A 216,679-nucleotide genomic window follows, 5' to 3' on the forward strand; every position below is an offset into this window, starting at 1 on the left:
TCAAAACATACAGTACTGATTTCATTCTGAAAAACATGATTTCCTTTCTGTGGGGGCCTGAGTCTCAGTCAGGCTTCTCTGGTGTAATACCACACATCTTGGTAAAGAATGCATTTTCCTGGATGCTTCCATGCTGATGGTGAAGGACAAGGCTCTCAGACATAGGGTTGATTTTTGGGTGGTACTGTGTGGTGCTGGAAGTTGGACTTGATGGTCCAACCATCAAGGGTTTGTGGTCCCTTCCAGCTTGGGATGTTCTATGATCCTATAGCTTGAGTAAATAACAACAAATATACTAATAGAGAGAGGTACGGTGATTTTAATGGTGATGTTCATGTTGCAAACACTTTCACATGTTTTTAGGTTTTATTTGCTTGTCCAGAGGAGAACTATACTGGGTGCATCTTTGCTGTAGCAAATGCTTCTGTCTGTTATAAGAGCTCTCCTACCCTGGAAAATTCATTGATAACTACGTAAGAAACAATCTCGATTTTATGCAGAGGGTGGGAAAAGATGCAGGCATTATCCTGCTGATGGTAGCATGGGGCCTTGTTGGTTTGTTAGCTTCTTCATTTCACGTTTCAGGAGCTGCTCTTGAGCAACAACTCTGCTGCTACTACAGAGCAGCAAACCTCCCTAAACACAGCAGCCACGGACATTTCAACATGAGCACACTTTCAATTAGATTTCTTAATATGTGTTTATATGAATGTGAGCAGGATTTACAGAATTGTTGGGCTGTGTTAGAGGGCGAAGAAGATTTCTCAGAAAGGTTAAAGAGCAATAACCTCTGTCTGTCCAATCGATGCAGTCTGGGTAAATGTTGCTAGCTGCATGTAGAGGAAGAGACCACATGATCTGTAACCTCCCCTGAACCTTCCAACAAAGTGTGGCTACAGGCACGTGACAGAGGCAGCCACTTGTCCACAGCAACTGTGGTGCTTGTCTCATAGGGAGGTGCCAATGGTGTTTCCACATCTTGTTGCAAATGAACACAGCAGAGAGCAGGGGGCTGTTCCCAGCTTGAGCTGCTGCTCTCACTCCCTCGGGGAGCTCCTGGTGCTTTGCTGCAGGCTTGTTCTGTCTTTTCCTTGAGCTCTTGTCTGCTGTGTTGCCCTGTGAAAGCATCAGCATGGATTGCTGAGCAGCTGCAGAACATCCCTTTCCAAACAGACTCTAGAAGAAGGAGGCATTTGAAGGAATCCCCTTGTCAAAATGAGTTACCTTGCACAGGATGTGATTGCGTATAGTGTATTAATTGCTACAAGTGAGGATTTTTTATGCAATATTTGTGACACGACTCATGCCAGCTTCCTAGTCAGAGTGTCTTCTAAACTATGCGGCTGTACTTGGAGGTGGGAATAAGATGAGCAAAGGGAATTTTGCTTCACTGTGCTCTGCTCTTTCATGTCAGCCTTTCACAAATGTCCCAAGTTCACTTAGTCTGAAGCATGGTCGTGACTGCACATATTATTTATAAATCTTGTCATGCTGTTTGCAAATGCATAGTGTGTTTTTGAAACTATCCTAAGTTCTTCCTAATTATTTTTGTGGCCAACTGAAGTGAATGGTAATAATGATTTTTCATTGGTGGGTAATTCTGACCTGTTTTGTGCTCCTCGTTTTAACAGTTGATTTTTAAGGAATGCAGATAAAGTCAGATGGACCTGTGAGAGCCAGGGGTGTCCAGGTAAGCAGGAATTGCTTCATCGGTGCTTGTGTTCAGCCCAGGGATGGCCATGCAGTGTGATACGTGTGATATGCTTTTACAGCTCAGTGCTGAGCAAAACTTGACCCTGCTTGTTTTAATTCATGGCTGCATTCTGTACGATTTGGAGTTCTCCCTGCTGTTGAATGCCCCTTTATTTTATAATAATTAATTACTTAAGTTGGTAAGCAACTGAACTATATGCAGGATATAAGGGCATTTTATATGTTATTTTCATGTAATTTTGAGACTCAGTGTGCATCCCTTTCTTACACTTGGATGTCAGTGATTAATTTGGAATCGTACACTCATAGAACGTTCCATGTTGGACTGGACCTACAAGGACCATTGAGTCCAACCCCTGGCTTCATGCAGCACCACCCAAAACCCAAACCCTCTGAGAATGTTGTCCAAACACTCTTCAAGCTCTGGCAGCTCAGTGCTGTGCCCGCTGTCCTGGGCAGCCTGTTCCATGCCCACTGCCTTTTGGTGAAGAACTTCTTCCTTACACCCACCCTGGCCCTCCCCTGGCACAACTCCGTGCTGTTCCCTCAGGTCCTGTTTCTGCCACCAGAGAGCAGAGATCAGCACCTGCCGCTCCTCATACATCTTTCCCTGCAGACACTTCACCATCTTTGTAGCCCTTTATATCCCTGCAGATGTGGTGTGAGATGGCAGAGACCTTTCTAGAAGGGAGAAGTGATGTGTCCCAGCTGACCCGGGCAGGGTGGGCCTGGTGTGCGCCCATACCTCTCTGTGCCACCTGAGTGTTTCATGTAGGTGGCAGACTTTGAGAGCAGGCCTCATGCAATAAACAATGTTATAGCAGCTATAACTTAGTTAACAAATAATTTCCTATCTATTTTTGGCCACACAAAGCTGTCAGACCAGCTTTTCTCTTCAGAGAGCTCCATTTCTCAATATTGATAGAGAGATGGGCCTAACTGGAGAGCCAGACCGTGTCCTACTGAAACAATCCATGGATCAAGTCAGTGCACCCATCAGCCCTGCAGGCAGGGGGCTGGGAAAGCTCAAGGAGAAACACAGCAGCCTGGTGCTGTGTCCTGGGGCATCACTTTGGTGCCTGCAGAGCCTGAGGCCTTGGGGAGTGTTTTCTCTCAGCTGCAAGTTGCTTTGTTTCCTCTTGTTAATCTGCAGGGCCACGCTGGCATGTTACTCCTCCAGACCCTTCTTCAAATCTTCCACTGTGCTGTTTGGGGGAGGTTTGTCTGGAATTTACAGGCTCACAATTTACAGATTCCTATTTGTTTTGCTCACACGGAGAAGCCCTTCCCTGACCCTGCCTGGATGGATTTTCTAACAACCCATGTCTGGAAGCTGCTGTACTGTGTGCTGGACTCTCGTCCGTGCTGTTATGAGCAGGTCTTACAGAACCTTATCAGATTAGCGGTCGTTGCCTTCTCCAGCACAATGATAGGGTTTCCATAGGCTGTAGATGCACAAAGAGATGCCAGTAGTGGCAAAGACAGTATAAATAAATGGAGAATCCCTTATCTTCCTTCACAGTCATGGCAAAAAATTATAGCAATTTGTGTGGTTTAATGGTGCTTTCATTCCCGATTGCCATCACGTGCGCATCTCTGGGGTTGATGCCACCACAGGAAATAAAGAAATATGGAAGGGATGAAGATGTTTTGATAGTGAAGTGAGGGGAAGAGGAATGCTTGAGTAGGTTCAGTGCCTTTTTTTCTGACAGATTACATCAGCATGTGGCAAACATGGGCTGAGCTGAGAGCAAGACGTTGGTGTGAAATCTGTGTGCAGAGGAAAACAACCAGTTAGCATCTGAGTGCAGCTCAGCCTCTCCAGCTGCTTTTGTGGGATAATCCCAGCAGTGGTGCAGTTTTTAACATGGAGGTGGTGTTTTAGCAGGTAATCAAAATCGCAGCACATCTGTGTTTGCTCCTTAGAATACCTACGCAGAATGAACAAGATAGTCTTAAAGCAAGACATAAATTGAAGTCTCAAGGTATGAAAAGGTAGTGGTTTGAATCTAGGAATGGAATTGATGGGATCGGCGGTGAAGACATTAGTAGCTGAGATAAGAAGAATAAAGATGGTGAGTATATCTTAAAGAGAGGACAAGATGGAAAGACAAGAGATCCTAATGACTGCCAGCTCCTATGGTTACACAAAGTATGTCCAAACCACATGCGAGTTTAAATACCTGAGAGTCAAGGATGGGAGTAAGCAATCCAGACAAGAGCAACAGCCCATGGGACTTGTCCTCTGGCCTGAGCATTGGAGGCACGTCATAGTACTGTGATAATAGGTATGCAAGTATAAATATGTGAGAAATTTGTTTGTATGTTTTTAGAGAAAAACCACTTTCTTTCTGTAGTCTCACCTTGTTCTTTGCTACAGTTGTTGCTGCAAAGGTATATCAGTGCATAGACAGCTATGGAGTGCAAGGTGTTCCTTCTTTGTTCAATGTCTTAAGGGAAATGTAACCTTTTCAAGTCATCTTCTCCAGCTGTCTCTTCTCTTTTGGTTGTAGCTTCATTTTGTCACTTTAAAAGCAAGATCTGATGCTGTTCTCTACTCTGGTTTTCTGTGACAAGCAGTCTTTCTTTGAATGCCTCCTGGGAGCTGAGAGCTGTCAGTGGCTTCAGCAATTCACTAGAATATCTCACCAGAATTCTCTGCTCATAAATGCTGCTGGGTTTTGTTTTGGCCACTTAGCACACTGCTAAAGCACCAGCGACCTGCTGGCCTCTTGGGAGCTCAGCTAACATGGAGGGCAATCTGGCTGTGCTAGAGCCATCCTTCCAGGTTCTACAAATACAAGGGCAAGCTCAAAGGAATCTAGGCAGGGGTCTATGGTGTCTCACTACAGAACAGGCTTGGTGATCTACTTTACAGGCTGCAACCTCAAAAGGCAGGTCTTGGGATGGAAAAGAAGTCTGTGAATCTTTCCAGACATAGTCTACAGAATATCTCAAGGAAACATAATGAAGTGTGTATTCTGGGGCAGAGTTTAGTGAACAAATTAAGACAACTAGGAGGTAATCTTTCAAGGAAACAGAGATGCATCTTGATTAGAAATGGTTCCTGCTTGCTGGGTTTACCATAGATTGCTTGTTTTGGCTCCAGTCCTGTCTCCAATTCCACTTTATTTCTTCCTACCTCGAGAACTTGGCACAAACAACACAACTCACCCTATCTTCAGCATTAGACCTGTAGGGCTCGCTACAGGAAAGATTTAGTTATCTAAACATAGCTGTCTGGTGCCTGGTATCTTAGCTGTCTCCACAAAGCTTGCACATCCCACATGGGGCCTGCAGGAGTCGTCCTGCCTTCTGAAGCAACAGCTGGAGGCCAGACTGGAGACCTGAGGTACCTCCAGTAGCACCAGTGCTCAGAGCTGTGTGTGGGCACTGGAATGATGTCCCTAGAGCAGCCCAAGTGCAAGACACAAGTGCTTCTTCAAGCACTTTTCCCATTGGCCATTGCTGCCTCTTAATATAGCTTAGCTGCAAGGAAGAGGCTGCGCTGCTCACCAGTGCAGCATGCTGGTTCCAAAAGCTCTTTGCAAGAGAGATGAGGATTTTAAGTAGCCAGGAGGGGGATTGGAATAGTGAAGCCTAGGCATTATCTCACAAAAGACTTTGGCAATGAGGCCGTTATTCAGGTTTGCTCACTCACTAGCCTTCCCAAAAAGCATGGGGGGAAGACAGCTAGATCTCCCTTTAGTTGCAAGTTTGTTTCTTTGGCGTTATTTTATTTCTTTTTCTGCCCTTAAGTGAAAAAGAATAGTGACAGCTGCTATAGCATTGTTAAGGAGGAGATCACATTCTGCTATGTTTCCTGTTTGCATAGGAGTGCTGGAGGAGCTGATCTTTGTGACAAATCACTTACCAAGGCCTTCAGTGGCAGATTAGGGTACTTAGCCTTTGACCTTTATTCTTGAGCAGATTCACATCTGGCTACTGAACCCGGCCTTGCAGGGTACTGACATAGCTGAGTGTAGGTGAAGGGGGCTGTGAAAAACCTGTCTGCCCACTGCAAAAAGAAAGATGCCAACAAAAGATGGGGGAGGGCGGGGGGGAAGTGAAAGGCGGGAGAAGATGCAAGAATACACCTTTTTTCCAAGGGACTTGGAAATGGTTGTAAGATTGTTGAAGACAGAAAGGAATGGAGCACTGTGAATAGAAGAGCAATGGTAGGGGAATTCATCTAACAGTGGGCTCAGCACTGCCTCCAGTCTGCTGCCCCAGACAGGCAAAAATCCCACTGGGGAAAGAGGATAACCTGCCAGTGGAAAACAAGAAAGAGTGGAAAATGGATTGAAGCAAAGACATGCATAAGCATCCACAATAAAAAGGGCAGTGGAATCTACCCACACAATTCACAGGCAGAATCTTCCTCCCCAGGCTGCTCTGGTCTGTGGGTTCCATGCTGCCTTGGGACACAACACAGCTCCAGAGTGGGGACTTGTGGAAGCAAAGAGCAGGCAGACAGCTCCTGGGCTGTGCTGTGCTTGGTGTGAACAGTTTCTGTAAACAGAAAGGCAGTTTGCCTATAGTCTGCTAACAGCTAGCATGGAGAAGGTTTGCCAGAGAGTTTGCTTGCAATGAATAATACAGTCAGACCTGCTACCCTTAAATTTAGGTAATAACGCTGCAGTCAAAGGCTTTCTGGGTTTAGCAGCTAGTGCTATTGTGGCTTTGTCTCCGTGTTTGGCCTGAGGCCGGCACTATTTCACAGGTGGCTCTGACCTTGTGTGACAGCATCATGGCACGCCAACCCTCATTTCCCTGCCACACAGGGAACAAATCTGAGGACAATCGTAAAGTAGCCGATGTTATTCTAGAAGAGACTGCAAATAGAGCTGGGGGGATGCAACCACTTGAGTCACTTTCCCAAATCCCAGCATTACAGCACACTTTTTCCCCCTACACCATCCTACTGTTGGTGGTGGTTTTCATTCAGGGTGCAGAGAGCTTGGTTATCAGCCACTTCTTGGACCTTGAAACCTCCCAAGATTTCTGTGTGTCACAGATTTCCTCTCTGCCTTTTCTGATGGCTACAGGGCACCCTCTCTCCACAAAGCCATAGGTCTCATTCCAGTTTGTCTTTGTGGATCTTCAGAAAGAAGATGTCAAAAAAAAAAAACAAAAAAAACCCAAAAAAAACAGAGTGAGTCAAGCAGAAATTACACATAAATAAGCCCAGAAAATAATAAGTTGGCAGAAAAACCACACTCCTTAGCAGCACAACAGGAACAACCCTTGGACAGGTTGGTTTCTTTTAGACATGGTGTACGTGTGATGGACAGATACATGCCTTTCTCTTGAGCCATGACTGCAGGGGAGAGGCAGGGTGTGGGGAAATAGTGCTGCTCCCATTAGTTACTCAAGGTGCTCCTGAGATCTTTACACCAGCAAAACTGTCATGTCAGGCAGGGAGAGTCTGAACGTGCTCAGAGAGAAGAACTACTGATGGAAGGGTCAAGGCAAGGCATTGAACTTTGCAGATTTGCTTAGTGCCCGTAACCAGCCCTCTTTTAAGGGTTCAAAGTGATCCCAAGAGCCATTTCTAAGGTCATTCCAGCAGGCAAGGATGAAAGGGACAAACACCAAGTAATGGCCAATGCTGAAAGCCATCCCTGCAAAAAAAACAGGCGGGTATGCATAGCCAGATGCATTACTTGAGATGCTCAAGCAGTTTTAACTTTCAGCCATTACTGAAGCTCCTAAAAAAAAAAAAAAAAAAAGTAGCAAGGTTAGGTTGGTTTGGTTTTTTTGTGTGTTGTTTTTGTGTTTGTTTTTTTCTCCCCAGCCCCAGGTTCTTTTCTGAACTTGTCAGTGTTTGGTATAATGGGCTCCTGATCTGTCTGGGGACTACCGAAACAGTGAATTCTTGATTTATTCATATATAGAAAATCTTTTGATGTCTAGCTATAAGGATATAAGAAGGTGTCAAAGTCACATTTACTCAACATGTTATTCCAATTTTCAGGTATTTGCAGTCCCTGAGATGTACTGGTCCTGCAGAGGCTTTGTGCTGTAGAATGTTTACTCTGTAAGAATCAGCTGAGGATAGATTTCCACATGCCTAAGAGCGCGTCCTCTGTTCACTACTGTTTGTATTTTGCAACGACCTTCCTCAAGACGAGACTCTCCATCTTGCAGAGAACGTTTTTAGATGTCATTCTGCTACCTGTAACTAGATCAAAATGTTGGCCAGGTGAGTTTAGACAATTTTTTGAGGAGAAGCAAGTACAGCTAGCGGGGGGGATATGGATAATGGAAATATGGATACCTCTGCATCTGCACGTTGTTACATCTGGAAAATAGCTTCCAATACTTAGACCATTACTGGCATTTTCACAGTGTCCATTGTTGAAGCCAGCTACAATAGTTTCTACTTCCCTGCTGGAAACACACCTAGTTTAAGGGTTGCTCTCAGCAAAAAATAGCATCCAAGAGGGAAATTTTGAGTTGTTGAGAAAACTCTTTGAGGTCCTCTGGTCTAACTCAAAGGGCTTTTAAGTTGTCTGTTGTTGAAGAGAAAGCTTAAACCAGACATAATTCCATTTATTTCTGTTGCCACATAATGCAAGGCTTTAGGGATGTGTATGTTTTTAAGGAGTGAGGAAAGTGTTTCTCATTTTGGTTAGGCCTCCCAGTTCCTGGTCAGTTGTTCTTGTTGTGCATTCTGTTTAACATGGCCTTCTCAGAACTGACTCGGTAGTCTGTGTTCTTCTCACTCTCCCTCTCAACATGATGAGAGATAATGGTCTCAACTGCAACAGGTGAGGTTCACGTTGGGTGTTAGGAAACATTTCTTCTCAGAAAAAGTGGTGATGCAGTGGCACAGGCTGCCCAGGGAGGTGGTGCAGTCACCGTCCCTGGAGGTGTTCAGGAACAGTGTGGATGTGGCACAGAGGGACTTGGTCAGTGGGCATGGTGAGGATGGGTTGAGTTGGACTGGATGATCTTAGAGGTCTTTTCCAACCTTTATGATTCTATGATTCTATGAACATAGAAGAGGTCTTTGAGCAGGAAGGCAGCAAAGCTGCTCTGCTTGATTCATCAAGAGTAGAGAGTGAGAGCACCCATTCTGTCACAGACTCTCACCACCAATGGCCTACACCAAATCAGGTGAAGTCCTAAGAGAAGGTCTCCCTCCACTGGCATTCTTAGCCTGTATTTTTTCATAGGAGAAGTTTGAAAGCCTACTACACCAAGTTCTTCCTTCCTGCAGACTTCTATCCTTCATAGGATCCACCATCAGGTGGATCTGTCTGACAGATAGATTTCAGATAACTTATTCATCTGTCCTGATCTGCTCTTACAGCATCAGAGGCAGAGAAACTGTCCAGACCTGATGTCCCCATGTCTCCAGAGAACAGAAAGATGGTTATGCGCAAGTGGCCATCCTGACTGCTTCTATCATCTGTTTGTTGGCCATGTAATTGCAAATGCATCTGAGCCACTGCTTTTTTAGACGCAGACACTGTCATTTTTCTCATGAATTTGCAAGTGCTGGCTTTGTGCCCATGTTTGCATACTTCTCTTTCTCCTGAAGTGCATGTAAGCCAAATATACAGGGATACAATCAAACACTGCTGTCTTTTGCTCTTTTGCATGGTGATGATGTTTTCAGAATGAAATGCAGTACGCTCCTATAACAAAAAATAAAATTAAAAAAATCAAAGATGCCAGAACTTCAGTAACGAGCTCCCAGTATACTTAGTGATACTCTGGGGGCTGATTAATTAAAAAGTGTTTTTTTTTTCTTTGCCAGCACCAGCTGAGGAAGTAAAACCTTTGAGTGGTGAAGGATTAATTCTGCAGCCATTTTTACCTCTCCTGAGGTCACTGAGTCTCTGCACTCCAGTTTTGCAGTCTTTCAGTGTACACAGCTGATGTCAACACTGTTTTGGATAGCAACGGTTCCTATGGTTTTCACTAGGGCAGGCTGAACTCAGAAACATCCTATTTTTAAACAGGATTTAGGAATGAAGGCGTAGGGAGGGAAAAGGAGTCACTCAAGGTTTGATTCCCTATATGGAAGATGGTGAGATTCTGGCTCCAGTGCGGGTCTATCAGATGACTTCACAAAATGTCCACTGTGGCATTAACATCTTGTACATGCCTTTGCTTCCCAGCATTCTTCTGCATTAATGTTTGGGTCCATTGACATGGACTGGGTTGGATTCTAGTTTCCCTGGCCTGCATGCATATCTAACTGCAAGAGCAGATGCAGAGAAGAGGTGCTGGGTCTTAGAACTTTGTAGAACTGATCCTTCCCTTTCAGTCTACCCTCTGGTAGCCTTGAGCAGGCATGCAAACTTCCCTCTTCTCTGCTTCCTATTTCTTTATCATTCTGTTGGCATTCTGCCACCAAAGCCATTCCCACAAAAGACTGTGTTGCCTGTTTCCCTTTCCTTATGCCTTAATCTGCTTACATCTTTCATCCCAAAAAACCTCTGATGTTCCCTGGGCTAGCTCAAAGGGCTTGCCTGCTATCCTCAGTGGGTAGCCAGTTTGCCACCTCTTTTCATTGCTGTGTGTAGGAGCATTGGCCATCCCTTTGCTGTAAGATGTGTGCTGCCAGGAGTTAGGAGGGCTGCCACTGTCCCTGACTTCTCTTCAGGGCCTGCAGGTTCTGTTAGAGTTATCTCAGAGGAAGGACTTTGTGTTGCAAGCTCATGCAATGGAGAAAGAAGATGGGCTGTCTTCTCTCTAGTTTTCAGTGGGCAGTATTGGTGGTAGCTGGATGGTTGGACAAGATGATCTTAGAGGTCTTTTCCAACCTTTATGATTCTCACTCCTCCTGGGAGAAACCAAATAAAAGAGGGATTCACAAGCAGGAGGACAGATATCCTACGAATTCTCATCTGTGTCTAGTGTAAGGGTTAATAGCAGAGGAAAGGCTCTTGTGACAGATGGAGAAAATATGACTGCTCTAAACAGAGAAAATATTTAGAGCCACTAAGCAGTAATAACCCTGCCCTGCTTAGCAATGAGCAGGCTCACAGCCCAGCAGAGAGCCTTTCCAGACAAATCTCACTGAGACTTTAAGGTCTCCAGGGCCTGGGTCCAACTCTGAAATCTAGTTTGGGAGTCTCTCCCAGTGCTGTGAGTCAAGAAAAACTCTGACTTTGGTGCAGTTCCTATAGACTTTTTTTTTCTTTTTTTTTTCTTTTCGGTACCAAGCCTTCTTTTCAGTTAAAAGCCTCCCTCAAGAGCAAACACAAGATCTCAGTCAAGTGTTTGGGTTTCACATCTTGGGACTGGGCTACATTGTGGAGCTGAAGGAAGAAACTACCCAGTACCCCTTGATTGAGAGCTATATTGCAGCTCAAAGCCAGCTCCTTGGAGACAGAATATTAAGGCTGCCCTGAGAGCTGGGGTGAAGGTGTCTGTCTGCAGAGTCCAGACATTTGGGGAAATAGCTGCATTACAAAATGTCACAGCAGTGATTGTCCATTCATGGTCATCCAAGGAAGGTGTTCTTAACATACCATAGAAGCAATTTTGACAGAACTTTATGCCTGTCTTTAGGGGTGTTTCCCTTCTGACTTCGGAGGGAAGTCGAAGGCCTTCTGACTGGACGGCCTTCTGACTGGAGTTGCATGTGCTTTACTAAATTAATTTCGAAGGAATGGGGCTCAGCCACAAGGTTATTTTGCAGTCTTATGACAGTAGATCTGACTGGGAGCTGTTGTCTGGCTTCTGATCAGGGCATAATACAGTTGTTTTTTTTTCCACCGTTCCTCCAGGGAATGTGCTGGCAGTGTTGTTTGCTCTATGGATGAGAAATGTGCATCCTGCCTCACATCCTCCTGCATGGAGCAAATAATGCTGGGAACCCACCTGGCAGATAGGCTTTCACTGGAGGTTACCTCCTGGAAAAGAAAGAGGATGGCTTCAAGAGCAATCTCCAGGGACATCAGCCTCCATGAGGCCCAGTAGGCTCAGCAGGCAGATGCATTTGGTCCTGAAGGCAGCCTGGCTTCATTTAACTGTGCCATGCTCTGCCCTTTAACTGTATGCCAAGCATTTCCACGAGGAGATGAAACTTGAGCGGCATCTTCCTCCCATTCCTGGTCGCACTGAAACCTGGGAAGGCTTTTTTGGCAAATACAATAACATAATTTCATTTCCTAGTAACATAGTGAAATTGAGAGCTGCTTTTGCTGCTGTAGGAGCCAGTTGTGGTTTACAGAAGAGAAAATACTGTTGGGAAGAAACAAGCTTGTCTCTGCATGGTGCTGGCAGGAAAGGGAGACACTCAGGCTCCAAGGGATGAACAGTTTGTGCTGGGTATGGTCTCACTGGGGGTCAGTGAGGTGTTGGAGTGCAGGCTGGATCCCTTACAAAGGGGGCTGTGGTCTGTGTGTGAAAATGAGTGCTGTACAAAGCGGGGAAGTTAGACCACACATCTCAGCAGCAAGTGAGCCCATGCAACAACATTCCACAAACCTGGCATGAAATAATAACCCAAGTTACCTTGCAAAAATTGGGAAGACAACCAGAAAGAAAGAAAAAAAGAGAAAAAAAAAAAAAGCAAGGGAAAATGTTGAGGTACAGCAGAATACTCAGGGAACGAGGCGTCTAAACTGGCAGTTCTGAGGATGGAGGGACTTCCATGGCACTGCAGATCATGGGCAGGCATCTTGCCATTGTAACACCTTGCGTTCCCCAGAGCCATGATTCACACAGAGATGAGCGCAAGCTTGCAGCTTGCTTTTGCTGGCCCTGGAGCCTCCATGCACTCCTGTGCCACTCTCATCACTGCAAGGTGAGAGCTGCCATTGAGGTGTTTGGGGTAGCAATTGCCCAGAGAGAGCTAAAGGCTCCTCTAGTCTGTGTCTGGGTACGGCAGCTCAGCTGAGTGAGGATTAATGACAATGCCATCATGGCATCCTCTGCAGTGACAGGAGTGGGCGCAGGGCAGGAGAATATCAGTGGTTAGAAATACTCCTGGAGGTCCAGAGATGTTTCCCAAGAGCAACACAAAGCACCACGATATACAGTGTGAAGCTGTACTGCAGGTCTGCAGGAGGGAGGGTTTCACATGCCTCCCACTAAGGCCCATTCGATTGCACACACCACTGGCCTCACCAGGAGGCCCTGTGACACAGCCCTGGTGTGGTCCGTAGATTATATCTCACCTGTTATTAACAGCCTCATCTTCTCATCTCTCCACAGTACTCACAAACAGGTTTTTTTTTCCTTCTTCTTCAAGCCAGTGATCAGGCAAGAAGCCAGGCTATTGAGCAGCACGCTTGTCACGTGTCTCACATCACAGCACAGCTCAGCCTGCAGGAACATCCGCTTACCTGTGAGACCTCACAGGAATAACCAGAGGTATAGATCAGCCCCTGAGAGAAGTGGGGGGGGGGACATCATGGGCTCCTCTACTTGCAGTGGGCTTCCAGAGGGCAAGTAAGCAGGGAAGAGGAGGCTGGGAAGGCAATGGGGCACCTATCAAAGTGCAGTCGCCTTTCAGAGGGATTGCCAGGGGAGAGTAGGGCAAGTGAGAGATGAGAGCCTTTGAGAGTGGCTGGGGAGTTGCAGCATTGTTTGAGTTGGAAGGGACCCTTAAAGGTCATCTGGTCCAAATCCCCTGCAATGAACAGAGATACCTACAGCTACATCAGGTTGACCAGAGTTTCCATCCGTCTGGGAGATGACTTGTCTTTCTCAACCTCACAGATACATCCCTGTCTTAGTCTACTTTCAGCATCTAGTTTCTTTTCTGGTACATGCTTTCTCAGTGCCAGACTGCACCAAAGGAACAGAAAACACTTGCACATCCCCTTTCTGCCTCCCTCTGGTTTGCTCCCTTCCAAAAGACAGGTAGCAGTGATCATCATTTCCCTGCTCATCTTTTCACAGAAGGGCAAAAATCTCTGTGCTATGCATGTCGATTTAAATAAGGGTCAGAAGGGGGGTGGGTGGAATCTAGGTCAGATGAAGGCCTTGAAAGCAGGTATATTTCCAGCCTTCCAATGACAAGGCGTTGGGTGGAATGCTGTTAATAATTCACAGCATGTGCATTAAATAGTGATATCAGGTTACATTACATAGTCAGGTGCTGCTGGCTCTCCATTGCTGAACGAATGGACTTTGACTCCTGTGCAAACTGTTCAGTGCCTCATCAAATGCCAAGGGCCAGAAATGGCTGTAGCTTCTTCCTTTCAGACAAATTTGCTGAAAACTCACAGCTGTCTGGAGAGAGAGGCCTTGTCTATAACCCAGGCTGGCTGGAAATGTTCTTTTCGTGCTTGGGCACTTCAGTGCTTGAATTTTTTGCTAGCATTGCCAGGCATGGTTTATTGCAGGCTCCTGTAGATAGCTTGTAACACCCATAGAGGAGATAGGATTTGTGGATTAAATATCAACTACATATAAATGAATTTCAGTGGGAGACCAGATTTGTGCTGCATAGTTCAGAAAACTTCCAGCTCTACGTGCATATGAAGATCTCGTGCTCAAATTTTTGGCTGCTAATCAGTGTGAGTGGGGTCAGAACCTGTGCTAGGCTCTGAAGTTCAAGTTTGTCATTTCTTTTTCACCCCTTATAATCAAGTTTCTCAGCTCCAGTCAGGTCACCTTCTGCCAATGATAGCTTTTGGCTGCATCTTCAGATACTGTGGTTTGCACATGCACAGCTGATAGGTAATTAGAAAATCACCTCGAATAAAACACCTGCTCCTTCTGCTAGGTTTGCTTTTTTGGTTTAGAGGAGCCACTGACTTCAGAAGATTTGGCTGGGATCTCATACAGGCAAGTCATATACCATGGAACCATAGAATGGCTTAGTCTGGGGGGGGACCTTAAATCCCATCCAATTCCAACCCTGTGCTGTGGGCTGGTTGTCCTCACCAGCTCAGGCTGCCCAGGGCCCCATCCAGCCTGGCCTTGAGCCCCTTCAGGGATGGGGCACCCACAGCTGCTTTGAGCAGCCTCTTGCCAGGGCCTCACCACTATGTAAGTGCAGGCACTTTCACAAAGTCATTTATCGTTGCAAAGCTTTAACTTTACACTTCTTTAACTTAAAGCAGCAGAACTTTAAGCAACGAAAAAGCAATCTAGCATTAGGGAAGAGAAAGGGAAGAGGATACTGTGGATTAAAGGTGAATTTGCCTCTCAAACTTCACATTACTTTGAAGTCCAAACAGCAAAGGTAGCATGCACATAAACATTGCAGAAAATAGTATGATCAAGTTGCACTGTGTGGGTTAGAGTTTGTATCACTGCCTGACATTGCTGGAAAGAGGAAGGTACTCAATATATCTAGTTCAGTTACACATCAGCATGGGATCAGTGAGTCTGATGAGAGTGCAGGGAGTTGAAAAACAGCTCATCACCAAAATCTGGTGTCTGGAGTGAAATTCTGACCTCAAAGAAAGTCCCACTCAAAAATATGTGTTAACCTCAGTGGGTTTGGTCTCATTTTCAAAACCAGAGGCACAAATGTCCTTCCTCAGATACCCTCCTGCAGCACATGGGCCAACCAGGCTTCAGTGGTTGTGTTTGCCTTTGGCTCAATTCCCAATGTGCTGGCATCTCATCCCAGCTGTTATGTGAGCAGTAGAAGGGGCAGGAGGGCTCTGTGGGTGTAGCAAAGAAAGGTGAGCACATTGCAGCCTAGAAGGCCTGTGCCCACCACGTGCCTCCAACATGCTGGAGGCCAAATGCACGGAAGCCCCTGGGTGCTCCTTGCCACATGTGGTGCTTACAGGTGAACACTGGGCGTTTGTGCTGTGGGTCTTTCTGCTGACTCTTCCACTCCTGTTTTCTTACTATTGATGCTGAGGTTGTTTTCCAGCACTGCAAGCAAGAAGTAATAATTTCCACATAGGATGCCATGACAGAAGTACATGCTTAACACTCGGGAAGTGCTCCAAGCTGGCTGATCAGAATAGGCTAAGAAAGAGATTCCAAGAAAATCAGTCATCAGCAGAGGAAGATGCCCACAAAAGTACTTCTTGGCATCTTAACTAAAGCAGAAAGGGCTGCCTGACAGGTTAGCAATGCAGCCCTAAGAGAACTACAGCCTGGCCAAGCCCACAGCCCAGGAGACCAAGGGCAGTCCAACAGCGGAGCTTTTTTCACTCTGCGATGTGGGCCACTCTGTATGTGCAGCACCAAGCTGGGGAGAGCTCTGCAAACTACAATGGGATACATAACAGAAACTGCCCCAAAACTGCTGAATAGGGAAATGCCATCCCAACCATTCAGAAAAAAAAAAAGAAAAAAAAAGAAAAAAAGAATGCAAAGAGACATTAGAAGCACTTTTGAAGTAGCACAGTCCCTGAGTCAGCCAGTCCAGAAAGGTCTTTGAGATCTAATTATAGTCTTCAATCAATGCTGCTCTTATCCATGCTGCTAATGAACATATATGAGGCAAGCAGTTCTGCAGCTCCAGGGTTTCTCGCAGTGGCAATAACAGCTTAGTAATAACTAGCAATCTTTCTTGATGAGGTCTCGTTTTGCCTTCTCTGAGTTTCCCAGCCTTGGTGCATGCCCTCAGGAGGTTTGCGAGCTGTAGTGAGCTGTTCATGATGGCACAACCAGGCCAAAACACTGGGGAGGCTCTGGAACAATCACGTCATTCCGTTAATAGCACAGAGAGAAAGATAAAAAGAGCTGAAAAATGCCAGAGAGTTTGGAGCATTCCTAGGACCAGAGGGGAACTTCTGTGCTGGAGTCTGATCTGGGAACCAGCTTGGAGCTCACTCCTGCTTTGCAAGCACACACCTCTCAAAAGACATCCTGGAAGCATCTGGCCTCAATTTTCGCATGGCTGGTGACATTTCTTCTCTGCACTGCCTGGAGAAAGCTGCTTGGATGATTATTCATCCCCACAATTCAGTAACTGCACCAGTCTGGAGCGGTCTAATCCCCTGGGGCTGTAGTTACTGCCTGGTTTGCTCAGCAGCAGAACTGCCCTGCACTGAACAGCCAATTGCCTGTGAAGTGATCACTCCCTCCCATCAATGGAAAACTTTGAGTTCTGGGAATCTCCCCAGGCCTCAGACTTTCAAGTCTTTTTTGTTATTATTGTTTTCTTCGGGTCTGTATGGCATCTGGAAATTCTCCTTGCTCACAGTTCACCTATTCTCCTTGCTGGGTCATTTGCCATTTAGAAAATCTAGCTGCCAATTAAGGTTCTGTTGGGTTCAAGGCTCCTCATTGCTCTCATTGCCCCGTGTGTGCAAGACGCAGTGAGTTGCATTTACTTTGTTATCTGTAAGATCCATACCCAAACTTAGAATCATAGAATCCTCATAGAATCACTGAGGTCTAAGATCATCTAGTCCAGTTATCCACTTACCACCAACACTGCCCTCTAAACCATGACCCTCAGTGCCCCACATTTCCTGAACACCTCCAGAGACGGTGACTCCACCACGTTCCTGGGCAGCCTGTGCCAATTCATCACCACTCCTGAAAACATTGATTTCCCTAATAACTGACCTGAAACTCCCCTGGCACAACTTGAGACCATTACCTCTCATCTGATCCTATTGCTCTTCCCTCAAGTGCAAGATCAGGATAAACTCAAAATCAAAACTCATTTGGGTGGAAGATCAGTGATGCCTGTAAAGCTTAAATTCTTCTTCCTTCTTCATTTTATTAAGGAAACAGAGGCAACCCACTATTGGAATTTGCAAAGGGAGAAGCAGCCAAGCACGAACGCAAACTGGAGAGCTGAAAAGCAATTGCAGACAAGCTGGCTTATGACTTCCGGTGCATTTCAGAAGAAAAGAGCCTCTTCTTTCATTTGGCTGCAGTGAGAACTGGGTGGAATATTCCTTAGAATAAGCTAGACAGAACTGGCTTGCAAGTCTCTGCTTTCAGGTTATCCATCCAGACCGAGTGTCAGAAATGCAAATCCCCTGAGGGTGGAGCTGCGGGGTCCTGCCAGTGGCTTGCTTTTTCCAGACACTGGTAGAGACCTCATTTTGATAATTAGGAAGGATCAGGTAAAGTGCCTGCCATTGCTGATGCAAGCAAAGATGAGTAACTGCGTATGCTGTATCTTTGTGTCCCCATTTTGGCAAATGGATCAGTGAGATAGGCAAGCCCAGGAGTCAGAGGATCAGCTGGGTTGAGCTGCAGTCCATTCCCAGCCCCACAAAAAGCATAGCTTGAGAGCTAGTTTAAGGTTGCTCAGAGGATCAGCATCTTTTGTAGTGTGACCATGCATTTGCAATGCTATAGCTTTAATGTTAAGCACAGTCTTACACAGAGTATTTAGCTTCCCTTAAAGTGTGTCCAGCACGGGCACTGAAGCTGTGAAAGGTCTGAAGCACAAGTCTGGTGGGGAGCAGCTGAGGGAATGGGGATAGTTCAGTCTGGAGAAGAGTTTCAGGGGAGATCTTATGACAACTGCCTGAAAGGAGGCTGTGGTGAGGTGGTGCCTCTTCTCCCTGGTAACAGTGATAGGACAAGCAGGAAGGGCCTCAAGTTGCACCAGGGGAGTTTCATGTTGGGTATTAGGAAACATTTATTCTTGGAGGATAGAAGTGCACTGGGACAGGCTGCCCAGGGATGTGGTGGAGTCCCTGGAATTGTTCAGGAAAAGAGTGGATGTGGCATTGAGGGACATGGTTAGTGGGCATGGTGGTGATGGGTTGATACTGGGCTGGATGATCTTAGAGGTCTTTTGCAACCTTAATGATTCTACAATTCTATTTTATCATTCCCTGAGAATACTTGGAGCTGTGGCTTCCCACATCCCTTTTTTTTTTTTTTTTTTTTTGGCTTGGAAGAGAGATTATATGGTCATTTGGAGATAAGTTAATGTAGTCAGAATTTGGCCACCTGCAGTCAGCACCCACAGGCCTGTCTGCCAAGCTATCTTTATGAGAAAACCTGTTTTGCAAATTTTGGCTCATATTTCTGCAAGAACAGGGGTACCCCACCTGATTCATTGTGCCTAATGAGACATGTCCAGCTGGAGAGCAGTACAGCAGCAGGACAAACAGATGCATCCTTCAGCATCACAGTGGCTCAGACAAGGCCCTCAGGGGTCTCCTCTCCTTGCTAACATACATTGCTCTGACTTCAGAGGGCCATAACACTGCTTTCCCTCCCAGCTTCTCTAATGTAACCCTGAGTTGCCAGCTGGAGCCACCTCATAGTGTCCAGACCCAAAGTCAGCCTTGGGTTCTGGGGGTCCGAAGTGGTCTCAGAGGGGCTTTCAGGTCATGTATCCATGTGAAGTGGGGTGAGTGGGTAAGCACTAAATCCAGTTTGGTGCATAAAATTAACAATAAAAGCTTTGTGTACCGACCAAGAAATAGTTTCTCAATGTTAGAATAGAACAAGATACCTATTAGTAGAAATAACACTCATAAAACTGCTTGTCTGAACAAAAACTGTGTTTCCTTTCAGTAACACCAGAACTTAAAAAAGAAAAATGACTAAAACACTCAGTCATCCTGGTGCTCACCCCCACCAAGTGCATCCCTGCTGTCTTTGTGGCTCACTGTTTACCAGGCTGTTATTGCAGAGCTTTTAGAAGCGCTGAAAGATTTGTGTGTAGATTCATTGGTTGCCTAAGAAATTGTGTTAACGTAGAAGTTAGTACGGGTCTGCTGAAATTTCCTGCTTGGCTGTAAAACACTCAAGTGATCATTGTTTTGGGCTCTGATGTGAAGTTCTCGCGCAAAGGCTGCCTTGGGGGTGAGATAAGTTCAATAGATTTACTGATTTTAGTTTGTCTGCTGTTTTGATTTGAACTGCTTGGAGATGGCTTCTCGGAGGAAGTAGTGCTGGGCTGTGATGGTCCTCAGCCCCAAAGGGAGACCTGTTTCGCTTTTGTCTAACACCTGCCTCAGTGACCAAGCGTGCTGCTGAGCAAGGGGTGAGGTGCCACACATCATCTTTGTCACCACATCACCTACAGATAAACAGAATCATGGCAGCTGGAAAAGACCACTAAGATCCTCTGGTCCAACCATCAGCCCATCACTGCCTGGACCCTGGCTCACCACACTATCAAGGTTGAATTCAGCTCAGTAGATGGATGGCTCTCCATAGATGAACCACACTGTGTTTCTGCTGGTCACCCAGAAGCCAGTTAATCACAACAAGCAGAAAAAATGCAGAAGTAGCACCTGCCAGGTGTCCAGGGGAGCATTGTGTGAAAGGTGGATAGCCATAAATCCTGAGTGGGGCTGGAGAGGGCTTTTATATTTCTTCCTATAAAACTGCTTGTCTCTGTAGTACTGGAGTGTCACTGCACTGAGTGTCACTGAGGAATTACACTCCTGCTGGTAATGCAAAAGTTTTGTTCTGCCAGTGACCATAAAGATGGAAGACAAGCACAGCATTTCATGAGCTCCCTACTGCTGGATGTTAAGAGTTGGGAACAAAACAGGGGCCCAGGGGGATTGCTGTAAATGTTGGCCTCTTGTTTATTCAGATTGACCCCAACAAGTATCACTGGAAGGTACCTTGTAGATCAGTTGTCTTCAGCTCAACAGCAGGGCTTTCTTGCAACCATATGGTAAATGAGGCTATACCCTTTGCTGCAGGATGTCTTGGGAAATGACAAATACCTTACTGGATGTGAACAGCTGCTGCTGCCTTGGCCCAAACTGCACATGTGGTAGAACTTTCAGGCCTGAAATATTTTTGCCGTGTGGACATCTGCCTTGTCCCTTCACATCTGTATATCCTGAATCTGGTGAGGGCTGGAATAAACAGGTATTATGATAAGACTGCAATGTTGCTAAAAGCTCCTTTGATTTGTGAGAACCATGACTTTTCCCAGGAGAGCAGTGCCGGCTAGGGACAAGGCACAGAGATTTGGTGGCATCTCCATCCCTGGGGTCATCAGCATCTTCATGGATGAGGTCTTGTGCAACTTGAACTGTCTGTGAGTAGGAGACACTGAAAGATCTCTTCGCATTGGAATATGCCCAGGATTGATCCATTAAATGTCATGGAAATGTCATATCGTGTCATTAACTGCCATGAAAATGATTAATTACTATGGTTTTAAGAAGACCCCCACATTAGAATTAAGTTACAAAGGCATTTATAGATATATCCTGAAGATTTCACTTTCTTATGTGTTTTTGAGCAGATTTCTCATGGGCTGTGAAGTTGGACCCTTCCCTCCTCCATAACTTTCTTTAAAGATAAATGACTACAGAGCAGGGAGACCTGTGACTTATGCATGGGCCGGAGGGATTTGCCTGCATCCATGTTCCGGGAGCCAAAGCACTTAACTGCTCCTTGGTGACCACCCAGACTTAACTGCACCAAAAGGATGTGCCAGCTGCAATTATTTTCCAACAAAGACAATCTTTTCCTTTTTGTAAATGTCAGTAATAAGTCCTTAAGAACAGCTAACAGCCTGGCACATCACTGCTCCAAAGGGGAGGACAGGGACAGGCTGGGAGCATCCCCAGCTGCAGCAGGGTAGAACTTTTGCTGGCCAGAGCAGTTGGTTTGAAGCTTTCCTCCATCAAAAAGCAACAGGAGTATAAATAAGTTTTATTGCAGTAGTTTAAAGCCAGCCAAGTTGGCCCAGCAAGAGCAGAAACAACAGAATAATTTGGGCACTTCAAAACCCACCCCAATGCTGCTAACTTTATGGCAAAGCTGTGTGTGTTGCCGAGAGCTGGGTCTTCCACACAGCCTCCTCTTACTGCTCACAAATGTCCTTCCCAAGCTTAAGGTTACTAACCCCAAGCTCACCACTCAACTTGGTGTGGGATGGTTGTGCTGGAAGCAGCCTCACATTGAGAGAGAATGGAAAAGAGTAATACCCTGTTGCAGAGCATGAGGTAGGCAATACATAGCAATAGGAAGCCCTGTGGTACGTGTCTGAAAGAAAGCACCATGCTTCCCTCCACTGCTCTGAGCATGGGACGTGCCACCAAGCAACTACCTCTTAAATGAAAGCTTGAGGAGGGGAAGTGATGGAAGAAATGCAACTGCTGCTGGGAAGCAACGTGCTCCGCCTGCCTGCCCTCTGAGGCATCCAACCAGTACTGATGTCTGGTGCTCAGTTATCAACAGAGCCTCACTTTCTGGTTAAGCAGACCACAAACTAAGTATGCTGGAACCCAAACCCGAGGACCCTCTTCTGCACCTGAGCAGTCTCAAATAGAGCTCATTCAGTCTGTCACCAGGCTTGACACAGCTCTGGCATGGTGAACAGACTTAGGAAACCAGACCCTCCCGGGGCCACTCAAGTCAAACACCTCAGCCAAGAGCAACGTGACTGCCCTGCTTAACTACGTCTGTTATGAGGTGGCACAGGATACCCCTAAGGTTACAGTGGTGGGGAGCTTCAGAGCAAAGGCTGTTTGACACCTGCCACCAAGTGCTCTATAAATACAGTAAACCCAGTGCCTGCAACACCTGAGCAACCAGAGCAAAACCTAGAGCTCTCTTGGCCTTTCTCAGGTCTCCTCTCTTCTGAAATGTCTGCAGGCTCAGCTTGGACTTCCTTATCTCTCAAAATGAAACTGTCACATGGGATTTTCAGCCACAATACTGTTACAGGAAATGCCTGACTGTGGTCACTTCACTCATAAACTTGTGTTCAAATATGGAAGTAGTACTGGCCTGAATTGCTTGTAGACATGCTGAGGCAGACCAAAATACTTTTCAGAGCTGTGTTGTTTCCCTGAAACCAGAAAAGCAACCAGATGGCCTTTTAAAAAAAAAGGTGAGTGTTCTGTGCTTGATTAACAGAACAGTAGTTAAAAAAATAATGAAGCACTTCCAATGGTGCTTAGCTATGGAGGTGATGATTTGGGAAGGGAGTGGCAGATGTTTATTGAGAAAGCAAAGTCCTTTGCCATCACCCTGTTTCTTCTTGGTTTAATTGCTGCCAGGCATGTGATTGCTTTGTGCTTTCTGCCCTCCCTCAGCTTTCCTTCTTAACCATACAGGTAAATGGCTAAGACCACCCAGAGGCAGCAGCCATTGCTTGAAATTCAGCATGTCACTGAACCTAGTGAAAGATGGGTGAAACTTGGGCCTTGCTGGTATTTCCACAAGAATTGCTCCTCTCCTGCAGAAGGGAAGTTTCCTGTGGTGTGGATTTTTGACTCCCCTGCAGCAGGAAGCAGCTTTAAAGCCATCTCACCTCATCAAGATGCTTGTTTTTTGTGATGCAGAGATCCCAGGCTAGGTAGGGGGGAGGACTGTGCTCTAACAGAGGCAAACCTGGAATAAATGCAGAAAAACCTGAAAAACCACTGCCCAGACAAGGGCCTCGCTTCTCTCCTTCTTCCCCTGCACTGCAAAGACTCTGGAAACATTTATCCTGGCAGAAGAACTGTGTGAATAGGCTACTCTTCCCTGCTTTCAGCAGCAGAATCCAATGCAGGTGCATGCTCCTGCCAGTGCTACTTGCAGGAAGCTCACCTCCTGAGTCCTCCCCACCCTCATGGGTATTTAAATAGGATAGGAAGGTACACAACCAGCATTGTTCCACCTTTATTTTAACAATCAGATAAAAACAGAGCCGTGGTATTAAAAGACTTATTACATTGCAATTATAAAGTGCATTTTCCACTAGAAGGCTGTGTACAAAAACCTTTTTAAAAACAAACATGCAAAAGAACCCACAAGGCACTTCCAGGCATAGAGTGAGGAGAGCAACCCCTTACTTCTATGTTCACATTGACAATGGAAAAAGGGAAAAGGCCACAAGTAGTATTTTTAAACTACTATTGGTCAAATAGTTCCCAGCCTAGCTTTAACTTACAGTATAGCTGTTCTAGTTTATCTTCCATGCTCTTCCCTTATGCACACCACTTCCACAGCCTGAAAAAACAGGCCCCATAAGGAGATCCACCATCCACAGCACCCCAGACACATGCCTTGTTTCGGCCCACGAGCAGCCCTCCCCAGCATTGGAGCATGCCAGGAGAGCACAGCTTGCTTCTCTACAGTGTCTTACAGCACTAACACCATTCACTAAATCCAAACAAACAAACAAACAAACAAAAAATCAGTGTCACTCAAACTTCAGTTTAAAAATGGGTTCAAGCCAAGCTGGGCAACAGTCCCTTCACAAGAGACCATAGCAGATAAGGGCTGACTCAGGAAGCTGTTTGAACCAGAGCTAATGAGCTCTGAGCTAGCAAGTAGATTTATCACCTGGAATTAGAAATCAGACAGAGTGACAACAAGCATCAATGTCAGGTTTAGAAAAAAGCAGCAGCTGAAGGCTATTCTTCTCACAAGCTCTTTCATCCTTTTCAGCATTCAAGAGTGATTATAGTATCCCTTCTAAGTTCGGGTGAAACAGCTTCAGTACTTTATACAGCAGTCTCCAGATCTAAAAGCTAGATTTAAAAGCTTATCAAGTAGTCTAGCCCACTGCATCTCTCCAGCCAATCTAAATGCTACATAGGCACCCACAAATTTATAAAGCTTATGCACTAGGAAGACTCCCTTGACCTCTACTCCTACAGAATATTCAGAACCCTCCCTTTGACTGAGGGATTACATTTTCTGCTCAGCTACCATGCAAGCAGCTTTGCAAGGCTGTTTGGCACTGAACAAGCTGGCTACCTCATCTCAGCGCAGCTATCTCATTTCAAAAGAGATGGCTCACATTGGTGATTTGTTCCACATCTGGAGGTGGCAGAGTAATCCCAAGTATCACATTCCTCTGCATTGGTGGGGTGAGCCACTTCTTAAGGCAAGAGCAAAACAAAGCTTAGACATTCCCAGGTTGAAGTGGCAGCAACTGCTACAGCAGCGAGGGAAGCACAGCATATTGATGTTCTTCAGTACAGCCACAACATCCTTGCACATGAGCAGTGCCACTCCATCTGCTGCCAAGCAGTTCAAGGCATGGAGTAATAAACCACTACACTTTTTTTTTTTTTTTTTAAATTAAAAAAGCAACATCAATTCCAAAGCCTGTTTTATCTCAAACCACTGATGGTGCACGTGATCCCAGCACTTTATCAGCCAAGGCACTTCCATCACAGTAGGTGCATGACAGCCACCTTCTCTCAGCATGACACTGCCGTGTGTTTAGCTCCCACAACACCTGAGAAAAGCTGCTTGCATGGGCATTGTGCCAAAGCCCAGCAAGTCCAGCAGCTGATTCAAGTGTCCATCAAGGGACAAAAGCATCACTGGTCACTTGCAATTAAAAGAGAGGAAGGTTTTAAAGAGGGCAGTCAAGGCTGTCAGCCTACAGATGCTTTACAAGCACCATGCAGCTACAGCTAACCTCTATTTTTGGTAACACCAACCAAGCATATGATGAAAGCTTTTCAAGATCAGCTGATAAAACAACTGGTGACTAAGCATATCAGATTTTTCCCCACAGGCACATATGGCCCCTAATACAGCAGGCTGTGGGGTTACATCTTATCACAGTTGTATTCTCACTTCCAAAATATCCTTCCTGCCTCAAGCAGAAAGGGCTTCACACAAGGAAGTGCACAAGAAGATGGCTGCTCCCCATAAGCCAATCACTTCAACATTTCCTGACAGGCACAGGCCAACCCTTCAGGAGAGTCCTGCTGCTGATGTTGAAGTACTGCACACTTAAAAATACCAGAACATATTTTGGAAAAAAAAAAGAAAAAAAAAGAAAAAAAAAGAAAAAAAAGAAAACCATCACCAAAATCCTTTAACACTAGCAAGCAACACAAACCAGCCACCACTACATAGCTTCAGCAGACAACCCAAGCACTGTAGTGTTTCCCTGGAGACTAGCAGCTTTACAGAAGAGGAAGGACTAGCAGCACTGAACAGGCAGGCAAGCAACATCTCCTTTTCTTTTGATCATCGGGAGAGCCAGCTATCTGACTTGAGACAGGGAAGGCAGCCCTTTATGGAGATGCATCCCTGATTATAAGCCAACTGCCAGCAGAGTACTGCACTTCTTTTTTTGATGGGAGGCTTATGCAGAGCTACACGGAGCCTCACTTCTTCCACCTTTCCACACACCTCGTGTTCAGGAGGGCTACCACACCTGCAGACACCACCAACAGTCAATCAGACCATTAGGTCCTTAGGTCAGTAGTAGGGCCCCAGCTTTTCGTATCCTGAATAGCTTGGCCACTCAGCAAACAGGCCATAGGCACACCGAGGACTCCCAAACTGGTCAAAGGCACTGCTGAAGTCAGGGCTGCACGGGGGGCGGAGGGCTTCCTGGGCAGACTTCAGTTCTGAGCGTATGATTCTGTAATTTGTGCCCCTGTTGCTGTCCCAGTACACCTTGCCATTGCACTCAAAGGAGATGGCAAACTCAACTCTTTCATGGGATTGAATTCCATCTGGCAAGCTGATGTCAAAAGAAAACGTGTCCCGATCTGATCCTCCGTACGTATCCTTGACATATTGGCACGGGTAATCTACAAAGTTTTTCCAGGTGTCAAATGTCATCCTGATCTTTACAGACTTTTCAAAAGCCAGATTCCTCACTTTCACTGTGCCCACAACAGACCGCTCCTTTAACATACAGTTTTCAAGGCACACGCAGTCTGTCTGAAGACGGTTTCTGAAGTCCAGGTAGTCTGCAGAGGGCTGAACGAAGTCCAGGACAAAGCTGTCCCTCTCTACTGTCGTCAGACTCACAATGTTGTCAATCAATTCAGTGATGTTGAAAGGAATATCTAGAGGATCATCAAACTCTGAGAACACCTTCACCATTGTCAGAGCAAAGCCTCTGCTATCCGCAAATGACACCTTCTTCTTCACCTTGTTGTGCGTGAAGGAGTTTTCTGCCTCTTCTGGTCCAGTCAGTACCGTCTTGCTGTTCAGCTGGATGCACGGCCGCAATGGCTTGTTTGGCTTTGGGGCAATTTTGCAGGCACACCTCTCTCTTCGCAAGGGTGAGGAGCACAGGTACAGCTGCATTGCTACATCCACAGCCATTGCTTGTTTGTGAGGAAAACAGTCTATTGCACTGAAAGATCAAAAGAAGGGGCAGTTTATGTCAGAGAAGCATTTCAATGACTTGTCAGATAGTTGCTACACTTCTCCCCATCCATCCTAAACAAGCTTAGCCTCCATCACTCCCCAGGTCCCTCAAGCTCTGTAAGAGGCCAGTACTTGCATGACTTACAGATGTGTTGGGAAGTACGCCACCACAGTGCTGTGGCTCAACTATAGCCTGTTGCATCTCTTGAAGGGCAAGTTGACTTCCCATTGTTTGCTAAAGAGAGTCACCCTGTTAAGGTACACGCAGGCACTGCCCTTCTAAGCTTGCAATAGCAGGCTCTGGAACACTTCTGACCTAACCAAAAATCCATGGCTTGGTCCTGCTGATGTTCACCTTGCTCTGCACCTATAGAAGAACAACTTCCTTCCCTCTATGGTATTTTAAGAACAGATATCAGGCAGGCCAGAAGGTTTTTACCTCCATTGCAGAGTGCACATCTTAACCTACTTAGAGAAATATCAGCATAGCTAGCACAGGCAAGTTGTGTGATGTACTCAAGGCTTACAGAGGCTTTGGAAACAAGTCCTTCCCCCAGAGGAGCAGACTGTGTCTCTCCACCACAGCATCTCCTCCTCTAGCATCCAGCCCCCAGTGATACAGCACCATCCCTCCACGTATCCACATCTTGAAGTCAGACTACTTCCTTAATTAAATTCTCTGTTTGGCTGCAGACCATGTTCCAAAGCTGGTCTCACTGTGAGAGCTGCAGCAGCTGACCGCACAATGCACAAGAGCTCGTGCTGCCAAAGCCACACACAGCCAGCTATAGTACTTGATAGCTGTCCCCGTGCCAAGACAAAGCAACAGAGCTACTCTCTCCAAGTCCGTGCTTTACTTTCCCACCCTGCAACACCAACAGGGCAGCTCCGAGCAGCCCTCCATAGCATCCCTTCAGCAGTAACACTTGATTAATTCACCATGCACGGACAAAGGCTTGCTTCCCAACACACCCACCAGCTACCTCCTGTTTCTTTCCTGAGCCTTCTTTGAAGCTCAAGGGCACCTGCACAAGGACAGACAGCGGATCCACCTGTCTGCCAACACCAAGCTGTTTAGCTCTTCCTGGTTTCACCGACTTTCTCACATACTTTATACAGGTCATTTCCTCCTTTAAAACAACACAGCTTCCCACCAAGGCCAGCTTAACGTGCATCCCTCCCCAGCAGCAGCCATCCACCTGAACTCCCACTGAGCACTCAGGTACTTCTGTAAGCCTCAGTAACTCCCAGTGTTTGACATTAAGAGGCAAGAAGCATCCTGCCCGGTTTGCATGACTTGAAGCATCTTCCAACTTGAGGAAGAGCTTCACCTTCCTATAATAGGATTCAGCACTTGCATTCATAAGTTTCAGCTCATTTCACACCCAGATCTCTCCTTTCTGCTCTCAAAGCCTGCTGGCCCTCGAGTCACAACCACAGCAGCCTCCCCCATCAGGGCTGCTGCCTTGAGCTCCCCACTTCGGAGATAGGAGCACGAAGGCAGCAGCAAGAGCTGCAGCAGGAAAGGGAGCAAGCAGGGCAGACCGTTTCAGAAGGGGAAGGCTGGGTTCCACCCAGTACCCCCCTGCACTCACTCTTCCTTCCCTTACTTTAGGAATGGAAAGCAGCTCAGAGCAGAGCAATCGTTCCTGGCAGCTGAGCCCAGCCCCGCATCAGGCAGCCCCCGCTCACCCCACGCCAAGCATCTAGCTGCCGGCCCCTCTGCCACCCCGACCCCACAAGCTGTTCCTGTGACACAGCCCAAACGCCCGCCACCCCTATGGGATACCTCCCGTGACATCTTCCCTGCGCGAAGCCCCTAGAGCACCGTGCCGGCCCCCAGGCAGCCCATACCTGACGCAGCGCATCGGCCCGCTCACACCCCGCCTACCCCCGAACCACCGCCACCGACGGGGCGGCCTCGCTCCGGACCCTTAAGGGCGCCGCCCGCCCCGCCCTCCCTTCCTGCCGGCCAATAAGCACGCTGGTAGAGCGGCGGGCAGCCAATGGGCAGCGCAGGGCCTTCCGCCTCAGCGGCGACGGGGCTGGGTGGCAGTGTCGCCTGCGGCTGCGGGGCTGCGCTCGCTGGGCAGGGCTGAGGGGCTGCTGTGCGGGGCGATCGTCGAGGGGTTTCGAACAGCCCGTTGGCTCCCAGGGATCTCCTGGGAGAGCTTACTGTGCCTGAGCAGGCGTTGTGATCCTCTCAGGTGTGAAACTGGTGCGATCCCGGGGGGCTTTGCCGCCAACAAGCAGACAGAGGCGACAGGAATGGCCTGAGTCCTTCTCAGGGGACTGAGCTCCTCAACAGGGTGTTCGGTGTGCACAGAGGGGTGGGGTGGGATGAGGGTTACTCACACGTTCCATCCCATGACTGCAGCTCTGGGGCAGAAGTCCCAGGAGACGTTCCCAAATCCCATTTCCTGACAAGATTTAGAGCATGGAGTGGAAAAACTGAGCTTCTCACAGACACGAGAAAGCTGTCTCTTTGTAAGAGGCAATGACTGAGACAATGTTAGGAACAACCACCTGTGGGACCCAAGCGGCCCAGCAGGCCGTCCCAAGGCAGCGGGCAGACACAGGACAGTGTTTCCAGCGCTGGAGTTGGGCAGCTCAACACTCCAGCAGCAACACCTCCTCCTCCCTCCTGTGAGTTGGGAATGGTGACAAGGCTGGGAGTAACAGCCTCTTGTTGGCCACATCTGGCTTCCGAGCGCACCAATGCGAGCAGTGCAGCTCTCCCACCTCCCTCGCGGAGCATAAAGGCGGTACTGAAGTGCCGACATTTGTTTTTAATTACCCGGTGGAAGCACGCATGGCTATTGTTAAACCCAGAGACTTCCTGCTGTAAAGCTGCCGCTTAATCGACTAGCTGCTCTGCAATGCAAAGCAATGCAAAAGGGTTGTGTGGAGGGGAAAGACCATTGTTTTAGCCTCTTGGTTCCTGCTTTTAGATAAAGGCAGTGATAAGATCTAAGGAAGCTGGGGAGAGAAATCTACTGCAGGACCCTTGGAGATGTAGATTAGTGTTTTACCTGCCAGTGGCACTGTGGAATTTCAGCAGAGCTGATTAGTGACAAGGTCTGCGGCAGGGATGCAGGGTCGCAAGGATTTGCCCAAGGCCAATGGACAGAGACCCCAGAAGGCCTATGGGTCTGCACAGCCATCTCCAGGCAGGGCTACCGGGCCTGGCTCAGCACAGTGGCTCTGGGTGCGTTTCTGCCGCGTGATAGAAGCTCTGTTTGCCTTGAGCAGGGCAAATTGCTTCACAGCTGCTGCCTGCTGTTTGCCTCTGAAGCAAAGGTAGGTGGAAGCCGGGGCAGGGCATTGTGGCAGGCTGTGGACACAAGCTCTTATCTTTTGGGAGCAGAGATAATAACTATATTTAGCTTTGCACTGAGCCCTTGCACAGTGGTCTTACTGATTTCCCCATAGCTTTCCACCCCTCCTGGCTTGTTGGGGGACAAAGAAGAGCAATCTTCCCCTTCCCTGCTTGCTGCATAATGTGGGGAAGAAGCTTCTCCCTGGGGAGAACATGCCCCATCCCTGATGGATGCCTCTGCGAGAAGGTTCCCTGTGTCCCCAAAGATCTCACCTAGTCTTTGTTCAAAGTGCAGGGCTCAGTAAGGACTCCTGGTCCTGCCACCCCTTGAGTTCCCACAGGGCTAGTTGGAACGTTTCCTCCTTGCTGTCAGGAGCTCAGATCCCAACTGTCAGACAGGAGAAGGGAAGTGGGACTGGGGCATTGTGCAACGTGCCCACACTGCAGTGGGCTGTGGGGCCAAGGCTCAAGGGCGAGTATTGTAAACCTGGGGGGTGGCTGACTTAACACCATTCCCTGAGGACCCACTGCCACAGGACACCCCCTCCACAGCTTTCTGCCCCCTCTCAAATCATCAGCAGTGATGTACAATGTCCATGGTGGTGCCTGGTGCTGTTGCAATGCTGGCAGTTGTCAGAAATTTCACAATTAGCAGTGCTGCCTGTGAGCCAGGTCCCAGTGCTTGCACCAAACAGAAGAGAGTTTTGTTCACGACAAGGCCAAGAGGGTAACTCTGAAGTAATTTTAATCTGGTGTTGCCTCATGTCAAAATACTGAGGGAGAAGCTAATTTTGGAATAATTTTTGTCACGATCAGGAGGAAAGCCTGGCTGACACAGAAGAGGTTATTTTGGGCTGCCCCAGGGTGAGGGGTAGCAGGCAGCTTGACTTTCTACCATCCAGAAAGGATGCATCCATTTGTCTATATGACCATCAGCCCTCCCTCATCCCTTCTGGACATACAGAGGGGTACCAACCTCTCTGGGGGATGGAAAGCTCACAGACCCCCCTCTAGATTTCAACAGTGATTCAACAGAAACAAGCATGGAAGCAGTGAACATCCTTTTTTTTCCATAGGTCTCCAACTCCTGCAGCTACCCCAGGAAATGAGGCAAAGAGCGCATAATGTTTCGCAGTGTTTGAGGAAATCCCACTCTGGGTTCCAACTCCTGCTCCAAGGCAGAAGTCCTGCTGCCACTCCTGGCTCTGTCCCAGTGCAATGAGTTACTTCAGTACATTGGCTGCTGGCCCGCGATGGGATATTTACCTTGGCATGGCTCTTTCAGGATCTCATACGCACTCAGACAGTCAAACACCCCAAGGAACACGTACTCTACCCTGCAGAAGGCTGCAGCATGGGGCCAGGTACGAAACCTTTTTTGCAGGACAAAAAATACCAGGTAGTGTAAAACTGTTGGTTCTTAATAATAAAAATGTCCAACAGTGGGCAGTAAGAAAATCCATGCAAAAATGAAGGCTGTGGGGGAAGGAATGAATTGAAATAAGAAAGCTGCTACTCACAGGGAAAAAGGGGATGTGCTTGGACTTGGATCTGCCTTAAATGCACAAGTCATAGTAAAGCAAAGTATATTTTAACTTCAATGCCCTAGAAAGATTGCAAACCTGATTTGATCAGGGCAGATATTTTGGGCACTTGTACACACTCAGGACTGGAGTCTCTTTGGGCATATCTTTGCATAGGAGGTTGTGATTTGCTTGAAAGTCACTTGTGTGCTCATGAAGGCTCAGATAGAAAAGATCAGGTTGAGGGCTCCTTGTAGTCATTGATGAAAAACACAAACTCAGTTTTCTTTCAAGGATCCATAGGCTCTCTTTGCTACAGCAGAAAATGATCCCACTGTGAAGCGTTTTGTCTCATCATAAGATCAGTGTCAGTGAAAGATGGGATCTGTTGCTTTTTGGACTTGCCTATCTCTATCCATTCACTGTAAAGGGAATCTAAAAACTAGGAGGAACTAAACGGCTGATGTGGTGTCTCAAGCAAGTATTGAAAGCAAAGTCAACAATCAGGCAAATGCTGTGTGGAGGATGTTGAGAAAGGTCAGGTGGAGCTGCTCCCATCGTCAGCCTTTGCATTCTTTGAAAATATTTTTGCCTAGTCTTTTTATTTTGAGGTGTTAATTTAATCCCAAGGGGAAAAACCTGATATTCAAGGGTTAACTCAATTAATGAAAAGTTTGAAGTTTTCTTCTTGCAAAAACTGTTTGCAGCTAAGAAACTCAATGCAGCTAAGTAGGTCACTTGAGACCCCAAGTTTGGTGCATACAAATGCATTCCCTGTCTGCAGATGTCTTGGCCTTGTCTGCTGCCTGAGTGAGTATCCTGTAGAGATGGCTCTCTCCCTGCCCCATCCCACAAAGTCTAGCTGATCTCATTTGTGCCTAACAGAAGCCAGTGGTTCACAGCATCTTTGTACCAGATAAGTGCTTCTAAACTTGGGTTGGAGGAGGCAACATTTAGGAAATGTGCCTGCAAACGAAGACACACCCATGTCAGGAATATCTCTGACAAGGTCTGGAGAATGCAGGCTGTTTATTCATGGGAAGCCAGGCAGGAGGAACTCAAGCTGTTGGGCTGTCTATTAAGCAGCATTTTGTTGCTGGCAGCTGGGAATCGCGCATGTCCCAAGCCTGTGGAGCCTGCGAGCATTTTTGGCTCATCCATTCTTCGTCCCCTCCTCCTCTAGACTTTGCTCGTCCTCTACTCCCAGTCTGCTCAGATTCCAGCAGGAATGGCATGCGGAAGAGGAGGGTGCTGGCAGACTCAAGCAGCAGCCACAGCAATCCTGCAGTGACTGAAAATCAATCTATAGAAAACACACCCCCTCACCACAGGTACAACAAAGTGCTTGGTGTAGATCGTGGCTCAATGGATGCCACTGCTCCTGAGCAAAAGTTGAAGAGTAGGACTGGGCAGGGGGGCACAGACACAGCAGATGGAGGAGAATGTCCTTGGCCTTCTAAGATGAGAGATCAGCATATGATGATCTGAACCAAGTGGCACCAGCAAAGCTGGTAAGAAAGCAGCAATAGCGGAGTCTATAGGAAAATCAGTAAGTTGAAATAAATAAGATGGTTTTGAAAGTCATCACAATTAGGCTGAGAGTTAGATTTGCTGACTTCTCGTCAAAGGAGAAGAAGTGCAGTATGGCATAGTAGCTGAATATACTGGGTAACTGCTGGTTTTAGATGACTTTTTGAGGAAGGAAGTGAATGCAAAATTGCTTTTTCATTTCTTGTGCAAGACAACAGCAACATGGGCATCTTTGTGACTCACATATGTATACATCTGTACTCATATGGACACTTTCCTGCGCACAGATGTGTGTGACAGTGTTAAGGATCTGTCTCTGTGGAAAAGTGTTAGAATTCTGTGTTGTGCTCTCTGCTCATTTAAGCTCAGAGAACAAATCATCATCTACTGTTAAGCTTTTCAGCTGCAGAGCAGGAGAAAACTGGTCCCACAGATTTTGAGCTTTTGTAGGTTTTCATCTTTTTTACCCCCCCGGCTGCAGTGATAACTCAAGCAGTTTATCTGAAAGCCAAATGCAGTCAGTCTCTGTTGATAGGCCATCTTTCCTGGTCTTTCAGAAATACTTTGATCCCCACCCCACTGTCTTAGTCCTATTTTGTGCAGTACCACAACATCAAAACTAGTAGTGCAATGCTGACATGCTGCAGGCAACACCAAACTCTCTGCACTAATTATTTTCATTGATGTAAGGGTCACTTCAGAACACAAGATTTCCTGTGATCTTCTAGCTCCCAGTGTGGAGACAGTCAGGAAAAGAATAAACACCATTTTCTAAAGCTGGTTGCAGTAACCTTGTTGTCTGAGACTCAGACAGCACTTCAGATTTCCTCATTACCACACATCTGAGAGGGTGCTGTCGAAGGTTTGTATGCCTAAGTTGGCCACTCCACAGAGAACTGACCCACTGCAATTGCTGCCAACTTTCTTTGTTTAGTTGGCCTCAAAATAATGTGAAGGACCAGACTTCTGATTTCCTCTTCTTTAAGATCACTGTTGGTTTTTCCATGAGAGCCCTTACAAGGCCTGATGCTGTTCAGCCTTGAGCTGGGTTTGAGCTGGTTGACAACTTTGAGACAACTTTTATAGCCCTTGGTCACACAGCTAATAAACTTTTGGTTGCAGCATGGTTTGCTCAGGGTCCTCCAAAAGGTGTGCAGAAGTAGCTTTTATCTCAATTAAATCACAGCAGCTTAACTTAAGCTGCTTGTGTCAGCTCCCTGTGATCTCCCTACCAACAGGGCCTGATCCAGCTTGTGCAAAGACACATCTTGGGCTTTGCACCATTCTTGTGCTGCCTATACAGGACAGAGATTCTCTGGCACTCCAACTGCCTCTGAGTTTTTTAAAAGCCTCTGATAAAACTTGAGCAAATGCAGCTATGAATAGCAAACAATGGCTCTTGGTTAACCCTGGAGCTTTGGTCATGGAGCTGGCTCTGGGCTTCAGTGTTTGGCTTTTCTCAGCCTCGGGTCTCATACCAGCTCAGTTCCAAGTTCGTTAGCACTACTGGCTCATTTCTGCCTTCTATTCTGGTCAAAAGGAGGCACATGTTTCCATAAATATGCACCCATGCATATGAAAATATGTGTTTATATATTACACGGCAGTAAATATTCTTGTACATATCTATAAAGGTGTACTTGATGTTTTGGTGGCAGTTTTCCTCCTTTCTTCAAAGACTTTAAACTCAACTACTTCATGGTTGCTATGGCCGAGATGGCCTCCAGTCACCACTTCACACACGAGTTTGTCTGTTTACAAGCAACATATCTAGGATGACACCTTTACAAGTCAGCTCCCTTAGTACTTCCCCCAAAAAGTTATCATCAGGGTGTTTTAGGAATCCCCTGAGTCTGTTTGCATTAGCTGTTCCCATTTAATGTCTGGCAAGTTGAAGTCACCCATAAAGACAAACTAGGTTGCAAAGTACATAACTTCCCTATCTGATATGGATGCTGCAGTAGACTGACCATCACAGGCCTATGTATCACTGTACTGCTGTTCCCCAGCGTTTCTTATCTGCACAAGCATGCTTCCTGTTTATTGAGCAGGCTACTTTTGTTTTCCAGGTCAGTCTTCCTTCAGGCGTATTATTGCTGTTATTATTGGCTAGCATGGTGTGTGAGACATCAAAGATAATGTGCCATAGTGAAGGTTTAATGTCAGGGAATGGGAGAAAAAAAGGCATTACTTAAAATTGAGAGTGTGTTATTTAACAAGTGAATACAGAGCGATGAGAGGCAGATAAGACATGGAAAAGTCACATATCAGTAAAGTATGGATCCAATATTGTGTGACTGAGAGAGAAGAAAGAAAGAAAACAAAGATGAATCTTAAAATACTTCAATAAAGGTCTTAAAGAGTTTGAAATAGGAAGTAGTACATGAGTGTGTGTTCAATATACTGTCTCAGAGCAAAGCCCTTCCTTTAATTAATTACTAATAAAAAATTATTCTAGTCTGCATGAAGCAGTCAGATATGCTAAAGCTGTATTAACCCAATCTAAGGTAAACACACGGATCTATTACTAATACAAAGGTATTTTATTCATCACAAAGCAAATAAGCCTATCCATGGGTTCTCTGCAAGCAGTCTGGCTCATAGACCTTTGCCCATAGACTGTGATGTGACTCTTGCACCTCTGAAGATCTGCACTCACTTTACATCCCATTGCAGACTAGCTGGGCTTGTGCTGACTTTGTTACCCTTGACATGCTCAGCTGCAGCGTATGCTGTTGCCTTTAGTAATTTTGGCTGGTTTATTTCACTTCTCACCCTGCTTTAAGACTTACTGCTTGAAGATTGTATCAAAGATCCTGTCATTCCATCAGCTAGCATCACACTGCTCTTAATTTTTCCATTTGTAAAGGACGTGTACATAGACTCTCAAACTCCCTGTCACAGGACCTTGTAGATGCTAAAAACTGACTTGATTTCAAAAAGGAACCAGACACATTCACAGAAGGAAAAAAAATCCACTGCTGCACACAATGCAGGCCCTCCTTTTCAGGAAATCCTTGGTCTGCAAACTGAGCTGGTTGAGAAAGTAATCTGGAGTCGAATCACTACAGGCTCGTCCAGCTCTTCTCTTCAGGCTTCTGCCACAGCTCTGTGCCAGACAAGATTCAGGGGAAGACGGACCACAGTGGAGCTAAAGGACTCACAAAAATGTTTGCTCAGTGGCACAGATAGATTAGAATTTCTCTCTGGAAAGCTTCACAGATGGCAAAATCCTATGGGCCTGTGGCAGAAGTGAAAGGACTGCTCCAGGGAAACAAGCAAAGCTCCCTAATTCCTTCTCACATCCCAAGGGCTCCCAGGTAGAAATGCTCCTGAGCTTTGCAAATAGCTTGAAACCTCCTGTGGGAACAGGCAGCAATGGCCAGTGATGTTTCCCACCCATATGCTCCAGTCAGAGAAGCAGTGCTAGAGCAGATTCTGGCACTGGTAATTCCAGCCACCCTATATGGGAGAACTGAGACACGGGGAGGGCATTGGTGAGCATTACTGGTGTAAAAATCAAAGGTGCCTGCTGTGGGGCAGGTGAAAGGGAGCTCTGCCTGATAATAAATAAAGCCATTAGATGTAGCAACCTGAGAGTCTTGTTTCTGTGCTCCTCTGAGCAAAAAATCGGTGAGTTCTTCAGAAGCTATCAATGTTGGCCTCTGGCTTCTGTGCAGGGGGCTCAGAGCATAGACAGGGAAGGGCCCAGATGTGCCTGGTGACATTTGAGTTCAGGGGCTCAAGTATCTGGAAAAAGCCTGATAAGAGCCAGGAATGCAAGTGGTCCTGAAATAGTGGTAAGGGCAGCTGGGGAATGCCTCATATGGACACATAGGCCTAGGCAGTGGAGCTTGGTATGCAAGGAGGTGACACCTGCCCCAGACGCTCAGTGTCACATCTCCATCCCAAAGAGACTGGCATGGGGCAAGTGACAGACATTGCATCTCAAACGTGCTGGGGAGCTTGTCCTCTGCCTGCCCTACCTAGGGCTGCATAAGAAAGAAGGTCCCCAGTCCCCAAAGTGGCTTCCCCTTCATTCTGAGGAATGGCCCTGCCTGCCAAGCACACACACTGGACTGCTTTGGGTTAGGGTCCATCTGCTTTCCAGCTGTGCTTTGTGTTGCTTCTTAGTGTATCAGATATTCCTTTGAACTCTGTGCCCCCATGGGGTAAGGTTTTGAAGACGCAAACAGCCATAGCATTCTCATCATGGGCTGCCACTGTGCTAGCTTGATTTAGGGAACATCACAGAGAGAAGGGAAGAAACGATTTCCAGAAGTTTTCATCTCTCACAGTTTCTGCATTGGTACTTATCTTCATCCTGCCTACAGGCAGTCACAAGGAGGCCAGGCTGAATTATCTGACCAAAAGCCAGTGCAGGTGTTGGTGTTAGAGCAAGGTGTAGGGGCAGTTCAAAATCAGTTTCAGCTTAAAAATCTGGATACTCTCTCAGTTTGCCTCTCTTATGCTGGATGAGTTTTGCTCTTATTAAGACCTATTTCCTTTTTGAGTCCCACAGTGAACCGAGGTCATCCAAAAGAGGATCATCATCCCAGGGTCACCTCAGATACCTTGATCTACTATAGTATGAGGTAAAGTATACTTCTGTTTGGGATTAACTGGAGACTGCTAGAGACAGGCATAGGCTGGCATCTAGGGGGAGAGTGCTAGATAAGCCTAGCATCAAACAGTGACAACCATGTGACTCTGGATTTTTTGAGTCTATTTTTTAACCAGTGATTGAATCAGTTTCTACCCTTCCCCCCTTTTCATCTTGGGACAAGGAAATTTAGCTCCCCCCAAATTTTTTGCAGTTGTTTAATGGCTCTCAGTTTCCTCCTGGACTGAGTTTGATGGAAAAGGCAAGTAGGTGCTTGAACAGGCTGTGCTCACACTGTGCTCATGTAGCCAACAGAGATGCATGCTGCATGAGCACTGTTGCAAAATTCCCTGCTCTGTTGAGCAGACAGGGCTGATGTCCAATGAGTTCAATTTTAACTCCAATCTCCAGACAGACACGGTGAGCAAACAGCTTTCAGAAAAGGCCTCGAGCAAGCAGTACCACAGTTCCCTGTGTCTGGGCTGCCTGGGAGGTTGCTTCCAATCCACCTTGGGCACATATTGCTGTGTCTTGTGCCTGTGCCTCTGTGCATCCCTTTCCTCTGGCTGTTCAGAGTCTCCCTCAGAGAAGGGTTTAGTGTGATGCAGGTTCTCCTCTAGGCAGGCCTAGAAGGTGGCAATCAGAACTCATATATCCCTTCTTACAAATTCAATAGGAGTGTGGGAGTCACAGCTCTTCAGAAATGATTGAAAAGAGTCCATGGAGTTGGGGTGCCTGCTTCACATCCTGTGGAGATGGAAGGTGAACACATTGAAAATCCATCCCTGAATCCACACAGACTTATGGGGAAACAGTGCCCAGCCTTCTCCTCCTTTCTTCTATGTTTCCATTCTCTCTATCCTGTAGCGTTGTTCAGAGCGGGTCAAACAAGGGCTTGAACGGAGCAGTAGAAAGCTGTTCTACTCTCTAAAGTGCAGGAAATAGACTCCTAAGGAGCATAAAGGAATTTTAAACTAAATCACCTTAAATCTGCCTAATGCTGAGCCAATGGGAGTAGCCTGTCTGCTTTACCTTCTGCAGGATTGTGAGGGTGAAACAGTGGCTCTGAGGGAGGGTCTGGAAGCTCTCTTGAGGTAGATGGCATGTATTACAGAACTCAGCAGGGCCTGGCTTGAATCATCCCCTGTGCTCCTGGCCTGAAGGAGCAGGAGGGTAGCTGTGGTGTCTACACTGGGCACTGATCACATGCAGACTGTATGCTGTTGAGAGCTGCCAGCTTTGGGATTGAAGTCCCAGGTTTGTTCTGGGAACAGCTGCTGCGTGGGGCAGTGAGCTCTGTACACGTGCCCAAGCAGCCCTGGAGCACAAAATCAACACAACCCTCATCCAGGCCTTGGGCTGCAGCTGGAGAGAGCAATCACCAGGCTGTCGTGTCTCCTGTGGGTAGCCAGGAAGATCAGACCCAGCCCCCATGGAGGCATCCACCCCCAGCATCCTACTGGATGTACCCAGGCTCTGTAAGGTTCACCATTTTTAGGCACTCTTATGATGTAGCACAGCAAGTCTTATACAAAGTGCTCACTTTGTTGCCCTTAAACCCCACTTATTTGCCGTACTCTCTGGTCGTCATGTGCAGGTTGTGTGCTGTGCTGCGCTCTGTCCTACCCTGCAGGCTGCCTGGGCTTGGGGCTCCACACTGAGACTCGGGAAGGCTGGCAGGCTCAGATTGAGCTCCTGAGCCTATAATCCCAGGAGTACCTCTGAAAAGCAAATATTGGCAGGTTATATGCATGTGCATATGCTTTCCTCCATGTGCTGATTAAGGGAAGAGGTTTCACAGCCCTCAATCCTGTCCCAGTCACTTTTCATCCCCTGTAGCCTTTCTCATCACACTAACAGTCTTGGGACAGCCTTAATTGAAAGGAATTAACCTTATCCCAGTTAACATCATATCCTTTGATGTGATTCCACAGCACATCTCTAAATTGGAGAGAGATGGATTTGAAGGCCGTTCACTGGATAATTAATTGGTGGGATGGTCACAGTTAGAGGTTTGTGGTCAGCAGCTCCGTGTCCAGGTGGATGCTGGTGATGAGCAGTGTCCCCAAGGGGTCCATCTTGGGACTGGTGCTTTTGAACATTTTTGTCAGTGACGTAAGACAGTGGGATCGAGTATACCCTCAGCAGGCTTGCTGAGGATACCAAGCTTAGTGGTGCAGTTGACACAACAGACGGATGAGACGCCATCCATAGGGACCTGGACAAGCTTGAAAAGTTGGCCTTCAAGAACCTAATGAGATTGAACAAGGCCAAGAACAGAGCGCTGCACTGGGGTCAGGGCAATCCTGTGTATGTGTACAGACTGGGAGAAGGACATGGACAGACAGTGATAGCTCAAGGGAGGATGGCTTTAAATTAAAAGGGGAGAAATTTAGATTAGATATTAGGAGGAAACTCCACTCAGAGGGTGGTGAGGCCCTGGCACATACTGCCGGAGAAGCTGTGGATGTCCCATCCCTAGAGGTGCACAAGGCTGGGTATTATGGGGTGCTGCACAGCTGAGCTGGTGTGTGGCAGTCCTGCACGACACAGGGAATTGGAACTGCGTGGGTTTAAGGTCCCTCTCAACCTAAGCTATTCCATGCTTCTGTGATTCTATGATGATCTCTATATCACTCAGCCAACTCAGGACAGCTTCTTCTCCCATCCATGTGGGACAAGTTGTACCCAGTGTTTCCTGTGTGACAGCATTTACCACACCCTCTCCATCGCTACCTCCAAGGGATGGCAAAATGCTCAGCCCCTGACATTTCCACGTTGCTCTGTTGGGAAAATGAAGCTCCCTAAGAGGCAACTAAGCTCTGGAGTGTGGACACCAGCACTTCCCAATGCAGCAGGAACCTCCTAGGAGGCTTCTGTCTCTGATATCCCTACACAGCTTAAACATCAGGGCTTCAGTAGCCTCCAGGCGATCTGCTTGAAAAGAGAGAAAATGGCAGGAGGTTTAGAAATCTTCCCTTAGGTTTTCCAGGCAGAGATGGCAGGGCATCTCACCAGCAACCGCATAGATGAGATAAAGTTACAGTAAGCAGCAGTGAGCATGTAGACAAATCTTTTGCATTTATTCATTTGTTTAAAGTTCTTTCATTTTAAATTAAAGAAAGAATACACCTTGGTAATAGAAACCCTTCCTGGGAAGGAAAAGGAGCCTCCAAAGCAGTCTTAGCAGGCCCATTTGAATCCTTTTTACATTAAGATGAGGCAGTGCCAGAGCCACAGCCCCAGAGCCAGAGCTATGGGGCTTTCTCCTCCACTTGCTCCCAGTCTCATCCAGGTGAATTTGCCAGATTTTGTCCCAGATGCTGAGCTCCAGATGCAGATATGCTAAATGCAGAGCTTGCTGGAGGCTTGAGGCTATTTCAAATTATAGGAGTTGCTTGATTAACTGAACCAGCCTCTGTCTGCCAGCACAATTGCTACACCTGGCAAACACTTCATTTTTGGCTCCAAGCACACTTTCAGTGTCATCAGTGCAAAAAATTAAATGGGTGCAATATGTCATAAAGATAAGGGATACTACAGTCCCTCTGCCCCCAAAAGCACACCCTAAAAAAATCACTAATTTGTTTAGCATTAAAGGAAAGAGACCATTTACTCTACTAGCTACAGCAATACTACTAATTTAGCTTGGTTGCTGTGAGCACTGGAAACCTGATACAGCAAGTTCCTCTGTGAGAAGGTGATTGTTTCTATTTTTGCGGGGATGGGAATTTGTGGGATTAAGCAAGATGCTCTGGATGCAGCCCCAGCTCTCCAGATGCCTGCCCTTGGGGCAACATGACAGCAGCAGTACTTTCTGTGGAAATAAAAGCCCACATAGTGCAAGGCAGTGTGCAGTGCAGTATGAGCTGGCAGAAAACAGAGCCGACATGAAGTGCAGCCAAAAAGGCTCATCCTGCACAGAACTTTTGCAATTAGCAGGATTTAAGCAGTGCTATTTCAGAGAAGGATAACAACCTTGCCCTCTCTTGCTTCCATCAGATTCCCTCAGAATGTTTCTTCCCTTCACTTGAGCACTGGAATTTCTTTGCCTATTCCAAACCTAAGGCAAATAGACACTCCATGGGGAAGTCTAAATACAACACATACCAAAGCCAATTGCAAAATATAGGCCCTATGACAGCATACAGCTGCAGCTGCACAGACTGATGCCCTAATTGCTCCAATTGCCCATCTCCCTGGTATCTGCTAGGTAAGAGGAAAGCTGCTGGTGGTTGATTTTGATGACAGGAACTGCACAGTGCAGTGGTGATACTAGACTGCAAGAAGTTGACCCCATCCTACTGCTTTTTATCTCTTAATCCTGTGAATTTATACCTAGCAGGATGGGGGAAGGTGACAAATGTCCCTGAGCAAGGCCATGCTGAGATGTCAGATTTGTACCAAATCCAGCCAGTACAGTAACAGTTGTTGGGTCTTCCTAGCTAATATTTTCAAAGCGATCTGAGGACAGCCACTCTGTATGCCATCCCTGGAACCCCACATCAAAACAGTGTTTCCTCTGCTATGTTTTCTAGCAGTATGAGGAGCAGAGACATCTTAGATGCTCTTCACAACTCTGATCTCTCTGGGGCCAGAGGAGATCATCACAGGAACAAGCAGACAAGATACAGCTGTGAGGAAGTGTATTTCACCTGCTGGAACTGTTGGGTGGCCTGGTGAAAGGAAGCATGAGGAGATGGCTTTCTCCCACAATGCAGAGCTGAGAGGAGGAAGTTCTTTCCATCACTGAAATTTGTAGGAGTTCAAAAAGGGACAGCTCAAAAGAATAAGCCATTAAGGGATTTTAAATGGAGACACCTTGTCTGGCTCAAAAAAAATGCTGATCAGCAGAGCCTGGGCAGAGTTTTGGGGAGATTGGCATGTTTCCACAGTTCCCTCTCTTCTGAAAGCATCATTTCTTCTTTGTGCCTTTTTTTTTTTCCTCTTAATGTTATTGAGAGCTCCTTGGGGAACAAGAAAGGGAGGTGATGTGTGGAGCACAGGTTGTTCCAGGATTATAATGCTTTATTGCTCTGTAGCAGTAAATAAAATTGGCTGCGATAGCCTGAGAGGAGATTGGCCTGTTTTACAGCCTTCTTTGTCTCCCTGAGCTCTCAGCTTGGAGTCATTAAAGGGGTGACCCTGGAAATGTTGGCAGAGATTAGCTGTTGCTCAATGCATGGGTGCCCTCCTAGTGTGCCTCATGGTGTGATAGGCTATGCTGTTTCCCAGGAGCAATCAATGTCAGTGAGGTTTTAACATAGAGAACTGGGGCAGGCATCCAGGTTGATATCTTCAGTCAAAGAGAACGTCCTGGTCCACAGATCATCAATGGTTCCGCTGGTAGTGAGGGCTGAGCATAGCCAGATCCTCACCTGATGTTTGTGGAGGGAACATGCATGAGCAGTTTGGATAAGCTGGTTCTGCTGTGGTTGAGTCTAGCAGCAGTGGCCCAGTGCAGATGCAGCCTTGAATATCCAGAGAATGAGGAAAAATCTGCATCTGCCAGAAATCAAAAAGCCAAATTCTTTTCTGAAAAAAAGAAATTTGGCTAAAGCTAGGTAAGGGAAGAGCTGTTCTTAAAGCCAGGTTCATTTTCAAAGCAACGATGAATCATTTCTCACGAAGTTACGTGCATCCAGAGAGATAATAAAGACACTTGTTCTTCTTGGCTATTTCTTATTAAGCAGTGATGTGATGCTAACAGGTGTCTGTGATGCTGGAGCAAAGTTGGGCTGATGGCTTCTGGAAGAGCAGTATTTTTCCTTTTATACTTGGTCAAGTAGTGAACTGAGCCAAGGGACAAAGCCTGGTTGGGGTGCTCGGGTTCCCAAATGCTTGAAATGCGTTTGCTCGTGTGCTGCACATAGAACCAGAAACAGGGTGTTATCAAGGAGAAGCTTGGAGTAAATAGAAAAACAGAATAGAAAGATCTCTGCTTTTTTTTTCTTCTTCTTCTTCTTTTTTTCTTTTTTCTTTCCTCTTTAATTTGTGTTAGAGGAAGAAGGAGGTGTGCTGACCTGAATATTCTGGAGTAAGGAGCTGTGGGACAGAGGTGGCTCTCAGGCAAAGCATGGGCTGCGGCATAGCAAAGTGGAGGCCCTGTTTTACCTCTCTTTTCTCCCTAAGCCTTTCAAGTAACTCAGAGAACCTGGATGGGAAGGCAGGCCCTTTTTGCAGCCCTCTGCTGCTCCCCAGTGGCTGTATGAAGAAGGCATCACGGAAGGATTTCCAAAGGGTGAAGCCCTGGAGATGCTGAAGGGGCCGTAGCGTCTGAAAGCAGAGCTCCCGATGACCACCTCTGCTTTCCCCAAGTCTCAAAGATAATTCTCACGGGGCCTGGGAGGAGCGGGACGACAAGGATTTGGGAGAGATCCCTTTGCTACCACTTGCCTTGCGGCTGGAAGAGTATGGATTTGCAGCTGCAAGTGTATGGATTGGGGGAATATTTAAGAGAGACAATGCCTACTCAGAGACCAAGGCAGAAAAATGGCAAATGAGGAACAATGTCTCCAGTTGTTTCCTATCCCTGCAAATGTCAGTGAAGGGTTGTTTGTGGTCAGTGTGGCAGGTGCTTTGGCTAAGTCACAGAAGAAGAGAAATGGAGAAATGTAAGAGGAATTTACAGAGCCTGCCTTTGCCATCCCACAGTGTGTTGCTGTGTGCAGCTCCTGTCGGGAACGTTTCCCAGTGCAGCACAGGCAGCGTCTGCATTAACCTCACTTGTAATGCACACAAAAGCAGGACAAGGTCAGATCAAGCATTTCTCCAACCTTCCTCCCATCTCTGATGATGACCTGTAGGAGTTACACTTGGAAAAGCAGGTGGTTGTTACTGTGCTTATGTACTGCCTTTCTCTTTTCCCTTCCGTGCTCTTCTGGACCAAATTGTTTTTCTTCTTAGTTCCTGTTGCATTCACAGGCATTTACCAGGTTGTTTTCCATTAGTAGCTGCTTTGCCAGAAAACCAAGTTTTGAGATATTGTACCTATTTTCAGCTTCTGTTTCAATTGGTCAAGTAATCTGATATGAAATATAAGGAGATCAATTGTTGAAATGCTTTGTTCAAGAATGATATGCAGTATGCACGTCACAGCTGACCCACATACACATATGGTTAACATGAAGGGAGATGGAGAACAGCACACCAAACGTACGTGACCAAAAGATGAAGTTTCCTTGCTCAAGGACTAAATTTCATGCAATGCTCTCCATCTATGAGTATTTAGTGGAGCAACATTAAAGAAAGATAATTGTACCATGTGTCATTAAGCCACAGCTCAAAAGGGAAGGAAGGGCGTCTTATGATGGCAACACATGATGGCAACAGTTGCAACACATCCAAGGCAAAAGGCATTTTAAGTTATGGAAGCCAGTAGATGAAGAAGGTGTAAAAACTCCATTGCCAGTTCTCATATAATCATAGAATGGCCAGGGTTGAAAAGGACCACAATGATCATCTAGTTTCAACCCTGCTATGTGCAGGGTAACCAACGACAGACCAGGCTGCCCAGAACCACATCCAGCCTGGCCTTGAATGCCTCCAGGGATGGGGCATCCACAACCTCCTTGGGCAACCTGTTCCAGTGCCTCACCACCCTCTATGTGAAAGACTTCCTCTTAATATCTAACCTACACCTCCCCTGTCTCAGTTTAAGACCATTCCCCCTTGTCCTATCACTAATCTTTTATGTGACAAAAATGTCTTTGCCAGCTGAAGAATGGAGTGTTTGTTGCTCTTTCTGCATATTTCTGAGGTCTTTTGAGGGTTAGGGAAGAGAAGAATAACATCTGATAAATTGTAGTTTAGGCAGTAAGTCTGCATGTTTTTAGATAGGATGAAAAGGTAAAACTAAACTATAGAAAAAGAAGTTGAAAATGATGTATTTCCAATAACATTTTCAAAATCCTTCATCTTTTAGAGAATTCTCCATTCCTTTGATTTACAGAAAATAACCATTGTAGCTTTTCCAACACGTGGGCTGTTTTTAAATGATCTAAAGTGAGAAGAAAGAGTTAAAAATTCAGAGAGTGGTTGAAAAAGTACAATGCTCCCATCCTTCCTCTCTCCTCTCTCCCACCCAGCTGGTTTATGAAGTATTCTGTCTGTCTGTACAAGTTTGAAGAAGGGGAAATCTAAGACCAAAGCCCCATTATAGGGGATTTTCATTATCTGGAGAAATCTTCTGGTTTCGAAATTGGAATGAAAACTATCTTTATGAAAATAGTTTGGGATGCTCTGAAATTCTGTTTGAGTAGCATGTGTTCCCTGGAAGAAGTATGTGTTTAATGAAATCCATTTTTTTCTGCCAGGAAAAAAGAGAGACAGATATCAGGCGACTTGGAGCTTGGGCACACAAACTGCAGCAGGACACACAGGACTGCAGCCTGGCAAGCAGGTGTGTAAGGGCTGTGCTGTGACACTGTGAGGTGGCACATCACGTCCTGGGACAAAAAGCCTCTCTGGTTGTGTCACAGGCCGGGGGGCATCTCCCTTGTGCCACGCAGGTGCTCTGTTTGAATGGTAGTGTCACATCTCGTTCTCAGGGTGCTGGTGGCTGTGGGTTCTGTTCCCAGGCTGCCGCAGGTGCCTTATCCTTCCGCGGGGCTGTTTTCCTCCCCTCGCTGCCCTCCTTGTTGTGCTGGAAGCATATTCCCAAGCCTGATGGCCAGCAGCAGCCCGTGTTTTGGGACAGTGCCCCGGTGTTCAAGGTTCCTGTGGCCGTCCCACGCCTGGTGCAGCTGCACGCAGGGCAGGTTCACACGCTGAGATCGCACAAGCCTACACTGATAAGGAGGGCCGGGGGTACCCGGCGGTACCAGAGACCCAATGCCCCTCACGCACGGAGCCTTGCGCTCGGGGGGCAGCGGGCCCCGCACGTGCCCTAGCAGAGGAGGCGCTTCCTCCTTGCCCCGGGGCCTGGATGCCCCCGGCCAGCTGCGCGTATGGCCAGCTAGGCTCCGGCCGGGCGCAGCCCCCGCGGCACAGCCCCGCTCGGGGCGGGCAGGGCCCGGCCGGGGTCCTCCTATAAAGGCGGCGGTGTCGGCGTTGGCGGTGTCGCGCTGCCCCCGCCGGCCCGGCCCCCGGAGCCGCCCCTGCCGGCCGCCGCCATGGGCCGCCCCCCGCCGCTTCGCCTGATCCTCGCCATCCTCATCCTTCGCTCCGTCGCCGGGACCGCGGCCCGCCGCGCCCGTGAGCCGGGATGGAGGGTGGTGGGGTGGGGGATGTCCGCCTGACAGCCCGGCGTGCTGGCCGCAGGGGGTCCCGGCGGCCCCTCCCGTGCCGAGGGGTCGGCGGTGCCCTTCCCTGGGGGTGCGGGAGGTGGCAACTGTGGCACGGCACCTGCTCCTCAAGGCCCTGCTGTGGGGGGATGTTCAAGGAGCATGGAGATCCCCCCTGGGCTGACCGTGGCTTTCTCTCGCAGCCCCCGCCAGCCCCACGTGTGCAGCATCGCGCCAGGCCGCCTGTGGAGATGGCTGCATCCCCATCCCATGGCTCTGCGATGGAGAGCAGCAGTGTCCAGATGGGACGGACGAGCTATGTGGTGAGTCAGAAGATGGGTCGTGGGGTGGGCTGAGGGGGCTGTGTTACCTAGCGGTGGTGCAAGGCAGAACAGAAGTGCTGATGGCGGCACCTGCCTTTGCAGAGGTACGTGTGTCCGGGAGCACCTGGGGGGTCTGTGGCACGGGCACGTGTGTGGCATGGTAGTGCCGTTGACCCCGTGCCGTCCCTGCAGGTGCTCCCTGCGGCGGAGACCCCCATGTCTGGCAGTGTGATGACGGCCGGTGTGTTGCCAGCAGCTGGCGCTGTGACGGTGCTGCCGACTGTCCAGATGGCTCTGATGAGCAGGACTGTGGTACGTTGCCTTCAGCTCCCCGGGGGGCTGCAGCCACGCAGCGCAGAGTCTGAGTGTCGCTCTGTCCCTGCAGTGTGCGGAGCGAAGAAGCTGCAGTGTCCTGGCACCCACCACTGCATCCCACACTGGGAGCTGTGTGACCGGCATCAGGACTGCGAGGATGGCTGGGATGAGGAGGGCTGTTCCCTGCAGCCTTGTCTGCCAGGGCAGTGGCAGTGCAGGAACCGGGTATGCATTGTGGCCGAGTGGAAGTGCAACGGGGTTGATGACTGTGGTGATTCCTCGGATGAAGACATCTGTGGTAAGTGATGGTCCTGTCCAAAGGATGTGCAAAGGCACTTTGTGGGGCACCTCATGAGGCTGGGAGCCACCTGGCATCACCCTGCCCTCCTGACATATGTGCACCACAGCCCCCTGCCCACCTGGCATGGTGCGGTGTGATGAGGGGAAATGCATCCTGGAGTCCCTGATGTGCAATGATGAGGATGACTGCCTGGATGGCACTGACGAGCCCAGCACCTGCGGTGAGTGGGCATTGGGCAGGGGGAGCCCCAGGGTGGTCCTGCATCACCTCATCTCCCTGCTTCATCCTTTCCTGCAGGACGAAGCTGCTTTGTGCGCAATGGGGGCTGCGCAGAATCATGCACTGACACACACTGGGGTGTACAGTGCTCCTGCGGGTCTGGCTGGGTGTTGCAGGCTGATGGGCAGAGTTGTGCTGGTAAGGAGAGGTTGGGGTGTGCATGCTGCAGTACCAAGAGTGCGAATGCCCTGAGACATCCCTGCTCTCGCCCATATGCTGTGTCTGGTCCTGAGAAGGCTGCTTGTGAGGCATCAGTAGGAGTGGGTGGGTCTGGGAAGCAGGAGTCTGGGTGGGCAGTGGCGAGGTCTGGAGGGTACTGGCTGTGGGCTGCCAAAAGTGCCTGTCCCTGCAGATGTGGATGAGTGCTCCTTGGAGTACGGCCCCTGTAGCCAACTGTGCAGAAACACGCCAGGAACTTTCAGCTGTGCCTGCCTCGAGGGCTACCTGCTGCGGCACGGCACCTTCTGTGAAGTAGCAGGTAGAGGGGGGGACCCTGAGGGGCCAGGCTGTGCCCACAGCATGCCCTGCTCGCCTTGTGACATCCCTCTTGTCCTGGCAGACAATGCAACACAGCTCCTGGTGGCCGTTGGGGAAGACCTGGCTCTTCTGGATGTGCGGACCCAGGCATACCGCCCTGTGCTCTCCACTGAGGCCGAGCTCCGTGCCCTGGTGTATGATCTGCTTCGTGAAACCTACTTCTGGCTGACAGAGGAGGGCGAGCTCTGTGCACGCCTACCGGGGAAGGATGCGCAGCTCCTCTATGCAGGTGCGGAGAAGCAAGGGTGCTAGGTTTTGCAGTGGGGCTGAGAAGGGGGCTCAGAGCTGGCTTGCCCCTGTCCTATATCCAGGGGCAACCTGGAGTTTGTCTTGTGTTCTGGAGCAGAGGCTGTGCCTCTTATCCTCCCTGTCTGTAGATGCTGGAGAGGTGAACAGCATCTCTGTGGACTGGTTCACGGGGCAGTTGTACTGGGCCAGCAGCCATCCTGCAGCCATCTATGCAGGGCTGGGTGACGGACGTGGCTTTGTGACAGTGCTGGGGAAGGATGTGGCACCGGAGCAGCTGACAGTGTACCCATCTGCCAGGTGAGGATTAAGAGTGATATCTTTGCTAACTGTGGCTTTGGGGGGCGTGCTGAGGCCTGGGTGCTTGGTACCTGCTTCCAGGTCCCTTTATTGGGTCAACCGTGGGCTGAGAGGTCGGACAGTCATTGCTGCAGCTGGCATGGATGGCTCAAACCGTCAGGAGCTCACAGTAGTGTCCATGGAGGAGCCTATAGGGCTCAGCCTGGACCACGTGGCTGGGAGACTGTACTGGATCAGCGAATACAAGGAGGTAGGGACAGGGGGTAGCAGCACTCAGACCCACCAGGACGCTGTAGCCAAGGCTCACTGTTCTGGGGCATTGGGATGCCATATGGTCACCATGCTTTTGACCTATCTTCCAGTCCATTGAGACGCTGCGGGTAGATGGCAGCGGACGCCATTCCTTCCCTGCTGTCCTGCGGAGCCACACAGAGCCACTGGGGCTGGCTGTGTTTGAGAGCCGCTTCTTCTGGGCTGATGGCACCGAGCTGGTGTCAGCCAGCCAGGCCTCTCCACAGGAACATGCCGTACTGCTCCGGGCCCCCGTTTCGGCCTTCACTGTGCTGCATGCACTGCAGCAGCCACCACGTAAGTACCATGCCTCACCCTTGGTCCTATACAATGACTCTCCTGGTCCCTTGGCAAGGGCTGCTTTGTGGGGATGGTGCTGCCTGAGCTCTTAACGTCCCCTTTGCCCCTAGGAGACACTGCTGCATGTGCTCCAGGCTTGTGCAGCCACCTCTGCCTTCTGTCCCCTGTGCACCCTCGAGGCTACAAGTGTGCATGTCCAGAGGGACTCTACCTCCAGCCCTCAGGGAAATGCACAGGTGAGTACAGTCTGCACGGCTGTGTGGGGCCAGGGACATCCCTGATTATGCAGCCTGGTACCTGGGCAGCCTTTCAGAGGGTCAGCCCTGCTTGTCCTGTGCCTCAGCCATGCTTACATGCTGCTCTTGCACCCCTCAGAGCTGTCTATCATATACTCATCGAGGACAGCCATCTCCCTGCTGCAGGTGGGCCCTGGAACACACAGCCAACAGGTGCAGGAGTGGCAGGAGGCCTTCCACCTGCAGGATGTAGACTGGCAGAGGTCAGTGCTCTATGGGACAGATGACAGTGGGGCACTGCTGCGTGTTGTGGGACACCCTGGGAAGCGAGAGACCATCATGACCAGGCTGCCGGGTGAGACTTATGTGGGGCTGGACAGGATGCTGGGGCATGCTTGCCTTCTTGGGGCAGGTACGAGGCTCTGCTGGGTGCTATACAGTGGTCCCTCGGTGCCCATGCTGGGGCTGTGTTCAGGTGTGGGTCGGCTGTGTCCTGGCTTTAGGGAAAGGGGGAACACAAGCAGAGGAGCAGGGCCATGGGACGGCCTCATAACTGCTTGCTTGCCTGCTGTCCCCAAGTCTGCTCTGCCCGTGTGGACATCCGCTCAGGGAACCTGTACTGGCTCGCATGTAACCGGAGGGACATCGGAGTGACCAATGTGTCTGACCTGACCCCACGCATCCTGCACCGTGCTCGCAGCAGCATCCAGCACCTCTTCTTGGACTGGCAACAAGGAGCTCTCTACTGGCTGGCCCGTGGACAGCCCCTGCAGCAGCTGAGTCTGTCTGGGGGCAGCCCACGGGATGCTTGGAACGAGACGTGGCCTGGAGACCTGCCTGCGGCCATGGATAGCAAGGCCTTCAGCCTGCTCTGGAGCTCAGCCCTAGGTGAGCCCCACAGGGATCTGGAGCAGGGAGCAGAGGAGGTTGCTCTGCAGACAGTAGGTCCCTTCCTGCTCAGTGGGGTGCTTTGGAACACTTTGTCCTGTGGGTGGGCTCCTGTCTTCTGCCATGGGATTCCTGCTATAATGGTGTGTTATGGTAGCACAAGGGCTGTCTTGTGTGCCCCAGATCCTCAGCAGGAAAAATTTCTTCTGAGAATGAGCGATGAGGTATTGGAACAGGTTGCCCAGAAGGCGTTCAAGAAATGTAGAGATGTGGCACCGAGGGACATGGTTTAGTGGGCACAATGGAGATGGGTTGACAGTTGTACTGAATGACCTTAGTGGTCTCTTCCAACCTTTATGATTCTGTTATTTCTTCCTCACAGGCCTGAAGGCACTGAGTCTGACCAAACAGAAAGCAGTCACCCTGGCACCTGGCTGGTCCCATGGCCTTGTGGCCGCCTTTGAGCCCTACTTGGTTTCAGTTAATGAGACGGCTCTGCTGCTGTGGGACCGGAGGACGCTGTCTCTTGTGCTATCCGTGCCAGCAACAGGCGTGCAGGGTGTGGTGGCATTCGTGGGCTCAGAGCTACAGGAAGGTAAGAGCAGCTCTGTGCTTGATGGGGCTGGGTGGCCTGTCCTGCTCCAAGCTAGGGTGTCACCTGGGTGCTGGGGGCCACATATGTTGTTTCTGGTGGTGCCTGAAGCGTGGGCAGGGCACGACCCCAAATCCAGGCTCATGTTCCAGTGCCTGTGCCTCTGCCAGTGCCAGCAAGCAAAGGACCTGCCCTGCCACTTCCTCCACCTGTGACCACCACTACAAGGACAACCACAGCTACCACATCTGCTCAGCCAACCACCTCCACCACACGGCTTTCACTGAGAAAGACCACTGCTGCACCTACTATGCCTGCAACAACCACCAAGGCTACTACAACACTGACCACCACCAGCCTGTCCACCCCAACTAAAACCACCACCACCAGGCCATCCACCACAACCACCTCTGTACCAACCACCACATGGACCACTCCAAACAAAACCATCCCTGTGTGGTTAGCCACCACCAGTACCACCACCACTCGATCCTTGCCAACCAATCCTTCTGTCCCACAGCTAAGCACTAGCACCCAGCACCCAACCACTCCTGCACTGGCAGTTCCCCCCACTCCACTCCTCGGGCCCAGCTCTCCACGCCCCCCAACTGTGTTCTCCCATCTCTCCTGTCCTCGCACACACATGCCCTGTCGTGACGGCACTGAGTGCGTGGCCCATGACTACGTGTGCGATGGAGAGAAGGACTGCGCAGATGGCTCTGACGAGGATGGGTGTGCCCAGCTCTGTGACACCCCAGGTAGGAGACAGCCTTTAGTGGGTGATCATGCACCAGGGTTTCTGGCTGCTTCCCAGTGGGGCTGATGGGATGAAGACCTGAGAAGTTCCATGGCTGCAGAAGACTGAGAATGATCCATTTTCTGCCCAGAGGCCTTCCACTGTGCTAACAGCACCACGTGTGTTGGGGCTCATGAGCGCTGTGATGGGGTGCCACAGTGTCCTGATGCCTCGGACGAGATGGGCTGCTGGAGCCCCACACAGGACTGTGCCCTGCGCTGCGATGCTGCCACCCGCTGCGTCCCCGAGAGCTGGCTGTGCGATGGCCATGCCGACTGCCTGGATCACACCGACGAGCAGGGATGCGGTGAGACCCGAGGGTTGGCTAGGATGATGTGGTTTCGTGGGGGACCGTGTGCCCTGCATGTGGGTGTACCAGCAGGATGGTTACCAATGGGAGACAGGGACACTGTGCCCCCTGTCATCCCTGCCTCTGCCCACAGTGCCGAAGAAGTGCAGCCCATCTGAATTCCCCTGCCACAGTGGGCAGTGCGTGGCCCTGGCTCTGCGCTGTGATGGGGACCCTGACTGCCGCGATGGCTCGGATGAGGAGGGCTGTGCTGTGCCCCGGCCTCTGCTGTGCCGCCCAGGGGAGGTGGTCTGTCCCCACAGTGGGGAATGCGTGCCTGAGGCCTGGCGCTGCGATGGTGTGGCTGACTGCAGAGACAGCACAGATGAGCAGGTGGGTGAGTGTTGGGAATGCCTCCTTGTGTCCCCGGAGGGCTGGTGGCATCACTCATCCCCTGCTCCTGCAGGACTGTCCCTTGGAGGAACAGCAGTGCGGTGAGCAGCAGTGGGGCTGCTCACACAGCCATGAGTGCATCCCTGACGCCTGGCGGTGCGACAGAGAGAGCGACTGCAGTGACGGCAGTGACGAGTCTGGCTGTGAGCAGCACCTGCATGTCCCCTCTGTGTCCCACCTATGGGTCCTCAGCATAGTGAGGAGTGGGAGCACATCCTGCTGCAGAATGCCCCTTCCCAACATCAGCGGTGGCTTTAGACCCAGGGTGGATGGATGTTGTCTCCATTGGGCTGGTGGCTATGACATTAGGGTAGCTTGGAAGCAGGCTGCAGGCACTGTGCTGGGCATTATTGCTGTGTGTTCTGTGCACCCCCCAGCAGCTCCTGCTGAGCACAAGGAGTTAGTGGCTGAGGCTGAGGGCAGCTTCTCCCCTGCAGGCCAACCCACTCCCTGCCTGAGCCATGAGTACCCCTGCGGGCTGGGGATCTGCCTGAATGCATCACTGGTGTGCAGCGGTCAGCAGGACTGCACGGATGGCTCAGATGAGGGAGGAAACTGCTCCCTGCCCTGCCAGAGACCCTGCTCACAGCTCTGCTACCCATCACCCCAGGGACCTGTGAGTGCTGGGAGCCGTGGCCTGGGAGTCTCGCCCCACTGTGCTTCCGTGGACTGCACAGGCTGCAGTAGGGAGCCCCACATACTTGCTGTCCCCACAGCGTTGCTGGTGCGCTCCAGGCTATCAGCTGGCTGAGGACGGCATGTCCTGTGTGGATGTGGATGAGTGCACAGAGCAGGGCAAGGAAACCTGCAGCCAGATTTGCCTCAATGCTCCAGGGACCTACAGCTGTGGCTGCCTCTCTGGCTACCTGCTGGAGCCTGATGGCCGCATCTGCAAACTCAGCGGTAAGTCCTAAGGAGGGCAGGCAGCATTGGGCACCTCCTGGTATGCCAGGAGTCAGTGGGTATGTGCTTGTGTGTGCCTCTTGCCTGTGGGAAGTCATGTGGTCCCCTCCCTGTCCCACTGGCCATCACTGATACATGTTTGCCCATGGCCATGGCAGTAGGACTGCATCCCAGCAGGCTCTGATGCCTAGGATGGCTATGTTCCTTGGCGTCACAAGTGCCGAGAGTCTCTGTGTCAACCCAGGACCAGAACCCACACTGTTGGTGGCTGTGCAATCGGAAGTGCTGTCCTATGGCCTTCGGAGTGGGCGCGAGGAGGTGCTGCTGACCACTGACAAGGAACGGACCGTCTTCTCACTCGACTATGACTTGGTTGAAAGGAAAATCTTCTGGATGGACCTGGCCACAGAAAGCATTTCCTGGCAGAGTCTAGATTCAAGCAAAAAAGGCACGCTGGTGAAAGGTAAGCTGCGATAGCTTGGGGCTAGTGAGGCTGCCCTCTCTGTGGCTTGGATGCAGTTGGGGTACCAGGCTGTGTCCCCTTGTATGGGAAAATTATAGAACCATAGAATGGCTTAGGTTGGAAAGAAACTTAAAACCCATCCAGTTCCAACTTCCTGCCATGTGCAGGGTTGCCACCCACCAGCTCAGACTGCCTAAGGCCCATCCAGTCTGGCCTTGAATGCCTCCAGGGACAGGGCATCCACAGCTTCTCTGAGCAGCCTGTGCCAGTGTCTCACCAGCTGCTGGTGGAGATGGCTAGGAGAACTCTTGAGCTCGTGAGGTGATGGGGATCCAGGCTGTGAGCATGGTGCCTCTTGCAGCTGTCACCCTATGGGTGCTGACTCTTGGTCTTCTTGCAGGTGTAAGATCAGACTGTATTGCTGTGGACTGGCTTGGAAGGAACCTGTACTGGACGGATGGGGTGGCAGGGCAGGTGCTGGCCACATCTCTGGGAACTGCCTGGCGAGGGAAACCAGAGTACACCGTGGTGCTGGATGGAGACTTGGACCAGCCACACTCCCTGGTGCTCCAGCCTCTGGCCGGGTAAGGCTGGGGCCAGAGGACTTGGGGACCTTCTTGCCTGGCCCATTGTCCCCCATAGAAACAGACAACAGGCTGGGGGAGAGTTGGGTTGGCCTCATCTGAGTGCTGTTGCTGCTGTATAATTGGGGGAGAAGAACCCAAGCATCTGCTCCTGCCCTGCACAGAGCTCTCAGTGCATCCCTGATGGGATGGGAAACCCTGTGCTGCCCCTCCGTGCTGCCCCTCCGTGCTGCCCTGGTACTGGGCAGTGCCAGGTCTGTGGGCCAGCACTCTTCTTCCTGCCAGGATGCTATACTGGTCAGAGGTGGGGAACCAGCCACGTCTGATGGAGGCCACCATGGATGGAAGGCGGCAGCGTGTGCTGCTGGCGCTAGGCCTGGGCTGGCCCACGGCACTAGCCCTTGACCTCCCCACCTCGAGGCTCTTCTGGCTGGATGAAAAGCTGGGCAGTGTTGGTTCCACACATCTGGATGGCACCGATGTAAAGGTGTGCAGCTGGGGGTTCTGGTTATGGGGCTGGCTTGGGTGCTGGCATTGATACTCACAGCCTCTCCTCCAGGTGCTGCAGCTGAGATGGGTCCAGAGTCCTTTTGCAGCGGTTGTGTGTGAGGACCAGCTCTACTGGTCAGAGAGGAAAGCTTGGTCGGTGCAGCAGGTGGACAAAGCCACAGGCAAGAATAGGACAGTGCTGCTCAAGCGACATGGGCAGCCCCATGGCCTTCAGGTACCTATGTGGGGAGCCCAGACTCCTGCTGCACTCACTGCTGGGGCTCCCAACCTGCCACACCCTGGGTGGCATTGACAACTGCACCTACTCCACAAATGATCCTCTGGTCTCTGTGGTCCCTGCGGTTGAGAATCACCCATTCTCTTAAGGAGTATCTCCATGCTGGGCTGATAGCTTGGCATGGTACTGGTTGTGCTCAGCTCTGCTGCTAGACACTGGGCTGAGCCTGTCCTTCCCCACAGGTGATGCACCCAGCCCTGCGCCTGGCAGCTCCCAACCCATGCACAGCCCGCGGCTGCTCCCACCTGTGCCTGCTGAGCAGCCGGCATGCTGGGCAGTGCCGATGCCCCATTGGGCTAACGCTGGCTGCCGATGAGACCACCTGCCTGCCCTTCCACACTTCAGCCTTTGCCCTCCTGGTGTCACCAGCAGCCGTGATGCAGGTATCCCTGCAGAGCCAGGTCTCCTAGCTCCCTCCTGGGGAGCAGGCTCTTGGTACCAGAGCTGACTCCTTCCTCCAGGTCTACCTGAAGGACATGCCACGAACAGCTGGAGCCCAAGGCCTCCCCCCACACCGGGCCCTGCCTCTGGCGAAGGTAGTGCGCTTGACAGCTGTCGACTACATGGTGAAGGACAAAAGCCTGTACTTTGCTGAGGTGGGGGGCAACTCCATTGGGATGCTGCGCCTGAAGGACTCGGGCCGACTCTCCTGGAAGAAGGTTGTTGCTGTGGAGGGCACAGTGGTGTCCCTGGCCCTGGACTGGCTGAGCGGAAACCTGTACTGGATCGAGGGTCAGCCCACCAGCATCCGTGTAGCCACAGCTGGGGGGCGGTGGGCCCTGATGCTGCTCAGTGAGGGGCTGCAGGATGCTGCCTGGCTGGCCCTCTGCCCTCGCGCCTCCACCATGTGCTTCATCACAGCAGCAGGCAGCCGCAGGCCTGGTGCTGTAGTGGAGTGTGCAGCCATGGACGGCAGTAGCCGCAGAGTGGTTTGGAGCAGAGCCCACTCTCCTGCCGGCCTCACTTTTGGGGGTTCCGGCACCCGGCTCTACTGGGCAGACCAGGGTGAGTATGGGGCAGCATGGAGGACAGTGGGGCTCAATGCAGCATGTCCACAAGGGGTGGCATTCTGTGTGCCACACCTAATGCCCCCTGTGTCTGTGTTTGCAGAGCGTGGTGCGATTGGCAGTGTAGAGCTGGATGGTTCCCACTTCAGGCTGGTGCGGGAGGGACTACATGGCCTCAGGCTCTTTGCCATTGGAGATGGCTTTCTGCTCTGGTCAACATCCGCAACCAATGGTAAGGCCATTGAGGGACTGCTGGGCTCCCTCCAGCTTCTGCTGTCCCAGGCCCCGTGGGGCACAGGGTAGTGGCAGGCCAGAGGAGCTCCATGCCAGGCAGTGCTGATCCTGTGTGTCCCCAGGCTCCAGCAAGGTCTGGCACAGCAGACTGGAGCAGGCCAAGAGCTGGTGGTTCCTGATGGAGCAAGAGTTGGTGGCCTTGAGAATTTACAGCCAGTTCTCACAGGAAGGTAGGTCTGGGGGTGCCTCAGCCCCTGGCACCTGGAGCATCAAGCTCCACAGAGGCCCTGCTAACAGATTCTGTCTCACCAGGCACCAATGGCTGCACAAAGAGCAATGGAGGCTGTGCCCAGCTGTGCTTGCCCAACCCTGCAGGGCGGCAGTGCCGCTGCTCCCATGGATACCACCTGGTACGTGGGGTGACCTGTGCTCCAGTTCCACCATGCCCAGCACTGCTGCAAGCCTGCGCTAATCTCCAGAGCTGCATCTCTGCAAAGCAGGTCTGCGACGGGCACCCCGACTGCACCGATGGCTCCGATGAGTTGGGCTGTGAGTGCCTGCATGCTGCTAGGAAATGCCAGAGATCCCTCATCGTGGGGTCTCATCCTGGTGCTCTGATCTGTGCTCTTTCCCTCCAGGCACCTCTGAGGAGGCAAAGACACAGGTCCCCATGTTATCATCATCAAGGACAGCCCGTGCAGAAGAGGAGAAATCAACTGTGCCCTCAGCTGCACCTCAGCAGCCCAGCCCCAGCCTGCCTGCAGCCCCTGGGCCCCGGCAGCACGGAGAGCCCTTCCTGGCAACCCCAAACACAGAGGAGGTGCTGGGGGCCATGCCGTGCAGCAGCGAGACATGCAATCTGCGCGGGGAGTGTGCCATTGAGGCTGGGCGGGTGATGTGCCACTGCGCCCTGGGCTACCGTGGGGACTACTGTGAGGAGGCAGAGGTGCAGCCGTTGGCAGGCCCCATCACCCTAGGGGTGGCTGTGCTTCTGTTGCTGGCTGCGGCAGCCGTGGGGGCCCTGGCCTACATGCGGAAGCGGGATAGGAGGAGGAGGTGAGCTTAGGGCTGGGCTGGGGATGGCTATATGGAGAGCTGCGACAGCCCAGCAGGGAGATGCTGTGGGTTGTGACAGGACCTAGGGATCTGCTCTGTCTCTGAGAAATGGTTCTGCTATCCTGTGCGTACCTTGCTTTTTCCCCCAGGACCTCAAGCACTGCCTCCACCCGAGTGCTGACCCTGTACCACCGTGAAAGTGACCCTGAGGAAGAAGATGAGGAGGAGGAAGAGCTTCCACCCAAGAGTGATACCTTTGTGAATGAAGCTTATGACGGGAAAGAGGTGAGCTGGCCCTGCTCAGGACGCTCCTTGTAAAATCACAGAATGGCTTGTGTTGTAAAAGACCTTAAGGCCCACCTAGCTCCAACCCCCTGCCGTGGGCTGGTTGTCTCCCCCAGATTAGGCTACCCACAGCCCCATTCAGCCTGGCCATTCTGTCCATGACCCCTGTGCCAGGGTGCCCTCTGGAACCCAGGGAGGCTGGTTCAAACCTGCCCCTAATGCACTTCTCTGTGGTCTGTGCAGGAGCTGCCAACCCGGCTTGGGAAGGGACCATCTCACCCCAACACTGTACTTCCATAAAGGAACATCGTGCAGCATCTCTGTGCTGTGGTGGTTTGTGTGGGAGACAGGGAAGAGGGAGTACTCTGGGCTCATAAAGGGTGGAAATGTGGCCTAACAGTCCTGTAGGCAATCCCGGCCAGGCTTGGCTCCTGCCCTCTTTTGCAGAGATTTTATAGCACAGCTGTCTCTCACAAACCAGTGGGACCAGTTCTACTGCCTCCCACTAAGCTAACTACGGAAAGAGAAATATGTGCTATTTTTCTTCTCTGTGACTTTCCCTCCCCTCTCCCTCCCAAAGTGGCTGTGCTCAAGGAAAGAGAAACCTTCTCCTGAGCTGCTTTTAACCCTGGGGGGAAAGTCCTTGGGGAAGGCACCTATAAAAGCCACCTGTCCTCCTCCAGACCTTTCCTCCCTTCTCCAGGTGAAGCACGGTGGGGCAGGGTTGGCATGCTTTGCTGGCTCTCAGCCAGTGTGCCTGGCAGAGAGCCCATAACTACCTTGCAGCGCAGAGCTGTTCCTCCTCATTTATTTTGATGTTTGCTCAGCCCTAAAGAAACATTTGGGACATTTGGTCCCCCACCCTGCAGGCTGCACAGCACTAACTGGTGGCCTGCTCGCATGAGAACACTGCAGCTGCCTTAGCCCTGCATGGCACAGGGGACTGAGCTAAGAGCTGCACAGAGGGGCTGGAGTCAGGGCTGGAGCCAGTACAGCTTTGGCACGGTTGTAGAGCGGGGAGCATGGCTGCCTGCAGAGCTTCAAGATGTGTCACTGTGCTGGAGCTACAGGTCCGAGTCACAAGGCAGGGTGCTCCTCCCACGCCGCCCATCTCGCTCATTCTCCAGCACATCCCAGGGGTTGCTGTAGGCCCCAGTGATGGAGCGTGTCCCAGGCTCCAGAACAGGGCTAGGGGGAGTTTTGGATGCCCTGCGCTCCTTGCAGCAGTGGTGGAAGCTGAGGGTGAGGGCCACTCCCCCCAGGATCTCCAGGCAGCTACCCAGGTAGCTCAGCACCAAGCTGTAACCCACAGCCAGCGTGGCACCAGAGGGTGCAGGTAATACCTGCAGCTCATGGGTGTACCAGGAGGCAGGCACCAGGCTCAGCAGCCCCGGGAGCAGCAGCACAAGCCCCGAAGCACCAGCCAATGCGTGACGGGGTTCCTTCTGCCAGCACCGCACCCCCAGGGCAGCCACCACCAAGCCCAGCACTGTGAGCACCAGCGAGCTGGGCATCAGGCCTCGTGCCACCTGCACGGGCACCTCCTTGAAGTAGCCCAGCTCATCCTCCTGCCCGCAGAGGCGATCATGGCTGCTCTGCCGCTCCCTGCACAGGTCCCAGATGCCCTGCTCCAAGATGAGGTCGGAGGGCTGATTGGGGATGAGGCTCACCTGCCTCCAGTTGGGTGTCAACGTGCCTGTCAGTGTCAGCAGGAGCCCGCAGGGGCAGAGCACCAGTCCCACGATCATCATGGTCGGCGTCCGCATGCTGGGAGAGTGGGCTCCAGAGTGGCTCTCTGAATCCTGCCGCTTCTGATTGCTGAAAGCTGGGATTCTTGTGCAGCAGTGCCTGGTGAGCTGGGCAGGCTGTGGGAGCTGTGAGCTGCAGGAGGAAGTGCAGGCAGGGAGGAGCCGGCAGGCAGCGGGCAGGGCTGGCTGGCACCCAGCCGGCAGCATGGGCACGTGGGAGCCCCTGGTGCTCCACTCCCCTTTGCAGGTATACTGGGGAAAGTGAATTTATTGGTGAAAGCATTAATTCATCAACTTGCAGAATTGGTAAGGATCCTGCAGTCCTTCACCAGCTCAAGAGACCTTCCTGGCCTTCATCTCCTTGCTCTTCCTCCCCATGAGCATCACTCCTAGTTCCTTCTGTGAGCCTTTCCTCCATAAAACGCCCAAGTCTTGGGCATTTCACAATTTCCCTGAATTTGTGCCAGTCACGCTGGGTCCAAGAGAGGGCAGCATTCTCTGTGGATTAATTTGGGATGATTCATCCCAGCCAGGCTGACTGCAGGTCTTCACCACAGCATGTTTGTGCTGGTGGCCTCGGGCACCTTAGAATCACAGAATTATTAGGGTTGGAAAAGACCTCTAAGAATATCTAAGTCCGACCTCAGCCCATCCCCACCATTCCCATTGACCATGTCCCTCAGTGCCACATCCACACTGTTCCTGAACACCTCCAGGGACAGTGACTGCACCACCTCCCTGGGCAGCCTGTGCCACTGCATCACCACTCTTTCTGAGAAGAAATTCTTCCTAATATTCAACTTGAACCTTGAGGTTCCCTGGGGGTTCTCTTTGGCTCTGCGAGTGCCACACCACTGGGGAACTCATTGTGGAACTGTGAGCCATGGAGCTCAGCTCCTGGTGCTGGGAAGTTTGCAATTAAGCAGTGAGTTCAGGTGTAAGAGCCTGGGCCCTTCCAGTTGGTTAACCCAGTAGCATGGGATGTATGCCCTTGGGCTGGTGCCCAGTCTCCTGACTGTAGGCTAACAATAAGCAAATTGGGTGATGTGGCCCTGATGCTTGGTGTCCTGCCCTGAGTAATCTCAGGGAAGGAAATAGAATTAGCAGAGCTGTTTCCCAGTGCTGCATTTATAGATTGTTCATTTATTCCCTTTTACTTTTTAATGAGGGGGTGTGAAAAGCCATTCGAAGCAGAGACTGGCCCTCTCTTGCTCTGGGGAAGCATTCAAAGCCATCTGGTTGCAGAGATAGCGTGGGCTGGCTGACACAGCCTTCCTTCCCCCACTTCCCCAGCTGCTGGGTGGGAAAGCTGCCTTACTTGGTGCTTCCTCCTTCTGCAGGGCTGTGACTGAGTTTTTCCTACCTACCTAAAGCCACATCTTTAAGATCCTGATGAAAACTTCATCTGGGCCTATTTGAGTGGGCTTGTGATTATTTAATCCCTGCCTCCATTAGTGTCTGCCTCGGGCCATGGTGATGACAGGATACAGCTCAGTATAGGATTGGTGGCTTTGGGGTTACATCCATATGGAGCTGAGCTTGGTGTGAGAGCTGGGCCATGCCTGATGGAATGGGCTGTCCAGGGAGATGGTGGAGTCACTGTTCCTGGAGGTGTTCAGAAATGTGGAGATGTGGCACTGAGGGACATGGTTAGTGGGCATGATGGGGTGACAGAGCTGGGGGTTGAACTGGATGATCTTAGAGGTCTTTTCCAACCTTAATGGTTCTACAATTTCACAAATGGGGAAAGCATGCCCACAGCAGTCTCCCTCTGCCACCCTCGCTCTGATCCAGTTCAAGCTGTGTTCCCTTTTAGAGGGAAGAGGCAGTCCTACTCCATGCTGAGCATGGGACGCTGAGACCAGCAGGACACATTTTCCCCTCTCTCCTCTGTGCCGCAGGTCTGCAGCAGCAGTGGGATCTCAGCATCCTGTTTGCTGTGCTGGGAACAGCCAGGCTTGTTTAGCAGCAGCCTGCAGCTGGCAATTCCTGTTTACATCCTGCTGACTCTGAGGCTTCACCGGCCTCATGCACAGTGAGATAGTGGGGCTGTGAGGCTGGAAGGGGCACCAGGTTGGCTCAGTGCCCTACAGCTTGAATCCCCACCAGCCTTTGTGTGATGCCAGCTGGGTTATGCCTGAGCCCTGACCATTTGTTCTCTCATTATGGGAACTTGCAATGGCTCTGGCAGCCCCCTGCATTTGAGGTTGTTTAGACTTGGCTGTCTGAGCCTCCATCCCACAGGGAAATCTTCTTAGACAGGTGTCCAGGTGGATGGACCCAGTTCTGGCTGCTCTATTTAGCTGGTTTTTCTTCGAGAATGAGGAGTGGGGGTGTTTCTAGGAGTTTCAGGGTTTCCTGCCAGCTTGCCTTTAAGCAATATCCTGGCTCTGCACTGTGTACCCAGCTGCAGCTGCAGTGGGCTTCTCTCAGACAAGCTCCTGCCTGGGCACACTGCTCTCTTTGTGCCTGCCTGCAGGACACCAAGGACAAGCTCCTCGGCAGGACAGAGTCTGCAACCCATAAGTGACTAAGGAATGGGCACTCCATGCCCTTCCCGCAGTTTGGGCTCTGGTGTGCACCCAGCACAGATCCAGCTCTCAGGCCATGGCTTCTGCCAGTAGATTTATTGGCTTTCCATTTACCCATTGACCTGTCGCCTGCATGCTGGAGATGGCAGCCCCAAGGCTGCACTTTAGGGGGGTCATCAGTGCTCAGGGGCCGTGCTGGGCATACAAGGGCTGTGAGATTTCCCCTCTGTGACTCAGGACCATGACTCAACACTAGTTTACCATACATAGGCCATGGTCTGTAGGAGTCCTGGCTGCTCCCCCCCAACTCAAAACTCAGCATGAGGAGCTGCTTACACCCCTGCAACCTGGGGAGCGCATCCCATGACTCCTGCAGGGAGCAGCAGACCTCAGCTCTGCCTCTGCAGCCCAGCTGTGACAGAACCAAGCAGACTACATCCTGGGAATGAGTTGTTGAAAGCACGATTAGACGCCCCCCAGGTGTTCACTCATCTGTTAAACTCCCTTGCTTCCAAACCGCTGCATTTGGGCTTGTCAGATTGCCTAGCGTTTCTTCAGAACCTCAGCTTCCTGTTCAGACGGTGATGGAAAAAGCGCTTTTGCAGTTATTTCTATTTTAGCCTGCCTCACTTCTGAAATGGCTGAAAGTAGTTTGGACGTGAGGTTACTGCTCTGGGGTTTTGGGGTGTAGACAGAGAGAAGAGAGCTGTGTCTGGCTGCTGCGCTGCTAATGTGGGAAGCTAAGGGCAGTGCTGGTGCCCACGGGTGCTGAGCGTGCGGCAACAGGCAGGGTTGTGACGGGGTTCACTGAGCTGCTGTACCTGTGACTCACCCGCACGTACTTTGCTCTCTCTTTGGGCTGAAAGGCCTGAACCCAAAGCACAGCTGGTTTATGGCTGTGGCTGCCTGGGCTGCTGTCTATGGGTCAAAACTCTTGGCATGTGACCATGCTGCAGGAGGAAAGAGCTGCTTAAACCGTTGCTATTGAGAATGGGTGGATGAATCTCTTGATTTAGGCCAATGGAGTATTCCCAGGGCTGGTTTTTTTTTCTTCTAAATTAGCTGTTTCTTTTAGTTTTGCCTACTTGGATCATACAGAACCAGGAGATGGCTTCCTTCCATCACCTGCATGCCTTGAGCATAGCTGTGGTACCTTTGCTGGGATTGTTGAAGCTGCAGCATGAGTTACAGAATCACAGGATCAGTAAGGTTGGAAAAGATCTCTCAGATCATCACGTCCAGACACCAGCTCATCCCCACCATGCCCACTGACCACATCCCTCAGTGCCACATCTTCAGAGTTCTTGAACACCTCCAGGGACAGTGACTGCACCACCTCCCTGGGCAGCCTTTGCCATTGTATCACCACTCTGAGAAGAAATTCTTCCTAATATCCAACCTGAACATGCAATGAACATACAATGTGAATTAGCAGGGAAACAAGGGAAGAAATTAGATATTCTGGAGCAGCAGCAACTTCAGAGGAGCATCAAGCACAAGCAGCAAGACAAAGCACTTTACAGCTGTGTGTCACACCCAGCGTGCATTGTTAGACAATAGCCATAAATTATTATCAGAGCTTCATCATGAAGGAAGGCATGGAAAACTGCCAACCTATGAGCTGGGGGGGGTAATGTCTTCATTCGCCATGGTTCCAGTCCTCTCATTATAGATTCACTGTATTGAGGGCACCACAGGCAGCCCTGTCTGGAGGACATTTTGCTGCTGAATTTCAAAGGCTGCTGCAAAATCATCAGGGCGTGAAAGCTCTTTATAAAGAGTTACAGGAATCATCTATTTTCCTTAAAATGAAGAAATTAAGATGGCACAAAATGGTTCTTAAGAAGAAGTATGTCTGCTTCTTAGCCTACATATCAGCCCGGAGGTACGTCTGAATGAATTCTTGCATGTTGATTTTCCAGGCACTGAGTTATGGATCTCTAATTTGCCTTTAACCCTCTCAAACAGGGCACTGTGCTCATTCTTTGCCTTGGTCCTGCTCCAGGCTTCCCACAGTTCTTGGAGAGTATGGCTTGGGAACTGGAGATGGCTCCTCCTCTGATAATGGGTGTTGCTATAGCTCACACACATTTCACCCAGCTAAAAGTTCGTGAACCTCATCTTTCGCAATCCTGGCCCATTTCCCGACCCCTTTTCTGTTCATCGTCAAGGCTAAGTGCTGGGGCAAGGCTTTGGCTTAGTAACTGAAGGTGCCTAAGAGAGAGACTGCAAAGTTTCGGATAATTTTCTTTCTATCTTGGTGCTTTGTGGAGGGTAATTGATCCTTTCAATTCAATAGAGTTATTCACCTCTAGATCCAACTTGTATGTGAAAGACAAATGCAAGAAAGGCAGTAGTGTCATCATCTTCTTCCATTTACTTTGCTCACGTGACCAGTAGTGATAGTCTCACCCACCTTCAGTCCTTCCTCTTCATCCTCCAGTTGTTGCTTCTCATGCCCATCACTGGCTTTGCAGCATCTGACCTGTTTTTCTGCTGGTAAATGATCATTGGCACGCCAAACACTGGGCACAGAGCTAGCTGATTCCATCTAAAGTCTCCTGGAAACATTTGAACTGTGCTAATTCTCAGATCTTTGCTCTGCTCTGTTCTTTTTCTCTGCCCTCTCCCTCTGTAAAAAGCCACGTGCAAGGAATTGCTTCTGCAGCACTGAGACCTTTAGCCTGGACATTAAGACACTGAGTCTATAAAAGAATATTCAACACGTGCCAAAGCTGGGTTATTTGCCTGCAATAGGAGCACATCTGTAAGTGCCCTCGGCCACAGCACTCCTTTGCTCTTTGCATTCTCTGGGCAGGTGTTGGTGCTCGGCTGAGCAGCCACATACTGTGGAACGTGCCATGGAAACACAACACATGCAGAAGAGCTGGCCCTGCATTCTTTCCTCAGGCCTGCTGCTGCATTGAAATAGCCTCACTAAAACGTCTGGGCTTGCAAGCTTGTTGCTGATCTTCCCAAGCAATAGAATTTGAGATTTTCCAGCTGCGGCTGGGAATGCTTGCATTCTTTCCCATGTGTAACCTGGGTGCTGGTGTCTGTTCCTTTGTTTTGCTAACTTTACTACCACAGCAGCAATTAGGATAAGGTGTAATTATAAAGTTTGCCCTGGGACATACGAAAGACCATTGGGCTGTATTCCAAAGTCCCATGTTTTAAGCTCTTTTCTGTCCATGAGAAATGCTTGATTGCTGGGTTAAAGTGAGAAGCTAGAGGTTACGAAACTATGAGTTGGCACTGAGGTTCGTGCTCCCTCCTTTATCCCTCAACATCCCTCTAACTACCTCAAAGCAACTTGCAGGTTCTCCATCATGTCCAAATTATAGCTTAAGTCCTGTCAGAGCAACTGAGGCCTGAGAACACGGAGATGTGTCCTAGGGGTGAGTGGGAGAAAGGAGAAAGGGTGTTCCTGACTTTCAGAGATGACCAGGATCATCCAGGCAGCATGAGTGAGACATTGGATTCCTCTTGCTGGTACAGAGAATCATAGATTCATAACATCTTTAAGGCTGGAAAAGACTTCTAAGATCATCCAGTCCAACCACCAACTCACCCCCACCATGCCCACTGACCATGTCCCTCAGCACCACATCGTCACAGTTCTTGAAGACCTCCGGGGACTCCCTGGGCAGCCTGTTCCAAAGGATGGGAACTGTTCCCACTGGACACATTTCTAGAGGTGGCAGAAGGGACTACAAGCAGAAGGCTCAGCCTGGCCTTTGGGGGATGGAGTAAGAGGCTTGTTTCCAAGGCACACCCTAAACCTAGCAGCAAAAGACCCTTTTCTTCTCCAGGAAGCTCACTGCAGACTTGGGAAATGGTGTTAGTTTACAGCTTGGCCTCTAAATAAACACTTGGGTGCCTTTGCTAACTGCCACCGATCCTCTTCCCTCAGTGCTGATTCACATGGGCCTGCCTTGTTTTCGCATGCCAGTGACGTCTGTGGAGCTGGGCAGTTATCAGGAGGCAGTGAATCACCTGAAAAATCCGCTAACCTCATTCTGCCGGAACTCGCCTTACTCACAGGACAAATTCCAGCTCTCAGGTTCCTTTGACAATGTTCTACCCAGAAAATATGCATTCCTGGCCACATTTGGGCCTGTTTCAATGTGAGACAAAGGCTCTCAAAGCCAGGAGATGAGACCAGCAGCTGTGCACTTTTTGCAGGGCCCTGGGCTTTCCCTTCTGTCCAGAAGGAGGCTGATTTCTGTTCTTGATACTTACTTATTTGAGAAGACTTATTTATTTTAATGACAGAAGTTCCTTTTTGTTTCTGAGCTTGCCTGTCCTGACAGTCCCAGTGCTGACAAGACTCTCACTCAGCTTGTACCAATCTTCTCTCTCCATAGGTGACATATGCTGAAGAGGGAATGCGTGTGTCCTGTAGTTGCAGCTTGGGAAGGATGATCTGGAATAAAGCTACTAGGTGGCAGGTCCAAAATGAGCCATGAAATGATTCTTCTCTACACTCAGTATGAGGCTGCAGATCTTGAACTGGACATTAGGAAGAAGTTTTTTTTACAATAAGAGTAGTGAGGCACTGGCACAGGTTGCCCGTAGAGGTAGTGGAAGTCCCATCCCTGGAGACACTCAAGGTCAGGCTGCACAGGGCTCTGTGTGACCTGATGTAGCTGTAGGTGTCCCTGTTCACTGCAGGGGAGTTAGACCAGATGACATTTTAGATGACAGATGGAGTCCCTTCCAACTCAAACAGTTCTATAATCTGCATGCTGTAGGATGCTGTGGAAAGGCTATCGCATTTGCCAGTGCACTACAGAAAACTGAAGACATTCATGGGAGAGAGGTCTGGGAATAGTACATCCGAATGTGTCAGCTACGATCCAAGGAGTCCTGTGAGTTTGCTGGGGGCCAGGAGGCTTCCATACACCCATACATTTGGTCCGTTGCTGGGGTTTTGCTTGGATGCTCTTGGGTGGGAATGTCACTGCGGGCCCCGGAAGAAGCACAACAGTAGCAGCAAAGGATGATGCTCCAAGGTATAGGAAGATGCAGACATTTCTGGTTTGTGGTGTTGACCCTTAAGAGTCCTGGTTGAGAGTCAGAGGCAATGGCCCTGATTATCATCTGTGCACAGCTGGACCTGTTCCCATGTGCCTGCTGGGTTAGGGCTTCAGAAAATGCCTCTGAAATACAAAGGGTGTGAGCACGTGGAAACTCTGATGTTTCCTCACAGACATGCCTGGCTTACACGTGAGCCAGCCGATCTCAAGGTGTGGCCGTTAGCTACCTGAGTTTTGCTGTTCACTCTAGCTGCACTGAAGGCATAATTTGCATTCAGTTGTCTCCAGCCTCCTGCATGGCACTGCTGACTTCTATCCTGCAGGAGCAGCAGGCCCCAGAAAAGCAGATTGTTTCCATTTGTACCCTGCTGCAACCGGGACAGAGAAGACTAAATGCAAGGGGATTTGTCTGATTTACCTACTGTCTCCCACTGACTCCATTCTGGTGAGGGGAGAGGGTGGTGTAGTGCTGTGCATTTACATTTAGAAGAAGAGCACTCTTGCCTTGAGTCCTGTTTTCTGTGGCCCAGGAGGCAAATCATTTTGGTGCATCGCATAATTTACAAAGAAAAGCCGAGCAGTTGCAGTACCCGCAGGGGTCCTACCTACCCTACCCACCTCCCAAAGAGCTTCACTTCCCTTCCTCGATGGCAAAGGAGACGGAAGGCTGCAGCTTTCACCTTCCCCAAATCCTTCCAGCAGCCCCAGGCTGACGTGTTCCCTGGGGCCAAATTGGCAAGAGAATGGGCACAGATGCTCTGGCAAGGAGTTATGAGAGCTGCTCAGAATCTAAGTGGAGCCATACTGCATGGTGCTTTAGGCTAACATCCTGCCCATGGTGCAGGAGCCCCAGGACCAGCCAGCTATCCTGCATGGGATGCCTAGAGATGGGGGACTCAGCTCCATGCTTTGGCTTTGACATTCCCAAGATGGGTTTGAAGGACCCATGTTCCAGGCTGCCCAGGGAAGTGGTGTCGTCACCATGCTTGGAGGTGTTCAAGAACAGTGGCACTGAGGGGTGTGGTTAGTGGGCATGGTGGGGATGGGCTGGATTTTGGACTGGATGATGTTATAGATCTTTTTTTAATGATTCTACAATTCTATGACCTTGAGGCATTTCCCTGTGTGAGGGCAATGCTGTGTTGTTATGGGTCCATACAGCCCTAGGGAGCCAGTGAACCACACGTGATGATGAAAAGCAGCTCCAATTGGTTGGGGGACTGTTGTTAGCGGAGCTAATAGGGAGAGCAAAGTGCCTCTTCGGATCCTTCAGCTTCATCCTGTTCATTCATCTCCTAGCCCCACTTTTGGGGATGTTGTTTTTCATCCCTCTTTTATTTACCCATCCTGGCCATAGAGGAATCAGTCCTTGCATGCTATCAGCGTCTCTTTCTGTTTGGGCTAACCCCAGTGTTCTGCCTTATTTTCATACTTCTCCTATCAATGCAGGCACCCTGGGCACCAGGAACTCTCCTCTGCTTTCCAGCCCATGGCTGGGGGCACATCGCTGGCATGCAATGTAACCAGGGCTCTGGCCACGGGTCACAGCACTCTGTGGGAATCCGATAGGTGCCAACCCCCATAGCTCAGGCCATACATAGCGCATGCCATGGATCACCTCAGGCTGCTGCTCATCTTTTGGGGGAAGTGTGTTTGTAGGCTTGCTGCCATCCCCTAGTCACGTCAAAATCAGTCCCAAATATTCTCTTTGAAGCTTTTTGAGTGGTGCTGAAGTGATCTTACCTTCAAAGCAGTTGCTGGAGACAGACAGGCTGCTTAAAAGGCATTTGAGCTCTCTCACATCTCATGTTCAGGCTGCATTAAAATTTTACCGTGCTGTTTCACACCTCAGATGAATCGCAGTTGCTCCTGAAAAGGGTGAGAGAGGGGGGAATGCATGCAGGGAAGGGGCTTTTGAAAGGGATTATTAATGCACGGAGATGCTTTGGTGTCTGAGAGAGGCCCTGAATGGCAGCTCTGCGCTGTTTTTCTCTGCGCTCATTAACACAGAGCGCAGTGAAGGGAGGGCGAGATGCCGCTCAGTGGGGAGGGGACGTGAGAACAGAGGGAGGTGGGTGCTGCTGCCTCCCCGAGAGGCAGTTTCGGGTTAGGAGTTGAACATCAGCCTCCCTTTAGGAGGCTGCAATACGGCAAGTCACTTCTTGACGTGCAAACAATTAAGAGGGCGTGGGGGGGAAGGCAGAGAAAGCAAACACCTCCACCAGCTCCATCTGGCCGTCTCTGCAGCTGCTCACCTAAGGCACCTCTCATGGAAGGAGGTTCACACAGGAAAAACTGTGCTGGGAGCCTCTGGTTGCTTCTTTACCTGCATGAGCACCAATGGCTCCGTGCATCCCCTGATTTCTTCCCACTGAAGCTGAATTGTGCCATTTCCTTCATTTCAAAGGAGAGGAAGGTGCACACAGCCTGCGTCGATGCCTGTCACCCTGCTGACAGCATGAGAGACAAACAGTGGTTTGCCTTGGCCAGAAAACTTGCCTTGCAAAGAAAAAAGCCAGCTCAGGGCTTTTCACTTGGAGAGAAAGGGAGTGAGAAGAATAGACTTGAAAGCAAATTCCCGTGTTTTTTTGCTTCGGGTGAGAGCTTTTCCCACGCTCCATTGGAAGGCGTGCAAGAAGTGAATGTTTCCCAGTGCCTGTGAACACCAAACACCACCGGGGAGCAAGAGAAAAAACAAGTCATATTGGAGAGAGACAAGAAACTGCTCTCCTGCAGCACCCCGTGTCTGTTCCTTCCATGGCAATGGCTCTCCAGACCTAGTAATGCTCTTTGAGTATCGCTGGGATCATCACAGAATCATAGAATATCCCAAGTTGTAAGGGAGCCACAAGGACCATCAAGTCCAACTGCCGGCTCCACACAGCACCGCCCAAAATTCAGAGCATGGGGGATGAGGCAGCTCTGTGATGGGGCTGGGAAGAGCCTGGTGGGTTGGCTGCCCAATAAACTGCTCGGGAGGTGCCCAGCATATGGCCTGAGGACGATCGAGGGCAATTCATCAGCTTTGCTGCACCCATTATTCCCCAACTGTGGGATCCTGGGGATAAACAAAGCAGCTGTGCCTCATCGCTGGTGCTTCTTCTTCCCATCAAGTACAGTTTGGCTCCTTTACCCCCTATATGTTCGCCTTTGCTCTTGCTCCCAGACAGCCGTGCTGCTGAGCACCTCAGCCTGCACGCACCCGTATCTGCCCCCAGGATCTCCCTTTGTTTGGCTGCCAGCTTTCAGCACCTGCATGCACGCCTGCTCTTGCTCCCCAGTGTGGTTCATCCTTCCCTCTCCTGTGGAAGTGGGGTTTAACTAGGTTCGGGGGGACCGGTGCTCCCTTTGTCACCCACTTGAATAGCAGCTGTGAGTGGCATGGAGGACACAGCCGGTTGGCGGCTTGGCTGTTTGCAGATGAAGTGCTCTTCTTCTACCTCGGGTGGGAGAGGAGGCCGGGGCAGCTGCGGGTGCCCTGAGCACAACACACAAAGCCCACTTGTTATCAGCACTGTCATACGCCTCTGCACTGCCTCCCCCTTCCCAGCCCCTCCACGACTGCTGCATCCCAAAAGCACAAGCTGAGCATCCATCAAAAGGGCCATTATCTGTGATTTCTTAGCAGCCACTGTTGCTCTTCGGCAGGGAGAAAACAGCCCCCCTTTGCTGCAGCCCCCCAAGCAAAGGCATCACTGTGCCAGTCGTGAATGGGCACGGGGCTGTCGGTTCTGCATGGGATTTTGTTAGTGGTTGAGATTCTATAAGGTAGATGGTCCCTGTCTACACTGTGAACCTCCAGATGTGGTCAGTGATTCATTCCCATGGTTCTGAGACTACATTAGGGTTAGGCTAATAAGGCTGATCGTTTTTATAGGGGTTTGGATTTTAGGACTTTTTTGGATCCTGGTACCTACGTACCCTGGTCCCAGGGTACATTCTTCCTACGAGATGGAACATCCATAGGGCCAAGGAGAAACCTTGGGAATGGGTCAGCCCACACACCTCTGCAAGAAAGGGAGAGGAGAAATGCTGCGTGGGAGCTTGCAAAAAGGGGCATGGCAAACAGAAAAAATGGAGTGGGAGAAGGTACAGGGTGCACAGAAAGGCCAGTTCCAAGTATACGTGCCTCAATATTGCAATTCTTGGCCATTGATAAAATGCCATCATGAACAACACTGAACGCTGTATTGAAAAAAATCATGGGAGATTACAGCCACCCAAAAAGCTGTCATCGTTGATTTCAGTCCTTGAGCAACAGTAGTTTTCTGAAAATGTGAGGGTGCACTGTTTTCCTTGTCTTTGGACATAAGAAGAAAATGACTTTAGAATGAGAAAGAATGGCCTCAAGTTGCCCTCAGGGAGATTCAAATTGGATATTAGGGAACACTTCTCGAAAAGAGGTGATGCAGTGGCACAGGCTGCCCAGGGAGGTGGTGGTGTTACCATTCCTGGAGGTGATGAGGAACCATGGAGATGTGGCACTGAGGGATGTGGTCAGTGGGCATGGTGGGGACTTGGTGAACCTAGAGGTCTTTTCCAACCTTAATGAATCTATGACTTCACTGGAAAAAATGAATTTTCACTAATCTATAACCCCAAAGCCTCTGGCATGGGAAAGGATTTTCCACCTGGGGTGGACATCTCAGGACAGTCTACCCCAGAGATGGGGACTCTGTCATTTTCTATGGCAATCTCCAGCTGTGGATGGATGGGCCAGCCAGACCCAGGGAGCTGCCAGGGAAACTGGCAGTGAGCACACAGGCTCCTGGCAGCTCTGGAATGCTCCAGCTCCATTGACTTGCAACAAGGGTCCAGTTGAAAACCTTTGTGATTGAGGCACCTGTGTCCTCAGGTGTGCAACCCAGGTGGTGCTGATGACTTTCCAGGGTGACTTTCCCTTTGCACAGATGAAACGTGGCTAGAAAGAAGGTTTCAGTCATGATTAGAGTGAATGCACTCATTTGAGTGAGTGCACTGGCACTGCAAAGAGATGCAGTGAATTGGTGGTGAGCAAATGAGTGCTTTGCTTGAAAGGCGAAGTGGGAGGTGTGTTGGGCAGACTTCTTTATAGCAATGTGGCAAGCGAAGCGGAGGAATCCCGTGTTTTCCTGCGATTCTTTTAATGTGGCGTTTCTGGGCTGTTTTAGTAACCGATCACATGTGGATCTGGAAGAAGCAGAGCATGGAGAGCCCCGAGCTGTGCGGGGAGGCTTTTCCTTTCCCTGCAGCCCCACTCCTCAGATCCCGAATTGCTGAAACGCTCACAACCGCACAGCACGGAGGCGGCGGTGGGCTGCGGAGCTCCGCTCCCGCTGCCTCCCGGCGGGGTGGGGTGGGGTGAGGTGGGGCGGATCGGGGCGGGGCGGCCGCTACCCCCGGCCCACGCGGAGCAGCGCTCGCAGTCGCCCGGCGGCGGCAGTGCGGAGCGGAGCGCGGTGAGCGCGGCGGGGCCGGGGGCGGGCAGCGCCGGGACAAAGCCGGGCTCGGGGAGACCTCGATGGAGTCTGGGGGGTGGGGGCGAAGCGTCCTCTCGGGAAACTTCGGGCAGGTCGGCGCCTGGGGGGGCCTCGTGGCCGGAGCATCCTCGCTCCGATGAAACCCTGCGGGGCGCATCCGAGCCGCGCCGGACTCCTGCTGCCCGCCGACTGGGAACGTTGCTTCGGCTGCGGGAAGGGGATCCCGGGCTGAGCGGCGCAGCGCCGGCTGTGGGCCGGGAATGAGGGGTTTTCCCCGACTCCGCTCCCTGCCTTTCCTTTGTGTGGTGCTTTTTTTTTTTTTTTTTTGCTTTTTTTTTTGCTTTTTTTCTTTTTTCCCTCCCCCATTGCTAGCTCCCATCAGGACACTTGCTAACTACCTTCGGGTGATGCAGGAGCCATTAGAGCTGCGAACTTCCCGGCTTCCTTCCCGGCGTTCAGCATCCCTGCATCGTAGCACGTTAATTTTTCTTTTCTCGGTCGGGTGGATAAAATGAATAATGGGGCGCTTGGATCATTGCCCCCTGACTTGGTGAGCAGCCCACATCTGAAGGCAATCCCCGGCTTGATGGAGGGCTGGTTGCTGCTTGCTGCATCTGAAAGGAAACGAAGTGAGAGTGCGGTCATGTTTAAAAAGATGTGGGGTTTTGTTGTCATTGTTCTTCCCTGGCAAATAATGTGAATTTTGTAGAAGCATGAGGTGTTGGGTGTGTGTCTAAAAGTGATTGGAGTCTGTGAAATCTACGGAAAAACCTGTCTAAAACAGTCTCTTCTCTGTAAAGAGTGAGACATCCTCCTATCTGATTTGTGAATCTCATTGATTTCCTTTTTGTCAATTTATCAGCCTGCCTGACAGCATCAGCCTGCAGGTACCTTAAGCAGTAGGAGCGCCCTTAACAAGGGAGCCAACTGGATTCAGCTGATGCTTTTGGGCCAGCATCTCTCCCATTTGCTTTGTCCCCCCTGAGCTCTTACTGGCTCTCCCCCCTTTCCATCTGGGAGCCAAGTGCCCGTGCTGTATCCAGAGAGGATCAAAGTGTGACAGAAGTGCATCTGGTTCTGAAGGTGTACAGGTGCAAAGTTGTCTGTAGCCATAGTGTTGTGTCTGCATGGTGAGAGCCTGGCAGGGTCAGGTGGTAAGATTTACGTTGGTGCTGTTGGTTCAGGGATGGAAAGTGCACGTGCCCTTGGAGACCCTTGGAGGAATCTTGGTTTGGTTGATTTGCAAGCACCAGCTTGCTGGCTAGGAGCTGGTGCCCTGAGGTTGGTGATGCAGGGAAGAACCCCAGAGCGACACGGGGTGCTTCTGTGGCAGGGCACTCACAGCAGCCAGCTGCAGTTTTTCTGGTCCAGTTGCGTTTTCTGATCTTTTCTTCTCTAATCCACTGAGCTCTGTGGGAGTCATCTCTGAAGTATCTCCAAAGTTGTTAGCTGTAGATAGCTACTGACTGAGTGCAATCAGATCTGGCCGTGAAGGGAGGGGGCACAGGAATGCAGGAATGTCTTCCTCCTGGGGCATTTCCTCCTGGGGAAGGAAGATGGGAAGGCATCCTTGTCTGTAAGTAATCCAAGAGCAAAGCGCTTCTCCTTTTGCAGACAATGAATCGTTTCAGCAAGCTGACACTGTTATTTGTGGCTCCTGGCAGAGCGGATGCGAGCTTTCTGCCAGGCACTTGCTGCAATCAGTGCCAGCCCCAGCCCTGCTGCTCGTCTGGCTGGGAGAGAAGCCTTTGTGTGCAGCTGCAGGAACCACAGTGGTGCTTCTGGATGAAGGACAGTTGTTGTCAGTCCCCTTGGTTACAGTCACCGACTCTGGTCCCTGTACCACTGAGGGGCAGTTAGTGGGCATGGTGGGGGTGCGTTGGCGGTTGTGCTTGATGGTCTTAGAAGCCTTTTCCAACCTTAATGATTCTATGATTTTATCTCCATGCTTTTTTCCAGAGAGAGGATGTCACTTTGGGAAGGAAACCTTTCCCACCTGGCTCTGCTCTGCAAGGCTGTGAGCAGCTCTTCCAAGACCTCTTCCCCTTCCCCTTGATCTAAGCCTTGCGTGAGGCTGGTTCTGCATGCTCATTAAACAGGGAATTAAATCATGTAGGAATGCTGCTTGTTTGATGTCTTCTCTCTTGCAGAGTTATGCTTAGAAGTTGAGGCTTTTTAAGTGATTGTGTGGGCTTTAGCTAAGCTGTGAAGAAAGCCTTGTAAACAATGAGCCTTTGTGACGAAGGCAGAATGAGTGTAATTATCACCTGTCCTATTAAAGATCATTCCATTTCTTTTTTTCTTTCTGTTTTGTGGATACTGAAACTAACCAGGCAGTGCTGTGCCTTTCCAGATAACTTGGTGACCTTAAAAGCAACTGCAAAATGAACAGCGGAGGACAGTGTAGAAGACGCGTTGGGCTCTTGCTCTGAGCCTCCAGGATTTGAAGATGTCTGCGTGCAGTGACTTTGTGGAACACGTGTGGAAGCCTGGCTCCTGTAAAAACTGCTTCAACCCAAAGAGTTCCCATCGGCTGCAAACACCCCCAGACGTGGGAGCATGCGGCGTGCTCCCGAATGGAGGTAGGAGCAAGCCCGAGAGCCCAGCGTTGGAAGACGAAGGCGTAAATACCTCTGTGTTCTCCAAGCCAACCATTGCTGTGAAGCCAACTATGATCAACTCAGATGTTTCTGACACGTGGGCGGATGTGAATATGAATTCAGATCTGTCACAGGTAATGATTAATCCAGTCAAAGCATGACTTCCCATTACTCTACCTCCGCTCAGGAACACTAGGAGGATCTGATAAAACCGTTTCATTCTCACTGCTTTTCCTTTTGCTCTTGACTCAGGTTTATAGAGCTGTGTTGGTTTCCCAAATTATCTTTGGCTAAAGCGGAATTAAACATTGCTTGTGAGTGCAAAGGAGCTTAAAAACATGCATAGGAACTTAAATGAGCACGTGGGTTAGTTACTTTCCTAGAAAAAAACTACTGGAAGTAAGTCCTTGGGCTACAGCTGAGTGTCACTGCAGGAGGCACATGTGAGGTGTGGGAATGGTCCCCTCCTGCCTCAGAATCTTCCGCTCTCAGGCCATGCGCAGAGCCTGGTGTCCCAGAAACCATAGCCTGACTGCCTCGTGGATAGCTAGTGATATGGAGGAACAGGGCTGCTGCAGCCTGGCCACGGGTTGGCAGGTACTACACATCCAGTATGATCTTCTTGTTTTTTTCCTTGGCTTTCCATCTTAAGAACTGAGCTGAGTTACGTCCGACAGTCTTGAGGCAGAGGAACTTCAGTGAATTTTTTCCCTCACTTCTGGGAAGCAATGCTGTGAGACCCAATTGGTGTAAATCTCTCTCAGGTGAAGAGATTTCAGATATGTTCCTCCTTCTACTCCCCAGTCCCTCCTGCTGGGTGTCACCAAGCTGCTGTCACAGGAAAATCTATGACAGTCTATAGTGTCTGTGCTCCGGAGAATTTGGCTCTGGAGCAGCGGTGTGAAATGAAGCGAAAATAGCAGAGGAAAGTGCAAATACTCCTTCCCTCTCTGAATCTTTAATTGCATGGTGACTCACAGACAGGATGACAGGTTGGACATGTTTCTGGCAGTGAACCCGTACAAAGAGAAAGGAGGATGCCTTTTTCCAGTGCATTGCCATTGTTGGTAATGCAAGTTGTGCGGGAAGCAGGACAAGTAGGAAAGCCTCACAAGAGACATCAGTGGGGTGAGCACGGCACAGAACAGGCTGCGAATGCTGGTAAACTTTCCTTTGGTTCTTTTTCTTGTGTTGCTTTCTCTTTCATTTTGCTGTGCTGATAGCACGCTTGTCTCTTTGGCCTGCGCAGGTCGGCTGGGGAATGGTTTCCGGTAAACATCTCCTTCTGAAGTCAGGCGACTCACAGCGGATCTGCCTTGATGGGTTTGGAGCCAGCGGCGTGAGAAAACCCTTCCTGCACAGCCCACCACGCGACTGCCTGTCCTGCTGCACGCCCAGCTATTCCATGGTGGGCCTGCGTGGCCTGGAGAGCCACGTGGAGAGGAACGTATCCATCCATAGCTTGGTGCTGGTGGGCGAGGTGGGGAAGCAAGAGGAAAGAGCCAAGGAAAAGTCTGCCCTGTCACATCGGCCCCTCTGCCCTAATCTGGGGGACAGAGGTGTTGTGAGCTCTGGCAGAAACCTTTCACCCCCAGAGGGTGACTGTGGCCGCCTCTGCTCTGGTGTCGAAGGGGAAGGGGGAGAGTACTGTTCGATTGCAGAGTCCCACAGAGAGAGCCTGGCTCCCCGTGGCTGGAGGCAGAGGGATACTGTGGAGCTCTCCAGGCTGAGTGGCAGGGCGGCAAAGTTCAGTGAGGAGGAGCGCAGGGCTGTGAATGTGGCCTTCTGCATAGCGAAGGAGCGGAGTGATCTGCTCCCCTACACCTTGTGTGCAGAGAGTAAAAAGCCGACCCGTCAGTCTGACACTGCTGCCCTCCCTGAGAGCAGCAGCAAGATGGCTGCCTCTGCGCCGTGCCGGGAGAAGGATGACTTACTTCTCTCCAGAGACCTGGATGGAGGCTCCAGGCCTGAGGGACTGAACGCTCCCCAGCAGGCCTTGGTGGAGCCGCAGCGTGCCCGCCTCACTGAGCCGGCCCGTGGGGATCCCATCTATGCTGAGAGCACCAAGAGGAAGAAAGCCCAGCTGAAAGGGGTTGGTGGATGTGTGGATGCGGAGAAGCTGGCCGGTGGCAAGGAGCAGGCCGATGGCACGTGGAGGGAAGGGAGCTGGCTGCTGGGTGCTGAAAAGGAGCACCAGGACTCCACAGCCCAAGTGGCAGCAAAGATAACGATTATGGCCGCACACACGGAGGATGACCACAAGACAATATTTCTCAGCAGCCCTGACTCTGCTGTGGGCGTTCAATGGCCATGTGTCAGCCCTGCTTCCCACCCTGATTTTGGGACTTCATCACCCACTGTTGAGCCTGGAGAGATTTTTCAAGCATCTGGAAGTGAAAATGGCCCAAGGTTTCACTTGGCAGCTCCTACCAAAAACACAGTTATGGAGAGCCCAGCCATCCCCCCAAAGATGTCCAAAAACAGCCAGCAGGGCAGTGAGGAGAGCCATGTATCCCCAGTCAGTTCCTCTGTGACAAAGCTTGGTGACACTAGTAGTCAGGATGGAGCTGGGGCTCAGCTGCCAAGGAGCTGTGCGGATACAGGTACCTTCAGGACATCTTCTTCTCCATGCACTCACGTTAATGGGATTTCTGTGGAAGAGTCCAGCAGAAGCCTGGCAGGCTCACCCTATGACAGGAGGCAGAAATACTACACCCCTACATGGGCCAAGCAGTGCCGGATAGAGGAAGAGGAAGAGGAGGAAGAAGAGGAAGAGCAGGAGCTCTCAACCCACCCATGGGCAGTGGGAGCTGAGAATGGAAGAGCTGGCGCTGATCTTGTGGAAGACTGCCCAGTGCTGGAGAGTCAGGCTGGGATCAGCAAGTCATTATCTTTCTCCTTTGACTTCCCTAAGGACAAGAGCAATGGGGTGGAGTTTGCCCCACCACCACCGCCGCCACCAAAAAAGCAGTCCAGGTACAGCCCCGTGAGCGTGTGTGTGACTGTTAAGCTTTTGCAATTGCAATGATTTCTGTAGGGCTTGGTTGACTGGTAGGCGATTATTGTTCTTTTTTCTTCCCTTTCTGAGGTGGATTTTCAGGAGTATAGGAGATGACGGCATAGCTGAAAAACTGTCAGATATTTGCAAACCCTGGTTTTTCTTGTCTGTAAATGGCTGCTCTGGGTCACAATACTCAAGTGAGATAAAGGTCCATGCATTGGACCCCTCCACTGCTTCCCACATCAGTTTTGTTCTGTCTCAGCAGAAATCCTTAGTATTGACTGCAACCTAAAACCTGAGGTTACAAGCTCATCTTGTAGGTGGCAATGGGCAGCTTCCTTGGTGCTCATAGCAAGGGCCTCTGAAATCCTAGTTTTCAATTTGGCTCTAACATCTTTTTTGCTTTAAAGGTTAACACTTGAAGCTGTACTTTCCTAGGGAGGGCTCCCCTGCAAGCAAGTAATTGGAGTTGTCTACCATGTGCTTATGATGTGTGGAGCCACCTGGCTTCAGGGAGCCTTCCCTTTGCTGGAGCTCTCCTGGGATTCAGGCTTGTGGGCAAGGTGACATCAGGCACCACAAAATGTGCAGGAAAGCTGTCCATCTGGGAAGGAAGTCACTCTGCTAAGTAATTAATATAGCAGACTTCTGATACTTGTGTGTATTCAGCTTCCACAGTTGTATTAAAACAAAACAAAACAACGACAACAAAAAAAAAGCACCCAGGGAATAATAAAAAAAAAAATTCCTTTCTGTACAATTAATGAATTAGGCTGTCTGATCACAGGGGACTGGGATATTTCACATTCCGCAGGTGTTCTGCATTTGCTTTATTGCGTAATTCAGTTTTGTTTCCTGAAACTGTGCAGTGCACAGTGGATTTGACTCCAGCTCCTTGGTTTAAAAGTTGAGCATTTGGAGAACTTGCTGATGGGGCCTGCAGTCAGGGTTGTTTGTGGTCAGCAGCATCCTTTAGGCTGTGACAATGTTAGGGTTGGTGCATCCATTGCCCTGTTCTCGTACCAGATTTTCAAGGTCTGGCTAACAGAGAGAACTTTAAATTGGTTTGAATTTCCTTTTAACAAAGCCTTTTCAAATGGTTTAAAATGGCTAAGTAGTGAACAGATTGGGTTTCTTAAGAGAAGGGGACAAGACGAGAAATAGGCTTTAGTTCTTAGTGCTGGTTTTTCTGCTGTAATGCTACATGGTGCTTGATGAAGCTTGAGGGGAAAGAAAAGGTCCACAAACATGTGAGCACGCAGATGAGCTTTATTGCCTTTAGAATCAGCGATGGCGCTGAGATCTTCTTTAGCTCTGATCCTATGAACCTTATTTCACAGTTGCTGCCACTGGGTGCCCTCTATCAGCCTGTGCTTGGGGTTGTGCTTGCCTTGTGAGATTCTCAGGTCCAGTAGAGCTGGGATGATGTGATGCTGTTGAGTGATCACCTAGAAAATGCCAACTCACCTGCTGACAGTCCTTTAGCACCTGATTTTTCCCTGCAGAGCAAAGGTCACCAGGCAGGCCAGAAGGATGATGGCCCTGACAGTCAGTGGTTCACACCCCAGCAGCGCCATCCACTTGATGTGCTAGGAATTGTGATCTGTCCTGGTGGGTGTGGAGCATTTTCTTCTCCTTGGAAGGGCTGTTTCAGGCCCAGGCCACATCAACTTTAACAGTAGATTCTGAGTCATCTTGAAAGCATCTGTGTGCTAGAAAGAGGACAGGGAAAGTGAGGACAGGGTATGTGTGGAATGTATGGCCAGCATCTTTTGTGGAGCTATGGAACATGCCATCTGGTTGAGGAAGGTGCTGGCATTGCTCTTATCCCCATTGCTGTAGGCAATGCGTTGTGCTACATGCAGCTGCCTCCCAAAACCTTGATGCTTGCAGCTGAGCCTTGGGATGCCTTACTCAAAGAGCACCACTCCCTGGTTACCGAGGCCCTGCGTGGCCCTGTGGCCTAAGGAGTGATACGATCGCAATGGTGGGTTTCACAAGCCATGCAAACACAGCCAGCTGTTTTGTTTGTTTGCTTTGAGCATGCTCTTGTTTTCATCTCCAGCTTGCCTTCTCTGAGTGTGTTGATGCAGGATCCAGGGAGTTGTTACTTGTGTGTGTCAGCGGGAGGGATGCCTACGTGCACAGCTAGTTAAAACCACCATAGCAGGATTGTGTTACCTGTGCAGCCATTACTGGCAGCTTTAACTCATGGTAGGACTTGCCTGGTGCTGGTGGAACATCTCTGGCATTCTTGGGCGACGTGCCTGAGGAGGAAGGAGATCTTGCATATATGGTGACTGTGAGACACGTTTCTACTCTCCTAGGCCTGGGCAGCATGTGGGCATGTGCTTTTCCATAATGGAAGAGCCACCACTGTTATGGTTGTGATATAGTCCCTCACAGACACAGGATGTGCCAGCCCAAGACATCCTCTGGTGGGACAGCTGTGAAGGTCCCTTCACCAGATGAGTGTAGATGAGGCCAGGGTAGGCTGAGTGCAGTTTCAGGAAAGGTGTGTAACCATCTTTTTTCCTCCTAGGTCTTAAGCTGTAACAGTTCAATATTATTGACTTTCTTGACTAAACTGAATTGATTAAAGAAAATGTACATGTATTTCAAATTTGAGAAAGAAGAGAATACGCAGCATGTTAAAATTGTCTTTTTTTTGGTTCCTTTTTGCTCTAACAATGAAAAGGAGGAAAAAACAGTGCAAGGCACTGATGAGACTCCAGGTTTGCTGTAAGCTCACCTGTACCTATTTCATCCTTCTGTTTCTTCATACAGTTCTTGTTTGAAAGATTACAGATATTTAAAGCTTGAAACTGAATAGAAAATGAGTCAAACTACAAAAGGAAAGAGATTGGAAAAGGAAAATGGCAGCTGGCCTTCTTCCAAGAGCTGGAAGGGTAGTTGGCTATGGAAAGGGCTCACCAGGAGAACTAGGATCCTCAGGACTTCAATGTGCAGTGATGGTTTAAATGTCCTTTGGTGATAAAATTGTGGCATTCACTTATTCTGCACAAGGGATGAGTCTTTGTTGAAATTTATGCCTATGTTATGCAGAGGTTTATGCAAAATGATCCTAATGGTTCCTTCCAGCATATAAACCTTGACTGTTAATCTATTTTATGTGTCTCTAAAACAAAGGAAACGGCACTGCTGTTTTCATAGTAATTAGTGCCACCTTCAAAGGGCAGTGCTTTAGGTACCTTCTGGACTTTGAAGAACATGCTCACCTCAGGCAGTAAATGTGTGCAGCTTGGCACGTCATGAAATCCACCACCAATGGAAAGACAAATGAGCTTGAGATGTACTGAGATAGCATGTTATAGTGCTGCTGTCCAGGATGCAAAAACTAGGGAATAGGGAATCGGAGGGGTTGCCTGAGTATGCCAGGATGTCGTGTGTGGAGGATGTTGAATAATTCTAGTGTGTTTGAAGCTGCCAGAGTAATTAGGAAAGCTGGAAATCCTGTCTTGTTAGATTATTAGATTGAGAGCTGACTCTTTTGTGACCTGCTCTTTATGCACTCTGGCTTGAGGGTGCTGCTCTTGAAGCTACCACTTAAGGTGCTGAGCACAGATTTGGGAAATGGAGGTAAATTAGGCACGGGCTGTAGTGTTTAAAATTAGATCCTGCTCTTTATTTTCAATATCTTTAGATGGAAAAGGCAAGAGAGAGAGCACTAACCTATGCCCTTGATATGAATGAACACTAGGAAGGAGAGGAAGTTGGGGTTAGCTGTAAATTGGGATCCTGTAGGCTGTTACAGTGAGCAATAGCTCAGCTAATTTTATTGAAATGGGACAGTTTGGCCACAGCAAGCACTGTCAGTAGTTCTTTGGTACAGTGATCAGTATTTAACCTGGGCGTGCTGCAGGCTGCATGTTGAGCAGCTCCTAGGAAAGGAGGGAGATGTGAAACTAGAATATTTCCAGGCAGTATAAGCTGGCCTGCTGTAGCATCTGAAACAAGAGCAGGATGTCGCTTAAGCGGCGAGCAATTTCTATTTCGGTGTGCCTATTCAGGAACTGCATTTTACATAAGTCACAGCCGTACAGAAAGGAAATGGGGCTCTCTGTACGTATGACTTCAGCGCTGGGCTCGGCAAACATGCAGCCAGGAGGGTGCTGGAGGCGGCCGTGTTGTGCCCAGGTTGCTGGGAGGAATAGGTGCGGCTGCGCGCGGCGGACCTTGCACCGCTGAGCAAAGTCTCATCACTGCCTGAGTGCGGGAATGGTAAGGCAGCGCCGTGGATCTGTGCTTAAGTGATGGGACAGAAACTGAAATGCATCAACTTTTCTTTTGTGTGCGTGTGTGCTGTGTGTGGATGGGAGGAGGAACGTGTTAGAAAGCGTCTCATCTGTGCAAATCAAGGCCAGCTCTCTCCTAAAATCTTTCTTTTTTCATGGATTCAAATGCTTCCTTGATTCTCAACTGCGTGGGTGGGTACCCCTCCATCTATTTCCCCATGTTACTAAAAACTGAGCTTCTGAGCAATGCAGTTATGGGATGATTTTGAATAGTTTACGTATCCATATGTATGTGTGTATATATGTGTGTGTGTATATATGTATATGTATAGTTTTATTTAAAAAAAAAAAAAAAAAAAAAAAAGAATTTGAGACCAGCTGGTTGCCAGCAACAGAGCTAAAAATCTCAGTGCATCTCTTGCTTGCTCTTTTTACTTTTTCCTTTTAACCTGCCTTGTGTGATGTGTGTGAAGTTTTGCAAACCATCCCGCAGAGGCTGGCTGCAGTGACCGAGTGTGTGTGGTAAACTCATCACCGGCGCAAGATCAAGAGCAGTGGCTCCACCAAGCTGTACCTGGGGTGGTTTTCACAGCCTCATTTTGATCAGTCCCTGAGTATTTTTAGAATGAGGCTGCTCGGGCAAGTGAGGAAGTCTGGCAGAAGTTTCTTCCGGGCTTCTCCTACGTGCTGCTCTCCATGTGGTTGTGTGGACATAAGAGTAAGTGCTTTGTCTGGACATAGGGCAAAATGTTTCTTAACCGTAAAACACTTGTGGCATCGGCTTGGCTTGAGGAAGAGGAGGGACTGTGTGTGTGTGTGTGTGTGAACAATGTGTCACAAGAACAGCCATGTATGCCTTTTGTTTGTCTTTCTCAGCAGCCATTCAGCTCTGATTAGGAAACGCCAGATACCTTCCAGCAAGATAGCTGGTGGAAGCTGTTTTTCTTTTTTGCAAATCTTCCAGCAGCCTTTATATGTTCTCATTCAACAATCTGTTGAGTTTTATCAGTAGATTAGCAGTTTTATTTAAAAAAAAAAAAGGGGGGGGGGGGGGGCAAATAGCCTTTGTTTACTGGCCGTAGAGTCTGAACTGTACCAAAGATGGGGTGTTTGATTTCAACACCTCCTGTTGTTTTCCAGAGAAGAAAAAATGAAGAAAATGCAGGGGAAACTCTTTATCACGTTCTGTATCCTGCTTGCCTACAATTGATCGTTTGAACTGTGACTCTGGCAGGACATAAGGACAGCTTATGGTTTATGTATTTATTTCTTTTAGATGGAAGTTGTATGACCTTTAGATGGAAGTGGGCCTTACATTTAAAAATTGCATGGTAGGTCCTGGGTTTGGCATGCTCTTGTTTTCTGCAGAGGTCATTCTTTTTTGGAAGATGTCAATCGTTACAACGATGCACCAAGGAGATGATGATTGCCAGTGATGGAACTTCCTTATCCTCTTGCCTCTGCCAAGTAGGAGCTGGATTCTGATGCCCAGTCCTTCTGTAAAATGGGAGAAGTGATGCTTTGCCTTTCCACTGAGTTTTACCAAGGGCAAATAATGGTGGGTCCCCACTTCCCAGTGGCAATGGCCAAAATGGGATATGATTCAGGACCACACTAGGAAAAAGAAGATGCAGACCAGGGTTGGGTGCTGTCACCCCAATGGGTCTCTCTCTGCTCAAACGCAGCGGGTTTCTCATGGGGACTGGTGCTTTGCAGGGCTATAGCTTGCTCAGTGTCAGTGGGATACAATCCCCAAGTTCTAGAGCAAGAAGAGGAAAAGTGCACAAGGTAATAGCGTGTCAGTATGGGTGTGCAGAGATCAAGCTGAGGCCACTCTCAGCTTGATTCTCCATGCAAAAGTGTATGCATCATGTCTTTGGCTGTCTCCTGACCTCTCTGTTTACTCTCCCTAGGCATGCTCTGAAGATGAACCCAAATAACGCTGAGTTGGAGAGGGCCAGCAACAGCTCTGCTGAGAGCCTGAGCCCACCTTTCAGGAGCGTCCACGTCAGCTTCACAGCTGGCTCCTCCGACAGCCTCAACTCTGACACTCAGGCCGGCAGCGATGGCAGTAAGTGGCTGCAGGGTAGAGAAGTAGCATTAGCACTGAGGAGGGATTGCCCTATACTGAGTACCACTGCTGGAGCAGCATTTGCAAAGCAGCGATCACAGGGATCCCATAACCTAATTCTCCTAGCAAACCACTGTATCGAGTCATAGAATCATTAAGTTTGGAAGAGACCACTAAGTCCAACCGTCACCCCATCCCCACTATGCCCACTAACCATGTCCCTCAATGCCTCATCTCCACATTTCTTGAACACCTCCAGGGGTGGTGACTCCACCATCACCCTGGGCAGCCTGTGCGAGTGCCTCACTACTCTTTCTGAGAATAAATTTTTCCTAATATCCAATCTGAAACTCCCCTGACAAAACTAGAAGTCATTATTTCACCCTCCTGCTTCTTGATACACTTAAGATGAATGTGGCAGAGCCAGATCAACATCATGGTTTTCTCCTCTTTCATTTGGTCAGAGCCAAATCTGTTTGTCCTGTGATTCTCCTCTTGTCTGGATGAAGCCCCTGTCTGAAAGCAGTTCTGTTTGTCTTGGTTGTGCTCCATACATTGCCCAAAGTTGCATTCATGGACAGTCCTTAAAGGATTTGAAAAGTACCAGACTCTTGTGCTAGTAGTTGATCTCTCCCTCTCATTGTGTTCCCAGTTGTTTCTTGAAGGGGGAAAATCTGCCTGCACTTGTTTAACTGAAATTAAAAAATACTAATATGAAGTCACTTTCTTCATAAGTGTGTAACTTAGACATGTGCTAACATGTTTGGCAGCTCAGAAAGTATTTCCTTTTTGCAAAAGCAGCCTTCATGTAGTGGAAGTTCTGTCTTTCCAAGAGCAACAGCGTGTAGCTATAAAATTAAGAGTCGGAGCTCTGGAAAGTCAATTTTTCCACTTCTATCTTGGACTCTGAGAGTGAGACTGCCAGGAAATTGTACATGGGGAAGGAGAACTCGCATGCGTCAGATCTTTACTTGCAGGGCACAGGAGCAATTTGCAGTCAAAACTTACACAAGACAAGAGGATTTCTCTGCCTCCACTAGCAGAGGCGACTTTAAACTCAACTCAGGAAGGCTGTGCTTTAAACTGAGTAACCTGTATGTAATTTTTTCCTCTTGCTGATGTAAGCAAGCAGTTGTTATGCAGTCAGCCATTGTGTGAGGTGAGCCCGCATTAATTGGCTATGCTGTCAGATGTTAAAATATGGGGCGGTGTTCAAGCCCTTTGCTGCAGAAGGAAGGACTCTACCCTGAAGGTGCAGAGCGCAGTACGGAAAGTTATGGAAGGCTTTCAGTTGTTAACCTATGCTTAGGGCAGAGCCCAGCAGCACATAAAAAAGAGGCGAGAGCAATTTGGCGTTTGTGGGTGTGCATGTGAACTGGTTGCCAGAGGTTCCAGTAATGCTGCTTGTTCCGTAAGTTTCTATCAAATGAATCCTACCTCTTGAAGTGGGAATCTGACTGCATATCCTGGTGATTGTGTTACTCTTGGACTGCATGCTGAAGAATTCCTCTTAGCTGCATCTTCTGTTAAAGCCCCTTGGAGTGGAAGTGGCAAGACATGCTCTGCTGAATGCCTCGTCTGCAGTTCTGCCAGTTTTTTGATAGAGGGGATCTTTCCTGCGGACCAGGCAGGGACTCTGTATTTTTTTCTGTCTCCCTGACCTGAAAGTCTTGGTCTTTATTTCAGTGTCAATCATCCTTTTTCCACTTTTTTCCTCTTCTGCATCCATATTACTTGTCTCCAGCCAGGTAGAAAGGCAACAGCTACAGCTGCCTGAATGAGCGTTCCTGTACTTGTGTAAATGCTGTAGGGAGCTGAAAGGGTTTTGTGGTATGCAGTGGGGCTGGTTGCCCTCTGAGCAGGGAGGTCTGATGTAAGCTGGGGACAGACAGTGGGGAGGCCAGATTTCTTCAGAAGAGTGGAGCTTGCCAAACCCCATACAATGACCCTTACCCAGTGTAAGGCAGGAAGACGTGTTCAATATCCTTGTTGGGCTGCTCTGCTCATGTTTAAACCAGAGCTGTGTGTTGCATGAGTCACTCTTATCATGCCATGCTGCTGAGGCACTGGGTGGCAGCTCCCAGGTGAAACAGGCTTTGCTTGAGAGATTGCTGTCCAACAAGAATCCCTGAGATCTTCATTCTTACCTCCTTCTGTATGATGTCACAGCTTAAATATTTATCCTCTACCAGCTTTTTGCTATCGTGCATGCAGTTCATAGGAAAGCAATTTCTGATCTGCAGGCAGACCATTTCTTTAGCTAGCTGGTTGCATCCTGCTTTTCAGAGCTGCTGTATTAAACCAGATTAAAGACCCAACCCCTATGGTGTAGCTTTGCAGGTGATGAGAATTGCCTGTTGGGTACTGGTGGAGGTAGCTTGTAGGGATGGCAGGTACACGGAGAGGGGTCCGTGCTCTCCACCGTGGATGAAACCCTGTACTTTGCTGTCTCCTAGGACACTCGTCTGAGCCAAACCACTCACCCCCTCCAGCTGAAATCCTGGCCTTTCCCCCTGTCCCCTTCCCTCCTGCCTCCGGTGATGACAGTCTCTCTTCTGTCTCAAGCCGCCCGCCTCCTCTGCCTCAGAAAAAGACAGTGAGCAGGACAGTGTCCTCCCCAGATGGCTTTTTTGGGGGACAGGGGTCTTCAGGCAGAGCAGCTGGTACTGCTTGCCCCAGGCTGAACGTCAGCCATTCTGAGAGCAACGTCTGCCTCCACGAGGACTCTCCTTTCCTCCACCCGGCCAGTCTCAGAGGTCACCCCAGCATCTTCTCCTCCTCAGAGTCCCTGGAGAAAGGCTCCAAAGGAAATGGCTACTGGGGCTCAGCCACCAGCAAGAACACAGGGACCTGCGTCCCCAGTAGAAACCTCCAGTCCCGTTCTTCCTCGCAGCTCAGCATGTCCAGCCAGGTATCATCAGGCTCCAGCCTCCAGCTCCACAACCTCCTGAGCAATATTGACAGCAAGGAGGGGGTATATGCCAAGCTGGGGGCCCTCTATGCTGAGTCCTTACGCCGCCTGGTCGCAAAGTGTGAGGATTGCTTCATGCGGGAGCAAAAGAATGAGCTGCACTTCAATGAGAACAACTGGTCGCTTTTCAAGCTGACGTGCAACAAGCCCTGCTGTGACTCAGGGGATGCAATCTACTACTGTGCCACCTGCTCCAAGGACCCTTCCACCACCTATGCTGTGAAGGTAAGGCGGTGACAAAGGTAAGCCTGGGCAAAGAGCTGCAGGCTCTGCATCCCACAGAATCGTAGAATGGCTTGGGTTGGAAGGGACCTCAAGGACTCATCAAACACCAACCCCCATGCTGTATGCAGCACTGCCATCCTCCACATTTAATACTAGATCAGGGCCCCATTCAACCTGGTCAATAGCAGAGCTGGGACTGAATTTCTGGGTTCCTTTCCATTGGGTACCAAATGAAAGAGCAGAATTAGCAATACAGATTTAAGAATCATCACCAGAATTTGCTGGCCTGTTTTCTTCAGGTTCATCATTCTCATAGCTGAAGTTTGGCAAATGAAAACCCCTCCCAAGATTGCTAGTCTTCCTTCACACCTTGAAAGAGTTGATTTGGAGATGTAGGTTTTTGTTGTAACAAATGTCAGCTGGGTGCCTACTTCTTCAGACTGCTGGGGTTTACAACACAACCTGTTTCTCTCTAAAAAAAACTTTGTGCAAATGCTATGTTGTAAAGTTAGCATTGTTCACCTTTGACAACAGAAGCTGCTTAAAAGCTATCAAATACATCCATTTTCCCTCTCCCTGCCTTTTAAGTGAAAGGTTTGATCCAGAAACTGTGTGAGTGCTTGCATGATCTTGAAACTACAGGCTTTAAGATTTTTCAGGTCTCAATTAAACAAGACAAGGCTGACCTAGACATGCTGTGTAAGGTCGGGCTTGCCTGAAATACATACATTCCTGTCACTGTATAGAATCTACATTTGAAATGGAAACTTGAGGTGCCATGGTCAAGCTCTCTGAAACCTAGATCAATAAACTTCATGTACATTTCATGGATTCAGTGTTCTTGACCCAAGTTACTGCTGGAATACTGAGCCTTTAATTTCTATTTGGACTTAAGCCTAGGGGAAGTTCATTGCTGCTTCCTCTTCGTATTGCTTTTAAAGACCTAAAATAATTCCCCAAAAAAGCAATGCTAGAGATGCATTAAGCAAGCAGAAAAATTTCTTCTGAACTGTTTTCACTAGTACAGCCCCCAAGGGGGTGTTTTAGCTAAGTGATAGCTTTAAAGCCAGTTGATTTTTTTCAAAGAAAGTAGGGTCAACCCAACAGGAGGGCTCCAAATAACCAGAGTAGAGTTGGATGGGGGCTTGCTACTAGTCCAACGCTCAGAGCAGCAGCTTTTCTTACACGTTATTCCTAATCCATGGAAAATTTCCTGCAGAAACCTGAGAACTGCATGGTGAAGTGGCATGTTCCTTTTCAATGCGTGATCCCCTGTGGTACACGCAGACCTTCCATCTTGCCTGCTGTGCCTGGGGGGGTTCAGAAGCTAAGCTCTACTGCTGTAGTGGATGAATTACTGCCAAGGCAGAAACACCACATTTTAGTCTCTTAATGGGTCTGTGCTTGTCTCCCTGTGCTCTTGCTATGCTGCAGAGCACTGCAATAAAGCCAAAACCGGTCCAACAGGGCAGTGCTCTGAGCCAGCATTAAGTGAAGTTACATATGTGCTTATGCGTGTGCACTCGCACATCTGCAGTGTTCCAGTGGGCCACCTTCTTTTTGGTAGATGAAATAGAGAATACTTGTAAAGCTTTACCGTTGGCTGATTTCTAACTGCTCCTCCTGGCTTGTGGTACAGATTTTTGGACATGTAAGAAATCACAGACCTGTAGTTAAAATTAGATTTGGATAACTCATGACGGGTAGAGGACCTGACTTGTGCAGCCAGAGCCAGAGTTTGGTCTGTGCAAAGGCAGGCATGGATACATCTAAATTAGCTGGAAGGACCCAAGGTTACATGAAATGTCTTCAGAGGAATTAAGTCAAGATACACTCTACTCCTTGGCTTCTTTCTCTGCTTAAAGATGAATGACTAATCCAGCCTCAGGCTCTTACTTGGTCTTGCTGCATGGAGGATGCCTCTGGTGCAAGTGAAAGTCATGAAGATCAGCTGACTGGGGAGGATCTCCCTGACCCTATCTGGTTGCATTTATTCTCCTGAGGATTCCTCTTTCCCTTGTCCTAAGCCTTATGAGTCTTACCCATGTGCAGGAGGAACAAGCAAATTTGAGCAGCAAGGATATGGAAAGCTTCCTCTGCCATTGGAAACATTTGGGCTTGCTGTGACCCAATCTGCAGTCTGTCCAGCTCTCCAGAGATTATCTTTCCACAAAATAAGCATGTAGCAGAGTATTTTTGTTTAGAAGAGAAAGGACAATAGGAGCTTGAAATGCTCTATCTCCACACTATCATCTCATCTGAGTGAATTACCTGCAAACGCCTGGATTCGAACTGCTGCTAGTGGAATACAAAAGCAGCCTGCTTCCCTAGCTCCTCTCTATTATTGAATTTATTTTAACTCAGAGGCAAAATTGATTTCTTGTCTGATTTTGCACGCATGCCGTGACTGGCAGTGGCACGCTCCAGGGTTTGAAACCTTTTATGCTGTGTTTCAGCCTGTTGTTGATTCCTGTGGGTAAGATATAAATATATCCCTAAATAAAAGGGGGAAAAAAAAGTATAATAGAAATGCCAGAAGGCCCCATAAGTTAATGGATACTCCCATAATAAGACTGGTTTGGAGTTTGCTTAGTCTTTAATGCTCAAATACAAAATGAAGTGAAGACAGAGTCACATTAGTTTAAGGAAATTTAGACTAGAAAATGTTTTGTGGGGTTTTGTTTGTTTGTTTGTTTGTTTTTCCCCTTGAGTTTGGAGCTTTATCAGTTATTTCTAAATCTGTTGTTTGCTCCTACTTTCTCCCACTTTCCTCTGGAGCTTTTTTTTTTCCCCTGTGCTGATGAGTATAGTTTGTTACTGGTTTTCTTCAGCCATTGATCAGGGTAATTACTGAAGCAAGGAAGTGAAGTGTTTGAGGAGGATGTGAAAGGAACTCCAGGATGCAGAACCAGAGAAGGGTGCAGTGGGAAGAAAGTGCTGACAGATAAGACATCTCTTTTGGTCTCTCCTCACAGATATGTAAAACCCAAGAGTCCAAGGCGGCTGCTTCGTACTGCAGCCCCCCAGTGCCGGTCCACTTCAACATTCAGCAAGACTGTGGGCATTTTGTGGCCTCTGTCCCCTCCAGCATGTTGCTGGCCTCCAGTGTGGGGAAGAGCATGTCTGGGGATGGCCTCCGTCCCTCCCGCACCACCAGTGAGCATGACTGTGTGGTGGTCATCACCCGCGAGGTGCCAAGCCAGACCACCGCCGACTTCGTGAGGGACTCGGTGGCACTGCACCAAGCCAAACCTGAGATGTACGAACGTCGGGTTTGCTTCTTGCTCCTCCAGCTCTGCAATGGCCTGGAGCATCTAAAAGAGCACGGCATCATCCATCGGGACCTGTGCCTGGAGAACCTTCTTCTTGTCCCCTGCAAGCCCCCAATGAGCTGTGCGAAGGCCAGAGATGACAGAAATTTGCCCCGCCTCATCATCAGCAATTTTTTGAAAGCTAAACAGAAGCCAGGATCTGGAGACTCCAAACTGAAGAAGAGCCAGGCCCGGCTGGCCCCGGAGATTGTGTCAGCTTCTCAGTACAAGAAGTTTGATGAGTTTCAGACTGGAATTCTCATCTATGAGCTCCTGCACCAGCCCAACCCCTTTGAGGAGAAGGTGCACCTCAAGGAGCAAGAGTACAGCCCTGAGGACCTCCCTTCTCTGCCCAGCCTGTCCATTTACTCCCGGGGGCTCCAGCAGCTGGCCCACCTGCTTCTGGAGGCAGATCCCATCAAGCGCGTGCGGATCACCGAGGCCAAGCGGATGCTGCAGTGCTTGCTGTGGGGGCCACGGAAGGACCTGACTGAACAGCCCCTCAGCCACGAGGAAGCCCTCCACCAGGTGCTTCAGAACTGGGTGGACATGAAGCGTGCCCTGCTGATGATGAAGTTTGCGGAGAGGGCTGTGGACACGGAGCGGAGCGTGGAACTGGAGGACTGGCTGTGCTGCCAGTACTTGGCCTCTGCTGAGCCTGTCTCCCTCTCACACACATTAAAACTGCTGCAGCTGCTCTGACCTTGGACATGTCTCAGAGGTGGCTGAGGGCTCCCGATTGCCTTGCAGTGAAAGGTACACAGCCCCATTAAAATGTGAGAGGCTTGAATCTTGGCTGTGAACATGTGTTCATTTCCTATCCTGTGCTCTGATCAATGTAAGACATGGTTAGTACCCCGAGCACTAATTTGTGAGCAGGCAAAGCTGGGAGCCTACTCCTCTAAAGGAGGACTTTTTTTGTATGGTAAGTCTGTGGACTAATAAACTCCTGCCTTTGTGTGCATGTTTCTCATGAGCAAAATGTACTTGAGTTGGTTTCTGCACATGTAGGATGATCCTTTGTCCCTACTCTGATCACCAGAGTGGGCAGGCTGGCTTTATTCTTCCTGGGAGTCAGAGCAGTACATATAACTCTCCTTTGTGAGGAAGAACCACAAGGGGCTTTCAAATTCATGTGTGTTTTGACATCCATTTTACAACAAAAATCATGGCTGTATAAGCTGTATTTTCTGCTGTGAGAAACACATTGTCACCGGCCTATTACAGGTGCTAATACAGCATTGCCTTCCTGTCTTGAACTGCAGCCTTGTAGCTGCTCATTTGTGCAAGGATGAGAGAGCTAGGATGGGGCTGTTCACAGAGATGATGCTGAATGCTGGAATTACCCCTTGTAAAGTTAATGAAATGGAAAATCCCCAATTCACCTCCAAGGCCTCGGGGAAGAAAGTCATGGCCAGGCCACTTTGCTTTCCCCATCCATCCAACACCTTCCCATCACCAGGTAACTTACCTGTCCCTTGTGTGTAGCGTTTATTTAACCCCTTAACTGTGAGATTAGCTGTCCTGGCCACAGTAGCCTTTGGTATGAGAGGCCCTTATTGCTGCTGTGTTTGTGTAACAAATGTGTAGGGCAGGATGCACTGTGAATGTTCTTCCAACAGATGTGGCACCATGGAAGAGAGCAAAGCTGCTCAACCCCTTCCAGCTCCTTTCCCTCTATCAAGACATACGGCAGCCACCTGGCTTTGTGGAGATGCCTTGCTGCTGCTAATTTTTCAGGAAGATTTGGGGGCTCTCTTCCACTCCAGAATGAAGCAGAGATGAGCTGCCATGCTACAGTTCTGCAGACATTGGCTGAGGAGTAGGTTTGGGACTTATGAAGAGAGCCCAGTATCAGCTTTGTTGAGGGAGGACATGACTAGCTGAGCTACCCCCAGCTCAGCTGAAAACGAGGAGATATTCATCCAAGCTGAAAACGAGGAGAAAACTTTCCTTCAGTCTCACTTCACTTCCAGCTCTAGCCTGCTCTCTTGTGGGAATTTTAATTCCCCAGGATTTTTGACACATTGTACGCTTTCTGTGAATCTTCTCCAGGCTTCTCACCTGGATTTTTTAATCTATTTGGCTGTGGTTGCTGCTGATGGGAGGGGATGGTTCCTTGGCTGGGCACCCATTTGCAATGAATTTCCCCCAACCCCCTTAGGGAGGAAGCCTTGCACGTCCCTGCCTGCTGAAAGAATGTGAGATGACTCCAACTGTGACTGTCGGGGATTTTTTTTATGCATTGGCTTTCTTGCGCCTGACTTCCATACACTTCCCTCCAATACAGGCAGCGTGAACCTTCTTGCTTGGGAACCACTGTCCTGTGGACCATCCTGCATGCTTTACCCTGGAAACTCTGGCCCCAGTCTGCAGCACGTGATCTTATAACAGTGGTGCTGGCAAAGAGAGATAGATAATATATGTGGCAAGTGGTTTGCAAGGCTCAGCTCAGGACCCAAACATCCAGCTAGCCCACATAAAGCAAGGTTGGATCCATTTTGCATGCTGACTTTAGTAACAAACATCCACCCTGAGTATTGCTGTGAGGTCTGCATGATGTAGGATTTGAACCTGATTGTAATGCTTTCACTTAAGTTGGGGTGTTTGAGACTGCTTCTGGTACTGATCCTGGTTCCCTGCAGCAGCATCTCCCATATATCAGAGGCCAACAACAGTCTTGTAACATTTTCAGCTATATTCTGGTGACATTGAATGATTGGTTTCATGCTTTCATATAAACAAAATCTCTTAAATCTACATTTTCCTAATATCTTTCCCTCTGATATCTCATGCTTTTCTCCAGCCTAAAATATATCAGGGAAAGTGTGAAGGGACACCTGCTGGGGAAGCACAGCAAGCCCATGCCTTCCAGTTGTGCTGCTGGGGGGTAGGGAAAGGAATGTTGTTTGTCCTGTGCTGACCCCACATAGACTGCCAGCTTCTTTTCCTGTGTCCAGGTTCCCACTAGTTCTTGGGTACAAGAAAGCTGGTAAGGTGTGGCTCCCTCCACATACCTGTGATCCCAGTGGAGGACAAGCTCCCAGGAGGTAGACACTGTTGCTGACAAATGCACATTTGCAGTACAGATGAATTTGATGGCAAGGCTACATGCTTTCCACATGAAATGAAGCTGAGACCTAAAGCCCCAAGACAAACACTGGGCAGTCAGTGCTGCTGAGAGCCCTTCTGTCCAGTTTGGTGACATCCATGCCTTGCATCAGTGCATCCCTTGAAATTGGGGGATATCCCATGAGTAAAAGACAAGCTGAGCCTCTGGAGATTTCTTGACAAGCTCTTATCTCTGTGTGCTCACATGAAAAATTTCTTCTCAGAGAGGATGGTGAGGTATTGGCACACGCTGCGCAGGGAGGTGCTGGAGTCACCATCCCTAGAGGTTTTCAAGAAGAGTGAAAGCACTGAGAGACATGGTTAGTGGGCATGGTGGGGATGGGTTGATAATTGGACTGAGTGATCTTAGTGGTCTTTCCCACACTTACAATTCTATGTGCAGGGACATCCTCTAGCCAGTCAGTCGAGTTAGCCCAGGACAGGCTCAGTTCTGCTTTGGTTTCTGAGCAAACAGCAGCAGCAGCAGCAGCACAAGGCAGTAAGTGAAGGGAAGGATACTGTTGTAGGAAGTCCAGAGTAGACAGAGCATGGAGAAGTTCTCTGTCTCCACAGCCATCTGGATGTAGGCAATGATGAGCTGTGTGAAGACCCAGGTTGTGCCACGGTAGAGGAGCTTTGCAACACAGGAGGTGGCCCGGGAGCTGAGGAAGGGATGGATTCGATAGTCAGCTTCTACCATGATGGCCCAGCATAGGAAACCAAAGATTTGGCCAGGGCGAAGGCCGTGCCACCATGCAGAGAAGGCAAAAGTGGCAAGGAGTGGCTGAGCTGGGCAGCGCTGGTAGACCAGCCTCCTCAGCCAGAGGGATGTACTCTTGTTCCATGTTCTGGAGAAGACAGCCAGGCGATGTGTGGTCTCTAGTGTCCAAAGGTCATGGCCAGAAAGGTCTCCCTGCTCCACCGCTGCCCCAAAGCCTGCTGCCTCCAGGAGGGCCTCATCCAGCACCCACTGCGAGTAATATGCCAGTCTGAAGAGCAAAGCCTGTGCCCACATGTGGCCCATGCTGGCCCAGCCCTGCATGCAGGGCAGCCAGGCTTCCAGCCATGCACGCAGCATCTGCAGCACCAGCACCCCGAGGTACCTCCAGCCCACAGCCCACAGCGGGCAGGGGACGGCCCCCAGAGACGTGACCTGGGCCTGAAACTTGCTGAAGGAGCACAGTGGGCCTCCAAGGAGGGCTGGGAAGAAGAGCAGGTAGCTACACAGGGGCAAGGCTCTCTGCAACAGCCCCTGGCCAGGCTGGGGCAGCACGGTCCCTTCATGGATGTCCAGGGCCAGAGATGTCACCTTCTGAGTGAGCAGCATGATTGCAGAGAGAGTGACAGCTGGCCTGGAAGGAGAGGGCACCTGAGCACTGCTGAGAGACTCTCAAAGGGTGGGCATGAGCATGCATATCCCACCTTCTCCTGTCATGCCCAGGGTGCTGCAGGTTGAGGGAGGCCCAGGGGGACCAACTGCTATGAAGCAGCATTTCATGCAGTTCCTCCCAAAGCAATTGGGAGGGTGGGAGAGGGAGGGAAGCAATGCTGGAGGGTTACCTGGTGTCCTGTGGCTCCAGCACCAGGGCCAGGTGGCAGAGTGTCTGCCAGCACATCTGGAGGCAGAAGACCCAGGTATGGACATAAGCTGGACTGACCAAGAGGAGCATGAGCATGGAGCCGACAGCAGGGATGAGAAGCAGCGTGGCGTAACTGCCCATGGCTGTGCCTGCAAGGAGACATCCTCCAGCAAGGAGGAAGATGTACCTAGAAGAGACCAGATGCCCTTTGGACAGCTTTTGGGGAAAATGTAGCTTGGAATTCCTGCTCTGGTGTTAGTAGTATAGTGTAGTATGAGACGTGCAGCCTCCACAGGGCCACACTGGGAAAGGAAAAAGCAGGTCCTGCCTGGTCCCTATCTGCGTCACACTGGAGACAGTCCCCATTCCCTGCCCTGCTCTTCTTGCCTGTGTGCTCATTCTGGTAAACCCACCTCTTGCAATGCAGGAGAGCCTAGCCTGGCTATTGTAGCTTTAACCACCCTGAACTGGCCCTACTGCACAAAGAGGGGACTGCGGAAAGCCAGGAGAGACCCAGAAAGTACCCATGGACACAAATTGCCCCTGGTATGGAGACCACGTACCGGGAAATCAGAGAGAGGTGCCCCAAAGCACAGAGGTAATGGAAGAGAGCAGCGAAGAGGAAAGCTGCTAGCTGGTACCAGGCTGCAGGGAGAAGGATGAGCAGGTCTGCCCAGCGCATCGAGAACCTTGCTTCTTCCAGCCCCTGGAGAAAGGACTGAGCCAAGGGCTCTGGTTTATATGCGTCAGAACCATGGCGCAAAAAGAAGAGAGCCATGGAGACAAAGCTATCTACAGGAAGAGGAATGTGTTTTCCCATTCACTAGTGTTGGCTTCTTGAAGCACCTCTGTCCCAAGGTTTGTGTGTAGGTGGAAAAGTTGGTTATTTACTTTGCCAGACGCCTGGGCCATTATCACATGCTTTGAAGGCAGCAGGAGCCAGGACAGAGATAAGAGCCTCTTTGAGCTGCCAAATGTGTCATGCTGGGATGCACTTCAGAGCAAAATCCCCAGGTACATCCTGGCTTAGTCCTTTCTCTTGGCTACTTCTCAGCTCAGCCCTTTTTGGAAAGATGTGGTTCTTTCCAGCTGGCTGGGAAACTGAATGGATTTCTGCTTTATTTTAGGCACATGAAGAGTGTTATTGCAAAGAGAAATACCTTGGAATTTCCCCCTGGAAGACAAAATGAGAGAGGAAGAAAAAATAAGGTTTTACTCCTCCTTGAATGAATGATTTAAAATACTTAGATTTGTCTATTTTACAATAAATAGGGCAAAACTAGTGCTTAATATTACAGAAAAACCTGTGCTCATAAAAAAATGATTTTTTTTATTTTGAAACTTCTATGAATTATCCCACTGAGCTTTTCAAGCCACCATGATGTTGTAAAGCTAACCTCATTATTTAGATGGCTTTTTTGGTTATAAGAAGGCAGGGACCAAAACCCCATGGAAAAAAAATGGCTCAGGGTGAATACTGCAGAGGAACTGCCTTCTCATTTTGCACTGTTTGTAAGAGCAAGTCAGTAAGTGTTTGCAGTTCATATGTGATAGAGAGAAGCTTTTTCCATGCCACATTTGGCATGCATGACATGCAGCAACAGCCTGGTTTCATGGGACTCGTCCTGCCAAGTCCACGCAGCCCAAAACTGAGTTTGCAGGGTAAATATTTTTCAAGGCCTTTGTAGTGTCTATTTAAGCAATTCACTGCTATGGTTCTGAAAAAATGTTACTGCTTTTCGAGAAGCCATGGTAGCATTGGAAACGTGATACTTGGCTAGTGCCTCTTATTTTGTAATGCTAGCTGCTGGACTGTGGAAGGGTAATTTTATAGTGAGCATGTGAGCCATAGGGAAACCTATGAGACAGCTTCATTTGCTTTATTTCTATGTGCTAAACAAGCAACAACATGGTTCCTGTCTGAAGATACAATGATTTGACAGTAAATGAGAAGAAGTGGGCTGAGTACTGTCAGAGCAAGCTGTGGGCATGAAATCAGGGCAGATACAACTTGGATACTACTCTTGGGCTAGTATCCAGAAATTTCATGGCTGCTTTCTTAGTGAAATATACTGCTTTGGGAACAGTTTTGGTTGTCGATTGTAATGTAAGGTATACTGATCTTATACGTATGTAGGGTATAGATGTGATCCTCACACATACAAACTTGCAGGGTGTGCTGCAAAGTGAAAGGTTCGGATCAAAAACAAAACTACCTTTATTTTAATGAAGACTTTATTCTAGAGAGAAGCACATAAATTGAAAGGGAAGTTATTGAAATGAAGTTTAGAAAGGCTGAACTGAGCTCCTGCCTCAGACCTTCTCTGTGACCTTGGGCAACCTGGATTTTCCCATCCACAAAACAAGAAGATAGCTTCTGCCTTCCCATAGCATTATTAAGCAGAATCAATTGGAAACCTTGAGACTTTACATTTGCAGCTGATAAGTGGAAAATGAAAGTGCCTAAATGAGAATGGAATTAATAAATAAATGCATTAGTTGACTAAAACACAAGCATGCAAAAATTCTTCCTCTGTTTGCAGGCAGCAGTCGCACGCAGTTATTTTGCTACTTGTTGCTACTGCAGATTTGCTGACCACTACCTGCAAATGGCTCATGGCTGCTTATGGCAAAGACCTTTTTGTCTCCCTGGACAAAAGACTGCATCCCAGTAGCTTAAGGATAGTGCAGAAATTGATTGTTAGGCTGGATATTGGGAAAAAATTAATCTCAGGAAGAGCAGTGATGCAGTGGCACAGGCTGCTCAGGGAGCTGGTGGTGTCACTGTCCCTGGAGATGTTCAGAAAACAGGATGTGGCACTGAGGGCTGTGATCACCAGGCACATGGGCCGGGGTTGGACTGGATGATCTTAGAGGCCTTTTCCTACCTTCATGACTCTACGATTCTGCTGCAGCCCCACTCGCAGAGGTCTGAGAAAGCTCCATCTGCCTGGTAGTGATGTAGCTTTGAGCTCAGTCTCTCTGGCTGGTGACTCCTGTTCCCTGGTACAGTAGGATGCCAATATGGATATAGTTGGAAGTTAGGGAAACTAGGCAAGTGGAAGGTCTCTCATAGAGAACACTACAAGATGTCTCTACTGGGGCAATCACTTAACAAAATACACCAATGGGCACTCTCATTACTCCAGTACTCATTTTTACTGACATCTGCAGAGTACGTTGCCAGAAACCCAACCTTTTATACTCTATTTTTCAGATAGATTAGGTCATTGAAACAGTGCAGACATGATCTGTCTGGTATAACCAAAAAGGTAAGCACAGAAACCTTAGCAAGACTAACTATATTCATTTGCAGACTAACCACAACCACATCCTTCAAAGTCACTGTCTGGAGCTCTAAGTTAGTCTGATAGCTTGTATAAGATGTCTTTGCTCCTGTTCACTAGAGAGATTGCTCCAGTGTTAGTGTTTTCTGGGTTACTTCTAGGTTGACAATCTTTTCCTAGGGAGAGGGAAGAGAGAAGGTAGTCAGGTAACTATGCAGTCATATATTCTTTGTCTCTAAGCTGGAAGTGTTTGCATGTTCCTCTGGGCTGGGTTAGACAGAATGTTGCACCAATCTGTTTTCTCAGGGTGTTCAGGTCTTCTGGGTTTGATGGCTAAGTCCTGCAATACTCCAGCACTTTAATCTACAACACATTCTGTGTAGTTCCCATTTCCAAATCTCACCTTGGTGTGTGTGCTCTGTTCAGCAGTACTTTTGTAAGTCTTTTTGTGCACATGCAGGTAGTAAGTGATTCCTGGGTACCAAATACAGCTTAGAGAGTTTGAGGGCTGCACTGCTAGTCCCTACCACGTGCAACACTTTTTGTCTCAAGATTTAAAATCTCGCAGTGTCTCTGTCCTCAAAAACAATGGATCCTTGAAAGTTTTACTTCAAACTAGAGGGTCTATTCTGAGTCATTTAGGATCATTCAATTTACCATGGAAATTGGAGCTGGTAAAATTGCAAGTGATGCCACAAAAATGTGCACATGCATGTTTTCTGTATTAGCAGCATAAGGCTGCTCATAAAATTTCTGGTCTGTTTTAAACAGTACACCTACAAACCTTAAAAATCCCGGTTGCTGGCTTCATCTGGGTATGGAGAGAAGGCGGCGAAGATAAATAAATCAGAAGCCTGACAAAACTAGAAATATTTGCAGAAATTCAGACCTATTTCTGACAGCAAGTAGCAATTGGCATGCTTTGGATGGACGGAAAGGTGTATGTGCTTCGTATAAATGCAAGAGGACATGTCCGGAGACATGCTTGCTAAAGAAGGAAATCTTGAAGATTTGAGAAGCTCTGCCTGTTTTGCTGGAGCTGTGCTGCCCTCAAGTGGCTTTTTTTTTTAAAAAACTTTTTTCTTTTTTTTTCAATGGCAGAGGAGGTGGTTTATTTTCAAGACAGAATCTTATTGGGAATTCCTCTCTTTCCTTCAGTTTTGAGACCAAGGCCAGATGGAAACAGATCCTTTTGATCCTCCTAAGGCTTTGGTATATTTCAAACAGAGACTGACCTCACTGAAGACTGTACTCTGTGTTGGTTCCATTCAAGCTGACCACAGAGTTCTTCAGACAAAAGGTATGCAAGTCCAGGGACCATGCCAATGGTGGGAAATAATGGTCCAGGGCTGCATACTTTCCTCCTGCTCCCCTTCAGGCAGAGATCTCCTCCTGCCATCCCACCCGGCTCCTCCAGTGGCCAGGAGAGAGCAGGCTAGAGCAGGGGAACTGCTGGAAGCTGCCGGGCCAGGAATGCCTCTAATGCCCCATGAGTCCATCTTGGGACCTGTGCATTTCAGTACCTTCATCAGTGACACTGACAAAGGAATTGTACACACCCTCAGCATGTCTTCTGATGACGCTGAGTGTGCAGTTCACACAGCAGAAGGCAGGGATAGACAGGCTTCAGGAGTGGACCCATGGGAACTTAATGAAATTCAGCAAGGCCAAGTGAAGGTGCTGCACTTGGGTTGGGGCAATCCCAGGTATGCGTTGTACTGCAAAAGCACCAGTATTTCTGTGTAATGTTTACCAATCCCGAAGAAAGTACACAGAGGAAGTTAACATTTATAAGTTTAATAGAAAGGTACTCACATACCCAGAGACAACCAGCTGGTAGAGTGTCTGCCCTTGGGTTTCCTCCAGCAGATACCAGTGGTGGCCAGCCAGCAAGATGTCCACACAAACCCTTAGCCCTGTGGCCATATATGTAACAGCAGGAGACAATAAAGCATTGTGTATCAGGACGTCATTCACAGAAAGCAAAGATACAGCGACAGAGCAGTTTCTCACAAGCAGGTTTCTTCTAGTTACATGCAGAAGCTAGAGGTAGTTTACCTGTGTTCCTGATTGAGCATGAGCCCTTACTCATGAGCTAGTCACCTGCTCGGGCTGTGATCTGTACTTTTTCCACACACAGACTGGGAGAAGAATGCACTGAGAACAGCCCTGAGGAGAAGGGCTTAGGGGTCCTGCAGCACAAAAAGCTGGAGACGATCCAGCAATGTGTGCTTGCAACTGCATCAACAGAAGGGTGGCAGCAAGGTGAGGGAGGTGATTGTCCCCTTCTACCCTCATGAGGCCCCACCTGCAGTGCTGCATCCAGGTTGGGGACCAGCATGAGAAGGATCTGAAGCTGCAGAAGCAGGTCCAGAGGACAGCCATGAAGAGCTTCAGACGTCTAGATCACCTTTCCTATAAAGAAAGGTTGAAAGAACTGGACTTGTTTAGCGTGGAGAAGAAAAGACTCCAGGGAAGCCTCAGTGCAGCCTTGCAGTACTTGAACGGAGCTTGTAAGCAGGACAGGGACTGATAGTGATATGACAAGTGGGAATGGCCTTACACTGAAAGACTGGAGATTAAGGTTAGATTCTAGGAAGAAATTCTTACTCAGAAGGTGATGAGGTACTGGCACAGGCTGCCCAGAGAGACTGTGGATGCAAATCCATGGACCATGCCAGTGGTGGGAAATAATGGTCCAGGACTGCATACATTCCTCCTGCTCCCTTTTAGGCAGAGATCCCCTCCTGCCAGCCAGAGAGACTGTGGATGTGGAGGTCCTCAAGGCCAGTTGGATGGTGCCCCAGGCAGCCTGATCCAGTGGGTGGCAGCCAGCCCACAACAGAGGGTTGGAACTAAATGCACTTTAAGGTCCCTTCCACCCTAAGCAGTTCTATGATTCAGTGATGATGAAATATTTCAATTCCTCTCCAGTGTAAAGAGAGTAGAGCTCTCCTCAATAGGGCACAGCCGAGAGTTTGAGCTTACCAGTTCACAGAGGTCTACAGGGCCTCTGCCTTTCTGCTAAATTCCAGACAAGGAGAACCTGAGTCACTCATGGTACATTTTGGACATGGTCCAACTGGAACGGATCAAAAAGACCATTCTTGGCCTTCTCAGTGGCCTTTTTGCAGTGGCATGACACCTGAATGTTGGCACTTCTATCTGAGTCTTCTGGGCTCCCTGGGCAATAGGACCAGGGCAAGGAGGACTACGGTTTCCTGGGTTGCATGAAGAGAAGTGTTGCTGATGGGTTGGGAGAGGTAATTCTACTCCTCTGCTCAGCATCACTGAGGCATAACTGGAATGCTGCAACCAGTGCTGAGTACCCTAGAACATGTGAGATGTGGTCATGAAGATAATGAAGGATCTGGAGCATCTCTGTTATGAAGAAAAGCTGAGAGCTGAAACTCTTCAGCTTGGAGGAGAGTCATGCATTGGGAGTTTATCAGTGCATACAAGTACTTGTGGGGAGAAATGATGACAGACTTTTCCAGTGGTGCCCAGTGACAGGACAAACTGTATGGGGGGGTGGAGGACTTTGGGGTCTGTGTATGGCTTTAGCCATGGGGGTTTTGGAGGTCCCCAGCACTGCCTCAACCCCACAAAGGCCCCAGGTAGGGTCAGAGGCATCTGGTGGAGGGGACTGTGGAGCATGCTGGGGCTTATGGGGCAGCCATAGGGGAAGCTGGGTCTTATGTTACAAGATTCAAGGGAAGTTAGGAAACACTATGGGGACTATGGGTACTCAGGAACACAGTGTGGTATCTGCAGGGTTGGGATAACTGGGGAAGCTGTTGAATACAGGGATTAAGGTAACCCTGGAGGAGCTATTGGGAACTGGGGGGAATTGTGAAGTGCTTGCCAGGGCAAAAAAACAAGGTGGGGAGTCTACAAGGTATAGTACAGGTCAGAGGCACCCAAGGGACTAAAGGGTACCTGGGAGGTTGGGAGAAGGTAAGGGTTTATAGGTGAACCTGGGCTGGCCATGACCATCCTGAATGGGGTCGGAGGCACCCACGGGGGCTGAAGGACACCCAAAGGGGAGCAGGGTCCCACGGTCCCCCCAGAAGCTGATGCCAGAGCCCAGGCCTGTGGCACCTCTTTTATTGCAGGTCCTAATGCAGCCCCTTCCCGAAGGGAGGGAATCCATCTCTCCACGCATTGTCCCCCATTTCAAGACTCATTAACAGACACATAGGTGTTAGCGAGGTGCACAGGCAGCCCGTTAAGGCAGGAGATACGCACATAGCGATGGAGCTGCCGGGCCTGGTAATTGCAAGGGGGCCGGCTGTCTCCACCCCGCAGGTTGCAGGCTGTGATGTCCATGGGTGTTGAGGTGCTGTGGAACCCCTTTGAGTCAGCTGGGAGGGTACAGGTGGCCACCATGTCCTCAGCTGGTGCATGTACAAAGGTGTTGGATTGCTTGCAAAGCCTCCCTGGGGCCGTCACTTGCCGTCGTGCCAGCATGATCCTGCAGTAGAGGTGTCCCGTAAGCCCGAGTGTCCGGGGGTAGTCCACATGCTGCCGCAAGAACTTCTCATAGCGGGTCTCTCTCACAGCCCCTGCCACTGCTGCCAGTATGAGGACTAGGCATAGCATCCAGCTTGCCATGGGTACCTGTGGAAAGTGGGGTCAGAGCCTGGACTGCTGGAGCCCTGTCTGGAAACCCCATCTTGGGCACCTGAGTCCCCTGTAGAGTGCCCCAAATATGAGGGTCCATTACAGATCTCCTCCAAATGCATGGAGAAGTGCCCTCTCAGACACCTGGATTCACTGCAGAAGTCCTCTGAAGATCTAGGTCATCTGTGGATTCCACCCAGATGCCCGGATTCTGTACAGAACATCCCAAGAATAATAGGCCTCCTACAGTTCTGCATCCCACAGTCACCAGTATCTCTTACTGTACATCTCCTCTGGACATCTGGATCCCCTATAGCTCCCCCACACCCTCAGACACCTGTATCTCTTCCATACCACTAGATGCTCAGGTTCCTTACAATTTCCTCCTGCAAATATTTTAGTCCCCTGCATGTCCCTCACCTGAATTTCTGTGTGCCTCCGTTTCTCTTCTGGCCTCAGGGTCTTCTGGTCCCTCCCACTCCTCTGCACTGCTCTTATACTTGTCCCAGCTGAGCCCAAAAGACAAAGGTCCAGGAGAAGGGGCAGGGCAAAGAGCAAGGTCCAGTGTGTGTTGGGGGGAATCCGGCATTCAGGAGGCCCCACTCCCCTCACACCACCCCCCTCTCTGCCAAGGTCACTAGATAATCATTAATTAACCACATGACTGTCTGCACACATCCCCTCAGGTGCCCCCTGCCCATCTCACCATATAATAAGGCTTTGGCCTGATGATGCTTGGACCTATGCACAGGATGCTGAGCACAGTGAACAGCACAGAGCTTATGGCCTGGGGCTGTACACAGGTGCCCCCTCCTCAAGCATTCTGCTCCCACAGACTCTACCTCAAGCACTCCTGCCCCAATGAATGTCATAATGAGGCCCTTGGGACACAGAAAAGAGTACTCGGAAGACCTTGAGTCACAGAAAGATGCTGTGAAATTCTTGGGTTTAACAGGAAGGGCTTTGCAGGACTTTGGAGCACCAAAATGAACATGGGAGCAGATAAACTGAAAAATGAACTGAGCAGAAAAGGATTTTGGAAATGCTAGGAGTGCACAGAAATGCCCAGGGAGAACTCTGGACAAAACAACAAAAGAGATCACAAGTCACTGATGTGCACAGGAAAACACTCTGAGAATACTGAGGCCAAAAAGAAAGGCACTTGGAGGTCCCTGAGTACATTCAGAGCTGTGTTGGGCAAGCAAAATGAATTTGGAGGAACTTGTGTTGAACTGCAAGGATTCAAGAGACAACTGCTAAGCACAGAAAGGCAACTGGAGGACTCTTCGGTGCACCAAACTTCACGATAAAGCGCTGTGACATGCAGAATGTCATTTTCAAGGCCCAGGCTCATCAAACACCTACTGTGAGTTCCCCAAGTGGAGACAAACCTGTGGGTTTCACCTGCCAACAGAGCCATTGCTCAGAGAGAGCTTCTGGGAGGTGGTGAGTGAGGGCTCCCCTCTTCTGATTCCATCTCTTGTTCTTTTTCCTTTTTTTCTGCCCCTCCCATGTGCCAGGCACAGCAGGTCTGGATAAATACAATGCAGTAATCCTTATTGCTCAAAAGGTAATGGGCGACCTCACCTCTGACTGACCACCATGCAAGGTCCCTCCTGCTCCAGGTGATTCACTCCTCAGCCTGCAGGGTTTCCTTAGCAAGGAGTATCAGTCCCCTGGTAGCTGACTAGTTTACTGCACTACTTTCAGCTCAGCTGGGTGCTGCTCCAATAGTCCCTTCCTGCTGTTACTGGGAACAAAGGACTGTAATTGCATCCAGCTGAGGGCACACTCGGTAAAGAAGAAAAGGCACTTTTGCACCAAGTTAGCACTAGACGTTCCCACCAAACCATCATTTCCAAAGGCTGCTGATCTGAGGGTATGCCGCTCACTGACATGTGAAAAGTTCTGGGAAGGGCCTTGTTAGAAACCCCAAGAACAAAGAGTCCAATACAGTACAATTGCGTAGCTGTGGGAGTGGAATGATGTCACGAGTGGAATGATCTCAGGACGGTGCCAGACAGCCCTCCAGCAGAATTTTCCCAGCTGTGAACATCAGTTTGGTTACTTTCACTGGATCACTGCCAGAAACTACTGATTTTGGAAAACCCAAACAGCTTCACAGGTTCCCGAAACACAGCTCCTTAAACGGCAGGGCCCTGAAGAAAGCTAGATAAATGATTCTATGGCTGTATGATGAACAAATAGGCTGAGGGAGCTGCGTTTGTTCAGTCTGGAAAAGGCTTTGGGTGATCGCAGTATTTAAAGGGAGATTATAACCTGCAGGGAAATCAACTTTTTACATGGCCAGATCATGATAGGACAAAGGGGAACGGTTTTAAACTAAAGATGGGGAGATTTGCATTAGAAGTCAGGGGGAAGATTTTCACTAAGAGGGCAGTGAGGCACACAGCTGCCCAGAGGCTGTGGTGCCCCATTGCTGGAGTGCTCAAGGCTGGGCTGGATGGGGCCCTGGGCAGCCTGAGCTGGGGGGGGGATGGAACTGGATAATTGTTGAGATCCCTTCCAACCCCAGCCATTCTGTGTTTGATTTCTGCCACTCTGCTTACTCCTTTGTGTGCTATCTTAACTGCTAGCAGTTAGATGCAGAAAGGAGTTTAAAGGAAACATTCTGCCCTTACTCTGAGCTTTGTGCTCTCTTAATTTCAGCCTCTGGTGTTGCATTGAGCTGCTGCCGTGCGTCCTCACGGTGCCAGGACATCATGCCAAGTATTTAGTCCAGATGAAGTCCCAGGACTTTATATATCACACCCTCCCCAGCCAGATTTATGCTACGGGAAATGTGAACACTTCCATGTTTTGTCTGCTTGACAGAAGAACGGGTCGACTAAAGATGGGAAAAAAAGAAAGAAAAAAAAAAAAAAAAAAAAAACCAGAGAAAAAACACAAGCTGCGAGGAAGCCTTATTTATTGTTTGGCGGCCGCTTTAAGCTCACATTTCACAGCCAGCTACGACCGCTCACGATAACCCGCTCCCAGCGAGGGGCGGGCGGCCCAAGTGCGCAGGCGCCGCGGAGGGGCGGCGGGGGCGCTTCACTGCGCGCGATCCCTCCGCCGGGCGGCCTGAGAAGAGAGTCCCCCCCAACCAGCGGTCGCGACGGCACCGGCTTGCAGCGCTGCGCTCCTCCACCGCACGGCGGCGCTGCGGTGCGGGCTCCGGCGGCCGCCCCGCCTGCGCGGGAGGCGGGGAGAGGCTGAGGGGAGGCGGCGGCGGCGCCGGCCCTTCTTTCCCTCCCCTGCTCCCCCCGGGAAGCGGCTGGCTGCGGGCTGCCTCTCGCTCCCCCTCCCTCCCCCCCTTTTAATTTTAATTTTATTTTATTTTACCCCCTCCCCCCCTCCCTCCCCGTCCCTCCGCGCGGCGGCGGCGGCGGCCCGCCTCTCCCTTCCCTCCCCGTCGCCGCGGCCCCGCCATGGCGACATGAGCCTGCCGCCGGCCGCCGCCGCCGCCGCCGCCCCGGCCATGGGGCCCGCACGGAGCTGAAGCGCCGCGGAGGAGCCCCGCTGCCGCCGCCCCGCCATGGGGTGCTGATGGCCGGGCGCCCCGCCGCCGCAGGGGAGGTGAGCGGGCGCGCAGCGGGTGTGCGAGGGATGCGCGGCACCTGCGTGTGCGCGGGGTGCGAGCAGCCGTGCTGGGGGGCGAGCTGTCGTCGCCCAGCCGGGTGGCCCTTGGTGCTGGGCAGCGTCCGTTCGGGTTTTTCCGTGCCTTTGCTCGTGGCTGTTGGCAGAGCTGGGCCGTGCCCATCCCGCTTTGCTGTCCCGTCAGCGATGGAAGAAGTTTTCTTGAAGGAGGAGCTGTGTTTGCTCTCAACAAAGGTCTGAAATTGCCGTCCCTGTGGTAGAAAGTAAGCTTGCAAAAAAGCCCTCCTGCGGACTTGTCCTTAGTGCGGTAATAAAGCTGTTCCTTTGCCTTCCCATTCCTACCCTGCAAAGGAGGAAAGGGGAACAAGCCCTAAGGCTTCCTACCCTTAGAAAGGAGGCTGTTTAAATCCTCTGCTTACAGCAGTGTTCCTTAATATCGGGCTCTATGAGCATCCTTCTCATAGCGTGTGGCAGCAGCCCAGTGCACGGCACAGCCCCTCGTATCAGACAGAAGTGTGAGTCTCCCTGCAACTCAATATTTAAATCGGGCAAAGCACACCTGGTGGGTGATCGCCCAGCTGCTGTTTGGAGCATGCCTCACCTTTCCCTTGCAGGGCTCATGTGTGTGATTTGACTGGGGCCCTTTCTCCCCTCATGCCCAGATTCTGGAGGTGGGGCAGGGCCAGAGCTTATCTCTCTAAAAGCAAATCGCTGTGTCTAAAAGTAAATTTCTGTGTCTCGAGGGTTTGCTTTTGGATTCCTGCTAGTGATTCAGGTTTGCTTTTGAAGAAGTTTGTCTGTCTTGTGATGCTGTGGGGCAACTTGCTCTCATCTCATGTCTTATGCCTGTGCAGACCGTGGCGTAGGATGAAGGAAGCTGATCTTCTTTCTGGCTTTTCCCCAGCTGGAGCTGAATTTTAACATGGTTTATCTGCACTTCACCTCTACTTGGACCTTGTTATGTGTTTTGATAAATGGTGGAACCGATCTTAGATGCTGCACTTAATATGTCCGTATTCTTACTGTTTTGTAGTTTACTTGCCAAGTCTTGTGCTTTGTTTGCTCTGGGGTCCTCCTTTAAAAATATCCTGGGTCTGCTGCTCTCCTAGTATTACTGCATGGTTGGCAGAGCATGTATTGCTGTATCTTTGTGCAAAAGGTGCTGCCGGGGCTGGCTGGAGATATCATGGGCTGCTGCCAGCATCCAGTGGGTGCTCCCAGAGCTCTGCATCGGGAAACTGCTGCTATTCTTGCACTGTGGAGTTGTTGGAATGGCTTTGTGTGGGGACTCAAGTAAGTCAGGAGTTGGGACTTGTGGTTTTGAGGGCAGCACAGCATCCAGAACCGTGTGTTTAACATCTTGTATTAATACTGGGATGCAATCAATATTTACCTTCTAAAATGTGTTATTTTCCTATTTCCAGAATACTTGTTACTATAATCTTTACAGACTTTGTGGCTGAAATACACTTCATTCTGAATGTGAGGCCATTCAGCATCACTGTCTTTGCTTGATGTTTCCCTGAGATAAACTTTCCAAGTCTGCAACTGGACCCAAGCATTTGCAGCTTCAGCATCTTGCCTAGAGTTTGGCTTTTGTGTTCCCTTCTCAGCTCTCCCAGGCTCAGCTGCTCAGGAAAGTACCCTGGCAGGCAGCAGAGGCAGAGCACACCTTTCCTCAGGCTCACATGAAGGATGCTTTCCTTTACACACCCCCAGCAGCACGCTGGCAATAGCAGTAGCAAAGCTTCGCCTCAGGCCGGGCTACATTGTCAGGACTGTGTGTATTTGTGGGTTCAATATTCAAGCTTTTACATGGGACTTTTAGGAATAAGGTTTGGCACAACTGTCATGGTGGCATTTATGCTGGCATAAATGATACCTTTAACCTGCATGACAGAATAGATGTGCGGTCTGCTGTTTATTTCACACTGCTCTGATCTGCTGGAAGTAAGCTTAATGAAGGCTGAGCAGCACTGGTAGATGTAGGGTTCTCACAGCCCAGTGATAGCCCTTGGGACTCTGTTGCTCAGGGAGCAGAATATGAGTGGGAAAGTCATATGTCTCTGCGTGGATTGAAACACATGTGAGAGGACCTTCAGGTCCCACAGCCAAGGTACAAAATGGGTGCACAGAGCTAAGTTGACTAGGAACAAACAGGCAGCTTTCCTTAACTCCCATGATTTCTCATGGGGCAAGAGATTCTGCAAATGCAGCTGCTGTCAGCAGGACCCTGCTGTGTAGCAGCAGGAAGTTCAGGCTGGCCACTGGGGAGGTGGATTTGAAGGAGAATTCTGGTTTACTGACAGTGGAGGAGGGAGTTTCTTTCAGAATTCAATACAATAATAGCTGTTTTCAAATACTAGAAAAGCAAGCTGAAGTCATTTGGATGTGTGGAAAATATCAGGTGTCTCCCTTGTAAGTGGGAGGCAGATATGGTCTGAAATTCTCCCTTCCCACGTTTGCTGACTGTAAATATTATCAACACTGTTTTATTAACCACAGTGTGTATTTGCACTAGGCATGCAATAAACTCATCTAAAAGCTCCCTCTTTAATAACGTGTTACTGCAGATACTCTGCTTTGCTCATCAACCCAGACATCAAACATTTTCTGTACCAGGGTGAGGGGAGGTGCTGGATGAACCCATTTGCAGAGGCATTTGTGCCTTTTGGGTGGTGCTAACACTGCATAGGGTGAGATCACGGAGTCACAGAATATTCGTTGTCTGGGGTAGCTTCACTGCAGTGCTGTTTGATGACAGTTTGGCCCCCCCAGATCGTCAATGTTTACTTTCTCAATAGAACTTTGACTGCAGATCTGGTGATTTTCAGCTGCCATGCCATGCAGCTGAAAAGCCTGCTTCTTTTAGAGATGAAACTGCTGTAGTAACGTTACTGTCAGATGTGGCTTAGTCTCCATTTACAAGAGAGCCACAAATGTGCCTGTACTTGTGTTGATAGGAGCCAAGGGGGACTTTGCTCAACACGCTTTGCAGAAGTGGAGCTCTAACTCTGCTGTTAAAATAACAGGCCTTGGACATGTCAGTGCACACGCTGCCTCCTGGCTTTATTTTAGGCTGAAGACTCTTGTGTTTAGGTCTGGAACCTGGGAAATGGGGTCTGTTAAATTTGTACCGATTGGGCAGGAGAGATGAGCACTTAGGGAAGAGCCAGGGCTGTGCCATCCTATTTTTGTGGACGACTGGAATTAGATCCTTTTATGTATTGTCTCAACAAGAGGCTAATTAGACAGCAAGCTCATGCTCCTTGAGGATAATTAAGCTTTATAGCTGTGGGTTCTCTTTGGTTAATGAGAATGAGGAGATGGTACCCTCAGAGCCTAAGAATGCTGTTCTGCAGCTACTGTGCCATACCTCATAATTGATCTATTGTTTCTACAGCAGATAATTTCTCATTTCCTCATAATTGCCTCTTTTTAGTGCCTCGCACTGTATCCTGATATTAGCAGTAATCACTGATAATTTACCCTGAAGCCAATCAGAGCCTGCAAAGCAAAATATTGGCTGTGGTGAACATTTATGCCTTCATATAAAATTTTTTGTTGTTGTCAAGAGGAATCAAGCCATTGTAGATGCATGTTTTTTGGATGTGAGTGTTGAACTGGGTGAAAACTTGTTTGGTTATGTTGCTGTTCATTTACGTTAATGACTGCTGCCTGAAGACAAAGAGAACTGTTGCTGGGTCTGGCTCCTTTCTCTGTGCCATAGAAGCACTGTATTTATTTGGTTTCAGGCAATTGTATTGCTCAGAAGGTGCTGCATGATGCCTTATGTCCTGAATACTTGTTGACCCTTTCCTGTAGAGTTAGCTTTTATGGACATGAAAGCCTCCGGCCCTGCTTTATGAAATTACAGCTCAGTCTCATTCTTCGTGAGCTTGATTTTCCTCAGTGACTTCCTTCAACTTGCTGTTGATTTACGTTATGTTGGTGATGGAAGAAGTGAATCATGCTCTGCATGTGTTGCCTTTGCTTTGAGGAGACTAGCAGTGAGACATTACATAATGCCAGGTTTAGTTTGCCTTTTTTTTTTAAATTTTATTTTTTAGAAGCTTCCTGCTCTGCTTTCAGCATTTAGAGAGGCTGTATGTGCCCCTCTGGGCATACAGCTGTGCTCTCACCACCACACTGCTCTGAACCTGAAGCCTATAAAATCACAGAAGGTCTGAGGTGGGTCCAGCTGGCCCAAGCACTGCTCCAGAAGAGACACTCAGAGCACAGTGCCCAGGGCCATGTCCAGGTGGCTTTTGGAGATCTCCAAGGATGAAACCCACAGGGCTTAGCCATGATACCAGGTTTCAATCCAGCCCATTGCTCATCCAGTCCCATGTCTTAGCAGCATGTCTGTGAAGATCTTAATGGGGACAGTGTCAGAAGTGTTGCTCAAGTCCAATTAGACAATACTTGCTGTTCTTTCCTCGTCTCCTGAGCAGTCATTCCTCCATAGAAGGTGATCAAATTGTCAAACATGACTTCCCCTCGATGAATCCGTGCTGACTTCTGCTGATGATTTATTTTTTGTTGTTATCCTTCCTATACCTACAGAGGATTTCCAAGCTTAGCTAATCAGTTACCTTCCTGGGGATCAAGGTGAGGAGGCTTACCAGCCTGCAGTTTCCAGAGTCTTCCTTCTTGTTCTTGGGCAGTGTCTTTTTACTCACCCTTACTTCAACCATGTCTGTGTTTTGTTTTTTAATTTTCTGGAAACTGCTTGTTTATCCACATAGGCCCCATGGCATTTTTGCCAGACTTGTATCTCATTGAGTTTGACTCTTCTTGAGATTGAAAGATGTGATCCTTGAATACTAATCAGCTTTCTCCTGCTCTTCTTCACTCTGTTGTCTTATGTCATGAGACTATCAAGCAGATCTTCGAAGAGGCCAAAGTCTGGTCTCTTGAAGTCCACTGTTGTGAAACTTGCTTTTTCCATTTCTCCCAGGATCCTGTAGTCTGCCATCTCCTGGTCACTGCAGCCAAGGCTTCCTTTGAACTTGACATCCCCAGTCAAGCAAGGAGCCCCTCCTTGCTTCTGGCATGTGTGAAACCCAGCAGAGCAACTCTCCTTGTTGGCTCTTCTATAGCTTGGTCAGGAAGATGCTGTCAATGCACTCCTGGTGATCTTGCCTGGTCCAGATCCTTCACTTAAATGCACATCTGATTCCTCTTCAACTTTAGGGGTAGCAGGCCTTTTTTGTACTTGTAAACCCTTTGGGTGCTGTATCTCAGAAAAAGCCTTACATATCTCCCTTTCACCTTTTCTGCTGCTGAGCAGCCTGCTCACTTCTGTCACTCCTGCAGGATGAGGCTGGCTCTGCCAGCACGGCAGAGAGACCTCTGGAGCTTGGAGGGCAGCATTCCAAATGCTGTCAAGCTATCTGCTGTCACGCTCCATCTGCTATCAAGTCTCAACCCTGAGAGGGCCTGCTCTGGAAACCTTGCGCTGTGTCACAGCCATAGCTGAGGCCACTTACACTGGGGCACATGGAGAGTCCCCTTCTTTACATCCGTCTGCACAAGCTGCTCTTTCCACTGTGATCTGCAAGCTGCACTCTTATATGGGCTTCCGTCAAGCACTGGCTGATGTGTGCCTGAGTCTCCCTAATCAAGTGCAGCTTCAGCAAAGGCACCAAGCCCACTGGATCAAGTACATCTTGCTTGTGAGAGCTTCTGTGGTCCCACAGCCTTGCCTTTATCTAGCAAGAGCAGGCGTCATCACATTTCTTAGAGGGATCCTGGATGTTCCCCAATGATCCTGCACCTCGTCTCCAAGGTTATTGTCTTTTTTTATAGCTCTCTTGCACTTCAGTTCTGGGCACCATCTCTTCAGGGAATTGTTGCACCTGAGGCTGCCTGCCCTCAATGCATCACCTGTGTGCAGAGTAAAGGCTCACACTCCTCACCTGGCAGCATGTCCGTTCTCAGCACAGAGATCTGTGTTCCAAGCAACAGCAGGGCTGATCTCTGCCTACACTGTAGCCTGAATTCTTTGGCATATCGGCAGCCAGAGAATGAGCCTGCAGTGTTGAAAGAGTATAAAATGTGAGCACTTCTTTTGCAAGCATCATAAAATGGCATAGAGAGGTTTTTGTTTGCAAGTGTTTTGATTTTGCTTACTTTAATCCATGCAAGCAAAGAGCCTCCATCAGTTAATAACTTTCCCTTTGATTTTTAGGTTCAAATGAAACAAAATCTTACAGCAGAACTCATTAAAATATATTGAGTTCCATCTCCTCTTTGCATCAAACACGTGCTTTCTGCAGCTGAAGCAGGTCTCCTAGGGCTGGATTCTGCCCTCACCTTTTATCACGCTGTACTTGGTGTGTTGCCACACGATGCCTTAAGAAGGAGAGGGGCTGTGCCTGAAGCAGCTTGTTTGCATCACTCACACAGTGGTGGCGTGGAAGAAGTTGAGGCCAGTGCTGACCAGAGGCCTTCTTGGGCAAATTCTGCTTGGACATCGTGGCCATCAGAGAGACCAAAAAGAAATATTGCTCTCGTCCGGAAAAGGATTAGGGCAGGAGGGACCTGGAAGCGTGCCTGCCTCTCTAGGAGGGAAGAATGGGGATGTTGTTTCAAAGTTCAGCTGGGAGTTCATCTTCTGCCTTGGTTTTCTGTCATTTGAGCGTCCCTTAGATAGTGAAACTCTTGTATCAGTCATGAGTCCTGGGCAGAGAGACACAGCAGAATTTCTTAGAATTAACCTGGTTTGAGAGACACTGGGTTTGGCAGCAGCTGTGGGCTGTACAAATGGCTCAGGGCTGTATCTGCGGAAGAGCAGAAAGGGCTCCTCTCCTCTGTACTTGCTGGATAGGTCATGGGAGTTCTGTGCTTCAAAACAGGCTTCTGGGCTTCAAAACAGGCTCCCCATCAAAACGTTGCCCTGCATTCTTTCTTTGTGCTTGCAGACTTGTGTTTTTTAACTGGCAGCTTTCTTTAAAATGTTTGGAGAGCTCCATGAATTTGGAAAACCAGCACTAAAATGAGGTCACATTTATTTACACTCCCAGGAAAAATGTGGTTGGAGGAAAGGAAGTGGCAAGTGTGTGATGTACATGAGCTTGCCTGAAAGATGCTGCCAAAATATCTCACAGGCTTCCCTTTGTAGCAGATGGTGGGAGTTGGCGCTGGGTGAGTCATGCAGACAAATGGCAAAGGGCCCTCTTCGCTTCCCAGCCTGAATTAAAGTACCTCTTTCCGAATTTTGGGTTGTTGGCTGCTTATACACGAATGGAATACACTGCTTGCTGAAGGTGTGCTGTTGTGTGCTCAACCTGTGGTGGTCTTATGTTTGGTGTTGGTACGTTTCTCTCTGGCTAACGCGTTTTAATGTCCGTCCCTACTCATTCCATAGAAATCAGTTCATTGCTTTGCATCCACTTGCTTATTTAGAGGGTGAAATATCAAACTGTAATCCCAAACATTTTTCCCCGATCATTTAATTTGGAAAAGCTCACATACGCTGTCTCACAGCTCTGTCGTGCTGTTCTCACTAACCAAGCTACAGCATGATTTACTTTGCACAAGGCAAACGGTTGGACGTCAGTCTTAACCCATGCAAGTCCTCTGCGCTGCCACATCGGGTTGGGCTTTAACAAAGGGAAAGGATGGAAGGCTGGGCATTGGTTTGCAGTAGTGAAGCATTTGCGGGAGCACTGTCCTAGGATTGTTTTCTGACACAAAAATAATGTAGGAATCATAAATGGAGCTGATGCCTGCTGATTTTGCTTCTCAGACCCCAGCAGAGCTGCAGCTACCTCCTGCCCTGTGCATTTGCGGGCTGCTCTGCTGGCACTCGGTGAGGAAGGAGTTAAGGAAGAGAAAGCCCCAGATACTAAAATTAACATCTGTCCCACCCCCTGCCCACAGCTCTGAAATTTCTAATCGCATCTCGCAGTGAGCTGATTCCTCCTAGCAGCACAAACTGCGTTTTGATGCTTGGAAATCACAGATGGCTGGCTGGGGCTCGCAGGGATTCAGCCTCCATCCTCCTTCTGCATCGCCTTCCTCCCCCACACAGCAAAGTCTGTTTTCAGGTCATCTGTAGGACTGTTACTGCACACCACAGCTGAAGCAGATTTGGCTGCTGCCTGCTGAAAACACGTACAAGGGCTGCAGAAATGCATGTGGTGCCTGAGCTCTGTAGGAATGACCCCTCTTAGCTCCAGAATACCCACCTGGATTTATGTGAAAAATAAAAACAGCAGTTTTTGAGCTGTCTCTAATCCCAGATGTCTTTTTTTTTTCTTTCCTGAAATTATCTATTTGGAGAAAAAAAAAAAAAAAACAACAATCTGTGAAACGAAAGAGGTTTTTCATAATTGCCCTGAAGGATTTCAGTGACGCTGTTTACAGTGCATTCCTGTGTGCTGTTGTATTGGCGCGGCTGGATTGCAAGAGGAGGCGGGGCGAATTCAGGAGCTGAGTTCCAGGCTGGTTCTGCTGCTGGATAATGCCTTCCTGCAACGCAGACACTGATTCCTGGTGTCAGTGCAAAGGCATCACAGTATCCTACACAGCCACGCTCCCCCTGCCCCAATCTGAACACGTTCCTGGCGGAGTGATTGACTGCCCCAGTGCCTGCCAACATGGAACTGCTTTTGGAGCCTGTGCCCTGTGGCACTCAGCGGTGTTAGACTTCTCAAGGGAAACAGGAAGCGCTCTTCAAGTCAGCTATAAACCTGGATCAAAACGGGATGTTTTTATGAGAAGGGTTACATTTTATGGGCTCAGCCAGGGTGTTTTTAGTGAATACCAAAAGTTTTGACTTGAATTTCAGAGCAAGATTCGGCCTGGAGCATGTGGCAGTGCTCACAGGAGACGTCCAAACAAAGCTGGTGCATTTACTTGGTTTAGTTCTGCTTTGCTATTTCTCCAGCTGTTCTTTGAGCAATATGAGTGCGGAGGGTTGGCCTTCCACTACAGACGAAGCAACTAACAGCAGCTTGAACAGTGGTTTAAGACTCCTAAAGTGGCCCTCCCCCCCAAAAAAACCCCACCCCAGAGCTCAAATTTCATTTTCAGTCAGGAAAACAGAGGCAGAAAGCAAGGATGAGTTACGTTATGGTGACCTAACTGGGCTCTGCCACAGTCATTCCAATGGGAATACCCAGCGCTGTGTTTTGGGACCTGTTCCTCTCTGAGCAGTGCTCGTAGTGTTTCATGAAGTGCTGCATACACGCAGAGCGTGCTGTCATGTCTTTAAATGTGCTGTGCATTTATCTGATGAAGAGCAATGTAAATTCAGATGCAAACAAGCTGCAGCCCTCCGGCTGCTTGGCAGCTTGCCTGCTCTGCTCTCGGTGCTGGAAAAGTCTGCACGCCATTTCTGCTCCAAGGAAAACTTTCATTCTCCTTTTTTTTCTTTATAAAGGTTACTGAGCCTCAGCCCTTGCTCATTTTTCTCCCTGGTTCAGCAAGGAAAGGTTATTCTCCCTTCTCCCACCGCGGTCACTGGTCGATGGAAATGTTGCGTGCTCAGAGCCCTTGGGAACAGCACTGAGCTCCCAGCTGTGGCTGATGCAGAGCAGGGATGGGATCAGAGCGGCAGAAATGCTGTCTGGAAAGGCCTCTGGAGCCAACCTTGTGGCCTAGGCTCTGGGAAAAATGATGGGAGCAGGAGCAAGATGAGGCCCAGAGGGCTGTGAAACCCATTTTTGGTGTGATTGCGGTGGAAACGGTTATGTCAACAGCAAAAAGCCTCTGAGGATGCTGACTTTGGCCTGAAGTTTTTCATGTGTTTTCTCCAGTGATTTGAAGAGTGGTTAATTATTCTCTCTTTCCTACAAAACCAAGCAGAGCATCACTGTTTCATTCTGGGAGGTACAGCTGTTTTTCCATGAGCAGGCGGTGCAGAGCCAGCCATTGCCCTGCTCTGGGGACATTTCTGGAGCTCACAGTGATAATTAACTAGGAATTCAGAGCTAATTAGAAGTGATTTCGAGACACATTGCAGAGCATTTCCAGCCTGCATAGGAATCCTGGTCCAAGGCATTCCCTCCAGCCAGAAAAATCTGTGTGTAGCCCTCCTCTGCTCACCTTGGGGTCGTTTCACTCGCTCAGGGCTATGCCGAGCTAGGACAGCCATGCTGATGTTCACAAGGAAGCATTTGTTTTATAGAAATTCAGTCCAGAGGGCTTTCTGTTGAGGATTGAAAGGCTGGAAGTTTATTTGCCACTTAAAGTCAGGGCAGCTCCAGGTGGGATGCTTCATGTGTGCTGCAGGTTCCGGGGGAATCGTGCCCTCTAGAAACTTCTGTAAATTAATACAGAAAAATGTTCTGCAGTTTCCTTTAAAGCTGCCATAGCGCTTTGAATGTCCTTTTGTTCAGAGCTGTTGTTATTTACAGTAAATTATTTCTCATTGTTTTCACTGTGATCTTTGTTTATTTTCTCTTTTCAGCATGTTGCCTTGTTTCCTGTAAATACAGGAAATAACGTTGTATCAACAAGCTGGTCTTTATAAAATAGCTTGCTTAGGAGTTGGCCAATATGCACCTGTTTCAGATTTCATAGCAGCACTCAGAAGGAATAGAAGGCTTCAATAACTTTCCCATGGATTTACCCTTCAGGGCAGAATTGTTTCACCAAGCAATTTAATACTGTCGAGAAATGTGCAGACAGAATAATGGTCGGAAGCATTAGCACAATTTGAGAAACCTTTTCAATCAGATCATCTTCTGTCTTTAAAACTATGCTGTGAAATCTATCTCTATTGTCTTAAAAAAAATATATATATATTATGTTTTATGTTTTAATTTCAAACGTAGAGTACTGGTACTGGTACATTCTTACTGTGGATAGAGGCTATACCATGGCCAGGAGAGTCCCTTATTATTTGTTTTGTGTACAGCAAGATGTTCTGCTTTAGTTTGTATGCGTTTTATGATTGCTTTTGGAATCGGGTGTTCCTGAACACTTAGGCCTTGCTGAAATATCCTCTGCCACCTACACAGCATGCAGAGATTTTCACTGGGTTTGCCACTTTTTCCTCTGTCACTATGCATTTCCTATTTGATACTAGAGATGTGCTATCTGTTTTTTGCATCTTAAAACACTTTCAGAGAGGTTAGACCCAAGTGGAACCTTCCTGAACTTTCTAGTACATTTATACAAGACTCTGCAGCCCACATAGTTGTTTCAGACCTGTGGATGGTTTTGGTCCAGCTCTGTGTGAGTTAGAGCTGGTTCTTTGGGTTCCCTTGGGAAGGTGTGCCGAGTGCCTGATGGATCCCTGCCTGTGTTGCAGATGAGCCTCTTCCATTTCTTGCAGCTTCAGTCACCTCTGTGCTTTCTTTGCCTTTGCAGGTAGCTGTATCCAGCTGGGTGGCAGGCAGATCCAAGGGTCACCATGAAGTTTACGGGACCCGTGGAGAGCCAGAGGTTGTCTCTCCTTCTGGAGATGGCAATCTCTAGGGAAGCTCAAATGTGGAAAGCCCATGTGCCGAAAATTCAGCCCAATCAGGTAACGTCCCTTTTTCACATCTTTCATCTTCTTAAAGGTGTGTGAGTATCCTCTGGTATATTTCTGTGTGAATAACTCAACCTGTTGGATGAGGGGTTGTCTTCTGCTTGAGACCCGGGAAATTAGCCTCTGAAATAAGTGGGTGCTGTTATATTTGAGGAACAGACCCAGAAGCACGGTGCACAACACAATGTGCAACATTTGGAGCTCTGCTGCTGCTTGTGAAGCACGTACGTGTATTGGTTTAATTACACTCATTTCATAAACTGCTTGGATTAACAAACACACATTTCTGCTCAAATTCTGTGGTCCTTAAGAGGAGCAAGCCGCTCACTACTTTATCCAGCCTGAGCTGTGTTTGTGCTCCTTCAGAGTCAGCACCTGTCTGGCACCCGCACTCAGAAACTCCATGATGTTTTGTTTAAAACAAACTGTGAAGTGAGAGGATGGCTGATTAGAAGTGTGAGTTAATTTCAGAGTTTTCTGGTACCTTGCTGTTGGAATGGATCAAAATAATCACCGAGACAGGCTCAGAGCCAGCCTTGCTCGTATTGATTGATATAAAATGTTCACACAGGTTTGTCGGTCAGCTTGTCAAAGCTAATCTCTGGCGAACAAGAAACTACTGCTGTTCTGAAGGAGCAAATGTGTTTTTAAAGGGCTCAGTATTATTTTTGTTAGTCCACACGTAATTTTCCAGACACACGACATGGTTGTCAGAGGTGCAGAGCTGCACTTTCTTCAGGCCATGCACAATTTAAGACCCTGGTTTATGATAAAAACCAAAATAGGCTGCTATTCCATGCTGGCAGTATTCCTGGGTTAGCAGTTATATTACAGGGAGATAAGATTGTAGTACAACAAGATAGTTAGGGATGCAGAGTGCAGCCAAACCAGATTCTCATGCAGAGATTTCACAGGGAAATCTTTCTGCCTTGATGGAGTTTGTACTGATGGCCCAGAGAGCACAGCTGCAGCAAGGAGCTGCATGATTGCCCACTGAAGATAGGTTCCACCCATGGCGTGCTTCGGTTGTCATTGGGGAGGGGGGAGTAATGTTGGTGCTGTGACATGGCTGTCCTGCTGCTGCAGCTATAGTATTACCAGGCCGAGGTTAGCTGCAGCTCACTGTGTGCTGTGCCCTGTGGTAAGGGGAATGTGGCTGCTGCCTCTGCCCGGTATGGAACTGTCGAGGTGGCTCTGCTGCCTGCTGTGGGATCAAGTGTGGAGGCAGCCTGACCTTTGTTACAACCTTTGTGCTCAGAAGACTCTCGGTTCTGACCTGAATGAATACCAGGCTTGTCCTTCTCGTGTGCAATTATGTCATGATGATGAAGGATCCCTCCCCTGCACTTGGACAGTATTTGTGAGATCCCTGCCCTGGACTGTTTCCTGGCTCCTGTGTCTGTCTCCCTAGGGCTTCCACTCGTGCAGTTTCACAGGACTTCCAGCTCCAAAGCTGTCTTCTTTGCAACCTCTTTCTGTGCATTTTCCTTTGTGTCTGTTCAGGTGTTGAGTTAATCAGCTAGAATGCCACGGTATTAAATGTCTTTTAGCAGTAAATAATCATTACATTGGAATGAAATTCCTGTGTGCATATGTGTAAAATGTACAAAGGTCATTTTAAAAAGAGAACATAAACACAGCTGTCTGCTCTGGGGAGATCCTGGCTTGCCACACCAGTGGTTGAGAGCCTTGTCTGTGTAGTCACATAAAAAAATATTTCTTTCTGCTCCTCCAGCTCAGGACACAACTTTCCAAACTGTCACGTGTTCCTTCACTTCTGCAGTATGCATTTTGGCAATGCTGCCAAAAGTCCCAGAAGTTCAACATGAATTACCTTGTTTTCTGTAATATCTGGAAGGTCCCATTCCCTAACATCTATTTCTCTTATTCTGAAAACAGCTGCAGTAGCCTAAAACAAGTGAGGTATGAAACCAGTCAGGAAATCTGCGTCCCTCTGCGTATCAGATTTGGCAGCCTGCAGCACGTGTATCTTTCCATTCCCTGCTGCTAAGGTTGGCTGACTCCAGACTTCTAATGAAGTCATCTGGTTTGCAAATGAGAAAGTATGAGTGCGTGTAGGAAAAGCGGTGATGAGATTGGAGGGACACTGTTGCTAGTTTTCAGGAGTGAACTTTTTGTTTCGGCCATTCAGAAGACACTTTTGGTGCTAGTGTTTAAAAAGAAAAAATCAGTTTCTAAATATGTGTCAGCATTGAGATCTGTGAGAGAAGAAACTCAGAGAAAAACGGGAGGACACTTAGTTACACTTTTCTGGTACAGGATGCAGAATCCATTGTGGACTTCTGTTAATGTATGTGATTTTTTTTTTCTTTTAATTCCTGTCTGAAAGCTCTCATTCCCTGCTGCTATGTACATTTCTTTTAGCTTTCCTCCTTTATATGTACATCACTGACCCTGGGTGTTTGCAGTGCATTAATGCCAGGTGTTTCAGGGGTTTTTCAGCCTCAGAAAGCAGCTGGGCTGGGTCTGGAGCACTCTTAGTGCCTCTGAACGTGTTTGGTCTTTTTTCCCTTATTTTTTTCTTTTGGTTACATGCAGATGGCATTCGGAAGTTTTCACGTGACTTGAGCAGTGTAGCAGTAGAGTTTGGCCAAAGGTTGATTTTTGCATGTTACCAAGTAACTTTGCAGCAGAGAGGTCTGAAGCCAAGGTTTTATTTTTATGCAGAAATACAGAGTTACTTCTATCATCCCTCTGTTGCTGCTTGTTCTGTTTCTTTCTTTCTGTCTCCTGATGTTCTCTGTACACCATGAGGAGTCAGCAGACCTTGGTTTATTCCCAGTTTTTCCACCTCCTCACCACATGACCTTGGGCAGGGCTTTTAACCTTCTGGTGCCTGTTTACCCTTTGGGGAATCACGGACTGACCAGTTTTGTGAAACAGCGCGAGATGAATGCGCTCAGCTCTGCTGGGAGGCTGGGCACTAATCTCTCCCCTTGGTGCTCAGGCAGTGCTGTGCACTGAGGGAGGCTGCACTGCTCGAGCTCCTTGCTGCCCTGCTGGGCCGTAGGCAAACCCCACTGATCGCCCCTTCTGGAGACCCTCAAGAGAACCCTGCTCATTCCCAGCTGGTGCAAGCTGGAAGTGACCCATGTGCCTTGCCTGGAGGTCACTGATGTCAGATAAGCCCTCCTGAGACCCAAATAAGGACAGATTTGGTGGCAGTGTTTACCATTACCCTTCTCAGGAGCCTCTCAGTCCTAATAAAGGTCACCTTCCTGCTCCCAGATGAACCTAGAGTAGAAACAGGCAGAACCAAATAGGAGAAAGAGCAAAACATCTCTGTCTGGAACAGCAGATAATAATAAAAAAAAAAGTTATCAGGTGAGGTGTTTTTCCTAGGTGAGGCAGCAATAAAATTGAGTCATGTTTGTGTTTTAAGAGAATGTATTTTTAGACTGCATTTTGCAGAAGTCCCACAGTATTCTGACAAGTGATTTGTGCTGTGCCAGCAGTGGAGCCCGAGTCACAAGCTCCTATCTTATAGCAACTAAGTATGCAGCAGGCCCTGCAGTCAGGGTAGTAGCAGGGAGATTTGGGTGTTGGTAAATGAGAAGCTTGTTTTGCACTGCTGAGGGCAGTGCTTCTCCCCATCAGCAGAGCCTCACCAGCACCGTCCTGGTAGTGCCTGAGAAATGGGGCCGTGGGCAATGCTCTGGCAACAGATGAGTAAGGTACTATCTCTCAATAACACAGGCTCAGAGGTCTGTTGGTGTGTATCAGGAGCTGTATGCTCTCCCTTGAGCAGAGCTGCTGACCTCAGGGTTGCTCTTTGGATTGGTGGGATGAGAGCCATGGTGAGTGTGGTGCTGCCATTTTGACGTGCAGCAGTCGCCTACGTGCTGGCGTGCTGACAAGGCCTTGTCTCGTGGTGTTACATAAAGCACCTGCCTGGAATCTTCACAGAAGTGTGCTGGTCATTGGCAGAATTTAAAGGTGTTTTCATCAGGAGGGTAAGCAATCAAGCAAACCACTGCAGGAAACGTTTCAATGTGATGTAGCCCTCCTTTACCTTAGGAACAGAAACTGAAAACCTGTTTGTTTCCCCATTTGTGTCCAAAATGTGATCTGCTCTGTAGTTTCCGCAGGGTGGCTCGGTCCTGTTCGTGCTGACACAAACTGCTGCACTCAGAAAAGGTGGGAATTACCCTTACATCTATTACTTGGGAAAGAAAACAGAGGTTTGTCATAGGTTTGAGGGAGCATCTGCCAGAGCTGTTAGGGATTGGTGTGTGCAGCATGCTGTCCTTTGCTCCTGCCAAACTTCTGATGACGGAGGTGCCAAGCAGGAGGGAGCCAGATGGAAGAAGGGAGCACTGTTAAAGAGTACTGGTTTATCTTGGGTTTGGATTAATTTTCTCTAATTAAAATCAGTGCACTAGGCTGTCGTACGCTTCCACCCTGGAGTTAAGTTCTGCAATGGCAGACTTGAGGGGACAAAACAAGATGGCTACAGGTAGACAGCAGCAGAGGACAGCATCTGTGGGAAAGCACCTCTAGAGCTATGAGGGACTTTTGCTTCCTGGCCCAGTGGGACTTTTTTTTTTATTTTCAGCTACAGCAGTGTCTTGGTTTTGCTTTGAATTTTGTATAACTCAAGGGACAGTGACCGGACTACTTAATTAATTTTACAAAGCTGTGTTTCTCACTTGTGATGCTAGGACAGCGCACGTACACCTTCAAGGGAGAGGGATAAAGACTGGCTGTCACCCATCCCTTACAGTGGGCCGTAAGGAACTTCCCTGGTGCTGCTGGGAGGAAGCCGAGACTCGCCCATCCTTATCAGGGGCTGCGTCCAGTTGCTTTCTTTGTGTTGTGGCCTCTCTGCATAGAGCTAATGCCCTGGTCTGAGGTTTGACCTCTTGGCTCTGCGCTGCCTGTGAAGGGTGTGCATCCTTTCTGGCTGCTTATTGGAGGACTGCAGGCTGGGCAACAGCGCAGAAAGATGATCTGAGCCCTCCCACCCCATCTCAGGCAGATGCTGTTTTTAGGAGAAGGCCTGACCTTTTGCTTTGGCAGGCATGAGGAGAGCAGAGCTGAGCCGGGGCCAGCACGGTCCTGCCTCCCCAGCCAGGAGCGTAAGAGATGCCATTTTCACCCCCACCTCTGTAGCAGATGTTGTATAACATACACATAGATCTGTATAGATATTGTATAGTTTATTGTTGTGTAGCAGGTAGGGGAAACAGAGGCCTCTGTCAGTGAAATACTGGTGGTGCATCTCTTCCCTCAGTGAAGAAGGGCCAAGCCCACTCTTGTTGGCTTTGCCAGTAAAGCTGCTGGCCGGAGCAGTGATTCAAGAGTCACACAGAGGGTTTTACAATCATGTTTATTTTGTTTGATGGGATTGGTTTGGGTTTTGGTTCGGCTTTCAGCTGATAGGCACACAGAGTTTACCTTCTGGGCTCAGCCAGATACTGCATTTCCAAAATAATCCTTTAAGCTGCTAGAAACCTTTGAAGTCTGCAATATTGTCCAAACCTGGCTATGACTGTAAGCCCTTTGTATGGCTTTGTTTCCTTCCATTTAAAAATAGGTCCAGTAAATAAAGCAGTATGGATGTTCATCTCATCCACCACTCCTCCCTCTCCTGATAGTGTTTGGGGTTCAGCTGTGCGGCCTTGGCTTTGCTACATGTTAAATACTGTCTATAAGGACAGCTAGTATTTAACATACTTTTTTGCTTATTTTTCTCCCCAGGTAGGTTCTAGGTCCCTATCTCACTGTCCAAAAGAAGATGATGTTAGCAGACATTTAATAAATTCCCTACTGCTGCATGGTACATTTCTTATATTCCCTGTATGCTTGGAAGCAGCATTTCTGGAGTGAGTGCAAGGCAGCAGGAGTTCTGCCCCAGTGGGGCTCAGATTTCCCCTTCAGGCTGCAGTAATGGTTTTTAAAATAGTTATTTTTTGGAACAGAAGCAACTACTCTTCCCCCTTGAAAAGAGGTGGGTGCTGTTTTTAACAAGCCCCAGTACAGTCAGGTGGTACCCAGTGGTCCCAACTGAGATCAGAGGCCTGTTTGAATCAGAGGCTCAGTCCTGCTGATGCCATTGCTCTGCCAGCGCTTCGGAAGTGAAAACAGGGCAGGACTTTGTCCTCTGGAGCACCTGATATGGTACTGAAGGCATGCCATGCAAGCAGAGGTGATATGTCTTTAATGTTAGACCAGCTGGTACGGCTGGGAGGAACAGCTTTTGATTACACAACTCTGTGTCTTTAGCTTAGATCACTGTACAGTAGCACTGTTGTTATTTATTCTAAGGATGACACCTGTGGGTGGGACCCATGTCAGTGACCCACAGGATCCAGCCCCCACTTTTGAGCCTGCTGCCTTCCCCTCCTTCCCTGCCCCAAGCAGCGTGCAGGAGGCTCAGCGCAGTCAGGAATCAAAGCACAGCATGAGGCTGTGCTGTAAGTAATGTTTCTGCAAGGTGTGAAGCTGGTGTCGTGTCGGGAGGCCCTGGCAGAATTGTAGCTCTGCCTATAGCGCTCTGCTTGTACGGGTTTTCTGGGCTCCGAGGGTGCAGCGTCAGAAGGGCTGCGACAAAGCTGATGGCTGTCTGTGCCAGGCAGCATGTGGTCGGGAGCACAGCGATGGATGGAGCCTGCAGTTCCTATTTTGCCTCAGTGCTGGGTGTTTTTGCCTTGTAAAATCACGCCGTGTTCTGCCCCCCGTGATAGTGCTGGAGGCCAGCTACAGCCCAGCCCAGCAGTGATTGCTGTTTGTGCAAGCCCTTACCTTCTTCTTCCTATGGCAACCTGGCAGCCAGGCTTGCGTTTAGGTTCATTCTTTTAAGCCATCTCAGCAGTAGCCAAACTGCTGCAGAGCGTGAGGACCTTTTCATTGCAAAAGGAATTTGTTTGCCTTCACTTCTCACTTCTGGATACATCCTCACCAGTCATCTCAAATTGTGCCCCCCAATTGAAGGGAAAACAAATGTTTGCTTGAACTGAAGGGCTTTGCTGTAGCTGGAAATATTTCAGGGTACAAGTCAGAGAGATTCTGTATCAATGACTTGTCTGTGTCAGCATTGGAATTCAGCTGTTGTTCAAGAAAATCCATGGTAGTGACTTAGGCAAACAGAAAATGAACTAACCTTTTTTTAGTTTAAATTGTACCTGCTTTGCCCCAGTTCACAGTTAACCGACTGCTGAGCTCTTCTGTGAACTCTGTTTAGAATTTTCTATGTTTAACAGTTAGTGAGCTAAAAATATGTCCACAGCTTGAAGGAAAATAAACCCTTCCTGTCCAAAACACCAACTCATTTCCCTCCCATCCTCTGTCTATCAGGAGCTGTGCACCCGCCTGGCTCCCATAGCACATCTGCTTTTGCTCATCCTGGGCTTTTCTGTGTATCTGAGCAATTCTAAGGAGGCTGAAAAGAAATATTTATCTTATGAACCAGAGGACATCCTCAGTACTCGAGAAACTACAAGGTATCCTTCCTTTTTCCCCTGTAGTAACAGTTCTGAGTGCTGGTTGAGGTTGCTGTGAGGAAGGTCGTTAGGGCAGATTTCTTGCAGTGGACTAACTGGGAGAACAAAGCGCTGATTCAGGCTGCCCCTGAGCATCACCTTTCCAAAAGCCTTTTGTTTCTCTGCTGAATGATTCCTGCAGAAATACAAGTGTTTGGTCTTCTCTGACTTGCTCGGCCTGTGTTTAAGAATAGTTTGTTTTTCTCTCCAACAGGATGTAGCCATTTCTCCAAAGCAGAGGGATGAGGTCATTCAGTGGCTGGCCAAGCTCAAATACCAGTTCCACCTTTATCCAGAAACACTCGCCCTGGCCATCAGCCTTTTGGACAGGTTTTTAGCTGTGGTAAAGGTAAATATTTGCAAATACATAAACTGAAATAGATTTCTAATACCCACTCAGCAGTTTCTGTGTACAGTCCTGGTGGTGTGACCATATGGAAATGCGTGCTTCCCCTCTGCTCTCACACTTTTTTTTCCCTCTCACACCCTCATTGGATGTTGCCTGCACTGCCATAGGTGCTTGATGTTGTGTTACAGAACTGGCAGCACACAGTGAGGCACTTCTGGAGGCTGATTAACAAGAACACACAGTTCTTGGGGAAATGACCCAGCACTTTTATCTGCCAACACTATTTTCTTTCTCCTCTCTCCTCTGTTCTGCCCTTTCCTTCACGTCATGCAGATCATTAGTTTAAAGATATGTTAACGTAAGAGAACACACACACCCTTCCTCTTCAACTACGTGCTCACTTCTAACTCTGTTTGAATGTTGAATTTGCCCTACTGCAGCACCTGCCTCCTAACTACAGCTAGCTAGTGCTGATTCAGAAGCAGCGTGAGGAAAGGTTTTGCCTTGGATTAAAAAAAAGTCTCCACCTTAGACTAATTGACTCATTAAGCTAAAGGAAATGCCCACTAGCCCACAGCTAGAAATATGGGCCTAATGCCCTCATGTACAGAAAGTCGGGGAAAGTTGCCGCTCACAACTCTTAATTTCTCTGGTGTCTGAACTGCATTTAGTTCACCGGTATCACATCAAACTGCTGTGACCACCTGCTAGCAGAAAACTGGTTGGAGGGAGCTTCCAAATGCTTGAGGGCAGGTTTGGGCCTGGCATGTGTGCTAGTGCAGGGAACTGAAAGCAGTGGGGGAAGATACAGGCAGACGTGAGCGCTTTTTGGGGGAGACGTTGCTCAGTACGAACGTGCTCTGTAGCCAGCCTGACTGACAGACCTGGAGACTGATGTCAAGTCGTGTGAGGAGGGATAAAGAAGAGGTGAGGTAACCAGGAGAGGGTGCCAGCCCTGGGAGTGACAGACTGCCCAGCCCCACGGCACAGAACAGAGAGCACGTAGACCTACCTGTTTGGTTTAAGACTGGTATGTCACAGGAGCTGTTCCGTGGAAGAGGTGGGGAAAAAAACAAACAGCATTTAGGGACCTGCATCTAGGGGCTGTTGCCTTTCTGTCTGTCAGCCAGTCACACTGTCTGCTCTGGAGAGAGACAGGAAGCGCTGCACTTGGGTGGTATTTCGCAGCTGCTCAAGTGACACCATCCAGTCACCTATTGTAGATACTATTAAATACTGATAATGGTCAAGTTACAATTCATGGAAGTTTTTGAGATCTTAAATTGGCTGACTTACTGAAATACGGAGGTGAAGAAAAGCATTTTAAATCCCTCAACAGCTAATGCCCGTGAGTACAGCTTTTCTTCCAGTAATTTGCAGCAGCCAAAGAGTCTGCTAAGAGAGTATGAGAATATGAGTAAATGAGTTCACTGCATGCTTCAGGCAGTGAGCAGGACTGCACAAAGTTGTTTGTCAGCTCATTCTATGTTCCTTCTGGGTGAACATTATTCAGACAGCTCAGGAGGCAGGTAGAAGCTCCTGTAGGAGACCAGGAGGAGAAATGAGTTTAAGGTACCACCTCCAAGTGTGGAGTCCCTGCAAGTATTTAAGCTAAAGTTAAATGGTAGTGGGAAGCCAGTACTCCAGGCTTAGCAACATCCCTTTAAGTAGCTGTGGCTGAATGTTTCATTTTGGAAACAATCCTGTGTCTTTCTCTCGTTGCTTCCTGGAAACAGCCTGCTGGATTTCTTGACAGCATATTACACGAGTGTAACGTGCAGGATCTAGCATTTAAACTACCCCATAGCTCCAATCCATCTGCAAAAAATTTACCTGTTAAGAGTGGATCATGCAGCAGTTTAGGTTAGAAGTAGGTTATTGTATTCAGTGCAGGATTCTCACTTACCTTTCCTTTCAGCATCTCCTGATGTGGACAGAAGAGTACCAGGTACCAGCAGGCTGCTGGAGGTGGGGTAATGGCTGCAGCTGCCTGCTCACTCAGCTGCAGCAAAGTTTAGAAACAGTGCCTTGGCATTTCCTAGTCCCCTGCCACTAAGGAGCAGGGTAGCTTGTATGGGGGTGACAGAAGTGAAGTTCTTTGTCAGAATCAAATGGACAAAGGTCACTGCAGAACAAAAGCTCCAGCAGATGCATCACATTCTGAGCATTTGCTTACTCTGGTCCATCACAGAGACTATACGAGTATTTTACGTCCTGTGCGTGTGGCTGTTCTGCTTTTTATTCTGAATCAGGGCCTATAAAAAAAGCTTTTTTATGTATTAAAAATCACTTTTTCCCCTTCAAATCCAACATTACCTTGCCTACCACAACTCACCGTAAAAGCCTGGCTCTCTCTTAATAACCCTGGGGTCACAGTTTTGAGAACTGCGTAAGAGATAGAGTAGTGATGGTTTGTTTTTGTTTTGTTTTGTTTTTAACAGATGCTTTAACAAAGACAACATTTTAAAATACTTTATGATGTTTTTCTTCTTTTTATGTCTGACACCCAGCAGCAGTGCTGAAGGGGGTGGAATACAGCGGCTTATGCCAGATGATAATTTTCCCTTCTGGTTTTCTCCTTCCCATTTCTACCCCAGTTCCTAAAAAATGAGCTTGTTTCACTCCACTGCTGCACATCAGTGGGTGCCAGTTACAGTCACGAGGCTGGCAGATTCCTGTCCTGTCTGAAGTCATGGAGCACATATCTGTGCTCAGCCCAGCTCACCAGTGCTGTGCTGTGATTAGAAGTCAGCCCACTGCTCTGCAACATGTTGCACAGGCAGCAGACCCTGGGGCTTAGGATGTTCATCCAGAAAAGACTGCGTGGTTCCTGCGTCACATTCACAGAAGGACTTCTGTTCTGTATTGTAGGCCCGTCCAAAATACCTGAACTGTATTGCAATCAGCTGCTTCTTCCTTGCTGCAAAGACCATTGAGGAAGATGAGGTAACCTTTCTGTTGTTGTTCTACCTTAGCATTGTCTGAATACATGCTTTTCAAATCCTGCCTTTGCTTGCATGTGGCAGCTGACACTTGCCAGGACAGGAATGGAGCAGTTTTTATGATTTTTATTATAATAATTGGTTTTCTCTTTTCTTCTTTGTGTTGGCTTTTCTAGAGGATTCCAGTACTGAAGGTGTTGGCTCGGGATAGCTTTTGTGGTTGTTCTCCAGCTGAAATTCGCAGAATGGAGAAGATCATCCTGGATAAACTGAACTGGGATCTTCACATGGCGACGCCACTGGATTTCCTTCACATTGTAAATGAGGGGCTATTTACAACTCTCCGGTGTCTGTTGGTAAAAGTATTGTATCGATAGCTAACCTAGGCAAAAAAAACCTGGAGAGTAGTGCAAACCTCAGGGTGTGGTTGTAATTCCTCAGTGTAAGTAGTTTTTGAAATAAAAGTAATTATTAACAAAAAAAAAAGGCCTTGCCAGAAAATTTTAGAGGAGATTTGTGCCACTTGATGGGCACTTTATGAAATGCAAGCCTGCTGTCTGGAAATGGGGCCCTGTTTTGAGGCATGGCAAGCCATGCATTATGGTTCACTGCTCCTGAAAACTTTGCCCTTGAATCTTAACTGCTAGGTTTTTTTCTCACAGCTAAATACCAGGCAGTTAGAAAACGTGAATGAAGCAAGGAGAACGCGCTGATGCTGGGCAGTGGTGCTTGGTGCAAGCTTGGTGCTTGCTGCAGAAAGACAGGGCCAGAGAACAAAATTCTTAGATGAAAGATAAAGGGAATGAAAGTGCCCTGAGGTTCCCTTTATTGAAGTTCATCCTCTCAGTTTGCTTATGGAAGAGTTTTTGTTCGGGACACCTGAACTCCCAAACCCGTGTTGTTGAGAGGAGAGGGGAGCCTTCTCCAAGCCCCAGGCAGGGCGTGTGTGTGAGTGCAGGCGCTGCCAGAAAGGCTGCACAAAGCAGTCGGCGGGTTCAGCTCACCTGTGCTTTTTCCGTGATGCGAAAATTGTCTTGAGGGTTGATCTGGAGGATCCTGTGCATCAGAAACGTCAGTTGCTGTTCTTGAAGTCTGTCCTAACCTCAAGAACAGAGCTGCCTGTTGCCGATACCGCCAGCCTCACGTGCTTGTTTCCCCCCTCAGTTCCACGCAGTCGCAGTGTCCAACAGGCCTCAGCTCCTGTCCATCCTACCCAAGCTGAGCCCCTCTCAGCACGTGGCGGCGCTCACCAAGCAGCTGCTGCACTGCATGGCCTGTTACCAGCTGCTGCAGTTCAAGGGCTCCATGCTGGCGCTGGCTATCGTCAGCCTGGAGCTGGAGAAGCTGCTCCCCGACTGGCTGGCTCTCATCATCGAGCTGCTCCAGAAGGCACAGGTGAGGGGGTGCCGGCACCATGCTCTGCAGCAGGGCAGGAGTGGGCACACAGCCTAGCTGTGGCTTTCAGATTCATCGCTTGCTGATCTGTGCCTGCAGTCATGCTTCTCTGAGGATGGCTGAGCTTCAGGCTGTGGGGAGTTTGTGGGTCAGCTTTGCAAAGCGTTAGTCTTGACTGCCTCCAGTCGGTGACAGAGGGAGTAGCCTTGTGCCACTCTGCACTGGGAGGAACACGGTGAGGAGCAAATCCTGGTTAGCTGCTCCGCCATTCATGTTAGGCATACTGTGTGGTCTTACCTGTACTGGAAAGACAAACAAGTCAAGCTGCTGGAAAAGATGCAGCAAGGCCTCTTAAAATCTAATGGGTTTTCCTCCCCCGACTATTTGCAGGGGGCCAAAGAGAAGCAGAGTCCCACATCTTGTGTTTTGGCTTTGTTTGTCCTCTTTATCCCCTCCTCCTGAATTCAGCATGCCATTGGCAAGCACGGCGTAGGGGTGGCCAGTACACTGAGAGCCGTAGCCCCGCCCTGCCAGGCTGCCTCTCCTCTCCATGATAGTGATCCTGCAGTGCTGATGTTTTTGCTTGTCTCCTCATTCCAGATGGACAGCGCGCAGCTGATCCACTGCCGGGAGCTCGTGGCACATCACCTTTCCACTCTGCAGTCTTCTCTGCTGCCCAATCCTGTATATGTCTACAGTCCCCTCCAGCACACCCTGGTGACCTGTAACAGAGGAGCGTTCAAATGCCAGCCCTCCTCTGTCCCAGGGCCAGGTTTCTCCAAGGACAACGGCAGGCCAGAAGTGCCGGTCACAGCTACAGCCGCGCTCTACCAGCGTCTGCCAGCTCCCAGCGGTTGCAAGCAAGCCTCAGCCAAGCGCAAAGTGGAAGAGATGGAAGTGGATGACTTCTACGACGGCATCAAGCGTCTCTACAATGAAGACACTGCTCCAGAGGTAGTGGCTCTTGAGAACATGGGCTCTGTTTGCGGCGCTGACGTCTCGAGGCAGGAGGGCAACGTTTCCCCTTGTCCGCCTTTACAGCCAGTGTCTGTCATGTAGCTGTGAGCACACACCACCTGCTGCGCCGCAGCTGCACGCGTGGAAAGCCACGCAGAACCTGGCGTGGGGGGAGAAGGGACCATACCTTGTCAGGCTGAACTGAAGGGAGCCAACAGAAATAATATCCCAGCCCTTTTTTGAATCTTTTTTTCTTGTGCGGCTAATTCTAGTTCCACTATTTAAGCACTTAAAACACAAAAAAGTATAAAAATCTAAAAAAAGACCCGAAAAACCAAACAAAAAAAGTAGCGAAAATTTGTTTCTTTCTAGTGTTGTCAGCTCCACTGTTTTTCTGCTCCTGTGTATTGTAACCCATCCTCCATGTCCGAGAGCTCTCATCAGTTGTGCGGTTGTTTCAGGTTTCCCAGCCATTTAACACCTCCAGTCTGATTTCCATCTGCTCTTTGCTCTTTCTGCTTGCTCCTCTTTTAATTCTCAGCGAGTCTTGTGCATGACGTTCTGTACGTTCATGACAGGTTTCTTTTTTCTTTCTAAAGAAAAAGGCCTTTTTGTTTTGTTAGCACTTTGGTGTTTCAATGTGATAATGTTTAAAAACTGGATTTAAATAAGAGGTTAGTCAGGAAAAACACACAGCAATGCTTGCAAAGTGCTCCGCACCGATGTAGCCACAGGAGTGTGAACGTACCATAGAACACGGGGGCATCCAGCCACGGTGCTCCGTACCTTAAAGTCAAAACTGTGCTGTCAAACACAAAAAGCAGTTAATGGATTTCCTATTGCTTGAACAAAAGCGGTATTTTTTCTTGCTTGCACCAGGAAGCGTTGCACTCAGTGTGGATGTTCACCAGCACTTGACTCTAAACATCAAGTGCAAACCTTAATTTCTGCTGAATCTGTTTTTTTTCTGTGTGTCTATAAGCTTAGCATGTGACCAGCACTGCTTGGTGGAGTGCTGGGCAGCCTGAGGTTTGACAGGTTTGTAATTACCAGTCACAAAAAAAAAAAAAAAACCAAAAAAAACCAAAAAAGCAAAACAAAACAAACAAAAAAAAAACCTAAAAACCAAACCAAAACAAAAAAAAACCCCCAAACCCCTAAGAGCCCCTAACCTAACCCCAAGTTTTGTGTTCATGTAACTTCTAACCAAGAGTAAAACCTTTAAAAGCTTGTCTCTTTCAAATGTTACACCTCTGTTTCTCAGAATGACTCGTCCCAATTGTAAGCTCTCTCCACAGCCCTGAGGAAGGTATTGTATTTGGAGCCATTGTACTGATGAAAGCCTTCTGGTAGCAATAAAGAAAGTTGTCCTGGATTCCGAGTCCTGTTTCACGCTTCTTACCTGGGTTTGGGATCCATTTCACATGGAGGCCGTGAGGAAGCTGCTCTGTGCCACACCTGGGAGGCCAAGAACTGGGCAACCAGGGTGCTGTGGAAGGGTAGCACCCACTGCTGTTACAGCTCATTACTTCAGTCTCACTTCAGTGCACGCATCTTTCTCCCTTAAATTACACAGTGTTACAGCCCAGAACAAAACCAGGGCCAAATTCCAGCAGTAGATTCATCACGAGTGCCAGGTAACCTGCAGGCTGCCCACCAGCAAAGCGCATTGCGTGTCAGCTGAGCGCTCCTGCCCATCCTGACAGAGCCGAGAGCCCTGGCTGTGGCTGTGGCCGCAGCCAGAGGCAAGTGAAGGCTCCTGTGACTCCCAGCTCTGCAGAAACATACATGGTACAAACCTGGAGGGGGTGTTGTAGGACTGCAGCTTATTTTAGTTTGCTTCCAACTGCATCAGGCACATCAAAGGGGAAGAGAAGATGGGGACAAAGGTGTCCTCTAGCAGCAGTAACTCTAAGCCTCAACTTACACTGGCTTCCTCTCTCTTCACATGCTTCTCTCCTTGTGGTTAAAAAAGAAGTCTTCTCCCACCCTATTTGGCAGCAGCAGTAGAATGCTCACAAGGCCTGAACCAATTTGCAGACCCACAGGCAAAGAACGGGTATGGCACAAGGAAAGAAAAGGAAAAGGGAAAAGGAAAGGGAAAGGTGTTGGCTGTGCCAGTTGGCAGGGAATGGGCTGGAACAGAAGGCAGGGAAGCTCAGCATAAGGTAACACTGACTGCTGGAGCAGTTCTTTGCTTCTCCAGCAAGTGCTGTAGCCATGGCTGTGAGCCTCTGCACGGAGGCAGTTTCCATTCTTGGCATCTCTCCTCCTGGAAGGTGAGGGAATGAGAGCAGTGCCTGCCCTGTGTCACAAACAAAGCACTTCCCCAACCCCCAATTGCATTAACATATTTCAGAGGGAGACACCCTGCTCTGCTGGTGCTGAGCACAAAGCCACACCGATTGTCTTTCACTTGGATACAGACAACCACTGATACAGCATGCAGTTAGGACAGATGATACCTGCCCTGGTCTGGCAGACCTACCTATGCAGTCCTGCTGGTGGGCTGGTAGAGCGCTGCCTGGCTGGCCCTGCAGGCCCATGGCACTTCTGAAAATAAAACTCACACTCTGTGATTGCAAATATACCCCTTGAACTTTTTTTTACACCAGAAATATCTTGGTACAGACAGGAGCCTGACCAGCACTGCTAAGGAGAACCAACACAGCTACCAGAAGGATTAACTTTACAAAGCACCCATGACCCAAATGCATGTACCCAGCTCTGAAGGGACATGAGACGTAATTCCCTGATGCTGGTGAGCCCTGCTATGGTTCCCTCACAGTCTTCAGTCCATCACAGTATGTATACTGCCTAGCGTGCTTAGTACAAGGTCTGCCTGCTCCAGCAGGACTCCAGAGCAGCTGAGGCAGAGAATATGGCTCAAGGGAGTAGCCAGCAAGAAGGAAAAACAGTTGCAAACCACAGGCTGCCTGATCTCCCTCAACACCACTGGGATAAAAGCATTGCACTTCCCGGAACACAGAATCATAAAATCATGAAGGCTGGAAAAGACCTTTAAGAACATCCAGCCCATCCTCACCATGCCCACTGGCCACGTCCCTCAGTGACACATCTCTGTGGTTCCTGAACACCCCCTGGGATGGTGACTGCACCACCTCCCTGGGCAGCCCTTACCACTGCATCACCACTCTGAGAAGAAATGTTTCCTAATATCCAACCTAAAACACTCATGTCAGCACCCTAAGTGTACAACCACCACATCCCTGTGTCAGCAGAGCACTGCCAGTTGTTCCAAGCACGATCTGTAGCATGTAAAGGTGAGCTGGCATTATTGCTGTGCAGCCACTACATGCAACACCTCACTCTCCCTTTGTGCCACAAAGTGTCTGCTTGGAAGACCTGAGAATGTCAGGCGCCTGCTGACTTTTGTGGGTGAGGCTGCTTTCCAGCTCCGCTGGGGACATTTGGTGACACCAATCAACAAATGAATGCTGGGCTGTCCAGCAACACATTTCACCCTGCCATCCCCTCCCTGGGCTGACACCTACACCTGTACCTGTAACATCTGGGCGTGAGGGAGGAAGCAAAGCAAAGCCCAAAAGCTCCCAGCTCAGCTCCTGCCCCATGTCCACACACAAGAGACACAAACAGTATCCACTGGGTTAGGGATGGCAGCGGCTTTAATTCGTCCAATCCCTTAAGATTCCTTACAGCTCTGTTCTCTGTTAACACACTGCTTTTTTCAACCTCCTGCTGATACTATCTACATCCTTAAGCCTGGGCAACACCTGGAAGTTCATAGTTGCTCACCAGGAAAATCAGTCACAATGATTAGAGCAGATTTCCTCCTCCTTCCCTGAGCACCCCCCTGCCTCTGGTCCTGTTGATTTGGTTACCAGCAGGTAGGAACTACTACCAGCCCCATTCAGTGGGCTTACACTGTAACTCAAACTCAAAGAAAAATTTAGGCTGGAAGGGACCTCTAGAGGATGTGTGCTGCAACCTCCAGCTCACCACAAAGCCAGTGCTCACTCTCATCTCAGCTTTTCCTTCTCCAAATAGCAGTCTCACAGGGCAGGCTGCCACTCCATCCCATTTAGCACTGCAGTGCCATTTGCTACCTCCACTGTGTCCTTCTGGAGACACGAGGGCCAGAGCTGCATGCAGGACTCAAGGCATCAGCACAGCACAACTCCAGGAACTGCAAAATAAAGGCACAGGTGAGCTGACACATGGCAGGGCTCAGACAGACAACTCTGTGAAGCAGAGGACTGTGCAGAGGACTCTGTGAAGCAACGGACTCTATTTCAAGAGAAGGGCTGCAGCACTGCTCTGGGGTCTCACAGGCCAGACTGCTACCACCGGAGAAACCCTCACCACAAATTTAAAATAAGAGTTTCTACTGCATACACACAAGGCCAATATTTAATAATCTTTCTGATGGTAACTATGAAGTTACTGGGTTGTTTCCAGGATAAACAGTTTGTAGGGTTTTTTAACCACTTGAGAAAAACAGGCACCCGTGTGGAAGGAGCTTCAGCCCCCATCGCTGAGCAGTGCTGGAAAACATTGTGCTTCTGGGAAACAGCCTTCAGCTAACCCCTGGCAGCTCGTGCTCCACACACTGATGGGAAGATGGCAAAACATTCAGCAGTACCCATCCACAGCAGAGTAAAGGGGGTTAATTCTTTGACTGAGGTGTGCAGATGAGAAGAAATCATCAGTATTTAGTTAAAGTGCATGACTCCATACAGGAAACATTGGAAGGGGCTCAGGCTGCCTCCTTCCATCCGCAGCAGAGCAGCTAGAGGTCACTGCACACCAGGCTTAGAGGCTTCTTTCTAACCTATGAACAACTCTTTGGCACTTTTTGAGCCTTTAGCTGAAGTAAACAAGTACCCCATGTTTATGGTTGGAAAAAAATAAATAAATCATTACTAACTAGGCTTCATAAGCACAAAACGAAGCCATTAATCCAAGCACAAGTCAGTGCGGCTCAATCGAGAAGCTCCCTACTTTGCTGGTACAGCCAGAAAATAACAAAGCCTTGAGTGTCCAGAACAGATCCATCAGTGCAGCAGTACGTAACAGCAGCCACCTCTGCTTCTCACAGCTCCATATCAAAACCAAGGAGGCACGTGGGTCTGTGGGCACATTTTCATCACATCAGAGGAGCGTGGGACACACTTGTGATGAGGCTGTGGTGTCCCAGCTCCAGATCCAAAGGCAGCAAGGAGCCCTGTGGCTACACACACGCCACCAGCCAGTCCGCCAGTCTCTTCATTGCCAGCAGCACGGTATGGCAAAAGGGAAAAAAGAGGGGAGAGGGGAAGAGATCGCAGTGCAATATTGCATATCACGGCCAAGCTCTCCCCTCATGTCGTTACCTCTGTCACATTTGGCAGCCTCGGTTGTGCAGACGGCCAGCACAGACACACAGCACCATGCACCCTCAAGATGCACAGGAGGGAAACAAAAGGGAGGAGAGGAGGGTGGACGAGATGGAGGAATGAGATGGTTTCTCCCGGCGGGGGCCCACGGGCTCCTCCGGTGCCCGCTGTCTGCTGGGAGAGCACGGGGCTGTGGCAAATGGCGTTTACAGAAAGAAGAAGCTACAGAGAGAAAGAGAGAAAGAAACAGAAGTTCAGAATCGAAATGGAACACAAAAGGTGAGAGACAAAAGAAACGGAGGGACAGCATTTTAAAGTGTGAAGGAAGGGAGCATGCCGGGGAGCTGTCATCCAAACCAACGGCACCGCAGCGGCAGCAGAGGCCTGAGCACACACAGCGCTCAGGACGGCCACAGGCAGAGACTGACCGACACCAACACAAGTGTATGGAGACAGTGTGACAGCACGGCGCAGCCCGCCGGGCACCTGCACTGCCTCAGCCCCGGCACACCGCCACGACAGCGGCAAAGCCAGCTCACAAAGGCAACTCCAAGACCAAAGCGTTTGGGTAAAAATATATTTCCTCTCCCCACTTCGAGTGCCGGCACTGCTTGTGCGCGCAGCCTAAAGCACATACAGGAAAGAACTGAGCTTATGCTACCAGGTTATTATTCAATTTGTAATTAAAAAAAAATACTTTAACATCAAATAAAGTGACAATATCTAACAGATGCGTACATATACTTTGCATTAACACTGTATGTAGGTTACACAATTATTTAGTAACAAACATGGGTTATTTTCAAATAGCAAGGTAATAAAGTTCTACATCTATAGTTTAAGGCAATCAGAATATTAAAAATGTATACAAATACAATATTTCTACCGCTGTTCACAGCTTTATTTTCCGTTAATTAAAAAACCCTTCATATCTGTATTGTCCCATGCTAACAAGAGTGACGTGGATCTGGCATGCAGCAAATGCAGCCAGGGCCCTTGCAGAGAGACAAGTGTGCATTGCTGACATCTCAGAGGGCGAGTGGTAGCTGGCTTCAGATGGACACACCTGGTATGGCACGCACAAAAAGACATTTCCATCCACACTCGGATGCCTTAAGAGAAGCAGGATAAGAACCACCCACAGAAACACTGCTCACGTTAGGTAAGGGCATGCTTAGAGACAGACACCGAGATACAAATCTCCTTGATGGGATTTCAAGCTGTCAAAAGCACACACACACAGTGTACAGCAATGTGTACTGTGGTTTTTGGGCCACAGAGAAGTGTGGGGTGTGTTCCCCAGAAGGTGACCCCTGCCCTGCCAGGCACACGCATGCCCACCTCTGCAGAGCCATCACAAGCCTCTTGGTGGCCTGCCTTGTGTTCCCTTCTCACCTCTGGGGTTCATTCCCTGCACAGGGAACACCACCATCCCAGAAATATACATGCCCCTACGCTTTCCTGCTCATCCATACTATTCCTGTGTTTATATCAGTGTCAGGGACGTGCAGCGTTAGCAGCTACTGATCATCATTGCTTCACCACACTGACATTCACAATGCCTCATGAGCAACACAACCATGCTGCTGTCCCCACTGTCACCAGCAGACCCACAGAGCCATGCAGGGTAACTTCAGACATTCAACAGCAGCTGGATGTTATGTTCCCTATGGCTTTTTTTTTTTCCTTCAAAATCTTAGCAAAAGCAAATTATTACAGAAAGTTTTTAATGGTTTTCAACAACGCCACTTGTAAGTAAGTGGACTTAAAGAAGCCCCCAGAAAAACACAACAGGTTTGCCCATATCAGCGGTGAACGGAAAGGTGAATCTCTTACTACCGTACTTACATGCAAGGTGAAAGCATATCCAGCTAGACTGAAAGCATCCCTTACTCCATGCAGAACCAGGGACTACTGTGAAAAAAGGCGTAAGTAAAGAAAAGAAAGAAGGGCAGCAATAACCAGCTAAACATGTCCTGGGGGACTGAGGAGAAAAAGATTTTAACATCTTTGGCAGAGAAAACAAAACAATACCTTTCACTTTAGCAAGTTTATGGTTTAAGCCCAGTTTCCCCAGAACAGCCTGCTTCTCACTGGAGGAAGAAACCCAATCAAAAAGACATTAATGCATTTGGCCACAGCTTTCTATTAAAAAAAAACAACAAAAACCGCTAGGCTCGGCTGACTTCTCCTGCCAACATCCCTTGGAAAGGCTGTCAAATGAAGCAGGACAAATAAATGGTAAAATTAAGTTTTCAACTTGGCACAAAGCGCTGGTAATTAAAGAGAGGGCATGCACAGAGACAGCTGAAGCAAAGCACACTGCCACAAGCATTCAGGCTTGAGACAAGAGCATGTGATGTGACTAAATAGCTCGTGCCAGCAAACAGATTTCCCCCTTGATAACTCAAGATCTTAAACTTGAGTTTGCCAGAAGCCAGAAAAATCATAGTTTTGCTTTTCAAAATAGCTCCCTAGGAATCGTATTTAACCTGATGGAAGCACATCATGGTTGATAAGACCAGGAGGTGTGATCAAAAGAAAAGACGATGCCTTTTATTGCAGCTTACTCATCTACAACTTTTGCTGCATGTTCACAAGGCTGCATTTGTATTTCCTCTTCCCAAAGCCATGTTTAAGTGGTAAGGGTTAAAAAAAATAGATTAAAAAACAAACAAACAAATAAATAAAGTCAACTCCCAAACACATTTTGTCAGCCAACTCTCCAAAAAGTGTGATTCTGTCTTGTTTCAGAAAAAGGTGACAATTCTGACTTTTTTTGAACATTTAGAGAGGCAAGAAATACCATCCCAGAAGCAAGCAATGAACTGCAGTGTGAGAGACTCAGGTGGAGGGAATTACTTTAGGAGTGCTTTAAAGAAAGAAAGAGGAGACTACCTAGCTAGGAGCAAAGGAAATGTTGGCAGTACATCAGCAGAAGAGAAAGAAATCCAGCAGTCAAAGTGTAAGCATGGCTCGCCACTTCTTGGGTAGGAAGGGAAAGATTCTGTCCAAAAAGCAATGGCATAGAAAATAGACATTAAGCAGACTGATTTCACACCATGATGGCCACAGAGTGAGGCCTGGTTATGCTAGAGGTGTCTTGTTTGTATGTCACATCTCCCTGCTCGGCCGCTCTCCATCCCTGCAAGGATCTCGAGTCACTTGCAGGTAGTGACAAACCTCTGGCCCCTCCTCAACATGAATCTGTCTGGAGAAAGCCCTTCTCTCAGGCTGTCAGCTGTTGTGCAAAGCTCCCCGGGCTTGGAGGCATTAACTTTCTGATGTTTTTCAGGCAATGGGGCAGTCATCCATCAACGTTCAGGAATTGGCACGTTTTCTGCTCTGGAGCATGCAGCTCCAGAGATGGGGACCCTAATTCCCACCTTTCACATTAACCACCGTTTGGTTGGCAGAACAGCATTCTCTCAGCATGGAAACCTGGATCCTGCAACTACGGGGTCTGCATTTATATGTACACAGGAACACCCCCAAAGGCAGCAGGGGGATGTCAAAGGTACCCTCTTTTTTAGGCCTTCTGCCTGGGCATTTGATTCCTTAGGGGCTGCTACGTCTTGCTAATAGTTTAAGAACCCAGCGCTCTTTGAAGTTGGGTTTCAATGGCAAGCAATGCATGGAAAGCATGAAAAGAGGTCCCTTTTCCAGGTACCTGCAGCACCACTCAGCTCCCACCACTACATTCAGCAAGGAGCTGCTGCGCTGACCTGAAAGGGTGGCTGTAAAAATAAGCCAGCACATGACACCAAACCCAGCCCAACTAATATTATCCAGTCAGACAACAGAAACAGCAGCTAATTAAAACAAACAAACAAAAAAAATCATGCAAATGTAATAGCATGCAAGGTCAGTTAAACTTTTGTTATCTACACACAGATACCCCCCTCCCCTTATCCCACCCCAACAGCAGGGCTCATTTTGCTCTAACACATTAGCTACTGAAGGGATACAGGTAGAATTAAACTCCAGCCCTGACTCAGTTCAGACCTGAGCCAAGAGTGATTTACCATTGCTGGTATGGACCAGAAAAACACGTGGTATCATTTGCTTCCCTCCCTTCCTCCCCCCTCAGTTTCCTGCTGCACAAAGTCCTGCACGCAACCCTTCTTCCTTCTTGTTCCCACTACGTTATTAGATGAGTTAATAGTTATTCAGGTTAAAAATGAGAAAGAAAAAAAAAAGAAAAAACAGATGGCAGAAACATTACTGCAAAAGCAGATGAATGCAGGAACATCCTTGGCTTGACAGGCTTTATGTGAAGCTTGCACTGCAAGTTAAAAAAAAACAAAAACAAAAACAAAAACACAAAAACAAAAACAAAAAGTTAGCAATAACAGAATCCAAAATGAAAAAAAAAATAAAAAAAATCAAAACCACCAAAATCAAGAAAAGCTGGGAGAGCTGACACTGGGACACCAGCAACCCACTGTGGTGGGTGGGCATGCAGATGGAGTATGGAATTAAAAAGAAATTAAATCTCAAGACTGAGCTCTACTCTAGCCTACATGACAAGCACGAGTGAAAAATAAATCCAACAGGGAAGAACTACTGAACATTCAACCACCAAAGTTATCCAGGGTTACAGGTGTATGTATGCTAGTGCCTTTAAACTATGCATTTTCAGGAGATGTGTGGTGGCAGGACATGACTGGAGATGTTCAGTTTGGGTTACTTGAACATGGGCACTCTTGTAGAAAGCTGTGCCAGCCTTTTCTGAAATGCAGATGTCTCAGAGCTGAGCACCCCGAGGTCCCCCAGAATTGGTTTTCAAGCCCAATTCAGATCCTTTAGACATCATTAAATCCTTTTAACAGAGTGCTGGGCCAGGCCATGACGTGTACACTATACTTAAGGGATTGCTCTGGGAATAAGCATGGGCCATAACACCTAGAGAGTCAACACTGGACTGGAAATTATTATATTGAAATGAAGCTGGAACTTAAGTTTTCCATCTGGATTTCAGAAGTATCTTGGCACAAACAGAGCCCAAACAGATGGTCCTGGCTCCTAGGCAAGTTAAGGACGAGCAAGTAACCCAACGACACTGAGGCCTGCACATGGTGATCTACCAAACAGGAAGAACCAAAAGTCCATTTGCTGCTCTTGTTTTCAAAAGGTTTTGCCAAACCCATTGGCAGGAACCAGCTCCAGATTGTGTGGGTTTGAAGCACAATCCCATCCCAAAATTATGGCAGCATGCTCAATCTCAGACTTAAGAAAGTCTTGGAGTGTGCTACACTGCCTCAAGGGGTTGAGGCACATAGATGTGCTGTCCAGTGCAGCTGTGTCATCAGGACAGAACTGCAATAATTTAAGATGAAAAAACCATAAATCTACAGGATTCTAAGAAGTGGAGTAGAAAAAAATCAGGTAGAAGACAGCTTGTTCCTGCAGAGATAGCCAAGGGGGCCAAGATGTCTACCTCACAGACTTGTGCCAGCAGCAGCCTTGGTGCTGAGCCTTCCCTTCAGCTTGTACAGCACAGTGGAAAGTCTCTGCTGTCCAAGCTGAAGAAAACAGACCCCACCTTGGGAAAGAAGTATTCCTGTGAATTCCTGGCTGGGAGGCTACAGGTATTGTGCATGGCACAGGTTTCCTCTGGCAGCCACACAAGCACCACCACAGCCCATGCCAGCACAGAAGGTTGAGAGCCTTACCTATACAACCCATGGCTTTTCATTAGAGTGCCAAGAGAAATTTAAAGCCTTTAGAAAAACCAGGATGCGCTACAAGGAAACGCATCAGCATTTCCCTTTGGAGCCTACGTTAGTAATTCAGACATACAGAACCGCCGAAGCAGCTACTGCACCTTGTGTTTCAGCCTGCCCTGTTTCAGCCTGCATTCTCACGGAGTGGGATGTCAGCTGCCAGACATTTCTCGCTTCTACACTTCGGCATAGCACCAATCAGTCTGCAATGATTCCTTTAGCCAAGCAGAGCATGCAGCACACAGTTGCCCTCTGTATGTCAGTGGGTGCCAAAGGCCAAGTTCTCAGTTTGCGTAAAGCAGCACAGCTCCATAGGAGCTACAGCAATTTATATCAGAAGAGGAACTAGCCCCAGATCCTCCCCACTTTCCTGTGGAAAGCCAGGGGCAGGAGTGATGGATGACAGCCACTGACCCAGCTGTAGAGATGGGATGTACAGTAAGCATCTGCATGATTTCCCAAAATATAAAAATATACCAGTATATATGCAATACCACAGACCCTCACAGCCCACGCTATAAGGCAGCTCAGAGCTGGCTGAAGTTAGCAAAGGAGACAGAAGAGTCTGTACCACATTCCTATAAGCATTTCAGTTCTTTTAACAGTGACAACTTAGTGTTAATAGAGTAGCTTACTCTGCCAGAGTCAACTTAAGAAATGCACTGCGTTGCATGGAACTGTCATTTTTGTGTGTGGATTGAAAGAAGCATTTCCCAGACAGACTGGCTATTTTACCACCTTTGCAGCTTTCCTGATTGCCGTTATCAACTAGTGTCATTATTGCAGATGACCCAGAAAGGACTCACATGAGCATCTTCTTACTGGGTACTGGAAAAAATGGATGGAAGTAACAACAGGAGGCTTCAATGTAGCCATTGTTACAGTAATCTGTTTCACTACACTACACAAATAAGCTGTGCACAGTCAGCTTCACCTCTGCAATGTCTGCCTGGCTTCACCCTACACACAATATCTAAGTGGACCTTCTGTTCTTGAAAGGATGGTGAAGTAGCCAGTAGCAAGTCATAACTACGAGTTTCTTGCACTACCAGCAAGCTAAACATAGCCAGCTCCAAGTGCAGGCTGCAAGAAGGAGATTAAACCTATTTGGATCAAACAAGAGGTTTTCAGAAGAGCTCTGCAAAGACTTAACCCTGAGCCCAGATCAATGGCAATGTTCTTCCAGTTTCAGTGGAAGCAGAGTTAGGTTCAAACTGAACACATCTTAAAAAACTGCTTCCCAAGTGACTGTCCACAGATATACTTGGTTACTACTGAAGTAGCAGAAATCTCAGAGCACTGGAGGGTAGAGAATCATATTCCTAGCATACAAATATAAAATAGTAGAAAACAGTGCTATTGTGTTTATTAAAACGTACGAGCGTTTTGCAGCTTATTATGTCAACTCAATACAAGTACAAATGCCATTTACCTGCAGTTATGGTACCATAGCAATTGCTAAGAAAAACTTGACTCTAAAGCAAGCTTCCAAATATTCGCTTTTGGCACTAAGATTTCCACATAAAAATAACATGGTGGTTTTGGTTTCTGATCTTACTTCTACTTACAACTATAACCTTAAAGAATGGGAACTGGGGACTACTGCTGGGTGAGAGGAAGAATGGGTAGAGACCCCTTTTTAATTTTGGCTCAGACAGATGAATCTGCACCCAGAACATCCCAGAGCTGTTCCAGCAGATGCTGGGCAGATCACAGGTCTCCACCATTTGATTGCTCTCCCATTCTGGTCAGATTCTGGCAAGATTTGAAGATATTCCTCCAGAGAAAAATTAAGATCGTATCCCTGGCCCACCCTTTAGAAAAAATATTTTATTTGACCACTCTGATAAAAGCCCAGTTTCCAGTCTGGTAGTGGGAAAAAGCAAATACAGACATGCAGCAAGAAATTAAAAAAACAACCCCCCCAAATTGTAATAAGCCCTACAAAGGATGTGGATCACATCCGCTTACTTTTTCTTGTCCTTGTCTTTCTTGGTTTGTTGAGAACCTGCCTGCTGAGCCTGTGACTGTAATAGCTGAGCTGCCGCCTTCTTCTTTTGAAAGTTGTTCAGCTCTTCCTCAAGCTCCTTCTTTTTATCTTCTACTTTTTTCTTCTCCTCTTGGTGAGTCCTCTTTAGATGATCAAACTTTTCATGAAGCTGCCAGGACAGAAACAATAAATTGGAAGAGAAAAGGAGAATGTTTAACTCAAGTTACAGGAAATGATGCCTAAAGTGGTTCCATCAGCACTGGGGATCTCCCTGCGCTGATAACAAGTCACTGATCTGTCCTCCAAGCACATCAGCCCTTGTGAGAAAAGCTTTGCAATTAACACAAGCACAGACAGCGAGACTTAAGTTTTTGCAGGAACTCAACAAGTACATTTCCAAACCTCATGTTGTGCTCCTCGCCGTTTTGTACCTACCAGACTCTCTCTTTGCTTGTGCAAAGCAAGAAAACACAGCCAGTCAAGGTGATAACCTTTTCTGGGGCTTTCTCTGCTCCTCCCTGAGGCAGATGTGTGATCGATGATGTGATGGGGTCACACCACAAGCCCGTGGCAGGGCTGAGTCCGCATCTGTTCCCTGAAACTCTTTATGACGGGCAAGGTGCTTTTCAGGCTTGATGTTAGAATCAAGGTGCCTGAGTTCTTAGGACTCTCTTGGAAAAAGCCCAGCTCAAACCCTCACACAACATCCTTTGAGTTACAATATACTCACATCTTTCTCAGCTTCTTTCAATTCTGCTTCCTTTTCCTTCACTCTCATGACGAACATCTGCCTCATTTCATCCTCCTTCTTCTGGAGTTCACCCAGGAATTCATTCCTCTTTGCTTCATAAGTCTCTTGGAGACTGCAAAAACACAGGAAAAAAAAAACCCAAAAAACACAACAACAACCCAGTCAGAACTGCATTTCATGCAGAGTCATGAGTTTCATCATACTTTCACAAAACGTCACCAGAGGTCTCTGACTCGCAAGAACGAGTGAATGCCTCCACCAAAACTAGTCCTCGCTTCCTAGATGGCAGCATTGGTCAGGGGGTCAAACTAGCAAGCAAAAATGAGCACACTTCAGGATCCTGTAAGTCGCTTAACAGTCAGGATGTCCTTCAAAATAAGCAGTCACTGTGGAATCACCTACAGAATTCCCTGATGCTCACACATCTTGATACATGCTTGATTCACGTGTCCTCACTTCTCACACTCTTTGTCCTGAATCTCATTGGAAGCGTAAGGTTTGTGGAGCAGAGGCAGGCCTACCACAGAGCAAAACCTGGCTTTATGTAGCTCATTAAGCAGGACACTGACACAAAGCAAAATTAATTTTCACTACTTTTTACTAATGGATTCAGACCAGGAGCTTTATTTAGATAAAGCCACATTGAGGGACCTCTCTATCTCCTCTAACTGTAAAGGAAGAACAAAGCTTTTGCAAATGAGAGGCATCGTTCCTACACTGAATTACCACACCACTGGATTCTTTCATACCTTTATTCCTCCTCCACTTCCTTGTATTTCTTTATTTGCCCAGCACTGAGGTACCACAGCAAGTACTGGGACACCAAATATATTGTCCATGCACCTCTGCGATTTTCAGAGCCTTGAAGGAGCTCTAGATGCCAAATTCCTTTTCATTTTATTCCTTAAATGGGTTTGGATATTTCTGCCACCACTACAGTGTGGGAATGATAACTATTTCCCCAAGAAGCTTTTCTGAAATTCTCTTTTTTAAGTGAAAACTCCATTGCAATCAGAGACATTCGTTGCATGCATGAACCTAAAGAACACACTAACCACTGGGCCAGTGGGATGTCTTCATCCCATTAATGCCTAGGTTTTGTCTTTCCTAGCTTATGGCTGTAATTTTGTTATTTTTTTCTATGAATTGGGGAACAAAACTAGACACAAAGACAGAAGCCTTGGGCTTAGCACTGTTAACCAATGGGTGCTTTGATTCGGTCCTAAAAAAAAACAAACCTAGGAGAGACTGCCCAGAGCTTTCTTGCACAGCACTAGCCACCCTGGAGCGATCGCTCAATCCCAGCTGACCACAGCAGCTTCTCACATCTTGAATGAAAACCACTTACTGTAATACCACAAAAATCTTCTCATGTGAGAGCAGCGCAGGAGGCACCTTTGGATTCTTGGCTGAATTAAGAGTCACTCCATCTGCAGCAGATAGAGATCTGGACATCTGAATTGAAGCCTCCCTGAAATTCATTCTTGGACTTAACCCTCTGACTGTCAACAATAAAACTTCAATTCATAAACCCTTCTGAAGGATCTAGCACAGAAAAACAGTAAAGATTGGTCTTTACTGTTCAGTGTGCAAAAATGGGATCAGCAATTAGTGACACGCTATCCCAGGGAGCAGCAGAGCCTTATGGACTGAACTGGAAAGCTCTCCACACTACTAATTGTATCCTGTGCTGCCAACAACTTTTTGCAAAGCTCATTTCCAAAAATGCAATGCCAGGTGATGTGCAAGCAGGGAAAAGCTTGCAAGGAGCCCAGGCTCAGTGCTCATCCCAGCTTTCTTCTTAAATACTTGCCATTAATCTCAGGCTAGAAAACCGAAATCCACATTGAAGCTACTTTGACTTCCAGAGAAGTCAAGTTCACAGGGAAACTGGCCCAACAACTCCAGGCTGCATTTGAGAAAACTCTCATAGTCCCAAGAGAATAACAGTTCGAATCAACTGGGAATCCTACAGCTTCTCACAGACAAAGATGACAAGGGAATTTGCTTTTTAAGTGCACAAACACATGTTCCAAGAGTATCTGGATTTCCCAACAAACACACCCCACTCTAAAGGATGACCTTGTAAATGCTTTGCCAGCTTCCTTTTTGCAACCACTCACTCATTGCCATCAGTTGGCTGGGTAACTGCCCAGATCCCCCTGAGGCTTATGAGGGGCTCTCCAGTGCAAACTGGCTGAAGAGCTGTTGTTCCCGCAGCTCCCAGCACCCAGGCACAGGGCAAAGGCATGCTTTTGATCACCAGTCTCAAGAGGAACAGAGAGAACCAAAGATGCTGTTTTCTTCATTTCAAATATACACTGGCCTCAGTCAAACAGCTTGAGTTCACGAGTTTTGTTTGTTTATTGGAGAGGGGGAGGAAGCCGCCAGAGTGAACTGCTCTGAACCAGCACGTACCAGATGGAGAAATTCTGTACATTTTCATTTCCTTGCTACTTATAGCTTGGTCAAAAGAGGCCTCATGTACAGGAAGTAATGGAAATTCCTTAGATTCCTGGAAGAGACGGACTGAGCCCATTTTAAGCTATTACTCTCCAGAAAGGAAATCCAATAAAGCTTCACACTTGGGCTTCGTAACAGAACTGGGCTTGACTGATCTCAGCACAATTTCTCCACGACAGAGGAAACTCAGCTGCATAATCTCAGCAAGCCACAAATCAAACCCCTAACCAAAGCAAACTCAGTGCTGTGGCACTGAGTCACACTCTGCCACTTTCCAGCAAAAGCATGGACCCAGCTTTTCCCCAGTGAACATCAGAGACAAATCACGTTTGTCTGTGGTGATCTGCATGGCTACCATCTCAGATACTGGCATGTCACCTCCTGATATGCATGTGCATTACAGAGACAAACTGATATCAATGCAAAGATGCATGTGTAATCCCAACTGCTCTCCCTTGGGGCAGAGGAGCGTGGGATGCTGCTAAGGCAGCGGGTGCAATTATTGGGAAAAAGGTGGGGAGGCACAGGAAACAGAGGAAGAAAATAAACATTTGCTCCCAAATTCCCACACAGCTGTCATCCCTGGATAATGACTGGGGTTTCCAACCAACAAAGCTGTCAGTGATGGTATAAACTGTATCTAGCAATAAAATAAACCTAAGGCATCAGACCGTGGTACTGTCTTCACACAGCACCTTGGACTAGCTCCAGAGGGTCAACAAGAACATTTACCCCAGGATCTCCCCTTCAGTAATCAGTTCATATCTCAATGCACGAATCACATTCATCTCAGAAAGGATATAGCCAAAACGCAGCTACTGTACCTGGCCCTGACTCTTGGCCGAGTGAGCTGGCAGCTGGAAAGTTGTGTCTGCATTAGAGGAGGAAAGGGGCCATTAAAGTATCACCTGACCATCTCAAAACTTGCCCTTCTCCCAGGGAAAAAAGCATCAGGAGGAAATTTCCAAGCAACTAACAAGTGTTCGGTTCAACAGACTCACCCAGATCTCTGGGAAGCTGGAAGGATGCTGCCAGCAGGAAGATGAACGTAAGCATTATTGAAGACTGGACAGTACACAGGGTTTTAGGAAAGCAACAGCAAAACTGAGAAAGATCAGTTTTGCAATCTCCAAAAGAGCTTTTTCTAGCTTGAAAATGACAACTCACAAAGAATGTTAACTGATGTTAACTGTTCCTAGCCAGGCGTGCCTACAAGCCCTGATTGCTGACCACCTCCAACTCTCTTACTGTGTCTTACAAAAACATGCCCACTTCCACATTGCTGAGAACACAATGAAATCAGGAAACAGAAACAATCCCCTTGGCAGGCTTTGCATCACAGCAGCCTCTCTGCCCTGCAGAGCAGCAGACAGTTTCAAACATCAGCTTATGAAGATCAGTGAGAAACTGATTCCCACTTCTAAGAGGAGTGTTTAGAAATCATTTTTTTTCTAAACTTCTCAATACTGGCTGACCAACAGCAGGTAGGAGATAGACTGAAAGGTCTTGCAAGTGATAGCCAGCAGCTTACATTTGATGCAGCTAAGCAAAGGGAGCTCAAAGAATGCAAAGAAAGCCGGTACAACTTAAGCAACAGTGCAGATAGATCTGTAGGCATATACTCCTTCCTCTTAAATTCCTAGGATGCAACTTGATCTGAAATGAGTCATATCCTACTCTCAAAAGGCATTGCCTTCAAGCATCCTGGTGACATCTTGTAGGCTCTAGAAGGCACGTATAGCCCTCCTATGTGGTTGCAGACATTTTCAAAATATTAAGGCAAGAACTGGCTTTGTCAACCATCCAACCTTTTCCTATGTTTCTCCAGCACAAATCCTAGGCCATGAGAGCAGTACTGCACTGTGCGAAGTTCTACTCCCCAGTCGCACTTCAGATCTCAGCTGCTCCCACTGACCATGGCTACTCCTCCCTGGTCAATGCAAACACTTGGAACCCCAAGACCTCCCAGCTCTCTGGCTGTACAAGACCCGATTTACACCTGCCTACCTGAAAGGTTTGCTGTCTGGATCTGTGTCCTTGAATCCCATTTCTTCTAGCTTGCAGCGCCTGTACAGCTCGTAGTGTCGGGTGTGTGTCTGCTCCCTCAAGTCCTCCATGTTCACTCGGATCAGCATCTCCCGCAGCTTCACAAAGTCACAGTGATTTTCATTTTCAACTGCAAAGACAGGCCATCCACAGGGAGAACATTAAATCCAGCAGCCAGGTTTCCTTGGAATCATAGAATTATTAAGGTTGGAAGAGACCTCTAAAATCATCTCATCCAACTGTTGAACATCCCCACCATGACGACTGAATCATGGCCCTCAGTACCACATCTCCGCATCTCTTCAGTACCTCCAGGGACAGTGCCTCCTCCCAGGGCAACCTGTACCAATGCATTACCCTCCTTCTGAGAAGAAATCCTTCCTAATATTCAACCCAAACATCCCCTGGTGCAACTTATAGCCACTACCTTTCATCTTTGTCCCTTCTTTGGTTCCACATGCATTTCTTCACTAGCAAGGTGGTGATATGATCCCTTTGCACATGGGATTGTGCTTCCCACTCAAGCCCACTCTAACTGCAAGTCACCAACAGGGTCATGGCAGGCAGCCAGAAATTCTCAACTTGTGGCTTTGGGAAAAGCAAGAATATGAGAATATCCCTCCAGAGATGCTTTTTCCGTGGCAGCTGACCTTACAGAGGAGACCTACACCTATGGTTTTGGGGTTGAGAGCGTGGCAGCTCACAAGTACAGTAGAATGTGTGCTCTCATTACCATTTCTATGCTCAACAGGGTCTGGCATGCCCCACTCAGCTCCTGGCAAAGCAAGCAGCTCAGCCTCCAATGGAACTGCGACCAGAGAACTGCATGCTTCAGAGCAGAAAATAGTTTGAGTATTCTGAAAAACAAGGGATGGAAGTTCTCTTTTTAGGATCCAACAGCAAACAGCAAGCAGTTCTGCTGCTAGCTCTGCAGCATGCCCTTGGGGACCCAGCAGAGAACTCCAGCTGTTCCCCTTCAGAGATCAGAGCAGCTGTCTCACTGGAAAGGGGCAATTTAGGGCCAGATCTTCAAAGTCCCTCTGGTACCCAGATAAATCTCTTAGATTATCTGCTCTTAGCTCCTGGGAACAGCAAAAACCCAGCAGGATACATGTCTAGTAGAAGACTTACCAAACAGAGCTTCTTTCCTAACTGTCAGCTATTCCCAGAATTACCCTCTGGCGCACACAGCCATAGACAATAAATCCAAGGCTGCCTCAGCTTGTGTTACTGAAGAAAAAACGGGATGAGTTTTGCAGAATTGTTCTGTGGATGCTCCCCTGCAGCTCACTGGGCCGTTCTCCAGTTGGATATGCAGCTAAAACCACCAACAGACCAGCATGGTCTCAAGCCTCTAATTCCCAGCACCAGTTGGGAAAGCGAGGGCCAGCTCTATCTTAGGGAGCTTTGGGACAGTCTGGGCTTCAAACATCCTGAGCCAAACTCTGCTCTCAGTTGACTTTATGAGGGATTTCAGACTTAAGCTGCGCATCCATGTGTTAGAACACCAGGGCGAGACACACCAAGCAGTCAGTATTGGATTGGTTCTGCTCCTGCTTGAAGGAAGCTGGTAGGGCACAGCACCTGCTCCCCTCCCTGGAACCCCTCCTCTCCCCTGCTATATGTATTTATTCTGACTTGTGTACAAAGTCCTAACCATTCAATTGCTCAGATCTTCCCCATCGCTCATGCTTCATTACTGGCAGAAAAGCACACAGAAGAGAGGACAATTTATGTCTTAATTTCAGAAGTCAGTTATTTAACATTTCCTAGTAGGGTTACCCTGTTCTTCCCTAAAGCAAGAGGCCAGGCTGAATCCCATCTATCTCCAGGTCACAAAGCCCTGTTTTTAAGGAGAAGCCTTAGAGTGGCAATCTCACTTTTCCCAAGACAGATTTTGATTAGGGGCACTTAGAGATCAATGCACCTTTCCTTAGAATGAGACAAGATGACAAGGACTTATCTGTGCTTCTGGTACATACCCTGGACAACACCCCAGGGGTACTGCCTGGCTTTTGCCATCTTGTTGCCAATCTTCACTTCTTCAGTGCTACCAACTACAGCAAAAGGAAGGTGGACCTATGGAGGAAAGGGACAATAAGGTTAGGGATTTCCTTTGATGCACTGACCGGGATTGCTGGTTACTGTGGCAGCTGTGCTGGATTTAAGTTATTTAAGTCTCTCTGCGATTCAGCCAGTGTTTTAGAAAGAGCTACAGAACAGTCTGGATTAGAAACATGCTCAGACCTCAAGTCCCAAACTCTGAATTCCTAAAAATACAAGAAGTGCACATATTTTACATGTAATTACAATACACAACCATGTTCAGCACAGAAAAAGACAAAGTTGAGTTGAATTTGAACTCTAAGAAAAAATAGTAAGAAAGAGAAAAAGGAAATAACATACATCCTCCCAAGCAAGGTAGGCTAAAATTCAGCAAGGTTCTGTCGCTTGAAATAATTATTAATGCTTCCTCTTTGAAAGGACAAGACCGTGAGCAAGGGGAAGAGCCAGTGTGACCCAGCCCAGGGCTGACACGACTGAGTCACCAAGCACTGCTGCATCCCAGTCTCTCTGCGGGTGTGGCAGCACTTTGGGATCTGCTCCCAGAAGCACAGCTGCTGCCAGCGGGGAGCTTGCTTCTCCCTCCAGCTCAGCCCGCAGCGCTCTCCTATCCAAAGCAGCTGGGCGTGAGCTCCAGGCGTGGTGCCTCAGCGGCCAGGTTGTGGTCATGGGCTGGGCAGGAAAGGGAAAAGCCAAGCTCCAGAGGATGTGGTTAACTGGCAAAGGAGTTTCCCTGCAGAAGAAAACAGCACACACACAATGCCTGGGCAGAAGCACGTCCCTTCTCTGTGCCAGCATCCCCCTGCTGCAAGCACAACGCTGCTGGGGAAAAAGGGGAGAGAACGCAGAGATTTGGAGAGGGTCTGATATGCAGCTGCATGTGGAAATTGCTGTCTACAGGCAGCCGTGCAGGAAACTCCCACAAGTCTTTAAGTTACAAGGAAATGGCTTAATTATGACACCTCTACTCCCTCTGAAATGCTGATAGCAACTCAATCTTCTGTTCACTCAGTCTTGCTCACATTAAATGCACTTTCTTTGGAATCAGCACATCCCTTTGTGTGTTACTTGCCTTGCTAAAGACACCCAATGGCTTCATGAGCCCTGCAGTGAAGGCATGGCACTGCCAGAAACCTGGGACTCGCATTCTTCCCCTTGCACTTCAATCAGAACCATGGCAAACTGTCATTTCTCAATGTAAAACCCACTAAATGCTCACTTTACCTCAGTCTTGTCTGCCCTCAGTTCCCATGCTACTGCTGCAGAAAAGGAAAGGAAATGAAAGCCAGAGCCCATGCCACTGATGGCTGATGGCCCTGCCAAGAGTAGGAGCATCAATGGCAGCCCCACTCTCACTAGAAAACAAAACAAAGGCAGAAGTGATTCACCCCACCGAGCACCAAATGGTCACTCAGGACAGGAAACCCAAACCTCAGCCCTCTGCTTGACTGCTCCAGGCCTTGCCTCCCATTCTCTTCCTTCCCTGAGATAGGAACTCTGTGAGAAGGGGAGGATGTGAAAAATGCTCAGAGGAGAATTGCTTGGCAGACAAAGAAATGCGTCAGGTCAAGCAGCCTACGTATCTCCAGTGCCAAAAGCCTTTTGGCCAGCCTGGTTTCTGTGCTCAGACCACAGTTCAAAAGCCAAAAGAAAGATAGTATAATATGCCCAGCCCTTGAGGATTGCCCCACAGAAAGCAACGGGAGCAGAACTCAAAGAAAGACATACGCTCATTGTGGCATTGATCTCGGCGACTGTCTCTTCATCCGTTGGGAACTGGTAGATTTGGACACCGTTGCTGACCAGCTCACTCATGATTTTACTCTTGAACTTGTGCAACTCATTTTTTGCAATGGTGTCAGCCTTGGCAATGATGGGAATGATGTTCACCTGCAAGACAAGGACAGCACTGCACATGTTGCACCATGAGGAGAATACAGGGCAGCGTGCGCATCCTGCAGCAATAGCCTCAGCACTGCCACCAGCTGACACCAACCCAGCAGAAGACTTCCCCATGGCTGCTGCCATAGTCAGGATAGGCAGGCAGCAGCAATTATGACCTTAAAAAGAAGTCAAATGCAATTTGGCAACATGCTATTTCCTGTCTCTGTCATATTCCCCTCTTTATCCAAATTGGCTGCACAGGAAATGCTGTCATAGACTATTACAAGCTGTTCCAAAAAAAAAAGGAAATTACCATATAGGCACTTCTCTGAGCCACAGCAGGCTGGGTGGCTGTGACAAACTCAGACAACAACCTCCCACAGGAGCTCACTTAGGTGCTGCTATCGGGGACATGAGGGCACACCACAGGACTGCTGTCCCACCACAGCAGGATGGCAGCTAGCAGTAACAGAGGTCTGCTCCTCCACCCACATGCACACACTCTACTACACCACTGCACTACAAAGCGAGGATTGGTTTTGTCCCTTTACAGCTCTTGGACAATCAAAGATAACAACATGATGTAGTTAACAGAAATTAAAGATAAGGGACTGACTTTCTTCCCCACCCAGTGTGCAACACTGGTAGTAAACAGCAAATGGCAGCATGTGAAAGCCCCAGAGAGATGGCAGAGTCTAGATGTAGCTGAACTGATCCACAAAAAGCAAGCTCCACACAAGTGTCTGCTTTGCTGAGAGAAGCTAGAGGCATGCAAGAAGAAGGAAAGCGGTGTTATTTCCTTTCCACTCCTCCCAGACAGACCATTTTTCTGTCTTTGATCTTGCAGAACTTGCTTTTTCTTGCTCTCCTCCAACAATATTGCTAGCACAGAAGATGATAATATTGACCTATATGAAGGGATTTTATCTACAGTACTTGAAAATCCTCTTATATTACATCTGTTAATTCTGTTCAGAGGATGTCCTGGAGTTATTAAATCCTCCTTTTGCCAAAAGAATGGCAATGAATGGCAGCCAGCTTATTTTGGGTTAATCACCATAACCCTATTTTAAGCCAAATAGAGCAGGGATGTTTCTCCATCACTGTAATAAACCCCAATCAATGGGTCACTCTAGGAAATAAAGAAGCATCGTCATCATTTATCTTTTGCAGAATCAGAATCCAGAGAAGCAGGGTGGACAGATTTAAACTGCTTAATCATGATGTATAGAAACAGAGAAATCTCAATTGAATGTACATTTGTACATTGGTTATTTTCCCTGAAAGAAGAGACATCAAAACTTCTTACTAATTAGTAGTGAGGAACCATGCTTAAAACCAAGTTCGGTTCCTGTTTTTGCGACTTACGGAGGGTAACTGAAAAAATGCATGTGGAATAACATTTATTCAGACTCTTGGTGTTTATCAGATCATGGTTAGAGTAACATTACATTGCCTTGAAGTACAAATCACTTTTGTGTCTAGCTGGATGTGCTCAGAGCATGCAGACACAGCATTCTGATTTGTTTTTCTTTATAAGGTGACCTTATGTGTTTGGATGTACTTCTCTCCCTCTAACATATACTTATGTGAGGTTTTATACCAAAACTAGTCACTGGATAAAGTAAACTAGAGATGGCAAAAAAACTCAGTGCAGAACTAGTTGAGTTCAGCTTCAACCTCTCATTTTTGTTTATGGGTTGGAAGAGGAAAAAACACTTTTTTCCCCCCAGCAGCCAAGTAATCTTTCAGTTGTGAACAAACCTGTCACTGAACTTGGCAGTGTTAAACCACAGCTCTCCTGTTAATTTTACAGCGTAGCTGTGGAGCAAAGCAGTCTAGTTTCTTAACTGGGAATGGGACTGGAAAAGGATGAGAGTCTACGCTTCTATTAAATCTGTGCAAGGTATGAACCAGTAAATTATGACCCATCCCAGCAGCCAGCCTGAGGTAATAAAATTTTCACACCACATCTCTGCCATTCCCTGCTGCTAAATACAGACAGTATTTTTCTGTACAGGTTTAGCTAGGTCTTTGGCAACGTCATAAAGCCCACACAAACCAGCAGAGCTGTGCGGTGGGCATAACATGGGCAGCAAGTACCTTACTGTCGAGCTTCTTCATGGTGACCAAGTCTAGGGATTTCAGTGAGTGTCCAGTTGGTGCAATGAAATACAGGCAGGCATGAATTCTGGTATCATGGTAATTGAACAGGGATCGTTTGATCTTCAGCTCTTCTTGCAAGTAGGCTTCAAACTGTGCATCAATGTACTCTACTATGGGCTTGTAGCTGAGGAGAGAGAAGAGAGAGCACTGAGCAGACATGTACTGCTGGGACAACACAAGTCACTGAACCACACTCAGGAAGCTTCATGGGTGCTCCGCGCATTATGAAGAAAAGTGCTGCACTTGGTACCTACCTTCACCATCCAACCTACAGTCCCTTCCTACCAAGTGTGTGCTTTTGCCTGGTGCACAGGGAGTTTCTTATGGACAAATTAGCAAGGAGATGTGGCAGAGACCCTGGACTTTAGGTGCACACAAAGCTGCTACCCTGAAGAAAAATCTGTTTTGGAGTATCTCCCATTGAGATCTGAAAACACCATCGAAAATCACCAAAAACAAGAAAATGTAACCATGAAATCACCTCCCCCTATTTATTCCATAATTTTGTTTGTGATCTTAAAAGAGGAAAGAAAGATATACCCAGGGAAAAAAAGAAAAAAGGTTTTCTGGAATTGAAGCTTGTGAGCAAAACTCAAAAGTCACTGCACGTTTGAGACTGTATGGGGGGACTTTTTTGACTGAAAAAAAATGTTGACATGGTTCAACATGCTCTGATCTGACTGATCATACTTCCGGAAAAGAAACTTCTCTGTTTGCTGCTTTCTCCATCAGGGCAACCTCAGAACTTCTGGCCCAATTAAGACCTCTGAGGATGGCACTGAGACCAGACAACACTGCCACTATCTCAAGTACTGGATTCGTAGTGGTGTTCATGCCCTCCCTGAGGAGTGGCTGTGAGGAAGCAAGCAATGGGGCATTTTCAGGTTCTCCAGGAAACACAGCAGGCAGCCAACAAGTTTTTTGTCCTGACCCTCTGCTCCAGATGCCACTGCAGCTGTTCAAGCAGTTGCTCAAAACTGTGGCTTATGTAGAACAGAGTCTTGCTCAATTTACCAAGGAAGAGCTATAGCAGGAAATAGCCATTGCTGCACAATGGCCACTGACACCGGACACTCAGAAAACATCATTTGAGCACTGTTAGTTAATTTGCAGGCACAAGAAGCTAATAAAGCAGCAAGATTTTACACGCGGCAGACAAAAGTCCATACAAAAGCAGAGCTTTGCACTGGGACAGAGCAAAACGCAGGCTGTCTCTGGCCCTGCTCTCCAATTGGCTGCCAGGAAGTTAGAGGGGCTTCACTACCCATACCACTGGCATTTGTCTGCTGAATAAAGCAAATGCAAAGTGACCCGGCAGTAACAAGCTGCAGAGCATCCCCACTCCGAGCACCTGCTCCTCTTCTGAGCAGCTTTTGTTCTAGCCTGAGAGCATATGGCAGTGTCTGATGTGCAGAGCTCCTTCCAAGATGCATGCGTGCCTCTCTGCATCAGCTCCACAGCGTTGGCTAGGGAGCAGCAAAACAAGGACAACAGTTGCACTTCAGTGGCAGGTCAGGGAGCATGGAAGCATTCCAGAAACAAAGCATTGTAAAAATAATGATATTTTTCAAAAATCAAAGTTTTCATTAGGGAATAAGAAACGGTGTCTGCTCAGTCTCCACACTAGCAGAATTGTCAGTGTAATCTTTCACTTTAAGCTTGCCTTGTCAAAGAGATGATGTTGTTTATCTACCTAGCACCCTTATGGCTTTTGCTCAGTGCAAACACTGACAGCCAGCATCCCTCATTTATTTAGGTGCAGGGAACAGAGTTGCAAAGAAGACTGCAGAGGGAGATGGGACTGCTGTAATGAGGGAATGCATGGCTCCAAAATGTAGGAAATGCATTAATATTAGCTTATTAGCCATTATCACAAAATGACTGTTTTTAAACAACAGCAAAAATCCATGTGGGCGTATATAAGGAATTGTGCAGGCTGCTCACAACACAGGCTGCCCAGAATATTTACTTCATACGTGCAACATGAAAATCTGTGCTTAGATTAAAACAAAACTCAGCTGGACTTGAGCAGTGCAAGATGTTGTGGGCAGGAACTACAATCCGAGTTCCATTCACCTGAAGATGGAAAAACAATTGCAACATGAGAATGCATATTCAAGTATTTCTACGTCTCAGTTCAGGTAGATACTCAAACTAAGCTGCACATAGACAAAGGGGATCAACTCTGGTGCAAGTACGTTCAGCAGCAGAGAGGGGGATTTTGGTGTGCAAGGTGTGTCCTGAAATTGAGGAGGTAGCATCACGGAATCATAGAATCATTAAGGTTGGAAAAGACCTCTAAAATCATCAAGTCCAACCATCATTCCCTTCCCACCATGCCCACTAATCATGCCCCTCAGTGCCACATCCATATGGCTTTTGAACACCTCCAGAGAGTGACTGCACCACCTCCCTGTGCAGCCTGTGCCACTGCATTATCAATCCTTCTGAGCATAAATTTTCTCAGATATCCAACCTGAACCTCCCCTGATGCAACTTATGGCCATAACCTCTCATCCTATCACTAGTTATCTGCAAGAAGATTTCACACCAGCTTGTGTCACAGGCTTGCTTTCAAACTTTGTACTGAACAGTGTATCCACCAACACTGACTTGCTGATGCCAGTTTCACTTGATGATTGCTGGCTGGAAATACGCGCAATGAGCAAAAGCCATTAGGGTGCTAAGGAGATGACCACCATCAACTTTTTGACAAGGCAGGCAGTTGTACAGAGGAGCAGGGCATTGCGGTGTGCAAGGGAGGGTCCTGAAATCAGGAAGACCCCAGGGCAAGTAGAGAGCTGCCTGGAGCCATTCCCAGCTCAAGAGGCCAGCTCACTTAGCAGTCATCACTAGGATATCAGGGAGTGTGAAAGGGAGATGAATGGGTGGAGGGAAACACTGCCATCCCTGCAAGAAAAGTACCAATAGGGACATTTGCAAGTAGCAGAGGGTCCCTTGCCCTCTTGCCATAAGGGAGAAGGAGACCTAAGAGACAGGGAGGAATAGAAATAGATCTCTCCTTAGATCTTAGAATTAGATCTTCCTTAGTGGAAGGCAAACACCCTCCATGCTCACTTCACCCTTTCAGGTGCTCTTCCACTATAGAAATGAGGGTCTGGAACTTGAGGGACAGGCAAATGAGGATGTTGATGGGTCAGGATGGATTTTATTCACAGGTACTGAGGGAGCTGGCAGAAGTGCTCACCAAGCTGCTTTCCATCATTTATCAGCAGTCCTTGTCAAACAGGGAGGATCTAGGTGACAGGAGATTATGTCACTACTATGACACCCATTTACAAGAAGGGTCAGAGGGAAGATCCATAGAACTACTGGTCAGTATCAGGGAAGTTCACAGAGCAAATCATCTTGAGTGAATCACAGAGCATGTGTAGGACAAGCAGGGAATCAGGCCCAGACAGCATGGGGTTATGAAGGGCAGGTCCTGTTTGAGCAACCTGATCTCCTTCCATGACCAGGTGATCTTTCCCATTGAACAAGGGAAAGGCTGTGAAGGTAATCTACCTAGACTTTAGTAAAGCCTTTATCTCCCACAGCATTCTCCTGGAGAAGCTGGCAGCCCATGGCTTGAGCAGGTATACTCTTCTCTAAGTAAAATCTAAGCTGTGTGGCCAGGCCCAGAGAGTGGTGGTGAGTGCAGTTAAATCTAGTTGGAGACCAGTTATCAGTATTTTCCTCAGGAGTCAGTATTGTGGCCAGTCTGTTCAATATCTTTATTGATGATCTGAATGAGAGGAATGAGTGCATCCTCAGTAAGTCTGTAGAACACACCAAGTTGGGAGGAAGTGTTGATCTGCCTTAGGGTAGCAAGGCTCTAAAGAGGGATCTGGATAGGCTGGATGGATGGGCTGAGGCCAATTGCATGAGTTTCATAAAGACCAAGTGCATTTTGGCTACAAAAACTAACTCCATGCATCACTACAGGCATATGGCAGTGCCTGGAAAGTTGAGTGGAAGAAAAGAATCTGGGGCTATTAGTCAACAACCAGTTGAACATGAGCCAGCAATATGCTCAGGTGGACAAGAAGCCAACAGCATCCTGGTTTGTGTCAGAAACAGTGTAGTCAGCAGGACTTGGAAAGTGATCACCCTTCTGTTCTTGGAGTTGATGGGGCCCACACCTCTAGCACCACATTCAGTTTTGACCCCTCCACTACAAGAAAGATATTGAGGCCCTGGAGCATGACCAGAGAAGGGGAATGAAGCTGCAAAGAACCTGAAACACAAGCCTTATGGAGAGAGGCTGAGGGAACTGTGGTTGTTCAGTCTAGAGAAGAGGCTCAAGGGAGACCTGAGCGCTCTACAATAACATAAGAGGTTGAGGTAAGGCAGGGGTAAGCTTCTCCCAGGTTACAGTGACAGGATAAGACAGAATGGCCTTAAGTTTTGCCAGTGGTGATTCAGGTTGGATAATAGGAAAAACTCCATCTTAGAAAAAGTGGTAATGCATTGGAACAGGCTGCCCAGGGAGACAGTGGAGCCACCATCCCTGGAGGTGTTCATTAAATGTGTAGATGTGCCACTGAGGGACACGGTTTAGCGGACTTGCTGGTGATGGGTTGGACTGGATGATCTTAAGAGGTCTTTTCCAACCTTAGTGATGCTACGATAAGGCCGGCAGAAACGTAGTTCCAGCTTTGTAACCCTCTACTTGATCCTTTTACTTCTTCGGTTTCTCGCCACCTCTACCCGCCTCTCAAGGTCAGCAGTGCCAGCTGTCACACTAGAATCACATAGTATCCCCAGAACAACAGGGGACCTACCCTGTTCCCCACACAGGATTGAGACTTTCTGATCTCAGAGCACATCAGCACCAGGACTCCTTCTCCCAGTAGAAATAAATTTACCTGTCATCTTTGTTAATTTGATCTCCAAATCCAACCGTGTCAACAATGGTCAGCTTCAGACGGACATTACTCTCCTGGAGCTCATAACTCCTGGCTTTCAATCTCACACCAGGCTCATTGTGTGTAGCAGGCTCACTTTCAAACTTTGTATTGAACAGAGTGTCCATCAGTGTTGACTTGCCGATGCCAGTTTCACCTGAGCAGATAAAAACAGAGTCAGAATGGTGCCATCTCCTATCCCAATCTCATCCTCAGGCACATTCACCAGGTTAAGGAGTTGCCCTGCTTTTCCACTAGTGGAATTAGGCTACATACATACAGCTAAGTAAAATAATCCCTGGAGGAACAGATGTCTTTTGAGACAGTCTCAATCTCTACCAATACCCCTGGACTGAACAAGGGACTGTGTGGACAACATGAGGTGACAGCAGCTCTGGCCTCTGCAGGTCAGACTGGCCAGGTCTGTGCAGCGCATCCTGTAGACGTCCCTGATCAAAGCACCATGCACCAGCGAATCCAAAACAAGCTCCTGTCAGGCAAAAGCTGCTGCTCTGACAGACATAAGATAAACCAAATGCCTTCTAAAAACTATCACCTGCAGGTAGAGAGCCAGGCTGAGCTAGAAACAGCAAAAGGAAAAAAAGAGACTGTTTTAAGAACAGTCACTTAGACATTTGCTGAGCGAGGCCCTTGGCATAAAAAAGGAAAAGGACTCCTTCCAGCAAATGCCTGCTGCTACCAGAAGTCAGTTACTGGACTTGCTACACTGGCATGGCGGGTAAGACAGATAGTCATTCCTTTCCCAAGGAAGCATTTGCTCTCGGTGGAGCTCAGCTGTTACTCGTTGTTTTTACATTGTTATGACCTGACCAGAGCTTTAGGCGCACTCCTGCTTGACAGCACAAAGAACCCCATCCTGCACATCTTGCAAGGGACAGCATGAAGCATTCTTACTTGAGAAATACTTAATTCTCTTTGTAACACTGTTGGTCAAGTCCTCGTTCTGCTGGGTTTTTTGTTTTTGTTTTTTACAGAAGCAAACTGTAACTTCTCTCAACTCTAAGCTTGATTCTCAAGGAAGCATTCAATTCTGTGTGGTTTTATGCCTTTTTTTTTTTCCTCCCAAAATCATTTCTATTTGTTTTTCAAGAGAACTACAAAAAAACAAAAATGCAATTTGGGTAATGAAGACTTGAGAGAAGTACATAAAATTTAAAAAATAAAAAATAATAACATCTGAAATAGCATACTACATAAATACCAACTTTTAAAACTGCCTCAGTGCAATTAGTAACACTGATGAAAGCATTAGCCTAAATCCCATTTTTAAGTCAGAAGTGTTTGCTTAGTGTTACCCTCTCCAACTGCTACTGCTGCCCATGCTGTGAGCAGGGGGTGGGCTGAGGAAGTATCTCAAGGTCATACCACAAACAAGCCAAGTTTTCAGTAAAATTTCCTCTCCACATAATTTTTAATAACAGAAGTGACAGAAATGCCAAGCTGCATCTCTTCTGAAGAAATCCGAACCACGTTCATTGTTGCACTACAGTTAGCATTTAGGCAAACTGCTCGCTTGTGAACAAGATTCCCCACTGCCCTGAAAAATCTTAAATTGAAGTGATTGATTCACCAATGCAGAAAATAAAGGGGGAGAAGAGGGCCTGCATCTGGGATGGCCCCCAAGCATCTCTCTGGGCTGTCTGCACTCTTCTAGGACCTCTCACTCAAAATGTGCAGAAGCCCCACTTCAAAGACCTCAGCAAACCATGCGGTATTTGTGTCCACAGAAACAGTCAGCAGCTATGCATTATAGTGAGCTCCTGATATGAAAGCAGCACTGCTGAATGCTCTGCTCGATCAGCATTGCAGCATTTCAGTCATGCACACTGCAACTAAAAGCTTCACATTACTATGTCAAAGTCAATGGTGTCCTTTCTGAAAACACAATTTGAAAAGTTTTGTTTTAAGGAGAAAGTTTCTCCTCTTTGGACAACTGCAGGAACTTGTGTGAAATTTTAATCCGGAGCTAAAAATGGTTGATCAGCACATTTTATAAGGGAAGAGTTGGAGCAAATTGCTGCTAATGGAAATGTATCAAGTCATGCTAAGAGAGGAATATTTACTGCAAGAGAAAAAGGCAATTAATTTATGCCATTTTGATCAAAGAGCTGCCTGCTAATCTAGATATTCCCTGCTGAATTTTAAATGGTTTCATGCTGCTAGAAGAGCCATGTGATGGCTGATAGCCTGAGCACAAACAAGTATACTACTCTTATCTCATTCTTCACTGCACAAAGCTATGATGAGGAAATGAGTTCATTTGCCAGATTTTTTCAGATGGTTTATCCTGCTCTGCAGACAAAGTCTCATCTTGCCACAGAACATCACAGAGGGCTGTGGTTTATTCCTAGTTAATTAACTTATTAGAAACACAGAATCATAGAATGGCTTGAGTTGGAAGGGACCTCAAGGATCATCACATTCCAAACACCTACCCAGGCAGGGTTGCCAATTGCTAGATTAAGTATCAGGCTGCCCAGGGTCCCATCCAACCTGGTCTTGAAACCCTCCAGGGATGGGGCACCCACAGCCTCTCTGGGCAACATCCACAACCTCTCTGGATCCCCCCTATTAGAAGGGACAATATGCCCTCCTTAAGCCTTAAGTAAACAGTGGATGAAAAGATGTTGTCTGTGGACTGCTTTGTGAAGCCAACAGTAAAAGACAGCATTTTTAAGTATTCATAAACCTCAATCACAGGAGACATCCTGAAGGTGTCCACCTCTAGGTCAGTGATGTTTTAGCACACAGCTCCCTAGGGCTGAGCAATGGATTTCTCTCTGTATAATAGCTATAAAGTATGGAGACAGTCAGCACCTCTCCATATTCAAAAGAATCTGGTACCTCCCCATATTGCACTTCTGAAAAATTGGGGTAAAATTACACAGTAACTCAGGCTACAGAACCAACTCGCAGCACCCAGATTAAATGCAGCAGAGAATAGGTGACAGACTTTGTACTTGATACATCATTTGGAGTCTAAAAACAACATCGTTTCCAACTGGAAAAACTAAGAATATAACAAGGTAGGCAAGCAAAGCCTGGAAGAAAAGAAATGCCGTTCACTGAGCAGCAGCCTCTGTGCCTAAATTTAAATTACATTAACATTCTTCCAAATATTCATTCAATTCCCAAATCAACTTATTTTTCTTACGGCAGCCTTTGGGAAAAGCAGGACCCCAGGACCATCAACACCTTGAACACCTTTGAATTCAAAAATTTCAAATCAAGGGACAGAAAGGAAAAAGGAGAAGTGGAATACTAGTTCCTAGCCTAGAGCAGCTCTAGAAATAAGCTGTCACTTCCCTGCCAATAAAGTCAATAGTGGCTCAGATCTTACCCTTTGGATAAGATGCTAACTTGTGGACTTGCATAGAACCCATAATGCGAAACAACTTACCCACACAGAGGATGTTGAAGCAGAAGCCCTGTGATGTTGACTTGTTAACCAGCTGGTCAGGGAGGCTGTCAAAGCCCACATGGCCAGACAGGGACAGGTTCCTAAGGTCATCATTCTGTAAGGGCAAAAAGAAAGACATGTAACAGGGAGGCTGAGTAGCAGGCCACATCCAACACACATCAGGGTGACTCAGAAGTTTTCAGGAGACAACAGTTTCATCTCAGGTTTGTCTAACCATATGAGCTCTCTGCACTTGTACCCAGCTCTCCATTGTGGGGTTCCAGAGCTAACTGTCCCCAACAAAGGCATGCAAGCACTTTCAAGACTGCTTTTCCATGCCTGTGACTGATGAACTGGGTGTAGCCAACTACCAATGCCCAAATACTGTTTCTGAGGCTTCAGCATCTTGTTACCAACATCATCTCTTTTACTGACCCACAACAGTGATTTTCTGGAAAAGCTTGTTGATAGAAGGAGACCCTGGGATTTAGGCATGTTATGAATGGGTTAAATTAAACATTTGTAACACAAGTATTTTTAAAACACCAGTGGGCTTGGGTTTATGGTTAAGTGAAGGGAGTTTGGGGCAGATCCCAGAAAGCATTGGGTGCCCGTGACTCATAGGCTCTGCAGAAACTGGTGGGTGTGAAACACCCCTCCGCACAGTACTGGTATCTCTTTCCCTGATATATTTTGGGAAAGCAAGTACTGCCTCATCATCAGTTACTCAGCAGGAATGGGAGTTAGACTCATCTCCTGCATCTGTGTCAGTTATTTTTGCTGCATGGTTTTTTGATTGCTTTTTTTTTTTTTTTTTCTCCTGCAAGGAGCAAACATCAACAAAACCAGTATCTGCATTTTCAATACTGGGTATTTTTTTCTACAAGCTGAGCCACATAACAGGAGGCAAAACTGTAGTCTGTTATCTGCCTGGAACAGCAAAACCCTCAGGAAAATGCCAGGAGCCCAAGGTGTGGGCAGAGATGAAAGAAGCCCACATCTCCATGTCCCTGCAGTGGTCTCCAAATAGCAGCACACTTCACTGAGTAGTAGGGATACAGAAAGGAGGATTTGTTCACTGCAAGGAGAGCTCAGCAACTTGCAAGTGCTCAGGGGGACCCCAGCAGCCCACTGACACAGATGCAACCCTGCTTAACACAATACCCCTATTACATACTCCATGGAACATGCTGGACAATTTGAGACTGCTGGGCTGAATTAATCTCTCTCCTCTCTCATGGCAGAGGCTGAACATTTTCACCTTTGTATCACAATTAGCACTTTGTATTGTTTGCAGTTATCAGCATGAATCTTCCCATGGCCAAAACCACTTCTGCAATCACCTTTTTGCTTTTGCCACCACCAATTAGCCTGAACACACTGGGCTGAGCTCATACAGCTGCCCAGCAGCCCCCAGGCCTCTAGAGGTTCAGCAAGACCTGAAAGAAGAGGAAGCCCGAGTGGCACACGAGCTCAGAGGTACCAGTGTGGAAACAAACCTCTGCTGGAGAGCAAAAAGTATGGCTGCTCAGCATATAATTAGCAGAACAGGCAAGTGATTCATGCATTCAGTCTGGCAAGAAAGAAGTGTTTAAAAAACAACAAGACGTTAAATCAGATGGTCACCATGCTCAGGCTGTGAGTTGCTGTGACAGCCATCAAGGAGAGGCAGCAGGCTGCGTTCTCAAGTGAGTCACCCCGCTGCCAACTGGGTGCCTGCAGTCAATAAGAGGAAGGCTGCCATAAGCAAAGGATATTTTGCCCGGAGTTGAGCCCAGGGCCCAAAATGTACACGTTAAGGCAGGTGAGCAGTACTCTGGGGCCCAATGTACTCCACCTGCCACAGGAAGGGCATTCCACTCAGAGGAGAAAGGCACACCATCACTCTGCCCACCAAGGGAATTCCTCATTTTTCCCTTTGGAGATTCACATAACTCAGCACAAGACCTCTCTTTCCTCCACACTGCATCTAAACACACTCCTGGATCAAACCAACCCTTCCACTGCCCCTCAGCCCACAGTGGGGTCCTGATGGTGCCTTAGTAATAATGCCCAGACACACCATTGAATGTGGAAGCACCGATCTCTTGCAAGCTCTACAAGAATAATCCCTCCCAGCCTGCAATCTCTGAAGGCATGAACAGGATCAGCCTGGGGAAAACCACTGCTCTGCAGACCTCCACAGAGAGCACCACAGACACAGACAGACTTGGGTGAACGTCTGGACAGTGTCAGAAGCCAGGAGACTTTAAGACATCCTAAAAGCAGTTTTTAGGTTGAAACTTTCTTAGGACAAAGCCCTGTTTCTACAGACTCCCACTTTACAGGGCAAAAAAATCTTCCCTCCCTCTTCATATACTATCTATGTGATCAGAAAGGAATTTTAGAACATCTAAAACCATATGCCAGCCCTACAAAAGCTATAGCACAATAAATAAATGCTTGTTTATTGGGACAGATACTGAGCACTTTTCTCTGCAGCGTGACCTACAGCTCATTTAACAGTTAATATTTCTTGGATCAGCGATCATATTGCAGATGTTCTGAAGAGATGAATTGCCTGTACCCCATCTCCCAACACCCTTAGCTGTAAGGAAAAATAGACGTTCCTTGCAGAATGACAAGAAAGACTGTGGGCTCAGAGCCCTGCTAGCTCTGCACTGGATCTGGTTTTCTTCACACATGGCTCCTGGTGGTAACGGCTTTATAGGTCAAGCAGTGCCGTAACGGATGCTCTGGGCTTGTCTGGATGTAATTCAGTGAAGCTCTGTAAAACAATTTGGCTGACGAGGCGTGTGCAAGGATAGAAGTGGCTCATTCCTTCTAAGCCGCTGTGGCTTGGCAGAGCTAACAGGAATAAAGGGAAATAAACCTATTTTTTCTCACTGGAGACAGCAACAGCATGCCTGCAGCTAGGGAGAAGGTGGGCTGCAGGATTAGAAGAGGGCCACTTCTGGAGGTGCAGTGCAAAGCAGAGTACTTCCTTATGCTTGAGAAGGTGCCTGGTCAGCAAGCTGAGATGCAGAAAGAAGTATCTCCCAGAGACTTGCAGAGCATGAGACCAGAAAGAAATCTGTAGTTACCGCCCTGGTCTCCTCACTCAGCCCCGAACCACAGCAGCTGTTCCCTCAGCCCCGACAGCCTTCTGGCTGAGCCCCTTCTGCTTCAATTCTGCCAGAAAAATATCCCCCTCATCCCCTCCTGTCCCACTGCTTCTGGCATCTGGGGGTCAGCTTCACATGGCCTCCCAAGAGTTAAAGAAAACAAAAATGAGCCTCCAATTCAAGAGGGGAAAAATTCTGGTATGCAAAACATGGAGCTAGACCACAAATATGAAGCGAGTGTTTAGTTATTGGAGGCCACACGACTTCAGAGGAACCTTTGAGAAATTCTGAAAGCTTTTATTGTTGTCAGCAGCACAGGCCAGCCACATTTTTGCCCTGTTACCAGGCACAGGTTCCGGCACTTTAAGTAATCTCAGTTGCATCCGAAGCCAGGGACCTCAACAGACTAGCTGAGCAAGCAGTAGTAGCACAGAAGCAAAGAGCACTAGGGACAAGGCAGATCTATCAGACCCTTTCCCCATGTTAAAGCCAATAGGATATGAAGCATTCCCAAGTCTGCACCAAAGTCAAGCTCACTGTTGGAGTTGCTTGTGACCTCCCCTTCTTTCCTTGCACGGGCTGAAGTGACGACTGAGCCCTTAATTCTTAGATGAGGAAACTCACACATAACACTGTGGAAAACAAAAGGAAACAACCCTCCCCCCGCCATAGCACATTCATGGTGCAAGAACGCAGACCATGGAAATCAGTCCATTAATCACGAAAGGAAGGCCTGTTGTTGTTTTAGGCAGGATAACCATCAGTGTCACCAGCCTAAGAGGGGGAGTTCCTGTCTCCACGCCTGGCTGCCAGCTGGGGCAGATGTATGCAAGCTACTGGAGGCTGGGAGGTCTTTTTTCCTTGCATAAGGAGCAGACCACAGCAGAAGACATCCACTCGTTCTGTGGATTATTACGCCAAGTAAACCATGAAGATCCATCAGAAGGAGGCAAGCTGGATGGCCAGTGCTCACAGTGCTGCCATAGCTCCCTGACTTTTGCCCAGAAATAGCTTGATAACTAGAGAGGACATGGGGAACACCAAGGCTCACCCTGAACATGCCGTTACATCCTTTTAATCCTTGAAAATCAGGGTAGCAGAAGAGTCTGGCTTCCCCAGGCCCAGCACCAAGTGCCTGTGGCCAACAGAGCAGCTTCCATTGGCACAGCACAGCACGAGGATAGGTAAAAGGATACAGCCACATTCCTCTGGGAAGAGGGAAGTCAGCGAAATCCAACAATTCCAAAGTGGCTGCAGGGAGTAGGAAAGAACATTTATCTTCCAGGCAAAATGTTTGGCTAAAGGTCAGCACAGACTCAGAGCAGTAACGGCTGCATTTGAGCCAAGGGCTGACATAAAAGACATTTTCCTCCATACGTTTCCAAAAACCACTAACTTTTCTATTTGGAGTAAAAGTGACTAATGCCTCTAGCAGCCCCTGATGTCACAAATTGCTAACCAGGAGGGAAAAAAAAGCTGGACTTTGGGGATGATAAGGACCATATGTGCATTCCAGCAAGACTTGTAAACTCACTGAAGAAAAAAAAAAAAAAAAAAAAAAGGATTGAGGAAGGAAAGGAAGGAGGAAGGGAGGGGGAAGACATAATGTCACAAACAAGAATGAAGACCAAGTAAAGGCAGTGCCCAATGAGAACCAGATGCTCTCAACTCCCCCAGCCCAGCACTCCTGACAGGAGGACAACATGCAGCTAACAGCCTTTCTCACTGTCTACATCAACCTGACAAATTAAATGTTACAGTCACTGCCATTCTCCTCAGGCTGAGACCCCACTCACTCATTTCCAAAACTGCTCCTAATTTATTCTCATTTCCCCACACTTTGTCTTTTGAGGCAGCACATGCAGAGGAAAGATGCTATGTAGGTATTAGCTAAGTTTTCTTCCCCCCTCCCCCAACCCCCCCACACCCCTTTCGCTACAGAATCCCACATCATCGCAGATGGAGTCCAGCAAGACAGCAGAGAGGAAGAAAATAACAGCCATTTCTTCCTGTATTCCACTGCCATGCACTTAAAATAGCACTGAAACAGCTGCATCACAGGCTGTTGAATAAGTGGATGTAGCCTTTGCTAACAGCTAGAGGCACAGCACAATACGAGGCACGACACAGAGAAGTATGACCCACGATCCCAGCAGGACTCACACGGGGCCCACTAACAGGGAGTTTGTTGGGACACAATCCCAGGCACAGCAGAGCACAGAGGGTGTAAACCTGGCAGTGCAGCCTCGGAGCCCATTGCCATGTTTTCTTCCAAAATTCTCCAGGCTTCTCCAAACCCTGGCCTTGCTAGCTGCATGAACATCATTGGAGCAAAACACAGAGCTTTTCAGAAAGAAAGGCAGCCCATGGGACTTTCTTATAAACCTGTAACAAAGCAGCACTGTTCCAATACCTGAATCAAATTAAAGGCCACTCCACACACAAAGCAGCAGTTCTCCTTCTCAGGTGGTGCAGGCTTACTTACCACCCCTTAATCCCATGTTTTCTGCCCTGCAATACTGCAACTGCACATCTGGGGCATGTTTTGTCAGCTCCCATTTAGCAGGCTCCAGAACTGAGAAGTGCCCTATATCATGCTCAGGATAATTAATGAGCTCTGGGATCTATCAGCAGGATTCGCATTAATGCTGTGCCTCACCAACTTGGTTGGAGGCAGAGGGACAGCACAGCACTGCCCTGTGTGTAGGCACCAAAAAGCAGTGCTACAGCTCTCTGCTGAGACACAATTACCAAGCACAGCCCACAGAGCAGAGTGCATCAAGGCTCCGGACTGCATATTTATTAGTTCTCTTAATCCTGGACTAAATAATTTAAATCTATCACAGTAATTCTCACACCAAAGTCCTAGGACACTGCTGACATACATGCATACCATATGATTTCTTCATAGCACAGGTACCCCAACACGAGTATGAATGGGTCTCAACTTCAAACTAAGTAATCATTCAGCTCCGTAAATTCACATTGGCGCATCAACAACTTGTACTGGGTTTGCAGTTACTGGAGGACCTAAACGAAGCAGAGACTTTTAAAAAGGACTCATTTGCCTACCAGGACTGAATTGAAAGAGCTGGCTTTGACCAGCTCTTCTTAAGACCATATCCCACAGGCACAATGCCACTAAAGATACACAATTAAAATAAATAAATAAATAAATAAAAAATAAAGCACCTCAGCTTTGGATGACTTTGTATTTTTATACTCACTGACAACGCGTGTACTTGAACATTACTGATCAAGTAATCAATATGACAACAAAGCAGCAAAACCAGAACAACAGAAGTTGTTCATTCAAACCAAGAGGAAGGCAACTTCAGGGTTTGAAGGCATGGCCTTTATACCTGCTTTAAAATAGCAAAATGAGAATATGCATTGCCCTTTATGGCCCAGGAAGCTATTAGAGGGCATCACATAAGTCTTTAAAAAGAATCGCTAAAAAGAGGTCAGCAATCAGGGAATATAGAGGGTCACAAATAATGCTGTTCACCTTAGCAAACAATTTACTTTTTTCAGCAAGAAAAAGAATGAAGTTAAGTTGATCCGGATCTGCATGTAGAGGAATTGAACTATTTAGCTGACAGGTTTGAAACATTGCTCTTAAAGCTCTCAACAGAAACAATTTTTCCTGCTTGACTTCAGCACGTCTTCGCTTTCCTGTCTTTAAACAGGGAAAGATTTTCATAAGTAGGACATGCTTCAAGGAGCAATTCCCCATTTTGGCTGAAGCACTTCCTTCCCTCTACCTCATTAATTCCAAATTTCCGTGGCTGCCTCAGAAGGCTGTGTTTTGTCTTCATCCAATTAACATTTTTTTAAAGATCTTCCAGAGGAAAGTAGATCTGGCCCAGGCCTGTGGCACAGCCATAACGCTAATCTCACGAGGAGGAGGTGGGACTGCAAGGCCACTTTACACCAGGCCTTTTCTTCTCCTTGTGTCTGGCTGCACTGATAGACTGCCCCAGAATTTACATTTCTGGGCTTGCTGGGAAGCACAAGACAAAACATTTTTCTCACACGTGGGTTGCAGACAGGAACGTTCCCACAGTCATCTCCACATTCATCACTTGCAAAGAGGCAGGACCACAGAGGCATTTGATGACTGCTGCAACGCTGGGGATACTCCAAGTCATAAAGAATCCCTGGACAGGACACCGGCAATTGCCCAACATATACTGCAACTTTTTGAACTCCACAAATGCATTGGAAGAGAGCAGGCTAAACAAACACTCATAGCACCAGAGGAGAGGATTAACTCTCCAGTCACAAGGAATCCAAGGATGAGCTTCTCAAGCTCCAGTCCTGAGCTTGTGGTAGAGAGAAGCCTTCTATCCCAGAGAGCCGCACCAGTTCCTGTATACACAAAGAGCCCTGCTCTGGCCCATCTCTTTCATGCACCCTCTCCTTAGTGCCCAATAAAGAGGGGAAAAAAAACTCTCTCTTTGCATTTTAGCTGATCGCAACTTCAAACAGCAAGCCCCCACTGCAGCCCAGGCCTCACAAGCCTCCTGCCAAGCACAGTTAACCTCTCTTCTGGAGTTGAGCATTTCTGCTGATCCCCTCTAAAGGGATTAGGAAAGTAGCAGCATTGTTTTTATAGAAATCTCACACCTTTCTCAGAGAAGACTAACAGCAGCTGTCTTCTCTCTTTTCCACACCACCCTCAAGTGCCCTGCAAAGGAGGCTCAGGCAGACACCCTAAAGTCAGAATGGTGTTTTCTGCAGGAGACCAGCCTGAGAATATGGATCCTCCCCACTTACAGGCAATGATACCAGCATTAAGTTTGACACACAAGTTTCTTTTACAAGGACCTATTTTCCAAACACCTCTTTGACTGAGGCAGAATTAAATAAGTAGTTCAATTCATGCAACTGGGAATACATTATGAAAGCAATGAGGCCACACCACAGCTCTAAGATGCATCAAGCCCAGTGCCATGTGAGCACTTCTCCTTCTCCAGCACTGGAGCTGGCAAGAAGCAGGGGGCTCAAGGCACGTTGCTGGCACAGCCCTGAGACTGCTGGACGCCCCTTCAGCAAGGGCATGCAGTATTTGCATTGCTCATACCTGTACCTGAGCTTGTAGCTTTCAGCAATTGCAGGACTGTGCAAGCTTTTCCATCAGGCCAAGCTCAGGTCATACCAGCAGCTTCAATTCCTGTAATCACCTCACCTTCTTATAAACAGCCCGTGATGATTTCCTTAATTACTTGACGGCAATTCCCTAATGCAGCTTATAAGTAAGCAAGATATTTCTCAGCAGGAAAAGCCATGTTTTAGGGCAGCCACAGAACTTCACTTCCGAAAGCTACAATCGCATAACATGGAGTGAAAATAACATCCTTGTCTTTGTATGAGATGTCTTGGAGGTAAAAAAAGATCCTGGAGAAAAGACCTGGAAAAGCAGATAACTTCACAGCATTCGGGATAAACAGCCACATGATTTGCCTTCATTTTCCTGTTCCTTTGCCAGTAGTCAGACAGGAACAACTACTGTGCAACTGAAATAATGAAGCCTACCTGAGACTGGAGGAAGTCCAGGCCATAACTTCTCAGAAAAATGCATGAGCTCAGACAAACCTATCATTTTAGAGCTGTGGCTACACACCCACCTGGCTTGAGTGCTGAAAACAGATCTGGCAATGACTAAAAGGTTTGGTTCCATTGACTAACACAAGTTAGGGCCTTGGCTAAAGCTCGTGACCTTTATCCTTCTCCCCTGCTCGCGCTCTCTCTCTCCTCTCCCCCTTCCTTGCCAGAGCTCAAACTTGCTGCCAGGCTTTCCACTAAGACATCACATTTTTAAGCAGCCAGGCTCAAAACAGAGCCCACATCACCCTCCACTTCAGCCTGCAGTCTCCAAGAATATACATACACAGGTTTGGATGCCAAAAAACTGTTGACAAGCTGATGCTTAAAATAAATACATAAATAAATCTAACAGCATACCTCTGAAGCACAAACAGATGAATGGGGTCCTTCAGTGGTGGTACTTCATTATGAAACCACTGTTCTCTTCTGCAACAGCATTCCTGTATCCAGGCTCTCTAGGGCTGGCTAGAGCAAGCAATTGCATACTCATACATAGACCAGGGGTATCTTCTTGGCAATACAGTGCTGACAAATAACAATTTCCCATAATCTACAACTTCAAGCACATTTATTAGCTTAATCCTAATAACACAAATAATACCAGATGCAGAATTGGCATAAATCATTCCCTGTGAAAAATCTGCCCACATTTCCCACATGCATCTTTCTCAGTAAAACACCAGCCTGCAGAGTTAGCCTTTTCTTCCTTCCCCATTATCTGGAAATAGTGGCAGTTCAGAGCAACCAAGATGGATGCAGAAGGGGGACAAGGCTGGCACAGGGCCATTTCAATGGCTGGCTTCTCTCCCAGTGAAGACGTTCCTGCATTTGTACCTACCAGAACCAGGACAGAGTTCACACACAGGGATCAAACTCCAAGGGCTGCAGTCTCTCCCCTGAAATCTTGTCCTAGCAAGCTTTGGAGGTTCAGGTGTTGCACCAAATCACACTATTTCTCTTCTGAATTCTACTATTGGGCTCTGGCCCCAGACCACCACAGGTCAAGGACCTGCTCACAGAGCAGAATCAAGGACAATGACCAGCATCAGCCAACAAATTCAAGGTTGCAGATGCAAGGAGAGAGCAAAGCCTCTCAGCCTGAGTAGCTACTTGCCCAAGGCCTCACTCAGCTCCCTGGCAAGGCAGAGTCCTCAGGAGGCTCAGGTGCTGCAAGTACAAAGCATGACACCGTAACATTGCTGCACCAGATCTGATAGGCATGAACAATCACTGAGGTTGGGTTTGGCCCAGTAACCTCATATTTTACAGCCTGCAATGCACTTGCATGCATCTCAAGCTCAGCAGCACTGCTGAGTACCTACAGCAAGTTTTTAAGAAGCAGTCCAGATTTTAAGGGGAGGAAGTATTCATGCAAGTAGTTTCAGATGTTGTCTATCCCTGAATCTTCATTTTTCTTAACCTTTTTCTTGCCTTCTTTTATTTTAGGGCAACAGTTTTAACTTTTGCCCTCAAGGAAGCCACATATACACCCCAACACTCCAAATCAGCATCCTTGAATAAAAGAACCCATTGGGAATGGTGTATAAATGCCAAGCATGAGAAAAATATTTTTCTTTTGTAACACTGGGTATTACTTTGAGCAACTGCATGTAAAGAACAAAAACTCCTAAAGGAAAATATTAACAGTATTTCTACAAATGAGCTTCCATTAATGTCTAAATCCAGACTCTAGTTAGATGCCCTGGATCCATAAAATCATGTTCCCGTTTATAATAATTCTAAGACCTTGATCCAAATTTTACTAGCAACTTTAAAGGGCTTGATGTCCCATCAAGTTTATTACATGAAGAAGAATATTAAAAAAAACAAACATACAGCTGTGTTCTGAATGGTTTTCCAGGACTATTCTACCAATCCTGATAAAATGATGCACATCCCTAACTTGGCAGCAGGCTCATCAAGGCTAAAATCTGACAGAGTATGTCAGAGCTTTGGTGCCATTGCCCACTGATAAGTGAGATCACAAGTGAAAGCCCCAGAACGTCACTGTGTACTTCATCCTATCCACTAGGAAGTGGACCCCAGCCTGCAGGAATTCAGTTATCAGTGCTGTTCAGAAGCACAAGGAGACTGTGCATTAGGGCCGATGCTTATCTAATACATGACATTTTATGGGAATGTGGAGTTTTTAACCAGAGGACAGTGCACTCAGGCCAGTCACTGACACCTGTGCAGGCACACAGAGCCCGGTAGCTCCCAAGGCAGGGCCAGCAGTCTGAGCTGCTCATTCCCCCGAAGGCAATAGCTGCAGGGTGAATTGCAAGACTGCCGGGAGCCAGCTCTAGGTAACCTTTGATGAGTTTCTGCTTGGTAGATTCCCATATACAAGCACTGGATGAGCAGGGAACAAACAACAATTAGAGAGAGGCAGGTACTGCCCCTGCCCTGTGCCTTGCCAGAGGCTTCCTGCCTGCGTACTGTAGCTCCCCATTGCCTCAGTGAGCTGGAGCTTTGGCCATCCCACCTTGCTGGCAGTGTCACAACAGTAATTAAAAGCAGGAGGCCTAAGAGCTGCAGGCAAGCACTGGTGGTTTGTAGCTGCATCTTACGTGGGGCTGAAGGAAAGTTTCAGCACTTCAGCCCCCAAAAAGACACCCAGCACCAAGCTCATGGCCAACAGCCCTGTAGAGGTACCAGAATGCTTCAAGGCTGTGAGATAAAGCGCTGCAGCACTTACCCACACAGTCCAAGTACTTGCAAATGATGGCATTGTCCTCCCAGTCAGCAGAGAGATAGCAAAGGCTGCTCGGGAAAACCCTGTAGCTAGGAGTCTCTTCCTGTGCTGCTTCCCCCATACCTTGCCTGATGCCTGAATAACACTCCCAATTAACACATGCCTACTTGCTGCTCTCCCTGCACAGCATCCTGCCTAGAGCCCAGAGCTGCTGCACAGAAGGGATGGGACAGTCCTTCAGAACTAAGCGCGACACTTCCAAGCATTGCTCTGCACTAATCTAGTGCTGTTTTTCCTGCAGCAGCCCCACAGCTCATAAGAGCGTTGGCAGAGTTTTGAGAACTGCTGGCATTCACCCACATGCTCGCTGAAATAATGTCATAAATTATTCCACACGCAGGCTTCAGCAATGGCCATCAACTGCCTGTGAATCTACAGTGACAGGTTAAACCAAGGCCAGCACCCACCTCTGCATATTACAGAATATCCTGAGTTGGAAGGGGACCCACAAGGATCATCAAATCCAACTTATCACAAATTAAGGCTGGACACCACATTCAGTTCAGACTCTCCATCTCTGTTACGTTTGTGCTTGAATAGAAAGCAAGTGGACAGACTTGGGCTTACTTTTAACTCTTGCCCTCCTGTCAGGACTTGTGCTGCAGCAATCCATGTCACTGCTTGCAACCAGCATTAGAATTAACCCATGCTTGTAATACTTTTCCTCGATATATCCCAAAGAAAACACCAGAAATTCTGTCCAGCTGCCCAGACCCTTTCCCAGACAGCCAAGCAAAGCACATATCTGCCAGAATTCAGAGTCTTGTAACCCTACAAAATCAGATAAGTATTCTAATGCACCTTGCTGAAATACGTTGCTTAAGGAGAGCTTTTAGAAAAGAAAAATTAAGTATTTTGTAAGGCTGTTGCTCCAAATGTCAGTAATAAGGACTTGCCTTTACCTTGCATCTCCTGTGGTAATTTTATGCTGTAGCTTTGCATACACACACAACTCAAATGGAGCTCAGCCTCTTTCATCCCAGAGTGGACATGCTGGTCCCAGGCTGCCCATTCTAGATTTGATTTCCATGCTGGATCTCAGTTCCCTTTTTACACTGGCACAAGAAATAGGGCATGTCAGGTAAGCAAAGCAGTGAACTACTGAGCTTGGCCAACCGTGCCAGCACATACCAGAGAACAGCAGAGCATGACTGTGACAGATGAGCAGGGATGCAGCAGAGCAAGCCAGCTCCACCGCCCCATGCTTCATCTCCCTGATTTAAAGACCTGCCAGAGCAGGTAAATCCAGTCACAACCTCATGGAGCCAAACCTGAGGATTTGGGAAGACAAATGTAACCCAAGGCAAACACAGCTTGCTCCAGGAAAGTGAGCATTCCCCATAGAGGACGTGGCAATCTTGGTTCACATGAAGGAGTGCCCTGCTCTGACACATTCTACAACTCCAAGTGCTGGAGACCTGCTTATTCCAAAACTGAGCCACAATTCTCATGCGTAGCACATACTTTTGCCCTTGCCTTGAGTTATTTAATGAGATACGCCAAAGCAAGTGAACCACTGCAGTACACAGCTTGTAAATTCCGCACAGGCTGGAGATACAGCAGCCTCCTCCACACCACTCACAGCAGTAACACATGCAGCCGCATCAAGCTTTATATGAGTTGCTCACACTTCAGGCTGCCCAACAGTCCCAAAAGGCATAAACTGGAGTCTAGGTCCCGAAAGCAGGCTTCTCTAGCCATCCTACTGGCTTGGAAGCCAGGAGCAGACCATCCAACCCAACAGGGGGAAATGGTTTCAAACTAAAAGAGGGAAGATATAGACTGGATGGAAGAAAAAAGGTGAGTTGTTTTAGTTGTGGGTTTGTTTTTTTGTTTTGTTTTTTGTTTTTTCCTTCTTTTTACAGTGAAGATGCTGAAGTACTGGCACAGGTTGCTCAGAGATGTGGTGAATGCCCCACTCCTGGGGAAACTCATGGTCAGGCTGGACAGGGTGACCCGATGTAGCTGTAAGTCCCTGTCCATTGCAGGGGAGTTAGACCAGATTACTTTTAAGAGTTCTTTCCAACTCAATTGACTCTGATTCTAAACTCTGCCCCTTCTAGCCACCCAGCACCGCTGCACCTGGGATGCTAAGCCATAACTCTCCTGTATAAGGCACTGAAACCAAAGATATGACGTTCCCCATCCTGAGCAGCTTTCAAAATCCAACACACTTCAGCACACAGTACAGGAAAACATCATTCACCAAGGCTAACTTGGAACGGGACAGCACCTGCACACTCTCCTCTTGGGGCTTTAAAGAGCACTTATAAACAGGAGGGAAACTGAGTAGCTGAGTTCTGCCTGGTAGCAGTAGGACAAAGTGAAGCGTTTTTAAACTAAAGGACAAAAGATTTGGGTTAGATGTTAGGTGGAGATTGTTCATTCAGACTGTGGTGAAGCACTGCACAACTGCCCAGAGAAGCTGCAGACGCCCCATCCCTGGAGGTGCTCAAAGCTGGGTTGGATGGGGCCCTGGGCAGAATCATCAGTAGGGGGCAGCCCTGTACACAGCAGGAAGTTGAAAGTGAAGGGGCATTAAGGTCCCTTCCAACCCAAGCCATTCTGTGATTCCATGACTTCTTACTACATATTTTACATGAGAATAAACCAGCTATTTCATTTTGGAAACAAACTGCTCTTTAGCCTGTGTGAACACTATGCTTCCCTTCTTTGCATGTAAGCTCTGTGACAGCTTGCACATCTGGATTTATACTTCCAGCTTTCTGGCTCATTTTACTTGAAGAAATCATCAGGTTGCCTGGTTAGGCTACAAAAGAAAAATATTGCTTTCCTTAGGTTACATCAAAACCAAGCACATCCCATGGAAAAATTGCTCTTCTGAGCAACATTCCTGGCAAGGCCAAGACCCGGGGGAAACACGGCTGTGCTATTTAACAGACAGTAGTCACACACAAGGCTACAATTTCAAATAATAGTGTTGTTTAAGCAACAAAACCATAACACCTCTAGCTTTGATGTTTTAAATGTTTCTAGCCTGTACCAGACAAACACACTATGTTTTAGAAGTGTTTTATGTAAAAATTGCCCTCAGCTGCATTTACATAAGCCCACAGAAATGAGGTCGGCAGAGTTACTCACGCTGCTCACTTTTAAACCCCTCTTCCTTACTGAAATTACTTGTTAAATCCCTGCAAAAACATCAACTTGCATATTGCTTATTTTAATGGTAGTTTTCTTGAAAGAGTTTTCAATTAAGAAAACATTTAGTCTGGAAATGCTTCCATGCCACAAGATCTCACTACATTTGGTGCTATCTTTATGAAGCTAACTATGGCTATGCTACTAATCCATTCATTACAGATACATGCTTAAAATGAAAAAAAAATGCAAGGAGAGGAATTATCATCTGCCTTACATGTGGAAAAAACAAGGGCATAGCAAACTGAAGTTTCTTGCCCAAGTCTCAGCAAAAGGGGGCCAAAACACTTGCAGCTCATCAGCCACATGCACTAATTCCCAGTGCTCCCAGTGGCTCTTGTAATCAAGAATCTAATAATGAATTACTGCATAACTCTAAAGGCAGAACAGCCAAAACAATTTCCAGCAGGATGGACACTCAGCTACCTGGAAACACAGGACCTGAGTTCCCCTTTCACCACTGCCTCTTGGCAATCACATAGCAGAAACAAACTGAGTTGTTCTTTTTTTGTCCCAGTGACTACCAGCTGCACAACCCAGAAAGCAGCATACTTCAGGAAGTTTAGTCCCAACTTTCAGTCTTATTTCCTTGCAGCTCAGAGCATCAGGAAGGGTTTATGGCTGCTTTGTTGAAGAGCTGGCCACTGGCCAAAGCTGAGATTTGTATGCAAGTTTTCCCAAGTGTAATTCAGTTCCCCAACACAGTGCCACTTGCCACCTCCAATGGATACTGAGAACTTGTGCCACAGTGACCAAACTCCCTTTTCACCAGAAAACCAAACCAGACTTGAACAGCTATTAAGCCTATGAGAAAAACAGCATCGCTCTGCAAGAGCTCATTCAAAGCCATGAAGGGTGGCTGCATCCAAACTGCCTTGTGTTTCATGTTATTGCTTCTAAAATGGGTCCACAGCAATGGATCCTTCTCACGATCCCAACACACAAGCCTCAACACCCATTGGGAACACATCTCCCCGTAAGCAAGATGACAGCTCAGATCCTCAAGACTAACCAACCTCTGAAAGCAGATTTGAGAGGGCAGGGGGCATAAAATAGGTCAAATGCTTCTAGAAAATGCCAACTACTTTATGTATAGCAGATCACATACAAATGTCATTAAATCTCAGCTTGCTGTTGTCAGATATTAGCTGAAATTCCTCACATTGCCTCAACTGCCACATTAAAGTACCGTGTATTCAATATTAATGAGACAGATGAAACAGAATGCGATTAGGCTGGCATTTTCAGAGATAAAAGGTGTTTGGTGACAGAGAAGTATTCCTTTAAAGCACAGAGAATTTTTCTTGGCTTGGATACTGCACACAATAGACAGCAAACAAAAGAAACCATTTTCAGAAGTATTAGAAGTCTTCATCTTGGACTCTATAAGCCAACAAAGTATTATCATAAGAAGCAATAGATACATATAACAACAGCAAGCAGACTTTCTTGGCCACAGCTATGGAGAGTTTCAGAGAAAGAGTTGCTGACACGGGATCTAGAAGCCACCCTGTTTTAAGTGCGTGCACCCTTTGCCTGCATGCATGCACACACACAGATCTTAGAGCTTGGATCCATGGGACTGATCAGTGCACAATGAGACCTACTACTGCTTAACCTGGACTTGAAATAAGTCCAGAGGAAGAGAAAGAAGAAATCTATAGATGCAGTGGCTATGTGGTGTGATTTACCACTGTAACAGGCCTCCAGAGAATCTGGCAAAATCTTCAGTCCTTTTGGGGTATTGACATAAAGATTTGAGGACTGCGTGTCTGTTCAGTTTCAGGCAGCTATTTCAAGCCCCAGTCACCACTGGTGCTTACAACTTGCACTATACCTGCTCACAGCATGACCACCTCACCTTTTAGCCAAAGAAGTTGGTAATAAAAACTGTTTCCAGTTACTTATCAGCAATTTCTGAAAAATTTGTCTTGACACCATTTCAAGTGAGGTTGTTTCTAAGTAAGCTCACTTCACAGATATGTCAGAGACCTGATTCTACTGATTAACACAAGAAGAGACAATGGAGAACAGAAATCTCTAGTCATATGCAGAAGCAAGAGAAGAACAACCTAGGACATTTATACACAATTCTGAATGTTTCCTCTGCTCTGAAGGACTGGGGGGTAATGCACATTATTACAGACACATGCCAAGAACAAACGTTAATGATAAGCAGACTGAATCAGCCCTGGGCTGATAGGTCTTCACCATAGTTGAAAGGAAGTGATTTGCATGCCTCAAAATGCAGAGATTTGGCTGTTGGTAAACTCTACCTGAAAGCACAAAAGCAGATTTGTAGTTCTATCTCCAGTGCCGCCTATGCTCCTGTACCTTGCTGGGAATAATTCGCTGTGCACTCCAGCAAAAGGAGAAAATACAGCTTGCACTGTCACCGAGCAAGCCAAGCAAGCTGTTTGTCAACTCAACCTCCCCCATTTCACAACCACCAGCCTGCCATCAGCTTCATTCAAACCATGCACAAATACTCAGGAAAAGCAACTAACACACTTGGTGCAGTTAATGTGCATCTGGCAGTGAGTGGCCTCTCTTGCTCACAAAGGGTAACCAGCTTCATGCTGCACTCAGATAACCTCCCAGCACACCGCCCACAGACTGCAGAACACCTTCAGATCCAAACAGGTGAGTCCTGAAGATCACTAACAGATTTCCCTCAGGAGTCAAAACATTGCTTCTCCTCTTCCACACCCATCATGTGGAAGAGGTTATGATAATTCCTGAGTGAAACAGATGAGATGTATGCAGATCTCCAGAAACAATCCTTTTTTTCACCTACTGTTTTCATAGGAATCAGCTCTCAGGAGCCACTGGCAAAGAAGGCAACATCTGTGGCAAAATCAAAACAACCTAACAAGCCTTTCCCTGTCAGCTTTTACCCAGTATTCATGACCTGATCTGGTAAAGAAATTACCTGCTGTCACAGAATTTCATTAAGCTATTTTAAACAGCTAGATACCGTCCAAAAATAAACCCTGGTTGCAGGAGCAGTAACAGAAGATTCACTTTGATAATACAGAAGATCTAAAGAAGCTACAAGCAGAGAGAAATAAGTTTTATACATATAAACTTATACAAAAACTTAGCAGTCAGCTTTTTGCCATTGCCTTACATGGGACAACACTAAAGAACACAAAAACCTAAACCTACAAGGAAAAGATTCAGCTCCTCCAGAATTTCAGGAGCATTTGGTGCAGCTCCTAAGGTCACCCAGTCACTTCTCCAGAGTCAAGAGCACCCTTTGCTTTTAAATAAGACCCGAGCTATCTCTGGGACTCCTTATCAATCACAGAGTGCAGCACGACTGTGCTAGTGAAGCAGCAATAACAGTATTTACTGGGAAAAGGAAGGGACATTCTGAGCAATTTTTTGTTAGCATTACTGCCCTTTGCTAAGACCCTGCATTTGGTTTCCTGTTTCTGATCAGGAGCACTCTTAACCAACGTTAGCACTGAATGCCAACAGCACTGTGGTGTTTGTCTGAGCCATTATCACGCATCACTTTGTACAGCAGGCTGGAGAGCTGTTCAGAGAGCTGGAAACTGTACTAAAAAAAGCTTGAAGAACTGTTGCAGCATTTGTTTATTTTAAATCACCTGGTCATACCCAACGGCTCTGAGATGAAATTGCTTTGCTGTGTACTCCTGCAAGAGGTACTGCAGCTTACAGGGATGGGAGCTTGGAGCCAAACCAAGCCAGTGAGGCCAGACAAGACAGAAACCAGGATGAGACCCTGTCCCCTTCTGCATCTCTCCTGCAAGGAGAGCCACCAGCTGCCACACAGCTTTGTGCCTATGCTCAGTGCAACCTTCAGAGAAGAGGCAGTACACCGAAGGCACAGCCTCAAACAGCCTTGGAGTGGGCAGCCAGGACTGTCATTCATCTTTCCTGGAAGCTGGGAGTATGGGAAGGGGGCACGAAGCCTCAGTGATGAGTAAGTATTTCACTTGTCAGATGCATGCTGCTTAATCAATATGTATTATTTCAGAGCATTACTCAGACACTGAAACCAATTCCTCATGATCTCAGCAACACAGTCATAGAATCATTAAGGTTGGAAAAGGCCACCAAAATCATCTAGTCCAACCATTAATCCGTCACCATGCCCACTAAAGCATGTGCCCAAATGTCACATCCACACGATTCTTGAACACCCCCAAGGACAATGACTCCACTGCTTCTCCAAGCAGCCTCTTCCAATCTTATCAAGAAAAGGTTCTTTCGTGATCTCCACCCACAGCCTATCTCATCCCCAGCATCTCTCAGACCCACCTTCATCAGCAAGGACCTTTAGACAAGCACAAAACATCCCTGAAGATGAAGATCACTGTTTTTGTTCCTCATTTCACCATCAAAAAACAGGGGGCCTAGTGGCTCTGCTCCATCCTGCAGCACACATAGAAGTGGCTTTCTGAATACACTGCCCCACAGCAAAAGCCAAAATCCACCAATTCTTCAGCTTCATCAGCTCCCCTGTACCTTTTCCTTTTTCATTCCCTCCCCTCCATGGAGACTGGCAATCTCTCATTATAAAGAATTTTCAAAACAGATTGAGGAGTGCGCTGTGCTGTTCCTTTTCTCTTGGATAAAATCCTCCATGACCCCTCCATAAAATTTGCATCCTAGCTTCATCTGCCATCACTTTGTTTGACTTGCAAGAGGTGGAGGTAACAGTACATGTATGTTTACGTTAGTGTTGCTCCTTCAGCCAGCCCAGGCTACAATTCTGTAAACGTTTAGAATAAACAAATAAAGAATAGGGGAGGGAAGCCAGAGCCGTCTTCCACACTTTGAACTGCTGAGATACCATCCAGAACTGGTCAAGATGCTTAGAATTAGCCCAAGGGAAGGACGGTCCTCTATCTAAGGGGATACAAGTGGCTAACCTCCGACAGAGCCAGAGCGGATGATCATATGCACACTGCCACTCAGATGGATGTTCAAGCATATACATGGCTTTCATCAGCAGTAAGGTGCCAGGCAGCTCCTGGCACCAATCCTGCAGAAGTTCTGCTTATGCACACCTTTACATGCACATACTGAGATCAGCATCTAGTCAACGAAATTACAGGCAGTATGATATATATGTGCATTCACATCTGTGAGACTGGGGCCCTGAAATGAAAGCCACCCATCCCACCAAAACACACCCTATTTAGCTACAATTAAGCACAGACACTTCAGAGCAGCTCAAAGAAGTTATTTTTTATGCATGCTTTTACAATTAACATAATGTTGTACCCCATCAGAATGGGAAAGATTATGACTCAGGAATGTTATCTCAGTTTTAAGAAATCAAACCAAGTCACTTCTTGATCCATTCTTTTTCCTTTCGTTCCCCCTTCTTTCAACCTTGTCCCCAGCAAAGGGTACTGCTCTGTGCTCTCAGAAGTTACACTCATTAAGAGCTTGAAAAGGCAAATGCCCATCAGCTTCACTACGTAATTATTTCCCCAGCCTCCCTACCACCTCCCTAACAACACAGCAGCATGCAAAGAGGCAACAGAACAGATTAGATAAGAAGAGATATGAGATAATCTTCCAGCACCTACCAAACATCAGCCCACCTTCCTTCATCTCCTGTTCCCCCAGGGAAAAACACCTCTAAAAGCACCAACTCTGGAGAATAGAGGTGTTCAAGAAACATAGTACTGAGGGATGTGGTTAGTGGGCATAGTGGGGATGGGTTGATGGTTGGACTGGATGATGTTAGAGGCCTTTTCTAACCTTAATGATTTTATGACGCATGGTCCACCCAGAAGCTGCTTGTGAAGAAGCCGTTCAGCCCCCTTGCCACACACACACCCCCACACACAAGACTCTCACGCTGACAGACACTTTCTGCAGCCAGGATGCATGCAGTGAAACCACCATGCAGACTGCAGGGAATGCTGTTTTGGGTTGCCGGGGACCATGGCCCACCAAAAGCACAAGAGGGTGAGTAGAGATTGAACAGACGAAGGAGAAACGAACACAGTAAGAACACCAAGAACAGCAACGGTCCGGCAGGTCCAGAAACAAATCTGAAAGGAGACCTCCTCACCTCACCCCACCCCACTCGCATCCCACACGCGGCACGAGGGGCCGCATTCCAGCCCTCAACCCCATCTGCTCCACTCGCAGGCACTGAGAAAGTTGCAGGCGGGTGGGCCGAGCCCCCTCCTTCTCTCCCTCCGCCGGCCGACAGCGCACAGGAGCGCATCTCTCCCTCCAGCGGGGCGCGGCGGAGCTCCACTCGCGCTTCTGCTAAGCGGAGCGCTTTTTTCTCCCATCAGACCATATGAGTTTTTGTGCCGATTATTTTCTCCCCTTCACCCTACAAAAGCGAACCCTTTTGTCTCTCTGAGCACGGATAAAAATCAATAAAACGAACGAATGAACGAACGAACGGCAGCCACCAACCCACCGCCCGGCAATCCAGGAGCGCTCGGGCTGCGCAACGCGTCCCCCCGCACACCCTCGCAACGCAGCCCGCTCCCCCCACAGCTCCCCGCGCCCGCACCCACCGCCGCTCTGCCCACAGCCACAGCCATCGCCGCACTCCCCGCCGCCTGCTGCTGGGGCTGCAACATGGCCACCCGGCGGGGCGGGCCCGCTCCCGCCCCGCCTCGGCCCCTCCCCGCCCCGCCTCGGCCGGGGGGAGCCCGTGGGGCTGGCGGCGAGGCGATGTCTGGGTGCTGCGTGCTTTCTGCACGAGGAAACGGGGCTTCGAGCATAGGGATCAAACCCCAGAATGTTCCACAGGCTGATTCCCTGCACACGTGAAGGGCGTTACAGCCCTTAATTGAGCCCAGGTGTCGTCACCGCTGGCAAAGATGCTGCGGCCAGGTTCCCTCCCCAGTGCCTGCTTACAGACCTCCCTGGGTATGGCAGCTCGCCCTGAAAGAGCAGGGAACAAAACCCGGCAGGACAAGGAAACACGCTGCACTCTGCCTAGATCTCAGCTACTGTAGTTCCCCACATTCCTCGTTCTTAAAAGAATGCGTTCCTCATTCTTAAAAGTTCACTGCTGTGAACAAATCTGTCCTCATGCAAAAGGAATTGTGATCTTTCATTCCAGAGACCCTACGGGGACTGTCTGCATTTTTCCAAGCTCTCTTGCACCATTTTGAAGCGATAGCGTGTCAGTGCCTTCCCAACTGTGCATGCCAGCTGTGGCTAATTCATTAAGATTGCAGGGGAATACACAGGTGAACACAGAGCAGAGGTTAACTTTCCTCCTGGTTGAAATCAACCACAGGTGTATGGCTTGCTAAAGAAAATGTCTTCTTTCACAACAGAAAGCTACAATACTGAACAGTGAGCTCGTTTTTTCTTTGTACTCCCATTTTGTGACTGGTACTACTCATAGCTTACACCAACATCCCCTCAAGAACCAAAAGACCCACTTAGCTCAGAATCCTCAAAAAGGGTGATATGGAGGGGAAGATACTGAGGATCTAGAATGTGTCCAGAGCAGGGCAACAGAGCCACGAGGGGGATTGGAGCACAGGTCTCATGGGAGCAGCTGGAACTGAGGTTGTTCAGTCTGGAGAAGAAGAGGCTCAGGAGAGACCTTATGGCTCTCTGCAACTGCCTGGAAGGTTTGTGTGCTGAGATGGGAGTTGGCCTCTGTTCCCAGGTAGCAGTGATAGGATGAGAGGGAATGGCCTTCAGTTCCTCGTGGGAGGTTCAGTTTGAGTGTTAGGAAAAATTTATTCTCCAGAAGAGTGATGATGCATTGTCACAGGCAGCCAGGGAGGTGGTGGTGTTACTGTTCCTCAAGGTGTTCAAGAGCCATGGAGAGGTGGCACTGAGGGATGTGGTCAGTGGGCGCAGTGAGGAAAGTCTGGTGGCTAGATGTGGTCTTAGAGGTCTTTTCCAATCTTCATGATCCTATGAAACTCAGCCATGCTGAAATCTCCCACCCACAATTGACATCTTACAGTGTTGGTCTTGGTCCTGCAGATACTTTAACAGTCACTTAATGGTACCTGAGTGTATTCCACCAACTTCAAGCAAAAGTCTTAGAGGGCAAAGGTTGTGTTTCTCAGGAGGAAAACCCTCCAGTCTTCATTGTAAGCAAGGTCATGCTTGGCAGTGTTGTTTAGATGAGAATATCATACCAGAGAAAGCTGTAGGACACCTCCTACTTACATGGCAGTTTATTAAACCAAACAACATTTTCATAGCAATGCTGTCATTTGCCACTGTTATTTACTTAAACTTTTTATCTCCCTGATCTACCCTGTTTTCTTGTTTGAAATCACAATTATGTCATTATGCTCCACACGTTTCCTCTCCACTGCTGCTGCTGAGGGCATGCTGTTATCACACACTGGGTGTGAGTGCAACCAAAGGCTTAGAAGGAGAAAGGTGCCTTGGAGGACTATGCCAAAAGCAAGTGCAGGGCAATCAAATATTGACTTCTCAGATATCCCTTCTCCCAGCACCTGTTTCCTAGCCAGCTGAATGCTGCTGATGGGATGCAGCTACACTCTTGCACTATGCCACACCAAAAACCAAAAGCAGGATGCAGTACAGCATGGAAGCAACTTGCCATTGCCACTGAAACAACCTGCATTTAGGTGCGCTGCAAAACTTCCCTTACTTCACTGAAACTGTAACTTCTAACCTAAGAAGTTTCTTTCAGGGCTGTTCCCTATACTGCAGAGGCTACATTTTAGCAGTCCTGCAACATCACAGGACAATTTATCAGACAAACAAGCCTGTAGCAGAAACTAACACAACTTCGATTCAGCAATCCAGAAGCACAGACCTGCCAAGCTCAGTTACTCGAGAGCAGCACCATGCACGCATCTGTTCCTGCAGTCACCAGTTACCTAGACATAGATGTGTGTATGAAGCAAAGGTGTGCCACTGAACTCCTCCATTCATCGATGTTTGATGAACATTGATGAGACCTACCAATGGATGTCAGCAAGGTGAGTGATGTGGGGCAGTGGGTGGTGCATTCAGCAGTGGCAACAGTGCAGTAAAAGACAAGCCGCACTCCAGGCAGGCATGCACCACTGCCACACCATGAAATGAACAGCATCTCAACCAGCTCATCCTCACTAATTGGTGGATTGTGACCAGGGAACTGTGCACTGCACCGAATATTGGTTTCAGTGCATTGGAAATGATGGTGGCAATGTCAGAATACCACAAAGTTTGCTGCAGATGGGTCCCACAGATGCTCACACGGAGCAGAAAGAACACCGTATGCAGGTTTATCAGGACCGACTGAACCAACACGGGGTGGAGGCGACAGTTCCCTCAATCACATCATTACCGGTGATGAGACATGGTGCCACCACTATGAGCTGGCATCAAAATGGCAGTCTGAGGAGTGGCAACCTTTGAATTCCCCATGGAAGAAAAAGTTCACAAAGCAGCCCTCAGCAGGTGAAGTGATGTGCACTGTCTGGTGGGACAGCACAGGGCCGGTCCTTCTGGCTTCCTCGAAGACCAGACAAATCATCAGCTATGACTGCTGCACTGCAGTGCTGACTAAGCTGAGGGCCAGGCAGGTCAGAGAAGAGGGCAACCTTTCTCTTGCAGCACAGTAACACCAGGCCTTATACCAGTTTCAAGACAGTGATAACCTTGACAGTGAAAGGTCCTACAACACCCACTGTATAGTCTGGATTTGGCACCTTCTGACTTCCATCTGTTCAGGCCAATAAAAGATGGACCGAGCGGGCAACATTTTCACTGACAGTGGTGACTATCCCAGGGAGGTGGTGGAGTCACTGAACTCCACCTGCTGGAGTTTTGATGCTGTCCTGAGGGACATGCTTTAGTGGGAAATATTGGTGATAGATACACAGGTAGACTGAATGATCTTGGGGGTCTTTTCCAACCTTGGTGATTCTATGATTCTATTGAAAAACAGTGTTTTGTAGCTCAGAATTTACTCCACCAAATCGTTACATTGTACTCTTTGTATCTGTTAATGTTTCCTTGGAAATAAATCGGAGGCATTACTTTTGGAGCAACATACATCCTTACAGTCATCCAGGAGCCTGCAGGAGAGCGGACTTCTACTGACCTTCAGCAGCAAGGGTCTGGCGAGCTCAGCTCTTCTGTGCCCCCATTCCCTGAGTGAAAGACAGAAAATGCAGCACACCCTCTCCCACGCTACTCATGCCACAAACTCCTTGCAGCTGTGTGGCTATCACTTGGTCGGTGCCCACCAAAGCACTGACCTTACCCACGCTTTTTAGCTAGCTGTGACATACATACATGTGGTCACCATCCCTGGAGGTGTTCAGGAAACGTGTAGGTGAGGCACTGAGGGACATGGTTAATGGGCACGGTGGGAATGGGTTGACTGCTGGACTCGACGATCTCAGAGGTCTTTTCCAACCTTCGTGACTCGATGACCGTATGATCATCGGTCGATCAGGTACATGATCGCCTCCGCGGCGCTGCGCCCATCCCCACTCCTTCGCCGTCGTCCCTGGCCGCCACCCGGGGCAAAGGCGCGGGAGGCGGAGAGGCGCAGAGGCCGGGCACGGCGGAGGCGGGTTCCCGGCGCGGCGTAACACCGAGCGACCGGAGCATGGCGCGGGAGCTGAGCCAGGAGGCTGTGCTGGACTTCCTCTGGGCAGCGGGGGGCCGAGCCCCCAACGCGGCGCTGCTCCGCCACTTCCAGGGCTTCCTCCGCGATCCGGCGCTGACGGACGCGCAGCGTGGGGAGCGCCGCGAGCGGTTCAAGCGCCTGGTCAATGCCGTGGCCACCGTGCAACCCGCGTCCGCCGGCACCTCCAAGGACATCGTGCTCCGCCGCAGGTACCGCGACCTCCTCGACGAGGAGCTGCCGCCGCAGGAAGAGCCGGAGGAGAAGAAGGAAGAGGAGAAGGAGACTTTCCCACCGCCCCGCTGCGATCCCTGCCGGCGGCGCGACCTCCCGGGGAGGGGCCGGACGGGCGGGGGGCAGCACGGCGGAGCGGCCGCCGCCGCGGGCTGCACTGCCCGGGGCCGCGGTGGGCTCTGCCTCGAGTGCCGCAGGGCGCTTCGCGATGCCGCCGCCGCCACCCCGCCGCCCCCCTATCGGAACCTCCAGGGGCCGCCCCCGTACCGGGCGCCGCGGCCGCCCTACGCCGGACCGTCCCCGTCCCGGTGCCCGCAGCGGCCGCCGCCTCCCGTCGGGTCTGCCTCTGTCGGGTCCCTGCCACCGCCTGGCCCCAGAGGGCTACTCCCAGCCCGGTCCCCTCTTCTCTCAGCGGGCCCCAGGGTGCCGTCTCTCAGCGGGCCACCTCGAGCCCGGTCCCCACAGCCATCCATCCCGGAGCCATCCCCTGCCCAGTCCCTGCCGCTGCTCTCAGCCCCAGAGATGCCGCCCCTGTCGCAGTCCCGGTCCCTGCAGACACTCACTGCTGGACGCAACCCATCCCCATCACTGCTTTTATCAGGCCCGGATGCGCTCCCCCTGCCCCTGTCCAGGTCCCTTCAGATGCTTTCCACCAGGCTTCCCCCATCCTCGCGAGAGGGGCCCAAGGTACGGACCCCCAACGGCCCAGTGCAGCCTCGAGCCACGCGGCTGCACGTCACAGGGCCGCCCTCACCCCCAGCCCTGCCACAGCCAGCAGGCCCCGGAGGGCAGCCCCCCTGCTCCCAGCCCCTTCCTGCCAGTCCACTCCTGTCCCGGTCTGTGCTGCCAGCGTCAGACCCCCAGGGGCCACCAGCTAGCACCCCTCCAGCCCCAATACCTGTCTTCCGCAGCATCAGGTGCCAACTTGCTGTGCTGGAGATGTCTGATGACAGAGGGAGACCCCTCCGTGCAGTGCCCCAGAGGAGCTCATCCATACATGTCCAGAGCCGGGGGCCGATGGTGCCACTGGGTCGGCGGGCGCATGCTTGGCTGGTGGCAGTGTCAGCAGGGCGCTGGGCCAACGTGCGGGGACTTTTCCTGGAGGAGCCAGAGCTGGCCCTGCAGCGGGACTTCATGTCGGGCTTCACAGTGCTGCACTGGCTGGCTAAGCATGGTGATGGGCCAGGCCTGCAGGAGCTGGCCAAAGCAGCACGCCAGGCTGGGCTGGCATTGGATGTGGACGCTCGATCTGGCTGCGGGTATACTCCATTGCACCTGGCTGCCATACATGGCCACACACTCGTCATCAAGGTGTTGGTGCTGCAGCTGGGCTGCCAGGTACAGGTGCGGGATGGCAACGGGCGCCAGCCCTGGGAGTACCTGGGCAGCAGCACCTCCGGGGAGATCTGGCAGCTCCTGCAGGCACCCCGGGGCACGATTATGTTCCCCACGCAGCCCCTGGCCCGTAGTGTGTCCTCAGCCAGCAAGGCTCTGCCGCCTGCAGGCCGGGCACCGCTGGCTGCATGCCTTAAGCCACAGCGTGGCCGCCGGACAGCATCCCACCAAGCTGGAAGTGAGAGCAACTGACGGACAGCAGCACGCACCCCCTGCACAGGAGACTGGATCCAAGAGGAAGGCAGATGGGCAGGAAAAGCTGCAAACTCAACTGAACTTCTTGAGGAATGTACTTTTAAATTATTGCAATGAAACATTGTCTGAGTCTCTTTGCTCTCCCTTCAATTTCTTGCTTTTCTGAGAGCAAAATGATGCAGCTCCTTGTTTGGAAGTGCGTCTGAACTCGGGGAATGACTCACAAAGTCATGGGCTTGGGGTCTCGAGCTGTGGTGTGACACATTTGCAGTGTGGCCACAGCCAGGGCAGTGCCAGCTTTCTCTCCCAGGGATGGGCTGCCATTGGTGCTGAGGTTTGCAAAACACCTGCTTACACCACCTACATTCCGGGGAGTAGCGTGAACTCCTTGTCTAATCCCAGCAGATTAAGGGATGAGCCCCTTTCCTAAAAATGCAGTTGGTCCAGAGCTGGCCTTCCAGCAAGCATCTTCAAAGAGGGACTGGCCCTGGCAGAGGGCAGCAGTGGGAGAGCTGCACGAAGGAGGCTGCTAACACACCCACCCCGCCTTGCAGCCCATGCAGACAGGAATGTGGGGCAGCACCGCAGCCCTGCTCCTCTCTGCAGCTGCCCGGCAGCACTCACCCTGCCCCATCTCTCTGGCCCCACGGTCCTTTTCCTCTCACTACAGCACTTGGAAGCGGTACCTGTGCTGTGGCTGCAGATGCCCATTCCCATGCCTTAGGGATGGAAAACATTGCCACAGGAATCCAGGCTGGGCAGACAGGGAGCTCACAGTGGGTACACGACCGGAGCTGTCTGTGCTTTCTCAGACACCCCAGCCCTGAATTTCCTTACAGGAGTTTGTGTGATGGGGATGAGTGGGACTGGGAGTCTGGGTGCAGAGAAGGGATGTGCAGTGTGGTGATTCCCAAGAGCTTCCAAACCACAAACTGCCTTTTGGAATCCCACTGGACTTAGGAAAAAATGTGTTCTGCTCACTGATTTAGTATAAATGAGCAGTCCAAAAATGCAGCAGGTGAACTGCACACCAGTGCTGCCTGGCTCTCCTGTAGATTTTGTATGAAGGCAGAGATGGAGCTAAGATCTACATGACAGGGGCACATTGCTGCTGGGCTGATGCTCCCACTGCTGTGCTACCCCAGGAGCAGCAGGTGTCAGAGCCTGTGAGTGCAGGGCTGCCAGCTCTGGCACTTTGGGGCAGAGCAGTGCAGAAGGTGGGACTGGTCCTGTATTTGAGGTATGTGCCTAAATGTCTGCAGTTTCGGGGAGGAACAGGAATCGGGGTGGCAGAACCTGACCCTTGCATAACATCCGTGCTGGGGAATGCCTCGAGCCCTTGCTCAAGCACTAATTGAGATCTCCACTTTGCTTGGGGTTTATTTGAAGGTGGAACTCTTTCCTCGCAGAAGAGAACCTTGTCTGTCTGTCTCTGTGGCCATCAAAGGCAGCAGCCTTTTTGCAGCCTGGCTTTCTCCTTTTGGCAATGGAAAGGGCTCTCTAAAGGCTTCCGTGAGCCTCAGCTCTTAAAAGCAACCTGATGATGGGGGTGCCAGTTATGCCACCAGAGCCTTGGTGTCAGAGAGCTTTGGGGAAGAAATCCAAAAAGAAAGAGGATTGTGAGGGGAGCAGAGCCAGGTGAGGGGATGGAACATGGATATTTTGAGAACAGACATAAGGTTCCTTCCCTGAAGTGGTCCTTTCCCCTCCTCTCTCTTATGGAAGCATACTTCTGCCCCACAGTCACCTGCAACTTCTGCAGAATATGGTTTCCCCCTTTCATATCTCCAGTGTTACTGAGACAAAGACTGAGAAGCACAGCATTACCTTGGGATTCTCACTTTACAGCCTTTCCATGACCTTTCTCCATGACGCAAATCCAAGTAGTGCTTTTTGTCTTCCCTCTGCTGCCGACTTTGTCTGTCACTCTTTCCAGAGCAGCTGTCACTCCCTAGCAGCACTTCAGATCAGCAAGCTGACAAACCTGGGAAGTCATTGTAGGAACTTTACAGAGATGGCACAGTCCAGCTGCGTTCCCCAATTTTTAAGCTATAAAGTCACCCTTAGGAAGTGTTGGACTGCAAAGACCCTTTCCTACCAGATCCAGTGTGCCTTCACACTGCTTTGTCATCCTGGGATTGCTTAGGAGTTCTAGGACTGCTAAGACCAGAAATATTGCACAGCTCTTGCACTGCTTTATATAGAAGTCAGTCACTGCTTGTGGGAATAACCACTTGCTTACTCTGCAGAGAGCTTCATTCTCCAGGTTTTCTGCTGGGGAAATAGGCACAGAAAAGATGAAACTGATCTTTAGCACACCGAGAATGGGAGACGGAGTGATGCAGGCATCCTACGTCCTGTTCCCCAGCAGCAGCCCACTGTGAACACATTCATATGCAGCCCAAGCACCTCTGCTTCAACATGCTGCTGCTCTCCTTGCTACCTTCTCAGCCTGCCTGGCCCCTTCCAGTTGGGTACACGTGGCTATTTCCTCATTGCAGGTTGATGTAGCTCCTGTGCTCACACCCAACCCAGGCATCTGATCTGCACCACCCTGAGACACAGAACTCTGCCCTCTCCTCACATCACTTTGGAAGCACGCCTCCCTCTTTACTATGATAAAGTCCACCCTGCTGCTCCCTGTGCTTAACTCTGACAAACCAAAGAGGTGCTTATTCCCTTTACAGACCTTATAAAGTTGGTGTGAAGCTGAAAGTGCTATACCTTCTCATCACCTCCCTGCTCCAGGGATGCGTGCTGCCACACCGGTTCAGCAGATTGCTAGAAGCAGGCAGCTCAGCAGAACTGGACATTCATCTGGTCCATGGAACTTCTGCTAAGGTCTCAATTACGTTCCCAAATTGCAGCTCTGATTAGACTCATGCTGCAGCCTCACTAACAGAAGTTGTGCAGGTGAGCTGGCAGACTGATGCGATTCCTCAGCCTTTAACTGTCTTTATTAGTCACAGACTGTCCTTTGCTCACAGGTCTTCATCGCTTCAGCTTGGTGGAATGGCTTCTTAAAACCCACACATTGACAAGACCAGCACTTAAATCAGCAATCATTTATGCTGAGTGGTGTAAACCTCCATCAGAGTCATATCTTACGACAGATTGAAGATAGGAAACTCCTCCCACCCAGGAAATGAAAGCTCTCCTTCTTGTGGAGCAACTTCCCACCTACAGACGCACCAAATGAATGCTCAGCTTTCTAGTCAGCACACTGGTAATCTCAGCTCATACATCCCAAAAAACTTTCATGCAATTAGAAGTGTTCTTTGGCAAAGCAGACAAGCAGCACAGTAGAGCACTGTTAGTTTAAGCTAAGGCTATCCTCTGTACCACACCTTTGTTAATCTATGACAGGATGAGAAGGAATAGTCTTAAATTGCACCAGGAGAGGTTCAGGTTGGATATTAGGATAAATCTGTGCTCAGAAGGAGTGGTCAAGTATTGGCCCAGGCTGCCCAGGGAGCTGGTGGTGTTACCATCCTGGAGGTGTTCAAAAAATGTGGAGATGTGGCTCTGGGGGACACGATGAGTGGGCATGGTGGGGATGGGATGATGGTTGAACTAGGTGATCTTAAATGACTCTTCCCACTTTAATAATTCTATGATCCTAAGCAACAAGATTAAAAATACGCCCATCCAAGAATCCATCACAAAACTTACTTTGTTCTACTATGACAAATGCCATTTGATTTAAATTATTTATACAGAACTCTGAAGTGGCTCTAAACAAGAAGACAAGCTCAGTTGCTGCTAGGTTTTGTTAAAGCTAGAATTTCTGATGCCAGGCACTGCAGGTAGAACCAGAAGGCCTGTTAGCAGAAGGGGTTTTATGAGAAGAAACAATTAACTGCAACGTTCTTCCATTGTCCACACAATTGCAATAAGGGATATAACTCCACACCTGAACAAAGTAATGTACCTATTCCCTTACAGAGCCTGAGTGCTGGATGTAGCCTGCTTAGAAGGAGGCTGCAAAGGCTTCCTTCCTACCCCTTGTCGTGGTTTCTTTGTGAGGTCAATTCTTGTGAGGTAACTTACATAGTGAGCAGCAGTGGGATAAGGAGCTAACAAAAAAGAAATTTCCCTGATGCTATTTTGTAGTTCAGTTAGTACAGTCGCATCTTAGTTATATTAATTTTGAAGTAAAAAGAATTTTATCATTGTTAGGCAAAGCTTAAAAAGGGTATAGTTGAGGGGTAGGAGGCTGCTACAACAGGTCATGTTATTGCTGAATACATGAAAAAAGATGTATAAAAGAAAGAAAATAACTGCTAGAGGGATAGAAAATGAAAATACATAAAAAATAGTTGAAAAAAAAATTTTTTTTAAGAGGAGCTGGGTAGAGAAAAATAATTTGGTACCTTGCATTACCTAAGGGCTGGTTTCACCAGTTCAACTGGATGAGGCAAAGACTTATGCAGCTGAGCATCCGGGGGCACCAGGTGCTATGGGCAGGAGGTATGGTGTTGAGGCACCATGGTGATATCTGCCCGACCCTACACAGCAGTTCCCAATGCAGCAGTCTGCCTGTAGGAATGGGACATCCTGCAAACCCTGTGCTCCCTTCACTGGAGCAGAGTCTGATCTGATAGAACAAACCTGGGGATGCATACTGATAACTGACAGCAGTTAGCAAAGGTGTTTTATAGGGTCTGACGCAGCTCTGAGTATTTCAGTGGAAGTGGAAACCACAAGAATCTGCAACAGTGTGTGTCTCATGCCTGGACTCCCCTAACTTTTTGGCAGTGGCCAAATAGCTTTGCGCAGCCAAGTGCAGAGTGTTTGCTATCTTAGATTGTCCAAAGTCCGCCTGGGAGTTGCATGCCAATGGGTAAACAGAAAAGATTGCTTAGTGTGAAGGGGAAGGTCCTGTGCCTCACGTACAGAAAGGGCAAGAAAGTCCCAGGCTTTAACTGGGAGTGCACTGTTGCTACAGGAATGTGGAGCTCAGCTTCCTTCACTAACAAGCACTTTGCCCTTCTTATCACCCTCGTGTTTCTCATGCTGTATTGTGAACCTATCTGCAGTGTGAGGATTTGGGCTGTTCATTTATCAGGGGTAAATGTGTGCATGGGGCTGCAGCCATTGCTGAGAGGGCTGACAGCAGTCTAGCTTGTTCTGGCATCCTGTCTTTGACTACCAGCAGCCAGCACTTGATCTTTTGGTTTGCATTCTCCTGGCCCACAGACACAATGGGGAGCTGATAAGCATGAGGGCAGGGATTTTCCTCAGAGCCAGGTGCCCTGCTAGTGGCCAAGATGTGGGGCTCAGAGCAAAATGTACTTAGTGAGCCTGAGGGCAAATGATGTTGCTACGTAGCCTGTAGGGCTCCAGCAGAGGCTGTGAAGAGACTGGAGCAGCAATTTTGCCCTCTTATGTACACCCCCCATCCTCTTGCAGCTTCAGGCAGTGTCACATTGACACTGAAGGTGAAGCTTGAGTCTTGAATTATCTTTTTTTCTGGCTGATGGTTCATATGCCACAAGCACAATGTCTTATATTTGCTCTTCCCAGCTCAGTTCTGCTCATTACAGCACATGGGTAAAGACAAGAAACATGTCAGGTAGGAGATGCTATGCAGCAAGAGGCTGACAAAACTATCAGAAATCCCTAAATATAAAGCCTCTTCCAGGAAGGAGGGATAAGCAACGTTGTTTCGTAACATATAGTATGTGTATGTCAAAACACATCTGTTTCCAGAAAAAGAGAAGGAACTGCACTGCACTGTACAAAGCTATCCATCTCTTTATCTCTTTGAGTAGACGTGGCTGAAGTGATTTTTGAAAACAGGCAAATGAATGTTTCTCCCAAGGCAAGACAGCTCCTAGGCAAGTGGCTGTAATAAAGCCCATCCAGAGGAGGTCAGTAAGCCTGGCAGTGCTGCCTCCAAGGTAAAGACACAGATGGCATCGTTAAGGGAACTTACGCATTTTTCTGTGCATAAACAATAGAGCTGGCTTAGTCATCAGCTTTATGGCATGCTCAAGGAAAACGTTCATCTTTTTGTTCAGGAGTTATTTGCATCTGACTTTGATTTTTTTGTCTTCTTGCTTTATAAATACTGAAAGGATGATTGAAGGAAACAGCTCACAACTCTCCCCTCTCCTTGGTTTCTGGTTCCTTCTTTACAGCAAGCCTACTCCTTCTGATAGCGTCACCTGCTGACTTCAGATTGGTTGGCTTTTTAGCTGCTGGGAGGACTGACAGTGGGGAGACTCCGGGGCTGCCAGTAGCAGCAGGTGGGATCTCTGAAAGCAGGGACTCTGGGTCCGAAGTGCTGACCCGCTTCATCTCCAGTGCTGCAATCTCACTGAGGCACTCTGGAGAAGCTGCTTCTTTTTGAAGAAATAAAATACCTTCAGATTTCCAGTGGTCTGGAGTAGTTGTGCCTTGTCAGGAATGTCAGCAACCAGGCATTGCTCATGTGGCATCTGCTCCTCATGCTGACAGGCTTGGCTGGGTCCCTCCTGACACGTGGGGGTGACAAAACACCCACGGATACAGATGTAGCATCCATACAAGTCCTATTCCTCCTGACTGTGGCCAAGAGGAAGGGGACATACAGTGGTGCTTCCCCTGGATTCTGATGTCTTGCAGATTTCTGTAGGTGTGATGCCTTGGACTGAGGCTTCCAAAGCCACTGTGGGATTCTGCCAGCCTCTCTCAGCCAGCCGGCTATCTCCTGTAGAGGTGAGCACAGAGTGCTGTACACCCACAAACCATGGCAGGGCTGTGTCTTAGAGTCTTGGCGGGGTCTGTCAGCTTTTGCTGACTAATGTGGTGGCCGCAGCATTCAGTCTCACATGGGACTTGGGGGCACAGCTCAACCCATGCCACAAGTCACCCTCACAATTTCCTGCTTCCTGTCAGCGTAAGAAACCCTGTCTACCTTCCTTCTTCCTTGCATCCTACAGTGCTCAGGGCTCTCTGCTGCTTCAATTCATTGTGCTGTGGCTAGAAATTCTTTGTGGATCCACCCAGGAGCTGCAAGCAAGATCACCACAGCCTTCAGGGGGTTTGGGAGTAGGGTTTTTGATCTGCCCACTGTGCTCAGTAATGATGCTCTTGCTTCCAAACAGAATTTGCTGGACTACCAAGTGCAGGTATGCATCCTAAGATGTGTGTGTGTAGATACTCCCAACTGGCTTTCTTCTTCAGCTGTCACCTGAGATGTCCCTTTCTAGCCACCTCGGAAGTGGACTGTCATCAACCACAGCAGGCAGGCAACCAACCAGTTTGCCTTTGGTACTGATTTAAAGCCCAAGCCTTCTCTATGCCTTTACATAAGAAGGTCCAGCAGCTTCCTGGAACATGTACAACAAAAACCCAAACATGTACAGTGGCCTGTAAAGCCAGCTTGCATTGGGGCAATTCTTAGTGTCAGAATCTGCCTCAACCACACTTGTGTTTACTGCTGCTGGAGCCAAACTGGTAGGGGCAACTGTTTAAAATTTACAAAGCAGTTAAAATTAATTTTAGCAGCATGCAAAGCTCAGACCTGTGATGTGCATAGCACACAATCCTGTGTACTCGGTGTGCTGAGCGGATGGCAGCAGTATGAGGTGGCTGAAGATGTGCACTGCATGCTAATGACCATCCAGCTTGGCAGTCTTGTATGGAGGGGCTGGTAACATAGCTGCTGCTGTAATGCTTCCATCATTGGAAGAAAACTGTGGAGGAGACATAGCTCTTTGAGATTGCTGCACATCAATAGCAGCAACACTTTTGGATTCCCCCCTGTGGTGTTCCTTAGCCTGGGCACCGAAGAAATTTCCCAAAGAAATCTACAAACTCTGGTGCTGACGCTCATTGAATCATAGAATCACTGAGTCACAGAATCATTAAGGCTGGAAAAGACCTGTAAGATCATTCAGTCCAACTGCTGACCCATCCCCAGCATGCCCACTAACCATGTCCCCTCAGTGCCATACCTACAGGGATAGTAATTCCACCACTTCCCAGAGCAGCCTGTTCCAATACTTGACCACTCTTTCAGAGAATAAACTTTTCCTAATATCCAGTCTGCAAGGAATACTGGCAGCCCTTCCCATGAGCCCTGTGCAGAGAAGGTCAGTGTGCTGTCTTTTTCACTTTTCCTCTTCTCCTTTTCCCAAGAGGCTCCTGGAACCTACTGCATCTCACCAGGTGCTGATGCTGATGCTCCTCTGCTAGGAGGAGGTGGTGGAGAGAAGAAACCCACAGACAGCTCCCAAATGTGATGACTTCTTGCCAGAATCCCCAGATATTCCTGGCAGCTTTTTGTACATCTTGTTTCCTGTGGCAGCAGCCTGTGCAACACTCCCCAGCAGACCTCTGTTCTCAGGCAGATGTAACATGGCTGCAGAGGTCTCACATTCCCAAACTGTAAGGCATTTTGTACGGGGATTAGCTGTTCTATTTTATAATGACAATAATAAGCTTTTATAGCTCTTCTTAGGACGCTTCCCTGCATTAATTTGATTTAACAATAATGAAAGCTTTGTACTAAAGGGATCCAATAATGTTGGTCTTAAACCTGAGTGTGTCTTTGTTTACTGCACTTCAACACAGAGAAGATTAGAGTTTGTGTTTGAAGCAAGGGAGCCCTCATGACACGAGACTCGATTCACGTAAAGCCTAAGTCTGCTTGAGAAAACGCAGTGACTGAGAAGAGGGCAGGAAAGGGAAGAAGTTTCAACCCAAGGAGCATTATTTTGATTGCACTTCAGTATCTTGGGACTTTGAACCCTCAGTGTTAGTGATTCTTTGAGGTCTGTTGCTGGCTTTTTTTAATCAGCTTGCTCTTTGCGAGGCATTCTTCAAATACTGATTGACAATTTTCTCCTGCCTAAAGCCTGAATTTGAAATATTTGTGCCAGCTTTAATACAATTCCTTTTCACTGTGTGGGTGGCTCAAAGGAGACCAGTTCTGGCGCACAAATGCCTTTGTGGGGAAAGAACTCCAGATGGTTTCAGTTTCTAAACCATCCTGGCACGCTGTGCGTGCTGCATGACAGTCTAGAGGAGAGCTCTGTCACATTAGCCCAGTTTCAGGTTGCTGAGATGATTTGGTAGACAGAGGGCTGGTACACAAGGCTGAATCCCGTCCCGTTCCAAGTCAATGTGAGGCATTTTTCTCCTACTGATTTGAGCAAATCCGCAAACGAAACTACTTCAGGGTCATTCAGTACATTGCCTTGCAGGTTTTGCATAATTAGTTATGTAAAGAAAGCCAAGCCTTCAAAAACAGTAGAAAGGAGAAAACACAAAAAGGCCACCAGACATTGCTTTCCTCAGCTGCTGAGGGAAAACAAAGATGTAGCCTGTACCTTCTGCTGTATGGAAAAGGTGGGAAGGATGACTTCACTACTTCTTTTATTTTATCAGTGATGCAGGTTTTGCTTGCTCAGGTTTCCCTGCAGCTCTCAAGACAACCTGAGCTATGTGTAATGCGTGGGAAGTGCTGCTGTCTTCTGAGGTATCCCAGGGAAGAAGTGTTTTAGGGTGTAATCCCTATTGTAAAAGTTTGCAACGTGGCCATAGCTGACATAAGTGAAAAGGTAACACCATTATAAATAAATACCACAAATTGTCAGAGTTGACAGACCTCTAGAAAACACTTGCTTAGAGAATTGACTGGGTTTGTCCTGTGTAACGTGCATCTTGTACCCTGAAGTGGTAAGAAATGGGAAAAAGGGTGGCCCAGCAGGGGGAGGTGCAGCATAACAGTGCTGGATTCATAAGTGAGCTCAGGGTAGTAGGGACCTGAAATGAGCAAATGTGAGCAGCTCCTCAGAGCTGCAGGAATAAGCGCTGAGGAGGTGTTTGCCATTTGCATGTTTGTAAGGTATGGGGTATGCTAAAGTGAAATGAACCTCAAATAACAAAGCCGCAGTTCTAGGCAGAGAGCAACGCACTCCCATTGGATCTGCTCCACCAAGAGATGAACGTAGGGATGGTCAGCTGGAGTCAGTGGTAATGAGGGGAATAAATATGTTGGGGCTTACTTAAAGTCCCACTGAAGAGATCAGCAAAATCCTTTCATCGCTCGGTGAGAAAGTGCAAGACATTCTTTATAATTAACTTACTTTCTAATTAACTTAGAATAGAGGTGCTTCCCTTTTAATAGAGGGGAAGCTGAAATCTGGAAGCGACCTGGAATAAATTGCTGCAGTGGTATGTGGCCGTGCAGCCCCAGCGAGCATCTTCAGTGGCCTGGGCCGTCAGCCCCTCCTCCTGCACAGCCTTTCCTCAGAAGAAATACCCAGGAAAGCTTTGTCTTTCGCAGAGCTGGATGAAGTTGGGTGCTCAGCCCCACCAAAATCAGTGTTTTCCTGTAGCATGCAATTTTTAATGATGTGAGTCATTAGCCAGAGAGAGGACTCGCCAAGGGCTAGGGTGTATTTTCTCTCGCAGAAGATTAAAAAGAGCAATAATCAGCATGCTGCATCTGTTTGGCATTTATCTTTTAAAGCAAATCTGGGGGATTTTTGGAGACTGTTAGGAGAAAATCAGACTGGCCAGTTTTCTGCCTCCAGTCTGTATGAATGAAGTGAGAAACTAAGAGCTGGGGCTGGACACTGGGTGCTGGCAGGGCCTCCTGCTCTCAAGAGTGAGCCTCCAGGCCCGGCTGCTGGGAGGACACCCTTAATTAACCGCCCTGAGAAAACTCCTCCAGGTATCACCCTCTAAAAGAGCAGGAGATGACTGCCTCTCCCTGCCTCTGCCACAGCTGCTTGGCAGTGCACCTCCTCCCCAAAAATTAGCAGATAGCAGGAGCTCTAAGGGCCTGCATGCATGGCGATCCCATGAGTTGCCCATGAGATGCCTCTTGAGTACCCCATGAGATGCCCATTAATCGGGCATCTCAGCACTGGTATCTCAGACTAAAGTTGGGCTGACTTTGCAAAGGGTAAAACTGTCAGTGCTCTAATTCATAAGGTTGGTGCTCTAATTCATTAAGGTTGGAGAGATATCTAAGACCATCCAGTCCAGCCCCCAACCCATCCCCACCATGTTCATTGACCGTGTTCCTCAGTGCCACATCTCCACATTTCTTGAACGTCTTCAGGGATGGTGACTGCCCCACCTCCCTGGGCAGCCTGTACCACTGCATCACCACTCCTTTAGAGAAGAAATGTTTCCTAATATCCAACCTGAACCTTCCCAGCACAACTTGAGGCCATTATGTTCTGTCCTATCACTGTTATCAGGAAGAAGAAGCAGACTCCCATCCAGCCACAGCCTCCTTCCTGGGGGTTGTATAGTGCCACAAGGTCTCCCCTGAACCTCTTCTCCAGACTAAACAATCCCAGTTCCCTCAGCCACTCTCTATAAGACTTGTGCTCCTGATTTTTCACAGCTTTGTTGCCCTTCTTTGTAGTGAGGGGCTGAAAACTGAGCACAGCTGAGCACTCAAGGTGCAGCTCACCAGTTCTGTGTACACAGGGATGATCACCTCCCTGCTCTTGCTGATTGCACCATTTCTGATACAAGCCAGGATGTCATTGGCCTTCTTGGCCACCTGGGCACACTGCTGGCTTATGTTCAGCTGGATTCAACTAACACCCCCAGATCTTTTTTCTCTGCACAGCTTTTCAGCCCAGCTCCCAGCCCTGCTCCCAGCCCTTAGTATTGCATGGGGCAAGGCCTAAGGATTTGCTGCTAACACAGCCTGGCTGCCAGTGCAGAGCACTCAAGGAAAGCTGACAGTGCAGTTTCTGTATTATTAGACAGATACATCACTATCTGAACAAAAGGACCAGAGTAGGACACACCAGGCCAGAAAAGCAACTCACAAAACGTGCATTTCAGAAGGGGAATTGGAATGGACAACACTAAAGCCCCACTTGCCAGCAGCTCAGTCTCCAGAATAAACGCTGCAGCACTGAAAGGAGGAGAAATCTCCAGGGGTTTCGCAAAGCTGAATGGAACACAAACACAAAAACCCAACCGACCAAACAAAATTTGCTCAACCCCTCACACGTGGCAGCCAGCAGGGCAACAGCTGTACACAAGCGTGGAAAGGAGGCGACTAAAGCCTCTCTCCAACACGTGATTGATCCCGTTAACATCATGCTAGGAACTGGGGTAAGCTTAAGGTGGAATTTCTTCGGCTTGCTCAGGGCCGTCTGTGCTGGAACCTGCTCCTGGTGCTGTTTGCTATAGGCTCTGGCTCTGTGCTAGCAGTTACCTCCTGGCTTCTGCGTGGCCCTTGCATAAATATGGGATAGCCAGAGAGTTATCTGGAGGCCAGATAACATGGGATTTTTCCTCTGGTACCTTTAGTCAGCATTTTGTCCTCTTTTATACATTCCAGTTGCAGGGCTCCAATTCAGGCTTGTGACTTTCTAGCTGAAAATGCAGCTGAGCTTTGACTGGCCGAGTCATACAGGCTGTTGAAATGCCAGGTGAATGTTCAGGAATGGGTGCACAGATATTTGGGGCAGGGTAGTGTCAGGAGTTGGGGTGCAGTCGGTGTAACAGCAAGCACAGTCTGCTGAAGGTTCCACAGCCTCCTGCAGGGCAGCAAGTCTCCTTTGCTATTCAGCCAGAAGCAGCCCTTCCTGGCACTGTCCACAGATATGTATCTCACAGGCCAGCCAAGGCCCAACCAAGTAACATGCTGCCTCTATGCAAAGCTCTGACTGCAGTTTTGCAAGCAGAGCTGTGATGCTGCATGCCACTAACATCATGTCCTGCAGGAGGGAAACTGAGGCACAAAGGATCCGGCTGAGCAGGTAGTGGGGACCCGCTAGAACAGCCTCGGTCCTGCCTCTCCATCTGCCAACAGAGTGTTTCTCTTTTTCCCTCTAGAGTCTGGAACGGAACCAGTGGGATCATGCTGCTTCTCAAACACTGCAGCCTGAGTTCTCGCACCAAGCAGTGCCCCACACATACAGCACTAACTTAGAGATACTTTCAACCACTGGCATTGCCACAAACAGTTAGGTTGCACTGAACTGCAGGCAGCGACGTTTCATACCCAGGAGCTCCCAACTGCCCTTTGCAAGCACAAGGCTGTGCCTGAGTGTGAGCACACACGTACTCTCAGAAGCTGGGAACAGTAACATGAGGACTCCAACCCAGATTTCAGGCAGGGATCACCTAACAAAAAGCAGCCACCTCACTGCAGGCACAGAGCCATGGGATGAGAGCCAACATACACTGCTGCCTAGCAGCTAAAAGGGCTTACAGGAAGGATTTCTAGGATCATGCAGAAGCAAACAATCACTGGCTTCAAAAATCACACACATCCTGCCCACAAAGAACAATATCAATCACAATCTCCTACTGCCTACTTTAAATGGCTGGAAAAGCTCCAGCTCCCAGACAGCTGAAACTGATCCCCTTCTTGTCCCCCCCCTCGCACCCCCCCATCATGTGATGGTCCTGCCCAAGTGATTTAAGCTGCTGGAGCCGAGCGCTGAGTCACGTTGGCTGTGGAGCAGGGGCTTGGGGCATCTGCAGCATGGAGCAAGTGAGTGCCCCAGGCAAGATTTGGGGGTGGCTGCCTGTGGGTTCTGGGTCGGTGCCAGGGGGAGGAGGAGGCAAGGATTAGGCGAGAGGAAATGCTGGGCTGATACGAGGCTGTGGGAGGAACAGCTAGGGCCGACTGGCTGTGTTTCTTTTCTAGTGTGATATTTAAGTAGAGAAGCTGTTTTAATTCATGTTTTATTTTAAAGTTTTGAGATCATCTGCAGCTTACAGTTTGAATATCCTTTCTTTCTTTATTTTTTCCTTCTCGAAAAATGTATTTTGGGTCCAGGGCCATGCAAGTTTGTATAACGGCAGAAGGAAGGAGGGCTGTGTGTGCTGACCCTATGCTGGCACCATGCCTATTCTTTCGACTGTACCGCAAACAGAGCCGCAAGATAGTGCTGTAGTGATGAGCAGTTCAGTGGCTGTGGGGACCTGATCCCATTAGCCTCTTCCTCGGGCACGGCAGTGAGCAGGCATGAAGTCTCACACTGTTTTGGTTGAGTGACTGTCTCAAAGAGCTCTGGAGCAGCCCACAGCTACTGGCCACTGGTTGTGCAAGAAGAACCAGCTCACATGAGTAAAGTAACCAAATGCAAGTTCATTTCCCTATCTTATCTGCCATGTGGTTGGGCTCCGCACTATTGCAGCTGGGCCTGGAAACACGGGCATTGAAGCATGGTTTGGGTTAAACCTAACCGCACCAACAACATCTTCTCCTTAACTGAAGGAGGTGGGGATTCTACTTGCTATTTTGGGGGTGTGTGGCTGGAGAAGTGAATAATCTGGCTCCAGGGATGGCATCAATCCCTCTTCATCCCCGCAGGAGCTTCCCTAAGTGTGTATGCTTGGCTCTGCTGGGCTGCAGTCAGAAGCAGGCTCTACTAACTCCTCTGTGCACATAGCTCTAGGTTAAACCAGCAGATATTTTGGGTGGCCCCTGTAGGGTGGAGATCTGCCTGGAGTGGGGGGACACTGTTACAAAAGCTAACTGCTATTAATTCTGTGCTGATGGCTGCTGCTAAGTGAAAGGTGCAAGCTTCATTGTGAGGCTGTCCTTTGTAGCAGCTGGTCAATCAGCAGCTCAGTCCACCCCTGTCCTCATTGCAGTGGTTAAAACTACTTCCCCATGAGTTTGTGCTGCTCAGTGGGGTGACAGCACAGGACTGGTGACTGTGACCTGGATTCTCCGGCAAGTGGCTGAGGCAGCATGGCTGGTGCAACCCTGGCTCTAGCACTGAATGACAAAGGCCCTTGGGTCTGTGGGATCTGGTTTATGCCTCATACCAGGCAGGGCTGGTGGGCTGCCCGTTGGGATGCTGAGCCCTGTGGTTTGGTCCTACAGGGATTGGTTGTTACCCAGCTGGATGTACAGCCTGGAGAGTGTGTCAAGGTCAAAGGGAAGATCCCATCTGATGCCAAAGGGTGAGTGAAGAGATGGTTTGGAGGCTCCTGCCTTCTCAGGGGCTGACAGAGCTCCTACTGGGTTCAGCCTGTTGGCACTTGGTAGCTGGGCATTTCCTCACCACTGCCTTTCCATCTCCCCAGGTTTTCTGTGAATGTAGGGAAGGACAGCAGCACCCTCATGCTTCATTTCAACCCTCGCTTTGACTGCCACGGGGATGTCAACACTGTTGTGTGCAACTCGAAGGAGGATGGCATGTGGGGTGAGGAGGACAGGAAGGCTGACTTCCCCTTTCAGCATGGCGACAAGGTTGAGGTGAGGTGCCAGAGGTCTGTGCAAGGCCCTGATACAATGTACTGGTGGGCTGAGGGCAACTTTTCTAATGCTACCAGGTGGAGAAGGGGCAGGTATGGAAAGGGAGCTAGGCAAGGGAAGAGTCCTGCAGCTGACCAACTGCCTGGATTGGTCTGAGTCAATGCCCAACAGCTCAGCTGTATTCAGTGCCCCACTCTGGCCTTGCTCTGTAAGGTGTGCAAGTAAGAGCAATTAAAACACTGACCTGTGATTCAGATGGATCTACCTTGTCCCTTAGTTGCAGAAGCTTAGGACTGAGCTTAGGCAGAGCAAACCAGTTTCATCCTTTCACTTCTGCACTGAGCTAGCAGGCACTGCCTTCACCACCTGTGGACATCTCAACTGTCCTGCACCCACTGTGCAGGAAGAGGGGAGCCTGCCTTGTGACCTGTGATGTGCTAGCCTTCCTTTTTGTGGTTCCTTACAGATCTGTATCTCCTTCGATGCAGCGGAGGTCAAGGTGAAGGTGCCTGAAGTGGAGTTTGAGTTTCCCAATCGGCTGGGCATGGAGAAAATTCAATATCTGGCTGTGGAGGGTGACTTTAAAGTGAAAGCTATTAAGTTCAGCTAACTGCTACAGCTTGTTTTTGTTTTCTTTTCCCCTGCATAGTGAAATAAACCCAAACTTGCCATGGCCGCTTTCTCTGCTGTTTCCTGCTCTAATCTGCTTGCTTGTGTGTGCTATGGGGGTGGGCAGTGGGAAAGGGTATGTGTCCACCTATATACTCATCTACACTGCTGCCTTGCAGCTGCTGTTGAGCTGGTCCACACAGCTGGCAAAGTATAACCTACTGTGACCTAAGCTCCTGTAGCAATAGGTTCTCCTTTAACCCTGTTTGCTGCAGTGAGTGGTCTCTGGTTGTTTGCTTCCCAGATTCTGGAGTTAGTCCCAGGCTGCTGTGACAGAGAAGCTCTAACAAGTATGTTTTAGGCATGCCTTGTGTCATCCCTGTCCAGGCAGTGCTACTCCATCCTCCTTGCTGGAGAGATACAGGGCATGGCTTGTGCTTTTGCAGAAAGCTCTGCTCTCTAAGAAAATGGTTTGACATGTTGCAGGCTGGCGCTAAAGAGCAGGCAAATTCAGTGAACTGCATGTGGTGGGGAAGAGACGGGAGTGAAGGGCAAGACCTGAGGCGTCTCTGCCACTTCACAAGCTGTGGTCTTGATGCTGTCAGAGACCCAGTGATGCAGTCACTGGTTTAGTTATGTGGCAGGTAGGGATACTGGAAGTATGGGATCCTGAATGCACTAAGCACAACTAGTGAATTGTCTCTTCCTCTTGAAACCTCTTGCTCTGCTCATGCAATGCCTTGGAGTGTGCCTGCTACAGTTATTCCCAAGCTGCCTGCTAGCTATGTCCAGACAGGGCTTGCCATAGCATTTGAGAACCTAATGAGAGAGAATGGATCCCTGCCCACTGAGTGTGAGAAGCCTAGGTGTGGGGCTGGCCCTGTGGGTGTCACAGCTGCGCTGGTGTGAGGTGCTGCAGTTGGCCAAATACTGCTGAAGTGGTGAAATTTGATCCCTGTTGGCTAAACTCTGACAACAGGGCTGTTATGGTCCAGGCTGTATTTGCTGTTACTTGGAACAGCTGAGTAGCCAGGCCAGCTGCCGGGGAAAGGGAGTAAGACTCTGCAGAGTATTTAAGCCATTTGAATGCCTTTTATGGGGAGGCTGGCCTCGCTGCACTGTGGCAGCTGCCCCAGAACTGTGGAATCTGTGAGGTGACTTGCTTTACTGATAGCCTTTTCTCTCTGTTTCCTGGAAACTCAATCATGAAGGCCGGAAGGATATGGGCCATAGCTATGTCTTGCCAGTTACCTTGTGGGCATAGATATGGTGATGCAGCTCCTCCTATTTAGTCTTCAGATCTGATGTAGCTCATGACTGTGAGGGACTGGCAGTGTGCAAATGAGCAGGATGCTTTATGGGCACTTGTCTCTTCCAGGGCAGTATGTGTGTCTGGAGAACATCCACCAGAAGGCTCTGCTGCACTGACCAAGTTCAGCAAAAATTTCTACTCTGCATATGGTGGGAAGGTGTAGAAAGGGCTGCTGCAACCACTGTCCTTTGTGGGAGCAGGGTACATGTAGCACATGTCTCTCTGCACTGCAGAAGCCTGGTTATGCTGTGAGGCTACCTCTTCTGAACTGGACAGAGGCACAGATAATGGTACTTAGAATTTTGGTCCTGCATATACTGCATTACACAGAACCATAGAAAGGCTCACGCTTTGCCCTATCAAGTAAATCTTGAGGTTTGGTGGGTTTTCTGTTTGTTTTAAGGTTACTGATAATTTTTGGTGGGAGAGTGAGGAAAAAAATGGCTTTTATTTTGTTTCCCTTATTTCCTGTCATTTAATGTCTGAAGATTTAGTAAGTCATAAGGTATTCAAACTCTCAGAAGTACAAAGCCCTTACTTCACAGAGGGATGTGGGCCTTAAAGCTGGTCCCCCTGCCTGCTGGCTACTCCAGTTAGGGGAGGTATGTGTCTGTCAGCATGGACAAGAGTAAAGGTGATCTCGCTTTTTGCCTGTTAAGTTCTCATTTCTAGGTGGGCTCAAAGTACAAATGGGAGCTGTCCCCCTCCTATACTTTCCTCAGCAGCTAGTTAGGCTTATGCTGCTTTCTAACTGAAGAGACCACAGGAGAAAAAGGAGGAAGAAAGTCTTTACCAGTACTTCCTTTTGTTCTCCCGCATCCCAGATCTGTAGATGCTCCTGGTCCTACAAGTGATGCTGGTAAAAAGGCAGAATAAACATGAAGTGTCAAGTCCTGAAGTTACAAGAAGATTTCACCTCTGTTAGAAAGACCAGGAAAACAAGTATGACATGCCGTGCTGCAGATAGAAGATACCGGTGAATGTAAAATGTCTTGTTCCTGCTAAGTATGCCTTCCTTCAAATGCATGGTGCACTTGGCTTTTCCAGTATCCTTGGGAACCTGAGCCCTGCTTGCTCTGGGGAGGAGCAGAAAAGCACAGCCAGCATGGCCTAAGAGTGTGCCTTTTTTATTTAAATCCTGCCAAGCCTGTTGCCAGTCTTTCAGTCCAGCAACACTTCCCAGGGGAACCAAGAGCCTACAGTTGTCCAGGCACTGAGATCAGGAGGTGGAGGAAAACCCTGACTCCTGCTTCTGCTGATTCCTTTAAGTTTGCTGTGTTCAAGTCAGCTTCCATTCCTGTATTTTCACCAGGAATCAAAGCTGTAGCACTTTCTTGCCTTACAGCATCATGGAGAGGGACAAAGGGACCTTGAAGATCCTGGAAAACAGTTGTGAGACTGCTATATGAACACAGAATAAGTGATGTACGTTATCACCTCACTTAAAACAAATGCTCAACATTCTGTGCAGGGCCTGAAAGAGTAGTGATGGGAAAGACAGACCATCAGCCAGTTTTGTCTTCTCAAAAATGACTTTCCTGAGTTGTTCACACTAACATTGCTTGACAGAAATAGGCCACCCAACTGACTTTGTAGCTACGCAAGCATGCATGTAACCCTCTCCAACACAGCCTCAAAAGACAGCTGCAGGTCACTGCACCTAGAAATGGGGAATGGTGTACGTGCAGTGTCTGCAGGGAAAAAGCTGAGGAAGCCAATGGGCAGTCCATGTTGTGGTAGGGCATGAGGAGGCAGTTGGGTTCTCTTTTAGCTTATGTCTTTACAGCAAAAATAGGTGGAATTTGTTTCTTTCCAACAACAGATTTATAAGAATGCAACTGGCATGTGTTCAGCAAAATGAGAAAGTGATCTCCAGTCAGTTCTTGGAAAAGTACTGGGTATACTGACAGCTATGTTTGTTCTTTAACTGCCCATCTCCTGTTTCCATGGCCCTGCTCCTGATCTTTATAAGGCAGTGAGAAATTCTACCAGTCATTTACTTTTAGAAATTCAGTCTCAAACTGTAAGCTGCATTGCCTGATAACTGCTCCCCTTTCTGAGGCTGAGCACTGGAGACTTTTGCTACACAATTCCCCTTTTTTGTACCATGATGGTTGTCTAAGCATTTCTCAAGGGATATGGCAAGCACCTTGCTGCCACCTCTGTACCAGCACACTGTGTTGACAGCCCTGGACATGGGCACAACCATGTTCCCCACACGTGAAGACCCTCCCTTGTGGAAACCAAACCCCTGCTCTCTGCCAAGCTGCAACCTATTTCCTTCCCTTCAACTCCTTCCTAGTTGTTCCACAGTGGGTGCAAGCAGACAGGTGCAGGCTGCAAAGCCTTCCTCCGTGGTGAGAAATAAAAATATGTACAAACTCACATTTTTCAGCAGGCTCCAGAGCGATGTGAGAACGTCTCCCAGCAGTGCACTGCCTGCAGGCTGCTGGCCAGACACCCTGAGACACACTGTCCTCAGTTACCTCACGGGCACTAGTGGTAAAAACACTTCGGAGGGGTGGGCAGCAAGCCCCTCTATTGCTTTTTGAGATTTTGGCACAGCTGGGTGCTGCATCCCTCCATTTTGCAGAATGTAGTGACAGAGTGCCTGTTAGGGCAGCTGTGCCTGGGGGCACCATGAGGTAAAATGGCGCCTTCCCGCCTTCTGCCCACAGTCAGCGCCTCACCACACTGAACTGGCCTGGGCAAGGCACGGACGCCTGCAGAAAGCTGTTGCTTCCTTCAAAATCTCCCACCATGCTTTTTTCTTTTAAAAAACATTGTGCTTTTAATTACTTCTTTAAACTAATGTTCTTATTTCAGCTCAACTTAATGCCTGTGCCACAGTGACTTGCATTAGAAATCTTGGGCAACCCTGACAGGAAGGCATGGTCTCCAGTTGCAAATCACAGAGAAAAAAAGCTAGTAGGCTCCAGTGTACAACTTCTCTTTGGAGCATGAAAAAAAAATGTGTTTTTTTTTCCTAATGCCTAAAGAAACTCAGGCAGATGTGCTGAGAGCAGTCAGCCATTCTTCACAAATGGAGACCAACATTTTTCACAGGGACAAGGGGGAATGGTTTTAATTGAAAAGGGGACAGATATAGGTTTGATGTTAGGAGGAAATTTACTCAGAGGGCAGCGAGGCACTGCACAGCTGCCCAGAGAGGCTGTGGGTGCCCCATCCCTGGAAGCATTCAAGGCCGGGTTAGATGGGGCTCTGGGCAGCCTGAGCTGGCAGCCCTGTGCATGGCAGGTTTTCTCCAGTTTGTACTGCAGAGTGACAGCAGAGCCTGGCTGAATGGGTAGAAGGGACCATCTGCTCAGAGACCACTCTGGCCACAAAAAACATCTTCAGTCACGTAACATGTTTGCTCAATAATGTATTGTTAGAAAAGCCTTGTAGTTTGTAGGTAGCATACATCGCTGCATTTACATGAACTGAAGGCTGCAGAGATGAGCTACAGTCCTATAGGAATGCAGCCGACCCATAATGCCACCCACAGTCAAGATGAGTGAACATAAGGGAAGAACCAGCTCTTACGTGAATTTAACCTGGCCAAACCCAGGGATGACATCTCCAGATATGCCCCTAGTCTGCTCTTACTGATCTGAAACACAGACTCTCCAATGAAAAACTCTCACGTTTTCCATTTTGCAAGCAAGTCAGTGTGCTAATCTTCAAGAATTACATGGAGTTTCTATGAAATGCTATCTGAGTTGGTTTGCTTGCTTCTTTCTCTTCACCACTCTAAACAAGCATGTCAGAGACTGAGCTGTATGATGGATCAGGCCTGACATGTGGACTGTTCTAGCACTCTGTGATAGGTTTTATAATAGGCAACCATCACAAAAGATCTTGTGTGTAAACTTACAACCAACAGACCCTAGTGCGTAAACACTGCTTATTAGATTTAGTCTCGAGGAAAGCATTTGACATGAATTCCTTGTGACCATCGATGGCCCAAGGGCTCTGTTAAAAAGGAAAAAAAAGCAAATTGTAATTCGGATGAGTAGATCTTCACAGGGTATTACATCACATGGAACTGCACAGCCAAGCAGACTGCAGGAGCATCACGTTGCTGAAAGCATGTGAGGACATACTAAGAGCTGCTTCAGCATCCCTCACTGCACAGACAGCATCACAGTGCATGTCTCCATCTTTTTCCTTTTTCTCATGCTAGGCCTGGGTGCAATGACAGCAATGAAGTCTGATTACTTTCAAAGGCCAGAAAAAATTCTGTGAGGCAACACTGATTTACACCTGCTTTTTCTTTTTTCTTCTTTTTTTCTAACAGGTTCCTCATACATTGGCTGGAAATTGAAGATAACAGTTTCAGGAACACTAACTCAGGAAAAATGATGCCCCATTCTCTTCCCTGTGACTTTTCTGATAGGTCTCAAAGGTGAAAGCCAGTTAGCACTAGGTAAACAGGAATTTTCCCCCATAAGTGAGATTCTGACTGAGAGTGAGGATAAAGAATATGGGGAAGGCAGATGCAGCGGAATTGCCAGGTCACAGCCTGATCCAATGGTTGAGCTCCAGGCAAAAAGGTGTAGCTAATCCACTGCTTGCACCTGAGTGAATGGAAGAGGAAAAGCTTGGATCCACCCCTCCTCACCCTCATTCAAGGGCTAGCAGCTGAGGGAACAGTATCTCTCTGGATTGTACTCTTCTTGAGCTGTCCCTGGTTGCTGGAAGGAGTGAGCTATTTTTTTTTTCTTTGTTACCTGCTATTGCTCTATTGTGCCTCTATCCCATTAGAAGGCATAAAAGGCATTGTCATTGCCTTCTTTTGCCATACAGCACATCATACAGTAGCATCCCTGAGAGGCAAATATGTGTACTCTCAACTGGAAAGACAGAGGAAAGAAATAAGCAGAAGTAGAGATCTACATTCCCAGTAAGACAGCACTAGGTAAAATGCTGTCTTCCTAACTGTAATGTGCAAACATAACACTGCCAGCAATGAGGTGTCCTACAGTTTTGATACAACTAGCTTTAACACTGGACTAGCAGCTTACGTCAGAAATGCTACTGCTTTGTCCTTACTAGGATTTGCCTCAAACTAGAGAAGTAAGGCTGTTCACCCTGTGTCAGGCATTGGCTACTGCCAGCTGAACAAACTAGGTAGCTACTGCAGGATTCTTCCAGTCTGTGGTCTGAAGAGACTTCTACAGAATTTGGAGAAGGTGTCTGACCCAAGTAGTCTGGGCTGAGTTTCTTCCACTCTTGTTCTACAGAGGGCAGGCTGGCAAAACCATGCACCCACAGTACAGCATTCCATTTCAGTATCCCAAATGAAAATAATGCTCATTTCTAGCCCAGATGCTCTTCCACTGAGAAGCCCTGTGTGTTGCAAGATTTTCCTGGAGACTTTCAAGGTGAGGCTGAATAAAACCCTGGGCAACATGATGTGGTGCCCCCGTTCATTGCAGGGGAGTGGGACTAGATGGCCCTCAGAGTTCCCTTCAAACTCTAAAGATTCTATGATTTTTGGATCATTTGAGTGCTCTAATGCTCAGCCCCTGCTGTAACTGCAAGGAGAAATACTCCAGTTCTTATATACACAAGGCATTAAGGCACTACATTGTAGGGAAGAGACAGCAATGCAAATCATGCTTCCTGTATCTAGCTTGCTGGGGTTTTTTTTGTTACTGAAGCCAAGTAGCTATAGGTTCAGATCTGAAAATCTCATATAGTCCGATTCAAAATTCAGGTTTGTTTCAGTGAATGTAAAAGGACTAGACAAAGCTGTACAATTCTGCTTGCTCTACTACTGTTCCATGAAATTACGGCACCGTTCTGTGAACTAAGCTTCTGTTATACTCCACTTCTAGGAATATGAGAGAAAAGCAAGGTGGGATAAGGAGTAATGAACTTTTTGCTGAAGGCACCAAGAAGTAGATCTACTGGCTTGGCCAATGCTTGGTTACCTTCAAATATACATCAAGATGTGCTTCTGCCAAGCTCTCAAACCCAGCAGTTATGGCAATCTTTTTATGCAAAGATTGTTTCTCTAATGATGAAGAAATATAAACTTTAATCCATTCTTCATTTGAAGATCTTAGCTGTTACAAAAATGTAAAATAACTACCACCTGCCTCATTTACTGATGCTTGTGTGTACAGTGGGAACACATGTAGAACTTAGCAGACCACAAAGCCAAGCCAAATAGCTAAATTTCTTGCAAACCCACGAACCCTGTTAAGATTCCAAGTTTTTAGCTGGAAACTCTACAAAAGAAATAGTTCTTCACACTATTTAGTAAAGTCTTATATACCACCACCACAAGGCTGGCCGATGGCCCACTGCTCAGAAATACTTGACTTGCAAGCATAACACCAGCATACTGAGAAAGTCCTGTTGCTGCCCACAGCACTTGTGGGCAAAGGTAGCTTTGCTGCTTGCAGTGCAGCATGCTGCCCCTGAAATGGGGACTGGTTCCTGCAGCCCACAGGCAGACCCTGCTTAGCTGGGAGGCTCTTCCTGACCTGAGGGAAAGCTGCAGGGCTTTCTTTCTCAGTAAAGAACATGCCACGTAGAAAAGGCCCTGTTGCTGATCCCAGACTGTTCACAAAAGCCTGTCAGATTTGCCAGTCATTTTGACTGATTTTGGTAAGTGCAGGATGAAAGGATGGCTTTAAAAAAATTAAATGAACACAATTTTCAAATACACTAAATTAAAGGTATTGTGAAGGTTTCTATTTTTTTTTTTAAGAAAAAATTAAATGATTGCATTGGCTGGAAACAGCTCCCCCTACTGTTTTCCTGAAATCCTCCCAAACAAAGAATCATTCCTGAGTACCTCCAAAATACTTTCAATTTTTTGATTCAGCTATAAAGGTATAAAAAGTCAGTTCCCCTGCTTGGAGTTCTTATAAAACGCTGTATAAGCCTGAGCAGCATGTAAGCTCATTAGTAAAAAGGATATGTTTGCTGTCATTGCAGGTATCTGGCTTACTTCTTCACAAAGCATTAAAATACCAGGTAGATTTTATTTTGGGTATTGGAGAATTGATGCTTTATACGACAGGAAGGCACTGGTAAATTTTTCAGCCTGCCAAGCTGCCTGTGGTAGAGCTACACGACCTATTCAAAAATACAAATGGAGCTTTAAAACTGGCTTTCAAAGCAATGAATGCTGTAATTTTCAGACATGTGCTGGAGCTGGCATTCATAATGAATGGACTTAAAGCTACACAACTAAAATTTCTGCTCTGCTCCTGGTGGCAAGATGAATAGTGCAATCTTCTGGAGAGAAAAGATGCTTGAATCCCTACTACAGCTGGAAATCTCTGCAAGCTTAGGAAAGAGACGACCTGAGTCTGATTTATCAGTTGCAGTGGTGAACTTTCCAGGCAGCTTGTGGCCACATCATTTAAATGGCAACACAGCTCATTAGAGAGGATAGAAATATA

At 48.3% G+C, this 216,679-nt stretch overlaps 10 protein-coding genes across 17 annotated transcripts; 5 read left to right on the forward strand and 5 right to left on the reverse strand.

The window, feature by feature from the left end:
• Positions 1-23,153: 23,153 nt before the first annotated feature.
• Positions 23,154-28,565, reverse strand: PPP1R3B (protein phosphatase 1 regulatory subunit 3B). The gene is made up of 2 exons (XM_048942824.1): positions 28,477-28,565; positions 23,154-26,608 (listed from the first exon to the last, which is right to left on the reverse strand). The coding sequence occupies exons 1-2, from the start codon at positions 28,488-28,490 to the stop codon at positions 25,717-25,719; spliced, it is 906 nt and encodes a 301-aa protein (XP_048798781.1). The 5' UTR covers positions 28,491-28,565; the 3' UTR covers positions 23,154-25,716.
• Positions 28,566-46,650: 18,085 nt separating this feature from the next.
• LOC125691884 (low-density lipoprotein receptor-related protein 2-like) lies at positions 46,651-67,049 on the forward strand. Of its 3 annotated transcripts, none has more exons than XM_048941814.1 (33): positions 46,651-46,792; positions 47,025-47,144; positions 47,337-47,456; positions 47,530-47,757; positions 47,867-47,980; positions 48,058-48,177; positions 48,392-48,517; positions 48,599-48,805; positions 48,954-49,122; positions 49,204-49,372; positions 49,485-49,710; positions 49,824-49,949; positions 50,089-50,304; positions 50,529-50,837; positions 51,220-51,432; positions 51,582-52,187; positions 52,317-52,532; positions 52,669-52,907; positions 52,981-53,110; positions 53,405-53,583; positions 53,684-53,870; positions 54,115-54,333; positions 54,734-54,917; positions 55,203-55,404; positions 55,477-55,641; positions 55,887-56,087; positions 56,166-56,709; positions 56,815-56,943; positions 57,068-57,175; positions 57,258-57,494; positions 57,584-58,001; positions 58,151-58,286; positions 66,933-67,049. In XM_048941814.1, the coding sequence occupies exons 1-33, from the start codon at positions 46,711-46,713 to the stop codon at positions 67,032-67,034; spliced, it is 6,747 nt and encodes a 2,248-aa protein (XP_048797771.1). In that variant the 5' UTR covers positions 46,651-46,710; the 3' UTR covers positions 67,035-67,049. The 3 variants fall into 3 exon arrangements, with proteins under 3 accessions (XP_048797771.1, XP_048797772.1, XP_048797773.1); XM_048941815.1 differs by having other exon boundaries at positions 51,600-52,187; XM_048941816.1 differs by lacking the exon at positions 66,933-67,049 and adding an exon at positions 58,530-58,603.
• Positions 58,606-60,629, reverse strand: CLDN23 (claudin 23). The gene has a single exon (XM_048941822.1). It carries the CDS (start codon positions 60,239-60,241, stop codon positions 59,351-59,353), a length of 891 nt encoding a protein of 296 aa, XP_048797779.1. The 5' UTR covers positions 60,242-60,629; the 3' UTR covers positions 58,606-59,350.
• Positions 67,050-72,263: 5,214 nt separating the features above from the next.
• PRAG1 (PEAK1 related, kinase-activating pseudokinase 1) lies at positions 72,264-94,399 on the forward strand. 5 transcript variants are annotated; one of them, XM_048941819.1, is made up of 7 exons: positions 73,620-75,080; positions 75,214-75,319; positions 75,417-75,797; positions 76,913-78,639; positions 84,834-84,991; positions 87,448-88,187; positions 91,163-94,399. In XM_048941819.1, exons 3-7 carry the CDS (start codon positions 75,513-75,515, stop codon positions 92,198-92,200), a joined length of 3,948 nt encoding a protein of 1,315 aa, XP_048797776.1. In that variant the 5' UTR covers positions 73,620-75,080; positions 75,214-75,319; positions 75,417-75,512; the 3' UTR covers positions 92,201-94,399. The 5 variants fall into 5 exon arrangements, with proteins under 5 accessions (XP_048797775.1, XP_048797774.1, XP_048797778.1 ...); XM_048941818.1 differs by lacking the exons at positions 73,620-75,080; positions 75,214-75,319 and adding an exon at positions 72,264-72,653; XM_048941817.1 differs by lacking the exons at positions 73,620-75,080; positions 75,214-75,319 and adding an exon at positions 72,974-73,042.
• A 655-nt stretch (positions 94,400-95,054) lies between these two features.
• Positions 95,055-97,041, reverse strand: MBOAT4 (membrane bound O-acyltransferase domain containing 4). Its single transcript, XM_048942951.1, has 3 exons — positions 96,753-97,041; positions 96,170-96,376; positions 95,055-95,961 (listed from the first exon to the last, which is right to left on the reverse strand). Exons 1-3 carry the CDS (start codon positions 97,007-97,009, stop codon positions 95,055-95,057), a joined length of 1,371 nt encoding a protein of 456 aa, XP_048798908.1. The 5' UTR covers positions 97,010-97,041.
• Positions 97,042-103,567: 6,526 nt separating this feature from the next.
• LOC125692490 (ribonuclease CL2-like) lies at positions 103,568-104,639 on the reverse strand. Its single transcript, XM_048943033.1, has 2 exons — positions 104,520-104,639; positions 103,568-104,096 (listed from the first exon to the last, which is right to left on the reverse strand). Exon 2 carries the CDS (start codon positions 104,088-104,090, stop codon positions 103,653-103,655), a length of 438 nt encoding a protein of 145 aa, XP_048798990.1. The 5' UTR covers positions 104,091-104,096; positions 104,520-104,639; the 3' UTR covers positions 103,568-103,652.
• A 2,907-nt stretch (positions 104,640-107,546) lies between these two features.
• Positions 107,547-133,707, forward strand: CCNI (cyclin I). Its single transcript, XM_048941126.1, has 7 exons — positions 107,547-107,678; positions 119,025-119,181; positions 126,904-127,038; positions 129,910-129,984; positions 130,157-130,297; positions 131,145-131,375; positions 131,976-133,707. The coding sequence occupies exons 2-7, from the start codon at positions 119,068-119,070 to the stop codon at positions 132,432-132,434; spliced, it is 1,155 nt and encodes a 384-aa protein (XP_048797083.1). The 5' UTR covers positions 107,547-107,678; positions 119,025-119,067; the 3' UTR covers positions 132,435-133,707.
• Positions 133,708-133,807: 100 nt separating this feature from the next.
• On the reverse strand, positions 133,808-186,362 carry SEPTIN11 (septin 11). 2 transcript variants are annotated; one of them, XM_048941125.1, is made up of 10 exons: positions 186,263-186,362; positions 165,108-165,222; positions 161,648-161,843; positions 156,717-156,903; positions 154,458-154,619; positions 152,648-152,744; positions 150,627-150,795; positions 146,136-146,268; positions 145,387-145,574; positions 133,808-137,911 (listed from the first exon to the last, which is right to left on the reverse strand). In XM_048941125.1, the coding sequence occupies exons 1-10, from the start codon at positions 186,326-186,328 to the stop codon at positions 137,896-137,898; spliced, it is 1,329 nt and encodes a 442-aa protein (XP_048797082.1). In that variant the 5' UTR covers positions 186,329-186,362; the 3' UTR covers positions 133,808-137,895. The 2 variants fall into 2 exon arrangements, with proteins under 2 accessions (XP_048797082.1, XP_048797081.1); XM_048941124.1 differs by lacking the exon at positions 133,808-137,911 and adding an exon at positions 140,339-141,974.
• A 3,940-nt stretch (positions 186,363-190,302) lies between these two features.
• SOWAHB (sosondowah ankyrin repeat domain family member B) lies at positions 190,303-192,191 on the forward strand. The gene has a single exon (XM_048942087.1). It carries the CDS (start codon positions 190,303-190,305, stop codon positions 192,139-192,141), a length of 1,839 nt encoding a protein of 612 aa, XP_048798044.1. The 3' UTR covers positions 192,142-192,191.
• A 13,339-nt stretch (positions 192,192-205,530) lies between these two features.
• LOC125691996 (16 kDa beta-galactoside-binding lectin) lies at positions 205,531-208,009 on the forward strand. Its single transcript, XM_048942030.1, has 4 exons — positions 205,531-205,615; positions 206,960-207,039; positions 207,163-207,334; positions 207,801-208,009. The coding sequence occupies exons 1-4, from the start codon at positions 205,607-205,609 to the stop codon at positions 207,942-207,944; spliced, it is 405 nt and encodes a 134-aa protein (XP_048797987.1). The 5' UTR covers positions 205,531-205,606; the 3' UTR covers positions 207,945-208,009.
• Positions 208,010-216,679: the final 8,670 nt, after the last annotated feature.

Source organism: Lagopus muta, chromosome 4 (genome assembly GCF_023343835.1).
Source record: "Lagopus muta isolate bLagMut1 chromosome 4, bLagMut1 primary, whole genome shotgun sequence".
NCBI classification, from domain to species: domain Eukaryota; kingdom Metazoa; phylum Chordata; class Aves; order Galliformes; family Phasianidae; genus Lagopus; species Lagopus muta.

Excerpts from the sequence above, each read along its gene's own strand:
- PRAG1 (XM_048941818.1), top strand. The coding sequence starts at position 75,513 with ATGTCTGCGTGCAGTGACTTTGTGGAACACGTGTGGAAGCCTGGCTCC. Across the intron at positions 75,798-76,912 it reads TGAATTCAGATCTGTCACAG|GTCGGCTGGGGAATGGTTTC; the intron begins GTAATGATTAAT and ends TGGCCTGCGCAG. Across the intron at positions 84,992-87,447 it reads TCAGGCCGGCAGCGATGGCA|GACACTCGTCTGAGCCAAAC; the intron begins GTAAGTGGCTGC and ends GCTGTCTCCTAG.
- SEPTIN11 (XM_048941125.1), bottom strand. The coding sequence starts at position 186,328 with ATGTTGCAGCCCCAGCAGCAGGCGGCGGGGAGTGCGGCGATGGCTGTG. Across the intron at positions 156,904-161,647 it reads CAAATTAACAAAGATGACAG|CTACAAGCCCATAGTAGAGT; the intron begins GTAAATTTATTT and ends CTCTCTCCTCAG. Across the intron at positions 145,575-146,135 it reads TGAAAGAAGCTGAGAAAGAT|CTTCATGAAAAGTTTGATCA; the intron begins GTGAGTATATTG and ends CTGTCCTGGCAG.
- MBOAT4 (XM_048942951.1), bottom strand. The coding sequence starts at position 97,009 with ATGGGAAAACACATTCCTCTTCCTGTAGATAGCTTTGTCTCCATGGCT. Across the intron at positions 96,377-96,752 it reads CACCTCTCTCTGATTTCCCG|GTACATCTTCCTCCTTGCTG; the intron begins GTACGTGGTCTC and ends GGTCTCTTCTAG. Across the intron at positions 95,962-96,169 it reads CTGGAGCCACAGGACACCAG|GCCAGCTGTCACTCTCTCTG; the intron begins GTAACCCTCCAG and ends CTCTCCTTCCAG.
- LOC125691996 (XM_048942030.1), top strand. Across the intron at positions 207,040-207,162 it reads ATCCCATCTGATGCCAAAGG|GTTTTCTGTGAATGTAGGGA; the intron begins GTGAGTGAAGAG and ends CCATCTCCCCAG. Across the intron at positions 207,335-207,800 it reads AGCATGGCGACAAGGTTGAG|ATCTGTATCTCCTTCGATGC; the intron begins GTGAGGTGCCAG and ends GGTTCCTTACAG.
- SOWAHB (XM_048942087.1), top strand. The coding sequence starts at position 190,303 with ATGGCGCGGGAGCTGAGCCAGGAGGCTGTGCTGGACTTCCTCTGGGCA.
- CCNI (XM_048941126.1), top strand. The coding sequence starts at position 119,068 with ATGAAGTTTACGGGACCCGTGGAGAGCCAGAGGTTGTCTCTCCTTCTG. Across the intron at positions 130,298-131,144 it reads CACTGGATTTCCTTCACATT|TTCCACGCAGTCGCAGTGTC; the intron begins GTAAATGAGGGG and ends TTCCCCCCTCAG. Across the intron at positions 131,376-131,975 it reads AGCTGCTCCAGAAGGCACAG|ATGGACAGCGCGCAGCTGAT; the intron begins GTGAGGGGGTGC and ends TCCTCATTCCAG.
- LOC125691884 (XM_048941814.1), top strand. The coding sequence starts at position 46,711 with ATGGGCCGCCCCCCGCCGCTTCGCCTGATCCTCGCCATCCTCATCCTT. Across the intron at positions 47,457-47,529 it reads CTCTGATGAGCAGGACTGTG|TGTGCGGAGCGAAGAAGCTG; the intron begins GTACGTTGCCTT and ends CTGTCCCTGCAG. Across the intron at positions 55,405-55,476 it reads TGGATGGCACCGATGTAAAG|GTGCTGCAGCTGAGATGGGT; the intron begins GTGTGCAGCTGG and ends CCTCTCCTCCAG.
- CLDN23 (XM_048941822.1), bottom strand. The coding sequence starts at position 60,241 with ATGCTGCCGGCTGGGTGCCAGCCAGCCCTGCCCGCTGCCTGCCGGCTC.
- LOC125692490 (XM_048943033.1), bottom strand. The coding sequence starts at position 104,090 with ATGGCAAGCTGGATGCTATGCCTAGTCCTCATACTGGCAGCAGTGGCA.